The sequence below is a fragment of the Orbicella franksi genome, chromosome 14, assembly GCF_964199315.1.
Source record: "Orbicella franksi chromosome 14, jaOrbFran1.1, whole genome shotgun sequence".
In the NCBI taxonomy this organism is placed as follows: domain Eukaryota; kingdom Metazoa; phylum Cnidaria; class Anthozoa; order Scleractinia; family Merulinidae; genus Orbicella; species Orbicella franksi.
This window is the reverse complement of record NC_138158.1, coordinates 2,152,337-2,437,744: the sequence shown is the minus strand read 5'-3', so window position 1 is coordinate 2,437,744 and position 285,408 is coordinate 2,152,337. Positions and strand designations below refer to the sequence as shown.

The following is a 285,408-nucleotide window of genomic DNA, read 5'->3' as shown; positions in this document are numbered from 1 at the left end:
TTGGAGCAATCTGGCTGAAATATAGGCCCACTTTATTTTAGGACTGAAAAAGTAGCCGAAACCGTCTTGCGCGCAGCGTGATTTTGACCAACTTTGTTTCGATTTGCAGCAACTAGGGCGATATTTCCCAGCCCTAGGGACACTAAACTAATTCCGGAAGACTTTGGTTTTCAGTCAAATGGACAGAGGAAAAATAATTGAACGCTTACTTTGGAGCAATCTAGCCGAAATATAGCCCCACTTAATTTTAAGACTGAAAAAGTAGCCGAAATTGCCTTCCGCGCAGGGTGATTTTGACCAAGTTTGCGTCGATTTGCAGGAACTTGGGCGATATTTCCCAGCCCTAGGGACTGTAAACTAATTCCGGAAGACTTTGGTTTTCAGTCAACTGCACAGAGGAAAAATAATTGAACGGTTACTTTGCAGCAATTTGGCCGAAATATACCCTTACTTAATTTTAAGACTAAAAAAGTCGCCGAAACCGCCTTGCGCGCAGCGTGATTTTGACCAACTTTGGGTGGATTTGCAGGAACTTGGGCGATATTTCCCAGCCCAAGGGACTGTAAACTATTTCCAAAGGACTTTGCTTTTTAGTCAAATGGACAGAGGAAAAATAATTGAACGCTTACTTTGGAGCAACGTGGCCGAAATGTAGCCGCACTTAATTTTAAGACTTAAAAAAGTCGCCGAAACCGCCTTCCGTGCAGCGTGATTTTGACCAACTTTGGGTCGATTTCCTGCAACTTGGGCGATATTTCCCAGCCCTAGGGACTCTAAACTAATTCCAGAAGACTTTGGTTTTCAGTGAAATGGACAGAGGAAAAATAATTGAACGCTTACTTTGGAGCAATCTGGCCGAAATATAGCCCCACTTAATTTTAGACTGAAAACTAGCCGAAACCGCCTTGTGCGAAGCGTGATTGTGACCAACTTTGGGTCGATTTGCAGTAACCTTGCTGATATTTCCCAGCCCTAGGGACTCTAAAGTAACTCCAGAAGACTTTGGTTTTCAGTCAAATGGACAGGGGAAAAATAATTGAACGCTTAGTTTGGAACAATCTGGCCGAAATATAGCCCCACTTAATTTTAAGACTGAAAAAGTAGCCGAAACCGTCTTGCGCGAAGCGTGATTTTGACCAACTTTGGGTCGATTTGCAGCAACTTGGGCGATATTTCCCAGCCCTAGGTACTCTAAAGCAATTCCAGAAGACTTTGGTTTTCAGTCAAATGGAGAGAGGAAAAATACTTGAACGCTTACTTTGGAGCAATGTGGCCGAAATGTAGCCGCACGTAATTTTAAGACTTAAAAAAGTCGCCGAAACCGCCTTCCGTCCAGCGTGATTTTGACCAGCTTTTGGTCGATTTGCGGGAAGTTGGGCGATATTTCTCAGCCCTAAGAACTGTAAACTAATTCCAGAAGACTTTGGTTTTCAGTCAAATGGACAGAAGAAAAATAATTCAACACTTACTTTGGAGCAATCTGGCTGAAATATAGGCCCACTTTATTTTAGGACTGAAAAAGTCGTCGAAACCGTCTTGCGCGCAGCGTGATTTTGACCAACTTTGTTTCGATTTGCAGCAACTAGGGCGATATTTCCCAGCCCTAGGGACACTAAACTAATTCCGGAAGACTTTGGTTTTCAGTCAAATGGACAGAGGAAAAATAATTGAACGCTTACTTTGGAGCAATCTAGCCGAAATATAGCCCCACTTAATTTTAAGACTGAAAAAGTAGCCGAAATTGCCTTCCGCGCAGGGTGATTTTGACCAAGTTTGCGTCGATTTGCAGGAACTTGGGCGATATTTCCCAGCCCTAGGGACTGTAAACTAATTCCGGAAGACTTTGGTTTTCAGTCAACTGCACAGAGGAAAAATAATTGAACGCTTACTTTAGAGCAATTTGGCCGAAATATAGCCCCACTTAAATTTAAGACTGAAAAAGTCTCCGAAACCGCCTTGCGCGCAGCGTGATTTTGACCAAGTTCGGGTCGATTTGCAGCAACTTGGGCGATATTTCCAAGCCCTAGGGACACTAAACTAATTCCGGAAGACTTTGGTTTTCAGTCAAATGGACAGAGGAAAAATAATTGAACGCTTACTTTGAATCAATCTGGCCGAAATATAGCCCCATTTAATTTTAAGACTGAAAAACTCGCGAAGACTGTCTTGCGCGCAGCGTGATTTTGACCAACTTTGGGTCGATTTGCAGCAACTTAAGCGATATTTTAAGACTGATAGAGTAGCCGAGATCGCCTCACGTGTCAGTTAAGAGTCCCTGGGACTGGAAAGTATCCCCCAAGTTCCGGCAAATCGAGCCAAAGTTGGTCAAAATCACGATGTGCGGAAGACCGTCTCGGCTACTCTATCAGTCCTAAAATGACGTGAGGTTATATTTCGGCCTAGAAGCTCGAAATAGAGCGTTCAGATGTTTTTCCTCTATCCATTACATTGAAAACCAAGGCGATCAGGAGTTAGTTTGGAGTCCGTGGGACTGGAAAATATCTCCCAAGTTCCGGCAAATCGAGCCAAAGTTGGTCAAAATCACGATGAGCGTAAAGCAGTCTCGGCTACTCTTTCAGTCTTAAAACAAAGTGGGGCTATTTTTCGGCCTAAAAGCTCGAAACCGAGCGTACGATCGTTGTACCTGTGTCCATTGATCTGCAAACCAAGGCCAGCAGGAGTTAGTTTAGAGTCCCCGGGACTGGAAAATATCCCCCAAGTTCCGGGAAATCGAGTTGAAGTAGGTCAAAATCACGATGCGCGTAAAGCAGTCTCGGCTACTCTATCAGTCTTGAAGTAAAGTGGGGCTATATTTCGACCTAGATGCTCGAAAGTAAGCGTTCAAAAATTTTTGCTCTGTCCATTTCACTGCAAAACAAGGCCATCAGGAGTTAGTTCAGAGTCCCTGGGACTGGAAAATATCCCCCAGGTTCCGGGAAATCGAGTTGAAGTAGGTCAAAGTCACGATGCGCGTAAGGTAGTCTCGGCTACTCTATTAGTCTTAAAGTAAAGTGGGGCTATATTTTGGCCGAGAAGCTCATAGGTGAGCGTTCAAAAATTTTTGCTCTCTCCATTTCATTACAAAGCAAGGCCATCAGGAGTTAATTTAGAGGCCCTGGGACTGGAAAATATCCCCCAAGTTCCGGGAAATCGAGTTGAAGTAGGTCAAAATCACGATGCGCGTAAAGCAGTCTCGGCTACTCTATTAGTCTTAAAGTAAAGTGGGGCTATATTTCGGCCTAGATGCTCGAAAGTAAGCGTTCAAAAATTTTTGCTCTTTCCATTTCACTGCAAAACAAGGCCATTATGAGTTAGTTTAGAGTCCCCGGGACTGGACAATATCCCCCAATTTCCGGGAAATCGAGCCAAAGATGGTCAAAATCACTATGGCCGTAAGGCGGTCTCGGCTACTCCATCAGTCTTAAAGTGAAGTGGGGCTATATATTTCGGCCCAGAAGCTCGAAAGTGAGCGTTCAAATATTTTTGCTCTGTCCATTTCACTCCAAACCGAGGCCATCACGAGTTAGTTTAGAGTCCTCAGGACTGGAAAATATCCCCCAAGTTCCGGAAAATCGAGCCGAAGTTCGTCAAAATAACGATGCACGTAAGGCGGTCTCGTCTATTCTATTAGTCTTAAAGTAAAGTGGGGCTATATTTCGGCCGAGAAGCTCAAAAGTGAGCGTTCAAAAATTTTTACTCTGTCCATTTCATTACAACCAAGGCCATCAGGAGTTAGTTTAGAGTCCCTGGGACTGGAAAATATCTCCTTAGTTCCGGGAAATCGAGTTGAAGTAGGTCAAAATCACGATGCGCGTAAAGCAGTCTCGGCTACTCTATCAGTCTTGAAGTAAAGTGGGGCTCTATTTCGACCTAGATGCTCGAAGGTAAGCGTTCAAAAATTTTTGCTCTGTCCATTTCACTCCAAAACAAGGCCATCAGGAGTTAGTTCAGAGTCCCTGGGACTGGAAAATATCCCCCAATTTCCGGGAAATCGAGCCAAAGATGGTCAAAATCACGAGGCGCGTAAGGCGGTCTCGGCTTCTCTATCAGTCTTAAACTGAAGTGGGGCTATATTTCGGCCCAGAAGCTCGAAAGTGAGCGGTCAGGTATTTTTGCTCTGTCCATTTCACTGCAAACCAAGGCCATCGGGAGTTAGTATAGAGTCCCCGGGACTGGAAAATATTTCTCAAGTTCCAAGAAATCGAGCCCAAGTTGGTCAAAATCACGAGGCGCGTAAGGCGGCCTCGCCTACCCCTATTAGTCTTAAAGTGAAGTGGGGGTATGTTTTGGCCCAGAAGCTCGAAATTGAGCGTTCAAAAATTTTTGCTCTGTTCATTTCTCTGCAAACGAAGGCAATCACGAGTTAGTTTAGAGTCCCCGCGACTGGAAAATATTTCCCAAGTTCCAAGAAATCGAGGCGAAGTTGGTCAAAATCACGATGCGCGTAAAGCGGTCTCGGCTACTCTATCAGTCAAAGTAAAGTGAGGCTATATTTTGGCCAAGAAGCTCGAAAGTGGGCATTTAAATATTTTTGCTCTGTCCATTTCACTCCAAACCAACGCCGTCAGGAGTTAGTTTAGAGTCCGTGGGACTGGAAAATATCCCCCAAGTTTTGGGTAATCGAGCCGAAGTTTGTCAAAATCACAAGGCGCGTAAGGCGGTCTCCGCTACTCTACCAGTCTTAAAGTAAAGTAGGGCTATATTTCAGCAAAGAAGCTCGAAAGTGAGCGTTCAAAAATTTTTGCTCTATCGATTTCACTGCAAACTAAGGTTATTAGGAGTTATTTTAGAGTCCTCAGGACTTGAAAATATCCCCCCAAGTTCCGGGAAATCGAGGCGAAGATGGCCAAAATCACGAGGCGCGTAAGGCGGTCTCGGCTACTCTATCATTCTTAAAAAGAAGTGGGGCTATATTTTGGCCAAGAAGCTTGAAAATGAGCGTTCAAAAATTTTTGCTCTGTCCATTTTACTGCAAACCAAGGCCATCAGGAGTTAGTTTAGAGTTCCCCAGACTGGATAGTATCCCCGAAGTTCCGGCAAATCGAGCCGAAGTTGGTCAAAATCACGATGCGCGTAAGGCGGTCTCGGCTACTCTATCAGTCTTAAAGTGAAGTGGGCCTATAATTCGGCCAAGAAGCTCGAAAGTAAGCGTTCCAAAATATTTGCTCTATGCATTTCACCGCAAGCTAAGGCCATCAGAAGTTAGTTTAGAGTCCCCGGGACTGGAAAATATCCCCTAAGGTCCCGGAAATATAGCCGAAGTTGGTTAAAATCACGAGTCGCGGAAGGTGGTCTCGCCTACTCTATCAGTCTTAAAGTGAAGTGGGGCTATATTTCGACCCAGAAGCTCTAAAGTGAGCGTTCAAATATTTTTGCTCTGTCCATTTCACTCAGTGCATACCAAAGCCATCAGGAGTTAGCTTAGAGTCCCCGGGACTTGAAAATATGCCCCAAGTTCCCGGAAATCGAGCCGAAGTTGGTCAAAGTGACGAGGCGCGGAATGCGGTCTCGATTACTCTATCAGTCTTAAAGGGAAGTGGGGCTATACTTCGGCCCAGAAGCTCGTAAGTGAGCGTTAAAAAATTTTGCTCTGTCCATTCCACTGCAAACCAAGGCCATCAGGAATTAGTTTTTGAGACCCAGGGACTGGAAAATATGCCCCAAGTTCTGGGATATCAAGCCGAAGATGATCAAAATCACGAGGCGCGTAAGGCGGTCTCGGCTACTCTATCCTTCTTAAAAAGAAGTGGGGCTATATTTTGGCGAAGAAGCTCGAAAATGAGCGTTCAAAAATTTTTGCTCTGTCCATTTTACTGCAAACCAAGGCCATCAGGAGTTAGTGTAGAGTTCCCCAGACTGGAAAGTATCCCCGAAGTTCCGGCAAATTGAGCCGAAGTTGGTCAAAATCACGATGCGCGTAAGGCGGTCTCGGCTACTCTATCATTCTTAAAAGGAAGTGGGGCTATATTTTGGCCAAGAAGCTCGAAAATGAGCGTTCAAAAATTTTTGCTCTGTCCATTTTACTGCAAACCAAGGCCATCAGGAGTTAGTTTAGAGTTCCCTAGACTGGAAAATATCCCCCAAGTTTCGGGAAATCGAGCCGAAGTTGGTCAAAATCACGATGCGCGTGAGGCGGTCTCCGCTACTCTGTCAGTCTTAATGTGAAATGGGGCTATATTCTGGCCCAGAAGGTCGAAAGTACGCGTTCAAAAAATTTTGGTCTGTCCATTTCACTGCAAACCAAGGCCATCAGGAGTTAATTTAGAGTCCCCGGAACTGGAAAATATCCCCCAGGTTCTGGGAAATCGGGCTGAACTTGGTCAAAATCACAATGCGCGTAAGGCGGTCTTGGCTTCTCTATCGGTCTTAAAGTGAAGTGGGCCTATATTTCGGCCCAGAAGCTCGAAAGTAAGCGTTCAAAAAGTTTTGCTCTGTTTATTTCACCGCATACCAAGGCCATCAGGACTTAGTTTAGAGTCCCCGGGACTGGGAAATATCACCCAAGTTCCGGGAAATCGAGCCGAAGTTGGTTAAAATCACGAGGCGCCGAAGGTGGTCTTGACTACTCTTAAAGTCGCACACGCTTTTAACTGGTTTCGGATCTTCCGTTAACATAGAAATTTATTCCAACCAATGATCGAAACACGGTAACTGAAAATAACAAAATTACAAGCACAGGAATGAACATAAAATAACTAACAACGACCGAACATGAAGAATGCAGAAAAGCGGCAAAGCGAAATAAACGAAGAAACTTACAAGACGAATGTGATGAACCAAAGACGAACCGAAAACCAGCGACGCTCGCAGAACCCAATGACGCTACTAACTGAAATAAATTACACACGAACCGAACTTATAGAGTATGCAAATGAACATAACATATACAAAAGGGCACAAAACAAAAGAAGCTAATTACGCAAAACTTAACACCAAACACGAAACAAGAAGCACGAACAAATGTCACAAATTCTGGCGCCTACAACTCTATCAGTCTTAAAGTGAAGTGGGGCTATATTTCGCCCCAGAAGCTCGAAAGTAAGCGTTCAAATATTTTTGCTCTGTCCATTTCACTGCATACCAAAATCATCAGGAGTTAGTTTAGAGTCCCCGGGACTGGAAAATATCCCCCAAGTTCCGGGAAATCGTGCCGAAGTTGGTTAAAATCACGAGGCGCGGAATGTGGTCTTGGCTACTCTATCAGTCTTAAAGTGAAGTGGGGCTATATTTCGGCCCAGAAGCTCGAAAGTAAGCGTTCAAAAAGTTTTGCTCTGTTTATTTCACCGCATACCAAGGCCATCAGGACTTAGTTTAGAGTCCCCGGGACTGGGAAATATCACCCAAGTTCCGGGAAATCGAGCCGAAGTTGGTTAAAATCACGAGGCGCCGAAGGTGGTCTTGACTACTCTTAAAGTCGCACACGCTTTTAACTGGTTTCGGATCTTCCGTTAACATAGAAATTTATTCCAACCAATGATCGAAACACGGTAACTGAAAATAACAAAATTACAAGCACAGGAATGAACATAAAATAACTAACAACGACCGAACATGAAGAATGCAGAAAAGCGGCAAAGCGAAATAAACGAAGAAACTTACAAGACGAATGTGATGAACCAAAGACGAACCGAAAACCAGCGACGCTCGCAGAACCCAATGACGCTACTAACTGAAATAAATTACACACGAACCGAACTTATAGAGTATGCAAATGAACATAACATATACAAAAGGGCACAAAACAAAAGAAGCTAATTACGCAAAACTTAACACCAAACACGAAACAAGAAGCACGAACAAATGTCACAAATTCTGGCGCCTACAACTCTATCAGTCTTAAAGTGAAGTGGGGCTATATTTCGCCCCAGAAGCTCGAAAGTAAGCGTTCAAATATTTTTGCTCTGTCCATTTCACTGCATACCAAAATCATCAGGAGTTAGTTTAGAGTCCCCGGGACTGGAAAATATCCCCCAAGTTCCGGGAAATCGTGCCGAAGTTGGTTAAAATCACGAGGCGCGGAATGTGGTCTTGGCTACTCTATCAGTCTTAAAGTGAAGTGGGGCTATATTTCGGCCCAGAAACTCGAAAGCGAGCGTTCAAAAATTTTTGCTCTGTCCATTTAACTGCAAACCAAGGCCAGCAGGAGTTAGTTTAGAGTTCCTAAGACTGGAGAATATCCCCAGGTTCGGGCAAATCGAGCCGAAGTAGGTCAAAATCACGAAGCACGTAAGGCGGTCTCGGCTACTCTATCAGTGTTAAACTGAAGTGGGGCTATATTTCGGCCCAGAAGCTCGAAAGTGGGCGTTGAAGAATTTTTGCTCTGTCCATTTCACTGCATACCAAGGCCATCAAGAGTTAGTTTATTGTGCCCGAAACTGGAAAATATCCCCCAAGTTCCGGGAAATCGAGCCGAAGTTGGTCAAAATCACGAGGCGCGTAGGGTGGTCTCGGCTACTCCATCAGTCTTAGAGTGAAGTGGGGCTATATTTCGGCCCAGAAGCTTGAAATTGAGCGTTCAAAAATTTTTGCTCTGTCCATTTCACTGCCAACCAATATCATCAGGAGTTAGTTTAGAATCTCTGGGACTGGAAAATATCCCCCAAGTTCCGGGAAATCAAGCCGATGTTGGTCAAAATCACGATGCGCGTAAGGCGGTCTCGGCTATTCTTTTAGTTTAAAAATGAAGTTGGGCTATGTTTCGGGCTAAAAGGTCGAAACCGAGCTTGCGATCGTTTTACCTGTTTCCAATAATCTGAAAACCAAGGCCATGAGGAGTTAGTTTAGATTCACTGGGACTGGAAAATATCTCTCAAGTTCCGGGAAATTGAGCCCAAGTTGGTCAAAATCACGAGGCGCGTAAGGCGGTCTCGCCTACTCTATCAGTCTTAAAGTGAAGTGGGGCTATATTTCGGCCCACAAGCTCGAAAGTAAGCGTTCAAAACTTTTTGCTCTATCCATTTCACTGCAAACCAAGGCCATCAGGAGTTAGTTTAGAGTCCCCAGAACTGGAAAATATTCCCCACGTTCCGCGAAATCGAGCCCAAGTTGGTCAAGATCACGATGCGCGTAAGGCGGTCTAGGCTATTCTTTCGGTTTAGAAATAAAGTGGGGCTATATTTCGGGCTGAAACCTCGAAACCAAGCGTGCGATCGTTTTATCTGTGTCCATTAATCTGCAAACCAAGGCCATCAGGAGTTAGTTTAGAGTCCCCGGGACTGGAAAATATTCCCCAAGTTCCGGCAAATCGACCCAAAGTTGGTCAAGATCACTATGCGCGCAAGGTGGTCTCGGCTACTCTTTCACTCTTAAATTGAAGTGCGGCTATATTTTGGCCTAAAAGTTCGAAACCGAGCGTGCGATCGTTTTACCTGTGTCCATTTCACTGCAAACCAAGGCCATCAGGAGTTAGTTTAGAGTCCCCGGAACTTAAAAATATCCCCCAAGTTCCAGGAAATTGACCCGAAATTGGTCAAAATAACGATGGGCGTAATGCGGTCTCGGCTACTCTATTAGTCTTAAAGTGAAGTAAGGCTATATTTCGGCCCAGAAGCTCGAAAGTGAGCGTTCAAATATTTTTGCTCTGTCCATTTAACTGCAAACCAAGGCCATCAGGAGTTAGTTTAGAGTCCCCGGGACTGGAAAATATCTCTCAAGTTCCGGGAAATCGAGCCGAAGTTGGTCAAAATCACGATGCGCGTAAGGAGGTCTTGGCTACTCTATCAGTCTTAAGGTGAAGTGGGGCTATATTTCGGCCCAGAAGCTCGAAAGTGAGCGTTCGAAAATTTTTGCTCTGTCCATTTCACTGCAAACCAAAAACATTAGGAGTTAGTTCAGAGTCCCCGGGACTGGAAAATATCTCCCAAGTTTCGAGAAATCGAGCCGAAGTTGGTCAAAATCACGATGCCCGAAATGCGGTCTCGCTAATCTTTAAGTCTTAAAGTGAAGTGGGGCTATATTTCGTGCTAGAAGCTCAAAGGTGTGCGTTCTAAAATTTTGCTGTGTCCATTTCACTGCAAACCAAGGCCATCAGGAGTTAGTTTAGAGTCCTTGCGACTGGAAAATATCCCCCAAGTTCCGGGAAATCGAGCCGAAGTTGGTCAAAATCACGAGGCGCGTAAGGCGGTCTAGGCTACTCTATCAGTCTTAAAGTAAAGTGGGACTATATTTCGGCCCAGAAGCTCGAAAGTGAGCGTTCAAATATTTTTGCTCTGTCCATGTCACTGCAAACCAAGGCCATCAGGAGTTAGTTTAGAGTCCCCAAGACTGGAAAATATCCCCCAAGTTCGGGCAAATCGAGCCGAAATTGGTCAAAATCACGAGGCGAATAAATCGGTCTTGGCTGCTCTATCAGTCTTAAAGTGAAGTGGGGCTATATTTCGGCCCAGAAGCTCGAGACCGCCTTACGCGCCCCGTTATTTTGACCAACTTCGGGTCGATATCCCGGAACTTGGGAGATGTTTTCCAGTCCCGGGGACTGTAAACTAATTCCTGATGGCTTTGGTTTGGAGTGAAATCGACAGAGCAAAAATATTTGAACGCTCCCTTTCGAGCTTCTAGGCCGAAATATACCACCACTTCACTTTAAGACTGATAGAATAGCCGCGACCGCCTTACGCGCCTCGTGATTTTGACCAACTTCGGGTCGATTTCCCAGAGCTTGGGAGACATTTTACAGCCCCAGGGACTCTAAAGTAACTCCCGATGGCCTTGGTTTGCAGAAAAATGGACAGAGCAAAAATATTTGAACTCTCACTTTCGAGCTTGTTGGCCGAAATATAGCCCCACTTCACCTTAAGACTGATAGAGTAGTCGAAACCGCCTTACGCGCATCGTGATTTTGACCAACTTCGGCTTGATTTCCCGGAACGTGGGTAATATTTTCCAGTCCCGGGGACTCTAAACTTTCTCCTAATGACCTTGGTTTGCATTGAAATGGACTGAGCAAAAATTTTTGAACGCTCACTTTCGGCTCACGGCTACCCTATCAAAGTAAAGTGGGGCTATATCTTGGCCCAGAAACTGGAAAGTGAGCGTTCAGATATTTTTGCTGTCCTTTTCACTGCAAAACAAGGCCATCAGGAGTTAATTTAGAGTCCCGGAACTGGAAAATATTCCCCAAGTTTCGGCAAATCTAGCCGATTTTGGTCAAAATCACCAGGCGCGTAAGGCGGTCTCGGCAACTCTATAAGTCTTAAAAAGAAGTGGGGCTATATTTCGGCCCAGAAGCTCGAACGTGAGCGTTCAAAAATTTTTGCTCTGTCTATTTAACTGCAAACTAAGCCCATCAGGAGTTAGTTTAGAGTCCCCGGACCTGGAAAATATCCCGCAAGTTCCGGGAAATCGAGCCGAAGTTGGTCAAAATCACGAAGCGCGTAAGGCGGTTTTGGCTACTCTATCAGTCTTAAAGTGAAGTGGGGCTATATTTCGGCTAAGAAGGTCGAAGGTAAGCGTTCAAAAATTTTTGGTGTCTCCATTTCACTGCAAACCAAGGAATACAGGAGTTAGTTTAGAGTCTACGGGACTGGAAAATATCCCCCAAGCTCCGAGAAATCGTGCCGAAGTTGGTCAAAATCACGAGGCATGTTAGTTGGTCCCGGCTACTCTATCAGTCTTAAAGTTAAGTGGGGCTATATTTTGGCCCAGAAGCTCGAAAGTGAGCGTTCAAATATTTTTGCTCTGTCCATTTCACTGCAAACCAAGGCCATCAGAAGTTAGTTTAGAGTTCCCGGGACTGGAAAATATCCCCCAAGTTCCGGCAAATCTAGCCGAAGTATGTCAAAATCACGATGCGCCTAAGGCGGTGTCGGCTACTCTATCAGTCTCAAAGTGAAGTGGGGCTATATTTCGGCATAAGAGCTCGAGACCCAGCGTGCAATCATTTTACCTGTGTCTATTTTTCTGCAAACTAAGGCCATCAGGAGTTAGTTTACAGTCCCGGAAACTGGAAAATATCCCCCAGGTTCCGGAAAATCGAGCCAAAGTTGGTCAAAATCACGATGCGCGTGAGATGATCTCGGCTGCTCTTTAGTCTCAAAATAGAGTGGGGCTACATTTCGGCCTGAAAGCTCGAAACCGAGCGTGCGATCGTTTTACCTGTGTCCATTTCTCTGCAAACCAAGGCCATCAGCAGTTACAGCCAAAGTTGGCAAAAATCACGATGGGCGTAAGGCGGTCTAGGCTATTCTTTCAGTCTTAAAATGAAGTGGGGGCATATTTCGGCCTAAAAGCTCGAAACCGAGCGTGCAATTGTTTTACCTGTGTCCATTTTTCTGCAAAGCAAGGCTATCAGAAGTTAGTTTAGAGTCCGCAGGACTGGGAAATATCCGCCAAGCTCCGGGAAATCGAGCCAAAGTAGGTAAAACTCACGCTGCCCGTAAGCCGGTCTCGGCTACTCTATAAGTCTTAAAATAAAGTGGGGCTATATTTCGGCCTAGAAGCTTAAAACCGAGCGTTCAAATATTTTTCCTCTGTCCATTTCACTGAAAACCAACACCGTCACAAGTTAGTTTAGAGTCCCCGGGACTGGAAAATGTCTCCCAAGTTGTGGGAAATCGAGCCAAAGATGGTCAAAATTACGCTGCGCGTAAGCCGGTCTCGGCTGCCTTTTTTCAGTGTTAAAATGAAGTGGGGCTATATTTTGAGGCTAGAAATTAGCTCCAAAGCGAGCGTGCGATCGTCCTACCTGTGACCATTTCTCTGCAAACCAAGGCCATCAGAAGTTAGTTTAGAAACCCCGGGACTAAAAAACTATTCCTGAAGTTCCGGAAATCGAGCCAAAGTTGGTCAAAATCACGTTGCGGGTAAGGCGGTCTCGGCTACTCTTTCAGTCTTAAAATGAAGTGGGGCTATATTTCGGCCTAGAAGCTCGAAACCGAGCGTTCAAGTATTTTTCCTGTGTCCATTTCACTGAAAACCAAGGCAATCACGACTTAGTTTAGAGTCTGCGGGACTGGGAAATATCCCCCACGTTCCGGGAAATCGAGCCAAAGTTGGTCAAAATCACGATGCGCGTAAGGCGGTCTCGGCTACTCTATCAGTCTTAAAATAAAGTGGGGCTATATTTCGGCCTAGAAGCTCGAAACCAAACGTTCAAATATTTTTCGTCTGTCTATTTCACTAAAAACCAAGGCCATCACAAGTTAATTTAGAGTCCGCGGGACTGGGAAATATTCCCCAAGTTCCGGGAAATCGAGTCAAAGTTGGTCAAAGTCACGATGCGCGTAAGGCGGTCTCGGCTACTCTATCAGTCTTAAAATGAAGTGGGGCTATATTTCGGCCTAGAAGCTTGAAACCGAACTTTCAAATATTTTTCCTCTGTCTATTTCACTGAAAACTTAGGCCATCAGGACTTAGTTTATAGTCCGCGGGACTGGAAAATATCCCGCAAGTTCCGCGAAATCGAGCCAAAGTTGGGCAAAATCACGAGGCGGTCTCGGCTACTCTATTAGTCTTAAAATGAAGTGGGGCTATATTTCGGCCTAGAAGCTCGAAACCGAGCGTTCAAATATTTTTCCTCTGTCCATTTCACTGAAAACCAAGGCCATCAGGAGTTAGTTTAGAGTTGCCGGGACTGGAAAATATCCCGAAGTTCCGGGAAATCGAGCCAAAGTTGGTCAAAATCACGATGCGCGTAAGGCGGTCTCGGCTACTCTATCAGTCTTAAAATGAAGTGGGTCTATATTTCGGCCTAGAAGCTCGAAACCGAGCGTTCAAATATTTTTCCTCTGTCCATTTCACTTAAAATCAAGGCCATCAGAAGTTAATTTAGAGTCCCCGGGACTGGAAAATATGCCACAAGTTCCGGGAAATCGAGCCAAACTTGGTCAAAGTGACGATGCGCGTAAGGCGGTCTTGGCTACTCTATCAGTCTTAAAATGAAGTGGGGTTATATTTCGGCCTACAATGCAAGCTTAAAACCGAGCGTTGAAATATTTTTCCTCTGTCCATTTCACTGAAAACCAAGGCAATCACGAGTTAGTTTAAAGTCCCTGGGACTGGAAATTATCGCCCAAGTTCCTGGAAATCGAGCCAAAAAGGTCAAAACAACGGTACGCGTAAGGCGGTCTCAGCTACTCTATCAGTCTTAAAATGAAGTGGGGCTATATTTCGGCCTAGAATCTCGAAACCGAGCGTTCAAATATTTTTCCTCTGTCCATTTTACTAAAAACCTAAGCCATCACGAAATAGTTTAGAGTGCCCGGGACTGGAAAATATCTCCCAAGTTCCGGGAAATCGAGCCACAGTTGGTCAAAATCACGATGCGAGGAAGGCGCTCTCGGCTACTCTATCATTTTTAAAATGAAGTGGGGCTATATTTCGGCTAAGAAGCTCGAAACCGAACGTTCAGATATTTTTCCTCTCTCCATTTCACTGAAAACCAAGGCCATCACAAGTTGGTTTAGATTCCCTGGGACTGAAAAATATCCCCCAAGTTCCGGCAAATCGAGCTAAAGTTGGTCAAAATCACGATGCGCGTAAGGCGGTCTCGGCTACTCTATCAGTCTTAAAATGAGGTGGGGCTATATTTCGGCCTAGAAGCTCGAAACCGAGCATTCAAATATTTTTCCTCTGTGCATTTCACTAAAAACGAAGGCCATCACGAGTTAGTTTATAGTCCCTGGGACTGGAAAATATACCAGAAGTTCCGGAAAATCGAGCCAAAGTTGGTCAAATGTACGATGCGCGTAAGGCGGTCTCGGCTACTCTATGAGTCTTAAAATGAAGTGGGGCTATATTTCGGCGTAGAAGCCCGAAACCGAGGGTTTAAAAATTTTTCCTGTGTCCATTTCACTGAAAATCAAGGCCATCACGACTTAGTTTAGAGTCCCCGGGACTAGAAAATATCCCCGAAATTCCGGGAAATAGAGCCAAAGTTGGTCAATATCACGATGCGCGTAAGGCGGTCCCGGCTACTCTATCAGTCTTAAAATAAAGTGAGGCTCTATTTCGGCCTAGAAGCTCGAAACCGAGTGTTGAAATATCTTTCCTCTGTCCATTTCACTGAAAACCAAGGCCATCACGAGTTAGTTTAGACTCCCCGGGACTGGAACATATCCACCAAGTTCCGGGAAATCGAGCCAAAGTTGGTCATAATGACGATGCGCGTAAGGCGGTTTTGGCTACTCTATCAGTCTTAAAATGAAGATTTTGCCTTCACTACACAAGCGAAGACACTGAAAGGTTGAGGCATGGGCGCGTTGGTCAGCCAGGCCCAAGATATGTTTTATTTGCGACAATAAGCTTAGAACAAAGTGGATAAGAGATACATTAAGTAAAGTCCTACATGCGCCAAAGCCGGACACGTAAACCCCAAAAACCTTTTGTTAGGAAAAATAGGGACCGTGTACCCCCGACCAAATGCAGTGGCGCCACCTTTGGGGTTTTAACGTTGACCTATAAGCAACAGAATGAAAAAAACAAATCATATGACGCTAATTTCACAATAAAAATAAACCTGATGGGAAAGTGCTAGTGGCCTTGTACTGGCCTTGTACCTAGCCTTATACCTAGCCTTGTACCTAGCCTTGTACTGCTCCTCATTGCTCTTTTTGTTGATGTGAGGAACGGAATCTCGCTTCAGCCTCTTAATCTCTGACATCTGTTGGGAAGCGATGGACTCGTTAGACCGTTTGAGGTCAGAAATCGAAGTATTTATGAGATCTTCGATCTGAACGATAAGATCTTGGTTGTTTTCAGCGATGACTTTCCTGACGCCTGCCTCATCCATAACTAGCCAAGGAAAAGTGATGAAGAGAAGAAATAAACCTTATGGGAAAGTGCTAGTGGCAAGGCTGACCGTAGAATGTCACAAGTTTCTCAACCGTCTCTTTTTACAAACGTACTACCCATGAGCCTTCGCGTACTACTCTCCCACCCAGTTCTCTGTTCCGTGATGGCAAAATATTAATTTATGTCAATACCGATTATCACAAATTACATTAGGCTATATTTCGGCCTAGAAGCTCGAAACCGAGCGTTCAAATATTTTTCATCTGACCATTTCACTGAAAACCAAGGCCATCACGAGTTAGTTTAGAGTCCCCAGGACTGGAAAATATCCCCCAAGTTCCGCGAAATCGAGCCAAAGTTGGTCAAAATCGCGATCCAGCCCTAGCGACTCTCAACTAATTCCAGAAGACTTTGGTTTTCTGTCAAACGCCAAACTTGGTCAAAATTTACGATGCGCGTAAGGCGGTCATGGTCTCGGCTACTCTGTCAGTCTTAAAATGAAGTGGGGGTATATTTCGGCCTAGAACCTCGAAACCGAGCGTTCAAATATTTTTCCTCTGTCCATTTCACTGATGACCAAGGCCATCCCGAGTTAGTTTAAAGTCCCCAGGACTGGAAAATATCCCCCAAGTTCCGCGAAATCGAGCCAAAGTTGGTCAAAATCGCGATCCAGCCCTCGCGATTCTCAACTAATTCCAGAAGACTTTGGTTTTCTGTCAAATGGACAGAGGAAAAATATTTGAACGCTTACTTTGGAGCAATCTGACCGAAATATAGCCCCACTTAATTTTAAGACTGAAGAAGTAGCCGAAACCGTCTTGCGCGCAGCGTGATTTTGACCAACTTTGGGTCGATTTGCAGGAACTTGGGCGATATTTCCCAGCCCTAGGGACTCTAAAGCAATTCCAGAAGACTTTGGTTTTCAGTCAAATGGAGAGAGGAAAAATACTTGAACGCTTACTTTGGAGCAATGTGGCCGAAATGTAACCCCACTTAATTTTAAGACTTAAAAAAGTCAGCGAAACCGCCTTGCGCGTAGTGTGATTTTGACCAACTTTGGGTGGATTTGCAGCAACTTGGGCGATATTTCCCCGCCCTAGGTACTCTAAACTAATTTCAGAAGACTTTGGTTTTCAGTCAAATGGACGGAGGAAAAGTAATTGAACGCTTACTTTGGAGCAATGTGGCCGAAATGTAGCCGCACTTAATTTTAAGACTTAAAAAAGTCGTCGAAACCGCCTTGCGCAGTTTGATTTTGACCAACTTTGGGTCGATTTACAGGAACTTGGGCGATATTACCCAGCCCTAGGGACTCTAAACTAAATCCGGAAGACTTTGGTTTTCAGTCAAATGGACAGAGGAAGAATAATTGAACGCTTACCTTGGAGCAATCTGGCCGAAATATAGCCCCACTTAATTTTAAGACTGAAAAAGTCGCCAAAACCGCCTTGCGCGCAGCGTGATTTTGACCAACTTTGGGTGGATTTGCAGCAACTTGGGCGATATTACCCAGCCCTAGGGACTCTAAACTAAATCCGGAAGACTTTGGTTTTCAGTCAAATGGACAGAGGAAAAATAATTGAACGCCCACTTTGGAGCAATATGAGTTAATATGGCCGAAATATAGCCCCACAAAACTGACTTAGTGAGTATGACTAGAAAGTCGCCGAGATCGGGCTACGCGCAGGGTGATTTTGACCAACTTTGGGCCGATTTCCAGGAAGTTGGGCGATATTTCCCAATCCTAGGAACTCTAAACTAATTCGAGAAGACTTTGGTTCTCAGTGAAATGGCAAGAAGAAAAATAATTGAACGCTTTCTAATGAGCAGTCTAGCCGAAATATTAATTGTCTCAGTGAGTATGACTAGACCGTCGCCGTGACCGCGCTACGCGCAGGGTGATTTTGACCAACTTTGGGCCAATTTCCAGAGACTTCAGCGATATTTCCCAGTCTTGGGAAGTCTAAACTAATTCGACAAGACTTTGGTTTGCAGTGAAATGGCCAGAACAAAAATAATTGAACGCTTAGTTATGAGCAGTGTAGCCGAAATATTAACTCACTTAGTGGCTATGACTAGAAAGTCACCGAGACCGGGCTACGCGCAGCGTGATTTTGACCAACTTTGGGTCGATTTCTAGGAACTTGGGGGATATTTCCCAATCCTAGGAACTCTAAACTAATTCGAGAAGACTTTGGTTTTCAGTGAAATGGCCAGAAGAAGAAAAATTGAACGTTTACTTATGAGCAGTCTAGCCAAAATATTAACTGACTTAGTGACTATGCCTAGAAAGTCGCCGAGACCCCGCTACGCGTAGGGTGATTATGGCCAACTTTGGGTTGATTTCCAGGAACTTGAGCGATATTTCCGAGTCCTAAAAACTCTAAACTAATTCGCGAAGACTTTGGTTTGCAGTGAAATTGCCAAGAGAAAAATAATTGAAGGCTTACTTATGAGTAGTCTGGCCCAAATATATTAACTCACTTAGTGATTGTGAGTAGAAAGTCGCCGAGACCGGGCGCGCAGCGTGATTTTGACCAACTTTGGGCCGATTTCCAGGAATTGGGCCATATTTCCGAGTCCCAGGGACTCTAAACTAATTCGAGAAGACTTTGCTTTTCAGTGAAATGGCCAGAAGAAATATTATTGAACGCTTACTTATGAGCAGTCTGGGCGAAATACTAATAACTCACTTAGTGACTATGGCTAGAAAGTGGCCGAGACCGGGCTACGCGCAGGGTGATTTTGACCATTTTTGGGTCGATTTCCAGGATCTTCTGACATATTTCCGAGTCTCAGGGACTGTAAAGTAATTCGGAAAGACTTTGGTTTTCAGTGAATTTCCCAGAAGAAAAATTATTGAACGCTTACTTATGAGGAGTCTGGCCGAAATATTAACTGACTTAGTGACTCCAAAAAACCAAAGTTTGTGTTGTTAACTTGCTTGCTGCCATTTTTGACGACCGAGGGATCAAGGGTTTTAGAGAAAAAGGTGAATGAAACTCAGGCATCAAAAACTGTGTTCAGCCACCTTAAGGACTCTCAAAGTGCTCAATTTAAAGAGTGTTAAACTACGCACTTAAAGATGTGTTGAAGCGCGCAATGAATTTAACCGGGGCTATATATTTCGGCCAGCATGCACATAACCAAGCTTAAGATTATTCTTACTCTGCCTATTTCACTGCAAGCCGAGGCCTTCTCGAGTTAGTTATAAGTCCCTGGGACTCGAATTTATCGTCGAAGCTCTCTGAAATTGACCCTAACTAGGTCAAAATCAAGGTGTGCGTAGCCCGGTCTCTGCAACTTTCCAGTCTCTAAGTGAGTTTAACAGAGGCTATATATTTCGGCCAGACTGCACATAAACAAGCTTGCGATTATTTTTCCTCTGCCGATTACACTGAAAGCCAAGGCCTTCTCGAGTTACTTCAAAGTCCCTGGAACTCGGATTTATTGTCGAGGCTCTTGGAAATCGACCCTAAGTAGGTCAAAATCAAGGTGGGCGTAGCCCGGTCTCTACGAATTTCCAGTCTCTAAGCGAGTTGAAGAGGGTTATATTTCGGCCAGTCTGCACATAACCAAGCTTGCAATTATTTTTCCTCTGCCGATTTCACTGAACGCCATGGTCTTCTCGAGTTCGTTTTGAGTCCCTAGGACTCGGAAATATCGTCCAAGCTCTTGGAAATCGGATTTACGGAGTTACGTCTTTCTAGCGTGGATTGTTTTCGCAAATCTTCGTTTCTCCGTTGGGTAAGACTTTTTCCACGGGGTGACACCCTTAAAAATGAAGAATACAAAAGCATAAACTGATACGACGTAGAATAATAATAATCATCATCATCATCATCATCATCAACTTTATTTATTGAGGGTAGCACACAACAGTAATAAGTGAAAAACCAGTGGCCCTCATATAAATACTTTTGCAAAATAAAAGAAAAACACAAGTTGAAAATTAAAAATATAGAAACTGATTCTCAAATATGAAACGATTATATAAAAATAACTGAAATATGAGATACACTAAAATATTGAAAAGCAAAGCATCTTAAAAGACTGAAAGAAAAGCCGAGACCGCCTTAGGCGCATCGTGATTTTGAACAACTTTGGGTCGATTTGCTGGAACTTGGGGGATGTTTTCCAGTTTCGGTGACTCTAAATTAGCTCCTGATGGCCTTAGTTTTCAGTGAAATGGACACAGGAAAAACGAGCGAACGCTGGGTGTCGAGTTTCTAGGCCGAAATATAGCCCCACGTCATTTCAAGACTAAAAAAGCAGCCGAGACCGCCTTACGCGCATCGTGATTTTCAGCAACTTTGGCTCGATTTGCCGCAACTTGGGGAATATTTTCCAGTCCCGGGGAATCTAAACTAACTCCTGATGACCTTAGTTTTCAGTAAAATGGACAGAGGTAAAAGGAGCGCACGCTGGGTGTCGAGCCTCTAGGCCGAAATATAGCCCCAATTCAGTTTAAGACTGAAAGAGTAGCCGAGACCGCCTTACGCGCATCGTGATTTTCAGCAACTTTGGCTCGATTTGCCGGGACTTGGGGGATATTTTCCACTCCCGGGACTCCAAACTAACTCCTGATGGCCTTAGTTTTAAGTGAAATGGACACAGGTAAAAGGACTCCACGCTAGGTGTCGAGCTTCTAGGCCGAAATATAGCCCCACTTCATTTTAAGACTGAAAGAGTAGCCGAGACCGCCTTACGGGCATCGTAATTTTCACAAACTTTGGCTCGATTTGCCGGAAATTGGGCGATATTTTCCAGTCCCGGGGACTCTAAACTAACCCCTGATGGCCTTAGTTTTCAGTGAAATGGGCACAGGTAAAACGAGCGCACGCTGTGTGTGAGCTTCTAGGCCAAAATATAGCCACACTTCAGTTTAAGACTGAAAGAGTAGCCGAGACCGCCTTACGTGCATCGTGATTTTAAGCAACTTTGGCTCGATTTGCCGGAACTTGGGGGATATTTTCCAGTCCGCAGGACTCTAAAGTAACTCCTGATGGTCTTAGTTCTCAGTGAAATGGACAAAGGTAAAAGGAGCGCACGCTGGCTGGGTGTCGAGCTTCTAGGCCGAAGTATAGCCTCACTTCATTTTAAAACGAAAAGAGTAGTCAAGACCGCCTTACGCGCATCGTGATTTTAAGCAACCTTGGCTCGATTTGCCGGAACTTAGGGGATATTTTCCAGTCCCGGGGACTCTAAACTAACTCCTGATGGCCTTAATTTTCAGTGAAATGGACACAGGTAAAAGGAGCGCACGCTCGGTGTCGAGCTTCTAGGCCGAAATAAAGCCTTACTGCATTTTAAGACTGAAAGAGTAGCCGAGACCGCCTTACGCGCATCGTGATTTTCAGCAACTTTCACTCGATTTGCCGGAAGTTGGGGAAAAGTGTCAAGTCCAGGGAACTCTAAATTAACTCCTGATTGCCTTAGTTTTCGGTGAAATGGACACAGGTAAAAGGAGCGCTCACTCGGTGTCGAGCTTCTAGTCCGAAATATAGCCCCACTTCATTTTAAGACTACAAGAGTAGCCGAGACCGCCTTACAAGCAACGTGATTTTCAGCAACTTTGGCTTGATTTGCCGGAACTTGGGGGATATTTTCCAGTCCCGGGGACTCTAAACTAACCCTTATTGCCTTAGTTTTCAGTGACATGGACACAGGTAAAAGGAGCGCTCGCTCAGTGTCGAGCTTCCAGGCCGAAATATAGCCCCACTTCATTTTAAGACTAAAACAGCAGCCGAGACCGCCTTACGCACATCGTGATTTTGAGCAACTTTGGCTCGAATTGCCGGAACTTGGGGGATATTTTCCAGTCCCAGGGACTCTAACCTAACTCCTGATGGCCTTAGTTTTCAGTGAAATGGACACAGGAAAAAGGAGTGCACTCTCAGGGTCGAGGTTGTAGGCCAAAATATAGCCCCACTTCATTTTAAGACTGAAAGAGTACATGAGACCGCCTGACGCGCATCGTAATTTTGAGCAACTTTGGCTCGATTTGCCGGAACTTGGGGGATATTTTCCAGTCCCGGGCACTCTAAACTTACTTCTGATGGCTTTAGGTTTCAGTGAAATGGACACAGGTAAAAGGAGCGCACGCTCGGTGTCAAGCTTCTAGGCCGAAATGTAGCCCCACTTCATTTTAGGACTGAAAGAGTAGCGGAGACCGCCTTAGGCGCATCGTGATTTTGAGCAACTTTGGCTCGATTCGCCGGAACTTGGGGGATATTTTCCAGTCCCGAGGACTCTAAACTTACTCCTGATGGCTTTAGGTTTCAGTGAAATGGACACAGGTAAAAGGAGCGCACGCTCGGTGTCAAGCTTCTAGGCCGAAATGTAGCCCCACTTCATTTTAGGACTGAAAGAGTAGCGGAGACCGCCTTAGGCGCATCGTAATTTTGACTAACTTCGGCTCGATTTGCCGGAACTTCGGGGATATTTTCCAGTCCTCGGGACGCTAAACTAACTGCTGATGGCGAGACTGCCTTCTGCGCATCGTGATTTCGACCAACTTCGGCTCGAGTTGCCGGAACTGGGGGGATATTTTAAATTCCTGGGGACCCTAAACTAACTCCTGATAGCCTTGGTTTGCAGTGAAATGGATAGAAAAAAAATTTTTAACACTCCCTTTCGAGCCTATGGGCCGAGATATAGCCCCACTTCACTTTAAGAGTCATAGAACAGCCGAGACCGCCTTTCGCGCATCGTGATTTTAAGCAACGTTGGCTCGATTTCTCTGAACTTGAGGGATATTTTCCACTTCCGGGGACTCTAAACTAACTCCTGATGCCATTGGTTTGCAGTTAAATGGACACAGCAAAACTTTTTGAAGCCTCACTTTTGAGCTTCTGGGCCGAAATATAGCCCCACTTCACTTTAAGACTCATAGAGTAGCCGAGACCGCCTTACGGGCATCCTGATTTTAAGCAACTTTGGCTTGATTTGCGCGAGCTTGGGTGATATTTTCCAGTCCCGTGGACTCTAAAATAACTCTTGATTGCCTTAGATTTCAGTGAAATGGACACACGTAAAAGGAGCCACGCTCTGTGTCGAGCTTCTATGCCAAAATATAACCCTACTTTATTTTAACACAGAATGAGTAGCCGAGACAGCCTTACGCGCATCGTGATTTTGAGCAACTTTCGCTCGATTTGCCGGAACTTGGGGGATATTTTCCAGTCCCGTGGACTCTAAAATAACTCTTGATTGCCTTAGATTTCAGTGAAATGGACACACGTAAAAGGAGCCACGCTCTGTGTCGAGCTTCTATGCCAAAATATAGCCCTACTTTATTTTAACACAGAATGAGTAGCCGAGACCGCCTTCCGCGCATCGTGATTTTGAGCAACTTTTGCTCGATTTGCCGGAACTTGGGGGATATGTTGCAGTCCCGCGGACTCTAAACTAACTCCTAATGGCCTTAGTGTTCAGTGAAAGGGAGACAGGTAAAAAGCGCACGCTGGGTGTCGAGCTTCTAGGCCGAATTATAGCCCCACTTCATTTTAAGACTGAAAGAGTAGCCGTGACCGTCTTACGCGCTCGAGATTTTGAGCAACGTGGGCGCCATTTGCCGGAAGATGGGGGATATTTTCCAGTCCCGGGAGCTTTAAACCAACTCCTGATGGCCTTCGTTTTCAGTGAAATGGACACAGGTAAAAGGAGAGTACGCTGGGTGTCGAGCTTCTAGGCCAAACTATGGCGCCACTTCATTTTAAGACTGGAAGAGTAGCCGAGAACGCCTTACGCATATTGTGATTTTGAGCAACTTTGGCTCGATTTGCCAGAACTTGGGGGACATTTTCCAGTCCCGGGGACTCTAAACTAACTCCTGATGGCCTTAGTTCTCAGTGAAACGGACACAGGTAGAAGGAGCGCGCGCTGGGTGTGGAGTTTCACGGCCGAAATATAGCCCCACTTCATTTTAAGATTAAAAGAGTAGCCAAGACAGCCTTACGCGCATCGTGATTTTGAGCAACTTTGGTTTGATTTGCCGTGACTTGGGGGATATTTTCCAGTCGCGGGGACTCTAAACTAACTCTTGATGGGCTTGGTTTGCAGTGAAATGGACACAGCAAAACTTTTTGAACGTTCACTTTCGAGCTTCTGGGCCGAAATCTAGCCCCACTTAACCTTAAGACTGAAAGACTAGCCGAAACCGCTTTGCGCGCATCGTGATTTTTACAAACTTTGGCTCGATTTTGCGGAACTTGGGGGATATTTTTCATTCCCGAAGACTCTAAACTAACTTCTGATGGCCTTGGGTTCCAGTCCAATGGACACACAAAACTTTTTGAACGCTGACAATGGAGCTTCTGGGCCGAAATATCGCCCCACTTCACTTTAAGACTGCAAGACTAGCCGAGACCGCCTTGCGCGCATAGTGATTTTGACCAAACTTCGGCTCGATTTCCCGGAACTTGGGGGATATTTTTCATTCCCGGGGTCTCTAACCTAACTCCTGATGGCCTTGGTTTGCAGTGAAATGGACACAACAAAACTTTTTGAACGCTCTCTTTCGTGCTTCTGGGCCGAAATATAGCCTCACTTCACTTTAAGACTCCTAGAGTAGCCGAGACCGCCTTGGGCGCATCGTAATTTTGACCAACTTCGGTTCGATTTCCCTGAACTTGGGGGATATTTTCCCCTTTCGGAAACTCTAAACTCGTGATGGCCTTGGTTTGCAGTGAAATGGACACAGCAAAACTTTTTGAACGCTCACTTTCGAGCTTCTGGGCCGAAATAGGGCCCCGCTTTACTTTAAGACTCCTAGCGTAGCCGAGACCGCCCTTCGCGCATCGTAATTTTGACTAACTTCGGCGCGATTTCCGGAAACTTGGGGGATATTTTCCAGTTCCGGCGACTCTACACTAACTCCTGATGCTCCAAATTTTTAGTGAAATGGAGACAGGTGAAACGAGCGCACGCTCTGTGTCGAGCTTCTTGGCCGAAATATAGCCCCACTTCATTTTAAGACTGAAAAAGTAGCCGAGACCGCCTTACGCGCATCGTGATTTTCAGACACTTTGGCTCGATTTGCCGGAACTTCGGGCATATTTTCCAGTCCCGGGGACTCTAAACTAACTCTTGATTGCCTTGGTTTGCAGTGAAATTGACACAGCAAAACTTTTTTAACGCTCACTTTCGAGCCTCCGAACCAAAATATAGCCCCACTTTACTTTAAGACTCATAGAGTAGCCGAGACCGCCTTGAGCGCATCGTGATTTTCACCAACTTCAGCTCGATCTCCAGGACCTTGGGGGATATTTTCCAGTTCTGGAGACTCTAAACTAACTCCTGATGGCCTTGGTTTGCAGTGAATTAGACACAGAACACCTTTTAGAACGCTCACTGTCGAGCGTCTGGGCCGAAATATATTCCCACTTCACTTTAAGACTGAAAGACTAGCCAAAACCGCCTTCCGCGCATCGTAATTTTGCCCAACTTCGGGTCCATTTCCCGGAACTTGGGGGATATTTTCCAGTCCCGGGGACTCAAAACTAACTACTGATGGCCTTGGTTTGCAGTGAAATGGACAGAGAAAAAGGTTTTGAACGCTCCCTTTCGAGCTTCTGGTCCGAAATATAGCCCCACTTCACTCATCGATTAGCCGAGACCGCCTTGCCCGCATCGTGATTTTGACCAACTTCGGCTCCATTTCGCGGAACTTAGGGGAATATTTTCCAGTCCCAAAGACTCTAAACTAATTCCTGGTTGCCTTGGTTTTCAGTGAAATGGACACAGCAAAACTTTTTGAACGCTCACTTTCCAGCTTCTGGGCCGAAATATAGCCCGACTTCACTTTAACACTAATAGAGTAGCCGAGACTGCCTTGCGCGCATCGTAATTTTATCCAAGTTCGGCTCCATTTCCCTGAACTTGAGGGATATTTTCTACTCCCGGGCACTCTAAACTAAGTCCTGATGGCATTGGTTTGCAGTGAAATGGACGCAGCAAAACTTTTTGAACGCTCACTTTTGAGCTTCTGCTCGGAAATATAGCCCCCCTTAACTTTAGGACTGAGGGACTGTTCGAGACCGCCTTGGGTGCATCGCGATTTTGGCCAACTTTGGCTTTATTTCCCGGAATTTGAGTGATATTTTCCAGTCCCGGGGACTCTAAACTAACTCCTGACGACCTTGGTTTGCAGTGAAATTGACACAACAAAACTTTTTCAACGCTCCCTTTCGAGCTTCTGGGCCGAAATAGAGCCCCACTTCAATTTAAGACTGAAAGAGTAGCCGAGACCGTCTTATGCGCATCGTGATATTGACCAACTTCGGCTGGATTTGCCTTAACTTGGGGAATATTTTCCACTCCCAGTGACTCTAAACTAACTCCTCATGGCCTTGGTTTGCAGTGAAATAAACACAGCAAAAACTTTTTGAACGCTCACTTTCTAGCTTCCTGGCCGAAATATAGCCCAACTTCACTTTAAGACTGAAAGAGTAGCCGAGAGGGCCTTACGCACATCGTGATTTTGACCAACTTGGGCTCGATTTTCCGAAAGGTAGAGGATATTTTCCAGTCCCGGGGGCTCTAAAATAACTCGTGATCGCCTTGGTTTGCAGTGAAATGGACACAGGTAAAACGATAGCACGTTCGGTTTTGAGCTTCTGGGCCGAAATATAGTCCCACTTCACTTTAAGAATGAAAGAATAACCGAGACCGCATTGCGCGCGTCGTAATTGTGAACAACTTAGGCTCGATTTCTCGAAATTTCGGGGATATTTTCCAGTCCTGGGGACTCTAAACTAACTCCTGATGCCCCTGGTTTGCAGTGAAGTGGACACAGCAAAACGCTCACTTTTGAGCTTTTGCTCGGAAATATAGCCCCCCTTAACTTTAGGACTGAGGGACTGTTCGAGACCGCCTTGGGTGCATCGCGATTTTGGCCAACTTTGGCTTTATTTCCCGGAATTTGAGTGATATTTTCCAGTCCCAGGGACTCTAAACTAACTCCTGATGGCCTATTTCGCAGTGAAATAAACACAGTAAACTTTTTGAACGCTTACTTTCGAGCTTCTGGGCCGAACTATAGCCCCACTTCACTTTAAGACTGAAAGAGTAGCCGAGACCGCCTTACGCGCATCGTGATTTTGACCAACTTCGGCTGGATTTCTCGGAGCTTGGGGGATATTTCACTCCTGATGGCCTTGGTTTGCAGTGAAATGGACACAGCAAAACCTTTTGAACGATTACTTTCGAGCTTCTGGACCGAACTATACCTCAACTTCACTTTAAAACTGAAAGAGTAGTTGACACCGCCTTACGCGCATCGTGATTTTGACCAACTTTGGCTCGATTTCCCGGAACTTGGGGGATATTTTCCAGTCCCGCGGACTCTAAACTAACTCCTACTGGCCTTAGTTTTCACTGAAATGGACACAGGCAAAAGGATCGCATGCTCGGTGTCGTTGTTCTAGTCCGAAATATAGGCCCACTTCATTTTAAGACTCAAAGAGTAGCCGAGACCGCCTCATGCCCATCGTGATTTTGAGCAATTTTGGCTCGATTTGCCGAAACTTGGGAGATATTTTCCAGTCCCAGGGACTGTAACCTAACTCCTGATGGCCTTAGTTTTCAGTGAAATGGACACAGGTAAAAGAAGGATACGCTCGGTGTTGAGCTTCTAGGCCGAAATATAGCCCTACTTCATTTTAAGACTAAAAGAGTAGCCGAGACTGCCTGACGCGCATCGTGATTTTGGGTAACTTGGGCTCGATTTGCCGGACATTGAGAGATATTTTCCAGTCCCAGGGACTCTAAACTAACTCCTGAGGGGCTTAGTTTTCAGTGAAATGGACACAGGTAAAAGAAGCGCTTCCTCGGTTTCGAGCTTCTAGGCCGAAATATAGCCCCACTTCATTTTAAGACTGAAAGAGTAGCCGAGACCGCCTTACGCGCATCGTGATTTTTGCAGCTTTGGCTTGATTTTCCGGAAATTGGGGGATATTTCCCAGTCGCGGAGACTTTAAACTAACTCCTGATGGCCCTAGTTCTCAGTGAAATGGACACAGGCAAAAGGAGCGCACGCTCGGTGTCGAGGTTCTTGGCCGAAATATAACCCCACTTAATTTTAAGAATGAAAGAGTAGCCGAGACCGCGTTACGTGCATCGTGATTTTCAGCAACTTTGGCTCGATTTGCCGGAACTTGGGTGATATATTCCGGTCCCGGGGACTCTAAACGGACTCCATATGGCCTTAGTTTTCAGTGAAATGGACACAGGTAAAAGGAGCGCACGCTCAGTGTCGAGCTTCTACGCCGAAATGTAGCCACACTTTATTTTAAGACTGAATGAGTAGCTGAGACCGCTTTACTCGCATCGTGACTTTGAGCAACTTTGGCTCGATTTGCCGGAAATTGCGGGATAGTTTTCAGTCCCCTGGACTCTAACCTACCTCCTGATGGCCTTAGTTTTCAGTGAAATGGACACAGGCAAAGGGAGCGCACAATCTTTGTCCAGCTCCTAGGCCGAAATATAGCCCCACTTCATTTTAAGACTGAAAGAGTAGCCGAGACGGCCTTACGCGCATCGTGATTTTCAGCAACTTTGACTCGTTTTGCGGGAACTTGGGGGATATATTCCGGTCCCGGAGACTCTAAACGGACGCCATATGGCCTTAGTTTTAAGTGAAATGGACACAGGAAAAAGGAGCGCACGCTCGGTGTCGAGCTTCTAGGCCGAAATATAGCCGCACTTCTTTTTTAGACTGAAAGAGTAGCCGAGACCGCCTTACGCCCATCGTGACTTTCAGGAACTTTGGCTCGATTTGCCGGAACTTGGGGGATATTTTCCAGTCCCGGAAACTCTAAACTAAATCCTGATGGACTTAGTTCTCAATGAAATGGACACAGGTAAAAGGAGCGCACGCTCGGTGTCGAGCTTTTAGGCCGAAATATAGCCACACTTCATTTTAAGACTGAAAGAGTAGCCGAAACCGCCTTGCGCGTATCTGATTTTGACCAACTTCAGCTCAATTTCTTGGAACTTGGGGGATATTTTCCAGTGCCGGATACTCTAAACTAACTCCTGATGGGCTTGGTTTGCAGTGAAATGGACACAGCAAAACTTTTTGAACGCTCACTTTTGAGCTTCTGGGCAGAAATGTAGCTCCACTTTACCTTAAGACTGAAAGACTAGCCAAGACCCCCTTGCGCGCATCGTCATTTTGACAAACTTTGGCTCGATTTTCCGGAACTTGGGGGATATTTTTCATTCCCAGGGACTCTAAACTAACTCCTGATGGCCTTGGTTTCCAGTCAAATGGACACAGCAAAACTTTCTTTGACATTCACTTTCGAGCTTTTCGGCTGAAATATAGCCCCACTACACTTTAAGACTTAAAGACTAGCCGAGACCGCCTTGCGCGCATCAGGATTTTGACCAACTTCGGCTCGATTTCCCGGAACTTTGGGGATATCTTTTAGTCCCGGGGACTCTAAACTAACTCCTGGTTGCCTTGGTTGGATGAGAAATTGACACAGCAAAACTTTTTAAACGCTCACTTTAGAGCTTCTGTGCCGAAATATAGCCCCACTTCACTTTAAGACTGAAAGACTGGCCGAGACCGCCTTGCGCGCATTGTGATTTTGACCAACTTCGGCGCGATTTCCCGCAACCTGGGGGATATTTTCCAGTCCCGGGGACTCTAAACTAACTTCTGATAGCCTTGGTTTCCAGTTAAATGGACACAGAAAAACTTTTTGAACGCTCACTTTCGAGCTTTTGGGCCGAAGTATAGCCCCACTTCCCTTTAAGACTCATAGAGTGGCCGAGACCGCCTTACCCGCATATTGATTTTGACCAACTTCGGCTCCATTTCCCGGAACTTGGGGAATATTTTCCAGTCCCGCGTACTCGAAACTAAGTCCTGGTTGCCTTGGTTTTCAGTGAAATTGACACAGCAAAACTTTTTGAACGCTCACTTTCGAGCTTCTGGGCCGAAATATAGGCCCACTTCACTCTATGACTTCTAAGGTAGCCGAGACCGCCTTGCGCGCATCGTGATTTTCACCAACTTCGGCTCTATTTCTCTTAATTTAGGGGATATTTTCCAGTTTCGGGAACTATAAACTAACTCGTGATGGCCTTGGTTTGCAGTGAAATGGACACAGCAAAACTTTTGAACGGTCACTTTGGAGCTTTTGGGCCGAAATATAGCCCCACTTGACTTTAAGATTTATAGACTAGCCGAGACCGCCTTGCGCTCATCGTAATTTTTACTAACTTCGGCTCGATTTCTCGAAACTTGGGCGATATTTTCCAGTTCCGGGGACTCTAAACTAACTCGTGATGGCGCTGGTTTGCAGTGAAATTGACACAGCAAAACTGTTTGAACGCTCACGTTCGAGCTTCTGGGCCGAAATAGAGCCCTACTTCACTTTAAGACTCATAGAGTAGCCGAGACCGCCTTGCGCGCATCGTGATTTTACCCAAGTTCGGCTCCATTTCCCTGAACTTGAGGGATATTTTCTACTCCCGGGGACTCTAAACTAACTCCTGATGGCATTGGTTTGCAGTGAAATGGAAAAAGCAAAACTTTTTGAACGCTCACTTTTGAGCTTCTCGGCCGAAATATAGACACCGTTAACTTTAAGACTAAGAGACTATTCGAGACCGCCTTGCGTGCATCTCGATTTTGGCAAACTTTGGCTTGATTTCTCGGAATTTGGGTGATATTTTCCAGTCCAAGGGACTCTAAACTAACTCCTGATGGCCTTGGTTCGCACTAAAGTAAACACAGTAATCTTTTTGAACGTTCACTTTTGAGCTTCTTGGTCGAAATATAGCCCCACTTCACTTTAAGACTCATAGAGTAGCCGAGATCGCCTTGCGTGCATCGTGATTTTGACCAACTTCGGCTCGATTTCCCGGAACTTGGGGGATATTTTCCAGTCCAGGGGACTCTAAACTAACTCCTGATGGCCTTGGTTTCCAGTGAAATTGACACAGCAAAACTTTTTCAACGCTCCCTTTCGAGCTTCTGGGCCGAAATAGAGCCCCACTTTACTTTAAGACTGAAAGAGTAGCCGAGACCGCCTTACGCGCATCGTGATACTGCCCAACTTCGGCTCGATTTGCCGGAACTTGGGGAATATTTTCCGGTCCCGGTGACTCTAAACTAACTCCTCATGGCCTTGGTTTGCACTGAAATGGACACAGCAAAATTTTTTGAACGCTCACTTTTGAGCTTCCTGGTCGAAATATAGCCCAACTTCATTTGAAGACTGAAAGAGTAGCCGAGACCGCCTTACGCACATTGTAATTTTGACCAACTTCGGCTCGATTTTCCTAATCTTGGGGAATATTTTCCAGTCCCGGGGACTCTAAACTGACTTGTGATTGCCTTGGTTTCCAGTGAAATGGACACAGGTAAAACGGTCGCACGCTCGGTTTCGAACTTCTGGGCCGAAATATAGCCCCACTTCAGTTTAAGAATGAAAGAGTAGCCGATACCCCATTGCGCGCGTCGTAATTGTGACCAACTTAGGCTCGATTTCTCGGAACTTGGGGGATATTTTCCAGTCCTGGGGACTCTAAACTAACTCCTGATGGCTTGGTCTGCAGTGAACTGGACACAGCAAAACTTTTTAAACGCTCACTTTCGAGCTTCTGGGCCCGAAATATAGCCCCACTTAACTTTAAGACTGAAAGAGTAGCCGAGACCGCCTTACGCGCATCGTGATTTTGAGTTTTAGTTAAGTTTGGCTCGATCTCCGGGAACTTGGCAGATATTTTCCAGTCCCGGGGACTCTAAACTTACTCCTGATGGCCTTGGTTTCCAGTGAAATGGACACAGGTAAAACGATTGCACGCTAACTTTCGAGCTTCTACTTCTAAATATAGCCCCACTGCACTTTAAGACTGAAAGAGTAGCCGAGACCGCCTTACGCGCATCGTGATTTTGACCAACTTCGGCTCAATTTCCCGCAACTTGGGGGATATTTTCCAGTCCCGAGGACTCTAAACTAACTCTTGATGGCCTTGGTTTGAAGTGAAGTGGACGCAGCAAAACTTTTTTAACGTTCCCTTTCGACCTTCTGGGCCGAAAGAAAGCCCCACTTTACTTTAAGACTCATAGAGTAGTCGAGACCGCCTTGCGCGCATCGTGATTTTGACCAACTTACGCTCGATTTCCCGGAACTTAGCGGATATTTTCCAGTCCCGGGGACTCTAAACTAACCCCTCATGGCCTTGGTTTGCAGTGAAATGGACAGCAAAACTTTTTGCACGCTCGCTTTCGAGCTTCTGGGCCGAAATATAGCCCAACTTCTTTTTAAGACCTAGAGAGTAGCCGAGACCGCCTTGCGCGCATCGTAATTTTGACTAGGTTCGGTTCGATTTCCCGGAACTTGGGGGATATTTTCTAGTCCTCTGGACGCTAAACTAACTCCTGATGGCCTTGCTTTGCAGTGAAAGGGACACAGCAAAACTTTTTGAACGCTCCCTTTCGACCTTCGGGGCTGAAATATAGCCCCACTTGACTTTAAGACTCATACAGTAACCGAGACTGCCTTCCGCGCGTCGTGATTTAGACCAACTTCGGCTCGATTTCCCGGAACTTGGGGGATATTTGCTATTCTCGGGGAAACTAAATTAACTTCTTTTGGCCTTGGTTTGCAGTGAAATGAAAACAGAAAAATTTTTTAACGCTCCCTTTCGAGCTTCTGGGCCGAAATATAGTCCCACTTTACTTTAAGACTCATAGAGTAGCCAAGACCGCCTTCCGCGCATCGTGATTTTGATCAACTTCGGTTCGATTTCCCGAAACTTGGGGGATATTTTCAACTCCCGGGGACTCTAAATTAACTCGTGATGGCGTTGCTTTGCAGTGAAATGAACACAGTTAAACTTTTTCAACGCTCCCTTTTGAGCTTCTGGGCCGAAATATAGCCCCACTTCACTTTAAGACTCATAGAGTAGCCGAGACCACCTTGCGCGCATCGTGATTTTGACCAACTTTGAATCCATTTCCCAGAACTTGGGGGATATATTCCAGTCCCGGGGACTGAAAACTAACTCCTGATGGCCTTGGTTTGCAGTGAAATAGACACAGAAAAACTTTTTCAACGCTCCCTTTCCAACTTCTAGGCCGAACTATAGCCCCACTTCACTTTAAGACCTATAGAGTAGCCGAGACCGCCTTGCGCGCATGGTGATTTTGACCAACTTCGGCCCGATTTCACGGAAATTGCGGGATATTTTCTAGTTTCGGAGACTCTAAACAAACTCGTGATGGCCTTGGTTTCCAGTGAAATGGACACACCAGAACTTTTTGAACGCTCACTTTCGAGGTTCTGGGCCGAAATATAGCCCCACTTCACTTTAAGACTGAAAGAGTAGCCGAGACCGCCTTGCGCGCATCGTGATTTTGACCAACTTAGGCTCTATTGTAGAAACTTGGGGGATATTGTTTAGTCCCGGGGACTCTAAACTAACTCCTGATGGCCTTGGTTTGGGGTGAAATAAAGACAGGTAAAACCCTCGGACGCTCGGTTTCGAGCTTCTAGGCCAAAATATAGCCCCACTTTACTTTAAGAATGAAAGAGTAGCCGACACCGCCTCACGCGCATCGTGATTTTGACCAACTTCGGCTCGATTTCCCGGAACTTGGGGGATATTTTCCAGTACCGAGGACCCTAAGCTAACTCCTGACGGCCTTGGTTTGTAGTGAAATGGACACAGCAAAACTTTTTGAACGCTCACTCGAGTTTCTGGGCCGAAACGTAGCCCCACTTCACTTTATGACTTAAAGAGTAGCCGAGACCGCCTTCCCCGCATCGTGATTTTCACCATCTTCGGCTCGATTTGCAGGAACTTCGGGGATATTTTCCAGTCCCGAGGATTCTAAACTAACTCCGTATGGCCTTGGTTTGCATTGAATCGGACACAGCAAAACTTTTTGAACGCTCACTTTCGACCTTCTGGGCCAAAATATAGCCCCACTTCACTTTAAGACTCATAGAGTAGCTGAGACCGCCTTGCGCGCATCGTGATTTTGACCAACTTCGGCTCGATTTCCAGGAACTTAGGGGATATTTTCTAGTCCCCGGGACCCTAAACTAACTCCTGATTGCGTTGGTTTCCAGTGAAATGGACACAGCAAAATTTTTCGAACATTTGGTTTCGAGCTTCTGGACCGAAATATAGCCCCACTTCAATTAAAGACTCATCGAGTTGATGAGACCTCCTTACGGGCATCGTGATTTTGAGCAACTTTGCCTCGAATTGTTGGAACTTGGTGGATATTTTCCATTCCCGAAGACTCTAAACTTACTCCTGATGGCCTTAGGTTTCAGTGAAATGGACACAGGGAAAAGGAGCGCACGCTCGGTGTCAAGCTTCTAAGTCGAAATATAGCCCCACTTCATTTTAAGACTGAAACAGTAGCCTAGACCGTCTTACGCGCATCGTGATTTTGACCAACTTTGGCTCGATTTGCCGGAACTTGGGGGATATTTTCCAGTTCCTAGGACTCTAAATTAACTCCTGATTCCCTTAGTTTTCAGTGAAATGGACACAGCCAAAAGCAGCGTTCGCTCGGTATCGAGCTTCTAGGCCGAAATATAGCCCCACTTCATTTTAAGACCGAAAGAATAGCGGAGACCGCCTTACGCGCATCGTGATTTTCAGCAACTTTGGCTCGATTTGCCGGAACTTGGGGAATATTTTCCATTCCCGAGGACTCTAAACTTTCTCCTGATGGCCTTAGTTTTCAGTGAAATGGACACAGGGAAAAGGAGCCCACGCTCGGTGTCAAGCTTCTAAGCCGAAATATAGCCCCACTTCATTTTAAGACTGAAACAGTAGCCTAGACCGCCTTACGCGCATCGTGATTTTGACCAACTTTGGCTTGATTTGCCGGAACTTGGGGGAAATTTTCCAGTCCCTGGGACTCTAAATTAACTCCTGATTTCCTTAGTTTTCAGTGAAATGGACACAGGCAAAAGGAGCGCACGCTCGGTGTCGCGCTTCTAGGCCGAAATATAGGCCCACTTCATTTTAAGACTTAAAGAGTAGCCGAGACCGCCTTAAGACGCATCGTGATTTTGACCAATTTTGGCTCGATTTTCTGGAACTTGAGGGACTTTTTCCATTCCCGGGGACTCTAAACTAACTCCTTATGGCCTTAGTTTTCAGTGAAATGGGCACAGGTAAAAGGAGCGCACGCTGGGTGTCGAGCTTCTAGGCCAAAATACAGCCCCACTTTACTTTAAGAGTCATAGAGTAGCCGAGCCGCCTTACGCGTATCGTGATTTTGACCAACTTTGACTCGATTTTCTGAACTTGAGGGACTTTTTCCATTCCCGGGGACTCTAAACTAACTCCTGATTGCCTTGGTTTGCAGTGAAATGGACACAGGTAAAAGGACTTCGCGCTAGGTCTCGAGCTTCTAGGCCGAAATATAGCCCCACTTCATTTTAAGACTGAAAGAGTAGCCGAGACCGCCTTCCGCGCATCGTGATTTTGAGCATCTTTGGCTCGATTTGCCGGAACTTAGGGGATATTTTCAACTCCCGGGGACTAAAAGGAAACCCTGATTGCCTTAGTTTTTACTTAAATGGACACAAGTAAAAGGAGCGCACGCTGGGTGTCGCGCATCTAGGCCGAAATAAAGCCCCACTTCATTTTAAGACTGAAAGAGTTGCCGATACCGCGTTACGCGCATAGTGCTTTTGAGCAACTTTAACCTGATTTGCCGGAACTTGGGGGAAATTTTCCAGTCCCGGGGACTCTAAAGTAACTCTTTGTGGCCTTAGTTTTCAGTGAAATGGACACAGGTAAAAGGAGCTCACGCTGGGTGTCGAGCTTCTAGGCCCAAATATAGCCCCACTTCACTTTAAGACTCATAGAGTACCCCAGACCGTCTTGCGCGCATCGTGATTTTCACCAACTTCGGCTCAATTTGCCAGAACTTGGGGGATATTTTGCAGTCCCGGGGACTCTAAACTAACTCCTGATTGCCCTGGTTTGTAGTAAAATGGACACAGCAAAACTTTTTAAACGCTCACTTTGAAGCTTCTGGGCCGAAATATAGCCCCATTTCACTTTAAGACTCATAGAGTAGCCGAGACCGCCTTGCGCGCATCGTGATTTTGACCAACTTTGGCTCGATTTGCCGGAACTTGAGGGATATTTTCCAGTTCCGGGGACTCTAACCTTACTCCTGATGGCCTTGGTTTGCAGTGAAATAGACACAGAAAAACTTTTTGAACGCTCACTTTCGAGGTTCTGGGCCAAAATATAGCCCCACTTCACTTTAAGACTCATAGAGTACCCCAGACCGTCTTGCGCGCATCGTGATTTTCACCAACTTCGGCTCAATTTGCCAGAACTTGGGGGATATTTTGCAGTCCCGGGGACTCTAAACTAACTCCTGATTGCCCTGGTTTGTAGTAAAATGGACACAGCAAAACTTTTTAAACGCTCACTTTGAAGCTTCTGGGCCGAAATATAGCCCCATTTCACTTTAAGACTCATAGAGTAGCCGAGACCGCCTTGCGCGCATCGTGATTTTGACCAACTTTGGCTCGATTTGCCGGAACTTGAGGGATATTTTCCAGTTCCGGGGACTCTAACCTTACTCCTGATGGCCTTGGTTTGCAGTGAAATAGACACAGAAAAACTTTTTGAACGCTCACTTTCGAGGTTCTGGGCCAAAATATAGCCCCACTTCACTTTAAGACTCATAGAGTAGCCGAGACCGCCTTGCCGGCATCGTGATTTTGACCAACTTTGGCTCGATTTCCTGGAACTTGGGGGATATTTTCCAGTTTCGGGGTCCCTAAACTATCTCCTGATGGCCTTGGTTTGAAGTGAAATGGACACAGCAAAACTTTTTGAACGCTTACTTTCGAGCTTCGGGGCCAAAGTATAGCCCCACTTCACTCTAAAACTCATAGATTAGCCGAGACCGCCTTGCCCGCATCGTAATTTTGAGTAACTTCGGCTCGATTTCCCGGAACTTGGGGGATATTTTCCAGTCCCGAGGACTCTAAACTACCTCCTGAAAGCCTTGGTTTGTAGTGAGGTGGACACAGCGAAACTTTATCAATGCTCCCTTTCGAGCTTTCTGGCTGAAATATAGCCCCACTTCACTTCAAGACTCATAGAGTAGCCGGGGCCGCCTTGCGCGCATCGTGATTTTGCCCAACTTCGGCTTGATTTCCCGGAACTTGGGGGATATTTTCCAGTCGCGGAGACTCTGAACTAACTCCTGATGGTCTCGGTTTGCAGTTAAATGGACACAATAAAACGTTTTGAACGCTCACTTTCGAGCTTCTGGGCCGAAGTATAGCCCCACTTCACTTTAAGACTCATAGAGTAGCCGAGAGCACGTTGCCCGCATCGTGATTTTGACCTACTTCGGCTCGATTTCCTGGAACTTGGGGAATATTTTCCAGTCCCTGGGACTCTAAACTAACTCTTGATGGCCTTGGTTTGCAGTGAAATAAACTCAGCAAAACTTTTTGATCGCTCACTTTCGAGCTTCTGGGCCGAAATATAGCCCCCTTTTACTTTAAGACTGAAAGACTAGCCAAGACCTCCTTGCGCGCATCGTGAATTCTACCAACTTCGGCTGGATTTCTCGGAACTTCGGGGATATTTTCCAGTCCCGGGGATTCTAAACTAATTCGAGATGGCCTTGGTTTGCAGTGAAATGGACACAGCAAAACTTTTTGAACGCTCACTTTCGAGTTTCTGGGCCGAAATATAGCCTCACTTTACTTTAAGACTTAAAAACTAGCCGAAACTGCCTTGCGCGCATCGTGATTTTTCCCAACTTCGGCTCGATTTCCCAGAACTTGGGAGATATTTTCCAGTCCCTGGGACTCTAAAGTAACTTCTGACGGCCTTGGTTTGCAGTGAAATGGACACAGGTAAAACGATCGCGCGCTCGGTTTGAAGCTTATAGGCCGAAATATAGCCCCGCTTTAATTTGACTGAAAAAGTAGTCCCGAACGCCCTGTGCGCATGGTGATTTGGAGCAACTTTGGCTTGATTTGCCGGAACTTGGGGGATATTTTCCAGTCCCGGGGACTCTAAACTAACTCTTGATTGCCTAAGCTTTTAGTGAAATGGAAACAGGCAAAAGAAGCGCACGCTCGTCGTCGAGCTTCTAAGCCGAAATATAGCCCCAAATCATTTTAGAACTGAAAGAAAAGCCGAGACCGCCTTATGCGCATCGTGATTTTGAGCAACTTTCGCTCGATTTGCCGGAACTTGGGGGATATTTTCCAGTCCCGAGGACTCTAAACTAACTCCTGATGGCCTTAGTTTTCAGTGAAATTGACACAGGTAAAAGGAGCGCACGCTCGCAGTCGAGCTTCTAGGCTGAAATATAGCCCCACTTCATTTTAAGACTTAAAGAGTAGCCGAGACGGCCTTACCCGCATCGTGATTTTCAGAACTTTTGGCTCGATTTGCCGGAACTCGGGGAATATTTTCCAGTCCCCGGGACTCTAAACTAACTTCTGATGGCCTAAGTTTTAATTGAAATGGACACTGGTGAATGGAGCGCAGGCTCGGTGTCCAGGTTCTAGGCAAAAATATAGCCCCATTTTATTTTAAGAGCTTCTGCCTGAGAGACCGGGGCAGACTTGGAAATGAAAGTCGGTCGATTTCGCTTAAAATTGGTACACAAAGTCGTTATGTGGACTTATGTAATATGCCAAAGTTTCAGGCTCAACGACCATTTTTTAGCCGAGTTCTGGATATCAGTCCCTCAGGGGTCCTCAGAGGCTGATTTTTAGTGTAATTTTGGCCAGTTTTTATTCTCTCTTTTAGCAACGTACAATTAGTTTCAGACAAAACCAAAACCATATTTGTAACGCCCTATCCTTCTATGGGTAAAAACATTAGCTAACGGGAAGTTTTCGTCAGCCTGTGGCTGTGATCACAACTTAGTCCTATTTGAAGCATATGGGGAGTAACCGGACATGGCCTGTTTTTTAGACCGCATATTTTCCATGCCCATGTTTTATATCGTAAAGTCTTAGTATCCCTGCAAAGTTCAGCCCTTAGTTTAGTAATACCAAGAAAAAAATACTAAGGTTGAGGCTTTTTTACTAAGAAAAAACTTACGAGAAGATGACTAACCAGGCCACTTCCGGTTTAAGCTTCAACAAAGCGTGTCTGTAAAAATCAGCCATTTGATTTCGATAAATACCTTTTTTTCTTCTAAGTCGGGAATTAGAGACTGTGAAGTTAATTCTAACCGAAAAGGCTTGCCGTTAATCAGAAATTTTCAAGTAACTTTTTTACGACCGATCAGATTTTGGTCCGGCATCGGTTACAAATTTTGTGGAAGAAGTCTTGAAAATTACGGATAAGGGAGTTGCTGGACTTCTTTTCTGAAGAAAAACAACTTATCAGTCACTCTAAATGCAACCACAACGTTTCTCATGACACCACTTGAAAATCGCTTTGAACCTCGAATAAACTTCGAATATATTTATAGCTAATTGTAAAATTAAATGCAGTCTCACTATTTCAGTCTATACGGTTTAGAGGCACGCCCCTTTCTTATAATCCATTAAAAGTGAAGCAACATTAAAAACCTTAGCCCCAGCGATAAATTGATCGTGAGTGCATCACTGCGAGTAATGAAAATTCAGGTTGGTTCATACCGTACGTGACTAGGTCACGACACGCCAACTTATCTGAAGTTTGCTGGCTATGATTGTCTTGGAATTCAGTTTTTTTCTCGTCTAGATTTGTCTCCTTGATACTGCAGAGAATCATCAGGTATAGAACTTGCATGAGAACCTAAAGAACGAATGGATATGCTACCGAATACTTATTCATACCCAGTCCCCCGGTACAAACGGCCTAGGTATTACAAATTGGGGAAGTCCAAGACGGTCCGTTTTCCCCGCCAAGTCGCTGAATGTCCGACTAAATTACCAGAAAATTACTCATTGGCACACTTTCCCTTTCTCTATCGGGATTTTCCTTTTGCTGCTTTCTCAGTCCGTACAGATCCAGACTAAATCGGTGTACTGCGTATATCCAAAGATAGGACAGGGGAGGAGTGGATTTTCCTTCAAAGACTACTGCTTATAGCACCCTAGCTGTAGAATTGCTGGCCCTTAACTCCGATTTCCATAAAAAAGAAGTGATAATCCCCAGGACGACCAGTGTGCTTGGTGTAGGTGATATGGTAAGTCGTCACAAAGTCCAGTGCCTCATGCCTGCTGGAGCTTAAATTGGTTATTGCTCTTCTTTCCTGAACAAGATGATAATCACCGGCTCCCATTTATACATCTGGGTGAAGAGAGACATTGTGAAAGAAAATTGCCTTTCCCAAGACGACATGACAACGCCCTAGTAACCAGGAGCGCTCGATCCGGAGTCCAGCCGCAACCATTAGGCCGCGACCGTGTTATGCGCTAGGCAGTTGTCAGTTTTGTATAGAATCCGAACGCGTTACTACGTTACATGTTTACTTCAGTCTGTCGTAAATTGATAAAATGCAACCGTGAAATGAATATATGGCCAGCACATGGACATCTTGCCTGCTGGATTGTTTATTTACAAGAAAAGAAACTACCTGCGATCAATTAATTAAACTTATTAAATCTATTCATTCTTTAGGTGAATTTGTTTCATTTGAGTGTGCTTGAAAGGCAGAGGAGCGAAAAAGTCTGGCTATTACAATTTAGTCTCCTCGAAAACTGAAAACATGATTATACAGTGTCCCGTTTGGAAAGAAGATGACATATGCGGGGCACGAGATAACAAGCCGCCAGAGGCTGCTGTGACTCTCCCGTTAGCGACGTTAGATCGAGATGTTACCCACCTGCTGGCCAAATTAAAGTGGGCACTGGTGGTAATAAACTGGCCACTTACCATAGAGTTGAAAATTTCCCCGAATGGAAGTTAAAATATGAATTAAAGAAGATTGCCCACGTCACCGCCGAAAATTCACTCGTTTACGTGACCAAAGTGGGCCATGTCAGCACCCTTTTTGAAGAAATCAAAGAAGGTTACCGCTGACGTTTCAGATAGCATATTTCAGGCGTTCGGCATTGTAATACCTATTGCATCCATAAGCATCCAAGGTTAGAGTGACTGCATGCATGTTCATCAGACATAAATTTATTTTGCACGTTCACAGATTTTTTTACACGTTTTAATGTCTTTAATTCGTTCCACTGGTTCAAGGATCGTTGTTCCATCATCATCTGCATACACATTTAAACAAAATATCTCTAACTTAAATTGTCTACCCAGTACTCGCCCACAATTCAATGTCTAACATTTTCGACGCCATATTGGATGTTGTTTCACTTGAAAAGTCGAAAGGGCTTGGAGATGAATTAAGTAGTTTCACATGCCCAATATCAAATCAGAGTAGAGACGCTTCGCGTGTCATGTTCAAACAATGTAATCTCCTGGCGAAAATAGGAAGTAATTTGGCCCGCTATTGTATCACGAGGCTTACTAATACTTGCAATCTCTATCGTAACGATGGTATTCTTATTTAGAGTCAATACCAAAGAGGAGCCTGGACGGAAGCTTGAAGGAAAGCACCTCTGAGTGCGTCACAATTAAGTCGGAAATTTCGGTACCACTAGTCACACAAGGTATTTGTGATCTTCTGGCAGGGGGAAGGAGAAAAAAACTCACGACTTAAAATTCTAATCATGGTGAATAGTCAGCTATGAAGGCACGTGACGTTAGAATGTCATAAATTTCAAAACATCCGTCATATCGAACCCACCAGTCTGGATTTCATGACTATTTCATGAAATCAAAATATCGTTTCAGTTTGCCAGGTATAACAAAATTAAAAGAGAAGAGAAAGGGTACTAAAGGAATTAAAAGGTGCAAAAAAACTATGTTTGTCCCAAGAAACCTTGAAAACGTCAATAAAAAACAGAGAATTAGATGAGAAAAGTCAAACTTAGGGTAATTATGCCTGACAAAGCAAGGTTGCCATGGAAACAAGGCAGAGTCCCATAAATAAGGCTTTTTTTTCTCAGCTTTTCCCACCTAGCTTATACACTCAGTAAACAACTTGTTTCATTGTATTTTGATTACTTTTCTTGTTATCAACGTATAAAGTTTCCCCTCACCTTCCAGTCCCCTGGGTACATGGTACAAATGCTAAATAAAATTCAAATCCGTCAGTAGGCAAGTTTCTAGTTTATGGTTTGAAAATATATATTTCCCTTAAATAATTTACTTTGGGATCATTGATTGTTTGTTAATTGTGCAGCTGGTGTCTAAAAATCTCTCCTAAAAAGTAATTAAGAGTTTGACAGGAAGTGCGTAGTAGGTAACTTCTCTAAAAATGTTTCGTAGTAAAAAAGCCTCAACCTCAGTATTTTTTTCTTGGTATTACTAAACTAAGGGCTGAACTTTGTAGGGATACTAAGACTTCATGATATAACAAATGGGCATGGAAAATATGCGGTCTAAAAAACAGGCCATTTCCGGTTGCTCCCTATATGCTTCAAATAGGACGAAGTTGTGATCACAGCCATAGGCTAACGAAAACTTCCCGTGAGCTAATGCTTTTACCCATAGAGGCCTAAGGATAGGGCGTTACAAATATGGTTTTGGTTTTGTCTGAAATTAATTTTACATTGCTAAAAGAGAGAATGAAAAGTGGCCAAAATTACACTAAAAATCAGCCTCTGAGGACCCTGAGGGGCTGATATCCAGAACTCGGCTAAAAAATGGTCGTTGAACCTGAAACTTTGGCATATTACGTAAGTCCACATAACGACTTTGTGTACCAATTTTAAGCGAAATCGGCCGACCTTCATTTCCAAGTCTGCCCCGGTCTCTCAGGCAGAAGCTCGTAAGACTGAGAGAGTAGCCGAGACAGCCTAACGCGCATCGCTATTTTGAGCAACTTTGGCTCGATTTGCCGGAACTTGTGATATATTTTCCAGTCCCGGAAACTCTAAACTAACTCCTCATGGCGTTAGTTTTAAGTGAAATGGACACAGGTAAAAGGAGCGCACGCTCGGTGTCGAGCTTTTAGGCCGAAATATACCCCCACTTCATTTTAAGACTAAAAAAGTAGCCGACACCGCAACTTTGCCTCGATTTCCGGAACTTAGGGTATATTTTCTAGTCCCGGGGACTCTAAACTAACTCCTAATGGCCTTAGTTTTCATAGAAATGGACACAGGTAAAAGGAGCGCAAGCTCGGTGTCGAGCTTCTAGGCCGAAATATAACCCCACTTCATTTTTAGCCTGAAAGAGTAGCCGAGACCGCCTTACGCGCATCGTGATTTTGGGCAACTTTGGCTTGATTTGCCGGAACTTAGGGTATATTTTCAAGTCCCGGGGACTCTAAACTAACTCCTGATGGCCTTAGTTTTCAGTGAAATGGACACGGATAAAAGGAGCGCACGCTCGGTGTCGAGCTTCAAGGCCGAAATATAGCCCCACTTCATTTTAAGACTGAACGAGTAGCCGAGAACGCCTTAAACGCATCTTTCTTTTCAGCAACTCTGGCTCGCTTTGCTGGAACTTAGGGGATATCTTCCAGTCCCGGGGACTCTAAATTAACTCCTGATTGCCTTAGTTTTAATTAAAATGGACACAGGTAAAAGAAGTGCAAGTTCGGTATCGAGCTTCTAGGCCGAAATATAGCCCCACTTCATTTTAAGACTAAAAGAGTAGCCGAGACCACCTTACGCGAATCGTGATTTTCAGCAACTTTGGCTCGATTTGCCGGAGCTTGGGGGATATTTTCCACTCCCGCGAACTCTAAAGTAACTCTTGATAACCTTAGTTTTCAGTAAAATGGACACAGGTAAAAGGAGCGATACTCGGTGTCGAGCTTCTAGGCCGAAATATAGCCCCGCTTAATTTTAAGACTGAAAGAGTAGGCGAGACCGCCTTACGCTCATCGTAATTTTCAGCATCTTTGGCTCGATTTGCCGGAACTTGGGGGATATTTTCCAGTCCCGGGGACTCTAAACTAACTCCTGATTGCCTTAGTTAAAATGGACACAGGTAAAAGGAGCGCTCGCTCGGTGTCGAGCTTTTGAGCCAAAATATAGCCCCACTTCATTTTTTAAACTGAAAGAGTAGGCTAGACCGCCTTAAGCGCATTGTCATTTTGAGCAACTTTGGCTGGATTTGCCGGAACTTGGGTAATATTTCCCAGCCCCAAGGTATCTAAATTAACTCCTGATGGCCTTAGTTTTCAGGCAAGTGGACACAGGTAAAAGCAGCGCACGCTCGGTGTCGAGCTGTTAGGCCGAAATATAGCCCCACTTTATTTTAAAACTGAAAGAGTAGCCGACACCGCCTTCAGCGCTTTGTCATTTAGAGCAACTTTGGCTCGATTTGCTGGAACCTGGGGAATATTTTTCAGTCCCGGAGACTCTAAAGTAACTCCTGATGGCCTGCGTTTTCAGTGAAATGGACACAGGTAAAAGGAGCGCACGCTGGGTGTCCAGCTTCTAGGCCGAAATATAGCCCCACTTCTTTTCAAGACTGAAAGAGAAGCCGAGACGGCCTTACGCGCATCATGATTTTCAGCACATTTGGCTCGATTTGTCGAAACTTGGGGAATATTTTCCAGTCCCGGGGACTCTAAACTAACTCCTGTTGGCCTTAGTTTTTAGTGAAATGGGCACAGGTAAAAAGGGTGCACGCTCGGTGTCGAGCTTCTAGGCCGAAATATCGCCCCACTTTATTTTAAGACTGAAAGAGTAGCCAAGACCGCCTTACGTGCATCGTGATTTTCAGCAACTTTGACTCGATTTGCCGGAGCTTAGGGGATATTTTCCAGTCTCGGGGACTCTAAACTAACTCCTGATTGCCTTAGTTTTCAGTAAACTAGACACAGGTAAAAGTAGCGCACGCTCGGTGTTGAGCTTCTAGGCCGAAATATAGCTCCACTTTATTTTAAGATTGAAAGAGTAGCCGAGAACTTCTTACACCCATCGTAATTTTCAGCATCTTTGCCTCGATTTGCCGGAACTTGGGGGATATTTTCCAGTCCCAGGGACTCTAAACTAACTTCTGATGGCCTTAGTTTTCAATGAAATGGACACAGGTAAAACGAGCGCACGCTGGGTTTCTAGCTTCGAGGCCGAAATATAGCCGAGACCGCCTTACGCCCATCGTGCCTTTGAGCAACTTTGGCTCGCTTTGCCGGAACTTGGGGGATATTTTCCAGTTCCGGGGACTCTAAACTAGCTCCTGATAAACTTAGTTATCAGTGAAATGGACACAGGTAAAAGAAGCGTACGCTGGGTGTCCAGCTTCCTTGCCGAAATATAGCCCTTGTTCATTTTAAGACTGAAAGAGTAGCCGAGACCGCTTTACGTGCATCGTGATTTTGAGCAACTTTTGCTCCATTTGCGGGAACTTGGGGAATATTTTCCAGTGCCGGGGACTCTAAACTAACTCCTGATGGTCTTAGTTTTCAGTGAAATGGACACTGGTAAAAGAAGCGCACGCTGGGTTTCGAGGTTCTGGGTCAAAATATAGCCCTACTTCATTTTAAGACTGAAAGAGTAGCCGAGACAGCGTTACGCGCATCGTGATTTTGAGCAACTTTGGCTTGATTTGCCGGAACTTGGGGGATATTTTCCAGTTTCGAGGACTCTAAACTAACTCCTGATGGCCTTGGTTTCCAGTGAAATGGACACAGCAAAACTTTTTGAATGCTACCTTTCGAGATTCTGGGCCGAAATATAGCCCCACTTAACTTTAAGACTCATAGAGCAGCCGAGACCGCCTTTCGCTCATCGTGATTTTCAGCAACTTTGGCTCGATTTGCCGGAACTTGGGGGATATTTTCCAGTCCCGGGGACTCTAAACTAACTCCTGATTGCCTTAGTTTTCAGTGAAATGGACACAGGTGAAAGGAGCGCACGCTGGGTGTCGAGCCTCTAGGCCGAAATATAGCCCCACTTCATTTTAAGACTGAAAGAGTAGCCGAGACCGCCTGACGCGCATCGTGATTTTCAGCCACTTTGGCTCGATTTGCCGGAACTTGGGGAATATTTTCCAGTCCCGGGGACTCTAAACTAAATCCTGATGGCTTTAATTTTCAGTGAAATGGACACAGGTAAAAGGAGCGCACGCTCGGTTTCGAGCTTCTAGGCTTAAATATAGCCCCACTTCATTTTAAGACTGGAAGAGTAGCCGAGACCGCCTTACGCGCATCGTGATTTTCAGCAACTTTGGCTTGATTTGCCGGAACTTGGGGGATATTTTCTAGTCCCGGGGACTCTAAACTAACTCCTGATGGCCTTAGTTTTCAGTGAAATGGACACAGGACACAGGTAAAGGAAGCACACGCTCGGTGTCGAGCTTCTTGGCCGAAATATAGCCCTACTTGATTTTAAGACTAAAAGAGTAGCCGAGACTGCCTGACGCGCATCGTGATTTTGAGCAACTTTGGCTTGATTTGCCGGAACTTTGGGGATATTTTCTATTCCCGGGGACCCTAAATTAACTCCTGATGGCTTTAGTTTTCAGTGAAAAGGACACCGGTAAAAAGAGCGCACGCTGGGCGTCGAGCTTCTAGGCCAAAATATAGCCCCACCTCATTTTAAGACTGGAAGAGTAGCCGAGACCGCCTTACGCGCATCGTGATTTTCAGGAACTTTGGCTCGATTTGCCGGAACTTGAAGGATATTTTCCAGTCCCAGGGACTCTAAACTAAGTCCTGATGGCCTTAGTATTCAGTGAAATGGACACAGGTAAAAGAAGCACACGCTCAGTGTCGAGCTTCTAGGCCGAAAGAGTAGCCGAGACTGCCTGACGCGCATCGTGATTATGAGCAACTTTGGCTCGATTTGCCGGAACTTGGGGGATATTTTCCATTCCCGGGGACTCTAAACTAACTCTTGATGGCCTTAGTTTTCAGTAACATGGACACAGGTAAAAGAAGGGCTTTCTCGGTGTCGAGCTTCTAGGCCGAAATATACCCCCACCTCATTTTTAAAAAAAAGCAAAGCATTGGATCAATTCTAACCGTTAGAACAAGAAAATTGAAAAATTAGAAATTTACATGATAAAATGGTTCAATTCCTTATAACTGTCCATAAAATGTTCAAAAAGGGATTTTTTTGAAGCTTGTAAGGTTTGGTTGGGTTTTGATGTAAATTTTTTACGGTGATTTTTAAGGCGATTTTCGAATGATTCTTTAAGGTGTATTATATTTCGGCTGACAGGTCCAATGAGAATTTTACATTACAAAAAGTGTTTATGTAGTATATTTGCGTAGTACCGGAAATACGTAAAACCAAACTGATTGATAGTGCCAATTACAAATGGCAAGCAGTGGGGATTGGGGTCTTTTAGAGAGTTAAATTTGTTCGTGGGGTTGCTAAATCTAAAATAAAAGCCGTTAGGGTCATCGCTGTATCTTTTCGTGCCCAGCTGATATTTATATGCATGTGAAATATAGTCGGAGTTATTCATAACTCTTGTCCAGAAATATGCCAATGTTAATTTGTTGTTTTGGGATTGCCAGTATCTCTGAGATTTGAGCCACGCCCACGGTCACGGTACTGGTACCTTTCTTTTCACAATTTCCGACGAGCACCGTTGTATCGGAAGACCTTTGATGTAAGACAACACGAAATAATACCTAGCGTGATTTCCAAAAAGGTTGTGGTGACTCGTAAATGGCCCTCAACTATGTTTTGTTGGCTTAGTTCCTTGCCCCCGAGTGGGGGATAGGGCCGGAGATCAATGCTCGCCATCTGTCCCTATTCTTGGCCACAGCTGCTGCTGCGGCCCACGATGTAAGTCCCAGCTCAGCGCGTTTGTTTTGTTGGACGGGAGTTTAAATCAATCAACGCATCGCGTGATGAAAACGAGTGCTGCGAAATGTGTTACCGTAAAAAATTGTAAGAGTTTATGTTACAACGATGCCGCTTAGATTGGCGGACTAATAAATTTATGTGCGTTACAAATAGTTGTCTTTACTGGTGAAATGGCTTGTTTGTTGTTGGATTCAGTCATTTGGTTGTGTTTAACAATTAGATTATGAGCTCGAGATTTCTATTGCGCGATAGTTGACGAGGACGCCAGCCCGAGTCAACTATCACGCGAAAGAAATCGAGAGCAAACAGTCTGGGTTTTTAGTTTAAATCTACGAGTCGTTCAAAACTTGATGTAAATCCGATAAATCCTCTTCATAGTCACTTTCAAAACGCAAAGAAGCGGCCGCCATTTTGTTAGCAACTGCACACTGCTAATCAAGCCTAATCAGAGAACGGCATTCGTGATCATACAACGTTAGCAGATTTATACTAATATAGAGTAAATGACAGTATTGTTGTCATAACGAGAAATTATCTATGTTAATAAACAAACCGTTTTCTCAAAATTAAAAGACGTACTTGCTAATGAATGCCAGACTACGATTTAAAACATGATAAGACATTTACTAGCATCAGAGCTATGGGTCAAAACCGCACGAGCAAACTCTCCATTCCCATCAGTGTTTTTATCCTAACTTTGGAGAAAAGGAATATGGGGATTGCCTCTTTACGCCGCAGACACTTAATTATATAAGTAATTCTGCTTCAAGCAAAGCCAGACGATTATAAAACTTGAGGCAAAACACGCTATTTACGTAAGGTACTGTCATCGAGCGGAAATTAAGCGAGAAACGACATCCGGTGAAATCACGCTACATTAACTATTCCTGTTTGTCTAGACAGTTACAGAGGGGAAAGCTTTCATCGCGCTAAAACTTTACAAGCCTTGTCAAGACCGTTGTTGAGATCAGCGAATCCGATTTAACTGTTCAATATCAACGATCTCTTTTCAAACCACCGAGCCACTCAGTGCTCGCAATTTGTAACGGGTTTTGCATTTTGTGAGAAGCTTTGTTTGTAATACAAATCACGGGCCCGGGCCAATGGAAGCAGAAGAGCATAAAAGCTGACAACATAGTAGGAGTTGCTCAGTTGCATTCTTTCAAAGCCATCCTCAGTGTGGAAGAAAAGACAGCCACCTTACTAAGACATTACTAAAGCGTTGAGATCCGTTTAACAGAATTATGAACGCAAAATGGATCTTAGTTCTCTTCGTGGGGATGCTTATGGTTTTAAACATTTCCAATGCAGACGTCGACGACGAATGGCTTAGTCAAGAAGCAGAGTTTGAAAACAGGCAACCACAAAAGAGAAGTGAGTCTTTGAATCTGATCTTCTTCTGACTTTCTTAAATGTTTTATTCATTTTGTGCAGGTATATGGATAGATTTTTGTGAAAGAACCAGAGTAAAATGATATATTGCACCATTATCGAAAAAAAAAAAATCGTAAAACTAAAGTAGAACAAGGTTTGATTTCACGAGCTGTACTCTGCTTGCATGGCATAACGTTGCTATTATGAGAAGAAAATATTTAACAACACTTTAAAGGTCAAGCTGTTTTCAACAGCATCTTAGTTTTAACTGAAACCCAAAACGATAAGAATGCTCCTTATTCTTTCCGAGGAATTTGTGACAAAAATAATATAGAAAGCAGAACAAAATTCAGGGGCTTTAGATAAATTGCGTCCCTATCGCGAAAGCAACAACGGTTTTCTCTCAAATGCTTTAAAACGCTGTTTTAGGCTATCCATTGGCCCGAGGTACTTACAATTACACTTTTTATCTATTCGGTCATTCTCGATCTACTGAGGAGAACGTGAGTCTTCTCAACTTTATTTGGGCTCTTTATTTGGAATTTATTTCCCAAAAACAAATTTGGTCTTATTGCCTTTCTGAAAATCCCAGCTGACCCGCTTTATTCAGTACCAAAACGATATTTTTATCAGTCCGAAAACAACAGGCTTTAAATTTCTCATATCACAAAATTTGGAGGTGACAATTGTCCTAAGAAAATCGGAGAGAGTTAAAAGCCTTCCAAACAGATAAGATACTGAAACGATCCATTGAATTGAGCTTGGTCAGCTGCAGGATCGAAATTGAAGTTCATTGAAATATATATATGGGCCTCGCATGGTTCACAACTGGCAAAATAATCAAACTTATTAAAACTATAAATCGAACGGTTGTGGGCAGGGGTTCACTATCGTCTCTCAACGAGAAGAAAAAGGGCGGGAAAAAAAATTCAAATCGCAGACAGTCCAAAATGGAAACATACCTGAAATGCGCCATAAGATTTGAAATCAACACACGGTCTTTGTAAGTAAAGGAAAAGCAGACACGAGTGTAACGGCAAACTATATATAGACATTTGAAAAATGGTGAGGATTTAATTAAACTAATAATACACAAGTTAATTGACCAAAGGTACTTACCGTTACAAAGCTGGCAGCAGTTCAAATTTTGGCCATTTTCCCGCCGGGTCACGGTAAACACGGATACAGTACTGTTGTCTGGTTCAGTTAACTGTTGGTCTGCTACTCTTGTGGTTTGAATTTGTCTGCATTCACAATAACCTCTTTAAAAAATAACCCTGTTACGTTAGTTTTTCAGTACCACTTGTGAAAACTCTAGAGAGGTAGTCCCGTTTTCCCTTTGGGTTGTGTCTCTTTACTGTTTTGCATCGATAGTTTCAAGCCTTTGGGTTTTTACTACCTTACGTCTCGACAAAAAAGACAGTTTCTTCTGCGAAAGTTCAAATGGGACACGTTCAATGGATTTATTTCTTATGATTGTACAGGATTTTGCCAAGATGTAAACCCCATCAGTTGTTTTATAAGAAAATATTACTGCGACTACAATCCAGCATGGTATAACAACTACAGGGCCTTCATCAGCTTTGTGAGAGAAGAGTGTCCTTTCACTTGCAGAGTTTGTTAAGGTGAGCTTTATATTCGCTATCGAATCTCCGGGGGTACTCCCAGAAAAATTGGGTGTGGGTGTCCGGCCCGCTTTCCAAAACCCTTACCCTATTAAGACCAAAATCTGCGATTTTCTTTTTACCCTATGAGTGACCTGACAAAAACTTCGATACCCTATTTAAGACCTGACCCTTAAATCAATGCTCTGTTTCAGACCTGTCATACAATTATTTACCTAGTTCAGACCGACGTTTAAGGCATTGTGAAGGGCTTTTGTTGATAGTCATATCGATAATGGTGAAAAAGTAGCTTCTTCTCAAAAAGCATACCCAATTCAAGACTACAGTACAAAAACCATACCACACTAGTTATGACCAAAATGGCCAAAATAGATATCCCATTTCTAAGCAACACGGCTGAGAAACCATACTTTGGGGGTCGCACACTGACCTATAGAAGCCATATAAGGGACCGTTCATTTTTTATGAGGGAGGGGGGGCTGGTGGGATTTGGGAAGCACCATTTAAAAATCGCATGACCCCCCCTCAGTTTACCAATTTTTTCACATGGCCCCCCCTTATAGCGGTCATTTTTTGGGATGACCCCCCCCCCCAAAAAAAAAATTGAACAAACAATATTTAGATTTCAACTTTTTTAATATTTCTCTATTATCCCCCTACTTCACGTTATTGTGCTCACTATGAAGACAATATTTACAATCCCTATACTACAGAGAGCTGTTGTTTAAAAAACAAATCAAAAGAAAGAGAAGTCAATTTCGGATCTCCTAGTTATGGCTCGCCCTGAGCGTGTGGCATTTGGCCTCTCATTGGTATCTTCCTCATCTGAATTGATGAATGCAAGAATGACATCACTTGAGTCATCTTCTCCCCTAGAGTCAATGGCATCACTGTCATACTCATCATTGTCACTTTCATCCGTTTCACTGCTGTCAGCACTTACCCTGTTGTCATTTTGTGTCAATGTCCTGGCATTTCTCAGTGTTGGTTGGCCAGCTCTGAGAGGACTCTTCTGCCGCAAGCATGAATGTCTTACAATTGCCTTTACTTTCTCACTCTTGCTGCTTTTCAAATGCTGCTTCAGCCCGTGGTGGTTCAAGTACTTGTTTTGTTCTGGAACACGTTGCTTTTTAAGCTTGGTTAGATCTTCGCACAACTCAGTCCAAGGATAATCCTCATATGATTTATCTTTTGCGTCCCTACTTAACTTTGCCTTTTCTTCTGCTCTCCTTTTCCTTTTAAATTCCAGCACTTCAAGATGCTGAAGGTAATCCACCACAAACTTTGATTTGACAATAAACTTATCTGCAAATAGAGCAACGCTCTCTGGGTCAGATAAAACCAGCCTGCCAACTCCATGCTCTTTCTTCGCTTGGACCCTTGGCTGCCAGTCATCTGGATCACGCCCTTCTTTTGGGGTCTTCTGGTAGGAGAGGTAGTGGTATTCCGGTAGGCAGGAATGGTCAGGAACTGGTTTAGGATATCTTTCTATGGGTGATCCAGTCCATTCATAACAAAAAGAACAAATTTCTCCTACCTTTTCTTGACAGGACAACTTTAGAAACTCTCTGTAGTTCTCCCCCTCCTCATAGTGCTCATTCATAAACTTCTCAATCTTACGGAAGTAACAGTGGCCTGGAACAGAGTCTTTCCTTGCTCCTGCATTGTGATACTGAACCAAGTACGAAGTGTTGTGAAAAAACTGGAAATCTGTTGATGTGTTGTGTGAAACACAATGTTACATTTAATTTACAGATGTCTTTATTTGGAAGGTTTTTACCTCTACTCTAGTGATAGGCATGTATAAATGTTGCCCTGTCCAGGTAAACAAAAAGCTACGAGTGTTCTCAAATCTTGCAAATAGTGGATTACTTTTTATAAATTTTAGCATACTTGTTGTGGTTTAAATTTATCTATGGTTTAAAATTTCTTAATTTTCAAGGTAAAATGGGGTTGACTAGCCTACACGACTTTTACGGTTCGTGACATTTGTACATTTACCGTTCTCTGTTCGGTCACTCGACCTTTCTTGTCGCTTCACTCGTGTTCATGAAGGGCACTTCATGTTGTGTAATAAGGAGGAATTTTAGTGGAGTTGAGCCGTTAGATCGTGCTATGGCAAATTTTTACAGGTCATAGGTCTGCATGGTTTCCGCTGTTATCTGCGTGTCGACTCGTTGAGTTTGACACCTCTGTAATTTGCCATGTGTTTATGCATTGTTTAGGCTCATTTCTATTGCAAGATATGCTTTTAAATCTCCATGAATTTGCTTTTGAGGGACAAAATATGAAATTTACCGTGAACATGTTGCTTACTTGCATTCTATATTGTGACGCCGGGCCCGGCTGTGATTAGAACTGTTTGCAAGCACAGTAGGTAGATCGTTATCACGGATATCATATTTGTTCTCCTACGATTTCCTTCGGAGACGCCGTAGCTTTACTTTGAGAAAGCTATACGTTTGTCTAGAGACATTCCTATGTTTCTTGCAGCTATCTGATCGAGCTTGTGTTTCTCTTGCTCGATGTATAGGTTTATTCCTCCTTTTCATTTCCTCCTCTTTTGCAAACCCCGTCTTTAAAATGGGGTTGATGCTATACGTTGAGCGCGTATTTTTGCTTTAAGCTCCTTGACGTTAGTTGAGTGCTGCTATGTCTTGCACGATGTAGAACGGGGCACGTCCATAATAATCATGAAAGAGGCTGATTCCAAAATGCGCAATAATGGCGAAAGCGACGAGTCGTTTAAGAAAAGGTTTACAGCTGAACGATCCAGGCAGTTTGACATCTTACAAGCAAAAGAAGCAATCTTTCTAAGTGCGGATGGCTGTTCAGAAAGGGCGAGTGAGTTTTCCATGCCAGGGTACCAGTTGAAGCCCAGTGATGGAAGAAAACTGAACTTCTCCATCAAAGAACACAGAGTAATGGTGGAAAAGTTGAATGCCACGATTCCACACTCTTTCAGTCCAATGGGCTTGCTTTAAAGCAGGGCGAAGAATTTGCCCTCAGTTTTAATGTAAAACAGATCAAATTTATAGAAGCTAAGTTGACGAAGGTCACGCAGGACATGGAAGCACTAGAAAATAAGAAGAGCAATTATAACAGCATATTCAAGGGCATACTCAAACAGCACATCAACAAAAGGAGAAGGAAAAAAGAAAACCGCAGAAAGTCAAATGAAAGAAAGAGGAAGCGGACTGAAAACAACGTCCAACGAGTTTATGGAATCTGTGTTGGAAACCCGCTAGGAAATGATCTTCCACAATGCCTTGTGTACCCTCCTAGAACGGCCGTCCCGGAAGAGTGTATTGAAGTTGAGCATGTTGCCACGTCGTTATTTAGAAGAGATGGGCCATACATCGCACAGCTCTTGGAAGGGAATTATTTCACCAATGCTGCAAGAAGCAGAATCACCACCAACCTTGAGCAGGAAGTCAGAGATTATGTTTACACCTTCATGTACCCTGAAGAGTACACTCTGACGGAAAGCATTGCTGTTTCTTGCAGCATTGGTGAAAGAGACTCCCATAGCAGCACAAGCGGCGACGAAGAACTCGACGACAGCGAAGATGAAGATGACTGCCAGTGAAAGTTGCATTCGAAAATAACAGCGTTAAATACTTCTTTTCAGTAGCTACAAATGCTTTTTGTCGCCAAACGTTTTTTTAAAGCAAATGGAAAGTTTATAATAAATTTGTATCCTGCCTTCTATGTTTATTCTATAGCAATTTTTTGATATTCAAACATCATGCCATTTTAAAGTTTTACTAAAATATTTCACATGACCGCCCCTTTTTCCCTTATTTTTTTGGGATGGGCCCCCCTCGAAAGCCATTTTTTTTCGCATGGCCCCCCCCCCCAAATCCCACCAGCCCCCCCTACCTTATAAAAAATGAACGGTCCCTAAGGGAGTACCCCTCTCCCGGGATTGAACCCTTTCACGATCACTTCAATAGTCAAACTCTTTATAGATAACATTTAACAATCGCTGATATTTAATATTTGATAAAAAGGATCAATTACGTGAATTTGCGGAAAGATTTTCAAGACAATTGGGCGCACTGCGATGTTGAAGCCGTTTACCATTGCAGGCGAGATATGACATTGATAATCTAACCCTACCCTACTGTAGGTGAATTGTAGCATCACGCGACTCTCGCTCGCCTTTGTAACCTTCGAAAAGCATATAAAGCATGTCAAGTCAAGGTTTGCCGTATTACTTCGCCTTTCCTCATCAAAAATTACATTTCCCTTTTAACCACAATTTACTTCGTAAGGGGTTGGGTAAAGTCTGAATACGAGCCAAGTGGCCCATCGGGCCAGACCTTATCCCGGTTTCCGTAGCATGAAGCGACTAGGATTATTTCTACTCCACACCCCCCCCCCCCTCCCTGGATGGGAAACTAGTCCATCGCAGGGTTACCCGCAGCATTAAATTCGCCGGTACCCATTTATATACCTGGGTGGAGAGAAGCACTGTGAGAGTAAAGTGTCATGCCCAAGAACACAACCCAATGTCCTCAGCTAGGGCTCGAATCCGGACCGCTCGATCGGCGGAGTCGAGCGCACTAACCATGAGGCCACCACCCCTCCACATTTTGCTCCATTAAGCTTACATTTGTCGTTCCCATACAATTATCTTCTTTTTTAGGTTATGCTGAAGAAAACGCCAGGAAAATGCCACAGCTGTCTGGTTTCGATTCACAAAGTACTCTCAAGATAGCGGCTATTTAGTTATACCATCTATATGTATATGTACGACAAAATATTATGACGCAATTTATAAATAGTACGAAACAGTAATCTTTCTCTTATATTATATTCTCTCTTATATTTCCGAGATTTCGGTTTCGTGTTAACCAGTTTGTGAATTATAACCACATGACAGGTGTTATAACTTGACGAATAAAAAATTAAATTTAACTCTTCACTATGATGAGAAGAAGCGAGCACTTTGGTTTTTGTACTGAACTTTATCTTTTAAAATGAGAAGTCGAGCGTGACGTTAAGTAGAACTCTGTCTGGAAATATCGATCGATCGATAGTGCTATATGTTAACGTTACTTCCGCCGTCCCCCAAGCAACCAGAGCTGACGATCGCGCTAGAAATTAAATTGACATTATTTTGACTCAAATGAATTTCAAGCACACTGCATATAGCCATAAAATTTTAGCCAATAGTAAATTTTCAAACTAGTCACGGTTCATTTTAAACGAATTGAAATGCATATTACTCCAATCGTTAACCCTCCGTGGGAACCTGACCCGGCGCCGTGCTAACTCTATCACACGTTTGCAGCCCGGGGAGACTTCAATATAAAAAGGACGGCGGTGCTCGTCGTAAATTTGAAGGGTTAAAAATGGTGGTCTTGGTACCTCTTAGGGTCAGCAGCCTTAAAAGGTCCACAGCGAGTGCTTCTGCAGCACCTTTTAGGCTATTGAGCCCAAAAACATTTGACAGGAGATGATGATGTAGGTTTAGAATTGGTACCTCTGACTTAGGGGTGAAAATTTGTTTTATGCCACGCTCACAAAGCAGGATCTCAGTACCTTTCAGGGGTTCTTTTCAAAATTTCCGACGAACACCCCTCAATACAGGGTGTCCGCTCTAAGCAGGTCCTTATATCTTGTGCAATAATAGTTAATTATTAACCCTTTTGTAACTCATTGTAACACAGTGTAAGATCAAAGATTGCTCATAGCACAATGTCCAGTCAGTCAATGCATCAATCTGGAATAGTCTACTTAGCTTTAAAACGACATCGCTGAACAATGTTAACGGATTCTGAGCTGAGCGTTTGGAAGTAAAAAGCCCTTGAGTTGTCCGCTGAATGCAGGTTTATTTTACAGTAAATGTGGGAAGAAAAGTTTGGGACTCAAGCTGGTGTCCGCTTAATATGGGGTCTCGCTTAATAAAGGTTTCACGTCACTGTATCACATAAAGATTCCATTTGCGTAAAGCGAAACACACATACATACATACATACATACATACTTTATTTGCGACTCCCCAAAGGGGCTTTCCAGTTACAAAAGGAATAAAAAAGATAAAAATACGTCAATTAAAATGAATAAACAAACTGGGAAAGGAGCCTAAAATTAATTACAGTATTAAAGATTTACAAATTTACACACGTATGTATGATCCACGTAATTTATAGGAGTCTTCGGTATTCAGTGTGTCTACCTGTTTCAATTTGTAATTTATGATGCCATAATCGAAATTTATTTATAGCAATTCTGTGACGGGGATTGTCTATCGATCGAGGGAACCAAGGGCTGTTAAAGCTTTTCTAATGTTTTCTTTAATGCGGATAGGAAAGCGTTTTTCGTTATTTTCATTTACTGTGATAGAACTCGAATTATACTTGATGAAAAGTTAAACAATTTTTTGGGTCAGACTTGTCTGGTTGTTATCAACCATCTCTTTAGAGAGTTTTAGACATTGTTTGGTGATATTATTTTCTGGCAAACTTTGAAGATGAATCCAGAATCTTATTATGGAGGTGTTAACGGCCAGTTTTATAGGTAGTCTACCAAGTTCATTTCTGGTTGCAACATTTGGGCATTGTTTATTTACCCCAACAGCTGCCCCAAGAAATCGTTGATAAAAATGTGTGTTTTCTCAATATCGTCTTTCTCCAAGTGTTAATTAAAATCATCTTTATCGTATATACCCCAGACTTCTGAACTGTAAAGAAGAATAGGAAGAAAAAGAGGAATCAAAGTTTATTAGTGACATCGAGGGATAATTTGGAGAAATCTAAGCAACGACGAGTAGCAAACACTGAGCAAAGATAGATCTTCTTGCTTTACAATCACGAAAATTGCCGTTTGCCAAAAAATGAATTCCAAGGCAAGTATAGTCGGTTAACAATATCAATTTTATCGTCGTTTATCTGAAGATAAAGAAGGGATGTATGATTTCCTACATTTCTTTTGAATGATCACAACTTTTGTTTTCCTGGGATTGACAGAGAGCATCCAATCGTTGCAATCAGTTTTGCGAGAATGGAAAGTGCGTTTTGTGGAAAGTTGTTAAGTTGTTGTACAGGGGGTTCCCTGGTGCGGTTCACGAGCGGAAAAAGTAGCGAATCACGGATCACGGAAATCAATTTTTCATTTTCCCGAATCACGAAAATAAGCAAGTAACGTACCTTTTTAATAACCTGCTCTTACGCTAGAAAGTTGAAGAAAGCAAAATTGTGAAAGGCTGATAAAGGCTCCTTATTTCAAATCGCATTCCTAAATCACTTTCGATAGACGACTCTAACCATTCGGAGGACTCGCGTCTCAAAATCACGAAGAATAGAGCGGTGAAATCTCGAATAACGGTTAGTAATGCAAGTTCTTCACGAGTCACGCAGAGCCTTGAGGTCACGAATCACGAAGAATAATTTCTTAAATTTACGTTTCACGAAAAATGAAATCAGCTAATCACGCATTACAAGAATAACCCTGTACGACCCTCTGTTAACTTCACCTTTGAACTTAATTTATTGACAACCTCTTATAGTGTCCGTATTAGCACAAAGTCGACAAATGTTTATCAAGAATATAATTTGAATGGAAGTGTGCATTGTGCAGCACCAAAAAATACTGTCTGTTAAAATAAATTGTCTGCTGTGGTAAATCATATTTTGCATTGTGTGGTACCAGGATATATGTACACCCAGTCCAAGAAAGGCAGCCTGTTCCAGACATTGGGTTAGTAGCGGGGAGCCGACGCGTAGAACCAGATCCCTTTTTCTTGCGCTTGTCTCATTCTTCTTTTGCTCGCCCCAGGGGGTAATGGGCCTGAGGTCACGAGAGGAGACACTGGAAAATCTGAGGGTGAGGTCAGTGCATGTAGTTTCAAAAGTCAAGTTATTAAATGAAAGCATTTTAGTGAAGCTAAACAGGAAATTCTGGCGGATAGGTTGGGGGTAAGACCAAAAATCTTCCTGTGTGAGGGATATGTTACCCTCTGCTGATAAAATTAAAACCACAACTAAGGTTTCTGCATATTTCCTTGTGGTACTGTAACTGATCAAAGACGTGGAAACTTGTTAACTTCTCCTTCCGATGAACTAAGTTTATTGGTGACCTCTTATAGTGTCTGTACATGTATTAGCACAAAGTCCATAAATTGTTATCAAGAGTATAATTTGAATAGCCTTGAATGGAAGTGTACATTGTGCAGCCTAAAAAATTCTATCTATATGAGGGTATATTTGCTGGAACAACACACTGGTTACATACAGTTGTAGGTTTAACATGTATCCTGCTTGCAAAGTAAAGATTGAATTGCATAGAATGTTTACACTGAAGAAAGAGTCTCCATTATAATTTGTGTATATGTAAGTAATAGACGTTGTATGCACAGAGGTATATCATGCATTCAGCTGCACTGGGTTATGAGACTAAAGAGTGTTTAGGATGATTTTCCTTCTGCCTTCAGTCTTGCCTCCTCAATTGATTGATAATCAGGCATTCCAGTTGGAAGTTCAAGGAATGCTCGTTCTTCTTTCATGATGTGCTCAGCTTCCTCTGTAATATAATGACAAAAAAAAAAAACATCACAAAAGAGAGCAATGGCCGCTAGAAACTGAACAATTTAATGAATCAAAAAACTGCTTGAAGGAAAAGTGTTGGCTTTCTGGTTAGTGTGCTGGACTCGAAATTGACCAGTCTGAGTTCACGTGCTGGTTACAGTTGTGTTCTTGGGCAGGGTGCTGTACCCTTAGGGTGCCCTCCCCTACCCTAGTGTATAAATGGGCACTAGGGTTAACCCCACAATGGTCCAGCTTCCCATCAAAGGCGGGGGGGGGGGGGGTTGTTAATAATGTATATTTACTCAAATACGTGCTTCCCCCATTAAGCATGGTGTCACCCCTAAGTAAGTAGTTCAAGTGGGAGCAAAGATATCAATAAGCACATGGCTATTAAATACAAAGAACAGCACAGTGCTGCAAACTTGAGCTCAAAACCAGGTGGTGCATAATCCTGGTGCAACCAGGGTTATGCACCAATCTATAAACTCCTACTAATCACGGGCTTTTTTAACTGCTTTAATTTGCCATTCGTCAGCATTTTTACCATTAACGTTTCAAGAATTGCATTCTTGCAATTCTTGGGCAAGAGTGTGACTTGATTTTAACGGTTTAAACGACCTACAATGAATCTAATGCTAGGGTAACCCCGCAACGGACTAGCATCCCATCCAGGGGAGGGTAGAAATACTACTGGTCACTCTGTACTGAAGAAACCATTGCTAAGTGTAAGCTTGATGAGCTAATAAACTTGAATATAGACTTGCCTCCCTCAATGTTATGGAAATTTCTCAATGGTATAGTTCACTGCATTCATGTAGCTTGTGTCAACATGCACAGTAAAGGTAAAGTCTGTATACGAACCAAGTGGCCCATCAGGCCAGAGCTTATCCTGGTTTCTGTAGCATGAAGCAACTAGGAGTATTTCTACTCTTCCTCCTCCTATTGTAGGGTCACCCCCCTCCCCCCCTCCCAGCATTTAGTTTTTCGGTACTCATTTATACAACTGGATGGAGGGAGGCACTGTGAGAGTAAAGTTTCCTGTCCAACAACACAATACAATGTCCCTGGCCAGGGCTCGAACCCAGAACATTTGATCAGGAGGTGAGTGCACTAACCATTAGGCAATCATGCCTCCCAATGCGTCAACAGTTACATGATAAACAGAAATGTTCCTTTACAGCTGCTACAATTTCCAGTAATGTTACTCACCCCTTATCCTGCTCATTTTGGTTCCATAAACATAATCAGCCTGATATGCCACAATAAAGGTAAGAGGAAGGAAAGGAATTAAAACTGCTGGCTTCTTGGATTTTGAGAACCTGAGAGATGAGCACAAATGCAAATCAAACACCATTGCATACTAAATCTTGCAATGCAGGACTCAACCCGGGGGCGGGGACTCTCATATACATTGGACAAGGGTGCTCGTACTACCTTTCAGGGATTAAAAAGGCAGTTTTGTACCTCTTAGGGTGTTCAGCTTCACAAGGTCCATAGCGGGAGCTATAGTGAAACCTTTTAGGGTATTGAGCTGCAGCGGAAAAAAATATGACAGGAGATATTCATTTTGTCTCATTTACAATCATGTTTTAATATCGCTATTGAAAATTTCGCATAATTTGTTGTTTTAGAATAATTAGTACCTCCTAGGGGTGAAAAAAGTTTCAAGCCACGCCTGCAAAACAGGATCTTGGTACCTCTTAGGGGCTCTTTTCAAAATTTCTGATGATCACCCCTGTCCTTTTTATATGGGAGTTCCTTCCCCCCTCCCACCCCCTCCCACCCGGGGACTCCACACTGTAGAAACCTTCTGCCTAACAAGATTACAGAATTCATGTCTGGTTTATGGGTCAATGAGTCTAGTGTGGACAGCAACCCTATATACAATAATAATGACATATGATAACTTACCCAGCAAACATACCAACGCTTGCAATCCCATAGAATGAAGCCAACCAATAAAACATTTCTCTAGCTGCAGCCAGTTGCATGGACATTTGTCTTTCTCTCATGGCATTCTGCATCTGAAGTTGCCTTCCTAGCTGAGAAAAAAATCATGGGTTTTGAAAATTAGCAGCCTACAGAGAGGTTTCTTTTATGACATGGCTTGCTGAGGTGAATGCTTTTATAAAAGTTGCAAGTGGTCTAACTCACTCCCTCACTATTTGAATTTAATGCCAGAAATTACTGGCAGAAATTATTGCAAGAAATTAAGGCTGCACAATTTCTCACAACCATCACTCACTAAAACGAATGAAGAATTCCAGTTGCTCTGCATCCTTGTTAAGACCCTGGGTGCAACCATAGTTAGTGGAATACTAACTATGGTGCAATATCGCTTATATATAGTGCTTTGACAAACTAGCAAAACTAACCAATTTCCAAGTTATGTCTAACTTTGTCTAACCTGAATTTTTTGAGTTTCCAACATAAACTCTTGATTCTTCTTCATGTTGTCATCCATTGTTTCTTTCATTGCTCCACTCAGAGCAGAACCCATTTTTGTTTTGCCTGTTTTCTCCTCAGCAATGAACTTTCCTGCAACAGATAGGTTGGTAAATGCTTTGAAAGGGACAACAGACCTAAAACATACATATAGATTTACAAAATTATTTCAAAGTGATCAGACTAACATGAGCAACACAGGAACAAATGAATAACATTGTCATACACAGCACAGTGAGTGAGATACTCCAAGGGGATTTGTCAATTATAACTGTTGTTTGTCAGGTGGGCAATCATCAGCTGTTTTCAAACAATATATGAGCCTATTAAGGACTGCTTGTCTGGTCAGCCAAATGACATAATTTTGTGTAGTTCCAGAAAATACCCACCTCAAGGAGGATTACTGAAAATTGTACAGGTCCTGAAAATATCCTACCCACACCAACAATTGTCATAGGAAATTCTGAGGGGGTTAAGGGGATCCTCAATAGGCAAATCTTTCAAGGGAAAGTATGAAGCAAAACTGGACATTCCAGGGAATGGGGAGGGGGTACAAATCAAATAACCATCCTTGGTAGAGGTATGGATATTTTCTGGAACCACTCATTCCAAGGACGAGGAAGGTCTCAAAAGCCACAATCCTTTAAAGGAAACTATGAAACAAGACTGGAATTTCCAGAGGGATAGGGGGTGGGAGGTCAAACTAAAACCTTACATACTTACTCCTACTTTGTGCATGTACAGGGGTCAAAAATACTAGAAAACCTTAAGTATGGGCTTTTCAATAAAAATCCTAAAAATCCTGATAACTCAGAAAAGCCGAAGGATTAGTCTTCTGGTTAAGCTTAATACGATCATGGTATTTTTTCTAACCTTACTAGACTAGCCCATATGATCATTACACATAATTATATTGTGATCAATAAAAAAACAACCATAAACGTCAATGGGCCTGGTTATCCAGTCTATTAATATTGTTTTATCATGCATGCATGACTGTGTGGGCGTGAAATATTTATGCTTACTGATAGTCGAGCTTATATTGCAATGTCATTTAATGCAAGTATCGCCATTACAAAATAGCTGGTCGAAATTGTCACGCACAATTGCTTCAGATTGCTTAGATGTTTAAATCACAGTTGTAAAGAGTAAATCTCCAAAATTAACAATTACACGTAAGTGGATCCTGAGTTGTAGAACTAAGCTATATTTTTGGGAAGAGATATTATTATTTACCTCCAGAATATTTCCCGCTTTCCGGCCTCCGAATCCCTCCGAAGGTCACGAACGTATTTGAGTCCGCACCCCGTTAGTCCAGCAGTTGTCATGAAAGCGCGGTTACACAGGCAGACGAAAACTCAAAATGGCGAAGAAAAGGTCAATAGAAGAAGTGGAACCTTCTAACCAGTCTAGTGCACTACAGTCGGAGAAAAAGAAAACGAAAAAGGTTTGAACAGGTTGAGGTGTTTCTTTTCTAAGGTTATACCATGTAAATGAAAGTATGCAACGTTTTGTTTTCAGGGAAAATGGACCAACAAACAACGCGTGCTTGTGTTTTGCTCACGTGGTATTTCACACAGGTAAGACTCAAGGCTTTATTCTTTAAGCTTAGGAAGAAAGAAATGCTTAACACGCACTAGTTTCAGCAATATGCGAATAGATCCGGTCTCGTGATCTGTGTGTCCATGATATAAACAACTGAGTGACTTGTTTATTCTGACAATGGCGTTTCTGGAGTATTCTGTACTCTTTTATATACTTTATACTTTGTTATTTTATACTTATTTATTACAATTCAATACAATTAATGGCACAGGGCGTGTTGTAAGCTTAGCTTTTCAAAACACTTGATTACTTTTTCTGCAATTCTGCACCTCACAAAGTTTGTGATAGAATGAGATGAATGTATATGTTATCCTCTGTCACTTGTTGTTTATTTTCACAGAGCAAGACACCTTATGCTGGATATACAGACGTTGTTACCACACTCTAAATCTGGTAAAGGCTTAAAAGGAACTGCAGTAAATTATTATACAGTAACCATATCATATTACCAAAGGTTTATTTGTTGGGAATAAGATGCCTGTAACGAGACAAATCGTTCATAGTAAGAGTTGTTTCCTTGTGATGATCAAACCAGGCAGCCAAATTACACGATTCTAACAGCTGTTCTTTCAGACTAGGACTAATCTCTGGCTACCATGGAAACCTGTTAATCTGGTCACCAATGGGCCACAAAATTCTGGCCATATTAACATGGTGACTGTGTTAAAGGGGTTCTGTAAATAAGAAAATGACTGACTGAGCTTTGGTTCTGGCCAGAATAAAGTGGCCATAATAATGAGGTGGCCATATTAATGGGATGGCCATAAGGGAGGGTTCCATAGTACTTTAACCACCAATTAGTCTGGTGAATGTGGATTAGGAGGTTTACAAATTTGGAAAATCGCTACTTGTAAACAATGGCTATTGATGCGGGAGCAACACGTTAACACCCACATATAAGAAGTGTGAAAGTCTCAAAAGTCTTATAGTTGTTAGGATATATTGTACTAAGGAAATTTGTCACTGTTTCATATGATTTATTTACATTTCTAGAAACCAAGCTTGACAGGAAAGACAAACTGTTTGTTGTAAATGAGGTTTGCAAACAACCCTAGTGCATTTTAATTCCAGTATTCCTTAATTTTTCTGTACATGCACATGCATGTAGTGTGCATGTAGTTTCATTATTAATTTATTGTAGTTCACAAGATAACCAAATTCATGGCTACAAAAAGTGTAATCTTTTGTACTTTTGCTTAACTTGTAGGTCTGTGAAATGAAAAATTGTAACAAGTGTATCTTTTTTGAAATGAGGAAAGGACAAGATCTGTTTATGTGGTAAGTTGTATTTTTGCATGTGATGTTCTGCAAAACGTCTAGGGGTGTGATTCAGTATGTTGAATCCACTGTTAGTAGAAAAAAAATCTAGTTTAGGTAAGGTCTTCAATTTTGTACAATAAGATACTTACACAGAATACTCTACTTATGTTACATGTACATTATGTTACATTACTTGCACTACGGTACCTATACACTACTTTTACAATATAATATTTACAACTTGCATTGTACTTACAACCCTGGATCAGATTTCTGAATTTCATCTTTCAGGTTTTCTTGTACACCACATGGTCCATCTGCAAAATTTTTAGTGGAAAATGGTGAGTATGAATCTCCTCATGAAGCAAAACAAGGCAAACTGCACTATGGGATAATTATGTTAAACATGTATGTTTAACATAATTATCCCATAATTATTATGCACTTCCCTTCTGAGAGGAGTGCCAAAAGTACCAGTTGCTGACAAACAAACAGACTTTGCCAAGGGCTGTACAAAGAAATTGATGGGTTTATTTAGGTATTTGAAAAATATAAACAGAGTTTTCAGAATTCTATGACTTCCCATCTGCACATGTACTTGTATAATATTATATTAATGCAACATGGCTCAACATTTTTTGTGATATACCATTTTCACCTACTTTCCTAAGAATTACATCTGTAAAAACCCACAATTTATTCCCATCTGACCTTACAGTTCAGTTAGTAGTTACAATAATCTAATCTGGGGCTCTTGGGTTTAAATCGCAACAAGGTGAAAATATTTTTTTAGCCTTGTGTGATCCTCTCTATCCTTACCAAGGCTAATTCTCGGAAGTTAATTTGTAGAATTATTACAGAGGTTAACTCTGATACTCCATCTGTAAAAAAAAATTAGTGCAATGTGGCTCATTTCAAGTCCAAAAAAGGGTTGGACATGTATCATTTAATAAATGGAATGTGGTTTAGCATGGTCTGTACTCTTATCGACAATGATACACATCATCACAGTGGTCAAAATGTTGAGTCCAAGTGAGTCCACAATATCAACATCAAAGAAAATGTTTTTTTCAGAGTGTGAGCTGAAAAAGGCATTGCATCACACATTGATGCGAGCAGCGTTGTCTAGACTCTTATCAACAGTGGCAAATTAGCCAATCAGATTGTGAGATTAGTAGCAATTGTGGTAAAAACGTTTAATTTTCATTTCTAGTGCACACTATGGATGAACTTAAATTAACTGGAAATTCTTTAAAAGGATCAAGGCCTATCTTATCGTTTGATAAGGTAAGTCAAACAAACATCTAACATGCTATGCCTCTTATGTCAAGCATTAAGACTACATACATGTACTTCAATCTATGGTTATAACATATGTGAGCATTCAAGTAGCCCTCAGGTTAACAGGCATGCTTTGTGCATGGCATGTTCCACTTTGCCCCAGTGATGCACCTTTTCTCCAGACTAGGATTTTGTGGTTGTTCTGTTAACCAAACTTTTATTGTTCGATACAAACGTTTTACAATCATATGATGTACATACCAGAAGCAAATGAAGACACCAACATGAGTAAGGGTAAAAGACTAAGAATGAAAAGGAGTGATATTAAAATTGAACTTTGTTTCAATGACTCCATGTCATCATTATCAAGTTCTTTGAACTTTATTGACGCTATTAAGGCAGTACAGATACCTGACGACTACAAACTTGATGTGAAATCACTGTTCACCAGTATTCCACTTCAATTGGCATTACAGTGTACCGAGACCGCTATACAACAATCTACTGTTAAACTACCGTTACCGACAGAAGACATCATGGACTTACTGAACCTTTGCCTTACATCGATTTACTTTCAGTACAACGGTAAACACTACAAACAGTTGCATGGAACAGCTATGGGGTCGCCTGTTTCTGTTGTTGTCGCAGAAATTGTGATGCAACGCGTGGAGGAACGCGCCCTTGCAACTTGCCGACAAAGATACCGCTTTGGTTACGCTACATTGACTACACCTTTACCGCTGTTCACAAAGACGAAATTGACGATTTTCACGACCACCTAAACGAACAGAACGTCGAAATCCAGTTTACTAAAGAGATCGAAGAAAATGGAAAACTTCCTTTTCTAGACTGTTTGGTAAGCCGCGACAACAACGAACTACGAACGACAGTGTACAGAAAACCGACGCATACCGACAGATTACTTGACGAATCATCCTACAACCCGACTTCACACAAAGCCACGACTATAAAGACTTTGACGAGACGAGCGCAACTAGTTTGTGACACACCGGACAGCTTACGTGACGAAAACAGATACCTTGAACGTGTTTTTCACAAAAACAGCTACAACGCTGACTTTATTAGACGAAACATTTACCGACCTACTGAAGCTGACGCTACGAACAGGAACCCTACACCTGTTACTACAGTGACTATACCTTACATTAAATGCAGTTCTGAGACCATCTCACGGATCCTACAGCCCTACAACATTCGTGTAGCCCACAAACCTACAACTACGTTACGACACTTACTGACCAACGTGAAAGACAGAGACGAACCTAACAACAGACAGGGAGCAGTTTACAAGATCAAATGCTCCGACTGCCAGGCTTCCTACATTGGTGAGACTGGCAGAAACCTTAACACGGGACTGAGTGAACACAAACGAGCCACGAGAAATGGTGATGCCAACAATCACATTGCTGTACATCATGAACTGACAAACCACAACATTGACTGGGACTCTGCTCAGTGCTTAACCTACAGTACAAACTATTTTCAACGACTGACTCTGGAGAGCTGGTACACTAACCTAGAACAAACGCCTCTTAACAGATGTCAACAACTACCGGCGCGTTACAAACGACTTATCCATGACGGAAACGAAACCGACAAACGGACTTCTAACAGACCGACTTAATAATACACGGACCAAAAACCGACCTATTTGACTAACAATAGACGGATCGAAACCCACCAATGACTGATGACAAACTTTACACGAGTCTTTCAGCCAATACCATCATGGCTATACTGACCAATCACGTTCAACGGACCAGACTTAAAACATCATCGACTGACAAACACTATTTACTTGACTCTGAAGATGACTTCCGCTCAGGTTGTCGAAACGTCAGTCACCAACAACAGTTCTTTTCAGAACTACACTCACCCGGACGATCACACTATACGAACTACTGAGAAGTAATGTAATTTAATGTACTTTCAATTGAAAGTTCTTGATAATGATGACATTGTGTCATCGACACATTGTTTGATTTTAATATCGCTCCTTTTTGTTCTAAAATGTTTTGCAAAACCTTGTTATTAGTTAAATACCTTTACTCTCAAAATCCTTCTGACCGCATACACTGTATCAGTGTGCAAAGAAAAAACAATTTTCAGGTTTGCCCTTGGAGCAAGTTCTAACTATGATGCACTGGCCCAAAAATCATGCTGACCACCCCCCCCCCCCCCCCAAAAAAAAATGTCATTTCTAACAGTACTTCTGTAATTTGAATTTCCTCAAAACATTTCCCAAGAAACCTCACTTGCCCACTGTGTATGTAATGAAAAAAAAAGCACTTTGTTTAAAAAAGCCCAGATTTTGGGGAAAAAAAACTAGTGGCACAAAATGAGCAGTGTTTAGGCTTTAAACAGTTAAAACTGGCCCATATACATGTACAAGGTTCCCAGTAGTCTTACAGAACTTACTGTTGAGTAACCTAATGGTACCTGAATTTATTTACATTGCAGCTATTTGATGAAACACCTCACAACTCACTCCTCAAGGAAATGTTTATTCAGGTACATTGTACATTTGCATGACTATTATAGTTAAATGTACTTAAGCATTGAGTAGAATTAACTAAATAACAACCTTCCAGTGTATTTCATGGACTTGTCTTGTGGAATGAAACTAAGGTACTAACAAGTAGTATATAAAATATTTATTGTAATTTAGGTACTGCAATCATAATTTTTGTGTTTATCACTGAGTCCACTCTTATTATGGTATGCACATTATGAGAACCTGCGTTTGATTCAAAAATCACTTTTTGTCTCAATTGTCAACAACCTTCTTTCTGACAGTGTTACTTTCATGTAAGACTTAAAATGGTAATTTTATTCACTTAAAAGTGTAAACCTCATGTTAAATCAACCAAAAAAGATATGTTTCTGAGCACAAAAAGTAGTTGACTGAAAATTTTTCTCTTGCTCACTTTCGGCTGCTCAAAAAAAATCCTATTTCCATTTTTTTTGAAAAGACGATGGCTAACAGTCTAACTGTCTAATCTGATGAAATTATTTTTCACTTGCAGATTTTTAGTACTCCTTGTTCTCATCCCAAGAGTAAACCATTTGTAGATCACATTTTATCCTTTTCAATAGAAGACAATAGAATTTGGTTCCGGAATTTCCAGGTAAATACTAGTAATTTGTTTCACACGGCTTACCAGGTACATGAAGAGAGTGCAACGATGGTAATAGGAGGTAGCTCTGTGATGGCTTAATTTGGTTTTACTGTCTTTTTTACGTCCTTCATCATTAAAATTGGCTTTTGGAGAAGACTTGTAAAAAGACTTTCCTTCTGAAGACAGAAAGCGATACGCGATTTAATTTATTTGAATTTTGTATTTCAGATTGTCGAGGAAGATGGGTCTTTACTGGAGATTGGTATGTTTTGTTCTTATTTTCATTGTTTAGTTCCGATCAGTGATTGACATCTTATTTCTCCTTACAATATCAGAAGATTGTCAAGCAACAAGTGATGAGAATTAAGACAATCATCAGCTAGCTAAAGCATGTTGTTAATATGTTCATGTTATTCTTTGTTTCTGGTAAACTTTCAGGGCCACGGTTTGTGTTGAACCTCATCAGAGTGTTTGAGGGAAGTTTTGGAGGATCGACATTATATGAAAATCCACAATATCAATCACCTAACGAGGTAAATGAAACATAAGATAATTACACTGTACTATATTTGGTGTGTAATATTTCAAACATGATAGACCGGGTGTTTGACCACATATTTTCCAAACAGCGGCTTTTAATTTCACAGCTGCTTAAGTTGTGTATATAACTGCGATAACCATTGATATCTTGAGATCTTTTTTCGCAGTTCAAATATATGATCTTTCCTATATTCATTTTGCACCAAGAAGAGAGTTGAAAACACGACACACAGCGGAGTATTTTTGACAAACTTTAGGTGTTTGAAAGTGTGCTAAAACACTGTCTCATAATGTCCTATAAAGCAAATGAAATGTATCTTCACATGTTTTTAACGTACATCTCACTTCTTTCTCTTAGTATCGTCGGATGGTACGCAAACAAGCAGCACAGCGGTATCGTGATCGCGTGGAATCGAGGCTAGCCCTCGAAGGTCGTCGAGAAACCAACAAAGATCTTCCCCGTGACATTTATGACGTGGATGACGTGTTTCATACGATTACCCAATCAGATATCGACATTGCCAAGGCTAGACAAGCTGGCAAGTCAAAGTGAATTGTAGAGACAAGGAGAAGACGAGGGAAGAAGGCAAACAAGAAAAATAAGAGGATCTTTACGGGGTAAAAAGCTTGAAAAGTCTGAGAAAGGGTGAAAGTTTGGCCAGTTGGAGCAGAACTGTGTTTGTACGAGTCACCGAACAGAATTCATTCGTACGCGATATAATACTCATTACAATGCGACTGTTTATGTATTTATGAACTCGACAAATGTCCTTCAATAAATCTTGCCTCAAATTTTTTTCATAATTTTGCGGGAACCGTTTTCCCTTCATTTTACACTGTCCATTGTCTTTTCCAGTTTTCATATATGTACTGTATGCATCTTGCATTTTTAACTGATATGGCAAGACAACGGTTATTCAGGACAGCTGCCATCGTGCATTTGAAGGTTTATAACTGTGAAGGTGTATAACTGTGAAGGTATATAACTGTGTCGGAGGGTAATCATACTACTGACACAGCTATGGAGCACACCTTTCTGGGATGGAAAACGTATCTCTGAGGTGAACTGTAAGGTGACAACCTCGAAAGTAAACACCTCTAAGGATATCGCTGTAGAGTGGACTCCTCTAGAAAGGACATCTGTATGGGATGGGGGACATCTCCACGGTGGAAGCCTCAAGATTGACACCTCTATAAGGTACAATTCTAAGGAAGACATTGCTGTGGAGTTGACACTTCTAAGAGAGGGTACTTGTTATTGTGGATGCCCAGATGGGGATGGCACTGATCTGCTTAAGGGCTGATACCAAGGCAGTCAAATATTTTATCTTGCTTGTCCCAAGTCGGTGCACGCTTTGATTTAAGGGAGGTTACTGTAAATATTTTTTTTGAACTCTCATTTAACACAAACTGGTCGATTTAAGGGACTCCTGCGCTTGCCGTCCAGTTTCTTGTAACTTCTTGAGTGCGGTTACTAATTCAATTTATCTCAGGCTTTGAAACAAACCAAATGCGTTCCTTAAAACTGTGGCCATGCTAGAAGCACTATTTTCACGTTCAGCGAGTCCGCTTTCGTGAATCGAGTGGCAGTTACGCGTTCCGCGAATCGTACAACGTGGGAACACGTGTCGTGCGAACGATGGATATCGTGAAACTCGGAACACTTTTGCCAAGACAATATTTAAAGTTCAAGGGTGCAAAGTTAAATGTGGTATTTGTGTCAGACTTTTAATTGTAGTTCTGAGTAATTACTTGAATATTTGGCCCGAGTTGGTCACGAGCTTCTTATGCGACGCCAGAGTTCTCTTCGAAAAACGTCATAATGACATTTTTGAACATTAAATCAATACGACAAAAACTGTTTACCGTAGCAAGAACGACATCCAAACCGTTTTAAAGCAGTTTTATAGAAAATTTAAGCGGAATAATTTGATTTGCCCCTAATTGAAACTAGCCACACAAAGTTTTTGTCGGTTCCGCGGCCAGTAGAGGTATTATGGCCCTTCTGAGAATTGGAAAACAGTTGGAAACGGTTCAGTTTGAATATATATGCTAAGAGACTTGGCTTTTACCCTCACATATGAAATATTAAACGCCACTATTTGCTTGCTGCTCACTATAATAACACTTGTCAGATTTGATCGTTTTCCAGAAATATTGAGTTTACGGACTGAATATTTTAAAAAGGGAAAAAAGCTTGCTGGAGAAAAAAAAAATCGACAGTGGATTTTAAACATCAACATTTTACGGTTGACTAAATCTGTTATACAAACACCGTTCGCACCGTGATCCATCATCTTTTTCAATAAAAAATAACAGATGTGTCCTCAGGGTATATGAAGTAAAGCTAGCTGTGAATGTTTATAATCTGTGTATGCGCACTTCCAGAATTTTGAAAAAAAAAAATAGAAGAGTGTTTAGTAAGACAATTGTTTTGTACAATTTCGTTAGTTTTTGGAATACTCTAACTGTTTCCTGTAAATTAAATTTTACCGTGTTTGAAAATGTACAAATATTGCGAAAATATTGGTTTTGGCATGAGCAGTGCCTGCGAGCGTCACAAATTTCTTGCCAAAACAAAAAGGTTTTGTAAACTGAATATTTGCATACATAAACGTTTATGTTGCTGTTTGAAGAATCGATAAAAAACCGAACAACACAAGTTTACTTTCAATTGAAAAACTGAAATTTGGTATTTCGGTCGCAGAGCCAAACGCCGGTTTGTTTTGTAACACGCCAAAGATTGAAAAAACTGTGCGACCACTGAACTGAACAAAACAAATCTTGTGTTAGTTTTGTTACGACAACTGACGAAGTTATTTTAGGAGCTCACTACAGTAGTCCTTATTTTAGTTTTAAGGCCTTTTCCGGAAGCGTTTGACGGACATTGTTTCAAAAATAGGGAGAAGGAGATATTTTACTCACTCATGACGGAAACTTAGTTATTTCAAGAAGACGCCGGAATATTTTCTTTACTTGGGAGTTGAAGTGAATTTTGTTATGATCCTACATGACAATGGTCGCCATGGGGCAGTGTTGTCTTGGCTGTGAATTTTTCTACTGAGCCAAACAACCTGCACATTGTATTTAATGATTTATATTTCTGGAGAGCGTACGCTGTTGAACTGGTTTAAGAGCATCACCGATATTCATACAGTGGAGTTTACGTCATTTGCAAACATCACCTGCATCAATATTGCATGACATTTGAGAGCTGTGATCGTCAGAAATAACTCTGATGGCAATAAAAAAATTAAAAAATCATGACTTTTTCATGAGTTCATTCCGCGTGGTTTCCTGTGCCATTCGCTGGCGTTCATTCATCGGGCATTTTTGCAATTCTGATTGAATTCTTACGAATTCAACTCACGGCTCGAACGCGGCGTACAAAATGGCGGAGTTGCAGTTGAAATATTGATTCCTTCTTTAGAACTGCAAACAGTTAAGAAGACCATTGTCTTTTCCCCTGCCATAATTGCGTAATTAACGCCATCTCCTATATCACAAATACAGTTGCTTGGCTTCCCTTCGCGCCGGCTCCACTCGAGACTTCAAAGCTATCCTTACAATGCTTTGTGCCAAATGTCGGATATTCGAAAATAGTGTGCTCCAAAATGTCTTGCCAGGATTAATGTCAATTTAAAACGTTCCTATTGGTAAACCGGGTCAAATTACAGCTATTCGTAGGAAAAAAAGTCCTGAAAGAGGAATTTGTTTGAAGAAAAACTTTAATTTCTTGCCTGGCGATGGATGCCAAATTTAGCATGTGGAGTGGTAACGCGCGTGGGGAAAACGCGCGGGATCATTGCCGTTCAGCAACAGCTGGTTACAGCTGCAGGCCGGGTAGCGGTCACTTTTCAAAAGGGAGGGATAAATAAACAGTTCTAAGAGACTATTTTACGGGACGCGTAGTTGACAGAAGAGTTCAGCTCAGAAAGATATAAACCGGTTGGCTATCTCATAGATTTTTAGGTAGTTCTTATGAAATTCAAAGCCTACAGTCAGCAAAACGGATGCTGTGTGCTTTTATTAAAAACTGGATGATCGGATAATACAATTCACGAGTTTTTATTACGTTTGGGCTTACCATGTTTGTAGAGCATGGTATTATTGCTTGTATACCATGACGGCGGAGCCAATGAAAACTCTTGAACCGCATTATCTAATGATCCAGTTTTTAATAACATCGCATATCTAATGCGCGCTCGTGGAATAATTGCTAAGCAGCCGATAGAATGAACTTCAAGGCCAATTACTCTTCCGCTCATGTACAGTGTTTTCAGCTTTGATAGATTGATAGACAGATAAATATGCCTTTAGCACGATGACTTTTAAAAAACTGAGAGCTTAATGGAGTCGTGTGTCTACAAAATCAAAAACAATTTTCAGAGCTGGCATCTGGTTGGAAAATCCTTTTCCATCGATTTGTGAGAAATGTGAAAGTTAAAGAAACGATATTCAATGATTCAAGAATTTGTTGAGAATTTCCACAGCATACATGTACAGTATAATTAGTATTTTATGTGAAGACCGTAGAGAAATTTCATGTCCTAGAGGGGGGACGTATACGAAGCGGTTCGTCGACGTACTTCCCGGGCGGTACCACGTGGTGCTGAGTCGTACGATTTCCCAATGATGGTTCAAAGTGTTGTATAGTCCCGGGGGGAGGGTACTCCCTGATACGGGCTGCACAGGTAGTGCGGCTCCAAATAGTATGGTTTTTGAGCGGTTTTGGTCTGAAAAAGGAAATTTTTTCCACTGATCTAACTTTGCACTGGTTGTTTTGTTTACAAGGAATTACATATTTTTTTTCCTCATGAACATCGTCAGATTTGTAGCCCTTCTCAGATGTTCACGCACTGATATGGAAGCCATTTCTGGAAAGTCAGTTGCGGTGATATATTAAAGCCGTGTACTGATTCTATAGGTCTGAAATGGAGTATCGATTTTTCGCTCAGGTCTGAAATAGGGTGTGGAAAATCACAGATTTTGGTCTGAAATATGGTGACAGGTTCAGATCAATGTTCGGGCCGCCCACCCTCACCAAACACTTTGGGGAGTACCCTCTGGAGGTTCTAGTGGACCTTCTGGTGGTAATCAAAGTCGAGCATGGGAGTCCATCGTTGGACACCTGATCAGGCACGCTGTAACTCTAGAGTTAGTAGCGTCTTCATATTGAAGCCAAATTAAAGATTCATTTTTGGTCAAAACAAACCCGTACTTCTCATTTCGACAGTTCAGTCCGTTCAAAGTCAAGCACTCGAGAGACAATTCTACATTGATGTCTTTTTTCTAGTAGAACTAACATCTAATTATCATGGCAAACCCATTACGGTGTTCAGAACGGCAAACTAATATTTGGGGAACCATTTGAACATAAAACAATACAAAGAAAGTTAATACAACTTGGCGACAAGACACAGCGCATACTCAGCGCACACTTTGTTCTTTGCCGAGTGAACATCTGAAAGATCTTGACTGCTTGAACTGCTGAGAAAGATGCAAAGACATGATTGATAACTGCACTCCGAAGTTATTTACACAACTTGAAGCTGTGAAAAAAAAAAACAGCTTGAAAAAACAAAATTCAGGCTTGAACAGAATTCAAACTCATGCCGGTGCAGTTCTCTACCAACTGAGCTACTTTGCTCTCTGTAGCGCATAAAGCAAAGAGAAAAAAAATGGCGAGGACAGGATACAGGAAGAACATGCAGTGAATATCGGTGGAGTGCGCAGAACAAAGAGCACAGAACACTCACAGACAATGACTGACCAACAGAGGACGTTAAACAGAGTACACTAGAGCTACTGAGAGATCAGAGAGCAAACAACATCGTACACAAAGAGTACCGAGAACACAGACAAATTTATATAGAACATTGGAACAAAACTACTGGACAACCATGGTCAAATAGTAGCGATGTAATTAAGCTGCAAACAGACCTATTCGAATGCGATTTTGCCTGTCACTTTTAAGTGGTAAATATTTTTTCAGCAGCGACGATTTTTTATTATTATAAAGCAGTTAGGGTTGTGCAAACCTTTTCACTGAGAAAACTATAAATATAATTTGCGCGTTTTCCACTTGAAAGTCCACAAAATACACAGGTTTTGCCTAGACAAACCGGCCCGCAACATATTAAAACTAGGCATGAAAAGTTACTTTTTAATTACCATTTCTTTAAAAAAAAAAATACAGTGTGAGGCAGATATCACAATTCACAACTGAAGGTTCGTTTGACGAAACGAAAACAGGAAGACCTCACCCCCACTGGCAAAAACTCATGCACTATGAGCTTATCACATGTGTTACATGTTTGATCGTGGAGATAACACATTGTTTGCGGACTACGGAGGCATTTTTCAAAGTCTTTAAAATATCAGAAATTCCTGAAATATTGCCGGGGCATAATCTGTAGCGACATTTTCACCTCTGGAACTTCATCCCTGTAACCAGGAAGAATATCTTCCGCGAGATGAAACATGTGTCTGTAGGGCGATTAACTCCAAAGGTAGTGTCCAATGAACATGTGTATCTGACCATATTTGCCGCTCACAGAAGTTGTCAGAGCACATTTCTCAAACAGGAAGTTTCATTTGACATCATGTCAAGACTTTCTCACCGCCAGATCGGATCATGCCATTTTAATTAAATTCATTTCGTTATCGCGACAGCTGAAATACAAATTTTCTCTCTCTTTCCGCGTGTAAGCCGAGTTTCCCTGTTCCGGTTTTCTGGAGGTTACGGCCGAGGGAGCCTGTGTATATGAATATCACGCGCGCGATATTCACTTGTTTGACTGACCCTGTGCGTCAAAAAAATAAAGCAAAATAAAATAGCAAATGTAACCTTACAAAAACACATGTTATCACGTGAAGGAATCAATGTTGAGTCCTGGTAAAACATGGTTCAATCACTGACTTACAAAGTGCGCTGTGTAGTGGAAGCGCACGTGGCTTCGTGTAGTCGTACGCGTTTCACTCGCGGTTCGCGCATCCTACGGAAATGGTTCGAACTGGCTGATATTAATCCATTGTAGCACTGTAAATGGCTGTTCTCTAGCAGAAGAGATTCATTAAGCAAGAAATATTGCACTAGATTGATTATCCTTTTCAGCGTAGACGAAGTCACTCGATGACAAAGATTCTCTTCCTCGCAAGCTCCTTCACCTGTCCGTGTGGCGCGCTATGACGTCAAGTGGCGTGATACTTGCCCGAGCTCGCAGCAAATGACCGTCAAGATATGCAAATTTTACTCATCACTACCCACGCTTGTACACGAAGCAGCAGAAACAATCAAACATGGTTCTAGGAGCCGGTTTGCTCCGCTTTTTTGGACTCCTCTGGATAATTTTCTTAAAGCAGAGGACGGTTTCAAGTAAGTATATTTTATAATTACTGTCTCGAGACTTTTTTGGAGGAATTTTATCTGAGACTCGTTCAAAACTTCGAGTGAAGAAAGCTTACCGTTCATCGAAGCGGTCGCCGGTGGCATACACCTGAACTAAGCTTTCGCTTTCCCCACTTAAAACTTTGGTCTGACTGTTTGTAAAGCCCAGAGGCGAGAAACTATCGCTAGTTAGCAGCAATATTTTTCTTAGTTTGAGAGGAACATTTCTTCTAAGCTTGAAATCTTGACCGGCGTGTGTACGAGATAGACTGTACTATGAATATTTTACAATGTAAAGGTTTGGCGACACCGCTCCCCCGAACACACCCTCCAGTTTGAACACTTTCTCGTCAGCCCTTCAAATCTAGCGTGAGTTCCTTGTAATTTGACTCTGGTTGTGTTATTTTTCAAACTGACTCGGACTTGCCTTTCATCAGGTCGGTAAGAAGTTAAATTTTACATCGCATTCTTTCTTGATAACTACTAAATTTGTACCTGCCGTACGTTGCTAGGTTTTAACTGCAGTTCAACGCAGTACAGATGCGATAACCAACGATGTATCCCGTCAAAATGGCAGTGCGATGGTTCAGATGACTGTGGAGACAATTCAGACGAAAGAGGATGTCGTAAGTCTGTTTTCATACTTTTTCCAGTGAGGCTGAAATTATCCTTGAACAAAGTAAACTTGCGACGTGTTAGGTGTTCATTGTCACGATTTTGGCGGATATAAATGGAATGAGAATCTATAGTCAGTTTTGCGTCTTTTAACATCCAACAGTCATTAACCTTAGGTCTTCAACGTTTAAGAATAAATGTTGGGCTAAAACAGAGTCGCTCGAGACGTTTATTGCCTCTTTATTTTATTCCGTGATTCGACCATCAATTTGAAATTCAAAATCATCTATCAACAAAACGAAATGCGAACTTCTTAATCCACACACTTTTTTCCCTCTGGTTATTGAAGTATAGTTCGTATACTAGAGACGGGAACTGAAATATAAAACACATCGAAGTTAAGTTAAGCGACGATAAGAATGTAAACAAATTTTCATGCGGAAATCTAACGAACTAAATCCTGCTGGCTCAAATTAAAATTCTCTCGGGAAATTAGGTACTAAGCTGAGACCATTTTATTGTTTTCCTCGTAGAAAAATTGGTGAAATAATTAACAGCAAAACCCTTCTATCATATTAAATCGATGGTTATTTAGTCTAAATGCGCGATTTGGGGAAGAAAAGTAGATAACTTGGTGAAAAAATATTGAATCGATCTAGTCAGTTCGTCGCCTTTGTTTGGGGGCCGTCCGTGGGTGTGCCAATATGGCTGCCGGCGATTGGTCAATATTTTTCACGACAGAAATTTGCATATAACTAAAGTACGCAACAGTTTATTGTATTTTACCGATTGCCAAAGCGATAAGGAAACTTGAAAACTCTTTGGATTCTAGCCAGGAAAGCTAGAAACCGTGATGCAGTCTGAACTAATAAGGCAAATTTAACAATTCTTTTGCTTACGTATCGATAACCTTTCACTCTAATGGAATTCTTAGACATTGTTTTGCGGCTTGACCGTCTGTGGTCTTAACTGTTTGTTTACAATTTTCGTCTTGCGTACAAATGTTGATAGAATGTTATGATCCGTTCCTCTAGCAACACATCTCTTTTTTTGTTCAAATGTACAAAGTGGAGGTGTTAAAAGAATAAAAGGAATCCCCTGTACAGTTCGAAAGGAATTGATTGAATGCAGAAACTAATCCCCTTGTGTTTATTAACGCATACCACGACTGTTTACATTCTTCAATATTACCAGTGAAGCATGCATGTTCCGTCAGCTTAGAAAATAAAATAAACCATAACTTACCTCCTTGAACTCTTCAAGTTCTAAGCGGACAAAACCTACGGGACTTTTTGCAACGGGTGCTGAATTATAATATTGTTGCTAAATGCAAAAAGCTGTAAGTTTAATATAATAAATATTTCTTGTTTAGGTTTGGCAATCTAAACAAAAACTATCTGAGTGATTCTTTTGTAGTTTCGATGGAAGGTCTCTTATTAAAGACAAGGTAGATATCTATAGGGGGCATTTTACAGACCAGTTTGCTCAGCTATGTATGTGCAAATATATTTAATTTGAGTCACATGTCTGCATCACAAGTATCACGTTTTTAGGCATTCAAAGAGATACAAAGGCATTCATGTTGTGTGTGTGTGTGTGTGAACATAGAATAATACACTATTTAGAAACTTGAAAGATCAGAATTCACGAACTATAAGTGTTCCTGGCAGAGCTCATCAAGTTTATGCCAGCTGAATACCTAAACTGATATTCCCATCCTTCACTGCATAAATACAATACCATTTCTGTCAATATTAAGTTTCAACTGCAAAAGTTTGAAACCAAAAAACCTCAAAACACCTTAGAGGGAAGCATCTTGAGCAAAAGATGTTTTGTAGTTCATACATTTCTCCACTCGTGAACTCGCCTTGGCCTTGAAATACGTCTTTTGGCAGAAATAAGTAGTTTGCACTACAAAAGAAGTGTATTTTATGCTACACTGTTGTATTATCTATTAGCTGGCTCCAAAGTTATTCAGGATCCATTTTATGTCAGTTCAGATGAGATGCTGATTGCTCTTTAAACAAGTTAGCAAGCCAATCTTTTGTCACTGTAATTAGTCATAGAGTCCCCAAGATGTCTTATATTGCATGGAGAATTATTATGTATATAGATCGACACAAGTGTTTTACTGGAAAACACACAACTTGTAGAATTTGTATGAAACTATATCCTAGCCCAGAGTGGAATTTTTTCTTTATTATCACTAGTGAGGACTCCATGGCATCATTTCTCACTTCTTCACAGTAAATGTTTGTACAAACAGTCAGTTTGTCTATATGAAATTACAAATAAAAAGAAAATTTTTCACACAGTGGCTTAAAGATGCGAATTTTATTTCTCTGAGTGATCATGTTAAAAACAAGATTTTGCCACTCAAAAATAAAATTCATATCTTTGTGCCACTGTGTAATATCCTGTATAACAGTTATGCCTTCTTATTTATTATATCGACTCGTAAATCAGGAAGAAGCCTTTGAATATTACCATCAGATTCTTGAAGAATGCTAAATTAAGGCAAGCCATTTTTACTGTAAATATTTAAGTATATTTCTCCATTTGGTATACAAATCATGCATAATTGTTCGAGACTTGCATGTGTCTTTGATGTTAAATTAAGAAATTTAAGTGAAGTTGACAGGGTATTAAGTTCAGACTGCTCAACTACTACAGCTTAAGGTCTATTTTTTAGGTGTATTGTGGATAAATTAAAGAAAACATGAACCATTTATAAGAATTCTAGCAAACACTTGTGCCTAGGACCTCAAGCAGTAATCCTATATCTCTTTCACATATGAATGATCAACATTGTTTTTGGTCACTTATGGCTCATGCATTCAGCTGGTTGAAAAAAATGGGTGTAATATCTTTTCCTCTTGTGATAGCTAGCTTGAAGCTAAATTACTGGGCCTAAAAAATGGTGCAGAAGAGGTTTGCGAATGTAACACATAATTGAAGTCTTCTATCCCTTGTATATACCATACAAATTTCAGAAATATGCAGTCTGCTTGTGCAAAAAAGAACAACCCAGTGTTAGTAGAAATGTTAATTTATAGCACTTTTTCATGCAACTGAAGTCAGGTGTATGTGATAAAATTACACAACAAGTTGTGAGGAATTTGCCAAGTATAACTGTGGCACCTTCATAAACGGTGCCTAAAGTACGCACAAAGGGGGAGGATACTGTATGAGAAACAAATAACTGAAGGTTATTAATTTGTATAGACTCTGAAACTTAGCTGCTGTATTTTATCCTTTGTAGTCGAGAGATATTTTAGAAACATTTTAAAAACACTAATTGCTAAAAGTACTACAGTTTTAAAAATGGCTGGTGTTATTTTGATGTCTAGTTTGTTCACACTGTGTTGTTTTTTTGTTAGCTTGTTCACACTAACTATTTACTCAGTGGGTTAATTTGTAGGTTTGTTCTGCAGGGATTTACAGTTACAATCTATTGAAAAGATAACGATTAGCACAGCTAAAAACAAATATTTTGAACTAGCAGAAGTAATCATTGATAAGAAAACATTGTCTGTTATTGTTTCTAAAGAATCCTAGAACACTCTTTTCAACAATTTGAACCTTCTAGTTTATAATGTGTGCTATGTTGCTTTATTGTGATAGCAGTAGCAGTAATTAGCTCTCATTAATTTCGCTGTCTCCATGGTTCTTGGTGAAAACTAAATTAGGTTTGTCCTGAAAAGGAAGGTTTGAAAAGTTTTCAAGGAACGCATTGGTTATGGGTACATACTTGACCCTTTTATCCTGTTTATTCTTAGCAGGAATAACACTTGCAAATATTATATATAGCATTTGTCAACATTAAAGGACTTAAAGGGGAATTGAAGGCCAAAATCAATATACTATTTGACACCTCAAAATTTCAGGTCACAAATATTGTATGCAGGTATGAGCTTAAATAAGCTTATTAGTTCAATTCAGTTTTTTGGAAGGCACAGTTGTGCATTGCTCAAATTTTAAAGCAGTTCTTTTGGATAAGCACCAGTTAACATTAAGAAAGCCTCTACAGAGGGTTCTCAGGCCCCGTCCGTTTCTCTCCACTTCTAGGCCTACCGTCGACACTAATCCGTCACGAAAACGTAGCTTTTCGAAAAGACTCTTCAATCCGGGAGGAATTTGAAAACGTCGGCTTTCTGTGTCAGAGTGGACGGACTTTTCGTAAACGATGACGTCACGATAATCACGTGATTTCCCTGCCCGAGTTTTCTTCAAACACAAATCCAAAATGACCGGTGATTGTTGCCTTTTCAAATTTCGTGCGTTTTCGGAGTGAAAAAGACGTTTTTAAATTTCTGCGGCGTAGTATGGAAGGGGCCTCCAGCATGTTGTAATATTAATGAATTTTGTCCACTTAAATCTGCATTCCGAAGGCTGGACTTAAGAGTTGTTTGTCAGAGGTTTTTTAGGACGGCCTTAGAGCCAAAACCGTATATTTCAAGTGATCCAATTTGCAGCTTTTCAACTGAGCTTTTAGCTGCCATCGGCCTCCAATATTTTTCAGGTGTTTTTGTTACTTTATACCGCCCCCACTCTACTATAGCGCATTGTTGACCAGATGGTCACGAAATTTTTTTCATTTGACTACAATTTACGAGGAAGAAGTATTTTTGCCCATGCCTCCTGGAAAAAGTTCGTTATAGTCTCGCTGGCTGCTGGTTTGACCACAACGTTGACATTTTGCCAGCAAAAGTTGACCTTGTTTGATCTCTTTATGATAACTATTCCTAACCGTCGCATTTATTTGGTCAAGTGTATTAATTATTACGACCCGTTGAACATCTTACCAAGACAATGCAATGACATCAACTTGAAAGTAAATTCTTGTCAACTATATTGCCGTCGATTAAAAAACAGGCGCAGAATTCGTTTTTCTTTTGTAAGAAATGAATTGGCTTGTAACTTCCCCGCAGCTTGAGCCTTACACCCCGGTGACAAGTCGACTACTAAACCAAACGCATTATGTATGGAATGTGCATAATGCGTTCTTGTGACGCTATTTTTAAGTGGACGCTTGTTTACTGAATCTTGAGTAAAATGCAAAGTTGATTTTCTTGAACTTATTACATTAATCTCATTGCAACAGGTTAAATAACCTTAAGTATTTTTCTCACTGTTCGTTGGCCAAGTTTTGGTAGCGTCTTTAATTTAAGAAAGTTTTCAAAGAGTTGAATTCCGAAATAAATTAAATGCAATCAATCACTCTTTGTTGTCTTCTATCCCCCGGGCATTCACGTCGCGCGTGACGTGACGTGGGTGATGCGAGATGGCTGCTGTGCGTAAGTGCACGATCATTCACCAAACTTCCTGGCTCCAGGAGCCTTCAGATCTTTACGTGCTTTCTATGTATCGAATTTATTAGAGCGAGAAGTTATCTCAAGGATGGATTGTAATGCAAATTTCGACCGGAATCCAAATTACGTAACACACTGACTTCACTAACTTAATTGCTTGAAAGTTGTTCTGCACTGATACATATGCACGATTTATCTTTTTTTTTCAGGTTTTCGCTTGTGCCACCCAACTAATGAGTTTACTTGTGCTAACGGCTCGTGTATCCCCAGGAACTGGGTGTGTGACGGAGCTAATGATTGTCGAGATGGAAGTGATGAAGCCACTGATAGTGGACCTCAATGTCGTAAGTATTTTGATATGATATTCTCCTTACGGCTCTCTAAATTTCTTTAGGTACTCGGTGTTGAGAATCTTTTTATGAATCAATAAAATTTCTCTTTCTGAACTATTCCTTAATTCTCGTGACCCTTATCAGTTTAAGTCTGGCGTGCGAATTGGAGAAATCGTGCTGACTAACTGTGACGTACAATATTGCTGTATATTTGGTCTAGTTTCACGCATTATTTGGACGATATTTGCTGCAGTTTTTTTTAAATAAGACAAAGAATTAAGCACGTGAATGAAGTGATTCATAAAAACCGACCTTGCGCGGTCAATTAAGAAGTTTACACAATTGCTTACTCTAGCCTTGCAAACGATTGTTACAATCACCATCAAGCGAAACGCGTTTGTGCTGTACTTTTGAATTTTGATGGACTTCTCGTCCTTTGTCGTCCCAAGCGAGAAACAGTTCAAATGTGTTTTTTAACTAGACGTTCTTGACACAAAACTCGCGTCCACCGAATAGCGATACATGTAAGCTCCTGTAAGCTCCTGTTGTATGGTTGGGACCGCGCCCAACAGTTTGCTGTTTTATGAAAAAAGAATGTATTTATTATGTTTTCCTTTTTAGCCACTGTCTCGACGACTTGTGGATCGTCTGATTTCACATGTGATAATGGGAATTGTATTGATGCAGTTCTTAAATGCGACCAGGAAAATGACTGTGGTGATAACAGCGATGAGAAAGACTGCCCCAAGCGTAAGTGTGTCTGACTTCTTCCAGGCGGTCAGTTAGCTGGGGTGCGGCGCGAAAAACGGCGAGCGAGAGAGGCTTGGTGCGAGGAGCGAACGAATTTAACAAAAGGTTGTTCCCTCGCCTTCCCAGCACGCCGCTGCGCTTCTCTCTAATTTTTTCTTCTCCCTATTTTTTCGTTCGCCGTTTTTCGTGCTGCGCCCCAACTAACTGAATGCCTGAAAGAGGCTAAACTGTTTCTGGCATTTAAACGCCGGTTTTACATTTAGTAGCGTAATATTTTAGGCAAAAGTGCGATCAGTTTCAATTTTTTAACACCGTCCAAGGAACGAACATGTCTTTTTTTTTTTTTTTTTAAATTTCCATTGCCGTTTTTAGTTTCCTTTCGCTAATGCAAGCATTAATTACATGTGTGCTGTTTTGGCCCATAAATGCGAGTTTTCAGAATTCGCTCCAAATGCACTGAAAACAGAAAAAGTACCATGCTGAATTGATTTTAAGAACGGCACGACTGTATTAGGTAACCGTGAGATCTATAGCTTTTGCTCAACAACAGACCCGAAAAGGTAAAGGTTCCTTTGTAATAGCTGTTGAATTGCTTGTTTTGTAGCAACGTGTTCACCCACGGAGTTTCGCTGCAAAAACGACCGATGTGTTTCTACAGAGTTTGTCTGCGATCTGGAGGACGATTGCGGAGATCTAAGCGATGAACAAGGCTGTCGTAAGTTCTTACAGTTTACGCGCGTTATTTTCGTGAACATTTTGTAAAATTGTATTATTTATTATTTTGATCGTAACGTTTGTCTTCGTCTTGAAACAACAGACGATGCTACGTGTGATCCCTCACAGTTCCGTTGTGTGGGAAGCGGAAGGTGTGTTCGCGGCCTGTACAGATGTGACGGAAGACGAGATTGTTTGGATGGCTCGGACGAATTAGCCTGCAATACTTCAGGTAAGTTGCATAAGCTCCTGTGTTCTAGCTCAACGATAAGCCGTGACCTCGTTGTCTAAAGTAGTTTCTCCACGTCTTCTATCATCAGTGATAGTCAGACCCACCCCACCCCCGCCAAAATGCCGGAGGAATGAATGGCTTTGTAACGATAGAAGCAGGTGTATTCACCGGAAGTGGATTTGCGATGGAGCTGAAGAGTGCAGTGACGGAAGTGACGAAAACAGCTGCGGTAAGCAAAATGATGAACCTTAATTTTTCAAGTTCGTCGTTTGTAATCCGTGTTAATCATATCTATCCTTAACCATCCTTGTTATCTTTTTGATGTTTTTATATCTTGCTAAACTACTATTTTCAGGTTTCCTTTTAATTAAAGAGTAATTTTGTGCACGGGCAAAATAACTCAAAATACTGTAACTGAGCTCCTTTAAGGTTCTAACATTATTGTTGTCAAATTCCAGGCAATATCGGGTGTTCCCCGTCTCAAGAATTTACTTGCGGAAATCTTCAGTGTATTCCGGCCATACAACGTTGCGATGGCAACGACGACTGCGGTGATGACAGCGACGAAAGGAATTGTCGTAAGTGAAGTGTTTTGTGAATCGCGCGTGTCACTCGTAGTGCACAGAAGCGTCACTCGCTTGCTATAATCCCCACAGACTTGCCATGCAATCCTGCTTCATAGGCTTCGCTCTCATCACCTCGATAAATTAAGGCTCAGAGCAAGATTAAGCTGCCTTTATTTGTAAAAAGCAATGCTTATATTCAGCAATTTCTCTGCTGCGAAGCTATTGTAAGATCTGTTCAAATCATCCTTTCCTCCAGTATATCGATCTGAAGCCGAGCAATAAATGCAAATCAAGTAAAGTTTAAAGTCACCCATCTAAAACATTTAAACACAGTAAATTTCTTAATAGTTTCTCTCCGTGCCGCGGCGTATAAAATTAACTTTTTGATAACCGTACCGCATTAAAAATAAACGGTAACGTAAAGTAAAACGAGACAGTAGCCCATTATTCTAATTGATACTAAGTAAACACTTTTAACCAGGGCTCCTTATTCTTAACTCATCCATGCACTGGTAAATAGTGTTTTTGTTTCATTGTATTTTGTTTTGGTGTACATGCAAATGCTTTATCCTTGCCACCTGCTTACCCCAGCACAGTTTTAGTTTTTGTATGGTAAGCTTATCACAGTTAAATCTGCTTGATTCAGTTTGTGATGTGCATGTTTGTGTTCTATGTTATCTTCTTGTTCTATCCTTCCCTAACTAGTTACTGTTTATTTGGTGTTCTGGTGATTTGCTAACAATGAGCATGCACTTAGTACTGGGTCTGTGACACTGTTTAGAATACAAAACTTGAAAAAAAGAAGTTAAAATATTTTAATAATAGGGCAAGGAAAAAAAATTGTGTGGAATTACGGACTGTCGAAATTGCGATTGACTGAAAATTTGAATTTCGAGACTCCCACTTTTACAGCTACGTTGAGATGTTAAGTTACGTGCAAGGACATCAGTTGAATGGTAACTAAGGTTAGAAAAAAATGGAATTAGTCAACTCTACACCGAAAATGACTTTTTTTCGTTTTTTATTCTTAACTTTTCTAACTAAAACTTTTTGAGGGCGTGCTTTACTAGACAAAGAAAGTTTCGAGCAAGTCTCCTTTCCAAAAATGTGTTGGAGACCAAGCTAGAAAGGGCTGGGTTTTATGTTAAACTATTTGTCATAGGCTCGTCTGTAAAGATTCGTTTTCATGAGGTTCTTTAATATACTAATTTATTCTGGGCTACTGTCTTGATACGCCAGCTTCTCCCACCCCGCGTGTTACTACTACAATTCCAACAACACTTAGAACGTCGCGGCCGGATCCCACAGTACCAGTCGGTGTTAATTGTAAGTACTGCCCTAAGTAAAGGTCTGCATGCGGGACAATCATTCAATTAATTACTTGTAAATTAATCGAACAATAAACGATAAAACTTAAAAATACTGACAGTTTACTGCCCAGTAAGTCAAATCACTAGCCCCGCCGTCATATGCAAACTACTGGTCGCCAACACCAAAACAGCACTGTGGATTAAAAGGAGTTAAAGTCTAATTTAAGTTATCCATTGAAAGGGAAAATAAAGATTTAAACCGACACCCCCACCCCCCGCAAAGGAGGAAACTGTTGTTAAACCTTTTTGTCACAAAACGTGAATATTTTGCGTTCTCTCTCCCGATCGTTAAGACTGGCTCGATAGTATCAATACCTGCAGGTGCTTATTTTTGAGATTTTCGTTAATTTAAATCATACTGTCCCAGAACAAAACTGTTCATATTTTAGGAAGTGCAACACAAAGCTTAACCGTTTATTTTGATTATTATGCAGCGACTAGTCCATCTTCTGTGTGTAAAGCAAATCAGTTCAGATGTGGCAGCAGCCTAATCTGTATTGCAGACAATAAAGTCTGCGACAGACACCCAGACTGCCCTCATGGAGAGGATGAAAATAACTGCGGTGAGTGGAAACATGTTTGATAACACTTTTACGATAGTCTGGATAGAATCTTCAAACCAACTGTTTGAACTGCACCGCACTACACTGCACTGCACTACACTGCACTGCACTGCACTATACTACAGTACGCTGCACTGCTTTACACTACACTCGGTACACTACATTACACCACACTGCATGTGCACTGTACTTCACTGCACTGCATTACACTATCCTACACTGCACTGCACCGCACCGCACCGCACCGCACCGCACTGCACTGCACTGCACTGCACTACACTACACTGCACTACACTGCCCTACCCTACCCTACACCACACCACACCAGATCACATCACACTACTCTATCCTACGCCTACGCTACACTTACAATAACCTCGACAGAGGTTGTTACTTTGAACTTGAAAAGTTGAACGCCGATACTAAACAGGTTATTTTGTTCGTTTGTATCTAGACATCGATGAATGCAAGGATCACAATGGCCATTGTCTGCACTATTGCCACGACACGAAGACTGGATTCTACTGCTCGTGTAAAACTGGGTATGAGCTGACGGACGATAAAAAGAGCTGCCAAGGTAAGAGCCTGGGAACTAGCTAGAGTTCGTGTTGTAGTTGTAGTAAACAAAGAATGGATTGGTCTCCTTATCTTGTTATTTTTACAAGTATGACATGACGTTTTATTTCTTTCAGATATAAATGAGTGTGAGATACCAGGAATGTGCAGTCAAATTTGTCATAACACGAAAGGAAGCTTCAAATGTTCCTGCCTTGACAATTATGTGCTGGATCCCGATGGGAGGAAATGTCGGGCCACTGGTATGTACAGGAAACAGCTTGTTAAATGTTAAATCGTGAATGTTTATAATAGTCGCTGCTCTTACCTACAACCAGCTAGTTCTCAGGCATGAAACTTAAACTGAAAGAAAGAAAAAGAAATATTTCAAATAAACATAATTTTGTAGCTTGGGTACCAAACGTTTTTAATTTTCGTAATCCGTTTTAATCTTCCGCAATCTTTGTCATCCTTGTTGGTGTTTGGTTTGCTATTATCTCTTTGATGTTTTTCTACCTTAGTAAACTTTTATTTGTTTTTTTGTTGGTTTGTTTTTTTCACATTGCAAAGCGTTCTTTTAACAATAGCTTTCTATCTCTTCCAGGCCCTCGTCCTTCATTGATTTTCAGCAACCGCAGAAATATTCGACAAATTAGAACAGATGGCTCTGAATATAAGGAAGCGGTCGCTAAACTCACAAACGCCGTGTCCTTAGACTTCGACATAAAAACAAGCATGATCTATTGGACGGAACAGGCCTTGAGGAAAATACAGCGGGCTCGTATCCAGGCTAATGCCGCGCCACAAATCTTCGACGTCATGGACAAAGGACTGGAGGACCACTCGTACATTGCGGTGGACTGGGTCGGGAGGAAAATTTACTGGGCCAAACAAGGTAAACGCGACATTTCATTAAGCAAACATGAAGTCAAACCTTGATTGGTAGATTTCTTGGCTGGAGGAGTGTAATGGCGTTGGAAAATGTTTTGCTTAAAATATTTTTGTGGTGAAAGAATCAATGGGCATGTAATATTTGTCTTCAAAATCTGGACCTTGGATTTCCACTTTCAACACCATGTCTGATGAGTGTGATTAGATGCGTTCAAAGTAACTCTCGCGTTTCAATTTCCTCGCAGGTTCTATCGAAGTGTCAGAGCTGGACGGCTCTTTCCGTCGCACGTTAATAACGGAGGGTATTGAGAAGCCCAGTGCTATAGCAGTGGACCCGGCTGAGGGGTAAGAACAATATCACTTGACCAATTCACAGTCAAAGACAGTTCTACATCACTCACTTACTTTCTGATTGAATCCTGTAAATCCTAGGACTTGTAAACCTAAACCTCCTGCGCACTAAATTTGAATACAACACGTAACTCTATCAGTAGAGAGAAACATTAGTTACAACACAAATATCTGCTGACTATGGTCTGGAACTGAAATATTGAAGGACTTTTATATTCTCTGTATTATCCCGTGCCCTCTTATTCTTGTCTTAAATGCTTATTGTTTTCTTTTCTATGTTTCCTAAGGCTTTTATACTGGACAGACTGGGGCGACCCGGCCAAAATTGAACGAGCGAGCATGGACGGCAGTGAGCGCCGAGTCTTGATAAGTGGAAGCCATATAGAGTGGCCGGTTGATTTGGCAATTGATTACACCACAAGGAAGCTCTACTGGATTGACGCTAAGCTCAAAGTCATCAAGCATTGTGACATGGACGGGTCAAACGTGCGAGAAATAGTGAACCAGGGAATCATTGAACCCACAGGCATCACTGTGTTTGAAGACCACATGTACTGGATCGATCAGAAGGCAATCAAAAAAGCCAACAAGTTTACGGGAAAGAATGTCACGGTTCTTGTAAATGAGGCTTTCTCGCCGCTCGATTTGCATATATACCACCCACAAAGACAACCTACAGGTACGCAAAAAAGACGCACTTTAAAAACGCGTTCAAGATTATTGCATCTGAAACATGTTGTAAACTTGAAGTATCAGACAACATCCAGTAATGATTTTTTTTTTCCACTAGTACGTGTTCGTATTTGCCTTGTTACGCTGTTGTACTGAAATGAGGGGAATAAAACGTCTTACTGATTTTTTTTGTTTTCTTTTGCAGCTGTTACGCCTTGTTCAAAGGACAACGGAAATTGTTCTCATCTTTGCCTTATTTCATCGGAAAAGAAATTTAGCTGTAGCTGTCCAAATGGGCTTTATCTTCAACTTGATGGCAAAACGTGTAATGCAAGTAAGTTGAAAACTGACACTCGATGTTTGTGGGTTCTACTGACTCTCACGACAGACTGAAAATAGGTTTTACTTCTGCGGATTTTAAGACGATGACTTGCACACATGCAATGATCTCAGTGAAAAGCTAACGCTAAGAGAAGCAATCCAATTCGCTTCGGATTTGCAATAGACTGCAGCAAATTTGTCCTAACAGTTATTTTTTCCTCTCTGTAGCCGTTCCGCCAACTCGCAAGCCCACGGCAAGTTCATCATCAAAAGTTTCCCCTGTTAGTGTAAACTACAGCTCTCAACCTACGGCTGTTATTAACCAACAAGCTCACCAAGATGGCGGCAAATCGAACACTGGCCTTGTCTTTGGAATTGCGTTCGGTGTTCTGGTGTTTGTTTGTGTGGTCTCGGGTATTGTTGTGTTTATCGTTGCGCGGAAGAAACGGTCGCCAAAACTTCAGTAAGTTGACTTTGGTTGTTTAGTAATCACAAGAAAGAAATTGTAGCAGAAGAATTATAATCACAATCGACCTCAAAGCTTAAACATGCAAGAAACCGCGCGTCCCTCACCACTGGTTTTTGTTTTACTTGTGATAAGTCGAGAAAAAGAGCATATTACACATTCTTACCTAAGTAACTGAAAACTATAAAGTACTATGAGCAATCGACAGTGAGCTAAAAATTGTACCAAGGGTTTGGTCACGGTTTTCAAGCCGAAAATGTGTGTTCAAACATTATGGTTGGGGCTCCTGTAGTCTGGGTTATAGTCCCACAGTTTCCATGGGGAACATTGCCCTGAGATAACATTCCCAGGGGTTACAATGTCCTAGTAAAACAATGCCCAGGGGTATCAATGCCTTGCAGTTAATCGTACCATCTTTAATCCAAGACCTCGTCCTCTTTGCTTGCAGAATTGTCTATACTGCTGACAATGAAACAACAGATGACAAAGCTACCATTTTAAAGAGTGTTTACAGTAGGCCAGCAGCAAGCAAAGGCAATGTCAATAGGCACTTTGACAATATCAACTATGAAGGGCACAAGCACGTGGAATACGATCATGACGATCATGACGAGAGAAGTCCAGTTATTGCCGTTGTAGATGGAGATATAGTATGATATTGCCCGACAATGTGGCGTGTATAAATACCATATTCCACAACAGGTCAGGCCTATCAGATGACGCGCAATGGAGAACAACTTTCCTCTCCCCCCGTCTCTGCCCTGTATTCCCTTAGATTTTAGGGGGGACGTAGGACAAGAGAGGGTTACTTGGTAAAGGAGGAGTTAGGTAGCTTGGTAAGGACTGATTAAGTCTTCGCTTTCATTCGTGAACCTTTTACTCCGCGATTGAAAGAAGATTGCTTGATCGTGTGTGTTAGAAACAATGTTTAAATTAATTCATAGATATCAATGTCGAGCGAGGCTAAAGTAATAGTATTGGAGTGGAATATTCTTGTGAAAAAGAGTTTATTTTGCTAATTCCATTTAGTTGGACAGATGTAATATCTGTGTTTGCAGTGAGTGTGAAAAAGTACAAGATCTAATTTATTATAGTACCTAAATTATTCGCATCTTTTTAGAGGTGTGTACCTGCTGTCACCTAAATTGAGAATGTTATTTCTTTCCCGCCTTTGGCGATAATTTGAAAATATATATCGGGACAGATGTTATAGGTTAACGTAACACTATTTCAAGTATTTGCTCGTTCAAATATCCTGATAGACCGGTTTGGACAAGAACTGTAGATAGCCTGTCAAACTGATTTGGGCATCAGCTGGCTGTATGTTCGAAAACAGATTAATTCTCCCGCAGTTTATAACATCACTAATGGCCTTAATTTGTATAGAGGATAATGGTTTAATTTTGTAAACAAAATTTGTGTGTATAGCAACAGATACGTACATGAGGATATTTTTGGTTGCGATGTAAAGTAATTAAGCTTGTTATGGCTAAGAGTATAATATTATTATTTATTTAGATTGCACTGCAAGTTAATTATTATGTATCAGATATTTAACTTGGTTTTGTTACTTTATGTGTTGTTAGTGTTAACCCCTTTTAGTGGTTCCTTTTTTACTTTAAATTTGAAAAAAAAAAACATTTTCGTTCGAAACTGATTATACCAGAGGAGAAATAAAAAACGTTTGAGGATTATGACCTAATACAACCTTATTAGAAGTTTCTGTCAGTTTTCATTTCATGTCCATTTGGTCGATCGTGGATTATTAATTAAGACAGTTTACTCTTTAGGACTTGCACACCACATTCTTGTATCATCGCGTGCGTGCATTTTCATCGGGCATATTAACATGGTTAGGCTAACCTACTCAATTTTCCCATAGTGTTAGAAATTAGTCTGCCGTTTTATATTTAAATTAGTTAAGTCTTGTAGCGATTCAAATAGACGTTGGCTAGAAAGGGCGGCATTGTCGTAGCTTGAAGGAGCTCAGTCACGGTTTGCGCATATTGAAAAGTTTAGCCTCAATTTTTCAAATTCGTCGTTCGTAATCCGTGTTAATCTTCTCCATCCTCAGCCATCCTCGTTCCGTTATGGTTTATCATTGTCTTTGGTGTTTTTCTATCTTATTAAACTGTTATTTTCAGGTTTCCTACCATTGAAAGGTAATTTTGTATGTGGCCAAAAATAACTCAAAATACCGTGACTGAGCTCCTTTAAACGTTCATGGTTGATTCATCTTTCTATGTTTGGCCCGGGTTACAGGTAGTTGTTAATTTTTCGTTCTGATTTTTGTTATGACGCTTTTATATAATGCTTAGTAGTTTGATAGGAAGTTAAGTGGCACTCTGCTTAAGTGTTCAATCCCAAATCTAAAACTAGAATAGGCATTGGGAAATTTACTTGTCGCGTGAAAGAACTGCCTTACCATACATTCCTGTAAATAGTGTTTCTCAGTAACTTTGTTTCCAGTGCTTTTCCCTTCCAAATTCAAGGGAAAAGATCCGATAACGAGCTTGTCATTTTCTCTAAGAGACAAGCTACTTTGCTTGTGGCTTGAATTTTGAATTTTGAATCATCGAGTAGTATCATAAGAGTAACAACGCGTAAAAAAAATTTATCTCACAATTTTCAGATATATCATTTATACGTGCTTCAATTTGATTTTTTGTGTAATCTTTGGTTTGCAGCCTTTTTGTAGATCGTCACGCATTGACTCGTCACACAACATTTTCTCTTGAGAAGAACTGCGTGACGACCTACTTGACGGATGCTAAGGAAGAATATTTGTTTTGCCAACTAAGAAAATAGTTATATGTTGCAAGACAATTTGTTGGCCATAACACAATAATAAAATGTGTAAATATATAAATAAATACATCAATATAGGTTAAATATAATTATTATTTGCATATATTTATACAGGTGTACAACTTAAGCTGTTACTTAGAGGTTAGCTGTAAAAGAAAGTTGATGTTTTGAAGAGTTCAGTTCTTGAAATAATGTCTAAGAAACGAAATTCCATTTCAGATTGGTTCCAGTTTGAGCGATGGGGAAACCCCGGCTGAGAAGCAAACTTTGTTGAAAGCATTTTCTTTTTTCCTGATGAACTCGCAGTGTACTGCACCTTGTATTAATAAGCTAACTTGTTCTTCTAGAATGACGCCATGTTGGTGTTTATTATTTAATTAGAAACAGCACGATTACGAGAAAGATTATAAACTACTAACAGACCAGACAAAATTCAAAGTTTGCTTTCAGCCAGGATTCTCTTAAAAGGTGACCAACAATTCCACGTGGCAGTTCAAGATCTGCCATAAAGTGGCTACAAATTTTCCATGTAAAAAGTTTCCTTTTTCATTTGGAGTATTGTCGTGTTAAGTTAGCGACAGTTTCTCGGGAGTTTCTATGTCAACGCCAGAACATCCCACTTTCAAAGGTAGCAAATAGTTCTAAAATACACGTGTTGTCCAGTTGAATTGAAGCGATCAGCTTCCCTTGTATAGTGATTAATATAGTGTTGCTTTATGAATAAAATTGATCTGACAAAATAATTGCAGTCCTCCTTTCTCAGAAAATGAATGAAAAAATACCTGTTGCAGGCGCTAGTGCGCGTTATGTTTGCGATTTTTGTCACAATCAAGATGAAAAAGATACAGTAGTTGGTGACCTCGTCATGGAAATGAGGGCACTCGGGGGAGAGTGGGAAACGGCTTTTTAGCTTTCCCTGAGCTGGAGAGAAGTCTTTGACTACAGTAAACACCCCCTCCAATGTGAAATTCTCATTGTACCCGAAGAAGGTTGGTTTGGCCAGCCGAAATGTAGTACAATAAAATCGTGCTACGTTGTTACGGGCTCTGCTTACTTAGGGCGGTGTCAAAAAATGATTCTGAGGAGGAGGAGCAAATCTTTACTTATTACATGGAGTATTAAAGTCTGATTCAAATGCTGAAGTGAATGTCCTGTCTTTCTAAATTTACAAAAAGTTGTTGTCCTAGTATGATGTACTACTATGTCATTATCATCAGTTCCTTGCGTGGTGACAAAGCCAGGGTCAGCAAAAATAGGAAGTTTCTGTTTTTGTAGAAATGGATCTGAGACCTTTTTTCAAGAAACTGATTTAAAACTAAGAACGAAAAATCAAACGTAGCCCAATCTTAGCACAATCACCCCTTAGGTGGGGTACCAGGCTGAAAACCTTCATCTTAGACGAGGTCTGACAAGTTACATACTTAGTTTAGTAAATGTATCAAAATCGGCCGGATTTTGTACTACAACAAGGTATGACAGTTTTATTTTAGAAACTAACAACATAAATTATTATATGTTTTCTAAAGAGGAATTGCTATGCTGCGCTGTGTACATTTTATCTGTCGAAATTCTAAGATCATACAAACATGTTCTAAAGCAGCTGTAATGCTATGTAAACACAAATCATAGTCACTGTAAAGGCTCCATTACTAACCCCAACGGACCTGGGGCCTGTTTCTCGAAAGCTCCGGAAACTTTTCGGGCCCGTAAAGCCATTTTTAGTCCATCTGTATCTAAAAACGGAGAAGTGTTTACGCCTGAAACCTCTTGTATGAAGGGAACCTCTTTTCATATTAAGAATACGTAAATAAAACAGCTCTGTAATCGTAAGGTTCGAGATTTTGCTCCGGCTTTCCGGTCCCGAAAAGTTTCCGCGGCTTTCGAGAAACGGGCCCCTGAATTCTTTTCGCGACTTTGAGAGAAGCCTATTAAATGCTAATAAGCTATCTTGCACAAACGCATGAAATGTTAACTAGTATGGGTGCACGTGTCTCGCGCGAGAGCGAAAACTCAGTCGCGCGCGGCGTATTACTTGTTAGTTTGAAAAATGTCTAACTTATCGCTAAATAATCATTTTTCTGCTCAGAAGTTGCGCTGACTTAACAATCATCCTTGAAAAGGTGGAGGACGCGAAAACCACCTTTGCTTTTGAATTTCAATCAAAGGCTTTGTCAAAGTTAAACTGCTTCTGCGAGATTTTGTTGAACGGAAAAGTTGAAGCACATTCTAAAATAATCGACCAAAGACAAAAAATGCCTTAATGTAAATGTTAGATGCTATCAAGGGTTTGTAAACCAATGACACCAATTAGTAATCAACATCCAAGACTTAACTAAGTGTAGGTGTAGATGAGACTTGAGATGAGACCAGTGCGAACGAGGGGGAAGCTTAATTTTACGGTATCGTATTTTTAATGAACTGCACCAAAGGAAATTTTAAGAGGCTGTTACAAGCAAAAACCGCCTGTAAGAGCACAAGAAAGTAAAACAAACAGATAATTACCAGAATAGATAGCGATTACATTTTATCTTCATAATGATAAAGAATAGTTTAAGAAATATTAAGTGATTGTCACAACATATGGCAAGATATGGCGCCAACTCTCTCTTGATAGCTTAATTTCACTTTTTCCTTCTTCCTCAGAAGTTACATTGATAGGTTGTGGAAATCCTCTTCAACTGAAGCTTCTACAACTGAATATGCTTCATCTAAGTTCATTATGGTGTATGATTACTGGTTTGATGGTCTATCATAAATAATCTATCTACAACTTTTGTTACAACCTCTGCAAGATGTATATTTATAGTATTTATGCTCAAACTAGTGTCTTTTAGTGTTTTATAGTCCTAGCATTTATGCAATTTGTATACATGTTAGGGCCTACGTCAGCTTCTGTTTTTTACTGATATGTTTATTTTTCCATTGAAGAGATTAAATCGCTATTTTTTGCGGTATCAATGACATTATGGCTCTCTCGGGTATTTCGCCCATTCATCAAATTTTCATACGTATAATCACTCTGTCTGCGCCCGTCCGTGTGTTTTCAGTCCGTCCGTTCATCAGGCAGTCATTCAGTCATTTCGTGTGTCTGTCTATTTGTCCGTTCGTCCAGTCGTCAGTCAGTCCATCTTTCCGTTTGTCCGACAGCCAGTCAGTCAGTCCACCCGTCCGTCCGTCAGTCAGTCAGTCCGTCAGTCAGTCTGTCAGTCTGTCAGTCAGTCAGTCAGTCAGTCTGTCAGTCGGTCAGTCTGTTAATCTGTCAGTCTGTCAGTCAGTCTGTCAGTCAGTCTGTCGTCAGTCTGTCAGTCAGTCTGTCAGTCAGTCTGTCAGTCAGTCTGTCAGTCAGTCTGTCAGTCAGTCTGTCAGTCAGTCAGTCAGTCAGTCAGTCAGTCTGTCAGTCTGTCAGTCGGTCAGTCAGTTAATCTGTCAGTCTGTCAGTCAGTCTTGACCGGAACTGTCGTGACTGCGTAGCGTTACAACCGGATGTCATATTTAGTTCTTAGATGATTAAAGATGATTGACAAGTGAAATTGTAATAAGAGACAAGTATTGTGAAATAGGTTGAAAGGGGAGAGACACGAACACAACGCAAACAACACGAGGATTGAGAGAGAAACTATTTTGTATTATTTTCGTTTCGTTTTGTCATTAAACCCGGGAATTGTTCACAACATCGAGAGTCCTTTGTGTACCGTACAACTTCGGGACAGTCTGTCAGTCAGTTAGTTACTTGGTCAGTTTGACGACCTCACTCAGTTAGGGAACTAGTTTGTGATCGTTAGTAAGCCAATTAGGTAGATAGTTGTTTTTTTGTTTGTCGATCAGTAAGCATCTTTTTATGTATATTGTACCTGTGTTTTTTTGATCTCCGGACAGCAGTATCGCATATCACAGCTTTCTGTCACTTCTTGCCATGCTTACAGCTATCACCAAACTTAGAATTGTCAATTCTATGATCGCGCTCAATTTCTCTCAAGTAAATGTGCCAGTCAAGTAAATGTGCTAAAAAAGACGTTTGAACGAGTGTCAAAGTTAAAAATCAGTTAGTTATCAGCTCATCTGTAGTTCCTAAGTCTGCTGGTTTTTCTATTTTCGCATGTCTCAGCCAGAAAGAATTCGTTGATATGAGTGATATGTCCGCTATTTAGTTGTATCTTAGCGATGAATATGTACGTTGTTTGTGGCATAATTTACCTGTTTCGTTGTTCCTGTTTATTAGCTTTTGTGCAGATTTTTTCTTTGGCAGCTTAGCGTTTGTCGGGCTGTTGTTTGTCTTGTCTCTCTACCTATCTGTCTGTCTCTCTGTCTCTCTGTCTGTCTGTATGTCAGTCAATTGCGTCAGTCGGACTGTCTTAGATCCATGTGTAGGTCCAATGTGTCTCAGACTGCTATTAGGTCTGCCGTCTTCCAGTCAAGTTGTTTTAGGTCTATCATTAGGTCGGACTGTACGTTGCGAGTAAGTGTAGTGTATCCCAGACCTGCTATCAGGTCTATCTGGTGGTCTTAAGTGACTATTAGACGGTTGTGCCCACTCCTCCAGACAGGCAGTAAGCACTGTACGATTGTCAGTCAGTTATAGCTGCTGAAGTGTCATTTTGTTCCTATGACCTTTTTTTGGCACTTTGGCAAGGTATCTGTTGTTTCTGTGCTTATCGTCGTCAGTGACTGGTTGGTTTTTTTATTGATTAGGCGTATTCTTAACAGGTCGTTATTTTCTTCACGAGTAAGTTGACGTATCTCTGTTCTTTGCTCCGATTAGTTCTCGTAATCAGTAGCAGTTAGTACCGTTTGTTACCAGTCATCTGCTGCTCTTACTTTTCTGTTTCGTTCTTTTTCTACGGTATTTTGCTATTTTGTTTCCTTGTCGTTCTTACTTTCGTACCGTATTTTGCTCAACTCGATATTTTGTCACTGTTCGTTTGTTTAAATATTGGCTCGTTTGTTTAATTTCTTCAGTTGAATTACACTTGCGGTCAACGTGCCTGCCCTTTCATTTCAATCAGGCATCAGTTCACCCCGTCGGAAGTCATTAAGACAAGCTGTCTGTTTTCAGGTCAGTCCAAGTCAGTTTATCTGTCAGTGATCAGTCAATCATTTAAACCGCAAGAGGCTCAGTCAATCATTAAATCAATCATTCAATCAGTCACGGTAATTACTTACTAATTAGTTGGTCCGTTGGCAGTCGGTCAGTCCCTCATTCAGCCAGTCAGTCAGTCTGTCTGTCTGTCAGTCAGTCAGTCAGTCGGTCGGTCAGTCAGTCAGTCAGTCAGTCGGTTCTAGTAGTTTGTCAGACAGTTAGTCAGTCAGTCAGTCAGTCAGTCGGTCAGTTTGTCAGTCAGTCAGTTTGTCAGTCAGTCAGTTTGTCAGTCAGTCAGTTTGTCAGTCAGTCAGTTTGTCAGTCGGTCAGTTTGTCAGTCAGTCAGTCAATTAGTCAGTCAGTCAATCCGTCAGTCACTCCGTCACTCGGTTATTCAGTCGATCAGTCAGTCGTCAGTCAGTTAATTACTTGCTAGTTAGTAGTTAGTGGGTCCGTTTGTCTGTCAGTTATTCAGTCACTCCGTCACTCGCGAATTTTTCGGGCTTTAATTTCACAGCTACTTAAGTTGTGTGTATAACTGCGATGATCAATGTCTAGTCAGTCAGTCAGTCAGTCAGACATTTTGTCAATCAGTCACTCTGTCAACCAGTCACTCAGTCAGTCAGATGTCAAACAGTCGATAAAAGTTATCGAGTCACTTATGCTTTGATATCTTTGCGACCACTCCTTCGATACTCAAATACTAGAAGTTACGAAATGACCGCAAACTTATACCAGTACAACTTGAAATCAAGGATAGAGATTTCAAAATTAGGTGTCAATGTTCAAATTGATGAAAGGTTGTTACTTTTCCGAGGTTTACGAACCCTTCCAATCATGCGAGAATTAATTCTGCGCGTGCTCTGTATGTCTTTTTCTGTAGTTTCTGAAACATTCGGAAGTTTCTGTTTGTTTAGTTAGTTTATGAATTAGTCAACACAGTTTGTTCAGACATCCAAATGATCTATCCAGACAAAACACTCAGTCCTGTAGATCAGGTAGACTACGAATATTAATAAGTAAAAATTAAACAGGATTAACTTCATGACCATTCAGACTATCACTTTCAAATCAAGAATTTTTCTTTGATCAGTTTGTCTAGTAAGCAAATAGGCCGTTTAATTGTTTAGTCAGGCATTCAGTGGTCAGTTTGTAAGGTCTGTCAGACGTTTTTGCGTCAGTCAGTTGCATGGTCTGTCGGGCATCAAGTTAATCAGTTGGTTGTCCGTTTCTCTATATTTTTGCCTGTCTCTCTGCCTGTCATTTTGCCTGCTAGCTGTTCTGCGCGCAGATTGTCACCCTTTCGGTAAGCTTAGTCATTCAGTCAGTCATTCATTGAGTTAGTCACTCAATCGGTCGGTCTGTCAATTAGCCATTCAGTCAGTCAATCAATCAGTCATTCGGTCAATCGGTTAGTCAGTTAATCTGTCAGTAAGTCAGTCAGCCAGTCGGTCAGTCAGTCAACAGTCAGTAAGTTAGTCAGTTAGTCAGTTAGCCAGTCTGTCAGTCATTCAGTCAGTCAGTTAATTACTCAGTTAATCAGCAGTCAGTCAGTAGTCAGTAGTCAGTAGTCCGTAGTCAGTTGTCAGTCGGTCAGTCAGTCAGCCGTCAGTCAGACAGTCAGCCAGTCAGTCAGTCAGCCAGCCAGTCAATCAGTCAGTCAGAAGTCAGTCAGTCCGTCAGTCACTCTGTCACTAAATTATTCAGTCAAACAGTCGTCAGTCAGATGTGTGTCAGTAGTCAGTTGGTCAATAAGTCAGCCAGTCATCTTTCAAACGGTCGGTTGCCAATTCACTCAGGCGATTTCGAGTTGATTTATTAGTGACATGGGGTGAAAGAACTGAGTGTGGAAATGTCAAATGCAATTGACGAATTTCACGTGAACGTACGAAATCACTGAGACCAAATTCAATAAGTCAGTCGGGTTGCTGCTCAGTAAGGCCGTCAATCAAGTATTAGCATATCTTCTAGAAATTTTAATTTAAAAATGGGTTAAAAGGTCTGCAGTCGGACTATCTGACTGTGTCGCATCATGATTTGATGATGATAATGATAATGATGATGATGATGATGATACATCAGTCTGAATCACTTGATGGGTTTGTCAGATTTTCAGTTAAACGGATGAAAAACGGCCCTCGTAAATGGCCTTTTATTTAATCAGTTGATCAGTCGACTATTTACAGAATACTTAGCTTACTTAGTCCATCAACTCACTTAGGCATTACAATTTAGTTTAAGTCTGTTTGGTCGCAAATAGTCGTCAGCCATTCTGTCAGTTCTCCTTTAGTAATATGTCTGATATGTAAGTCATAGTCAAATGATCGACCACTCAGTTGTTAGTATTAACGTATACGTCAGTCATTCGCGAATCAGTAACATATATCACTTTCACACTCGTGCAACGTTTCTCAGTTTTAGACCGGTAGATCCTGAGCAAAATATACGAGAAGCGCAAGAAGAGCCTGTAAAAATAATCAGAGGATTTGTACATGTTTGCGCTACGTACATTTGTCTCCTAGTGACTGTTGAAAAAACGAAAATCACAGGAATAACCTCTTCCCAATCAGAAAAAGCGAAGATAACGCATGCGCCAATCAGAGCTTAACACAGACACGGGCGCCAAGCACGAGGAAATGCTCAGAACCAGTCACCTGATTGGCTAGAAAGAGACACGGATCACCCTGATTGGTTGGTTGAGGTTGAGGTAAGTTGAACGAGATCATATCCAAAATCAAAGCAAATGTGTAACTACAAATTTAATGACAATTAAGGTAATTCCTCTGAAATAAAAGTGGCAATAGATTTTTCTTCAAACTTTGTCCACTAAATATTTATCATATGATAACTTCAATTTTGAAATTAAAAAACGGGGGTGCCCATGCTCATTAAGGAGCAGTGAGGCATTGAAAATGCCCCATTTTGGCATTATTAAATGCTTATTAGAAGAACGCATTCCCAGTAATTGTAACATCTTTGTGAGCCCGGACTCATAAGAACACGCATTAAACAACAGTCAATACATTGTGTCGGACACAAATAAACGTTTTAAGTTTGATTCAGACAGAAAGCTAAATCCTTGGTTAAAAATTTGAACCAAATTTCTTGACGTGGTTTCCGACTGCCAAATAGAAAAGACCACCGTGTATCTGCTATTTTTCTTATTTATTCAATTTTCAGCAATAGAAATTAGATCAGTCTTTTCTCACGCAAAGCTTATGATTAGTTGATTACGATGAGTGGAAAACAAATTGGGGTGCCCGTGCTCGTTGGTGAGTTAGAGCCATTTTTCAACTGACAGAGCTCAATATCAAGGCAAATCCGTCATGTTTTCAATATGCGCGTGCACGGGCGCGCGCTAATGACGCCATAAATTATGCGCAGTAAGGATGCGCAATGCAAATGTGAGGAATGACCTAAAATGAATACCGTATAGTTAGTTTAGTCTTAGTTTAGCAGTAATTTTGTCTGTGGCGGCTATGTCAATCAGTCAAACAGTTGTTAAGTCCATTGGACAGTCAATAACTGATTCGTGAAGTACGTTTTGCGAATATAGGATAAATAAATGAACTATGTCTAATCCCTCTATAGAGTGGTCAGTTATTGTTAGTGGGTACATGTGGTAATTCTGTTTTGTGCTGAAGTTTTCATTCTAACAGGCCCTTATCACGAAAGTCAGTAATCAGTCAGTTTATCAAACAGGCCTTTTGCACTGTCGATACCGTCGGTCACTGGCCGGTAATGTTGGTCGATCAATCAGTTCTAGGTAAAAAATATATATATGTTCAGTTTGTCAGTTTTATGTAAATGGAACGTCCAAAGTTGGTGCAAACAATGGTTGAAATCGAGACACAAGCCTGTAACTCGGTGTCTGTCTGTCAGTCTGTCTGTCGGTCAGTCAATCTGTCTGTCTGTCTGTCTGTGTACATTACACAGTCAGTCCAGTGATTTAAAGTTGTCACATGGTTATTTTCCGTCCAGTTGTCTGTCTGCCTAGCTGTCTGTATGTCCCTATTTGTTTGTCACAGTCTATGTCAGTCTGATTTCAGTACGTTTGTGTCTAGTGAAACTGAGTAATTCCGTCCGTCAGGGAGTCAACGTTTGTCGTCAAGTGTAAAAGTATTTTAGTGAATCTTACATACACGTCGATAATTTTAAGTATTTATGGAGTGCGTAATTTGTCGGTCGATTTCAGCCTTATTGTTGGACCTCATGTCCGCAAGTTAATCAGTTCAATAGACGGTCAGTCATATAGTTGTTTGTTTAGTGCGTCTTTAAAGTTAATAGTCTGTCTGCCTATCTACTGTCCGTCCTTCCGTCAGTCAGTTATTCTTCACGTCTTTGTACTGCAATTGAACGTTTTATGAAATGCCAGCTTTATGATGAAAGACTTCAGTCAATTTAACATAATTGTCGACAATGCGGTATGTATACGAGTTCATGATCTTATGACTTGACCGGTTTCATTGTGAGACCCTTTGCATGAAGCTGTGTGAACGTTATCAATTCTGCGTCTGACGTTTCTGTTGCGAACAGTTCAATTCAGCTGGGCAGTAACTAAGTACATCATGTAAGAATCAGTTAGTTGAAATTTACGTAAAATAAAACGTTGTATAGTCACTGAGTGACTCAAGCGTTTCGTTGCCGTTAACTTGTCCTCTGTATCAGTTAGACAGTAGAGTAAGTCCTTCAGTTTGCCACTTATCCACATCATGCGATTACATTGGTATGGTGCGTGTATCTCTGTGTGTTCGTGTATCTGTGCGTGTCTGTTTGTCTGTCTGTTTGTCTGTCTGTCTGTCTGTCTGTCTACCAGTAAGTCTGTATGTGTCTAGGTCGGTCTTTCTGTCTGACAGTCTGTCTATCGGTCAGTGTTTCTTTCCGTCCGTCATTTTGTGTCTGTCTGTCTGTCTGTCTGACAATCCGTCTATCTGTCAGTGTATCTTCCCATTCACCCTTTTTTCTTTCTGTTGGTGTGTTTCTCTGCGTCCGCCATTTTGTGTGTCTGGCGGTCCGTCCTTCTCTCAGTGTTTCTTTCTATTCGTCATTTTGTCTGTCTGTCTGTTTCTGTGCGTCCGTCGTTTTGTGTACCTGACAGTCAGTCTATCTGTCAGTATTTCTTTCTATTCGTCATTTTGTCTGTCTGTCTGTCTGTCTGTCTGTTTCTGTTCGTCCGTCATTTTGTGTACCTTACAGTCGGTCCATTTGTCAGTGTCCCTTTCTATTCGTCAGTTTGTCTGTCTGTCTCTCTGTTTCCGTGCGTCCGTAATTTTGTCTGTCTGACATTCCGTCTATCTGTCAGTGTTTCTGTCCATTCAACAATTTTTTTCTCTCTGTTTTTCTGGTTGGCTGGATGTGTCTGTATGACCCAATTTTAAAATATGTCTTTTGATTGATGGCAGTCACATATATTGGTACTCAGGTTTCATATAAAATATTTAGAATTCAGTCAGTAAATCTTTCTGTAGTCTTTTCAGTTGCTTGTTTTAATTTCTCAGAGTGGTCCTAAGTCCAACATCAAGCTTTAGATACATTTTTATCGTAGTTGTTTTACACCTCTCGCCTCGTTCGTCTGTCTGTCTGTCTGTCTGTCTTTGCCTTTCTCTGTCATTTTGTCAGTCTATAATTTAGTCGTTCAGGTGGCTTTTATTTTGTTTCCAAACACTTATTGTGTCAGTCAGTCTGCAGTTTGTAGGCTGTTCATCGGTCGTAAGTTCAATGAGATTTTTATGAGTTATCTTCGGGCTATGAATTAACTATCTACACAGCTCTTGGGATCAGTTTAATAAAAAAAAATAGTACATCAAAACTTTGGTAATGCAGTCAGTCTAGAAAGTGAGTCTGCGAGTCAGTCACAATAAGTCAGTCAATCAGTCAGTCAGGCAGTGAGTGAGTCCGGGAGACAGTCAGTCAGTCACTCAGTCACTCAGTCAGTCACAGTAAGTCAGTCGATCAGTCAGTCAGGCAGTGAGTGAGCCAGGCTGGAGTGAGTCAGTCAGTAGGGAGTTTAAGTAGTAACCACGACGGCGACACCGGGAACAACGTCGAGTGAAAAATGAATATATACTTTGCCTACGAATCTCGTTATACTCTAATGTCATTTACTTTGTTTCTTTTTGTCAAAAATATGGAACATAAGGTTAAATTCCAAATAGAAATTTAACAAATTAGCCGACGTGGTTCACGTTCTCCAGACAACGCCGAATTTGGTTATTTCACGTTGTTGTATTACAGAGAATCGCTAAGACATGTATGAAGAATTATGATGCACGGTACGGCCATTGCTCTGCTCATTAAATCTCTTGTTTAGTGTCCTTCCCATTGCCGTTATGCTTTTCTTAAACTCCCTATTCAGTCTGTCAGTCAGTTGGTCAGAAAGCAAGTCCGTCAGTCCGTCAGTCAGTCATTCAGTCTAGAAAGTCAATCAGCTACTCAGACAGCGAAGCCGTAAGTCAGTCAGTCAGTCTGTAAGTTGGCCAGTCATTTAGTCAGTCATTCAGTCTGTCTGTCAGTCAGCTAGTTAGTGACTCATAGTAGGCAGTGAGTCACAGTCAGTACATCTGTCATGCAGTCAGTCACAGTAGGTGAGTCCGTCAGCCAGATAGTGAGTCCGCCACTCAGTTAGGCATTCCGTCCACCATACAGTCAGGCGGTCAGATATTCAGTCATGAAGGGATTAAAATAAGGGAAAGTTAATAAACGCGACGTTTTGTCATTAAACAGCTCAAGCGCTCGAGCGTCAGCCTTATGTCTTACCTGGTCGTCAATTCAGTCAGTTAGCTATTCCTGTGTCCATTAATCTGTGTGTTAGTCAGTTAGTGAATCCATTCAGTAAGTCAGTCAGTTACTCAGTTTCAAAGTCAGTCAGTTAGTTAGTCATTTCACACAGCTGGCAATTTAACCAGTCAGTCAGTCAGTCAGTTAGTCAGTCAGTCAATCAGTTAGTCAGACAGTCAGTCAGTTAGTCAGTCAGTCAGTCAGTGAAACAGTTAGTCAGTTAGTCAGTTAGTCAGTCACAGTCAGTCAGTCAGTTAGTCAGTCAGTCAGTCAGTTAGTCAGTCAGTCAGTAAGTCAGTCAGTCAGTCAGTAAGTCAGTCAGTCAGTCCGTCAGACAGTCAGAATGTTGGTTTGTAAGTTTTTAAGATCGTCAGTTAGTACTTGTTAAGTATGAATGTTTGAGCGACTGTCTGACTTCTAGCCCGTCGGTCGATAAATCAGGCAGACCGTCAATCACCCAGTCAGTCAGTCAGTCAGTCAGTCAGACAATCGATCAGTCATTCAGTCCGTCAGTCAGTGAGTCAATAGGTCACTCAGTTAGTCATTCAGTCAGTCAGACAGGTGATGTCATTCTAACAAACAGTCAGTCAGTCAGTCAGTAATTTAGTCAAATCAGTCAGTCCGTCATTTAATCAGTCAGTTAGTCAGTCAGTAGGTCAGTCAGTCAGTCAGTCCGGCAGTCAGTGAGTACGTCAGTTAGTCGGTCGGTCAGAGAGTCAATCGGTCAATGGTGTCAACCAAACAAACATCAGTCAGTCAGTCAGTTAGTCAGTCAATAAGTAATATCCTCATTCGATTACTTTAGTACTCATTATAAAGTCAACTGGATTTTCATCGGAGGGTCATATCGTCAGTCACTGAATTACCCATTTAGTTGTTAAGTCAAACAACCATTAAGTCCGTTAGTAAAGTTCGTTCAGTCACTCTTGTAGTCCATCAGTAAGAAGTTCAGGAAGGGAGTAGTTAGAATAGTATTTTGGTTTCACTTTTGACTGTTGTCTAGTTTGTCTTGTGCAAGTTGACTTTGTGATTCAGTCGGTCGTTCAGTAATTGCATGGTTAAGTCTATTACAGGTTGCTCTCTTTAATGAAGTCACTCTGAATTCTCTGTGTTAGAAAAAGGTTAGAGCATCAGTGAATACAACAATCGGTGTGTCGGTTTGTTATTTTGTCAGTTTGTTACGCTTTTATAGTAAGAGAAAACCTTCACTCAGTCAGTATGGTTAGTTACAGTAAGACAGCACACACCTGAAGTAAGTGGGTGTGTGTCTGTGATAATAATGATAATAATCAGTAATCTATCAGTGTGACTGTCTTTCCCGGCCTCTTGAATCTGTCTGTCTGTCTGTCTGTCCGTCAGTTAGTGAGTCTGTCTCACAGTCGTTCGATCTGAATGCCGTATCAGCCAAATGCCTTTATTCATCGATTTAAGAAACGTTTAAGCTAGTTAACAGGTTAACCCATCGTTTTCTCAACTTCAGTGATGTAAAGCTCAGTCGGGTAGTCATTAATAGCGTTATCAGCGTACACAGGAGATACCCAGTAGTCAGTATTAAGTTAAGTCACGGTGAGACAGTCACGCAAGTGTTAGCTTCTGTAGTTATCAAAAGATTGTCACAGCAGTCAGTGTATGTAGTACAGTTCAGTAAGCGTAAAGTAGGTAGATGTTCAGCATTGTATGTATGTTAATCATTCGTTTTGTCAGATTCAGTTCGTTCGGTCAACAGCTTTTTTAAGTGCTTATCCCCAGAGCCCGGTTGTTAAACAAAGCGAGATCAGCTGAAGCCAGTAATCCAGGATTTATGCCAATTTGAAAATTAGAAATAAAGACTTCTGTTTGAGTTGTCATTTGACTACTACCAAACTATAATTTAAAACTAGTCATAAAAATCTCTTTTAAACAAGAGGAAAGAAACCTGGGCTAACCTTTAATCCAAGATTAGCTTTCAATCTCCTTTCAAACAGCCGGGCATGTAGGGCAGACGGTCAGTCATTAAGTTCATTATTCACTGCGCTAATTCGTCTATTCGTCGATAAGCCAGTTAGGCAGATAGGCAGCTGGCCAGTCAATCAACCAGTTTACATGGAGTAGATCAGTCGATCGTTAGTTAGTTTGTCTATATGATTAGTTCAGTTTACTCATTGTGGAGTGAGTCGGTTGGTCGGTTGGTTTTAAACAGTGGGCTAGTTAGTCCTTGAATACATTCAGTAAGCCAGCCTATTATTGAGCGGCCGAGACCGTCGGTCAGCCATGCCAGCAGACAGACAGTCTGTCAGACGGTCAGTTAGTCAGAAGGTCAGTCTGTCAGACAGTCAGTCTGTAGTTGGTGGGTCAAGCCAGTCGTTCCGTCAGTTAATCAATATGTCTGGCTGTCGGTCGGTCGGTTGACTACATAGTCCAGAAGCAAGTCAACTTGGTTGGTCTGTCAGTTAGCCTGGTCAGTCAGGCATCTAGTTATTCAGTCAGATAGTCATCAACTTGTTGATTTGATCAGCGGTCTTTTAGTCTCTAGCATAATACTCAATCATTCAGTCAATCAGTACACCAGCCTGTGTCAGCGTGTCTGTCTGTCTGCTTGTCACACAGTTATGATCAGTCCTTAAATATCCTTGTCAAGTGGGCAATGTATATATCGCGTCAGTTATTAGCAACCAGTCGTGTGGTCATATTGTTGTCTGTGTCTGTCTTGAAGTCGGCCGGCTAATCTCAATAATTTACTCTTTAACGTTTGTGAAAAGATATTTTGTATGAAGTGACATCTGCGAACCCTCTTCAGCTGTTTGTAAAGTCAAAACGTCTGTCCTAAGTCAGTCAGTCATTCCAGTTGTAAGTCAGTCTCTATAGAGTTTCTTTTTAGATAATGAAGTGTTCATTGCTGTTATGACGCAGCTATGGCTAGTGCAACTGTTGTTTCCGGAACATTTTTGTTACAAAACGATTCTAAAGCTTTATCATTCCTAGAGAAAATAGCGTCTCCGAAATTTTTCGCTCAAAAGAAAAACTGATTAATTTTACCGAGTATATCCATAGATATTTACAGATTAATCGCTTTATCGTCAAAACAATATGGAAAATATCTTACCCTACGTAGTCACTTGCCTTATCGCACGGTAAATACGTTACGTCGGCTGAAAATAAGTCTTAAAATATGAATTATAAACTCAGTGCACATGAGTAAGGTATAAATAAAAGGTAAAAATACCATGCTACAAGTATAAATGATCCTCACTAAAATTTACCGAAAAGATTTAGAACTACAAAATCGCCAATTTGACAGCGTATCTATCTTGCCTTAAATTATCCAAGGGGAAATCATCGCCCTCCTGAGCGAATAAAATCAGTTATTGTTGAAAATGGTTTCTGAAACCTAGAATAAATACTTGAAAATATATACATGAATTAGCTTTAAGCGTTTTTTGGTTGATAATATAACATAACAAAATTTGAACGAGATTAGCAATCTTGGTTAGTAATCTTTAAAAAAAAACACTGGCATAAAGAAATGAGCTTTGAATTGTCTAGTAAATAAAGACCTGGAATATAAAACGATTTTCATTCTTTTCGTTTCCACGCAAAGCTGTAATATTCAAGGCTAGGAGAGACCTCTTGCCAAACTTAGCTAGACGGTTTTGCCGAATATGACTTGTGAAACAAATTTCCCATGCAAAATTACTTCTTATATATAGCGTAAACGTGATTGTGTGAAACAACCTCGTTCCCAGGGTCTCTCGTCTTCCCTAGGCGGGAAGACAAGAGACCCTGGGAACGAGAGACGGCTGTGTTAGCTTCCAAGACCTCGAGGTTTTATGCTTGGAAAACGAGAAAGATTCTGTTGAACAAAAAGACCACGAGAATGAATTTTTTCATGAGTGACCCAGACGTCCATGATAGTGGAAATTTTCTCAGTCTATCAAACTGCTTATTGAATAAAAAGTCTATAGTCGCTACTTTGTTCATTTTTTTCTTGAAACTAGAAATGATTTTGAGTTGTATACGTGCCGAGTAAGTTGACGATTTGCAGTAGATAGATCATGAAAGATATGAAAGATTTCCACTAACATGAGCCGGGATTACAGATGAAGGAACGAGTACCGTTTTTGAACCAATCTTCGTTGAAACACTCGGAAATTTTTCGGATTATTATTATCCAATCAAAATCTAGAGCGAACGTTGACGTGTTCTCCGAGAACAATCACGTCAGTATTACGAAATGAGATTACGTCATGTTGCCTAGCAACAGCTGACAGGGACTGCTCTCTCAGTCAAAATCTTGCCCTCAAAAGGTGCCTGTTCCTTAACTACATTAAGACTAATGATTTTTCTAGCTTAAATTATTTACTCTAAAGCAAGACCAAACCTCAAACAGGCAAGCTGCAGAATGAAAGCGGAAGAAAATGCATAAAGGATAAGCTAAGGTAGTTATTGCTCTCCACGAAGTCTCACCGTAAAACACCGTCTGAATTGGTGTGGTCGCAAAGTTGCGCATTTCGAAGAACGAATCCTGCGCCCATAGTGCCACGTTCGTGGTCAGCAGAAACAGCGTTCCTTGTCGGACGATATTCGCTCCCAGTTCCTTGAGCGGTCTGAAGCGAAGTGCTTTTATGAGAGCCGTGGCTTGCAGCATGGCTTGAAAAAGAATCAGAGTTGATTTAGCGAGGGAGAAGTCTGAAGCGTAACGGTGATTCCTGATTTCGGCGATGGCGGCGGTGAGGCATAAACCCGCGTAAAGAAACATTCCAGTGAAAGATACGATTAACAGCGTGTCATCCGCTCCGAAAGGATACCAGGTGAATTTTTGATTCATCAAACAACGCAACACCACCCAGCAGGCAACACACATAAACACCAGCAATATTATTTGATAAAGATAATAAAACTTCAGCGCGTTTATGGAGTCGCGGTCAACCCACAGCAATCCAACTGCGAGAAGCAAAACGATCGAGAACAAAAGGCCTATTAAAAGGCCTGGGTCCGAGCTAGGGATGGCGTGTAGGCGAAGTGTATCCTGGTTCTCGACACATGATTGACATATCGATGAATTTGACATGGCTCTGTTTAGCGAGAAACGGCTGGAAAATCTTCCACTGGACACGGAATCCCTTGACGGAGTAGTAGCCTCGCAGGTTCCATACCCGTGATCGTGTTCAAATTTCTCTAATCGTTCGCTAAGATTATCCGTAGTCGTATTAAAATCCGAGAGCTCGTCATAGATATAAATATCTTGCGGGTCGGGATCGAGATCCCGCATCCCGCTCCACATGGTGTACAAGATGCCACCCGCAATTAGCGAATATTCCATCGTAAACGGATATAAATAAGGTTCGGACGCCTCCCAAATCTTTTTCATAGAGTAGTGATTTGCAAAGCAAGCGTTCTCTTCGCGTGTGCTTAAATCTTCGAGTGTTCTACGCGTACTAAAGATGCTTTTTGAATGGCTAAAAAGCGCGCGAAACCACAGGCACACGTTGGTGCCAAGTATGTGGAAAAGTACAAGTCGAATGCTTGGTGATTTGTGGAGGGTGGCCGTGGCAAATTTGCGTAAAAATAGAATTTGCGCAAAGATGAAAACAGCCTTAAAAATTGAGAAAAATAGGCTGGATAAGTTCGAAGAGCATTCAATATAAAAAGTAATATGAAGAAGATCCATAACACAGCTTCCCGCGCCAAAAACATAGGCTCCAGCCATGAGAGGTCTGTGTGAGTGAGGCGAGGGTGTGATAAAATCCACGGTCTTACGATCGCTTTGTTTACAGAAGATGTAGCAGATCCACAGAAGCGCTGGGCAAATGCAAGTGATAAGAAATCCATCAATGTGATCGGCTGTAACGCCTGAGTCGGCTTTGGAGTCATCTTGGAGCCATTTAGAAAGATTGAACACCACCCCTGCTGTTGTCAGACAAATCAGATACAATAAACTTGCGATTTTTCCATCTCCTTTGACTCCGTCGTCTGGCAGTATCGGTTCAAGAACGTACATGAGAGAAGTGACGATGACTCGAAGAAACTTTCTTTTTTCTTCATTTTTTGGTTCTTCTTTTGGCTGGATGTTTCCCACGACTTTTTTCTCGTAGAGTGGGTAAGTTTCTTTCTCGCACCGCATGGTGTTTAGTTGTTTTAAAGGTTGTTGAACATCGAAGCCAGGAGCCAAGCGGCCGTTTGTTTCTTCCTTCATGACGTCATGACGCTAAAGCAAAACACCCGGTGGATTTCTGTGAATCTTTTCATCAACAAGGCTTTCTTATTGGACAGTTCATGAGCTCATTGATCAGGAATCATCATTACTTCATGGACCACTGGCTCATTAAAGTTGGATTGGTTTCTGTTGTCACTCGGCAGCCAATCAGCAGCCGCGGTTGAGGTCATGGATCAGTAGAGCGATAAACTCATGAGCTTTAAGTGTAAAGCACTTCAGTCTTCACGATTCGCCATTTTTTCCTTTTGAAAAGTCAAACTCTTTTCATGGTTTTAATTACTTAAATATCTGAGCATTACTCCAAGAAATCGCTGAATTTATGTATTTCAAATAAATCATCTAAACATTGCTATATCAAGTCATATCTCGTAACATTTTGGTCTCTAATCTTCCTCTCTTTTTTGTGATGAAGAAATTCCCTGTTTGGAACTTTCGTTGTTGGTAAAGCTAAGCTTAACTGCTTTGATCGTAAAATAATCAAACAACTTACACGCTCCAATGGTTTTAAAAGTACCAACAAAACTTGAAGGATTTCACCTAAAACTGAAATAATTCAATGAATGCTAAAAAAGAAATTTGGAAATAGTATAGACTTTTAAATTGGAGGATATTTTCAAATCTAGTTTGACTTTTCTAAATCGCGCATTTTGCGTGATGACCGTGATGTTTAAAGCCGTTTTCATCCCCGGTTTTCACCTTAGAGTACTGTAATATGATAGCGTTTTGCTTTTAGTTCACCAAAGCGGAAAGACAATTACGTTATGGGAAGCTAAGCACAAAACAACAGAGAACTGAACAAAGGAATGCATCACCGTGTGTAAGTTAGGAAGAGATGTTCAGTGAATATTGGATCAACAGATGAACTAACTGGCAAAGTTTCAACAACACATCGTCACTTTCATAGACACGGAAACTAATTTTTACTTTATTTGGCTCAAGAACCGTTTGAAATGTTAATACACATCGTCGCTTTTCTGTGAGGAATTCACTGGTTCACTAAAATGTCCTCTTTTATTTTTCAACATCAATCAATTTTAACCGAAACCTCGCAATTCTGGAAATTATAGTTAAGTCCCATCAGTTTCAACATCATTTTCCCGTAACCTGTTTTTTTTTTCATCTTTCCTTGCCAAATCCAGTTTTGATTTTTGGTAGTACTATTCAATTTCTGTATTTAAATTCGGATAATACTTGTTCTGGATAATTAAGGAAATTTTGGCACCGATTTACAGCAGGTCAAAATTTGAAAGAAAACATTAACCACCAGAGAATTGTGACCCGCCCATGACACGGTTTGTTTTAAAAATCTAATTCTGTAGATGTCGATCGTTTCGACTATCATTATTATTTTTTCCCCTGATCGGCCCAGTTAACAACATTTTATTACTTTAAACTGAGAAACGAGGAAATTGAATTTAATTTTCTTGCCTTTGTCGCCTTTTTCTGTAATAGAAAACTCAGACGTGTTTAGAAAGTATCGGATAACTACGCGGATAGTTTGGGACCGAGTACTAGTGCTTGTGCCCAAGCCCCTTGAAGTACAACAAGCCTTCTTTTTTAAACATTTTGATTTCGGCCTATCCTCGGGTAAAATATCGCAGCATTGCAAGCATTGTAACGGAATATAAATGATACGTTCCAAACCGGGATCAGAATGGACGAATTTAGCATTTTTGAGCTGATTAAAATTTTAACTTTTCGCCAAATTCCGTGCTCTGAACAGTGGTAGGAAATAATTGTCTTGGAAACGAGCCACGTGCATTAATATACACATGATACGTGTAAGCCGGAACATTTATCTCATCGTAATTACTTTTAGTGGTGATCCGCTTTGAAAATGGTGCTAAATGAATTCAAGTTCATCTCACCTCGCACGTGTGGCGTTTTAGTGTTAATTGGAAGCCTACAGGTTCCAGTTTGTCCCCGTTCAAATAAAATGCAAATTTCTCCGGCGGGCCAATATTCTCTCCTTTGACGAGAACAAAACATCCAGTTCATTTAAGCCAAAATAAATTCATTTGTGTAATGAGTTTCGCATAACAAGTATGTGTTAAAAACCGCCTCTACCACATTGTCGCTGGGAGTATTTTCTTGGAAAAAAATTAGAATTTTCGCCAGAAAAAAATTGTATTCAATATGCCAGCCGATTCTACTGTGATCTAAATAGAACTTGTCAGGTTTAAGTTTACGACCGCTGTACATATATTATCAACTGTCAAGCCACAGTGACACAACAATTAAGCACCAAGCAGGCTGGTAACATATTTACACAACATGATCGGGTCAGCTCGATGGAAAATCTATGAAAGAAAATAATATATTTGGTTCGGATCTTCGGAAATGAGCGTTCAAAAAGGTTATTACCATGTTACTACGACAAAACTTGGAAGAGATGTCTCAGCTAAGCCAACAAATTACCATGCGCCTGTCACTGCTGTGTTTACAAGGAACGCGCTAACTTCGAGTGTTCCTCGCGCGGTGGGCACAAAGACTGTTCAACCGAAAATAATGTCCCCGACAACTAACCATTCGGCTCAAAGAAGAAAATACGTGACTTCTTTGTCTATTATTCCCAAAGAGAAGATTCCCAAGATTGTGGTTTTGCCGAGTATTGATAAAGATATTGTTGGATCAGCAGCGAAGCAGGTATCACCTAAAATTCCTGTTGCTACAAATACTACCGTGAATAAGACTTCAAGAGAAGCACCGAAGAAAGAAAAGGTTAGCCAGTCAAAACCAAGGTACGTCTCTTGTCTTCATACTTCCTTGAGCACTGAGTGGAAGAAGGCGAACAGTTTAGATAAAGAATATATTTCCCACAATGAAAAAGGTCGGAGAACTTCTTCGCTTCAAATTGACTGTGACTCCAACAGGAATACAGCTCGATCAGCTGCGTCAAACAGAAGTTCTTCGCTTGGACTTCGCGTCGAAGACAACAACATTTCTAAGCTAGAAAATCGTCGATGTGGAGAAAATTCAAGCACTTCCTCTTTAAATCGCAGAAACGTTAAAGAAACTACGGGCATGAACAAGCACAGCGTTCGAATTCAATATATACCTTTGAGGAAAAGTTTCACGATCAAAGACTCTGTCATAGACACCAAGGTACTTGGAACATCTGCGAATTTAAAAACTCGCTTTCAAGATCAAACGCCTCAACGACTTCGACCGAGAATGCTACCAAAGAGTCGCTTTAGGGTCAAAATTCAAAAATGTCACCATAAAAACGTCAATATTTCAGATTCCATGAACGCAAGCCGGGATAAAAGAGTTAAACCATTAGAAAAAGCGAGTCGAAGCGTGGTTATTCAAGATAAGGGTCCCCGACGATCATTTTCTGTTCAAAAACCTACGGTTTTGAGCGCGCGATGAAATAAAGAAGGAAAAAGTCTTAAGATATTAAAAGCAAAATATTGAAGCAGAAGTTTGAATTAGTTGATACCAAGATATTGTCGCGAATAAATTGTTAGCAATTCAAAATTGCAAATTTCTTGGAAGATTATTGTTATTGAGGATTTATCATGATGGAACCAAATTTACATCAAAAGTTGACGCGATGTTAAATGGCGTGTGTTTGCAGAAATACAGCTTGGCTAAAAAACAAGGTTGACGGAGTCGTCAAGAATAAGTTTTAAATTGTAATCTTAAATACTGCCTTCGGATACAACAAAAGATGAGATACGCTAGTAAAATTACTAAAAACTGTCACTGAATCATTTAACTTCTCGATATTCGCCTCAACATTCTGTTACCTGTTACCTCAGGGTCACAGCTTTCTACTTATAGTAGTATATCAAGAACTCATTTATAAGCGTTTGACTGAAACTTAAACTTAGCTTCATTTGAGCGAAAGGAATCGTTCGGACCTTACAACAGTTGTTCTTGGTGACGCCTCAGTAGACAAAATTAAAATTAAACTGAAACTTTTAAACTGTCAATTTTTTAATGCAGAATTTCTTGTCCGCGCTATACTGAATTCAGTGTATGTATATCGATGGTTAATTTCAACAAAGGTTATTGCTTCGCCTCTAAAATAAATATTTCTTTCCTTTTCCAAATAAAGCACAACGTTTGAGCGTATCAAATGTTCCTTTTTCAGTACGCTTGGACAATGTTTTCAAAAATATTGTTTTGATGTTTTCAAAATAAAGAAAATGGCAAGCTCGAATTAAAAACCCGCCGCCGCCAAAGGCTGGTAAAATATTAATGGTACAGTCTACAGGGTCCTTAAAAGCCGCGCGAAAATCCATTATCTCACGCTGTTGCCTTTGCGTTCTTTGCTTTTAAGCGAGATTAAAATGTGCCCGAACTAATTGACCAAACAAAAGTGAGTCTTTTTGGCTAAGCTCATCGGACAGCTTTCTACTAGGTGTGTGGTCAAAAATGAGCTTTTTTCAAAAAAGGCATACTTAATTTTATTTTATATGCATATTCGCGAGCTATCGAGTTCAGCAGGTTGACACTCCACTTTTACGCCGCCTGTTAATTTACAAAAAAGCCAATTTCCTGTTTCGCTTAATAAGTCTGAAGGTTAAATTATTTAATTTCGTTGTTTTGCCTTCCCGCTAGCAGATTTATATTGAAATAACGACAGTTAGGCTTGCCTTCCGGAGAGAGTTGTTCAAACAAAGACAATTACTATAAAGAAACTAGAGAACCAGATAAAGAATATTACACTTCACGAGAGGCGCTGCGTGACGATCCAATTAAAACAGCTGCGCGGGCGATCAGCCTCCTACGCACACGCTCTTAGGTCTCTTAGGGCTCGTCACGCAATCATCCTCTGGAAGATTGCGTGACGGACCGCGCGGGAGACTACGAGGGCGTGAGTGAGTGAGTGAGAACTTTATTAAAGTGTCAAAAACCTTATAGCCTGGAAATGATACACCATACTAATTAGGGAACACTGCTAAAAAAACTATACTAATACTAATATTAATACAATAAAAAAAAAATAAATGACTTGAAGGGCATTATGTGCAGCATAGGATGCAGCCCTTACAGCCGGTGTCAATTAAGCGAGTTATATGCCTTTTACGAATATAGTTTGTAAAAGCCTGCAGTGTCTTGGCTGATCTGTCAGCCATAGACAGTTTGCCCCATAATTTGGGTCCTACATAACGCAGAGAGTGCTTCCCATAAGTAACAGTGTTGTATCAAGGAGTAGAAAAAAATCTGATTTGAAACATTGAATATTAAACATTTTAAGGAAAACGACCAATTTTTTAAGTTTGCAAGACATGTTTCGACAGAGCTTCTGTCATCTTCAGTTGAATGAATGATTACAAAGCAAGTTGAATAATAAGTAGGCAAAAATGCTAATTAAGACAAATAGTAACAACAAGAACGTGAAAAGGCGTAAGTTAAAAGGATAATTTTAGATTTACATGGTGTAATTGCTGATTGAGGGAAGGTAGTTCTTTTTGAATATGAATAGCCTCCTTTATCTTGAGTTGAAAGCTGGTAGTGGCGTGATCTAAAATATGAAAGCAGTCTATTGAACACAATGAGCGACAACGTTCAGAATTCTGAAGATGTTTGAAGATGTGAGAGGCCCTATCAACGGCTAAGTGCTCACGTACGCGTGTGGAAAAATGTCGGGAGGTTTCGCCGACATAACAGGCATTACAGCCCGCACATGTAAACTTATAAACCACACGTGAACGAAGCCCGCCGGGGATAGGGTCTTTCACACCAAAAAGGTTACCTATCTTGAAGGAAGAAAAAACTAATTTGATGTCTAAATCATTACAATAGCGCTTGATTAAGTGTCGAATCTTCTTCTGAGTGATGACAGAAAAATGGCCTATGTATGGCAGCTTAAAGTAAAACGTGGGCGAGGTGGTAAGGGGGTAGCCCCGGGGACAATGATTGCTATGGGTCCCAGTGATGTAACGGTTAACCACTTTTTCAATTAAATGGGCAGGGAAAAGGTTCTTTTTGAGAATTTCAGTAAGCTTGGTTATATCCTCGTGTAACCCCAACCAAGTGTTGTTGATCTTGTAGGCCCTGTCAACAAGAGTCCTAATGAGACCTACTTTGTATGAGTACGAGGTGAAGCTAAAATAATTAGTTAATAACCCAGTAAAGGTTTTCTTACGGTAAACCCTAGTTAGGAAGGAATTAGTGTCACTATTATCAATAAGAACATCTAGAAAGGGTAATTTGCGATTAAGTTCTTTTTCCATAGTAAACCTTATGTTGGGGTGCCTAGAGTTAATGTAGTCAAAAAATATAACAGCATCGGGCTCCGAGTGAAATAAACAAAAAGTGTCGTCAACATACCTACGATAAAATAAAATTTTAGAGCATTGAAAATTTTCCAACCATAGTTTTTCATGATGCCCCATAAAAAGATTGGCTAATACGGGAGCAAGGGGAGACCCCATGGCCACACCATCAATTTGGTCATAGAAAGAACCGTTAAATAAGAAATGGGTCTGGGCGGTGGCTACAGTGAAAAGGCTTCTAAGTTCAGGTTTACTTAACTTAAGGTCAGGATTGCCCTCGGAAATGTAATTGACCGCCAGGTCAATACATTCCTCAAGAGGTATGTTAGTAAAGAGACTTTCCACATCGAAGGAAACCATAAATTTACCAAACATAGATGAAGATTGAATGTCCTGTACAAAAGTAAAAGTGTCTGTAGCACAGTGTTCAGTTGGGATGTGCGGCGCCAAAAGATTGCATAGACATTTGGCCAGGTTATAATTGTAAGTTCCAATAGAAGACACGATGGGGCGAAATGGCGGAGTTGAGTTAGGCCCAAAATCCTTGTGCATTTTGGGGAGGCCATAAATTCTTGCTGGTTGAGAGCCTTTGGGATAGATGTTTTCGTACACTTCGTTGGCAAGGTGACCATCTTTCTTCAACTTTCGGAGAAGTCGCTGCAGTCTACCTTCTCTCAGTAAAGTTGGATCTTCCTTGATGGGCCGGAATTTGGAAGTGTCATTGATGATTTTAAGAATACCTTGGTCGTAATCTGTTCGGTCCAAGACGACCACACCATTCCCTTTGTCTGGTTTTAAAAAAAACATGTCTTGCAAACTTAAAAAATTGGTCGTTTTCCTTAAAATATTTACATGTCTGCTGCTATCTAGACCTTTTGAATATTAAACATTTTCACTTTCTCTGGAAAGTAGGGCTGGAGAACAGAGAAGTCAAAAATTAAGATACTTTTCTCGATTTTATTTTTTCTGCGTTGGTCCACTTATTTAAAGATATTAACACGTTGAAGAGAATAAAGAAATTCACCAGCTAGGGGAATCTTGTCGCCGCGTACCACTAAATCTTAAGAACTGACTTTTATTTTGGGGTCAACTTTGATAAAGTACTTCGATCAATATGACCGCCATCTTTGGATTTGAACGACCGAGATGGAGAAACCAGAAACTGCAAGGATCCGCGTACGAAAAACGCTGCCAACGTAGGATCTACATGAGATCTGATCAGCCAAAAAAACTATGATGACAAACAAGAGACTGCAAGGCTGATAGTCCCAATAAGGACGTAACAACTGACCCAATAAAGATGAAACAGCTGCCTCTCTTTATCGGTTCTATTCATGTTGGAGTCTCCAAACGTCTTTCACGTACTGGTCAGCCTTTCAGTGTACAACAAAGTTACACCGCCTCGTTCTCAGGGTCTTGGAAACGACGTTGTCATTCTATCCTATGGGCGAAAAACATTTTCGCTTTTGTAGAAATAGCCTTCTTTACTCAAAAAAAAAAAAAAAAAAAAAAAACATAAATCTGCTCACAGTGACAGTCGTTTCGCAACATCGTGCCCAGTCAATCACTGAAGCAGTTCTCAGTGTAGTAGTGTTGTCACGTTTTCGTGCAGTTTGCGTGACTTGAAGCACATGGCTCAGCGAAACAGATAGGGACCTTACGCATGTACGACGGCGAGGACGACGCCAGTTAAAGAGTGTGTTTTTCTTTTACTTTGGAATTTTGCATTTATTTAGATCTATTCGGTGTGTTTGTCGGTATTAAAACTTGCCCCTGCTGAATATGCTACGAATGCGCAGGCTATGCCGAATGATGACATTTCGTTTCTTTAGTGTTCTTTTGCAACTGCCATTGTTATCAAATATTCATAACTGTCTTCATTCGCGTTCATTCCCAATATTAAGGGCGTAGCGACCATATGCGCATGTATGCACTTACGAAATCAAGAAAAAAAATGGTTAGTTATATATATTTATTGGCGAAAAGCCTCTTTAATATATAAATCGGCTGGTTTGACAGCCACTATCAATTCTCCACAACATATCTTGACATATTTGATTAAAAAACATATTTGATTAAAAGGTCTAGATAGCAGCAGACATGTAAAGATTTTAAGGAAAACGACCACTTTTTTAAGTTTAAAAAAAGATGTTTCGACAGAACTTCTGTCATCTTCAGTTGAATGAATGATTACAAAGCAAGTTGAATAATAAGTAGGCAAAAATGCTAATTAAGACAAATAGTAACAACAGAACGTGAAAAGGTGTAAATTAAAAGGATAATTTTAGATTTATATGGTGTAATTGGTGTAATTGGTTCACCTCGTACTCATACAAAGTAGGTCTCATTAGGACTCTTGTTGACAGGGCCTACAAGATCAACAACACTTGGTTGGGGTTACACGAGGATATAACCAAGCTTACTGAAATTCTCAAAAAGAACCTTTTCCCTGCCCATTTAATTGAAAAAGTGGTTAACCGTTACATCACTGGGACCCATAGCAATCATTGTCCCCGGGGCTACCCCCTTACCACCTCGCCCACGTTTTACTTTAAGCTGCCGTACATAGGTCATTTTTCTGTCATCACTCAGAAGAAGATTCGGCACTTAATCAAACGCTATTGTAATGATTTAGACATCAAATTAGTTTTTTCTTCCTTTAAGATAGGTAACTTTTTGGTGTGAAAGACCCTATCCCCGACGGGCTTCGTTCACGTGTAGTTTATAAGAATTCTGAACGTTGTCGCTCATTGTGTTCAATAGACTGCTTTCATATTTTAGATCACGCCACTACCAGCTTTCAACTCAAGATAAAGGAGGCTATCCATATTCAAAAAGAACTACCTTCCCTCAATCAGCAATTACACCATGTAAATCTAAAATTATCCTTTTAATTTACACCTTTTCACGTTCTTGTTGTTACTATTTGTCTTAATTAGCATTTTTGCCTACTTATTATTCAACTTGCTTTGTAATCGTTCATTCAACTGAAGATGACAGAAGTTCTGTCGAAACATGTTTTTTAAACTTAAAAAAGTGGTCGTTGTCCTTAAAATATTTGATTAAAAAACTAAACTTTTTTCCATGTTGTGATTTATGAAACTGTTCTCTGGAAACCGTGGAAATGCCATTTCCAAGCCACTAAAAATTTCAGTTTCTCTGTGTGTGGAGGGAGGGGAAACGGGGTGGCTTTGCTCCCATAACCGCTTCGCGCCTCGCGCCTCGTTTCACTTTCTTTTCGGTACGCAATTACAAGACTCCTATTTTTTCCGGTTAGCTGACTATCCAGACAAAGGAAATTGACATCCACCTGAATAAGAATATTCCATTCAAGGATTGTTTATAATGTAAAAATACGCACGTTTGTCCGTTTGTGGTCACATTTTCAACAGCTTTGTTGCTCTTCGATGCGCTCGGCGGTGACAACAAGATTTTCACGTCACTTCAAATGTCACAAGATTGGGTGACACTGTCAACCATGCACACCACAGGGAATTAAAAATGTACATAATTAGAAATTGTCTATGTCTGTAACCTGAGACACAATGCATCGATCAAACAACGGAAGACGTAGGACATAATCAAGGATTTTGGAATGAACAGAGCTGCTACTTTCTTGTTAGTCTGTTTAATCTTAGCGGCGATATGTTTGCTGTTGACTGTCGTCTTCCAAATGGATTCTATATCACTTCAGAGACCAGCGGGGATGCGTTTGTCCATCGATAATGCCTATTATGCTAATCGTACCGGAAAACACTGCAACGATATTTCATTCAGTTGGGGCGAAATGTGCCCCAAGCTATACACAGAACTTGGGGGAAGATGCGACTTTATCAACGGTACGCTTCAATGTTCTGATATTCGTCACTACTCAAAGTTCCGTATCCGCCAAGCACAGCTCGCAATGACTCGAATGCTTCGCATCTTTGACCTGCTCGCCCAGAAGCATGAAATCTACTACTGGATAGCACGGGGAACTTTACTCGGCGCTGCAAGACATCATGGATTTGTTCCCTGGGATTTAGATGCCGATATTGAAATTCCTTTAGACGACTACGTCAAATTTTTTCAAGTTGCAGCGAAGGAGTTACCGGCTGATATTTTCTTTCAAAATACTATTAGCGATCCTGCGTTACACCCGGACGATCCATCGGGTTTTCACAAGCATGAAATTGTTGGGATCTACCAAACGACCTGGAACCCAAGACTGAGGGACAGAAACAGTTGTTATAAATACTGTATGGCTTATGGATGTAAGTGGCATGATGGATTAATGGTTGATATTTTTGTTTTACGTTATGTAGACAGCTCGGTTTATCCTTTGAAGCGATTACCTTTCGAGGGATTCACACTCCCTGTTCAGAACGACTGGAAAAAGGAATTAAAGTCAACTTATGGGAAACATTGGTTTGAATTTCCAAAGGATAGAAGGCCAGATGAAAACCCAGACGTCTTTAATGGTTGTGAGAAACTGAAATCCTAATGTCCGATGTTGATTTACGTATGCTGCAAGTTCCCACGAGTAACATTAAACAACAAGAATTGACGAGTTAGAGAGTTTCGAGGGTGTTCGAAGGTGTGAAGTAAATTATAGAAAGAAGTATAAGTTTACATTTACTAGTTTGCATTCAGATCAAAAAGCCGCAGTTTATCGACAAAGAATTACAAACTTGCTTGAAAGTATTAAAATTATAGAATAAATAAATATATGTGTGTCTAGATCATCGATTGGTATTGCTGAATTCGTTGAATTTCATTTTCTTCGTGTACTACCGTGAGAGATGTGTTACAATTCACGTCGCATCCTCGTTCCCAGGGTGTCTCTCCTCCAGGAGGCGTTAATAAGAAAGAGACCCTGGGAGCGACGTCGCAATTTCTTCGGATTCGCTGCTCGGAACAGGTAATGTCCCCGGACAGGAGCCATAATCGGGGACGGAGACCGTAAGCGCGCGCCATTTCTAGTATTGGGGCTCTCCCTATGATATGGGACAATTTTTCTATTTTTAGAACAAATTGCGCCATCATCTGCGGGACACGCGCGTACATTCTGCGAGGATTTTTGCGGATCGATGTAGCGCGAGAAAATGGCGTCCGAAATTCCCGAAATGTTTGATGCTTTTAGCTCACAAATCAATACGTTCATGTCTGTTGCAAGTTTACTTCAGTATTTTCGTCGTAAGCTGCTCCAGTTTGCGTGAAGTTAGACAGTATCGAATTTAGTTATGTCCCGCTTTATATCACTGACCAAGTTGTGTTCCGCTGCTTCTTTTTCAAGAGCTCCACATTACTCCGCTCTAAGTTTCACATATGTTGAAGATTAACAGCTTTTCCATAACACAGCAAAAAACTAGTTGGATATATGGATATAGCAGCGTTTCAGGACTTCAAAGTTTCCCTCCTCTTGCCACACACTTGCGAGGATTTCGAGTCTATCTCGACCGAAAAGTAAAAATAAATTAGTTGAGTTTCGCCTGAATTGTAAACAACGCTTGATGTTTTATCAAGGCCCAATAAGTGACGGTAAAGTTTATGTCTATAGATGCTGCTCAGTTTTGTTTGTGTAAATATCCAATAAATTGTCTGTTGTCGATGAATAAGAGCGCCCGCCGATGCGTGATTTGTACAAGTAAAACGTGACAAATTGGACTTCCGAACTTTCGTGAACGTACATCGAACTCGTATAATATCTCTAATTTTTAAATATGTTTAAGGTTGATAAATGTTTGAGAACATATTAAAAGCTTAGCTGAAAATATGTGAATACAGCAGAAATAATCAGCAAAGTTACCATGACGCTTTCTTAAATCAACTCGAATAACGATTTCGATTTTGTTGGTTGAGATATCAAAACTCCTTGTCTATTTTATTTTCGTAGTGGAAAATTTCACTATGTTAAAGAACCACACATGATGTTAGTAGCCTTTTGGTGTTGGTGAAAATTGTTGCAGCTTCTCAGTACAAAAGACAGTGAAAGAAATCTTTGTCAAGATTTGTTGACAATTGAAAACACCGACTCCCACTTGAACGTGCACGCGCTGCACTATGCAAATGAGCTACTTGTACGCGTCAAGCCCGGGCCAAACGATCGCAACATTTCAACGCAACATATCGCAAAATTGTTGGGCGTAACATGTTGCGTGCGTTTGGCCACCCTGCTGCGACGTGTTGCGACATGTTGGGTGTTGTTGGCTCAAGTTTGAAACTCGTCAAATTTTTCATGCAACATTTGTGGATGTTGCATGATGTTGTACTCGTTTGGCCAGGTTCGTGCAACAATGTTGCACTCGGGCATGCGCTGTAGTTCGATTTTCAATATCCAACATGTCGCAACACTTCCCAACAGGGTGGCCAAACGCGTGCAACATGTTGCGTCCAACAATGTTGCGATATGTTGGGCTGAAATGTTGCGATCGTTTGGCCTGAGCTTGTAAATGTTGGACCAACAATGTTGCGATATGTTGTGTTGATATGTTGCGATCGTTTGGCTGGGGCTTCAGACTTTCCTTTCAAAAACTTTTGCAAACTCCCCAAACAAACAGAAACGAAAAGAAACTATCAAAAACAGGGTTTGGTTATGATTAAGATTGTTTGGGAAACTCACAAATTAACTCGATACCAGAGTAAAGAGTTTTCTTACGTAACTTTTCTTCACAGAACAAACGCAAAATCTTTACTCGTACAACTAGCGCGAGCAAATATTATTCATTCACAGTGCGAAATTGAGGTCTTGTTCTCGACCCTGAAAAACTCACCTTTTCCATTAGCTAAGAGCATAAACCAACATATTAGAGCCCTGGTTCTTATTCCCTGCCATCGCTGTGAAAAGTCTGCAAGAGAATCTCGCCACTCTCACCATTTGATCAGGCAACGTGAAAACATCCACGCGAGAGCCCCCGACATGTGCGTGGATCCGCACGGATATATGAAGTCAGGATGGCGCAATTTATTCTAAAAATAGAAAAATTGTCCCATATCATAGGTGCGCGCGGATTCCAAGACTTACGGTCTCCGTCCCCGATTATGGCTCCAAATATCCGAGCAAAGTTTCGTGCCAAATGGAGGCTATTTTTTATCTATTCCTCCATACATTGTTTTAATGATCCATCAATTGTTTTCGCTCGCGTGCAATTAGTTTAAACGTGTCACGTGACCGAATATTCTCCAGCTAAAACTGGGAATGTCTGAGGATATTCCCCAAATTTCAAAGCCGCGCGTGTTGCGAAAAATATTTGAAGGATAATAAACACAATAGCCCCCATTTGGCGTGAAAATATGCTCGGAGATTTGTCCTTGGACATTATCTGTACCTCGAAGCTCACAAGTTCGCTTCTCGGAACAGATAAAGTCCGCGGACAAATCTCCGAGCATATTTTCGCGCCAAATGGAGGCTATTGTTTATATATTCAGCGACTGTGTATAACATGTGACATCTCAGCTAACTTTTAAGGCATCAGTATACCCAAAATGACCATCATTCGTTGGTGCCCCTTTACGTCCTTTACGGTCGGACATTTGACGCAAACCCCAGTAATGTATATATAAGGTTTTCCGAATATACGCCATATTTCCCAAAGTACAGAGGTACTAGAGGTTTACTAATCAAGTTCGTTTCTGGTTGGATTTGAGCGGGAGGACGCGATCAACATCGCTATGCCTTCTTGACACAGACCAGCTCGTCGACTATACCAAACACAAACGTTTGGTAATCATTCATACGCGGCAATCTGTCACGCAACTTTTAATGCAAGTTTGCTTCTGTGACAACCCGTTGACAGCTATCAATAAGACATAATTTATGCCAAAAAACGTTGTTTGTTCATAACTTTGCATAGAATCAATCTTTCTTCATGGATTTTTTTTAAATGAAAGATCGTAATAAGATCTATCTGAAAAACGAAAAACTAAAAACAATTTTTTTAAAAAATGGTCAATTTTGGATGGTCAAATTTTGGGGTATACTGATACCTTAAACATCTGAAAACAGTCAGCTCAAGCAAGAAAGCTTTGTGAAATGCCAATAAAACTGCCCTGAGGTTTTCACGAGAATCGACGTGCATATCATGTATAAATCCATTATTGGCGTGCCAAATTTCCGTTCATGTATGAAATATTTCGTTGTCAAATCAAATTTTCCTAAAGCCTTTGAGTTTTGTTTCGGAGCTTCTAAATGTATAACTTCTGAAAGTTTCGTTTTGTTTTTGTCGCCATATTGGATATCGCTACCCAGTCTTCAAGCAACACATCGGGAGAATATATCAGGAGTCTAGAACGAATGTCGTCAGGATGGTTGCAAAATGTCACTAGTCGTTACTCATTTTCGACTGATAAAATGCACAAAATCCAAAGGTATAAAATAATAGTCATTTAATTCATATGGATAATGTCATCAAGTAAAATATAGAAACTATAATATTAAGTCAATGTTAATAATATACTCGACCTGCTGGGCCGGGAGCAAAAAAAAACAAACTTGTACAAAAGTACTGCATTGTTGTAAACTTTTGTGACTTTGCTGAGTCAATATCTTAAATGTAAAAATTGTTCGTACTTTCACTTGAACATACATGTTTCAACTCTCAAGGAAAAAAAAAGAGTTGTTGTAAGTATCTCAGTTTATAAATTTCAACAGTCCTCGTTTGAACTCAGGGACACTGCCCTCAACCATTACACGAGTACGGGTGTAAATTGCATAGAATGATCTTGTTCAATCATTCGTATATTGTATTTTCGAATCACTTGCTTCATCCGCGCTGCAAATTCATAATGACAGTATTTGCATGGCGTTTAAAGTTTCACACTAAACCACGGTTAATAATACAAATGTTGATAATATGTACCAGGTAGTTCTACTGGTTGAACGTGTTTGTTTTTGTCGTTCAAAACTAACAATGAAGGTTAACTGGACTCGGCTCAGTTTTGTTAGCTTGACCAGATGGTGTTAAGTCTGTGAATATGCTCAGATGTCTCTAGCAACGCCTTTCTATACACAAATGATATGGCTTTGGGCATAAGCTGGCACCAAAGATGCCCTCCAAATCCGGCTCCTTGGCGTCGTGTGGGACGCTAAAGCGAAACTTGTGTAGCAAGCGAGAGATAAAAAGGAAAAGCTGAATTTTCCCGAGTGATTCTGCAAGGCAAACGCGCCTTCCGGCCCCGAAAGGCAAATAACTGAGTGATCCGGGGCAGATAAGTTTGCCGTCCGCGTCAAGAAAGTGTGAAGGATCAAATACGTCCGGATTCTGCCACTCGTTTTCATCGTGATGCATGGCCCACACATTAAACAGCACAATAGTGTCTCGGGGAATTTCAAACCCGTTCAAATTTGTGTCTGTTGTGGTCGAGTGCGGGAAAAGCAAAGGAACCAACGAGCTATACCGCAACACTTCATGTATGGTCGCTTCCAAATATGGTAAGTTTGGCTTGTCTGCCAACTCGGGACGGCGCTCTCTCCCGATGACGTCATCCAGTTCCTGATGGAGTCGCTCTTGCACCTTTTGATTGATAGCTAAGTACGCAAGTGCCCACAGCACGCAGGTGGAAGTGGTTTCCAGTCCCGCGCTGAAGATGTCATTCATTGTTAACACCACGTGGTCTTCGGTAATCAGTAATGCTTTCTCGGGATTCTCGGTCTGTGACTCTCGCATGGCTCTTATCAGGGCGTCGGTCAGGTCACGCGTCACGCAATCTTGGTACGTGTTTTTGTGCTCGTCGAACTTCTTTTGCAGAATAGTATCACGGTCTTTGACAGCCTGCTTGATCAGCTGTAATCCCTTACTGGGGAAGTGGCGCAGGAACGGGAAATAATCCACGAGATTTCCAGCTCTGAATCCTTGTACGAACTGATGGTTGTAGCGGAGTATGGTGTAGAACTCGGGATCGTCTAGGTCATAACGGGACCCAAATACAAATGCGCAGATAATGTTAATCACAGCCAAGACGATGTCATCCTGAGGATCATGTGCGCGTCCTTCAACTTTTTCAAAACGTATCATAAGCTCGTCAATCTCCTGGCAAACTTTCTCTTCTATAGGCTTGATGCCTTGTCCGAACATCTTGAGCGCGGAATGCGCGATTTTTCTTTGCAGTTTCCATGTCGGACTGAAGTCGCTAAAAGCGATATCCTTCCCTCCTCTGGAGATAAGATCGGCCGTGTAAAGGCGAGGTCGGCCTGCGAAGTCGTTAGACTTCTTAACGAGTGCTTCCCTAGCAACATCGATGGTATTGACAACCACGATCCGATGGATTCCGACGGTCAGCCGAAATACTTTGCCGAACTTCTTGGCGAGCTTCGTAAGACCAAGATGTGGTTTTGTTCCCATTTGCAACATGTTTCCAATAATCGGGAAAGGAACTGGACCAGGTGGCAGCTTCGGGTTCTCCCTCTGGTGTGAAACAGCATTGTATAGAAGTACAGCGGCAATGACCACAACTGCAAGTGCCAATAACTCCAGAGCCATGGTTTTTTACTGGTTTATCTGCGATAAATAACAACAAGAATCCAGTTTAGTGCGGATTGTAGTATTGCCATGTACAGATAACAAAATGACGCGCAACTGTAAAACATATCAATAAAAATACCTATTTATCAATAGTTAATTTGACATGTCTCTGTTTGTTAGCTGTCCGCTATTGTCCGGTTCCCTGCCAGATTTTTTGGTTACTTTGTTGTACCTGAATACCACCCAAAGGTTCCAAGTTTTTGGACGGAAACGTATGTAAACATGAGGCTTTTAATTATCCTAATAAATGGTTTTGCAGTTAAATAAATACAAAGAACACGTCGCAATTCTCCCGCTTTAAAATCGATAACGGATATATCGTCTAGTTGGGTATCAAGCTAGTTCAACATGTCCTAAGTATGGTGTAAATCTATATAAACACAGAAGAAGATATTTTACATAGTTTTCGTTACTATTCACATCACTGATTAGACTAAACAATTAGACACTTCAAGTCGTCTCGATGACGAAACTCTTCGCTCGTTCGAGACAATGAAAAAGCTAATCAAAGAGCGTAAGGACAAAAAAGAAACTAAAAGCAAGTCAATTCGCTTCAATAAAAGTAATTTTTAATGAAGAAAACTTACGTATTTCCAATGATTTCGCGGAGTTATGTGCTCGATTTGTTCAGTTGCGAAGGTTTGGCCGAAAACTTACAAGAAAATTACGTCGCAGAAGTCTGTCGGAGATTGGGCCGGGACAAGACAGACGTAATTTGCAGACCTTCCTAAGGACCTTGGACTTTTTGCGAAGAGCTTTAGATGACAATGAACAGACTCGTAAGGTAAATTCAAACTTGCCGACTGTGATGGCATTCGTAAATCATAGCTGTGTAAGAGCGCGAAGCTCCGTAACATTAATTTTGCCTTATTTGCATGGATTAACAGCACAATTAAAAGTACGCACTCAATAGCGCACAGCTTCAAAAAGTACAATAGCGTCAAAATACATTATAAAACCGCTTTCTACGACTGTGCGAGACTTTCATCCAGCTTAGCAAAGCTAATTAAGAAAGTGAACGAGAAAAGTGCTCTAAACTGCACTCTAAACTTTCAACAAGGTATCGTAATTAATCCATGGCACGCTGCTCAATAAATCTCACTGGGTTATCATAATCATTTCCTGGATCGCTTCCTGAAAGGCAGTCTTCTGCTCGGCGTGACGTTTGTCATTCGATGACAATATAAGGTTTGTGTTAAGTAATGATTATGACCAATGACGGACTGTCTTATGATGAAAGCATGATCAAGCAAGCTCACAAGTTGACTAAAAGACGCGTAATATGGAAGAATGCGCAATCTTGTAAAATTAAAACGCTTTTCCTTTACAAAGATCCGGTCATTATTCAGTACACCTTTGAATAAATCACACCCTCAGTGAGCATTAAATAGACAAACCCCATAGCTAGTAATTCCAAGTCGTTAAAATGAAAAGCCTCGTATGGGTTTCCACGCGTAGTAACTATGACGTCCCCGCCCTCCCATCCCTCGTGGTCGCCTTACATTGTATCTCGCAGTTATTTTCCTGTGCTAAGAAGCATAAGTCTCTCTTGTTCTCCAAACACCGGAAAATCCATGGCGAGAAGTCGATAAGCCCCAAGGGTTCTTCACCGCAGTCTTGTGTTTATTCTGTGCTGTTTCAACAACGTTTGCCATGTGTTTTGAACTCAATTAACAGCTAAACGTGCCAAAAATCATGATTTGTTCAGAACGGTTATTAAGGCAAATTCGTCAGCTCCTTCTGGCAAAAGAGGTAAAACCAGTTTCACAACCCAAATATTTCTTTAAATTCAAAGATGAGACTGTCACCGTACTAAATAAAAGTTGGACATTTTGGAACAAGAAACAAAATTTACAACGCTAGCTTTGAAATTTGAATCCCTCAAAGTGATTCTTCTTCCGCAACAGAGCTACACCCTTTCAGAACGAACTTTACTCAAATGAGGTACAATCCTTTTTGAACTGCTTATTAATTTATTCGGGTTAACCGCTCATCTGTTTCGTCGCGACATTCAGAACAATGTCACTGAAACCGCCTCTTAAGCTTGGATGCTTTCTGAGCAAAGTAGCGGAAGTCTACTGGAAAATGATCGAAGTAAGGTATACACAAAATATATGCGGCATATACGATTGTGACGCTTCAAGATATATTTCAGTAACACGTTACTTTTATAGTTATTTGCCCAGACTGATTGTCATAATAACTGAGATTTTATCAGGGACATTGAAAATAGAGTAAATATTAATAAACTTAGCATGGATGGCGGATTGGTGAAAATGTCTTCGTTTGCTTCCCTTGAAGCGTCGGACGCCAGTTAACTGTTATAAAATCTAGAAAGGTGTGTATTACACTGACAAGCAATCGCAACTGAATCTTAATGAAATCCGGTTTAGTTTCACTCCTGCAAAGATATTCACCTTGTGGTTACTGCAATTATAACAATTAATCATGCGTCCCTTAAACACATACTGAATTCCACTTGCTACGTGATTGCAACCCATCGAATTTTACTTATTTGTTGCAAGTTTTTCGAGCAATGCTAGGCATCTATCGACTTGACAGCAGACAAGAACATTGTGGGCTGCTACAGAGCTCTAGAATATACTGTAACTGAATTGCAAAGACGGTCTCACGTCGTTTGAATTGAATCAAATCCTGAAGCACTTAACTCGATCGGTAGGAGGGAGGCTGAGTTTAATTACTCCATAAATCAGCTCACTTACGAGCAACTAAAGCATCCATAGAAGCAATTTAAATGCCGCAAAATAAGTCTTATAGATCATATCGGACTTTTTGATTGTACGTGTAATCTTGTGTAAAATGCGGTGGTAATATAGCTCTACATCCTACTGGACAACACGGCTTTTTTCCCGCTAAACCTAGCTACACTTAACGTTTGCCTGTTCACGTTACGTTTCGTCGAAGGTTGAGTCCACGAGGGTGCATGAAGACAATTAAATCAATGGTGGAATCAAGTTTGGTTGTCTTTGACAAGACAACTGAAACCGTTACGGTTAGGCTCAAAATGAAGAATAAATGTTGCATGCAAACTTACATTTAGGGTTAGAAATCCGGAATACCTGTTATACTGTAGCTGGGAAGATCTAGGACCAGTTACTTGAGCTGAAACGTCTTGGCCTTAAACACGCGCGCTTATCATACCAGTGCAATTGAAGCGATCAAATAAAGATCTTGCTGTGGCAATGATGTATGCGCTTGACTAAATCTTGGTTAAGGCATTCGAAGTCAATTAATGTTAAGTGTGATGACCATTAAAAACGGCCTTTGAATAATTTCTCAAATTATTGGAATGTATTTTTTGTGTGATGCCCAGAGTAAAGAGATCCCTTACAGGGCGAAGGTAGCAATGTAACTGTATATCATTTACTTTTTTTTTTTTGCAGAGAATTGTAATTGTGCCAAGATTTGGCGTTTTTGAGAACAATTTTCTTAAGGGCAAATTCTAACAAGAGCTTTGGAAGACATCAAATTAAGCTACTTGATGAAAGGTAAAGCAATCATTCGCATGCCATGAATATTTGTTTGATCAGATTATAACTAAAAGTTTAAGTTACGAAGATTTTTACGTATTTAGTTACAAAAGTAATATATATGGCCACTGTCCGTTGACAGAAAGACAAATCAACAAAACCGAATTATCCGAAGCAAGTGTTACAAACCTTAAAATCCAGTGGAATACCAATGAGTGAAGACTCTTGAAAGTTCTCTGTCTTTAGGTATTTCAAAAATTGCTTAAACTCTTCCCTTTTCCTTCAGCAGAAAACAGATATACTCACTGGCATTGCCGACCTTTGCCGTCTGCAGTACTGAGATGATCGAGTACAGACACCTCGCTTAATCGCCTCGGAAAACACTTATATATTGTTGAAAATTAATGCAAACATGGATATCCGTATTTGGGTCTCACAAGCGTTTGTTAAGCGTTTCCTGTCTTGTAATCTGCCACAAAGGAAATTGATGTTCAGTTCGTGGGTGGGTTTTTGCGAACGAAATAATCACGTCCATAAATTTTGATTTGCGTGGGTATCACTAAATAACATTTTCATTGAAAAGGGGCGGAATAGACCGGAAAATTAGTCTGAGTACAGGAAAAGAAACCGTCAAGAAAAGAATCAAAATACTGTAAAATGTTTTAGTTTTTGCTTGAGAATGCCAAATCTGTCAGTAACATTTACTGTTATGATCCTCACTTGAAATGTCCTCATGTCTGTATCAAATGATTTTTTTAAGGGCTGATATACATCATTCCACGCGAGCATGAGTAAATATTTTTCATTCGTACTGCATATTTGTTTCCCTGTCTTCCACGTGGAACTTAAAGAGAGCTGAAATCTCTGATGATAAACTGAATTTAGAATTAGCATTTTATCATCCCTTTTAGAGGCATAGTGGTCATCGAATTGTCCGCTCTTGTAAGAAGTTTGAAGCTACATAACTGTGCGTGGTTCTTTACAACAAATCAGCAAAAGTCGTGAAAAGTCAGGCAATCTTTTGAAACTAAAATAATAAACAGATTAAAACAGGAAATGTTCTTTTATATCTTTTGTTTCAAAACTTGTAAGTTCTTTTGTCAAAATATTTGACATAAAGACAAAAGCTTACAATAACTAAAAAGAGGTCTAAAAATAGTTCGTGAATAAAACACGAAAAGTGTTTTAAAACAACGAATCACGAAATACGGGTTGCTCTAGTTTAGTTCGTTGCGTGATGTAGTTTTGCATTCTAGTCTTATTCATTGTGTAGCTAGAAAAACTTTCATTCAATTATAAGAAGGCCAGATTTTCTCACTACATTATTACTTTGTTTCGGTTCGTGGAACTAGGCTTATATAAAGTCAATTTATTCAGTTGGAAGCTGGTTTGTTTAACATGTATTTGACAATGAAACTTGGTATTTTTGTGTGCGGAACTAGCCATGTTTACAATAGATTTTATTATGCGTTATATTTTTCAGTAACTGCTCCACAGTAATTCTTTCTCACAGAGATGAAAATGGCATATCATTATTTATTCGTGAGTACTCATTTTTTGACCAACAAGAATCAGCTGAGCTCATACACGCAAGTCAATTTTATGGTCCGTGAGGTTTTTTTTTTTTTTTCTTGCGTGATTCTTCCTGGATGTCGTGACTACCGCTGATGTGGGCGAGCGATTATTTCTAAAAATAGCACAGCCATGCATGTCACGCACGGATATTACTCTGATCCTTTCCAGTCTCTCCAGATATTAATCATCTTTGACCCATTGTGCTTACCATTAATTTTCAGTGTTTTTCTACTTCAGCAAACTATCATTTCAAGTTTTCATCGACTTCTTTGTAATTTTGTTATCACTAGAAAAGTTCTTCAGCATATCCTGGGGGTGTTCAGTTTCGTTTTTATACTGGGCCCTCTGCCTCAAGGCGTAAACCCTTTACACCCTCAGATATCAATTTTGACGGAGAGGGTAATCCTTTTATAGATAAAACCCCTTTCAGATATATTTATGAAGCAGGCACATTAATCCAATCCCTAAAATCGACAAAAAAATTCAATACTTTTTCAGTCACTCCAATGAAAGTGCGCAATTAAATGACTGAATACCTTGGACATGCAATGTATTTTCGTATTTTCCCGTGAGGACTATTTCGTTTTTAATGATCTTCGATTGGAGCATGACTGTTCCCTCTTTGCTACGACGCACTGACACGGCCAACATCAAATATAATCAACAAGCTTAATTTCACCCCGACTCGGCAAATGTCAACGTGTATGATCAGTTATATTAACCGTTGGATATTCAGAACAATCCCTTACAGTTGTGTTATGTTGACATACATACTGCACTGCTTATAAAACGCCCGTAATGCTTGTTCCACTTACTTGGGTAAAAAAATAATTCATGACCAATTTAGACCAAAGCTTTGTGATTTTCATGTACTGGCCCGTGTGATCATCTCCAGTGAGAAACAAAGCAATCAACTGACTTTAATTACTATTAAGTTAATTTCAGTCCTGGTAATTGCCTTTTCGGCGAATCCACAGGGCCAACAAAGTTTAAAATTAGAACAATATTTCATTAATTTTGAAATGCATGGCTTCTTTCATGTTCAATATGGGTTAAATGCCTATATTTGGCACGTAAATGGTTTTGGTGACGTCAACATGACGAAAGCAACACTACTGCTCCAGGAAAATCATATTGGTTTCGGAAGTTTCGTTTTAAGAAAGCGAATTTGCTCAACATACCGGTAGCAATAAATAATTAAAGTGAGAAGAAAATGAAATATATCTTCTCAAAAATAAGGACGCTGTGTTTCCGATTTCCTTGAGGCCTGTTTTAGATGAAAGTAGGCTTTCACCACAGGGTCACTTGACTCTCAAGCCGAGATTTAAGCTTAAATCAACCCTGAAACCATTTGTGATATTTTCTTTAGAATTTGAATTAAATCGCGTTAAGTGACTTTTCAAGTGCTTGCAAATATGTCGCGAAAAGCACTCGATAAAATGGCTCGGCATACGCCAACTTTCGTCCCTACGAACCACTTAACATACCATTTGTCGAATTTCAAACGTGTGTTTTGGAAAACACTCCGTAAGAGAGTTCACCACATTGTCTTTGATAAAAATATCCGCCTCTTGTTTAGATAAAAGATAAAAACAAGTTGTACAGAACCACGTGGAAACTCAATAAAGAATCGAGTTTGCATCGAATCTTCTTTCACCGAATAATAACAATTAATGTTCTGTTATTGAACAGTCGAGTGAAAACAGAAGTTTTAGGTTTAAAGAGCCAATAACTGCCAGGTTTAATTTGTCTTTGATAAGTTTACTGGCCAGAGTTAACACCCGAAATTAATGTTCAAAACTTAGAATAAACAAACTTAGCAGGAGTATGGCCAACATACCTTATTGGAACATGTGAGTGACTTTAAGTATTGAGCAATTTAGCGGGAAAATGGAGTATTAAATTGGAACAATTTGGTACGGAAACAAGCGAAGCCTGTTCCCCCAACGGTAACAGAGCTCTTCCTCGAACGCGAGTTGAAACGCATACCTCGTACCTCTTAATGGCTTTTCCGGCAAATCAAATGATAGAACCCAGAGATGGCTCAAATGTATTGGTCATAGAAAACATGTGATTACAAACTGACATGGTCGCGTGATGTTTTTTCACAATCGCGTCCAAAGGTTTTTGGGCGTTGGGGAAAGCACTTCTCAAAGCCCGTAGTCGCTCGAGCTTATGTTGAAAACAAATGGAGACGCCAGAAAAGCAATTTTAATACCGGCCTCTCTACTGACAAAATGGCCGAGCTGGTGACAGATAGATAGTCTTCGAGGTCTGCTGTACCTTTAAAGCCAAGAGACTAGATTTTAGGCAGGAGCGATTTCTGATGCAAGTATTACCATAAACTTTCCTTGTTCTCCTAAATAGATCAGTGCTTGCACACAGTATTAGTCCCGGGTATTAAGTGTACAATTTCTGGTTCAACTCGAAAAGTTATATCAGTCACTCAGAATTAAGACTGTGAATATTTCTATCCGTTAGCACAGAGATCGACTTAGTGAATCTAGTTTATAACGATATAAGGGTAAAAGTAGTAAACGAGGTAACAGTCAATTGACGATGTTACAAACTTGTAATCTTGTTGCAAACATGGCTAAAATGACAGGCTTGTACCAAGTTAAGGTTAGCTTACCTGAGTATTTAAGATTCTCTTCACCGTCGTATCAGACTGAACAACCTTCGCCGAGTCGTGCCGAATGTAAATGACTTGCACTTTGGTTGTCTCAGATCTTGTACGTACCCACCTGTCAAAGATACGCTAAAAATAATGAACCATTAATCTCGTTCCTGTTGAAGACACTTATCTCGTTTCAATTAACGCGACTTTCTCTTCCAGCACGGGTTTAATAATCCAGTGATGAAGTCAAGAAGATCATTTCAAAATATCTTGAGGCGTGATATCTATAAATACTCTCCAACTGCCGGCGGGGCTTTGTCGCAGTGAAATACAAGAGTTATCTGATCCAATATAACCCCTCAAAAATCACATAGCCGCGAGCCATGAAGGCGTAAATCACTCTTAAAGAGATCGGAATTCCTGCATAAACTTACAAAGTGGAGCTGATGCGATCTCTAAACTCGCTAGCAATACCATTCCCGTTTGGAGGAAATTGTTACTATGTTACCCAAACACACACTCAATTTCAATTCCTTGCGACCATTTATAACAAAAAAGGTTTCAGCACAATGTAAAGCTTATATTGACCTGGGCTGAAATTAGAACTGATTTTGTTGTATTCTTGCAGACTTTTGGCAATCGATCGTGATATACCTGTGTATCCCAATATTATCGAACACAGATGAAAACTTAAGATATCATTTTTTTTTTTTTTTTACTGATGAGAGCCAAACTTTGTGGGAGAAGCCATATTTCTGAACACAGTGAGAGAAAATTTTGCATCCTTACAAGGGACGCCACAAAAAAAACAAAAACGATCAAAATTCATGACACCAAGCATATTTTATTATATCGTAATAGCACTGCAGCAAAGAACTGGAGCCGAACATCATGAGTTCTTCAGGAGTCTTTCCCGACTGTTCAAAGTCTGAAGCATGTTTCCATCACCATATATTGCCAAATCGGTATCCGATTGAGAGGAAAAAACAAAAGGCACTAAAAAGAACCGCGATAAAACAAATGGCCCTCTTGAGATGCAGAGATAAGAATTACGGAAGAAGAGCCTCAACACAGGCATGCGACATTCCAGAAACGCCTCCAGTGAGTCCAGTGAAAAGGCCCAGCCGCGTTCTCCGCCATGAACGGGCGGTAAAACGCTTGCGAACACTTGTACCCGCGTGTGAGCTATATACAGTTTAATGCGGCAACAAGATTTATGGTTATAATCTATGCAAACATTGTGATTCATCAGTATGTAATTTTCTGGAGTATTTTACCTCATTGAGACCAATACAACCCCATAATAATGGCATCGCTTGGCACCCTTTTACATTTAAGGCCAACAGTGACACTGTCAGTGGCAAGAGTTTATATTCTCTTGTCAGTGGCCATCATTGAAAACAGAATACCTCCTCGTTTGGTATCAAAATAACATGATGAAAATCTGACTTCTGCGGATTAACCACAACAATGATTCATCTCGTAGGTATTATGGATACGCGCGCAGAAAATGAAACAAAGCGCTAATTTGCTAATTTTGCGCTAATTTTGACTCGCGCGCGGACTTACGGGATCGCTTTTTGACTTTAACTGTGAGGCTCGCGAGATTTTGCGCGAAATCGTTTTTTTTTTTTTATCCGGTGGAGCTCTAAAGAGGTAACTCCCAGCTAACCGCGCATCATTTAAAAATTACACTACGGAAGACAAAGAACCAGCGGTACTCTCGTGTTTCTCTTCTACAACCGGAATAAATGGCGGATTTTTTTTTTTCTCGGAGAAAAAAAAGATCAAAAATTGCAACCTGCAAAGCGCGCGAGAATGTCATGCTATCTGGCATGTCTTTGAAAAAGCTCCTTATCCCAGCGTTCAGTGTTCGGATTTCTTCTGCCAAATTAACTTATAAGAACTTTGGATTATTCCCAGGCTAATATCGGCTTTGAGAGATAAGGGCACGTGCATGGCAGATTTGATTTGCATATACCCACTTTGTTAAGAGCTCAAAGTATTTCAAATTTCTCATTGCTGTTTGCAGAATTCGGAGACTTAAGTCGTGTTCACAAAGACAGTAATCTCTTACTTGATGATTTTCTTTATTCTCAACACCTTTCTGCTTGAAATGCATTGATATTGTAATGAGAGATTAGTTTTTGATCACTCTTGAGGATATCATAGCGTGCAAGCGTGATGTTTGAGAACTTTGGACAGTCGATGACTCTTGACTTATCTTGCTACTCATCAATTAGGCTTTGGCGGGACTTGATAACTTCTTCTGCACGATTTCGTGTGATTACTCACGATTCAAGTTTGAATGTAAACAAACTCACACGCTTCTATTTGTGGGCCCGTTTTCTTGGCAGCGATTTAACAGGACACCAATTGGGTTGTACATTGATTTTTTTTTTGTCAAAACTTTTAAACACAACTCATTTTAAAAAACAAAATGGTAGCGTGATTAGATAAATTAGTTTTGCACAGTGAAATCGCTGCGCCAGTTTGCGCCAGCCCTTCCTGAGTGTCGTGACCTTTTATTCACAAACTTAAGCCCAACGTCAATGCGCTAAAATTTGCGCGGTTGCCACAGACTTGTTTGAATCCGCCAACTTATATTGGATTAGAGTCGATGGAGCAACAGATCGCAATTCTGCAAGTCACATGGGTTGAATTTTATTTCCCAATCTACTACCCGACAGGATATCCGGACCGGTCAATATCGATAAATCGTAGCATTTAAATTAGCTACGGCGGGTTCCCGACGCTACCAACTCCTTTATAACGAATATTAATAATCCATCAAATATTTCCCCTCGTAAAACGCATCACGTGACTGATACCTCAAACTGGGGAATATCCAAGTGATATTCCCCAATTTTCCATTTGCGAAAAATATTTGAGGATAATAAACACAATCGCCCCCATTTGACTATACAAACATATGCTTAGATATTTCTTCGTGGACATTATCTGTTTCGCGAAGCGTACAGTTTTTCTCGAGCGTCACTCTCGGCAAAATGTTCGCTCCTCCGAACAGAAAATGTCCGCCGACAAATTCCATCAAATATTATCGCTCGCGAGCGATTGGTCTAAACACATCACGTGACTGAATATTCCCCGGCTAAAACTGGGGAATATCCGAGCTGTGATTTTTAAAACCGCCCGTACTACGAAAAATATTTGAAGGACACAAACACAATAGCCTCCATTTGGCGCGGAAATATGCTCGGATATCTGTCCTTGGGCATTATCTGTTCCTCAAAACTCACAGTTTTCCTCGAGCTACGCTCTCGGAGAACTGTTCGCTTCACGGAACAACAATGCCCGCCGACAAATATTTTCGCGCCAAATGGAGGCTATTCTTTTCATGGTTTCTTACATGCGGTGCATCACGTTCTGCTTTCGATGCTCGAGTGGCCTAGCGACTGGTCGGACAATGCGGAAGGTGAGAAATAGGGGAATTTGTAGAGCTTTTCACAATACCGGGCCGCGCTTCTACGAACGAAGCATATAGAAACAAAAGGAACCATTTAAATTTAGTGAGATGCAAATGAGTGGCCCTGTATTCTACAATCTAACTGAGTGATTTTACATATGATTCTATTCATGTCTACTGTTTGTGTGTGCATTTTAGGTAAGAAAGAATGTACACATTTATTTGCATGAACTCACATTGTTTTCATGTGGGTATGTTTTCATCTTTGAGCTTCACAGTGGTGCTTTGGGAATTTTAGTTGTAAACTTTACATTTACGAACAGAGCTTTGGGGTGAAATGAGCCAGTATGATGTAAATTAATAAATAAGACGGGCCGGTTATTGAACTACATGTACTGAAGGCCTGGGTTATATTTATTATATTTATAAATTTGATTTCCCCGAGACCTTGAGTGAAGGTAAAGGTAAAGGTAAAGGTAAACTTTATTTAGCCAGGGTGGCCCATTCAGCGACGAGGCTGATATCCAGAGGGGCCCTGGACTAAAAATATAATAATTAAAAATACAAGACATCGTGATAACTTAAAACTACAAGATAAAATTTTAAAAAATACAGGAGTGCTTCTGGGTTGAAGCAAAACTTAATTAAACGCCATAACTGAAAGCATCTCCGGGAATTTTGTTTCTCTGAGGCCAGGAATGTGTTGGAATAACAAGAAGAATAAGATGAAGACACTGTCTTCTATTCTCATTCACATTCAACACACTTAATCTTTCAAAAATAAAAAGTAAATATATACAAACTGTACAAAAGTTGTAAAATGTGGTAGTTTGAACTATGACAATGTCTTTGACAATGTCTTTGACAATGTCTTCATCTTATTCTTCTTTAAAGCATCTGGTTTTTGATTGTTAATGTCAACAAGAATGCCACTAACCAAATGTTTAATGAAGAATGCAATACTGAATAGCTGCTCTACATTGTTGTAATAAATCAGTCTATACTTCTTTATGAAGCTGATTTCCATAATTTATGATTGTAATGACCGCTATGATCGCTGTGATTGTTGTAATTGCTCCAGAGAAAGTGGAGTGATCCTTACTATGTCATTTTCCACATGACTGCATGCTGCAATCGCTGTGGAATGAAAAATCATGCAAGAGGACCTCAATCAGACAGCTATGCATTGCATTCTGGTATATTTTTCACTGCAAAAATCGTTACAATCTCTGGTGAGTCATTAATTACCATATGATCATAACTATCGCTATGATCATTGATGGTTGTGACAAGGATTGCTGCAATCACAAAATAATTGTTTCCATATGTCTTATGATCATAACTATCACATAATAATAATAATAATAATAATAATAATAATAATAATGATAACAATAACAATAACAATAATAATAAAAATATTTATCCAGGGAGCCCACTCGCCTTGGCGGTTTTTCGTGGGGCCCTGCAAAACATTGAAATCTGCCTGTTGCTTTCTCTGTGAACAACTGAAAATTTTCACTTTCCACTTGTGTGGATAATTTGACGAAGATAATAATTATAGCACTGATGCAAATAATCATTAACAGAATTATGTACAAATTTTCATAATAAGTGAAATATTGATAATTTCATGTTTTAATTGACTGCCATCATTGTCAGTTGTAATTACTGAAATAAAAAGGCACATAACTTGATTACCTTCTGTAAGCAGTGATGGGGCAGTGATGCCATTTCATGTGATATGTTTTCATTCAATAGAAAAAGGGTGTCTTAGTCACAGGGTATAGCAGTGTCCATAAATCATGCCCTTCCCCCGCCCCACCAATACTCCTATGTCATTGTAAATTGATATTTGATTTTTTGTAAAGTAGGTCTTTGTGGGATCTTCATCTGTTTTAATTTTTTTCTTTCTTTCTTTTTCCAGATTCTGCATGTATAATTATATGCAGTGTATAGGATCTAGCAAAGGTCAGTTACACTAGTGCTGCTTACATCACTGCTATCATCAGAGATGCCCTGGGCTGACCCCTTATTGTGTGCAGTACATTTTAAAAGCCATGTTGAGGCCATGGGTCTCCTATGACAGGGTTATCCTCCAGATGATAAAACAAACAACATCATTTCACCTTTACATTTAGGAGTGGAAAACAATGATATCCAAATGTGCAAACTATTGGTAGACCACAATGCAGATGTTAATTGGTGCGACAGTGATGGTCAGTCACCAATTTTCAATTGCACTGGTGGCGACATAAGTTATGAAATATTTGACCTTCTCTTAACATCAGGTGGGAAGATAGACATATGTGATGTGTTTACGAGAACACCACTTCATTACTCAGTCAATTCTGGGGCAGTGGACAGAGTGAAGCGGCTTCTTCAAACACCAGGTGTGCAAATAAATGCGAGAGATTATCAAGGTTCCTCAGCTCTGCATCATGTCATGACAATCTGTGATATTGAGACTGGACTGGATGATCTTCAGAGTATAATAAAATTGCTTTTGTATGCTGGTGCGGACCCAAATCTGCAGGACAACCGTGGCTTGACTGCCCTTCATTTGGCAACTATGCATGATTTTTACTCTGTTGAACTGACAGCACTGTTACTTTCTTCCTGCAAGAACATTGATTTTGAAGTCAAAAGTCAGACTGGAGATAATTTTCTACATTTTCTTTTCAACAAGTCACTGTGTGAAGAAAATGCTGTGCAATTGCTAGTAGATCTTCTCTGGGGGAAATTTGTTCCAGAGTCCATTTTTCCTTTGCTATTAAATATGAGAAATATGGAAGGTCTTACCCCGCTCTGCATGTACATGGCCAATCCATTTGAAGAAGACAAAATTTTCAAGCGGCTTTTGTCTTTAGGGGCAGACGTGACACTTGGGGACAATAGTGGGGTAACTCCTCTTATGATGGCATGTTTGCTAAACAACCCTGACTATGCACTGGCATTGATTCATCATGGAGCATGTATAAACTCGCATGATATTTATGGTCGAAGCACAGTATACAGAGCCCGAAGCATTGAAACTGTTTCTTTACTACTAGAGCATGGCGTAGACCTACAAACTGTGGACAAGTTTGGACGATCAGTTCTTTGCCAGAATCTTCTTGTCTCAGACCTTGACTGCGTGGAATATCTCATTCACAAGGGTGGGAATGTTAACCAGCAGGACAGATTTGGTTCCAGTCCTCTACATCATGCAGCATATGGTAATAATGGTGATTTAATCAAACTCTTGTTAGATCAGAATGCAGATCCTTGTCTACAGGATGAGGAGGGGCACACTGCACAAGATGTTGCAACGATTCACAAATGCAAGTATGCTTTGCAAGTTTTACAAGGTGTAGAGAATGCAGAAACTCCAGCTGCCATTGTAACTAATGCACATGACCTCTTGTGGTGTGATGTACATGAACTGAGACATCCAGAGGAAACATGTAGTACAACTGCAAAGAAAAAGTTGAAGCTAAACAGAGATATTATTAGCGTTTGTGAGGAGATTCTTAAAGAGCAGAGCATTCTGTTGTCAGTGCATCATGAAGACAATGACAGAATCTGTAAAGACATGACAAGTCTAATGGAAACTGTTGCACGGAGAATGGGAGAGATTGAAGAGGTTTTGACTGCTTCATTGCTCCCTTCTGGCAGTGTGGCTGAAGGCACCAAGACTGGAAATCCTAATGAGTTTGATTTTGTATTCTGTTTGACCAAGTTTGCCAATGCATGCGATATAGTGGAAGAGGAGACCTCCAAGACCAGTGGCCTGGTAAGGGCAAGGTGCAAAACCAAACCACCACCCAGAGAATTTTCCCATTTCATTGATGATACAGGCTTCATCATAACACAAAATTTGCGTGTTGTTTTCAATCAGCTCTTGAGCACAATCATGCGAGAAGAAGCAACTTGGAAAAACAGCAATTTTGTTTTGAATGGGATCAGTGATGGCTCCGAGGACATTGAGAGACCAGCATTTTCAGTGCAGGTTACCTGGATGTCCTGTTGTCACAAACAGCTGTATATCAGTGTTGATATGGTACCAGCGATATACCCTCAGAGTTGGTGGCCAAGGTATATCGACGCAACAACATTGCATCTGATGACAAAAACAGTCAAAGATGAAGGATGCTTGTTGTTGGCCCTTTCACAAGAAGAAAGAGGACCTGAAGAAGATTCTGAGTTTAATTTCAGAATATCTTGTCTTCCTGCTGAGAAGAATCTGATGATGAACTTACCGCAGGTGGTGAAGGATGCCTATGTGCTTGCAAAAGTCCTGATCAGCGATGAAGTGAGCCCAGTTGTCACATTCAGCGGTGATGGTCTCACAACTGAAGATCATGTTGTCCATTCATCTTCAGTGATCAAGAGTTACATGTTGAAAAACTGTCTGTTACATATCTTGAGTGAAGAATCAAGTCTCATGACAGAATGCCAAGAAAAGTTGTTATCTGGAAGAGATTTAACAAAATTCACTGTGAATCTGACAATCAAAATTTTCCGCAAACTTCAGCAGTTAGCTGGTGAGGAAGAAATGCTGCCTGTGTACTTTCTCCCCAGTCAAAACATTTTGAACTATGAGGATTTGATGATTTATCACAATGATCCTGAGGAGATCCAGAGAGACACCCATGACCTAACAGCAAAAATTATCGTCTTTTGTTCAATGCTTCTAGACTGCCTAACAACATAATAAATTAAGGCATTGTGACAAATACACATAAAAAAGTTGCAATGTTAGAGAACTTGCACTGAACCCAGAATGTATTGTTCCAGAAATATCTATACCCCTCTCAAGGAGGTTTTTTTTGGTTTTATCCCTCCCCCCTCAAATCCTTCTTGAAATTCCAGTTTGGTTCATACTCTCCTCAAAACGTTACTGCTTCTGAGGACACCCCTGGAAATATTTCAAATTAACCCTCCCTTAGATGGTATGGATATGTTTTGAAACTACACAATGCCAGAATGTCTTCAATGAAGGTTTAAAACTTGCAGTTTTATGGATTTCACGAATTTGTCACGATACAGTATTAGTATTTTTTTTTCCTGAACCTATGGGGATTTGTAGAGATTGTCTGTAATTATTACCCAGCTCTGCTTACTCAAGTATGTCCTGCTATTTGCAAACCTACAGATTTCTAGTTGTAGTCTTTTGATTTGGTTTGACCATGCAAGAGAACAGAGTAGTGGTTCAATGTCAAGACTTTTAAGGAAAAATGTCGGATAGTAACTTATCTCGTATTAGACATATTTTTAAAACGATTGGAAACTGTGATAAAATCATGAAGACATCATTTCGATGTTGGAAACATGTGGCATACTGATCGTTATTGCATGACTGTTAGTTAAATCAGGTGCCAATCAACTCAGATTGTTTCACTGCCAGTCCTGTATTTTCTAAGTATTGGACCGGGCACTATTCTGCATGATCTTGCGCTACTACTGACGCCACTCATGAAGATTTTCTTATAGTTTTAAGTGTTCAGGGCCGTTAAGGCAGAGACCAAACCATGGTCTAAGCGCGCTAGAGGAATGTTTGTTCTTTGGATGTGTGGTGTACCTAGAAGTGCCGCCTCGAAAGAAAGTCGTTCAGCCCTCAAGTCGATTAGCCCCTAGCCGTTTAGCTCCCAAGCAGAATTTTATTAGCCCCCAACCAACCAGGAGTCGATTAGCCACCATTCACACTAACGAACGAGACATAGACAATGTTGGGGCTGAACGGTTAAAGGCTAATCGACTTGAGGGCTAAACGAGTGGTTACTGCTGTCTTTTGCATATCCTGTAGGTTGCTGCTACCTGTGATTCTTGATTTACTTCTGGGCAGGTTCTTTTGAAGACTGATTTTCCTCCATAAATTGTCTTTGGAGAATAAATGAGGACTTGCTCAAATGTGTACGCAAATGGAGGTCATTTCTCGCTCCCAGGCTCTCCTTTCTTCCCGCCTCTGGGGGCGAGATGTGGAAGTAACGAGTCTTCAACCAGTTATCAGGTGACGTTTAACACGCTCTGGCGCAACCCACATAAGGAGAATGTAGAAGCACGGAAAAAATGGCTTGATTACAAGTTGTGTTTCTTACTAGATTACGAGTAGTCCGTCGCGCGTGACGCGAAAGGAAACCACGAGAAATCCTGGGGTCAAGAAGCAGCGCGCGAAAGTAGGGCCATTTTTTCCTCGCGGTTTATTTACGGTCTCGCTCGACGGACTAAGCGAAGGAGGGACTACTCGTAGTCTAGTTTCTTACTGGAAGAAACACCCCAATACGTGACTCCAACGGGACTAGGGGTGGAGAGAGGGAACCCGCAGCCGCGACCTTCTCGTCTGTTCAGCAGACTACAAGATCAAATCAGGGAGTTTAGAAAACGTTTAAGAATTTTATAAATTATGGAATCAAAAATGAAAAAGTCGCGGCTCACCCCTGAGGAGTACTGCTCGGACTTTTGGGTGGGGATGTGCTTCATAATTCGAGTGCAAATCAGTGTAGAGATGTCTTTTCAGTCAAACACGTTGTACACTGATTTGGCTCACTAAACTTTCACGCCCTCGGTACCTATATCATGGGTCTTTGATTATCTCAGTCCTGTTCGGTAGATTGCTGTGGAGTAGTGCTACATTTACTGAGCCTGTAGAAGCCAAAAGGCTTCTGGTTGAAATTACTCAAGAAATCTGTTCAGCTAAATTGCCAGTAAGGTGCAAAACCAAAACCAGTTGGAAACTTGGTGACGCCACTGTTCACGCGCTTGGCAGCAGCCGCATGTCTAGGTCACGTTTTTTACTCAGCGTTTTAATACTACCAGCGCCGATTGGCTCAGAACACTCTAATTTGAACCTATTTTGATTGGCTAAATTTTTGCATGTGATTACTTTGACGCTGGTTTTACGACGGGTCCACAACTTCTATCGATAACATCGGACAATTAACAGAAAAAGATCATAAAACGCTGCCTTTAATTTATTGGGTAATTCTTTTGTGTGTTTAGTTTTGTTCGCTTGGATTTTTTTTACAACAAAAAAGGCTACAAATGGAGCCAATCAATGTTACATTGTTCGTCATAAAAATACCCGATAACCCTCTGGATCAATGCCACTTGATTTCTCCAGGTCCCATAATGCATTGTTGAGCTCGGCCTGGCCTGGGAGCACATTCTCCTCTTTCCTTATTTGGGAGAGTAGATCTGGAATATCAAAGCAAAACAGTGAGTATCGTCCATCCTGGGTTGGGTGGAGAAGGAGTATTTTCTCGACCAATCAGATCAGGCTTCTAAACTTTTCTCACGAATGCGTTTTCTATGGTTTGCAAGCTTATGTTTATAAAGCTCTGCAATCTTTGCGCTGCAGAGGGGCTTGCAATTTCTCACCGATGCAACACAACGGTTGAATCTTCCGAAATTAATCTTAAAAAAAACTCGAAATTTTGCTCAACTAGTGTTCCATAACCTTTTTTTTTCGCTTTAATCCCTCTTTAAACTTCCTAAAATGTCACTTAAATTCAGGTAAAACCCGCCTTAAACAACTTGTGATAGTTTTTTCTGGCGTTACAAGTATTTCTGAAAACGCTAACGAACTCACCCTTGTTGGAACTATCCGAGTCCATAAGTTCTGTAAGAGTTCCCCAATCGTCGATAAACCTCTTGATAGTGAAGTATTGATTTAACGGTGTCCCTAGGTAACTTTCAATACTTTCACTAGACAGTGTCTTAACAGTTTCCGTTTGACTGATCATCCTTTCGAGTTCTTTCAAATTCTCCTCTTTGTTGGTAATGAATTCATCTAGCGCGGGCAGTAACCGCTCCTCAAGTTTTTGAAGTGCGTTCACATTTTCCCGGGTGAGAGTAAAATCTTGCCCACGTGATTGTGGCAACGAAAAGATCACCAAAGCTGAAAAACTTATAAAATAAATCATCTCTCTCACAGTCTGCTCGAGCCTAATCTTGAAGTACACGATTTCAAAGCCGCTTTCGGTGAGAATGAATTTTCGAAGAAAATAAAAATTATAGTTAAAAATTCATAACATGTTGCTTGTGCCTTCATTTCTTCCTCAGAGCAACCCGCACAGTTTTGAATAAACTCTTTACTTATTGGTCAATGAGTTGACGTATGAAAATAAACTTCTGTGACAGTGCTGTGATCCCTCCCCCCCCCCCCCCCCTTTCTTTTAGCCAAAAGTTGTCACTTAAAATTGATAAAGTCATAACTAACTTCAAGTTTGAATTGCATTTGATTCATGAAACACGGGTTGAATAAGAAATCTCAGAGGCGGTGTGTGGTAAGATGAAGGAAACCGCGCAGTAAAATCGACGAAACTTTTCAGGAAAGTTTACGCCACTTTTGAAAAACTTTTGCTGCTGGCCGGGGTGGCTTCGTCTCCCCCCGACCACCTTGAGTGTGTGTCAAAGAAAGAGCTATCTGTTGCAAACGTCTGAAAATTCGTTTATTTCCGTGGAAGAATCATTCCATGCTACGGAGTTAAAAATCTCCATGCGTAGAAGCGAGGGAATATATAAACGCTCGAAATGATTTTCTAAGTAAAGACCATCACAGAAACTTGTCAACAGTCGTTTGATCCCATAACCCTGCCAGGAGAACATTATTCTCGCCCTCAAGACGAGGCCACGTATTGTTGCACATGCGCTTTGCGGACAATGCATCATGGCGGATATGTGATGGTCATTGGGAAGTATTTCTGACATATTTTGTCGCTCTGTTTATCAGGTAACGACCATTTCACTCTTGGAAACAGTTTCTCTTTAGGTTTTTACGCATTTTTTACTTTTGTTCGATTATCTTTAAGGCTTTACAGTAGGTAATATTTCGATCTTTTGTTTGCTGTGGAGCGGCCGCTTTCGCTCCTGTCTGCAGTTTCTTCTTCTGGTTCTGTCCTCGTGTTCCGGTTTACAAGAACCGATAAAAAAGACCCAACAATATTCAGCAGCTAAACAAAGGCTCGTAAAGAAAGTCGGTACAATGTTTATTCCCTCAGTGTACCGGTACACCAGGACACAACCGGCAACCCTTGTTTATCGTAGCTTCCCTTTCAGCTGTTCCTCACGTTAGCAATCACGCGTAAACAGTTGTCGGGTCTGTTAATCGATCTGTCAAGACAAGACAGTAACTCAACTGAGCTTTGCAGAGGGTACAGATTAGAAATGAACAATAACATAGACAAAGTAATACATTAGAAACAAAGAAATACAAAGTTACTACCATTTTTGTTCATCCATGAAGGGTGACAAATTATTTTGTGATTAGTTTTACTTTTCAGACATTGAAAGTTTTTCCCGTTCTGTAACTTTTGATCAATGAAACATTGATGGTTATGTCAACATGTTTGAATGGTGCCACAAATGTTATAAATTTCATGACACAAATGTGAACATTTCATTGGTCAAAGGTGACATGTAACAGACAAAACCTTCAACGTTTGAAAAGTAAAACTACATGCTAAATTTGTCACGCTTCATGGATAGATGCAAAAGGTAGTATTACCATTTAAATGGGGAGTGAATCGGGATCATTCAAATAGCATAGGCTAATCAGAAATCTTTCGGACAAACCAATAAAATTCAATTACACACAGCATTAGTAAGAAGTTCTGTGTGATAAAAAAGGTATTTCTTCATGTGTTAGACTTGAAACGTGACGGCAGTTCTTACGTGAACATAAAATCTTGCAAAATATTATTTTGAACTTAAACCACTACAGCCATTATTTTCAACCTTTGGATAGTGTATCTCAGTTGGGTATTATTTTCGAGTTATTTCTCTGATTTAATACTGGGAGATTTAGTCAGTGTCAAATTATCTAAACTGTTGTAACAGTACATGTAATACCCATCCTTTCTGGTATTAAAACGTGTCTTTCTTCCTTGAAAAAGAATCTTTCAAATGCATTCCACAATGTAGAGGAAGTCTGTTTATAAACACTGTTTTTTATTCAAATTTGTGAGCTGATTTTTAAAAAAGACTCATTCTTTTCACCAACCAAGGTTTTTCTGATTGGCTCATCAATAACAGGGGCTGATTTCACCAATATCTTTACCACATGGTGCAGTAAAATTACTACAGTTGTCTTTAATTCAATCACATGTATGCATTTTTCAATGTTTTTGTTTTTGTTTTACCTTCAGTAGAAATTAAAGATTGTTAGAAAGCCTTTTCCAGGAAGATGGCCTCCATGTCAGGTTTCCAGTATACACCAGAGAACTTGCAAAGGCTGGAAAAGGTGAGTAAAATCCAGATAACAATAAGCACTTGCAGTACCGGTCAAAGGGACTGCAGCATTACACACATGTAAAGAGTGTGTACTACACGCACATTACACGCAGTATCCACGCAGTGCCCACGCAGTGCCCATGCAGTGTCCATGCAGTGTCCACGCACCTGACACACAAATCCATGAAAATGCGCGTAATTTCACGCAGCAGACATGATATTGCATGTAAATTTACATGCAGTCGTTCAACTGGAACTCATTAAGTGTGTGTAAGGAGAACAAAATATTAAAAGTGCGGGTAATGAAAACAAAACATTTACCGTGTAACATTTACTGTACTGGACTGCACTGCGATACGGTTTAGTCTTTCACCATCTTACTTCTGGTCATCAAACGTTTCCGATAGAATAGACCAGTTTCCTTTAACCAGCTTACCGCTTTACGGTAAAAGTATTTTTTGCGTTGTACATGTAGTTTCAACAAGCGGCGCAAGCGACTGACAGGTGTGCTAGGATTCACTGAGATAACAGAACATAAACACATAATTTCGCTTTCAATTTTAAATTACAGCAATAAATGTACTTTAAAACAATTCGAAGGTTCATTAAAAATATTTTGTACTCCAAAGCATTCGGAGTTTACCGGTGTTCAAAAGCTTTTCCCGTCATGTTTTTTCTTTCCTTGAGAAACAACAAGGGCACCAGCAACTGACGAACTGAGGTTTGACAGACACGAAATTACGAAAACGAAACATTTACTGTGTAACATTTACAGTATTGGACTGCACTGCGATACAGTTTAGTCTTTCGCCTTCTTACTTCTGGTCATCAAACGTTTCCGATAGAATAGACCAGTTTCCTTAAACCGGCTTACCGCTTTACAGTAAAAGTATTTTTTTTTGTACCTGTAGTTTCAACAGGCGTCGTCAGCGACTGACAGGCGTGCTAGGATTCACTGAGATAACAGAACATAAACACATAATTTCGCTTTCAATTTTAAATTACAGCAATCAGTGTACTTTAAAACAATTCGAAGATTCATTAAAAATATTTCATACTCCGAAGCGTTTGGAATTTACTGGTGTTTAAAAGCTTTTCCCATCGTGTTTTTTCTTTCTGTGAGAAACAACAAGGGCGCCAGCGACTGACAAACTGAGGCTTGACGGACATGAAATAACAGCAAAACACATTATTTCACTTGAGATTTTCAATTAATTTTTAAACATCAGTTATCTTCTTTTAGTTTAAAAAGCCTTTGAAGATTCGTCATTAATATTATGTACTCAGAAGCGAATGTTGTCTATGTGAAGGCATATTGTTTTAATCTGATTGAAATGAAATTTGATCTGTTTCTTGAACATCGTTGCCTAGCACGTGACCAAAATCTTCCCAAATCTACGATCTGTCAACGTGACTCAACCCAGGGATGAAAATCTGATGAATCGAAAATTAACAAACGCTTAGATTTTGTTTAAAAGGTTTCAATTCTTCGCCGTTTAAGCAGAAGTGTTGCCAATAAGCAGATTAAGAGAGTCAGCGAGTTTCTGTTTGAATCCCTATTTCATTGTTATTGAAGGAACAGGGGTTGAAGTGACATTACATTGTGACGCAGGTCATAAACGAAAACTCATAGATCTTTAAGAATGAAGTTTTGATGTTAAGCAGAAGTGTGGACTGCTACAGACTAAAAAATAGTATTTGTTTGATAGGTGCTTGAGCTAGTCCCCTAATTTAGCAATGCTTGTCGGCTTTTAAATTTACTTTTAGTTGTGAACATTGAGAGTCGTGGGTTTCGAATACAAAAATAGAACTCAAAGATAGAAAAAACTGTGAAGAAATCGTTTGCTTCAGGCCGGCTGACTCACAAATTTGCCGCAGTTTCAAGGAACATGACCTGATCACGTGTGAGTCCAAAGTTCAAGTTGTTGTGTCCCTAGGGAGTTAGTGAGTTTTGCTCGCCCTGGGGAGTTAGTGAGTTTTGACCCACGACACGTGACACATTCTCCTCCAATCAGAAAACGTATTTGAGTTGGGAGGTATAATAAGACATTTTACATACCTGAGGAACTGGTTTTTTTGAAGCGTGGATAATACAAATGCCTTGGTAAAGGAGCAGTTTTGAATTATTTTTGCCTGCTTCAGTGCATACATGTAGTATTGGTGAAGTATGGGTTTTGACCTCCTACCTTATTGTCTTCCTGGAAGGAAGAGTACTCCATATAATGGATTATACTCGGAGATTCTCCCAAAAGGTGAACCTGCAATATGGAAATTACCATTTAGGTTTTTAAAAGGTGAATTTGGTTGTTTTATTGTACACTCCATCCTACTTTATGGATAACCAGTCATTTGATATTGATATGGACATTTCCTTTGGTCCTGGTAATATTTCATTAACAGGTTTTGATTGGACCATAAGATTAACTTCTAGGATTGTATAAACATGATACCCTTACAAGTCCACTATCACCTTCTTGACCTTAATGATGTACTGAAAACAATTCTCTTTTTTCAGGCTTTGCAGACTATGCAGGAAAGAGGCATGGAGTCAGACCCCCGATATGCACAGTTGTTGTCATTAATGAGAGCAAAACCTCCAAGTGCCAACATGTCAGATGTCAGTCATGGTCTTCCACTTCCTCCTCCTTCCATGTCAATGGGCATGGGAAGTATGCCGCCAGGTACAGGAATGGGAGACATGCAGACAAGAAGTTCTCCTGCTCCAAGTATGATGTCGCCTGGCCCACCAAAGGTGCATGGATTTTCTTCCCCGCAGTTGCTTCAACTCAGGGCACAGATCATGGCTTACAAGCTCTTGGCACGTAATCAGCCTCTCCCAGAGCATGTACGCATAGCCATTCAAGGAAAGGCCCCATCTGTCAAACCTAGTGGAGCACCTTCACAGTCAAACCAGTTGCCTTCTAGAAGCCAGAATCAGCCTGGAAACCAGACAGCTCCTCAGAGTCAGGCTCCCATCAGTGCTGGTAGTTCAGCAGCTAGTCCTGCTGTACCTGTCCCTAATCAGACTGCTTATAATGTCCCTGGAATGACTCCTGGTAAGTTGCTGGACAGTTGTTCCTGTTCGCCCTTTGAAGCCTGGTATTTTTGAGGCCATTATATATAGTCCTGTTAAGAGGTCACTCACTATTAAGTGGCCCCTGTAAAGTGGCCAGTTATCCTGAAGTTGTTTTCAGTCAAATACTGTAAATAAAATCCCTATTGACTGGCTGAGGCCTCCTTTTGGTTGTCCCAGTTAGGGTATTTATTATTCTTACTCAGCTTAATAGACCAACCAAATTTTATACACGTGTTTTAGAAAAGGCATTGACAGATCAGAGTATAAAATAGAAATCAACCACCAATAAAAACATTCAAACACATGTTTATTATTGTCTTCATGTGATTCAATGTTGCCTTAAAGAATGTTTGTATTTGAATAATCACTGGCATTTTTGTAAGCCTTGGGTTAATTTATGACAAAGCCCTATTAAGCAGCCACTGCCTACTTCCCCAAGGGTGGCAGCTTAATAGCAGTTCAGTTGTAGCTAGTAAGAACTACTTGTACTTAACAGTGGACATCTGGACTTGTTTAAATAAACATTTGATTAGGATATTTACGACATTTTTTTCCTTTTTTTTTAATCAGCCCAGCAGTTGCAGAACAAACAGACAGCTGGATCCAGCCAGTCATCAACTGCTGCATCCTGGGAGGCAGCTAAAGGTGCAGCTGCCAGTGCTATTGCAGCAGCCTCTCAGCAGCAAAAGCTAAAGGAGCAGCAGAGGCAAGCACTGGCCCAGCAACAGCAGCAGCAGCAGCAGCAACAGCAGCAACAGCAACGCAAGGTACAGCCACCAGGTACCACTCAAGGAGGAATACAGATGCCTAGTAAACCACGGCTGGCACCTGTTGCCAAACCTGTTGGACTGGATCCTGTTACTATTCTGAAAGAAAGAGAAAACAGGTTAGGAACAGACAATGTCTGTAAGTGAAAAATTCAATTGAGGAAAAGTTTGATTGAGGAAAGTAAACCTTTGTATTCAATGCTTGGCACTAATTTTAACTCACAAATGTTAGCATTCAGTCAATCTTTCCTACATGCAATTGTTAAAAATAAGGTCTTTGCATCAAATCATCAAAAAAATTTTGGCATAGGATCAACTAAAAGTTAGTCAGTTGTAGCATTTTAAGATGAACCCTTTTCAGTTTCTGTTCAAACTGGATTCCTTTCATGAAGGACATGACATGTACATGTATGAGAGACTACATATGAAGCGAGTACCATGATCAAGTCATGACTTTGTATGCATACACATATGTGCTCTCTAGATCAGACAGTAAATCCTTTTACATAGTTCTGTAAACTGCAAAGATCCTTTCATTAGCTAGTATTTTTTCCTTTCAGTTCTTATATTGATTTAGTAATTTTGGTATATGCACAATCTGTATATTGTTTGAATAAGGCGTGCAAAAAAAAATTGAATTCCACCTTGCCCTTGGGACAAGCAGATCTCAGACTTTGTTTGCCCTGGGCAAGTCATAGCTTACTTTTGTTTTGATGTAGCTGACCAGTGACTGGTGTGGGCCCTTCCCCATTGAGGAAATAAGAATGGAAAGTTACTTGCCCGGCAAGAAAATCTACTTATTCTGGATGACCGGATAGCGCTCTTTTTGAGCCCTGTGAATGCCATTTGTAAGGGTTACATGTACCTGCAAGGACCGTAATATTGCTCTAACCATTCTCTCTTCAATTTTCTTACAGAATCCAGGCACGTATTATACAGCGCATCAGAGAACTGGAGGGACTGCCAGGGAGTATTCCTGATGACTTGAGAATGAAGGCGATGATTGAATTAAGAGCTCTCAGACTACTAAACTTCCAGAAACAGGTTCGATTACAAACAGATAGTTCTGTTTTTGACAGTGTAGTGCTTGCTTCAGTGGTAATAAAAAAGGTCTGGAAAGGAAATATTTGGCTCAAGTTCAAAGTTGAAAGGTGTAATCCAGTGCTAAAATCATACTGTTTAGTACACGGTCGTGGTACCTCTAGTTTGCCTTAGAAGTGACTAATTAGCTTGTTGGTTGAAGACAAAGCTAGTCACCTAAGGTAAGCAGGTGCTACTACGCAAGGTCAAGTAGAATGATTGGTTTTTGTGTGCTACTCCTAAGATTACTTTTTCTTCTCCAAGCACCATACATGTATATGAAACAAGGCCGCTGAACCATTATTTTAAGATAGTACTGACAAAGATCACAGTGTTACACCCTTAGTAAGGATAGATAAAGTCTACATATGAGCCAAGTAGCCCTTAAGGCCAGCACTTATTTCTGGTTTCTGTAGCATGAAGTGACCAGGAGTATTTCTACTCCCCCCTGGATGGGATGCTAGTCCATCATAGGGTTACCCCCAGCATTAAAATCTAGCACCCATTTACACACCTGGGTGGAGAGGTGCACTGTGAGAGTTAAGCGTCTTGCCCAAGAACAAGGCACCAAGTTCCCATCCAGGACTCAAAACTGCACCACTTAATCCGGTGGCCTAACCACGAGGCTATCGCACCTCCACTTACAACCTAAGTATTGCACCTATTTCCTCCTCCATAATGATGAATTTAAGTGATTAACTTTTATTAATATTGTTTCTGTTTAGCTTCGGGCTGAGGTGGTAGCTTGTACAAGGAGAGACACTACTCTAGAAACAGCTCTTAATTCCAAAGCATATAAACGAAGCAAGAAACAGTCTCTGAGAGAAGCAAGGTACATTTACAACTTATTTCTTGGTGCATTTATTGAGGGCATGTTTATACCAGAAACCTGATAATAAGCATATATCTTCAAGACCACAAATATATTGGTTTGTTCAAACTTAAAATTCTCCTTCTCTAATCCTCAGGATCACAGAGAAACTTGAGAAACAACAGAAGATGGAACAGGAGCGCAAACGACGGCAGAAGCACCAGGAGTATCTCAACACAATCTTACAGCATGCTCGTGACTTTAGAGAGTACCATCGCTCCATCCAGTCAAAGGTGGTGAAGCTTAACAGGGCAGTGATGAGCTATCACTCGATCACAGACAGAGAGAAGAAGAAAGAAGAGGAGAGGATTGAGAAGGAGAGAATGAGAAGACTTATGGTATGGTTATGTCTGAATTTTCTTGCATTGCAACAAATTTCCAAATTGTGTGACCCACATACATATAATTATGATATAGCAATGCCAACTGACCAAATATCGATTATGGAGCCGGTAAGAACTTTGTTAATGCGTAAGCTAGATATGTGATTTTGCCATTGCAAGAAATATCACCGTGGTTATTGTCTGATTAGTAATACAAATTTGGCTTACTATCTCAGAGTACAAATTTTTTCAATTTCTTTTAAGCTCATGAACAAAACTACACATAAGTTCATTAACTTAATGCCACAAACAACTACAGTGCAGATGATATTATACATGTACATGTATCTTAACAGTTTACTGCAGTTGTTCGTTTTTTTGCTTGTGTCTATAGGCAGAGGATGAAGAGGGCTACAGAAAACTGATTGATCAGAAGAAAGACAAACGTCTGGCTTACTTACTGGGCCAAACTGACGAGTATGTGGCCAGTCTGACAAAAATGGTACAACAACACAAGAGAGAGCAGAGAAAGAAACAAATTAAGGACAACAGGAAACGGCGGAAGTCTGACTTTGATGATGATGAAACGCCGGAAGGTGATCGACATGTGCCTGTAGTAGACACGGAGACTGGACATGTACTTAAAGGAGAGGATGCTCCAACTGCTGACGATCTGGACACTTGGCTAGAAAGTCATCCAGGGTATTGACAACACCATAATTTTAAGGCCAAAACTTCGTAACCAAACTTCCCTCATGCCTTACTCAACTGATAATCGTAGTAATACGATTCACCAGATAAATCTATATCCAGCGGACTAGTGTTGGTAAAACAAACTACACTATTCACTAGATAGTGATTTACACTGGATCTGGTGGATAGCATCATACACCGTTTGATCAACTGGGGCCAGGTGTATGAATATGTACAATTTATTGAATTCAGGAGTTAGAGTTAACCCTGTAGTGTTCTAGCATCCTGCCCAAGGAGGAGTAGAAATTCTACTCCTGCTCCTTAATGCTATGGAAACAGGAGCAAGCTCCAGCATTTGTGCTACCCAATGCAGACTTTTCCTTGCATTTCTGTAAGGGCTGCATGTGTCATCTGTCTCCACTTTGTCTTTACATTATCTTATCATCCCTTAACTAGTTACCAAGTGGCTCCACGCCAAGAGCAAGAATCTGATGACGAAGATGATGAGGAAGGTTCTCTCGAGGAAGCAGAGGGTGAAGAAGACAACGAGAAAGATGCTGACGAAAAGAAGACAGAAAAGGAGAAGAAAAGAGAAGAATATGGCAAAGATGAAGAAGATATAGCAGAAGAAGAGTAAGTAGTGGTTATACCTAGACGTACCTTTTTAGTATGCTTCAGGCTTTGTGCCAGCAGGAGGGCCAATGGTTTTCACAGGTGGGCCAAACATTTTGAAGTGAACTTCTTATGAGAAAAACTTTGCTCTTGATGGTCCAACCAGGTGGGCAAAATCATCCTCACAGCTGGTCAATTTGCCTGGTGCTCAGCTGTTAATGAAACCCCTGGTAATTTATTGGCTTCCAGTTTTGATTGGTATGCAAGATTGCCTGTGTCCTTGGTGTTAGGCTGGAGTAACTACTTTGGTGTTGGTTTTATTGATTCATGATGTTGTTTGCTAATAAACTGTAATAAAAAAATGACAGACAGCAGTTTTGAAGGAAGCTACGCTAAAACTGGTTTAAACTTACCGTATTTTCCTCGAAGATATTAGCTTTTTTGCTACCTGTAAATTTGAGTCAAAATAAAGTTATGATACATTAATAAAGATGGTGAATTTTAAGCTCGGTAATGAAATGTGAAGGTGAATTAATCAACATGACACGAGCGAGGAACAAAGAAAAATTCTGAGTCCCCGACAGGAATCGAACCCATGACCTCCCGAACACCAGGCGGGCGCTCTATCCACTGAGCTACAAGAACTCATGGACAGCAAGGTCATTTCACTGAGTTCACATATGATAGGTGTCCTGCATACTGCTAGGATCAACGCTATCGAATTCTTCGTGAGTAGTGATAAGTTAATAAAGATGGTGAATTTTAAGCTCGGTGGATAGAGCGCCCGCCCGGTGTTCGGGAGGTCATGGGTTTGATTCCTGCCGGGGACTCAGAATTTTTCTTTGTCCCATGCTCGTGTCATGTTGATTAATTCACCTTCACATTTCATTACCGAGCTTAAAATTCACCATGTTTATTAACTTATCACTACTCACAAAGAATTCAATAGCGTTGATCCTAGCAGTATGCAGGACACCTATCATATGTGAACTCAGTGGAATGACCTTGCTGTCCATGAGTTCTCGTAGCTCAGTGGATAGAGCGCCCGCCCGGTGTTCGGGAGGTCATGGGTTCGATTCCTGTCGGGGACTCAGAATTTTTCTTTGTCCCTTGCTCGTGTCATGTTGATTAATTCACCTTCACATTTCATTACCGAGCTTAAAATTCACCATCTTTATTAACTTATCACTACTCACAATGAATTCGATAGCGTTGATCCTAGCAGTATGCAGGACACCTATCATATGTGAACTCAGTGAAATGACCTTGCTGTCCATGAGTTCTCGTAGCTCAGTGGATAGAGCGCCCGCCCGGTGTTCGGGAGGTCATGGGTTCGATTCCTGTCGGGGACTCAGAATTTTTCTTTGTCCCACGCTCGTGTCATGTTGATTAATTCACCTTCACAATAAAGTTATGTATGTAAGTTCATATCATTGAACTGTGGGCTTCTTTTTCTTCAAGGCTTGATGATCCAAACGTGTTGGAAAGTCGACAGTATTATCAAATAGCACACAGCTTCCAGGAAGACATAACTGAACAGCCAACTATTCTTATTGGTGGTAAACTGAAAGAATATCAGGTATCAACTTTCAAAAGATAAATTCCATTTTGTTGCGCACAGCTGTTCCTGAAGAGATGACATTCTACAATGTAGAAAAAATTGTTCTGAAGCTGACACCAGAGCTGACTTGTGTTTGATTTGTTGGTTTTTAGTTGCGAGGTCTTGAGTGGCTGGTTTCATTGCATAATAATGCTTTGAATGGCATTCTCGCAGATGAGATGGGTCTGGGAAAAACCATTCAGACCATTGCCTTGTTTGCTTACTTGATTGAGGTCAAGAAACTCAATGGGCCATTCTTGGTTATTGTGCCTCTCTCGTAAGTACTGCTACCATTAATGCTGATTTGATTTTGTGTTCTTCTTGTATGCAACCCCACACAGTATAATGTCATGTTTTATGGGGTGTGATGATTAATCCCACGCCCAACCCTCAACCTGGAGATGAAGGGTTTTTCTGTCAGGGCTTAGAGATGTCTGTAGGAAATAAAAACTAACCACTCATGGTTTCCCTATCCCAAAAAGGCACCCTGACATTAGTAGGGTTTGAAAAAAGCTTGAATTCCAGTTACCCTTGGGACAAGTAGTCCTTGAATTTTGCTTGTCCCGTGCAGGTCTTAGTTTGCTCTTTTAATGACTTAGTTGCAGGGATGGCGAAGCCATGGGGCTGGATGGGCTTTAGCGCCCCAATTTCAAGCAAAAAATACATAAAAATTTTAATATCTCCAGACCCCCTACAAGTCAGCGCCACTGGCGCTCACTTGTAAGCCTGCCTAATTCAAAATACGCTCCACCATCCCTGAGTTGGCAGACAACTTGCCCAATCCCTTGCCCATTGGGCAAGTAGGAGTGAAAGTTACTTTCCCAGCAGGAAAATCTACCTCTCCTCAATGACTTTTTTTGAGCCCTGCCTAGTAGCATGTTCCCTTGATTTAGTGCAACTGTTACATTGTAAACCACACAAATTACACATTTATCTATGATTTTAAGGACCTAGAACCACAGCATGTTTTTACATTCCTAAATTCTTATTTTCCCATTTGGTAGAACACTCTCTAACTGGCTACTGGAATTTGAAAAGTGGACACCTTCAATTATCGTTGTTAGCTACAAGGTAAGATTAAGGCACTGTACAATTTCCATATCTTAAAAATTGCAGTGAAGTAATTGTTTTTCTTACCCAAAGTGACGTCATGTTTTGGATAATTTATTTGAACTGTATTTATCTGTAATTTCTGTTCAAAAGAATACTTGTACATGTATCTTTCTGCAAATTTCAATCCCCTGAAATAAAGGCAAAAAGAGCTGGTCAGCAAGTGATGATCTCTGCAGCTATGGAGGAAAAGCCTAGAGTTGTGTAGCAAAGTGCCTTGTTTTCAAATTGTTGTTTGTTGTTGGTGTCCGTCTGTCTCAGGCGACAATGCAACTCTGTGCCATGATTCAGTTAGTGGTTGAGTTGCAGTGCCTGCTGTGGTTGTATCTATAGGCCAATTTTAGATTGGATGGTTATGTTGCAGTTTTGCCGGTGAAAGTTGTGCCAAATTACATGTAATGAATGCATTACTTATGAAGGTTGCTGGCTGTATTGTCCAAGAGGAATCTACTACTTACAGCTAGCCCTATATTGCCAACATGACTGTCACAACCCTACAACCCAGCCATGATTTTCCACTGCACACCCATCACACAGACTTATCACTCAGAAATGTGCTATGGCTAAATCAGAAAGAGTCCAGAGTTTAACTTAGTGTATATTTTCCACTGCACACTTTTTAAGGCCTGTCGGAAAATTAGCCATGCATGTCAGGTGTCGGAGGTGTGCAATATTCAACCAGGGATTCGCTAACACCACTAAAGATTTAATCTTGATGAGTGGGGTTTGATAGTAGAACCTGGCACATAAAATTAAGTAGTAAATGAATCTTATGTATTACAACAAATAGTTAACTCATTTAACGCCAGCCTTCGATAACATAATTTATATCCTAGATGGTTTTTATCACCTTACTGTGTTCAACGAATTTTATGTTATAGTGTACATCAAAGAAATTTCACCTATTAGTTGATTTTCTAATTTTATTCCTAGTTAATTTCCATCACCTTCTACTTGACTATATGTCAAATTATTGTCAGGAGAAAGTATTCATACATGTAGATGTGGCAAACCTTAGGAATTTAAGGTTTAACGGTTTCATGTTCTTTTTTAGGGTTCACCCAACATGCGTCGTTCAGCTGCTTCTCAGATCAGAGTAGGAAAGTTCAATGTTGTGCTCACTACTTATGAGTATGTGATGAAGGACAAGTCAGTCTTGTCAAAGGTATGTTCAAGTTACATGTATGCATTATTTCCTACGTTCATACTGCTGTTCAAAATTCCTGGAAAAGTTTGATTATTTGCAAATTTTCTTGCAGGGCCTTGAAAATTAATTTCTTTTAGTCTGCTTGCTTCTTAAAAACTCCTGGGAATATACAAAATGTAGTTAAACTAAATGGCAATGAAGCTGCTTGAAATCATAACCTTTTCTACAAATATTAACACAAATACTTTCAAGTCAGCTACTCGGAAAAGCGTTATCTTTGAACATCTACACCATGAAATTTCCAAGTTCTGAATCCTAGAATTTTCGTAATGTATTTCTACCCTAGAAAACTCCTAGAATTTCATTATCTTTAAGTGGCTAAAACCATGTTACAGGCAACACAGTGATTCATTTTAGGGAGTTCCTTTACTTTTTATCCCTTTCAAGATTATTAACATTGTTCCATAATCTAACAGTCTATGGATTAGACAGTAGCTTTGACAGTAACAATTCCTTTCAAGTGTCTCCACAAGTACTCAGTGTACAGTAAGGGCATTTGTTTCTCTATCCTTGTATATAGCTGATGTGTTAAAGGTGAATGTACTCAGAGCATCTTTGTTTGATCAGGTGCGCTGGCGTTACATGGTTGTGGACGAAGGACACAGAATGAAGAACCATCACTGTAAATTAACACAGATTCTGAACACACATTATGCTGCTCCTCACAGGGTGTTACTGACTGGTACTCCTCTACAGGTTGGACACTGCTTGGTCCATTAGTAACATAACTGAAATAAATCTTATCCATCTTCAGGATTCATCTTTCCATGCCACAATTTTGCCCAGATTTCCCAATCACTTTAAATCTGAATGATCTGATTGGCCCAAATGCAAAAAGCAGAAATTTTGAATCAAGAATTTGATTTAAGATCACTTGTAAATAACTGAATAACTTTATTTCGGCTACGCATTAGATACATTAAAAATTGTAGCATATCTAAAATCTTGACAATTTCTATGGGCCAAAACCAAGAAAGTTGTAAAATGCCAGGTCACAAATAAATGCCAGGGCTCCTAGGTAGAATTGTAAATTAGACCCTCAAGGAATTTGAATTAAAGCTACATGTTTGATAAACTTTTCATGTAATTATTATAAAATATTTAACTCTCCAGAATGATGAATTTAAACTCATATAAATTCTAGGCTTGAATAAATTGCACAAGTCAAATGAACTCAAGCCAAGTTTGAAATAAATGCTAAGAGCTTTTAATCAAGAAAATACAGTATATCACTGCTTAGACTTCATCTTATGTTAGGAGTACATTTCTAGGTAAATCTTAAAGTATTACTGTATGTGTGCCTGTCATTCAACTGTTATTTCCAGCTTTGCATATCAATGTTGGATAACTTTGATCTCTAACAATGTTATCCCTAAGTGCTATAAATGTCATGGTTATTGCTTTGATTCATGTGCACACTTTTTAAGGCCTGTCAGAAAATTCACCATGTATGTCAGGTGTCGGAGGTGTGCAACATTGAACCAGGGATTCGCTAACACCACTAAAGACTTAATCTTAATGAGTGGGGTTTGATAGTAGAACCTGGCACATTATGTACATAAACAGAGCTTGATTTCAATTAGCTTGTCCCTCAGCCCAATGTTGAAAGAACAACCAAGTCTGGCGCTGTTGCTCAACCACAAAGCACATTTGATTAACTAATATTGTCAGATGTTCAAGAAACTTGTTTGACTAGATTTGAATTTTCCTCCATGCTTTTCTACTCTGTTGCACTCATTGCATGATTTTGACCTAACACTTAGGTTTATTTTTTTCTGTTGATGTTAGAACCGTTTGCCAGAGCTGTGGGCCCTGTTAAACTTCCTGCTTCCAACAATCTTCAAGTCATGCAGTACTTTTGAGCAGTGGTTCAACGCACCCTTTGCAATGACAGGTGAAAAGGTATGTGCTCCTGACAGAAAAAAAAGAATTAAAGACTCACTAGAAGTGCACTGCTTAGGACCCGTTCACACTCCACCAGAGGAAATAATTTGAAAACGGCTTTTTCACTCTGAAAACGCATCAAAATAATGTTTTCCATCCACACTATGCCAGAAAAATTTGAACACACAACAATCAGCGGCCATTTTGGGTTTATGTCTGAGGAAAACATGGGCGGGGAAATCACACGATTATTGAGACATCATCATTTTCAAAAAGCTCCATTTCCACACAAAAATGCAAAGCCAGCATTTCCAAATTCTATTTTCTCTGTTTTCATGATGGATTAGTGGTCACGGCAAGTGTAACCATAGAAACAAAGCTGCATTTTCAAATTTCTCTGACGTAGTGTGGACAGGGCCGTAGACTGTTGACTTTTTGGTGACTCGCAGTTTATTGTCACTTGGTTTTGGGCAGGTTGAGCTAAATGAAGAAGAAACAATCTTGATCATTCGACGTTTGCACAAGGTAAGACAATGAGTGTCACTAATACGTTTTATTGTGTTGGGCTTGATTCTATTCTGTGCAACATTGCATCTTGAAAAGTTTTCCAAAAACACATGAAAGGTCACCAGGGAAAAGCTAGGTTTAGGTTGCTTGTCCATCACAGTAGTTCATGTAAGTGATCAACACGCTGCTGACACACACCAGTGATGCATCTTGTACATTGCGGGAAAGCACAGTGGTCAATGCGTCGTCAAAATGCAGTTGGCCAACAGTCAGCCAACATGTTGGCTATAGACTGTTTTCTTTTTGAACTTGTGTTCCAACCATATTTCAAAGCAAGTTGTATGAAAAAGAGCCTAGGGTGTAATAATACACTGTACCTTAGTCTACTCCAAATTAAAACTGATTGCTCTTGATTTGACTATGATAGGTACTGCGACCATTTTTGTTGCGTCGTCTGAAGAAAGAGGTGGAATCACAGCTACCAGAAAAGGTAGGAAGACAAGGATCGTTTCTAAGGGGTTGTTACAATGCTAAAAACTTTAAAACATGTAAATGATGAAATCCAGTCTGTAGACCAGATGAGAAATTACTTGTGTGGGAAAAACCTGAAAACTTGCTTTTTGTTTGGCCTTGCATCTCATTGTAGGGAAGAACAGTACACCTGCTACGAAATCTGTCAGACTCCTCCAATTGCTAAGAATAAACAGTCTAGGAACAACAGGCTAGGAATAAAGTGACAAGCTTTGGTCTTGTTATGGTGGTCTCAAAGTTAATTTTGATGTTCTATTTCTTCTTTACTTAAGGTGGAATATGTTGTCAAATGTGACATGTCATCACTCCAACGCATTCTGTATAACCACATGCACAAGGCGGGAGTATTGCTGACAGATGGCTCAGAGAAGGATAAAAAGGTCTGTGTATTCATACTTAAATTTATTTTAGTTCAAGACGTTGACGTGTTTGACATCAACTGTGCTCAGGGTGAAGTGGGACAGAGGTGAATGTTGGGTTTTAGGGGTGTTCATTTTCAAGACACCCAACAGACAAGAATGGTTATAACTGAGGAATAATTATATAGATAAAGTACAGACAACAAACTCTTCCTCATGCAGCTCCTCTGAGCTTGTGACCTGCTGTCAATACTTAAACTTGTGTCACAGAAGGTAACTGCACACTGTTTCAACCCTGGCAGAACTAACTCCTGTATCGCAGGTGTACTAGGTGTGCTATATTGACTCAGAGTTTCGCTAACACCACTAGAGAAAAAAGATCTCTGTGAGTGGGGTTTGATAGTAAAACCTGGAATATTTTATTACAGTATCACATGGTTCAGGTATTTGAAAATTTCAGTTAATGCTGACCCTGCTCTTGTTATTAATGCCTTCATCACAGGGCCGGGGAGGAACCAAGACTCTGATGAACACCATTATGCAGCTCAGGAAGATTTGCAATCACCCATTTCTGTTCCAGCATATAGAGGTAATCACTCTCACTTGTTGTTCACAGTCACTGTTACCACTTTACTTTTGATTCAAATTTCTGTACAATCAAGTAATTTGGTGCCTCATTGACTACAGTTATGTCAACAGTATTGTAGTCTTCCAGTGATTTCCAAAAATATTTTTAAGTTGAAATTTTAAAGTAAAGCCAGCAGAGTATTTAATTTCACATGTCCAAGACAGAATTAGGAGGTCAGTGTACATGTATTTGATTCTGAACATTTTTCTTCATGTGTGAATTTCCACAGGAATCCATAGCAGAGCATCTTGGCTTTCATAGTGGAATTGTTCAAGGGTAATGTATGACTTGCGTGGAGTACAGTAGTTCTGCCTTCCCCGGAATTTTGATCCCTGATACAGGGTTGAATAAGTCCAATAACTTACATGTTGTGTAGTTGCAATCATAGAGTTAAGATGAAAATTAATGTCATCATGTATTCTTTTATTCCAACAGGCCTGATGTTGTACGAGTGTCTGGGAAATTTGATCTCCTGGACAGGATTTTGCCAAAGCTCAAGAGAAAAGGCCACAGGTACATGCATTTCTTACTTTCTTTTATCCATGCGGGTCTGCATTATCAACTACTGCGCTATCCCATCCTGTCCCATCCAATGAACTACAGCAAAGATATTTTTAAGGTTGGCACAAATGAGGTGACAGGTCCCTTCAACTAGTGCCTGCAGTAAGTCATGGGGCCAAGGTCCTTCATGTGAACTAGCCATCTTATTCAAAAGATCTAGTCACAGGGACCAAAATTTGTTCACTGCAACTTGTCCCACAAATTCAAACTTTCTTGTTTGAATTGAAGGAACAAGTCCCCAGGATGTATCCCTCAAAACCCTTTTGTGTGAACTCTTCGTGGGATTAGTCCTTGCACCCAGTCCTTTTGTGTAAACTATTCAAGGTTGTCCCTTTATGTGTGCCAACCTTTCCACAGTTTACGGTCTCCCATTACTCAATGTGAATTGTTTAGTTTAAGTTTCTCTTCTTCAAGTAAGACTCTTATTCTCTGCAATCTTTATGAACCCTCTACAAACACTACTTCAGTCTATTTTTCATGGCTAGGGACATAATTAATTTTGTCAATCATTTATCTGATGATTTTAGAGCCACGGCATTGATTCCATGTGAAGATTCATGGTGTCATTCTGTTTCCTTGTTAGGGTGCTGTTATTTTCACAGATGACATCTCTGATGACTATTTTGGAGGATTATTTCAACTGGAAAGGTAATTTACGAGCGTGTGGCACTTCAGTGTAGGCAATTTCTTTTGAACCGGGAGAAGAAAAAAAAAATTGAAAATAAATTTTACTGGACAACTCCCTTGCACTGGCATTTTAGCTGGTGGAGTCATTATTGGTTAACGATGGGAAGCTGCAAGCAAAAATCACTAATCAGTTGCTTTTTGTTGGACTCTAAAATCACTAATTTCGGACATTTAATTTTCGGACACTTTTTATCTCACTTTGGACAAATTTTGGACAAAAATTTTGGACACAGCTGTAACATAGCTAACGTAAATTTATGCCTATAAGACACGTTTTAGACTGCACCCTCAAGGTTTTACAGATACACTGATGGGAGTATAATAAAAATTCTATCAAGCTGTTATGTATCTCGACCAGTGTCTCAACTAGAGTTTTCTCCATAAAGTAAACTTACAGCTTTGGAGCTATTTCAAAATTTTGTACTGCACTATTTCAGACGCTTAAAATTTTCAGACAGTTTTATATTGGGACACTTTTTTGTCCGAAATAAAATTGTCTGAAATTTTTTGTAAGTAATGTACGTTGAGCAAACTCCTGTTGTTTGCCTAGGATTCCCTTATCTGCGCCTGGATGGTACCACTAAGAGTGAAGACAGAGGTCAGCTACTCTCCTTGTTCAATGCCAAGGACTCTCCTTACTTCATCTTCTTGCTGAGCACACGAGCTGGAGGCCTGGGGTTGAACTTACAAGCTGCTGACACAGTTGTGATCTTTGACAGTGACTGGAACCCACATCAGGTCTGTTTTCTTTCCATGGAGCTTTTCTCCACTGATTTTCGTATAAATTTGAGAAATAGGACTTTCTTTAATACATTTACCGTTGCTTTTAGTGCGCAATTAGCCTCGCAAGTGATTAAAGTAAATTAACTGCCATAACCAATTTGGAAATCTACACGTACTTGCCTACCCTGGGTACCAGAGAACTGTTCTTGTTCTTGCAGCAGGATGCCCCTCCATCCCTCTCACATCCCTGAAACAGAAAAACTGTGCATGAAAAGCCTCTGCCACCCTGGATAGGGCTTAACTGGTTAGTTTCTGTAACCCACATATAAGACCCTGCTTGATCTTGCTTGGCTAAACAGGTTCTTATATTTTTGGGTTTTAACATGGCAAATTTCTGCCAACAGGTTCTTTAGCCACTAGGTTCTTTACTCTTTTTACTTTATTAGGATCTCCAAGCCCAGGATCGTGCTCATCGTATCGGCCAAAAGAATGAAGTTCGTGTCTTGAGGCTCATGACAGTAAACAGTGTGGAAGAGAAGATCCTTGCTGCAGCCAGATACAAGCTCAATGTTGACGAGAAGGTCAGTAGTCAACTCACTAGAATATATCCTAAACTGAAGAAGAGATTACTAAGTTTGTGCCTTTCCTGTCTAGGTAATCCAAGCTGGTATGTTTAACCAGAACTCCACATCAAGTGAACGAAGAGCTTTCCTGATGGCGCTTCTTGATACAGAGAATGATGACGAGGAGGTACTGACTTTGTTTGTGTATAAGGCGTCCGGTCAAACGGCTCATACAGCCGAATCTGATCCCGGTTTCTATAGCATTAAGTGACTAGAAGTATTTCTTCTCTCCCCTGGATGGGATGCTAGTCCGTTGAGGGGCTACCTCCAGCATACTCAGAAAATTTTGGTGGGGTGTTAGGCCCGCTTCCAAAACCCCTTACCCTATTTATGACCAAATCTGCGATTTTCCCCAGCCATATTTATGACCAGTACCCCCGAGGGGTACACCTGATGGCGGTGATAGTGATTTACCGAACGAAGTATGTGACATTATAAATTGCATAGCCGTATGTTTCAAAAAGGGTGTGCGAGCGGGAGTGCCTCCATTCGCAAAGAAAAGTTCTGAGCCTAGATTTCAAGGAAAGCGAAAACGCTGAAAGATTTGAAAGAAACTGCCAGGTGTGTTTACGGGCCATATCTTGAATGAGGGAATGCACAACCTTTTTTTTTTTCACTAATACGTGGACAAAAGAAGGCGAAACAGACACTATTTACAGAAAGAAACGTTATAATTATATGTGCTTACTTATCTGCTACCCATTGAATCCTTTTGTGATCTTTGTGCGATATCTAGTTTTAAAAAGTTTCTGTGTTAATTATTAATTGAACAAATTAATAACTAACGCGAAACGTCTTTGAAAAGTGGGCGGGATCGTGATTTCCAGGGTAAAAAGGGCGGGATGGCGGGATTAACAGGAAAAATTGGGCGGGAAAGCGGGGACTGAGAACCCTATTGTGGACCCTGTAATAAGTTTTAGCTTACCTGAAATTTCAAAGATGGCGGACGCATCGCAGATTTCTGACTCTAGGCCCCTTTCATTGCAAGTGCAGGTTTTGTTAACAGAAAATCGAGCACAAAATAAGGGACCATTCATTTTTCATGGGTGAGGGAAGCTGGGGGGATTTGATAGATACGCCCTGCAATATATTCTGACCCCCCTCAAAATTAAACCTTTTACCCTGCCCCCCCCCCCCCTTTCCTCTTAATCTTACAATTATCTTTGAAATGAAAATCCCAAAAAATGATAAAGGGAAATTAACATTATCAAGCTCAACTTAATAATTCGGAGAAGAAAACATTCTTAAACTCTTACCAAGGCCATATTACAGGTTGATATTATATTCGTACACCATTCACATGATAAATTAACATCTCGACTGTTACTGTCTTTCCTCTTCTTTATAATGGAGTCAAGATGACTTTGAAACGTCATAGTTTACTTTCGCTTCTTCTTGTCATCAAACTTGATAACACCAGATAAAATTGCAGTTTTGCATGATAATGATTAATTAGGTGTAATTTCTAATAATCTTATTTTGAATCTAATACTTGACGATGATGTTCTAACATATTTTGCGCTCGATTTTCCATAAACAAAACCTGCACTTGCAATGTTGTTGTTGTTATTGTTGTTGAAAGGGGCAGAAATCTACAACGTGTCCCCCAACTTGGAAATTTCAGGTAGGTCTGGGCTTTAATTGATTTTCTTTCTCCCCGTTGATTTTTATAAAGGTTTGGTGGGGGTCAGTGTTTTGTCAAAATCCGTCAAATAGTGTCACTCGGGGGTGAGTCTCCTTGTATAAGAAAATTATCCCAGAAGAAGCAGTCGCCAGGAAAAGTCCCATTTGGCCTGTGAACAGGCTTGGTAGTCAAGGATGGGTCGAAGAGAAAGCAGGAAGAAAGAGGAGAGAAGAGATAGCGGGGATGGGGGGAGAGAGTAGCCATCCCCCCACCCCATTCCCCCCTCGGCCACTTCATTCTCACCCAGTTCCTTCTGGGCCCTTCCAGCCGCGGAGAGACCCTTCCAGCCAGGCTCGTCCCATCTTGTAAACTCTGTAAAGGATTCATCCCAGCAAAACATTCCTGTGTGTCTGTCGACTTTGGGTTTTATTTTGTTTGGCTAATAAAGAGTCAACAAAGTGGAATTCAAAAGATACCCACGATGGCCAACCACGTTGGTTATTGCGAACCTCTGTGTTTTAGCAGAGGTTTAAAAACTTCTGTTATTTGAAATTGCAGGAAGAAAGTGAGGTTCCAGATGATGAAACCATCAATCAAATGATTGCGCGATCGGAAGAAGAATTTGAAGTTTTCCAGGTAAGAACGTGGTGACTGGTCAAACAAATTTTGCTATTTCTCTCTCTCTCTCTCTCTGTTGCAGTTCTACCTTTTGGGCAAGTGGAATATTTAATTAACAAAAATAACTTGACTCTCGTGTTTTATTTTCTCACAGCGCATGGACATTGAAAGACGACGACAGGAAGTGAGAGTAAGTGATTACATCTAGCGCTCATTCCTGTGTAACAACTAGATTATGAGCTCGAGATTGCTATCACCATAGAAATCTAACTAAACAATTTCCCTTAAATTTGTTGTTGTTGTTTGAAAAATAAGATAATGTCTTTTGTTTTGGTATCTAGCCATCTTTTGCCAGCTAGACCCTACAGTAAAACGAGTATCATATCACTGATTTCATTAGTGGCAACTACAAAATTAAAACCCCAGATAAGTACTAAGAAACAGAAGCGCAAGCATTAGGATCAAGATTCTCTGATCCTTTTGTTTGTATTTCAGTGTGTTTCTCGGTGTTTGGATGAACTTTTGTATGAGTGCTTATACTTACGTTGCTAGTGAAAGACAGGCCTTTTTCTAAAGTGTCAGTTAACCGCATGTTTTTCTTTTTACGATGTTCACAGGAAGCAGGATCTCTCCGTCGTCGACCAAGACTTATGCAAGTGGCTGAACTGCCACGCTGGATTGTCAAAGATGATGCTGAGGTGAGAGTTTTTTCTTAGTTTTTACATTATACCCCATTTACACCAACCTGTTAAACGTGTTTAATAGTGGGTTAACTAAACAAGGTTAAAATTTAGTCGCTCATGCCATACAACGCACAACTTAACACGGCAAAAACCTGTTTGAATAAAATATGTTAGCAAGGGGGTTTGAAATTTGTCTTCTCAAAATGACTGCAAAGGGTAATCGACAAATTGGAAAAACTTAAACTTGATTTTGTTAAACTAGTTTAGGTCGTGTGAATGGGGTATTAGTTTTAGTTCCGTTTGAGAAGATTTATCAAAAACTAGAGAAAGAGTTTCACATATTCAAACACCTCGAGGTTCTTCAAATAGTCTGCTGTGCGTCCTATTTTCAACTCTCTTCACGGTGTTTGAGAATACAATGAAACACTGTCTTTTGTATTTGATATACTTCTACTCAACACGATCTATCGACTGTTACAGTAACAACTTTTCGGTTCCCCTTACCACTGTTATTGTTTTTGGTTTTCGTTATTTATTTTACCTTGCAGCACACTGCTAGAACCTGACAGTAGTTCTTCATGCATGTCAGGCGTAAAAAGTGTGCGATACTAACCCAGGCTGTTACTAACACCACTAGGAAACTGACTTCAATGAGTGGGGTTTGATAATAAAACCTGGTACACTAAAAAATAGAAAATTGTGGCTTATTAACTCTATAGGGGTGCTTATTTCCTGTGGAAGATTGAACATGCTTTGTTGGCTACTAAGCACTCACTGAAACTTGGCAACTGTAGAAGAAAAGCCCTTGGTGCCCAGGGTACGATTTCCATTAACGTGACAGGAAAAATTAGTCATGATACCATTTATTGTGCCATAAATGTAAAATTTCTGTACACAGTGTTGATAACAAGGAAAAAATCCTTAATGTGTACCGTATTTTAAGGAAAGTTTGGTCCATTGCGGGAGACCTTTGTCCATGTTTGGCGGGCTAATCTTTAGCCCACTACATCTTCATCAACACAAGATAATACTCTAGTTATATCTATCTGCAGGTTGAACGCTTGACTTGGGAAGAGGAATCTGAGAAGATTTTTGGGCGCGGGTCACGTGTCCGTAAAGATGTTGTTTATTGCGAGCATCTGACAGAGAGACAGTGGCTTAAGGTCAGTAGGGAAACATACAGTATTAAAAGGGACCTAAGGCTTATTAAACGTAAAATCTTCAGTTTAAATTGCCGAAAGTTATTACATCGAGTATGTGATCGATATTTTTTAAGCACTATTGCTTTCCTTTCAAGAGTTAAAAGAACTGTTTTCAACATTGAACTGTAGAAAACAGAACTTTTCGTTGACAATAAATTTTCGTACTACGGTGGAACCTCGATATAACGAAGGGCCAAGGGACTTGCAAAATATGTTCGCTATAACGAGGTTTCGTTGTGTCGAGGTTCTTTTCCAAATATTTTACTATTACTGGGGCGAGGAATATCAATCGAACTTCCACTGTACTACGTGTAATAGCAACTTCTACCAATGTCACAATAGCAGCAGCAGCAGCAGCAGCAGCAGCAAGTTTTACAGTTATCATGCCATAAAACCTTAACCCTGTCAGGGCAGGAAAAATAATTGAAATCCACTTGCCCAGAGGGCTATTGAATTTCAGTTTTCACTTGCCCCCGCTAAAATGCTACTTGCCGACATGGCGGCCAGTATGGCAATCAGAGTACAAACGCGAACAAAAAGTGCTTAGATTCCTACATGTAGCTTATCCATGCTTTCAACTCAATGGTTAACTAATCTTGCAGTCTTATGTTTTGAAATAGCTTCTGACTGGAAATTATCATTAATCTTATCAAGCTGACATTTTCATTCAGACTCGGAAGACTACTGAGGCTAATTTCACTTGCCCACCAGGCCACTGAACTTCTATTTTCACTTACCCAAGAGCGAAATTTACTTACCCCAGGCACTTGGACCTGGGCTTTTTCTTGCCCTACCTGTGAGTAGTTGATTTCTCCTACGCGTTCGGCGTAGGAGAAACCAACTGCTTGCAGTGTAAAAAACCCTGTGCCGTTAATATTTCTAATGTCATTTGTATACGACGTTTGGACAACGGTTAAGAGGAAATCCAAAAAACAGAGAAAGCCACTCCATTTAGAACTGAACTTTTTTTAATTCACTTGTTTCCAAACAGGTCTTTCTTTTTTTAACGCGGGAACCGACATTAGAGGTTGTCTAAGATTTGGCCAAAAAACTTTATTCATTGCAGCTAAACGATACACTGTCAGATTTCAGTGCTTCACCTGTTGCTGTTGTGATTTTAGGCCATAGAAGATGGGCGACTGGATGAAGTAGAGGAACGACAGAAGGTCAAGAAAATCTCTAAGAAGAGAAAGCTTGAAACAGGAGAAGAAGTGGACGCACCTAAGGTATTGTACAACCCTTTTAAGCTCAGAGGACAACATAGATTCTCTCTTCTTGTGTGATTGCATTTGTGTCCAGCCACATTTCTCATTAAGTGATATTGTCACTGTTTAAAGAACGGTCAAATTAAATTATAAAAGAAGCATCAAGTAATGGCTTAACAACAATTTTTGGTTAAATTTTACCCATGCTGGCGATAATTTTCTATTTGTCTAGCTGCAAACAACCAGCGAGACACACCAACAACAACGACGACAAAACTTATTCTCTCTCTGTATAACACAGCTTGTAACGGATCTTTTTAACTTATATAAATCTGGTTGTCTGTTGTGTGAAAAGTCTTTGGAAATATTATACAACAGCACTGATCTGAAGATAACCTGGTCTTTTTATAATATTCCTTTTATTAGGTGAAGAAGAAACGAGGACGGCCACCAGCTGGTATGATATTCTGTTTCACTGTTTGTTTATTCGCTTATTGTTATTATAGCAGACGTGCGGCAGTCCTTTGATTCAGTCGTAGAAGTACCTGTTAAGGGTTGTAAACAGGAAGCTAAACAGCATGAGCTCTATGGTTTCATTATAGGCTTTCTCAACACCTCGTCTGTAGTAAATAATTGTCCTATTCTATCCTATCCCATCCTATTCTATCCTTTTTTATTCTGCGAGCAAAACTGAACACTTTCCAACTTTACAGTCTGGTACATTAGTGGGGTGTCCTTTAAAATCTTACGAAAATTCCTCCCGCCAAGGAGCCATTTAGCCTCTATTCTTCCTTACTTGAATGGTTGATGTTGGTTGTTTCCCTGCTTGAACTGACTGACAAAGATTTCGCTTTTTTTTCTGCAGTTAAACTCGCACCCAATCCACCTGAATTGACAAAGCAAATGAAGAAGCTGATCAAGTACATTGTGAGATATGTGGACGAGTGAGTGGTCCTTCCCAGCTCTAATTTCTCTTTACCTTTTTATAGCAAATTCAAGCAGGAAAGTTATAAGAATCAAGACTTATCATTACAAGTAAAACGTCTTTTGACCCTCTTAACCAAGAGTGTCTCAACTGTTTTTGCACGTGGTTGTTGTATAAAATAAATCATTTCACTCGAAGGAAGTTCCATAGATTCCCTCCCTTAGGACTTAACGGCATGACGCGGAACAGTATCAGATCCTTTCAGAACAAATCCGATTCTTTGATATGTTTCCGTCATCCCTGCTTGCAACGATACTATCCTGGTGAGAGCAAGGTACACCCGGCACTAGCCACATGCACGCTGTGCGAGCCTGTTTCTTCATTTTGCGTTGTTTGTTTCTCCTCAGTTCAACCACGCGCAACTTGGCTGAAATCTTCATGGTTCTTCCCACACGGAAAGAATTACCAGACTACTATCAGATTATAAAGCATCCTGTGGACATCAGAAAGATTCGGGTGAGGCTCCTCTGCCACATACTATATGGATGACAATTTATTGTTATTCTAACACTCCTTTCCTCATTTCTGTTTGGAATCGAACCTGGTATTCCCATTAGTTACGTTTACAGCTTGTTTCAGATAGAATATGTGCGTGTACCCAAAAGCACATTAACTTTTCTGTGTGTAGCAGAGTTTCAAGATGTCTAGTTAACACGTGCACTTAGTACCGCTATTGGTGGTTTGCGCGTAAAATGACATGTAGGAGAGGTGCTAGAATGGGCTTTGCTTTGCTTTGCTGCATTTGACATTTGTTTACCCAAACGAACAGTTAAATTTAGGTCTAATTATAACGACATAACATATTCCAGCTCTTTTCTCTATTAGGGCGAAACGTCTTGAAGGAATAGTTACATAGAGGGTGTAAGTGACGCATGGTTTTTGTTCTGTTACAGGAGAGAATCAACTCGCACAAGTACCGCACCTTGGATGATCTGGAAGAAGATTTCACTCTCATGTGCAAGAATGCACAGACATACAACATTGAGGGATCTATTGTAGGTTTTTACTCTGTTCTAGTTCATAATTAAACTTTCATTAACAAGTTATAACTTTCACCAATTTTTTTGCATAAAAAGCGTACTTGGATGATAGGAAACTCAACGATAATTGTTCGAGTTTGTACAGCACGGTATTCAGCGAATAGTATTTATACCGAAATAAATGAAGCGGATGTGCTTGACTAAAAACGAATCTAAAGAAAAATCTTGATGTAATAAATTTCTTTTACTAAATTTTGAGGGAGAAATCCTACAATTGTTATTCCATAAGTTGACGGACGATTTCTTGCCAATTTTAGTTTTAAAAAGGCATGTACACTGATGCAGGAATTCTTTATATGACTACTAAGGTGAATCAGAGTGTAAATTGTCTTTCTTTTTATTGCTAGATCTATGAAGATTCCATCAAGCTTCAGGTAAGCCAAGACTTATTAATCTTCCCTGTAATTATTTGTACCGTCCCAGTTAACCCTCGTGGGTTGTGTTGAAACGGAAATATTTTGACGGACAAGAGGCGAAAGAAAATTAGGAAAATGGAAGGTCTCTCTTGTTTTCGAGTTGCATGTTCGTTTAAAAATTCCCCTCTTTCGTAATTCTGAAATTAACACCCACTTTCCAGTCCCAGAAACAATTTAAAGTGTGATGTTAAAAGATTTATTCTTCAAGTAGCGGTCTAACCTAACCCAACAAACTTTTCTTTCACAGTCCATTTTCACGCATGCGCGACAAAGGATTCAGGCTGGCGAAGAGTTACAGTCGGCTCAGTCGGCTATACCGGAACCGGAAGTGGAAAGTGAAAAAGAAGCAAGCGATGGAGAGGACGAGGACGATGACAACGTTGACACTGTAAGAAAAGCTTCCTAAAAGGAGCCATGTTACGCCATTTTGACGTTATGTTTTACGATCCCCAGAATTGCCTTTAGATCGATGAAAATCTTTAAATACAGTAAACACCCAGGTTCAAAAACCTAAAATTTAAGAACCTGTTTGGCTAAAATTTCCCACTTTAGCGCCCGTCGCATAAGGACCATTCTAGGCTAAAATCTCAATACAGGTTCTTATTTTCAAAATGTAGAGTTTTTCAAATATAGTACAGTACATCACATGCGACACAAAAAAAGTAACAAAAACTAGCAAGAATACTGGCAGTGTTATTCAATATAAAGGCCACACCTGTACCCATGAGTACAAGTTAAAGGATAGCAGCGCTTTTTTCAAACTTCAGTTGTAAAACACAGATAATTCGTTACATTACGCAAGTGTCCCAAGAACGTTTGTCCACGATTGTAGGTTCTTATGCGCGGGTTTTTACTGTAATAAGGAACTGAAGTAGAAGAGCATCAGAGGAGTAACAATAAACCAAAAAGGAACTAGGATGGCTTAGATTGAGAAAGATTGAGAAGGATTTCATTTGGTAATTTTTCTTTTAGGAAGGCGACGGTGAAGAAGGAGAGTCAGTAGGATCAGACATGGAAGGTCAGAATCTGAAAAAATCTCCTGACGTACTTTCATTGCATATCCTTTAATTTAGCCTGAAATAATTTGTTTCAAAATCAATTCAATTTTTCCTGAGATGATACACGCTCGTCGTGATAGTGCATGACTATTTTTATATCTGTCCCAAACTTGAAATCTCACTTCTCTTTACTCAGTCTTGTATATTTCTTTCATTAGTAGTTCTGAAAATTTCAGATATGTCCAGGATTGAATGCTAATGAGATTCAAATTACTTATGAGAAGCATCACAAAGTGTCCTCAGTGGTAAAAAGTCACCAAAACACACACAATTCTGTCCAATATGAAGTAATAAAATGTCAAATAACCTTGCCAAATAAGAAGTACTAATTTGGTAATGCATCACAATAGTCTCTTAGTGGATGATTTTCTTTATTCTTTCCACACCCGTGTGCTTGATAATATATCGATATTGTAAGGAGAAATTCCTCTTTAAGCTCTGTCCGAGTTACAGTGAGGGTTGAGACTAATGGAGTGTCCATATTTTGATTTCTTAGCTGGAAGCAGTCAGTCTTCTCTGAAGATGCGTATTAAACTCGGCAAGCAATCAGTGGAAAAGGCGAAAATTGAGCTTGGAGGAGCTGTAAGTTGAAATTTGAGCCTCCTCACCAGCCTCTCTGTAGGTCACTCTGGATCCGTATTGTTCACGGAAACCGTCCGTTAGACTTACAGATCTGGAAGTCGGCGTTTGAGTGCTGACCAGAGTCTTGGTGTTGTGTTCTTTGGCAAAACACGTAACTCTGAGACTCTACTTTCTCCACCTAGGTGTACAAATGGTTAGCGACAAATTTTTTGAGCAATTTGAACATTCTAAGGCGTCACCTACTATAGGTTAGCTTCCCCTCCTGGAGGCGTCCCCTGTATCATTCCAAGTTAATTCTTGCTACGGAAATCAGAGTTCGGCACTTGCACCAAATTGCCACCAGGATTAGAGCTCAATGTTATTTAATTTAAATAAGATACACATCGTAAATTTTTTATTAAAATCAGCGTAATAAACCATATTTTTCGGTTCGGCGCAAATGGCCATAATGTCCATAGTGGTACCAATGGCTACGAACTCACTTTCGCGCACTGTATTCAACAGGTTTTGTGTGTTTACCTCGCACTTCCAAACTTTTACCAGCAAAATACATTTGTACTTGTACTGAATCCAGTCTCAACTCTTCTCAGAGCAAAGATTATCATAAAACACCTTCATCAAAGCATATTTTTCCAGCTTAACAACACTCCCTAGTACAACATGCTGGTTTTAATTCCTTTTCTAACATCTCTGAACAAATTCACCTCAGTTTCCGCTCTGATGTAAAACAGAGTAGGTCGTGCTGGATTGTAGATATTTCATTCTTTCCGTGCCCCAGCTTCTGCGTCACAATTTCAACCTTGGTTCTTCTTTTTGTTTTGTGCTTTCTCCGCAATACCCCAAATGGAATTTGTCGAGAAGAAAACTAGTCTAAAATCCGCGCCTTTTCGTGTTTCACTAACTTTAGCAGAAGAAAAAGCGTCGCGGACGCCCGCCCCGAATCCGACAGGAACCGAGCGATAACGAAGCTGACTCGTACCCGCCTTCGGAGAAAGGTTACAGCAGTGAAGGGGTGAGTGCATTGTTTTGTGTTGCCTATTTAAAACAAAACATCATTCGTTACTTTATCTGTAGTCTCCTTTGCAGCCGTTGTTTGGATCGTCACGCAACGTCACGTGGAAGAGCGTTGCGTGACGGTCCAAGTGATGCCTGCGAATGAGTCTATTTTACCTTTTGCTAGCACCCATCTTGGATCGATTTCCACCGCTCTTTCTTGCCCGTCCCACCCTAACCTATGTTCCTCTTGACAGAAGGCTCACTTGTTATATTATAACGGAGATTGAGCCTGACTCTAATTTTTTGTCGAAACTTTCCCGCGGTGCTGCGCCGTCTGGTGATGAGATGCAAAGAAGCCCCGAAGGAAAGATTGAATGTAACCCTTTGCAATCAGTTGGTTTGTTTTTTACCGTAGTTTTGAATACTCTTGTAGATACTTAGCTGTGAGGTGATAACATGATCGCCTCTATAAATGAAAAAAAGTTTGACGTTTTCTCGTTACTTTAAGTCTGCAGTAAAGTTTAGACTTATAGATAAAAATAAATTAGTAACTGATTCTCTGATTTGCATCGAAGCCGTTAGTCCTTAGCCTGCGAGTAGGCTCACCTTTGAGTCACGCGCGCGAGCGACGAAGAGCAAAGCGATCAAGCAGGAAGGAGTCTGGTGAAGAGGGCAAAACTTTCTCGTCTCGCGGCTACGCCGCTCGAAAAAATCGCAACTTGGAGAGGTTTTCATGCGCGGCAGACATGCAACACAGCTTGGAAAGCTCTGAAAGAGATATTTCCTCTGTACACTAACTCTAGCATTTCTGTTTTTCTGATCTCGCTTCGTTCCTAATATTTTACAGGAGACCTCTGATCGAGAGGAGTTCGCGGGCCCATCACAGGAGGCGGCAGCCTCGCCTTCACAGAGAAAACGACAATGAGAGGACAAAGTGTCACACGGATGCCTTCCCACTAGGCTGCATTGTTTTTTTTTTTCCTAAACTTTCATTGTTCTTGTTACTGGGTAAAACAATTAAAATTTGTAGTAAGAGTGAACTTAAATGTTAATTCCTAGAGATGACTTTGTTGTGATGGATGGTCTTGTGCGAATATAAAGCCTGTAACAGCTCTCAGAAATGTTTGATGACTAAACTAGAGTCTGAAACTTCAAACGAAAAAAAGACTAAATTTACCGAAGATTTAGAAGAAAAAAAACACGTGTACAACTAAAAGAAGCTGCATTGTGAGATTCAATTTTGTTTTCTTCCTCTTTTTCTCTGTGAGATAGGGTGGAGGCTCTGTGAAACCCAAATTAATATTTGTTCCAGAACAAATTTTCAGCTTAATGTATTCGAGTTGTTGGTGCAGCATCTTAGGCAGTGTCCACACTATGCCAGAGAAATTTGAAAACGCAGCTACGGTTAGGCCTACCGTCCACACTAATCCGCCACGAAAACGGAGCTTTCCGAAAACGCTTTTCAGTTCGGAGGAATTTGAAAACGCCGACTTTTCGTTTTCGTGTGGACGGAAAACATTTTGGAAACGGAACTTTTCGAAAACGATGGCGTCATGAAAATCAGGTGATTTCCCTGACCGAGTTTTCCTCAAACGCAAATCCGAAATGACCGAGGAGTGTGTGGACTGTGTGGACTGGGCCTTGTAACGTGTAGCTTGCGCACAGAGCTTCCAGTTTCCTACTCCGCCCCGCGTGGGTGAAATGTGACGTACCATGGTTGGTTGAACTAATGTTGACTTATGTTGTAGAGTAGTGTGCGAACATTTAGGCGGCTTGGGGCTCGGCTTTTCTGTTGATGTTTTCATTACTCTGGCCTGTGTTACTTGAACTGTTCCTTTTGTTAAAGGTGAAACAAACAACTGTAGTGAAACAGAAAAAAGGAATAACTAGGTCTTTTTGTCATTCTGCTGTAAAGTAAGATTTTCTGTTGCTTGTTGTTAGTCGTATAGTTTCGACACGAGGACAAGGCTGTTATTTTCAAGTTTCGTTTGTGTGTTCTTGGGGGGTGAATCATTTGACTTTTGAGGGGGGAGGGTTGATTTGGTATAAGCATGGATTGTTTTAACTCTTATCATGCTCTAGGAATTTTTTTCTCGGGGCGTGCGTATGTATCCGTCTAACAGACTTTTTTTCGGCTCGCTGAACGTCTGTGATTTTTTTTGGCAGTAGTCGTGTGCGTGAATGTTTTTGCTCCTACAAGTATACCTGCAGGAGGTTGTTTTCAAAAGTCATCCACCCCCACCCCTTCAAAAGTCAATTTGTCCACCACTTACAACAATGGTTGTTTTTATGAGTAGACCCTTAAAGTGCATGGTCTTTTTCCGTTTGAACAGACTCGTACCGTTACGTGCTTTGCATGTTATTTAGTTTATAAATACCCTTTGTAAATGTAGTTTTGGGTGATTCTAGTGTATATATTTCGTGTGTAGTTAGCTGTCTGTTGTAGCATGTAATTAAATTCGAACGTATATATTCTAGTAAGTTGTTTTTTCTTTCCTTTTGCCATTTATGTTACTGATGTAACTTTAGTAATACGTTAGACAGCGAGAATTGTAATTACAGATTCTTTGAAATAAAGTTCTAAATGTAAAGCGTCCGTTTGTAGAGACAAGTTTAAGCAAGATGGAAATGTGATCAAAGCCAATTCTGTTTTGAAAGGCGGACTTTTGACCTCTGCTCGCCTGTGCTTGCCTTGCTGTTGAAAGGCAGGTCTGTGTTTCCTTCTCAGGTAGCAAAGCAGAATTTTGCACTGGGCCGTCACGGTGACCGGAAACGAAAAAGATCCTTAAATAATTGACTTATGGCCGGACTGTTCGTTCCGCAAACGGAACGCATGTAAACGGGGAAAAGTGTTAGTTTTTATTTTCGGGGGAAGGGAAGAAGAAAAGAAAAAAAATCTTTTACCAGTAACTCAGGACCCCTGTGTTTCGGCTGGGATTCTTGTGGTGGTGATTCCATGGGTCCACAACTCCCATAATACTTTCAAACAATCTTACATGGCTCAAAAAGATAACTGCAGATATGGGTGTAGTACTCCAGGTAAGGATTACGCACCCACCCCACCTATTTCTATTTTGAGACGCTTGCTGGGCGCGGGCTGTCACCAATCAGACAACATGCTTTGATTGACAAGGCTAACTCGGGTTACGGTTGTCAAAACTGCGCGTAGATAAATTATTTCTCGCCGTGCGAAAGCGTTTCACTTGACATAGTTCAGAGAGCAGAAATGTTCCCAACTGTTGTTAGTGCAAATGTTGGTCCCGGTGTTGTCCTTGGCGTAATTTGGGCGCTTAGTTTTGTATTGCCTTCACAAGCCCAAGGGATCTGTGAACCACTCACTATCCCGCTTTGCCAGGGTCTTGAGTACAATCACACAATATTCCCAAACATGTTGAATCATACATCACAACAAGAAGCTGCTCTTGAGGTGCACCAGTTTACTGCTTTGGTTAAAGTGGGTTGTTCGAGAGATTTGGCGTTTTTTATTTGTTCCGTGCACGCTCCATACTGCTCGGTGTCGACGAATTTGACGTTTCCAGTTCCGCCTTGCCGTTTTCTTTGTAACAGGGCTAAACAAGGCTGTGAAGTGCTGATGAAACGTTTCGGCTTCGCATGGCCAGACAGTTTAAGGTGCGATAGATTTCCAAAGCTGGGTGAAGAGATTTGCGTGGATGTTGATAGGACAGGCAAGACCGTCACGGTCCAGCTGCCGACAGTCGAAAGAGTCAAAAGAGGTAAGGCCCTGCTTGAACTTGTGAACATACAATCGTATGTTAACATTGTATTACTTGCGAACGCAAATAGTTTTTCAGGCAAAAACATGCTATATGTTTAAATTAACTTCCTCCTGTAAAGAGGATATTTTTCTTACACTCTTTCTGTAAACCACCAATTCCTTCCATTTGTTTGCGTGACACGGTGAGGAAAATGAAGGCAACGCGGAAAAACAGGATTATTTTTTCTGAAGAGCAGTGCAAAAATTCTTTTGACTCAGTGTTTCCCTCAGAAAAATCAGGTTCCTTTGAGTATTTCAGCTGGATGAAGGGAATAACGGACATTTTAAATTTCAAAGACAGAAATAGTGAATTAAACGAGCGATTTGGTGAGTTTTCCGTTATTCTCTTATAGCATGTAGTAACAGTCAACGCAAAACCCACCAAATAGCTCAAATTCGCTATTTTGAGCCGCAGAAACGACTACACAACAACTGAGGTAGGTTTACGTTTATTTCGAGCTTTAACATAGACGTTGCTTGATATTCACGATATTAAGACTCTTCAATATTCCCATACATTTCTTTATATTTCGAACATACAAACAGACACGCCGCTTGTATGGGCCCCTTGTGGTGGACTGAAAAACGATCTTGTGCCCCTAGACATCAGTCAGGCCCCGTCCGCATCCCGCCGGAGAGATTTGAAAATGCAGTTATATTCCTTCGGTTAGGTCTACCGTCCACTCTAATCTGGACTGAAAAGTCTGAAAATGGAGCTTTTCGACAACGCTCTTCAAACCGGAGGAATTTGAAAACGCCACCTTCGCGTTTTGTCGTGGACGTAAAACATTTTGAAAACGGACGTTTCTCCGAAGTATAATGACGTCATGATGATCATGTGATTACCCCTAACCCTTAAGGTACACTCAAGCTTTTCTACCGCCGGTTTTCAAATTTCTTCGGCGTAGTGTGGACGGAAAAAATTTGATGCGTTTTCGGAGTGAAAATTCCGTTTTCAAATTCCTGCGGCGTGGTATGGACGAGGCCTCAGAATCTTGCGTTGGAAAGAATCATGTTCGAGAGCTCCATGGACCTCTCGACCGGGAAATAACATTCTTATCTTTTGTAAAGCAATTACCTCTTTACTCGCGATATCACTGACCTACGAGAACTCCCTCTTTTTTCTCAATGTTAGCATCCATGATGTTAGTCAAGAAGCCGCGCGAAAATCTCGTTCGTTCGTTGCTTCGTTTGTTCGATCGTTCGTTCCCTTCGCTCGTTCGTTGCTTCGTTTGTTCGATAGTTCGTTCCTTCGCTCGTTCTTGCTTCGTTTGTTCGAGCGTTCGTTCCTTCGTTCATTCGAGCGTTTATTCCTTCATCCTCCCCTTCGTTCGTTCCTTCTTTTGTTCCGGCATTCGTTTCTCTGATTGTTTATCGTCTCTTTATTTGTGTGTTAATTTGTTTATTTGTTTACCATACGATCTGCTTTGTAGCAGAAGACACAGATGTACTCCTTCTGTTCGCTAACCGCCGCGACATACGCCGTATCCACGTGGGTTCAGACCTTCTGGCACATGGGGAGTTGGTGACAAGCCAGATAGCAGCTGTAGCAATAGACTACGACTATGATACGGGATTTATTTACTGGACTGATGTTGTCTTGGGTAATATTCAGCGCACACTGTTCGATGGCACAAGAAAAATCGAAGTGGTGGTGAGAGGCCTGAAGTCTCCTGAAGGACTGGCTGTTGATTGGATTAATAAGAAGTTATATTGGACTGACGCAGGTGCAGATGTGATTGAAGTAGCTGAGTTTAATGGTCGACATAGGATGGCTTTGATTACAACAGGGATTGGGAATCCGAGAGCCATTGTTGTTCATCCCATTACTGGGTAAGCGTAAGTCTTCTCTGTTGTCCTGTACGTGGAGTGTATTTCTGTTGGTTAATTGCCTCCCGAGACAGACGGAAGCCATCAACAACAGTGTATTCGTGTTGTGGTGTTAGTTGTTTGCCTTTTTAATCTTTTAAAGTAGTTTTCAATTGAGTGTCGCAAAACCAAAACCAATGTTATCACTCTAGCCAATCACAAAAGACAGACAATCCAATGAACCAATCAAAACTCAAAGTAAATACGCGTAGCTGACGAAAAGCGCAGGAAAACGTGCACGAGCAAGTGCTGATTGATTTTGGTTATCATTCTGATTGGATGAAGAGTGGCGCGAGTTTTTCTATTAAAACCAATCGTGTAACGTAGCAATGCAAAACCAATTACTTTTCGACACAAGTGAAAACCGTGCAATAATTATGAATTATCGCAGCACCAAGAAACTACCAGTTTTCTAGGCAATCTTTTCGAGTTTTTCAACAACAGTAAACTACATTAGAGTTTCACAATCGGTGATAAACCTAGTTGAATTTGTTTCTTCTCCTGCAGATACATGTTCTGGTCAGATTGGGGTGCCGCAGCCAAGATTGAAAAATGTGCAATGGACGGAGACAGTACCTCGCGACAAGTCCTCGTCAACCGAGACATCGTGTGGCCAAACGGACTAACAATAGACTATCAAGAAGAGCGGATCTGGTGGGTGGACGCTAGTCTGGGGACAGTCGAGTCCATGCTCTTGAACGGTCAAGATCGGAAGATTACCATACGCAACTGGGGTGTTCGCTACACCTTTGGCATCACTGTTTTCCAAGACTGGATCTACTTGACGAGACGTAGTCGAGGACGAAGGGTCGTTAAAATTAGAAAGAATGGTCGTGGAGGAATTGAGAGGATAGAGCGACACTTGTATGGACCGAGAGGGATTGTGGTTTATAACCGATTGAGGCAGCCTGGAGCGAAAGGTCAGTAATGGTATTCGGGGTGGGGGAAGTTGGGCAAGAGCTCTCCATATGTCACTTTCACATTGACGTTTTTGGTACCTTTAAAGGGGCTTAAGTCGTTTTGCGATTCCTGTTTTAGATTTGCTTTTCTATTGTGATACTAGCTTTTAGAGTGAGTTTTCAAAGTAAGCTGCGCTTGATCGCACAGTGTAAGTAAATACAGTGGAACTCCGTTAATCCGGTCATGAACGGGCGAAATTAATCTGGCCATATTGAAGTGGTTCTTTAAATAAGAAAATGACTGACTGAGCTTTTGTTCAGGCTAGAAGAAAGTGGCCTTATGACGCGGTGGCCGTAAGGCGAGATTCCACTATACTGTCCATTGTTGACCAATCTGCCTGCCTTTTCTCCGCTAGGGATGGAAAGATGTTTTGCTTGTTTCTTTCGGGTTAACCAGGGGCGTTGTCTCCGGGCGTAATCCTTTTCATTTAGGAAGTCTGTCTATGGGTTCTGATGTTTGTTTGTTTGTTTAGGAATTCCTCCATGCCTCCATTCCAGGCGTTTATTAACATTTATTAAATAACCGAAATACTACGTGCGCTCTCATTGGTCAATAGGTGTGTTTAGATGGGAATTTGTCAACACGGTTGTTACGTTTTAGATTCGCGCGTATTTCGGAGAATTATTCTATAAAAGCAGAAGAGCACTTTTTTCCGTGTTTACATAGCCTCATCTAAACACTCGTGGAGCTGGGACAATTCTCGAAAGTTATCGAATTCTCCCAACCCTTCTCGTGTTTAGATGAGACTATATAAGCGTGGTAAAAGTGCTCTATTGCTTAGATATTTGTTGCATTTTCAAGAATTATTTTTCCGTTCCTCTGCTGTTTGTGTGTAAGTGGCGGCCATTTTTTTGATTTCAGTCAACCCATGTCGCCCCTCTTCAAACGCTGTAAGTTGCAGTCACGTCTGTCTGTTAGCTCCAACAAATGTTCGTCCAGAGGGATTTTCTTGTCACTGTCCACCTGGATTAGTGCTTCTACAAGATCAAAAGACCTGCAATTCTACAGGTAACAGTTATGCGTTAATGTTTTAATGGCTATAATGAAGGTTTTGGTGATATCGTGTCGATATGGAGTAACTACTCTCCGACAGAATACACTCAGAAATCAACATGCATGCTTGTATTGCAACGCGCTGATCCTTACTTGGTTACTCGACGACTTAGTAGTAGTCCGTTTTGTGTACGTTGAAGGTCAGAACAACGGATGAAAAGCTATAAGAATGATTTCGCTTCGCTTCAGCACCATTCTCCTCTGTTAAGTGTGCTCCATTAGAGGGAGAATTTCCTCCTTTCGGGCCTTGTAATTGCCAACATAACAGGGTCGGGGTCAACCCGGGAGCCTCTCTCTTAGATACGCCTGTTCAAAACTTTCTCAACTTCCACTAAGGAGTATTGGCGATAAAAAAGATTCCATTGAAATATGTCCAGACAATTTCGTTTAGGGGGAACAGACCCTAAAGAAAGACCTAAGTGGGAATTTTTCTCTATTTATAGATGCGTTTTTGTGCAAAGAAGAAACCTGTCTCAATGGAGGCACGTGTTTCGAACAAGCTGACACCCTTCCCTCTTGCAGGTAAGCTAGGATAGGCAGACGAGTGACTTCTTCTCGTGTTCCACTTATAAAAGCGTGAATGATAGTATTTCATTTATGCCTATTCTTTATTATACTTTATTGCATTCACAGAATGCCGCAGACATAATTAACTATATTTTTTTTTTCCTTTTAGCTGTCCTCCGAAGTACAGTGGAGCCAGATGTGAAACATTCATCCCAACCCTCCCCCCAGTGGCTACTAAATTTCCCACTAACAAACAAAGAATCTGTGAACCACTCACTATTCCGCTTTGCCAGGGTCTTGAGTACAATCACACACTATTTCCAAACTTGTTGAATCATACATCACAACAAGAAGCTGCTGTTGAGGTGCACCAGTTTTTTCCTTTGGTGCAAGTGGGTTGTTCAAAAGATTTCGCGTTTTTTCTTTGTTCCGTCTACGCTCCGATGTGCTGGGTGGACACTCCAGTTCCGCCTTGCCGTTCTCTTTGTAACAGTGCAAAACACGGCTGTGAGGCGATGCTGAACAGATCTGGCTTCAGTTGGCCAGAGAGTTTAAGATGCGACAGATTTCCAGAATTGGTTGAAGAGATCTGCGTTACTAGAAACATGAACAGCACAAGCGTGGCTACTCTTCAACCACCGGCATCAAAGACTAGTAAGTACAACACTGGTATTCTTAATGGATCGTTGTGTTTTGTAAAACTACTTCGCATATCAAGGAAAGCATGATAACACAAGTTTGTAAATAACTTAAGCGCGCCTGTAAACAGACTCACTGAGCTGAAAGTAAGATGTTTAACTCCCTCGCTTTCAAAGTCAAACTAATGTGGTATTAAAAGGGGATTAAGAAGTAAAGGGCGGGGAGGAGGGGAGAGGCGGGTTAAATAGGTAAATGAAAGGTAGCACTTTTCTTTTTTGAATCAAGGCACCAGAATGCAGGTGAAAGCTTTCTAAGTTAAAAGAGGAAATTAAATGGTTATGAAGCCCGACAAAGTTTAAAAGAGCAAACTAAGATGCCGGGATATTTATGATGGTAGATCCACGACGGGGCACAATCTTTTGTATCACCATTTCATGCGTCGGTTGAGTTACGCCTTAGAAATATAATATGTCAAACTTTATTGTATTTTGTGCGCGTTTAAAGTCAGAATGACATATAAAAAGCCGTAAGAATGGTTTGCTGGGCTTCAAACTATTTTCCTCTTTTTGAAGTGTCCTCTTATAGGAGGAGAATTTCGTTCTATTGGGCGTTGTACTTGCCAACAATATAGCGGGGAGCGACCCGTGAGCCTCCCCCTTAGATCTTGCGTCAACCTCTATTAAGGAATCTTGGCGGTGACAGAAGATTCCATTCAGATATGTCCAGACAGTTTTGTTTAGGGAGGGGGGTACCTCTGGTCCGTCCTTCAGCAAAAAGAAGAAGCACTCTGTTAGGCCCCTTCCCTGGATCCGCTATAAACTTTGCACTTCAGGAAGATTCTTTTAACATAATCCCAACCAGTTTGTTTTTCGATCGACGATGTTTGTGTTAAGAGCAGCTTCGCCTAAATATCAACTAGACTTGGTAATAGCGAAAAAATCGAATTTTTTCAAACTCGCCCAGAATGAAGCCCTACGGGCACTAGTTACAAAAATATTGTTTTAAGCTCGATAAATCAAAAAAAATTTTTTTACGCAATTTTTTCGTTTCGATGCCCCAAATCGGCCATAATCGATCGAAAATGAGCGGCATATTCAGAGGCTTGTAAACTCAAAAGTAAAACTCTTCATTACAAACTGATTGCACGTCGTATTTGTACTTTCTTTCTTGTCTATTTAGAGCTAAATAGATCGCGATTTGATTAGAACTAAAATATTTGATGAATTTTCTAAATTAACGACCCAAGACAGCTTCACAAGAGGTCTACATTTAGCCTATTTTCAAATGCTAAAAAGGCGTTCTGGTACGCGGCTTTTCCCAAAACGACTAGTTTGGTCTGAAAGAGCATTGTCTTTTCTTCAAATTAGTGAAATAAAATTTTTGGGTAAATAAAATCGTGAGCGCTGAGATAGCGAACTAAATGCAGCACTTCTTTCTGAAAACGTGACCTTTGACCCAAGCGTTACGAAACCGATTACTGCAAGAAAACCCGGAAGAAAAGCAAACACTTCGTTATTTTGAAACAATTTCTAGTGATATCTCTCCGAAACCATGACTGCAAGAAACTCTTTCCAGATGTGAAATCTTACAGGGTCAAAGAAGGAGCTAAAGAGCGCATTTTGTTACAATAACTTTGTTTGCTGAGAATTGACTTGAAGTCAATTCCAGTGAAATTTGCAAACTTGAAGTATGTTAGCCGATACTTACCTGAATATTTATATTTACAGAAGAGTCGTCTTCTTGGATTAACCTTCAAAAGAAGCTAGACCCAGATCTGGAAACCTCTAAAAGAAGAAATGTTTAATGTTCCGTGACCTGCCCGCAGCTATAAATTCCATGCACATGCCGACCGCATGTCGTAAAACTAACTGACCTCCACTGACAGTTTCCTAGGGCAACCCCAAAATAAACAATCCCCAAAAATGTAAAGTGAAATTTGCTGTCTTCATGAACAGTTAGAAGCTAGAGTCAAGTTCCATTACCTTTTAAAAGTGCTTGATTTTACTTTGTTCACTCAATAATTACTGTCACGTTCGAATACTGCGTAGTATCGGTCACGCCAAAACACTGTAGACCATATGCAGACTGAGTAAGTTTCCCACACAAAGTCTTGTATGCGTTTGTCTATTGAATCTAACGTCAAATACTGCGCTTGTGCGGCCTGTGGATAAATGACAAACGTTCAGATATATTGAACACTATTTTGTAACTAGAGCCAAAAAAAATGAGTCAAAATGAAAGGTCCAAACAAGTGTCTGCAGTCTGCACGGTCTGCACTGTTTTGGCGTGACCGGTTCGCGGAATGCGAGCGTGACAGTAAGAAGAATTGAGTGAACAAAGTCGACGCAAACAAATAAAATCAAGCACTTTGAAACGGTGATGGAACTTGACTCTAGCTTCTAACTGTTCATGAAGACAGCCAATTTCACTTTACATTTTTGGGGATTGTTTATTTTGGGGTTGCCCGTGGAAACTGTCAGTGGAGGTCAGTTAGTTTTACGACAAACATGCGGTTGGCATGTGCATGGAATTTATAGCAGCGGGCAGGTCACGGAACATTAAACATTTCTTCCTTTAGAGGTTTCCAAATCTGGGTCCAGCTTCTTTTGAAGGTTAATCCAAGAAGACGACTCTTCTGTAGGTATAAATATTCAGGTAAGTATCGGCTAACATACTTCAAGTTTGCAAATTTCACTGGAATTGACTTCAAGTCAATTCTCAGCAAACAAAGTTATTGTAACAAAATGCGCCCTTTAGCTCCTTCTTTGACCCTGTAAGATTTCACATCTGGAAAGAGAATCTTGCAGTCATGGTTTCAGAGAGATATCACTAGAAATTGTTTCAAAATAACGAAGCGTTTGCTTTTCTTCCGGGTTTTCTTGCAGTAATCGGTTTCGTAACGCTTGGGTCAAAGGTCACGTTTCAGAAAGAAGTGCTGCATTTAGTTCGCTATCTCAGCGCTCACGATTTTATTTACCCAAAAATTTTATTTCACTAATTTGAAGAAAAAACAATGCTCTTTCAGACCAAACTAGTCGTTTTGGGAAAAGCCGTGTACCAGAACGCCTTTCTAGCATTTGAAAATAGGCTAAATGTAGACCTCTTGTTAAGCTGTCTTGAGCCGTTAATTTAGAAAATTCATCAAATATTTTAGTTCTAATCAAATCGCGATCTATTTAGCTCTAAATAGACAAGAAAGAAAGTACAAATACGACGTGCAATCAGTTTGTAATGAAGAGTTTTACTTTTGAGTTTACAAGCCTCTGAATATGCCGCTCATTTTCGATCGATTATGGCCGATTTGGGGCATCGAAACGAAAAAATTGCGTAAAAAAAAAATTTTTGATTTATCGAGCTTAAAACAATATTTTTGTAACTAGTGCCCGTAGGGCTTCATTCTGGGCGAGTTTGAAGAAATTCGATTTTTTTCGCTATTTCCAAGTCTAGTTGATATTTAGACGAAGCTGCTCTTAAAAACGTATCAACACTCGCCTTGATTTCTCAAAATTAAATATGTCAGCGCCTCGAAAGCTAAGTCAAACAATGATTATGAGAAGAAGAGTAAAGTAGAATTTTTTCTCTCTCTGTTCTTTTTTCATAGATTCGTTTTTGTGCAAAGAAGGATCCTGTCTCAATGGAGGCACATGTATCGAGGAAGCCGACACTCTTCCTTCCTGTAGGTAAGCTCAGATAAGGACCCGCGTGACTTAAAAACGTTTTGAGCAAGAGTTAAAAGAAGAACAAAGAACGATTTCAAAATCTTTGTTTAACCTGAGCCACGGACGAACCTTATTCAGTTCTGAAACGCGTAGTGGTTCTGTAGTTGTAGTAGTAGTAGTAGTAGTATACTTTATTTACCCTCGGATTTACCCTCTGTACACTTTATTCTTCTCGTGTTCCATTTACAAAAGCGTGAACGATAGAATTTCATTTATGCCTATTCTTTATTATACTTCATTGCATCCACAGAATGCGGCGGACATAATTAACTAAATATGTTTTTTTCCGTTTAGTTGCCCTCCGAAGTACAGTGGAGCCAGATGTGAAATATTCATCCCAACCCTCCCCCCAGTGGATACTAAATCTCCCACTAACAAACAGAGCATCTGTGAACCACTCACTATTCCGCTTTGCCAGGGTCTTGAGTACAATCACACAATATTTCCAAACTTGTTGAATCATACATCACAACAAGAAGCTGCTGTTGAGGTGCACCAGTTTTTTCCCTTGGTGCAAGTGGGTTGTTCAAAAGATTTCGCATTTTTTCTTTGTTCCGTCTACGCTCCGATGTGCTGGGTGGACACTCCAGTTCCGCCTTGCCGTTCTCTTTGTAACAGTGCAAAACACGGCTGTGAGGCGATGCTGAACAGATCTGGCTTCAGTTGGCCAGAGAGTTTAAGATGCGACAGATTTCCAGAATTGGTTGAAGAGATCTGCGTTACTAGAAACATGAACAGCACAAGCGTGGCTACTCTTCAACCACCGGCATCAAAGACTAGTAAGTACAATACTGGTATTCTTAATGAATCGTTGTGTTTTGTAAAACTACTTCGCATATCAAGGAAAGCATGATAACACAAGTTTGTAAATAACTTAAGCGCGCCTGTAAACAGACTCACTAAGCTGAAAATAAGATGTTTAACTCCCTCGCTTTCAAAGTCAAACTAATGTGGTATTAAAAGGGGATTAAGAAGTAAAGGGCGGGGAGGAGGGGAGAGGCGGGTTAAATAGGTAAATGAAAGGTAGCACTTTTCTTTTTTGAATCAAGGCACCAGAATGCAGGTGAAAGCTTTCTAAGTTAAAAGAGGAAATTAAATGGTTATGAAGCCTGACAAAGTTTAAAAGAGCAAACTAAGATGCCAGGATATTTATGATGGTAGATCCACGACGGGGCGTAATCTTTTGTATTACCATTACACGTGTCGGTTGACTTACGTCTTAGAAATAATATGTCAAACTTTCTCGTGTTTTGTGCGTGTTTAAGGTCAGAATGACATGTAAAAAGCCGTAAGAATGGTTTGCCGGGCTTCAAACTATTTTCCTCTTTTTGAAGTGTCCTCTCATAGGAGGAGAATTTCGTTCTATTGGGCCTTGTAGTTGCCAACAATATAGCGGGGAGCGACCCGTGAGCCTCCCCCTTAGATCTTGCGTCAACCCCCATTAAGGAATCTTGGCGGTGAGAGAAGATTCCATTGAGATATGTCCAGACAGTTTCGTTTAGGGAGAGGGGGTACCTCTGGTCCCTCGTTCTTCAGCAAAAAGTAGAAGCACTCTGTTAGGCCCCTTCCCTGGATCCGCTATAAACTTTGCACTTCAGGAAGATTCTTTTAACATAATCCAAACGAGTTTGTTTGTAGATCGACGATGTTTGTGTTAAAAACGTATTAACGCTCGCCTTGACTTCTCAAAATTATATATGTCAGCGCCTCGATAACTAAATGGAACAAATCAATAGGAGAAGAAGATTAAAGTGAGAATTTCATTTTCTCTCTCTGCTCTTTTTTCATAGGTTCGTTTTTGTGCAAAGAAGGAACCTGTCTCAATGGAGGCACGTGTATCGAGCAAGCCGACACTCTTCCTTCCTGTGGGTAAGCTCAGATAAGGAGTCGGGTGACTTAAAAACATTTTGAGCTAGAGTTCAAAGAAGAACAAGAAACGATTTCAAAATCTTTGTTTAACCTGAGCAACGGACGAACCTAATTCAGTTCTGAAATGCGTAGTGGTTCTGTACACTTTGTTCTTCTCGTGTTCCATTTGTAAAAGCGTGAATGATAGTATTTTATTTATGCCTATCCCTTATTATACTTCATTGCATCCACAGAATGCGGCAGACATAATTAACTAAATATGTTTTTTTTTTTTCCTTTTAGCTGTCCTCCGAAGTACAGTGGAGCCAGATGTGAAATATTCATCCCAACCCTCCCCCCAGTGGATACTAAATCTCCCACTAACAAACAGAGCATCTGTGAACCACTCACTATCCCGCTTTGCCAGGGTCTTGAGTACAATCACACAATATTTCCAAATATGTTCAATCATACATCACAACAAGAAGCTGCTGTTGAGGTGCACCAGTTTTTTCCTTTGGTGAAAGTGGGTTGTTCGAAAGATTTCGCATTTTTTCTTTGTTCCGTCTACGCTCCGATCTGCACGGTGTTAAATACTCCAGTTCCGCCTTGCCGTTCTCTTTGTAACAGTGCAAAACACGGCTGTGAGGCGATGCTGAACAGATCTGGCTTCAGTTGGCCAGAGAGTTTAAGATGCGACAGATTTCCAGAATTGGTTGAAGAGATCTGCGTTACTAGAAACATGAACAGCACAAGCGTGGCTACTCTTCAACCACCGGCATCAAAGACTAGTAAGTACAATACTGGTCTTCTTAATAAATCATTGTGTTTTGTAAAACTACTTCGCATATCAAGGAAAGCATGATAACACAAGTTTGTAAATAACTTAAGCGCGCCTGTAAACAGACTCACTGAGCTGAAAATAAGATGTTTAACTCCCTCACTTTCAAAGTCAAACTAATGTGGTATTAAGAGGGGATTAGAAATGGAGGGCGGGCGAGGGTTTTGGGAGGGGTAAATGGGTAAATGAAAGGTAGCACTTTTCTTTTTTGAATCAAGGCACCAGAATGCAGGTGAAAGCTGTCCAAGTTAAAAGAGGAAATTAAATGGTTATGAAGCCCGACAAAGTTTAAAAGAGCAAACTAAGATGCCAGGATATTTATGATGGTAAATCCACGACGGGGCACAATCTTTTGTATTACCATTACACGCGACGGTTGAGTTACGCCTTAGAACTAATATGTCAAACTTTGTTGTGTTTTGTGCGTGTTTAAGGTCAGAATGACATCTAAAAAGCCGTAAGAATGGTTTGCCGGGCTTCAAACTATTTTCCTCTTTTTTAAGTGTGCTCTAATAGGAGGAGAATTTTGTTCTTTTGGGCCTTGTAGTTGCCAACAATATAGCGGGGAGCGACCCGTGAGCCTCTCCCTTAGATCTTGGGTCAATCCCCATTAGGGTATCTTGGCGGTGAGAGAATATTCCATTGAGATATGTCCAGACAGTTTCGTTTAGGGAGGGCGGAGGGGGGGTACCTCTGGTCCCTCGTTCTTCAGCAAAAAGAAGAAGCACTCTCTTAGGCCCCTTCCCTGGATCCGCTATAAACTTTGCACTTCAGGAAGATTCTTTTAACATAATCCAAACGAGTTTGTTTTTCGATCGACGATGTTTGTGTTAAAAACGTGTTAACGCTCGCCTTGATCTCTCGAAATTAAATATGTCAGCGCCTCGATAACTCAATCGAACAATGATTACGAGAAGGAGAGTGAAGTTACAACTTTTTGGGTCTCTTTATTTTTTCATAGGTTCGTTTTTGTGCAAAGAAGGATCCTGTCTCAATGGAGGCACGTGTATCGAGCAAGCCGATACTCTTCCTTCTTGCAGGTAAGCTCAGATAAGGGTTCGGGTGACTTAAAAACGTTTTGAGCTAGAGTTCAAAGAAGAACAAGGAACGATTACAAAAACTTGTTTGACCTAAGCCACTGACGAACCTAATTCATTTTTAATATGCATAGCAGTTCTGTAGGCTTTATTTTTCTCGTGTTCCATTTATAAAAGCGTGAGTGTCAGTATTTCATTTCTGCCTATTCTACACTATACTTTATTGCATCCACAGAATGCCGCAGACAGAGTTAACTAAATATATTTTTTTCCTTTTAGCTGTCCTCCGAAGTACAGTGGAGCCAGATGTGAAATATTCATCCCAACCCTCCCCCCAGTGGATACTAAATCTCCCACTAACAAACAGAGCATCTGTGAACCACTCACTATCCCGCTTTGCCAGGGTCTTGAGTACAATCACACACTCTTTCCAAACTTGTTGAATCATACATCGCAACAAGAAGCTGCTGTTGAGGTGCACCAGTTTTTTCCTTTGGTGAAAGTGGGTTGTTCGAAAGATTTCGCATTTTTTCTTTGTTCCGTCTACGCTCCGATCTGCACGGTGTTAAATACTCCAGTTCCGCCTTGCCGTTCTCTTTGTAACAGTGCTAAACACGGCTGTGAGGCGTTGCTGATCAGGTTTGGCTTCAGTTGGCCAGAGAGTTTAAGATGCGGCAGATTTCCAGAATTGGTTGAAGAGATCTGCGTTACTAGAAACATGAACAGCACAAGCGTGGCTACTCTTCAACCACCGGCATCAAAGACTAGTAAGTACAATACTGGTCTTCTTAATGAATTATTGTGTTTTGTAAAACTACTTCGCATATCAAGGAGAGCATGATAACACAAGTTTGTAAATAACTTAAGCGCACCTGTAAACAGACTCACTGAGCTGAAAATAAGATGTTCAACTCCTTTACTTTCAAATTCAAACCAATGTGATATCATGGAGTTGAAGTAGGGGAGGTGAATTGAAGTACGCTACTTTAAATCTTGTGTCAACTTCCTCCAATGAATACAGGCGGTGATAGAAGATTCCATTGGAATATGTCCTGACAGTTTCGTTTAGCGTCGGGGGGTGGGGGTGAGGAGAAACATCTCTGGTCACTCTTTCCTCAGTAAAAGGAGGAGGCACTCTCTTAGGCCCCTTCCCTGGATCCGCTATAGACTTTGCACTTGAGGAAGATTCTTTTGACATAATCCCAACGAGTTTGTTTTTCGATCGACGATGTTTGTGTTAAAAGCTTATTACCGCTCGCCTTGATCTCTCAAAATTAAATTAGCGCCTCGATAACTCAATGGAACAATGATTATAACAAGAAGCGTAAAGTAAGGATTTTTCTTTTTTTCATAGATTCGTCTTTGTGCAAAGAAGGAACCTGTCTCAATGGAGGCACGTGTTTCGAACAAGCTTACACTCTTCCCTCTTGCAGGTAAGCTAACATAGGCTGACGAGTGACAAAAACATTTTGAGATAGAGTTCAAACAAGAATAAATGACGATAACAGAATCTTTGTTTGACCTAAGGTGTTAATTAACAGACCTATAGCACTTTTTGAGATGCATAACAGTTCAGTTTGTTTTTCTAGTGCCCTATTTATAATAGTTTGATTGACAGTCTTCATTTAGGCCCATACATATTAGTCAATCAATGCTTTCCAGTAGTATACCGTGGCATATTCCACGAGTTATATTGTATTTTCCCGGTTTACACACGAGCCCGGCTTTATAAGGGGACTGTGTATACTGAGACAATTCAAGTGGACAGACATGATATAGTAAGTGTATTGTTTATTTCTTTTAGCTGTCCTTCGAATTATAACGGCACCAGATGTGAAATATTCATCCCAACCGTCCCCCCAGTGGATAGAGATGTTTCCAGCACAATATCTCCCACTACCAAAGAGGCAAACTGTGAACCACTCACTATCCCGCTCTGCCAGGGTCTTGAGTACAATCACACAATATTCCCAAACATGTTGAATCATACATCACAAGCAGAAGCTGCTCTTGAGGTGCTCCAGTTTACTCCTCTGGTAGCAGCGGGTTGCTCGAAAGATTTCGCATTGTTTCTGTGTTCAGTGTATGCTCCGGTCTGCACGGTGTTCAAGACTCTAGTTCCGCCTTGCCGCTCTCTTTGTGACAATGCTAAAGACAGATGTGAATTGCTTATGACAAGTTACGGCTTCGCGTGGCCAGAGAGTTTGAGTTGCGATAGATTTCCAAAATTGGGTGACGCGATCTGTATTAGTAAAAATACTACAAGCAGAGCTACTCCACAGCCGCCGACGACAAAGAATGGTGAGTGCTATACTTACCTTATAAAGGTTTTAAAGAATCGTAAGAATCATTACATCTTCGCACCTATACGAAAAGAAAGTTTTTCTTCGATTTAATCTGTTCCTGGTCCATAGTTTGGAGCAATGAAGGAAAGGGTAATCGAAATAGTTCGCGACATAAAATACAATTCGGATAAACAACTTGTATGGTGGAATAAGCCATTCGTTCCGTTCGTTCGTTCCTTCGTGCGTTTGTTTAATGAGTCAGTCAGTCAGTCATCAATCAGTCAGTCCGTCAGTCCGTCAGCCAGTCAGTCAGTGAATCAGTCAGTCAGCCAGCCAGTCAGCCAGTCAGTCAGTCAGCCAGTCAGCCAGCCAGTCAACCAGTCAGCCAGTCAGCCAGTCAGCCAGTCAGCCAGTCAGCCAGTCAGCCAGTCAGCCAGTCAGCCAGTCAGCCAGTCAGCCAGTCAGCCAGTCAGCCAGTCAGCCAGTCAGCCAGTCAGCCAGTCAGCCAGTCAGCCAGTCAGCCAGTCAGTCAGCCAGCCAGTCAGCCAGTCAGCCAGTCAGCCAGCCAGCCAGTCAGCCAGTCAGCCAGTCAGCCAGTCAGCCAGTCAGCCAGTCAGCCAGTCAGCCAGCCAGCCAGTCAGCCAGTCAGCCAGTCAGCCAGTCGGCCAGCCAGTCAGCCAGTCAGCCAGTTAGCCAGTCAGCCAGTCAGTCAGCCAGCCAGTAAGCCAGTAAGCCACTGAGTCAGTCAGCGAGTCATCCAGTCAGCCAGTCAATCAGTCAGTCATCGGTAAGTCTGTCAGCCAGTTAGCCAGTCAGCCAGTCAGCCAGTCAGCCAGTTAGCCAGTCAGCCAGTCAGTCAGCCAGCCAGTAAGCCAGTAAGCCACTGAGTCAGTCAGCGAGTCATCCAGTCAGCCAGTCAATCAGTCAGTCATCGGTAAGTCTGTCAGCCAGTTAGCCAGTCAGCCAGTCAGCCAGTCAGCCAGTCAGCCAGTCAGCCAGTCAGCCAGCCAGTCAGTCAGTCAGTCAGTAAATCAGTCAGTCAATCCGTTAGTCAGTCAGTCAGTCAGTTTGTCAGTCAGTCATCGATCAACCCGTCAGCCAGTCAGCCAGTCAGTGAGTCATCCAGTGAGCCAGTCAGTCAGTCAGTCAGTCAGTCAGTAAATCAGTCAGTCAGTCAGTTTGTGAATCAGTCATCGATCAGCCAGTCAGCCAGTCAGTGAGTCATCCAATGAGCCAGTCAGCCAATCAGCCAGTCAGCCAGTCAGTCAGTCAGTAGATCAGTCAGTCAGTCAGTTTGTGAGTCAGTCAGCCAGTCAGTGAGTCAGTAGATCAGTCAGTCAGTCAGTCAGTCAGTTTGTGAGTCAGTCATCGATCAGCCAGTCAGCCAGTCAGTGAGTCATCCAGTGAGCCAGTCAGCCAAGCAGTCAGTCAGCCAGCCAGTCAGTCAGTCAGTCAGCCAGTCAGTCAGTCAGTCAGTCAGTCAGTCAGTCAGTCAGTCAATCACCAGGTCAGCCAGTCGGTCGGCCAGCCAGACAGCCAGTCAGTCAGTAATAGATAGATATACATACATACATACATCAACTTTATTAATGTCTTTACATCAAACCGATGGGGAAAAAACCCCTCTACTAATTGGGGACACTTAATATAATTAATAACCTACTAACTATTTTCTACTGAACTGTTAAAAAGCCTATCAATATAATTAACAATATAACATAGTTAAAAACCAACAAACTTTTTCCCAATAACAATCAACTAATGGGATAAATTATTAAAAAGAATTAAGAATTACAAAGGATGCGGTTGGAACAATTCTATCATTACACTTAAAACAAATTTACGGATACGATTACGAGTCAGTCAGCCAGTCGTGTGTTCGTTTTTTCTTTTGTTCGATCATGGTTTGATTTTCCGAAGCTTGCTAACATCTTAAAATTAAAGCCAGCGAAATTAGTGACAAACAACTTTTCGCCGCGTGAAAAAACCCGGTTAAGTATTATTTATGATATAAGAATTTGAAGCGCATGGTTCTAACGTGAATAGTTTTGCACAGTCAGACTGAGTATTTAGATCCGGTTTAAGTTCTCTAATATTAAGCACCTGGTTTAAAGCTGACAGGCCATGCAAAGCGTCGTCAGAATTCCGCTGTAGAGGGAGCCGAAAGTGTATTCCAAGTACCTGGGTTTGCGATGGTGACGCTGACTGTGCAGACCATTCCGATGAAGAGGGCTGTAACATTAACAGTACTTACTCCTGCAGTGTCAGAGAATTTCAGTGTCGAGGCAGTGGAGCGTGTATCTTAAAGACGTTCGTTTGCGACGGCGACAATGATTGCCCAGACAAATCAGATGAAGCAAACTGCAAAAGCACTTGTAACAACCACTTTCACTTTCAATGCCGCGGCAATGGGGAGTGCATTCCCAAAGGCTGGGTGTGTGATGGTGATCGAGACTGTTCTGACAATTCAGATGAAGCAAACTGCACTCAAGTGGTGCCTACATGTAACAGCAGATCATTCCAGTGTGAAGATGGCTCGTGTATTCATGTGAGCTGGCGTTGTGATGGCGATAGAGACTGCAGGGACAATTCAGATGAGCTGAATTGCGCAACCCCTAGCCCCAGTCCTACTCGGCGATGCAACAGTAGTGAGTTCCAGTGTCATTCAGACGGATGTGTCGAGAAAGCCAAACACTGTGACGGTAAACCTGACTGCCAAGATGAATCAGACGAGAAAACATGCGGTGAGAAGCTTGATGTGAATAGTAATAATAATAATAATAATAATAATAACAATAACAATAACAATAACAATAACAATAATAATAATAATAATAATAATAACAATAAACAATAATGACAGTCTGCCGTTTAAACGCTGACCGGGCGTGTGTCCACTAATTTTAGAAAGTGGACGATTGCATGAGCTTGTGAATTAGTATTTTAGGATCTCATGATATTTTTATTTCATCAAAATTTTAGTCTACGATAGTGGAATGTGTGAAGATTTGTAAATAGGTTTCCTGAGAAGATTTTAATAATGGAGTACAATTCAGGGAGAAATCGCGCGAGTAATTTCAAAGTCGGACGAGCGCGAAGCGCGAGGTCGATTTGAAATTACGAGCACGATTTCTCCCTGAATTGAACGACACGAGGTCCAATTACTAATTAATCGTATCTATAACAAAATTCGGAATTAAAAATGTCGTTTGGGAACTTCTTTTGAGCGAAAACGTATGTAGCACGTTTAATAAGTTTTGAAAATGTAAGAAACATTGCAAAGAAAGCCATTAAAGCGCGCGCAATTGACGTGCGAATCGCGTGGGTATCCAGTTACAGGTGTCCAATTACAAAACGTTTAAATCAAATACCTGTAATTGGACACCCACGTGATCGCGCGCTGATTTCGTGTCAAATAGGCGCGCGGAGAACCAATCACAATCGAGAATTTTGTTGTACATTTTGTAGGTTTACAGTTACAACTTAGTTATAAAAAGAAGAATAAAAGTATAATACGAGTCTGGAGACTGAATTAACCCGAACGTTTTCTAGTGAATCTCCAGTTATTGTAATGTCTTGATAGATATTTATGACAGAACTGTTAAGAGAAGAGCTGTGTACATAGTATTGTAGGTATTCAAAATGTTGTTCTGACAGTAAATATAATTGTAAAGTAAATAATTGTTTAGAGAATTCGAAGACATTGATGTCTTTAAGGTGAGTCGGGATTTCGTCACAGAGTATAGTCGCTGTGTAAGCTACTGTCTGTTTTCCAGAACTTTTCTCTTGACTACCGCTATAAAACATTAAGTTGACTTTGTTTACTTTTTAGATGACGGTCCTTGTGGAGCACAACAGTACGTCTGTAAAAATGGAAAGTGCATAGATTTGACTGCGAGGTGTGACGGGAAAAACGATTGCCTTCATGATGAGCAAGATTGTGGTACGTTGCGAAATAATATTTTTTGTTTTCACTTTATTTTAAGCTAGTTTTATCCTCTTCCAGGCGTTCAGTAAGTTGGGGCGCAGCGCGAAAAACGGCGAACGAAAAAAATAGGGGATAAGCTTTGCGAGAGAAAGTTCTTTCCCTTTCTCTAGCCGCGCTTCTCCCCTATTTTTTCGCTCGCCGTTTTTTGCGCTGCGCCCAAACTAACTAACTGAACGCCTGGAAGAGGTTAGTTAGTTCTTCATTAAGACAGGGTCGAGTGGTCCTGAATTCAAATTCTAGCTGGTGTCATTATGTATGGGTTATTGACAAAGCGTGAGGTTAAGATGGCTGAGTAACTTTTTTGTGTGTTTCTGGAGAGAGACGCGGTCGAGGTTCGCCTTTTTCGTTGGCTATCTACCATCTCATATCCAACGCGCGTTCGTGGAAATAGTTGTTAAATATTCTTGAGCAAGACATGGCAGGGCGGGGGGGTGACCTGGCATTGGACTAGCATCTCACCCAGTGGGGGTTGCAATACAGAAACGCCAGCTCTGGCTGCGTGGGCCAGTTTGTACTGAGTGTGAATTATGCGTTTTCTTTAATCCTTTGTTGATGAAAGCCCCTTTTGTAGTTAACTTGATTAGAAACCATATTATTCTACGTAACGTCACGTCCACATATGTAAGATACCCTCACCTGGCAGAACGCGGTTTGGGAGAGAAAAATAATTTGAATTGTAGATAGCAGAAAGCTCCTTTAAAATAATATGCTTTTGAGAAAAAGGAGTGATTGCTTTAAGTGACCGAGGGAATATCCTTCCTCCAGCCCTCTGGTACTAGAAAGGGGTTACGTCATTTCCGAGTTACCTTGTGCCTCTGTTTCAAAACGAGTCTTCGTGGAAAACCTTTGAAAATAAGTTTGATTTGCATGAAAATCAACCTGAAGGCGGAACTCGTTGTCGTATGAATGTTTTCGCACGAAGACTTGTTTTGACTCAAAGGCAAAAGGCAACTCAGAAATGGCCCATTGTTGCTATTGTATTTTTTGTTTGTTTGTTTATTTGTTGTTTCTAAGCCAGCCCGCTTGAAGGAAGCGTTCAATTTTTGGCAGCAAACTCATTCCTTTGTACTAACACAGTGACGGCGGTGAAATTGCCTGCGTACTAACAAAACACTATGTATCAGACAAACTGGACATAAAATGACATCTTACTCGTATGAGTCATCAAATGTTCCTTCAAAACCTGACTTTTCAGCTCATAATAAAAACATGTTTGAGTTCTGCGGGACCTTTTGGGAATATCTAGGAGAGCCAGGCTGTGTGTCATGAAAACGAAAATTAGATTGTCATTGGTCGGTCGGATTCAGTGTTAGATCATTCACGAAGAAAAACTTGTCTGATCGATAAAACACAGGGGAACTGAAATGAGCCCATTCAGTGATATTCATAATTAAGTGATATTCGTAGATTCAATTAACAGCATTTTACACGAATGTAATTAGTTTTTGAGTTCCTTAACGCTGTTTCACAATACAGGAAGACAACTGGGCGACGTCATATTTTGCGAATCTTGCAGCATTTAACCTAAATCTTACGCGATCGTTGTTCTTATTCTTGTTCTTGTTTTATTTTTGCCATTTATAAATATATTCTAAATATATTTGCAAGTTCGTTGCTTTTTATCTGTCTCAATTTTTCTTAACCGTAGATATCTCTTTTCTTGTTGATTTGTTATGACTAATTTAGTGTTTTTCAACTTAAAAATTTTGGTCAAGTATTATTTTAATAATTTGCCTGATTTAAAATCACTTTAAAACTTTGAGGACATCCAAGAAAGGACTTCCTAGAGACGGCTAAAAAGCTCCTAATTATCAATGTTACAAATTCGATCACACTTAAGGGTCAAGTCAGACTTGTATCAAAAAACTCTTCCAGAAGACTGATTTGTTAACATTACGTTGCACGTGAGTGTAATCACAATGAAATTTATTCCATGTCACGACGTCTGTTGTCCGGAACTCCGCCCTTTATGTAAAACGTTCTCGCTCTATTATATACTGAAGTGAAGATTGTTTCATCAAACAGGCTGCGCCTCAAAGCTATTATTCAGTAACCAAGCCCTATGAATACCGAGATTTCATTTCCTTTCCAAGAACTGCAGGAAGATTACACGAGACTAGTGTGCAATGCTATTTTTAGACAGGGTTTGCAGTTCTGATTGCTATATAACCGAGCATGTTATACACCTCTTGCACAAAATCAAACAGAAGAACTTCTTGTTTGACTCTGAACGATATTTCGAAAATGCAGGCCGGATTCAGTTATTTCGACAAAAATGCCCCTGCTATAGCCATTCGAAGTCTCTTCGACAAATACGACATAAATGGAAACGGTAAACTAGAACAACAAGAAATGCAAACTCTGTTAGAAGGAGATTTAGGCCTCGACCGTGAAAAATCCTGGCTTTACTTTCTACTGTTGGACAAGAATGGTGACCACGACATATCGTTTGAAGAATTCAGCGACTGGCTTCGTAGCGAGGAACATTTCGAAGTTTTAAACAACAAAGAGAAGTTTCACAGCCTGTGCAAAGCGTTCCACTATTTCAAGAGGTTTGACACAGATGACAGCGACACGCTCGACCGAGCTCAGTTTGAACGGATGATGAAGTTTTTCGGTTATGAAACCATCAACATGGATAAAGCCTTCGCGAAAATGGACAAAGACGAAAATGGAAAAGTATCTTTCTGGGAGTTCATGCTGTGGCTTCAGTGGGTACCATTATTTAATTAACTACCTGATGAAACAATGAAGAGATTTTCTAATTAGTGGCTGGAGGCGTAATGTGATAAGGAACATTGGCCCATTAAATCTGTGACACTAATTAGAAGCTTTAGAACTATGAAACTTGCTTTAGTTTTAACTCAGATTATTAATTCTTCGTCTGCAAAGTTACTGTTAAGATTGAAAAAGAGAAAATGAACTTTGACACGAACAGTGCGGACAGTACTAGTTTAAGTGAAGTTATTTTTACTGCGTAAAATATTTATCAAGTTAGTTCTTCAAAGCTATTTATTCTATTTATTTTCTCTATTTAAAATGAGATTATTTATTCATACTGAAAGATGTACATACGACCTTGGTTACTACAAGTTCAAAATTAATTATCATGCGACAACTGCATCAATTGTATGTTTTTGTACTTATTATGAACCCGGCGTTATTTATTGGTGTAAAGCAATGCCTAAGAAAGGTTGTACGTTGCTGAAGCCACTTCGATAACATTAAAAACCAAAATCTGCGTTGTTATTGTTTCTTTAGTCGTTGTTTTTGGTCACTAAACTACTGCTTTTATAGCAACTTTGCTGAAGTGAATACCATGTTTATGCTTTTATAGCACCTTTGCAGAATTGAATATCATGTTTATGCTTTCATAGCACCCTTACAGAGGTGAATACCATTTTTAGGTAATTATATGACTGGAGAAAAAAATCATTGATGTATCAATAACATGAATTTCTCGTGCCTTCTTAAAGTGATAACAGTATTTAACCCTTTGTGTTCAGAAGGCAATCAGACGGGTTGGTATTCCCGCCATTAAATACCCTCTTCGTTTTTCTCACCTTTTCCTCTTTTCGACTGTGTCGACTTGTTGATGCTGTTGTTCAGTTTTGTATGAAGAGTAGTTGAGCTGTGGAAAGGTTCCAGCTACAAATGAACCTAAGAATTAGAAGTTTTCCCTCGCATAGTTAGTCTCGAAAAGACGCCAAATGGGCAAGACACAATACAGTGTACGCTGGTAAAATACTGGGATGGGGGATAAGTACGGCGGGTTCACCTGCGGTGCATAAACATCCCACCCTGGGACCCAGGGGAATAGCAATACTCCTACATTTCTTCATACTACAGAAACTAGGATAAGCTTCGGTTCTCCGAGTGCGACTTAACAAGTGACGTAAAGGAGTTCAGTCGCGGTATTTTGAGTTATTTTGGCCTCACACAAAATTACCTTTAAATTGAAGGAAACCTGAAAATAATAGTTTACTAAGATAGAAAAACATCAAGGAGATAACAATAAACCATAAAGGAGCAGGGATGGTGAGGGATGGAGAAGATTAACACGGATTACAAACAAAGAACTTGAATAATTTAAGCTAAACTTTTTAAGATACGCAAACCGTGACGTAGCCCCTTAAAGCTTTTTTAGACTTCAACGAAGTACATTTTACGCATTGGCTAATAATTGTTTTATTTTTGTAGCTGAGGAAAGATGTCAAATCCACGGAGGCTGCAGTCAAGGTTGTTCATTTAACGAAGGTGTTTACAGTTGTAAATGTACTGAAGAATACGAGTTAACATCAGACAATAAAACATGCCGCGCTTTAGGTAAGAAATGGTTCCACTGACGAGCATCTTTATAAACAAGAGTGATGAACGTCTAATTTCTCCTTACAGTATCCATACATTGTCAATCAGAGCGCTGATGAGAATGTCCGAATTCATCAACTAGGATATATTGTTTGCTACCACCAATTCTTGTTATCCCACTATGATATTTTTGGGGTTTGTGCGGTTTTTTGTAGGAAACGTTACCAAAATTATTACCTCAAAATGATCAGAATTCTCCGCTAGGATTTTACTCTTTGTGCCGGCATTAATTTGAGCATAAATAATGAGGGAAAGGATTCATTATGCCGGAATAATAGTGACAAAACCTGGGAGACGGTTGGGGGCCTGGGGCAGGCCAAGAGAAATCTGGGCACCAGTCACTTGAAGACATAGTACTCACGGTACATGCCAACAGGTTTTGCCAATTCAGTCTTCTTTTGGTTCATCAGATTAAGTTTTCTCATGACTAGAAAACTCATTTTCATAACTAGAAACCAAGATAGAGCAATGGAGGATTACAGAGGGGCATAGGAGTGACTCTTTTCAAACATAATAGTTCGATATTTCAGCACCGAGTATTAGCATAATAGTGAAAACTTTGAACATAATGTATAAAACCCTGTACTCCGCACAAACATATTCCTGACATTGAAGGGGAAAAAATCAGAAATACTGCCTTTTTGAGTATCTTGTTCTTTGAAAAATCACACATCCCACACAAAATATCGTTTCTTTCCTATTCACAAGTGTTCTGCAAAAGTACAAAAACGTTCAAGCCCGCGCAAACTAAAACTCCATAAACTGTTAAAATAAAACGCGTTTTAACAAAGTTTCGGCTCAGAAGACACATCCAGTCTCCATCAAGTGAGCGGGAGTTTGATCCATCCGTGAAACGTGTCTTCAAATCCATAATAATACCTTTGTTTTTCTCTTTTTTCAGGCGATGAAGGATTCATTTTAATTTCAAACCAAAATGATATACGCCGTGTTCGATTTAATACAACACATCAAGATCTATTGATCTCTGATCAGAAAGTTGCGGTTGCTTTGGACTTCGACTTTGACGAAGGAAATATTTACTGGAGTGAGATAACAAGTGAGACTATTCAAAGGGCAGACGTGAAAAATGGCTCTGATGTTGAAGTGATTATCAAAGAAGATCTCAGCATGCCTGAAGGAATTGCTGTAGATTGGATCAACAAGAAGATGTACTGGACAGATTCAGGAACGCTTAGGATTGAAGTAGCTGATTTAAATGGTGAAAATCGACTGAGCCTTGTACAGTCAGACCTTTTGAAACCCAGAGCCATAGCAGTGCATCCTTCTGTCGGGTAATTATTCTGTGCCCCCGGGGAGAGGGGGGGGGGTACAAAGTTTTGTACGGGGAGGTTCCGCCCCGAGGGTCAACCCCTTACCCATTTGTATGCCCTTTTGACAGAAAAGGCAGCCCTTTCGTATACCTTTTATTGAAAAAAAGGTACCCTTTCACGTACCTATTTAAGAACACTGCATCCTTTTTCTAAACCCTTGGAATGAGGTCAACGAACAATACTACGGAAGCCGGAACATGAAGCATTACCAGAAGAGATGTTAACCAAAAAACAGTTTTCATATATTCAGGTACCGTTCGCGTTATGTCTAAATGACAGACTTCCCTCCCCTTTCATATACCTCAACTTGTGAAATCCCTGCCCTTTCATATACCTGAAGGTTGAAAAAGGTACCCTTTCGGGCGGTGCCTCCCCGTATAGGCTGTTATGGGGAGTCCCCTCCCCCGGGCCCGGGGATTTTGTGGGCGCATTTACATTCCATGTTGCGCTTTGCGGCCTGATTGTAATACAACTTTGCGTGGTTTGGGGTGTTTTGTATCTGGAAGTCAAACATACCAGATATAACACTGTTTGTATGGGAATCCATGTCATAGTTTGCTTTTAAAATTTTTTTTCGTTGTCTATCTTGTGACCATACAAGATAAAAACATGGTATGCCTGTAGGATTGCAGTAGATGAGCTTTCTTTTTTATCTTTCAGTTATATGTTCTGGACTGACTGGGGTAAATCGAAAATCGAAAAATGTGGAATGAACGGTGAACCCAAATCACGCCAAGTTATCGTGAACAAAAACATTGTTTGGCCCAATGGATTGACGATAGACTACACTTTAAACAGAATCTGGTGGACTGACGCGAAACCGGGACTCAGTGACACCATCGAATCGGCGGATCTCAATGGAAACCATCGTAGAATTGTTTTAAAAAGTGGGTCTCTGGAACATCCCTTCGGAATCTCTCTCTTCCAGGACAATGTGTATTGGACAGACTGGGAAAGTGGAAAATTGTTCAGGGCAAATAAGTTCACTGGAGGCGAAGAAGTTGAATTGGCGGTTAATCTGCGAGACGTAATGAATGTTGCCGTGTTTCATCAGCAGAGGCAGCCATCAGGTTAGTTAAACATTTGACAGTAACTGAGAGGATTGTCGCTTGCTCATTGGTCGAGAGATGTTATCTTAAAGAGTATGGACCATAAAATTAGCGTGACCTGTAACTTACAAAAAACTCGAGATGGAAACCGAAATCATCGGGGTATGAAACGTCAAATGGGACATTTGGGACAAAATCTCTGACGAACTCTTCGGCTTCCAGCAGAGAAAAAGCTATCTTTCCCGTTTTAAGGCCCACACATGATCTCGGGAATTTGGAAATTTGATGTTGCAACAAAACATTATTCCTTGGTAGATTATTTTCGTTATTCTGAACACCTGTCTGATTAACAATGTATCAATATTGTAAGGAGAAATTAGATTGTTGATCACTGTTGTTTTTTTTCTTTGCACAGGAAAGAATCCCTGCAATGTCACTGTAGAGGTTGGACGCTGCAGTCACATCTGTTTATTAGCTCCTGTTGGTCTTTACCCAGAAGGCTTTACGTGCCACTGTCCACCAGAAGTGGTACTGCTTGCTGACCAGAAGACCTGTGGCACGCCGGCTCAAGGAGCCAACTCCCAAGACCAGCAATAGAAACTAGTCAAGCAGGTTTGCATCTCGGCTGAAGTGGGTGGGAGGAGTGGAATAGCTGTTTTATTTGTTTGTACAATTCTCTCCATGTTCCGTAACGTTACATACTTGTATACCGAAGTGGTAGTGTATAATGGAGGATATTTACCTCGACCGAGGTGAATGTCCTCTGCTTTAGAGCGAGAGTACAGTAAATTGTAGGTTATCTCTGTAAATAGCCAGCTAGCCTGCCCCCTGTCAGTTGGGATTTTTAACTACGTTACGTTTATTTGCAATATTTGTTTCCTTTGTTTCAGTGGCATGCCTGTAAACTAGCTAAGCTTAGTGCCTGTATAGCTAAGTGCATGACCACTATAAATGAGATTTACCTTATTTTTTTAACATTTTACATCTCGGAGCATTCTGTCAGGTCGCTCCCACAACAGTGAATTCATCAAAGCAATGTTACTTCCCCAAGGCATACAACGTGAGAGAACTGGTCTCTCGATCTCTTATGCGGCGCCTTTCCCCAACTAGTAGGTAGACAAGAGATCTTCCTTTTTGTTGGCACCAATAGTTTTATAAAAGAAAAACTTTCGCTCCCGATTTGGCAAGCAGTGAATAGTACAAGAGATTTCAAGTTCAAATTCGCCCAAACTAAGAAAGATTACAAAGAAAAGCGAAGAATACGTGAAAGGCTACTGGTTATTTGGTAGCTCAAGCAGACTTACAAGCGTCTGCGTACTACATTCCGCTGAGGAATGTTGTTCGATGTTGTAGTTGTAGTTGTAGAGAGAAAAGCGATTTTGTTGAGTAGCGACCATCTCGCACTCTCTTTTCAGAGCGCGCGAAAACACCATTTTCAGTAGAGGTTAGTATTCGCAGTTCTCACGCTGTAAAGATACAATTTCATACTAAGTTAGACTATTAAAGATGTTTTAATTGTCAGGGTACACCTGTCAGTGATAACGTCAGCAAACGCTTATTACAAGAGTGAATCACAGAACAGTCGGATTGTACTCATAGCGTTGAAAAACAAGATGTTCTTTGTAAAAGCGAGAAAACGCAACATAAAGTTCATGTGTTAAGCCACTACCTTTGCATTCATTTTTCCAACAGGTGTATGTTTTGTTGATTAAAGATTCTATTCCTCACTGCTCTTGTGGTTACGCCAACACGCTTCAGTCACGTACTGTTTACAAACATGATTCACCTGTTAATGTAATACCAGTTGCGGTTTTTCCAGCACGTGGAAAACCTGTTAACAGCTGCTTTTGGTGTACGCTAATTAGTTCACCTGCAGGAAGCCAATTGAAGGTGGACAAAACACGCGAAAACAAGTATTGTGATGGCACGTGCCGTTAAAAGCGATAGGTTTTGTTTCCTGATTATCAACAGCGAACCTTTGATGTTTTCCAAAGTTTTTTTTTTTAAGTCTGATTGCCTAAATTAGTTAGTTCATTACACAATGAAGTTCGTTATCACTCCCTTAAGACACATACTATCTCATGCTGATATCCTATTTGGTTTTGATATAATAACAGCTAGCCAACCTGTTGATACTAATGTTACTAATCATGTTCCAAACCTGTTTGGGGAGTTTATCGAAGAGTGTTCTATAATGCGCGCGCAAACACGTTTTGCCTGTCACAATTACCTTCAGTGTTTTGAAAGTCAACTCTTTCTCGTTCAAGAAATTATTAAAACTTGAAGTTGGAACAATTTTGAGGTTGTTTTTTCTTAACTAATTAGCACTTTAAGATATTTTCTTTACTAAATTTAGTTTTTCGTGTAATATACTGTTAATCTAATGCCATTTCTAGCAGACACTATCCAACAGCAAAGGCCTCAGTTTCGAAAAACATTTACAGGGGGATGTTACCTACAATAAAGTAATAAGTTTGAAGATACGTCCTTGTAGTTGAGTGCGCTAGGGAATCATGTTTACACCAAGACCTTCATCGAGAAAGAGGGTTACGGTGATTCCTCAGAAATAAAAGTTGCCGAACAGTTTTTTTGAAAGTTTCCCTGAATGTTCCCTACCAAGCACTGTTTCGAAAAATACAATAAAAAGGATAGGTGACCATTCTCGCTGAAGAGATATGATGGGCCAATCTTACCCCATTTATGCCTGACCACTCGCGTTATTTCGTCAGTTGACATTACATTTTGCGGTAGCTGGAAGCAAAGGTTATTGTAGCAATACTTGAAAAAATCTTGATAGGTAGAGAGTATCGGGCCCACGGAACAATGTAATATATAATTTATGGCAAAATCACACAATTCTAAATGGCATTGACTCAAAACGTTCGTCGAAGAGTTGTTTTCGTGGTCATAATTTGCATCCTCGCCTAACGGTTTTGTGTACTCATTTAGCTACATCTTTTTTTCCTTCCGAACAACTTTTTTTCGTAAATTTTTAACTTAAAGAGGATAATTTGTACACCACAATTATGCAATAAAAAATATAGGTCACCGTGCTGGTTTAAGAGAAAACGAGCATCCATTTCGTTGTCGAGCTAAGCCTGAGGAAAATCTGCTACGTTGTGTACGTGCACGCGCTAATGTGCGCGCGCTAATGACGCGAAAATCGTGCGCAGTAGGGATGCGCAATGCAATTCTGAGGAATCACCTTAACTTAATTAAACGTTTTTCAGGCTTTATGTATTGTGAAGCAGTGTACTGCCAAAGTTGTCTCGTACCTTAGTTTTATGAGTGGGAGAATTGCGCCATATTTCCCTTGCCAAGTGCAGGGCAATCGCTTTTCTGTGCTTAATGGTTTTTATCTTTAATAGATCTATTTTTGTTGTTGTTTTCTCAAATTTTCTTTTGTTTTTAACTTTATCTTGTACTTGTGCAGACGTTGTCTTGTTTTTAGTTGAATGTTATTGTTTTTGCGTAAGTTTTATGTTTTGTTATCGTTTAAGTAGACACGGTGCTGTGACATCATTTTCTCTTACATTTCTCCTGTGTTTTTCCTCAGGTCGCCTTTGACGAATATCAAATGATGAAGGCTTTAAACTGACTACAGTAATCTTTCATATTCTTTAAAACGGTTATAATAAAATGTATGCTTTATTTTTATTATTTTTATATTTTATTTTAAATATTTTTAATATTATCTACAACATTTCTCAACCCATTGTGTAGGCAAGGTAATAAGTTTGTTTTCGTTGAGTGGTCTGATTAACAGGCGAGGTTTAAACCATTATTTCAATTGTAAGGTCGCCTTGATCATCACTCGAGTGTTCTGTTGGCCCTGCGCAGACCAACATTGCACGAGTAGAACCCGGGGGGTACTCTGTAAACCTCTGGGTAGGGGTGTGCCGCTTGGACACTGAAACCCTTACCCTATACAGCTTGATTTTGCAACCCTGTTCTATACCTAAGCACTGGTCTTACACTGGCCACTTTTCCGGGAAATCAAACCCCAATCTAGACCAAAACCGCCTGATTTCTACACCCTATCCCAGACTAACCTGCCTAAAAACCATACCATCGAGATCCACAGCGGCACATACCCATACAGCTTATATATGGGAGTACCCCCCCCCCCCACCCGAGAGTTGAGTCGCACTCAACACTTAACGATACTGAATACGTTTCGATGAATAAGAGAGGGATGTCAACATTTAAGAACCCATGGAAAAGATAAAACTTCAAACCGAGCTTTGAGTGGTCAGGGCTGATCTTTCATGTTATTCCATATCAGTGAAAGCGAGTGGTTTTCAAATCATTGCGTGCTGAACTATTTTGCTAATACGTAAGACAAAATAACATTAAGATCAAATAAAAGAACTTTGAAGCATTTTTTAGGTTGGATATATATATATATTTTGACTTGTTATCGGGAGAGGAATATGCAAAATTTAAAAAAAAAACTGTTGATTATTCCATACCAATCAACAGTATGTGGTCAAGAAAACGCAAACAAACTTTCCCTTTAAAGTACTTTTTTTTACCCTCTATAGATTTCACATGTTTGTTAAAGTGGTGCTAAGTGTTGATGTTGGCGGATAAAAATGCTTTTATTTTTGAGTTTTTATAGAAAAATATGCTCAGCCTGGCCGTCATGAATGTCAAAACGTGTGTTAATGCAAAACAAACAATGGAGTCATGCCAGTTTACACGGAAACTTGAGCACGTCTGTGTTGTCGATAATCAGGAAATTTAGAAAAGTGGACACTTAAGAAATTACAAAGAAAAATGAAAATCTCTCATTAATTTATTTCTTATAAAAACAAGTCTTCGTTCCTTTTTTTGGTGGGGAGGGGAGGGGGGTAAAATCGGCCATGGCCTTGCACTATGATCAGCTAAACTAACAACAGATACTTAGAATACAAGAACTGTTATTTACGGTGATGCTGAAGATTACACGATCTATAGACAGAAGCCTTTTATGTTTGATCTCAAGATTTCTCGTCACATCCTCTCGAGTGGGGTCGCTTCTGGGTCACTTTCGATCTGGAATTAACATTTTGTTCCATAGATATATGTATTTATTCTCATTATTTGTGATGCGAAACACGTTTTCCAAATTTTAAAACTCCTGAACTAACAAACAACCAATCAATACATAGACATAAATAAATAAAATTTATCAGTTGTACATAAATTATGTTCTAAGTATATTAAGTCTACTACTTACGTTGCACTTAGATTGTTTTGGCACAGCTCTGTTTCACTCGAATTCCGAACTGGTAAGTTGTTTTCTCTGGTTTTTGCTCTCGTCCACGTCCCTGACGAGACCGGGGAAAGGGGCAGCTGAGGGAAGGGGGATTTATCCCCCTCGGAGAAAAGCTGCCAATCCCCTTGATGATGGCCTTTTACATATTTTTTTGGATACATGTCCCAGTCAGTTCGGCCATTTTCAGGGGATTTTTGAATTGCTTAATCGAAGGGGTTTTCGTTTTGTTTTGTGCTTTTAATTTGTTTTGTTTCTCTCGCTCGTTCGATTTTCATGGTCGACAAAAACCTTCGTGCATATAGCTATTTTCCTTACTGAGATTTCTTACTAAACGTGTTTAAGTATATATTTGGTTTATAGACTCATCAGTAAATAATGCTTTGAAATCCGATATTTTAACTTATCGTCTTCCTCTTGTCCTCGCGCGATAAAACTGATATTGTTATTTCCAAAGTATTTCCGCCTTATCATTTACACAGAGGCAAGAGACGACTTGCACGCTGGTAAACAATGAAAGAGCTTCCTTTTTGCACTTGAAAGGAATGGTGAAAAAATGCTTAAAATTTCGAATGTTTACACATCTAGTCTTTCAAGAGCACGTACCTTGCACAGACAAACTGAAACGACGGCCCGACTTTGTAGCCCTGATGTCAAAATTCAATTTTTCCCTGTTGTTTTTTCGTAGGTTTATGTAGTATCGGTTGGAGGCATTTTCTTTTAGTCCATGATCGTTTTCCAGGTTCTCGTAACTAATTATTCTTGATTATGTATTAAAATTGTGAGGCGAATTTCAATGTTGATCACTTTAAGGTTATCCTGGTTTCAAAATCACAATTAGCTGCATTGAAAAAGATACAATATATTGATAATTATATTTTTGGTTCTTCGCCACCATTGTGGTGAGATCGGCGAGGACGAGAAGTTATTTTGTTCAATATCAGCGGGTCAAGAGGTGATGCGTGACATGCACGTGCAACAATGAGTGCGTGACTTGTAGAGGATTGAACGTGACGCGTGGATGTGCGAAAAAACAGTCGTGAAAGTGGGATCAGCCAATCCCCGCTCGTCCGCTCCGAAACATACTATCAGACACATAAAGCGACCGCGAGAACAAATGTCATGAAGAACTACCGTGAAGTTCAGAAACTAACTGATCTCTTTGCTTTAAGATTTAGTCGAGTTTTTCCAATCGCTCCTTCGCTTGTTCTCGACTGACAACTTTGAAACTGAGCTAGATGACTAACGGTGCGCTATCCCATTGCAATTAGGGGAAAATTTTAAAAAAAGCCATTAAACTTGGTCGTTTCTTTGGGAGGTCGATGTATACTCTTGCATTTGAAAACAACTGTGAAATTTTATCACTGCTTTCAGAGGCCAGCGACGTTACGAGCTTTTAAAATAAAACGGGTCGATACTTTCGACAGTTCACGGCATATCGTCACAAATACAACATGTAGAGCTATAAAATTGTTGGAATTGCACCGCCTCGGAAATTAAAGACATTTATTCAAAGAGTTTTCGGGCTTTTGCAGGACTCAGAGTTTTAAAAATAATAATAATACAAGTCTGTGGTAGAAGTTTGTTGTTTGTAATCTGAGAACTCATCTTCCTTTCACGCCCTTGACGCATGGCATCACGTAGAATATTTACGCCCAGGTCACTCAGACACGTTGGCGGAAGTCCTTTCTTAGTGTCTTCAAATTACAACAGAGTTAGTCGAGCTTCGTCGTTCGATCAGCAGAGCATTCAAGAATCAATTTGCGTAGGTTCTTGATAGAAAATCTAATCCTGTCTGTCAACTGCTGATCCTGGTAACGCTTCAACTCCCAATTCCAGTAAAAAACATGAAGTAGGATGCCTAAAAACGAAAGTTCTGCATAAATGGTCACACACTAAGGTCTTAAAATTTGACTAGCCGAGCCACAGACAGTGAAAGCTAGGACCACCTTATACAGCAATGATAAACTGTACTACATGACAGTACTGCTCAGTAGCTTTCTTTTCTTTTAAATGGGCACACATCGGGGTTTGAGCCTCAGACGGAAGTTATAATTTATATAAAGGGACTAAAAGCAAGATCACCCTGAACAACATGAATAAAGAGTACTACATGACAGTATTGCTCAAGGGTTTGAGCCTCAGACGGAAGTTATAAAGGGAATAAAAGTAAGATCACCTTGAGCAACATGAAGAAAGAGTATTACATGACAGTGTTACCAAGTAGCTTTCTTTTGAGTGGTCACGCACTAGGGTATAAGCAAATTAAGATCAACTTGTTCCACACAATTAAACAGTACTACATGAAAGTCCTGCTCAGGAACTTTTAATGGTTCATCCCAGCACATAATTACTTGTTGACAAATCATTTTTTAAACATATATTTGATTAAACAGGCTAAAAAGTAAGTGACGACGTTTTCGGGAAATCTATTACGTTTAAACGTTTCAAAAATAGAAACAAAATTAGAACAAAGCAAGCAATGTTGGGCAAGACTAGTGAGGCTTAAAAAATCCGTCTGCGTGGGTTCAAAAAAATGTCCAACTTCCTTCAACGGAAATCTCTGTTTAATCTGGTATTGAGTTCTATAATTGGTTCAGAAATGCTCCGTCGTTGTTTCCTATTGAGCTATAGCACAAAATGACTATGTTTCATCGCCGTCTTCAATGGTGTTCCGGTTGCTAAAACGACCTTGATCTGTTTCAGGATTGAAGGTCTAGTGTTCCATCAGTGTCAGAGCTGTTACTGAGATGTCCTGAGATGCTATCGCCGGTTGAATGTGTTCTGTGGTTTCAGTATTACCAAGAGAATATGATCTGAGGATCATAATCTCTTTGTTTTACTTTACAGTTGGAGCTGAAAGGAAACCCCAATATGAGAATCTGCCAAAAAATAGCGTAAACCAGTTTGCCTAATAAGTCTTCCTGTCATTAACCGTAAACCCGTGGAATACAGAATGTTTAACGAGTATATTTTTACTAGCTAGGTTGGCAAAAGTACTCTCTTCATTTCTGACTAGCTATTAATTAATTGCATCCAAATTGTCCAAAGCTCCGAACGTTTGTTGTTGTTCAAAATTCAGGTGGAGATTCCATAGTTGCCATGATAATGAGAATTTCCTTTGTAGCAAAATTCAGGCTTCAAGGTGAATTTTTTGGCATTTTAATTCTGTGTAGTCCTCCGTGCTATTATCACTTGCTCTTTTTGGTACAACTAACTGTCATAAACGGCTTCGGTAAATGCTGAAATAATTTTGATGCAAATAATTAGTTTCTAAACTAATTTATGTCACTGGAAAATGCATTTCCTTCCAAGAATTTAAAATGATATAAAATTATTAAACACAAAAGAGCTACAACAATGATTTATATTTTCAAAATTGTGCAGTTTTCGAAATGTTAAATCATGGAAAAGCAACTTTATGCCCAAATTCTGATGATAGTAATAAGTACTCCTTGATTTAATTTAAACATCACTAGGTTCTTTTTTTTAGAAGCATGTCGTTATATTACTATATTGACTTATTTCCAAGAGACCGTTGACCGTTGCGGGCAGCCTCGAGCCATGCGCGAACGACAGGAAATACATTCCAAAATTTGCCCGCCAAATTGGCGCCTACACAAGGAAAACCCTCATGTTATTGTTTCCCTCGCACGAAACCCAAACACGAATCTACTAAATCTTAGTCACATTGTACGGAATATTTTAAACACAGCTGAGTTAACAAATCCGTGTATTGGCTAAAATTCTGTCTCCTGACTTCTCGATTCAACCGAGTTGAAGATACGCCCCCGTTTTTGCCCCCGATCTGCTCTGTAAATTGGCGATAGATCTCAAATTCGAGAATCGCCTTCCGCAGTGATTTAGATGTAACAGTTTCCGCCTAAACATACAGCAGAGAAGAAACACTGTTCCACATTTAGTGACAACGTTCAAGTTTGGCGAAATAAGGCGTAAGTAATTCTTGTGTATTATATTGGTAATTTAACGGCACTAAGTGCTTTCAGACCTACACCTTCTTGTTGAGTACATAAGTTTTTACAAATAATATTTATATTTTTCTTACGTTAAAGTTCAACAATACATAACTCCGAAAAATCTATTTTAGAAAGTCCACCCATGTAGATCCCCATATTTTTAGTGTGTTCTATTTGTTTTAAAAACTATCGGATAAAGAACACGAATTGTACAGTTTTCTTTTACTGTCGTTCAGATATTTTTTATATATACAATTAATATTTTTTTATCTCGAAGAATAGTTTGATCAATTTTCGATAAAGAAAAATGACAAAGTGCTAGGGCTTTATTATTACTACCCTCTCTCTGTCCGATTGCGAAATATTGGGTAGAATCAAGCTTGAGGCTCTGATCGCTTGGCGATAAGACTTTTAAAAGAATAAACCATGGTGAGCCCTTTTGTTTTGATAAAGATACACAAAGAATTGTTGGTCGAAGAGCGTTGAAATTCTTTAGAATCCTTTCTACACTTGAGCGCTTCGGACAAATGAACTCGACTGACAATGGCTGGTCTCTGATCGTGTATGCAACGACGTGAGTTGATTTCAAATAAGACTGAATGTTCTATTGTTAAACAAATTAACGGCGTCATGCATATTTATATCAGCACATGGTCCTTGCTCGAGCGTGTGTTGTAAAGAAGCAAATACTCGAGGATTTTTCAATGAATTAGCAGAATTAAGATGCGTTAAGACTCGTAGAATAACTGATCGAACATCTGTGCTCTAACAGAAGTGAGGAAAACCTCGCCATAGCAAGTTCCGCTCGCGTTTTCCATTCGCTCCGGGTTGCGGATTGGACAAGGACTACCAACAACAACGCGTAAGTCACAAGTTTCTTTTCGTCGTTTTGAGACTGTTTATCGATTTTATCCAAGTGTTCTGACACGTTTTCGATGCTGTTCATGCATAACTCTATAACTCAAAAAACCTGATGCTGAAAACTACTCAAACATATTCTGAGCAACTCATTCGAAGTCGCATACTACCCTAGAGGATTCCGTGTTTTCCATCAAGTAAGGCGCAAGCCTTGAGTGGCGTGTACTTGGTTTTGTTATCAATATTCTGACCTCAAATGTCATTTACGGAATACCTTCTATATTCGTAAGTATCATATCATGTGAAGCTTGCGTCATAAACTTCTAATACCGGCCCCCGGGGAAGTGAACCTGAAAAGCCAAGAATGTCATATTACGTTTCATGTTTATGAACTGTGCGCGTTTTTCGTGGATCAAGCGGCGTATTTGTTGCAAATTCAGCGTCAAATCCATGATTTCAGCTGTTTTTAGCGTTAGATCTTGAATCTGGTGTAGTCTCCAAGTGACAGATTCTTTTTATAGCGCTTTCGTGAGCGCACGTGATTTCCAAATCTTGTTACATCTCGTCCAAGAACGTTGCCGAAAATCTACAGATCTCCGCTAAGGTACGTATCTTGCTCGTTAATAATAACTGTTAACGCAATTCTAGTTGTATAGACGGCTATATATAGCTGACTTATTTTAGTCTTGAGCAAAATCGTTGTGTACAATTCAGAAGTTCTTTGCAAATGTTAGAAGCCACTTGAATTCATTTGAGCCATCTCAGTGCAGCGTAACGAATTCGAACACAAGTCGCTTGCAAAGAACCGTGTTGCTGCACAGACCAATTCAGTCTACTTCAAGAGCCTTAGCGTGTCTTTTATTTAACGTCTTTTATTAATTAAACACAGAGTTTGATTATCTTTCTGACGAAGAGCTATTTCGATCTGAGGTCCGAGACAGTCTAGAGATGTGAAGATTTGATAACTGTTTGAGCCATGTTTGATATGTGGACGTAATTTTAGTGAGGCACGTACTTAAAAGAAGTAAATTGAGCACCGAGGAAGGTTTCGTCTTCTTCTTTCCTTCACTTTCGGTGGTCTTTTTCCTTTCGATTGGATAAACGTGCTTGAGGAAGAGCTCCCGAATTGTGTAAACAACATTAACATGAATTGTTCTCACGTGATGTGAAAAAGCAGGTATTTAACAGCGTCCAGGTAATTCAAACTTACCTAGTTTCACCTTTGATACGCCAGTACAAATAGAATAATTTGTTCTTTCCGACTGATTTTTCTAAATAGTTATGCAGGTTCTCTCTTTTATTTTTTATTATTATTTTTTGGAAGTGTACATATTTACACAAATCATAGTTTGTGCCATTTAATTTCTTTTTTTTTGTTGTTCACGCAATCTGCTGCTGTGACATCGATTCTTATTTTCACCCATCAAGGACAGCCAAGTCTGTGAAACTGGATCTTCTTCTTCTGTTTATTGAAATCGATAAGAATTGAATCATTTTGTTGTTTATTTACCTATTGTTTTCTTTTAAAATAACTGATAACATTTGATTAAGAACTTTCTCGAAATTAGTGACATTATCTTTATATCCTTGTTTCAAATTCTCTTAACGTGTGAAAGAAAGGTCGGGGTTTTTTTTTCCTTTTGATCACCAACATCTTCCCAAATTTTCCATACCTTGCGGCTTGTTCAAGGTCTTTAACACAAAGCGTGCGGTAAAAAAAAAAAAACATTTAAAATGTTTCAGTTGTGGATAAATTTATCGAAAAGACCACGGCAGGGAAATTTGCTATGTTACATCGATTATCATTGACGACATACCTTTGAATTCTTCCGTTGTGTTTGTCGAAGTACTGAGCCTTGCAATAAAAGCTAATAAATTGGAGGGATTTACATAAAACCGCATATACCTATTTCCGGTACTCACTCTATATTCATGTAAACAACATTGTTAAACCGGTCAAGCCGGTACAACAGGGATAAGCGCTCATGAAGGAGAACTCGAACTTTGATTCTCGTTTGTTCGAAGTTAAAATTTTCAACGTCTTTTAAAAAATATTTTTTTCGTTTTTCTTTTTTTTTTGGAAAAGTGCTACGCCATTTCACAATTCGTGGCTGAATTTTCTTTCTCCAGATGAGAATAGTCGAAAGTGACTTTAATAAGCGAACTCATTGCAGCAAGAGGATTACTTGCATTACAATGATTACAAGCGATCACAAGAAAGCTTGTTTTATGAAAACTTATGCTCAGAAGTTATACCTCGATGTCAAGTTACTGTCTATCCCTATAATTTTTTTTTTTTTTTTTCACAACGCAAATATTTTTTTCTTATCGTTTTTCATCGTCAGAGCAGAAACCTTGGCATCAAGTTTCGTAAAGTAACACTGAATGACGACTTTTATGAGAAGAATTTCTTTTCACTTTGTGTCTGACTTGGTCTGGCTGTTGCTTTTGAGTTTCACACACGTTTCAAGACAGTAAACTGATTTTGGAACACGTTGTTTGAATTTCAAAACACAAAGTAGAAATTGTGACAGAACGCACGGTCCTCTATATTAAAACTCAAATGGGTTCCTTGCATTAAGTGCACAAAACTTGAAGACCACCAACAAAAAGTTGCTAATAGCATTTTCTCGTAAAAGTCGTAAAAGTCGGAAAAAGTAAGGCAATGGAGACTTGATATGATCAGTGCTACAATTTCCTGGTTAAGTTTGAAGATGAAACTCTGCCCTCGATGCAGAAAATATCTTCGTGACGGACACCGAGTTGTATTGGCTCGAAATGTTTTAAATGCTATGACGGGAAATACTTCAGTGCAACTATTAATATACTGCTTTGGAGAAAAAAGACGAGGGTTGTTTTAATATAATGAGTAGAAGGTCCTTGTCGGCTAAATTGGTGCTTTAAAAATGTAACGACATCACTCCAGGGTAAAAAGTAACGCAAGCGACAGAAAACGTTCAAAATTAATTTTCTGGCTTCGGTTGTTTACTTTGTGGTTTAGCTAGGCGAGACAATAAATTTTAAATTTCATAACAAGAAATTAGAGAACTTAAGGTGAAAATTGTGCCCTTTTTAAAACTGCGTATTAGCTTTTTTATACAAGGGTGCCAGTTCATTGTGCAAAACGACAACCTGTTTAGTTCTTCTGATGGAAATCCCCTTCTTATATTCAAAACAAAAGTCTTAGTTAGTTCAGCTTTGGTATGTACGTTTTAAGGGGGCTGGGAATTTGAATATATATATTTTTTAAAATTGGACGACTCGGGTTTTTTCTTCATTAATAATAAAATAACATCATTGATGTAAATATCGCTGACGTTAGAGTCACAAGACACTGCTAAAAGAAAGAGATCGTCATTACATGTAATATTTCGGGAAATATGGTTATACATTTTTCTAATCGTACAATTATCAGAATTTATTTTCGCCATTTTATTATTCGTTTTAAATAAATCAGGACATGTGTGATGTTAAAAAAAAAAATTGGCCAAAGAAAGAACAACAACATTTTAATCACGGGAATGAGCTTCCTGTGGATACACATCCGTCTGTCATTTGCGAGAGAATTTAGCAGGCCGGGTGCAAGGAGAGACGATTGTATTCTTAAGCTAAAGCTTCAAAGAAGAACTTTTTTAGCACCTGGTTCACTTCCAAACATGAAAACAAAAAAAAGTAGAGTTTATAGATGAGTCCTGTTGAAGCTTGGAGATCTTTGGGTCGAAAAATCCTTGCTAAATTGTCATCCAACTTCGAGAAAAGTTGTAACAGATAGTAATATTATATCACCTGGCTTACTTTATGTCATGCGCAAATCACAATAAAATTGTTTACTTTGGTTTTCACGTTTTCACATATCTTCGGTCTCCGAGGAATTAACGAGATTATTCCGGAAATACCAGTGACAAACCGCCATTTATTTTCGATGTTGTGATTGGTCACTTATAATCACATGACTCAAACTTTACCTTATTTGGAATTCAGTCGTCGGCTTTGGCATTTTTCCCGCCAACAGGTTGGTATGTGTGACAACAACACAAACGTCAGATTCTTGGATGGAGTTCTTGTGTTATTGTGCGGAAATAGTAGTTAAATGTGGTTAATTCTGTTTCTTCGCCTTTAGAATATATCTTCCTCAAGGGAATCTTGGATATGGCAAGATTCAGAGGGGCTTTGTTTGGGATTTTGATCTGTCTGCTGGCCGCTTTGGATTTTTTTCAAACAATAGGTAAGCGCATCTCTTTCAGCTGCGTAGTGTGCTAGTTACGTTGTGTTGTGATTTTCGTTGTCGTAAAATGTAATGTTGACAACGATCTCGATCTCTATTCCCCATACCAACAATGTACTATCCCCTACTTTCCTGCGTTTAATTCACAATTTTTGTACAAAATCTTCCGGGATAGGCTGGAAAGTGATTCAGTTCGACAACATGCGTGCGACAATCTTGTCGACATCGTCTGGCTAATCGTGTTTTGGTTTCAAAACATGAGAAAATCGCCTTGTTGTATTTCCTTATTAAACATAAAGACTAAGACAATAGGTCTTGAAAAGTATTTTCGTTGTTTTGAACGACTCGACAAGCTTCAAACCGTGTTGAATCTCTGCTATAAGCGTACTAAGCTTGTAAGAACCCTCATATTACCGTGTACTAACGACCATCCTTTTATTTCAGCGTTTCGTTGCGGTGAAGATCAGTTTGTCTGCGCGAATCTCACATGCATACCAGAAAATTGGCGATGTGATGGTGATGATGACTGTGGAGATAACTCCGATGAGCAAAACTGTCGTAAGTATTTCGATCCCTGATGATGTGTAATATAGAACCCGCTTGTTGTTGTTGTGAAGGAGAGCGAGACGGAGCAGTTTTGTTGGTCGTGTTTTTCTCTGTTTTCTGTCCCATCGCGTGGTTCTTTTTATTTTTATCTGTGGTGATATGTCTCTTAGATTTTATAGATTTGATATCACGGCAAATTTGTGCTTTGAATCGAAGTTGAACAAAGAACAGCAAATGTTGGTTTACGTGTCGATGTGTTTTGCGTGAAGAGCCCGCCATTAAGCTGAATACCCGATGAATGAAAATCGTTCGAAAATACTTTTTTAGAGGACAAGATTGAGACAAATGTAATCTGGAACTTATTAATGGTGTGTACTGGCGAAAATGCCGTTTATTTGAGGAGACACAGGCAAAAACATCAAGAATGATCGTGAATAGTATGGACGCTTCATTCCGCTCGCTTATGGGTGCGTGGATTGTACAGGCATCTATTTGTGGTTGTGTCTGTGTTTTTGCTAGCCATATTACGGGCTGGAGATTTTTTTATATTTTCATCTCATCTTCTACAATTGTCCTCAAAGGTTTTGTGATCAATTTTGGCCGGACATAAGCAATCGCGATTAAACTGAGAAATTTTTAGTGATTTTCAGGTTTCCGAGTCTTCGCTTGTTTTTGTTCGTCGTGCTGATTTGCATACATGACTAGGAGCTTAGGCGAAACATAACACGATTGGTTGAGAGAATGAAAAGCATTCGTAAACAGTTGAACCAACTTGTTTAATTTTTTCTTTGCCCAATGGGATTTTTTGTTCTCACGCCAAATGTGCGAACGTAACACAAAGCCCCGCTGCCCTCGCTTATTTCACAAACCGAATTTGTGCGCTGTTTCGTCTCCGCTCATCTTTGTTCCCACGCCATATTTGCGCTCAAATTCAGTTGTTGTGGTAACATCGGAGTCGTTTTCGAGGCGTCGTTTTCCGTTTTTAATTCGTCTCCATTAACAAACTTATAAATTAAAGCTGGAAACTTTTCCGAGGCTTCAATCTTCTTGATGGACATTTATACTTTTAGTTTGATGTGTCCCGTACAGTAACTATATTACCTGTCGAATAGCCCGCGACTTGTCCAATACCGTATTTATTTTACGGGGGATAAATTTGTGATGTGCACGTGAAAGTCGCTGGTGGTAGGTACAAAGGTCCTGTTCTGTCGTAGATCTGTCCACTTTCTGTAATGTGTGCTAGACACGTTTCAACACACTTTCTAATTCATTCATTCATTTAATGATCCAGACGAAAAGAATGTCAGTGCAAACAATGGAAAAGAGTGCTTTAATTTTGTTCTGTGTCGCTTTGTCATTAGCCAAATGTAACTCTAGGAACCTGCTCTTGGTATACCATTAGTTTTCACTTGTATTTTCAAATTTCCATTTCAAATAGTCCTATTTTTATCCTGTGGAGCGGACAGGAACAAGAAGTTCATCCAATTTAATGACAACATGTCAGTCACTTGACCAGACTGTTTGTAGCAAGGCGATATGAATGCTCTATTTAAAATGTAAATTTGTCATTTTCTTGTCCGAGTGGCCCACAAAGTCATTTTCAGGTTTATCCTTTCTGTTCAACCTAGTCCACATCATCTTTCTTTTTTTTTTCTTTCTTTTTTTTTTTTTTTTGCGGAAAAGCAGGGAGAGGTCTAAATAAGGGTCAGCTTTTTTTTATTTCTATATAAAACCTGTACTGTGGCAATGATACTACATCATTGATTGTCTTTGAAGGAATGGGTATGAAGGCCTCACACTGAGTAAGGGAGTAAGACATTAGGTGAAACAGCAACATTTTTTGTCAAAAATCCACAGGAACCCTCTAAATGTCAACTGCGGCACAAATAGTACTTTCAACTCTGAGAGCACATGGCAAATATGGCAGTGCATAAAATAGACTTTTCTATATGTTGTTTCACTGGGTTCCACAGCATTAAGCATACCTGCTTCAATTGTTTTTCATTATAAGAAATTATAGGGGGTAGACTACACAAGTTTGTAATGTTATTTGAATAACCTGGCTCAGGCAAGTGGTTTGTCTCACACTACATGCACAACAGTAACTCACCATGGACAAGTTTTCTGTCTTGTCTAGTGTGAAAATAGGAGGTACAAATAGAACAGTTCAAATTAGACAAGTTCTACACCCTAAAACTTAAAATACTACCTTAAGGTGGAAGAGTAATTATTCTTCTGGCTGAGTTACCCCTCTCTGGTGTGAAGTGGCCAATGGGATGTGCTCATCATTCACTTTCTGAGAAATTAAATCCTTTAATCAACTGTCGCTCACACATACACCCTGTAGTGGGTTGATGTGGGTGAATTAAGTGCTTTAACAACTTTGAAAAGTTGACATTTCAAGGGACAAAGTGATGTCAAAAGGTTAATGGTAGAAATGTCAGCTTTTCAAGTTTACCACTGTTGTACCTTACCCCTATCAAAGTTCTCAGAGATGATGGTAACATTAGCCAAGTGCTCCATGTACCCGCCTCTGCAGCACAACAGTTTTGTCAGATCCTGGCAGTTTTATGTTAGAACCAGGTGGCTATATTCTTAGAGTGCTGCTTTCCACACAGTAATACAAGTTGTTATAGAGAAGCTGTTAGGGAGGTTGAATTGATACTTATGAGCAGTCCAAAGGGAGTGTCAAACTCCTACATGTAGCCGTTTGACAATGCTGTGGGTATGGAAATGGAAGTTAAGCAATTTAAGTGTAACTGTGTGTTTGCTTTCATTTTTAGCTGTTACAAAGTGTGATCTTTCGAGCAATTTCCAGTGCAGAACTGTTGATCGTTGCATTCCTCTTAGATGGGTTTGTGATTATGACAATGATTGTGGTGACAATTCTGATGAGCCCCCGAATTGTGGTATGTGAAAACAGTGTCTAGTAAATTTGTTTTTGATTGTGATCACAGAAGGGTCTTGTCATGTGTACTTTTAAAAATATTTGTGGAAGTCTCAGAATTTGGCTTGGTTAAGTTGATCTTAATATAAAAGCTTCACAAGTCACAATGTATCTTAAAGTTTGCACTGTGTGATTTAAAAATTGACTTGTTTCATGTTGTCTCCATTTTGTCTGTCATGTCTTCGACTTAATTCATGTGTTCAGTACATGTACAAATAACTTTTGTTCAGATGATCAAATCAGGCAGGCAAAGTAAGTCTTACAGTGGTCAATTTGCGGGGTACCTGGCCTTTAATGAAACCTGTGATAATGCTTAACATTTGTTTCCTTCTAGCCCAAAGAACTTGTTCAGACAATGAACATGCATGTGGCAATGGACAGTGTGTTCCAAAACGATGGCTGTGTGATCGTGACAGGGATTGTGAGGATGGTAGTGATGAACAAGGATGTGGTAAGGTGTTGAAATGACTTGTTCACCAGGCATACGAGAGGAGGATGACAAAAATGAACAATTTTAAATGAATGATCTAAAACTTGAGCTTAAATAGGAACACAAATCTTGATTTTTCTGGTTTGAAAATTCTTGCTAAAATATTTCCACTGATGTCATAAATTTGGTCAAAGCAGCTTTTATTTCAGATTTAATCAGTCTGAAAAAAAATTGCAAAAAATAACCTCCTCAGTGCAATAAATACATGTAACTGTAAAATAATTGGATTTAATGTATCATTTAACCAGCATTTTTCATTTCTCAATGACGTTACATGTACATGTATTTAGTGATTTATTTTCCATAAAGTAGTATTTGACATTTAAATTAACTAGTGTTGCTTATGGATTTGTAATTCTTTTCCTTGAAAGTTAACTTAATATCTTTGTTGTGTTTGTCATGTTAATATTGTTTTTTTAAAAAATAATAATTATAACTATTATGTTCAGTTATTTTGAAATTAAACCCAGTGTTTGTTAGCAGTGTCAGAATTTTAGTTAAGATATCAGCCCATTATTGTTTACCAACCTTTGCTCTTCTGAATAAACAGGATTAAAGCAGTTTCGCTTAATGACATTCAAGAATAATCAATAGCTAGGGAACTTTTGCTCAGAGGGCATCCTTGTAAACTTTAAACATTATTCCCCATAAGGTATTCTGTGCATTACAATTGAAATTGTTATAAAAAGAAAACAAGTGACTTTTTTCCCCAAACTGATTATTTAATTTTAATGACGCAGCAATATACTGTAAAATATTGACCCGTTTAAATAAAAATTAATCCCCAAACATTATGGTAATAAATACTAAAACATTAGGGAAACGTCCTCTCTGTGTCTGGTGTTGGAATTTTCATTAATTTGTTGTTTTGTTTTTGCTTTTATTTTACCCTACTATTCTCTGAAAAAAAGGAACAATTTCTTCAGGTAACAAGACGTGTAAATCCAATGAGTTTACCTGCGCAAATGGCAAGTGTATCACGCACACATGGCATTGTGATTTTGACAATGACTGCGGTGATAACTCTGATGAAACCCATTGTCGTAAGTGTTTTTTATTATTATTATTATTATTATTATTATTTATTTATTTATTTATTTATTTATTTATTTGTGCGCTTTAGTTGTCATTTACGGCCAACAACAGCTGTTTAATTTTTTATGCACAAGTGGTTTATGGGAATCAAGTCATGTACAGTTGAATTCCAATTTTGTGAACTTCCAAGAGAAATGAAAATATTGGTTTGAAAAATTGGGTAGTTCTAGAAATCGGGAGCGCATATAGTATTGGACTGAGGGTAGGAAAACAACTTTTGGTTGGAGTTATCAGGAAGTTTGAGAATCAAGGATTCAAGAAACCAGGATTGCACTGTTTATGAAGATTGCTATCAACTAGCATTATTTTCCTGTTTTGTTGTGGGATCCAATTTCTCCTCCTCACGAATAGTTATTATAATAATGTACTTTTTAGAGTTTTCTTCTTAAAGGTCATCAATAAAACTTCTTTTCATTGACTAAATCTGGGTTGTCATAAAGTTTTGAGTCACCTGTTGTCTGAATCTTTACACCCAGATCAAACTTGTTACATTGTGGGTGAATTTTATCAACTGTTGGCAAGTTCACCCATAACGTTAAGGGCCAATTTATATAGCATGCGCAATTATAACGGGTGTTACAGGTTACAGCTGTTAATCACTTTTTCAGAATGTTTAAAATTTCCTTCAGCTTGTACATCTGTCTATAAACTGGCTACATAGTTAGAAAATTTTGTTGTCCTAAGCATGTATACATGCATGCGTTGGACAAAGAAAAAGTCTTAGTTACCTGACTTGTTTGAGAAACCAGAACAGTAACATGCCAATCTTCTTTTCTTTCTCATTCCACACGCCTCGCTGTGCCATTACTGAGGAAATTCTGGAAGCTTATTTTACTCTCTCCCATTTGCAGCTAACAAAACTTGCAGCCCAACAGAGTTTACCTGTAATAATGGACGGTGTATAAGGAAGGCCTGGCATTGTGATGGTGACAATGACTGCCAAGATAATTCTGATGAGATGGGCTGCTCGAATGGCGTTACCAGATGTAAGCATGCTGAGTTTCAATGTGACGATGGCGGTTGTATCCATCATAGTTGGAAGTGCGATGGAGAAAATGATTGCAAAGATGGCTCAGATGAGAGAGGATGCAGTAAGTGTTGAGTGCTTCAGGTGTAATGAGAAGCAGTTCTAGTTTTGTTTTTACTCTTTTTGTGTGTGAAAGATTCCAAGGTTTCATGCCAGATAAAGGACTGTGCTGTGTAGTAGCCAAGTTTAGTGAAGTGCAGATGAGACATATAATTACTTTGTTCCCCTCTGACTTATTTGCATAACATGATTGAAAGCCTCAAAGTGATATTGATATTGTTTCCTATCTCACCACTTTGAGGAGTCAAGAGACTTACTCCCACAGTGCCTCTCTCCACCCAGGTGTATAAATGTGTACTGGAAAACTTAATGCTTAGGGTAACCTTGCGTCCCATCAAGAGGGGAGTAGAAATACTGCTAGCCACTTTGTGCTACAAAAACTGGAGATAAGCTCAGCTGTATGGGCTTTACTCTCTTTACTGTTGCATCAGCTTGTATGTTTTATCTTCTGATTGTGTTCCATTTGCTGCTTTACAGATCTTACCTCCTGTGGTACCAGTGACTTTAGTTGCACCAATGGAAGGTGTATCTATTTATATTTGAAGTGCAATGGAAACAATGACTGTTTGGATAACTCTGATGAACGGGATTGTCGTAAGTTGATTAATTAACCTGATGGTTTATAATTCTTGCTTTTCAATGTTATTTGCGTGATATTTACCTGTAGGTAGTCTGCATGGTTTGTTTATTTGACGAGGTTTTGTACATTGTAGCTATTTTTGATACTTGTACAACTGTAGGTTAGTTTTTAAGGAGGTTTGGTCAGAATTTTCAACTATCATTACATGTACATACTAAAACATTTTGTAGAACCTTGTGAAAAGTTAATTCCCCTTGAAATATCGACACTTTCTCAAGGTGACAGCTAGGGAAAGTAAGGAAATGATGTCTTGATGTACCACAAAATTGATTTTTTTTTTTTGAAATGTCATTGAAAGATGTTGATGACAATCTCAAACATGAAAGTGGATTCAATAATTTTGTTTTGAGTACTATAAGTAGCAGTTCATGTATGTTTTCTGTTATTGTAGCTGAACCCACAAAAATTTGTAAAGATGACGAATACCGATGTGGAGATTCACGCCAATGTGTTCCGTACAGTAAAGTTTGTGATAAGCGCTATGACTGTGCTAATAAAATGGATGAGCCCATGTCTTGCGGTTAGTTCTTTTCTTAGTGGATTTGTGTATGTAGGAAAGCGGAAAACGTAACCCATTATGTGCTGAAAGAATAGAGTGAATGTTTGCATTGTTAACTGAAAATTTGTATCGATGTTTCTTTTTTAAATGTAACTGGTTCTCTCGTTTCAGGAATTGATGAATGTATTGATCACAATGGGCATTGCCAACAGTTCTGCAATGACACAAAAACATCTTATGTCTGCTCCTGTCGTGAAGGCTTTGAAATAGACAAGGACGACCACAGAGTTTGTCAAGGTACATGTTTGCCAAACAAATGTTCATCAAACAACTTTTGATTGGTACCCGGTTTGATTGGTCACTGTGGTAAATTAACATGGTAACTGTGTCCCTCGGAGTTCCAGATAAGTTTTGAAAGCAATGGGAATTAGGAATGGAAATAGATTAAAAGATAAGGACCAAGTCAAATTGTCCTGTAAAGCCCCTCTAGGTTAATAAATAGTTACTCATCCAGGGCTCAAAAAAACTTGAATTCCAGCTTGCCCTTGGGACTAGTATCTCTCAAGCATTGCTTGCCCTGGGCAAGTCTTAGTTTGCTCTTCTAATGACTTAGTTGGCAGACGACTTGCCTGATCCCTTGCCCATTGGGCAAGTTAGAATGAAAAAGTACTTGCCCAGAAGGAGCATCTACTTCTCCGGGACAACTGGAAGGCACCTTTTTCTAGCCCTGTAATCTAGAAGTCACACAATGATCAATATTTCAGACTGTGTACCCTTGGTAATATTCTCTGATTGTTGTTCTTGTAGATGTTGATGAGTGTAAAATCCCTGGAATGTGCAGCCAGTTGTGTTTCAACACAAAAGGAAGCTTTAAATGTTTTTGCCGAGCAGGCTATTTCATGGAACCAGACAAACGCAGCTGTAAAGCAATAGGTTGGCAGATGTTCATTTGATGCATCACAATTAGTTAATAGTTAACTTAATTGTACTTTTATGGTCGACATAAAATACATATGATTTTGTTTCTTTCTTTGTGACATTGCAAAGTATCCTTTGGATAGCATGTAATAAACCAGACACATTAGAGAGCCTTAGTGTTCATGCAATGTGTCCTATGTGAAGGGTTTGAGATTCGTCAATAAGCTCTTAATGACTGGCCCCAAGGGAAACTGAGTTTTTTTTTTTTTCTGAGACCCTCAATGTTCCTGGAGGCGAAAGCCGAGGTGACAGCCAAGGGGAACATTGAGGTTGAGGGGAAACAAAACTCACTCTTTCCCACAGGACCAGTCATTAAGTGTTTTGTTAAACCTCCCAACTCAAAAATAGAAAAAAAAAACTGCATAGAAATTGTTTTCTTGATGTAGGCCGGCTCACAAATTTGCCTCGGTTTCAAGGAGCACCACCTGATCACGTGGGAGTCCAAACTTGTTGTTTCCTTAGGGAGTTAGTGAGTTTTGACTCACGACACATGGCACGCTCTCCTCTAATCGAAAACGTATTTGAGTTGGGAGGTATAACAATATATTTTGTCATGTTTGATGTTTTCATTCTAGTCAGGAAACAATCAAAAAACTTGTTTCTCTATTCAAGAAGGCATTCAATCATTTCAATCAAGTTTGTCTTTTTCTTTCACATGAACAGATTTATCTCAACCATGTGATATGCTGCTTTTCAATTTAGTTTGCATTCAGTAAGTGTGGCCAAATTGTGATGAGTAAAGGAAGAATGTTTGCTTAGTATTCAGAGGAAAAAAATTTTTTCGGGGGAATTGGCATTGGTATTTGGGGTTGGCTGAATGCTGACATTCATTTTGTTGTAAGTTAACTCATAGAGTTGGATCCTTGTTCCTGCAGGTGAACCAGGGTATTTGATATTTGCAAACCGTCAAGATATCCGGCGCATCCTGTTTGACTCTTCAGACTATACGGAACTAGTACCAGGACAGCGAGGTGCAATAGCTTTGGATTACGACTTTGAAAGTGGATACATATTCTGGACAGATGTCAGTAATGAAACTATCAATCGTGCCAAGATGGAGGAGAACCCCAAAGTAGATGTTCTGGTTAAAATAGACTTGGATACTCCAGATGGAATTGCAGTTGATTGGGTTAACAAGAAACTGTACTGGACAGACACCGGCACAGACATGATTGAGGTGGCTGATTTCAATGGCACCAATCGTCTTGAACTGATTACGACAGGGCTGGAGGAGCCAAGGGCTATTGTGGTGCATCCTGCTCTTGGGTATGTTGAAGTGATCTGTTCCTGGCAATCTTCAGTTGACAACACTGTTTTCAGTGCGTAGGGGTAGATTCCTTAATTACTTGTGTTTGTCTTCCTCAGCACTAAGTTAAGTGATGGGTATGTTGGTTGGTGCATTCCAGAGAGCTTTGAGCCCCCCCTCCCTTTCTCTCTCGCCCCAGACCTTTCTGAGATCATTGATGTGAGCAGAGGTGCATGTATGAAGTGGTCCTTGTTTTGTGACCCATGTCCTCCATTATCAAGAGGAGTGTGTATACTAACTGAATGTGTTTGCTCTTGCATGTCTTTTTCTTATTTTCTTTTCTTGTTTGACCCAAATAAATAATTAGTTTAAATCACTAAGGATGGCTGCTCTGTCTTATTAGCCCATTAAGGTTATTTTGGGCAGCCATGTACTCTTTTTATTTTGACTATTTTTTTTCATCTAATTTCTAATTTCTAGCTGAGTGCAAATAAAGTTGTTGTTGTTGTTGTTTAACTGAAGATTTCTAAGTGTACTATTTAAGCAATGGAAAACATATCCCTGTTTTATTGAGTTGAAGAAACATGTGCACTTCCTTACAGACTGTTTTTTTAATTCTGTTTTGCAGCTATATGTTTTGGACTGACTGGGGTGAAACTCCCAAGATTGAAAAGTGTGGAATGAATGGTGATACCAACACAAGGCAGGTTTTGGTCAGCACAAACATCCTCTGGCCCAATGCTCTGGCCGTAGATTACACCATAGACAGAATCTGGTGGGCAGATGCAAAACTTCACACTATTGAGTCATCAGATTTACATGGAAAAAATCGGCGAATCATTCTGAGTGAGAATATCAACCATCCATTTGCCCTGACAATATTTCAGAGCCACATTTACTGGACAGACTGGCATCACAATGCAATCAACAAGGCGAATAAGTTCACTGGCGAAGAGCGATCTGTTGTGATAGAGAATTTGTTTTCACCAATGGACATTCATGTTCATCACCGACAGAGGCAACCAACAGGTAGAATTCACTACTAACAATGTTTTTAATTTTAATTTGCTTATTCATGCATACCCAAGTTTCCAAATTTTGTTTTGCTGCAACATTATTTTGTCCCTGTTCACTAAACTATTACAGTTGTTTTGGCCTTTTTTGTAACTGTGTGTGTAATAAAATTATCAGGTCCATGGTCTTACTCCTTTTTGGGACGGAGTTTTTCCTTGTTTCATTCATGTGCCAAACTGGACTCAGTTACAGTATGACCCAACTTAGAATGTGTTTTAACCAGAAATGCTGCAAAACCTTGTATTGGGTGCTGATGTCAGTGGTGTGACATTTCACTCATTTTTGTTTAATAACAAGTTCACAGCTACAAATGTAGCTGTGAACTCAAGGGACAATCCAAATGGAGCTGTGATGCTGATTATTTACTGTTTTGCTCACACAACAACAGGAGAGAATCCATGCAGTCCCACGTCAGAGCTTGACAGCTGCAGCCATATCTGTTTGTTAGCCCCTAGGGATATTGAGATCTATCAGGATGGCTATTCTTGTCACTGTCCCCCTGGTGTTCAGCTGCTTTATGATCAGAGAACCTGCAATACAACAGGTACCAGTTGGGTTTGTTGATTGATTCTCAGCAAGCACAGTTTATATACATTCATTGTTTCCATGATGAAGATTCTGTCTCTGTGTGCATTCGTTGCCTCCTTCTCTTCTTTTAAGTGTGGTAGGTATTTGAGTAAAATGCCTGGCCTTTCTCCATTTCAGTACACATTTGTACAAAAAGGTACAACAAGCAAGTGTCTTAAAATGTGACAGAGTTACGTCTTCAACTCTGCTACTTGTGTCACTGTGGTTTCTCTTATTTTCAAACAACCTGACCTTCCCTCCATACTATCCCACTAGACAGTATTACCTGTGTTTCTTGCAAATTAGGGGTTTATTTAGGTTTTAAATGAGCAACAGAGCCAGTGCATGTTCAACAATTATTGTTTTCTCTTTCTAATAGGGGATCTAGCTAATGCCATTGTTTACATTTAGCTTCATTAGCGTATGCCTTTTAAGGTGGTTCAATAGGGGAATCATTTATGGCATTGCGTGTGGAAGTGTTATGTTTTGGATGCTGTTCTTGCATTCGTTTTCACACCTACATGTAGTCCTCTCAAACTTATTGCATGTAATAAGCAATGTTTAAATAGTGTTTTGCTATCATCTCTGTTAAAATTTTGGGATTTAGTCTTAAATTATAAATGCCCAAACAAATGTGCTTTTTACTGTTTTTACAGCTTTATTTGTGATTTTCATGAATTTCCTTCAGTGAAATCTTCCAAAATTTTTATATCAGATCGCTTCCAGCTGGATGCGAAGTTTAAACGTGAAAAAAGTAGGGTTTGTAAAGGCAGTTTTTGCGATATTTTCAAATTTATGTCTTTTACCGCTGCAAAATATCTGGTCTTATAGATTTCCCTGAAAAACGAGGTCCGACTAAAGTAAAATATTTACTAGCAATCTGCCAAATTTTACGGAATTTCACCAAAGGAAACGCGAGAAAATTCACTGTCAGTTTTACTTTTTGTGCTCATGTTGACGTAATAAAATATTGAAAAACACTGAAGTTTTCCTTTGAGCACACGCAGATTACTTCCTCAGCGCTCACGTGATCGTAAAACTATAGGGAGCCACCTTAAGTGTTGACTCCAAATATTTTGAGACTTTGTGGAACTTTTTCATGGGTAAAGTGTTTAGATCTTTTGGTCCTATACTGAATACTGAATGAGATATAGACTTTCAAACACTACAAAATTTCTGGGTTGCAAAAAGTGTAGCCTGTGTACATCTGCTCCCTCCTCTCAAAAAAGTCAGGGGGTGGGGGAGACATTTATGTAGTGGCGTTGTTTATGAGCTGTTGTAAATTTGGAGTTTGGAGTATTTAATATATCTTTGGACAGTTCATACTGCCATTCCGTCTCAATGTTCAGAGTCGAAATTCTCATTACTTGATCAGAAACTGAAGCAAAGATTGTAGACAGTGATTAGCGTATTCAATGACTTGGCAAGGTCTCCAACTTAGCATTGTTTTCTTAAAGGTATACAAAATTAAGATAAATAGATCTCATGATTCATTCATTTTTTAAAAGTCCTTAATTATTAAGGTAACCAATTGTCTGAATGTGCCGCCTCTTGCTGTCTCTTTGCTATTTTTGGGTGAAATAAAAGTTCAATTTTCCAAGTTTTGTTATGCACATTTGTGACAATTCATGAAAGAATTCAACAGCAGTGAATTCATTTCCCTCAAGACAAATGGGATTTGTTCTAGACCAAAACTTTTTTTTCCATCTTTTCTATTACAAGTTCTAATTTGCTGCTTAATTTATCAACCTTCTAAATAACCAATATCGCATGATAATATTCATACAACTCCATAATAAGTCCCAGAAAAAGTTTTCATTACCAGTTATTTTTAGCTATACACCACTAAAAGTAGTGGCTTGCTAGATTATTTTTGTTTTGATTGCTCGGAAGCTCTGACCTCATACTTACCGAAAATAATGTATGCTAAGGAAAGCCCTGAAACTGAAAGAGCGAATATTAATTTTAAAACTGTTGATGTGTGGATGAATTACTGACAGCTGAAACTGAAATATTTTTTTTTTCGACTATTGAAAAATTATCACACAAGGATGTCACTAAAAGCCTGCTACCAGCTAATTTCACAGGCTAAAAAGGGAAGTTGAATATGGCTGAAATTTCACATTCGGTAAACTTTGGAGTTGCCAATAGGCCACAAAGCCGATTGGGCTTGTTAATGAGCCGGCTTAGTGTTTTCGTAGCTGCATCCCTGATCACGTTATTTACAGTGGACCCTTACTTGTACCATGACATTTTAAATAACTTTGAATAACACAAGTAAATTATGTCTTAGTGTTTAGATTTATAATTCTGGGTCATATTTAAACAAAATATGTATAAATGAGGCAGCCATTTATTCTGCAGATAATTACAACTTCCTGTCCTAATGTACTTCCTCTCAGGAAGTTCTAACTCTTGCTTTGTTGTCCAGCTGTTAAGCGTGTATTTGCCACTTCACTGCCTATCATTTTGCAATGAAACCCAGTAAATTAAGTTTGCTTCCTTTATGCTTCCTCTTTACAGATGCTTTTAAGTGCACTGAAAATACTTGCCTTCATGGTGGAACCTGTGTACCTGGAAAAGAGAATGAAAAATTACCCACATGCATGTAAGTTCTTAACATTAAACCAATTTTGGTAAAGACAAAGCAAGTTGAAGGCCGCATGACCTAAGAATAATCCTCTAGTGTTTTTTAAACCACATGTGGACACTAGACAGTAAGGTGTACAGACACATATATGTGTGTAATTAGAAATGTTGTAGCAATCCAATTAGAGTATTTATCTGATAACAGTCTAATTTTGTGTCTTGAAATCCAACTACAATGGCAAGGATTTCGTATCTCAAGAACAAAAGGCTTTCTATGAGGTATTAGTCTTGTTATGCCTGCTTGCACAGGGTCCGAAATTGTGACCAGCTGGTCGCCAATGCGACTGAAAATTTAGCATTGGCGACCAGAATTTCAAAGCCAGTCGCCTACTGGCGACTAACTTTTAGCGTCGTGGCAATGTTTTGAACCAAGGCTCAAGGAATTAAATCGACAAATTTCACGTTTGATTTCAACAAGAAACTTACCTCTAGTCTTGTCAAAGTTTTTTCCTAGTATAAAATAATTGAGATAAAAAAAATAAAGGTACATGTATGATTGTCATTAAATGACTTTCAAAAACGTTGTAATCCGCGCACTGAAATCGAAATTTAGCGACCGCCATGTTTTCAGCAGTTTCATCTTACAGCCATACCGTGGGTGCAGTGTGTAAACACGTGCTTTCCTTTCGCAATTGAATATTCAATGAACCGTCATGTTTCCTGGCGCTAACTCTACCGGTAACTCTAAAATGAAGAGAATCAGAACGCCAAATGATCCAAATTTCATTTCTTCGTAAATTTTCGACAAAGGAAGTTAATATCAACATCAGGAGACTGGTATGAACAATTTTGTTCTGAAGTGGCCTGGAACAAGCAATATGGCCGCTTGTCCACGCGTGTTTTCTTGAGGCTTCATTCGCTTTGTACTGGTAAGTGTGTCAAAAGGAAGTGGCTTCTTGTTAAGTCTCCAAACTAAAAGAGCTCTCTATCTAACAAAAACTCCCTTTCAATGTAATCTACATGCTAATTTAATGCCTTTATACATGCACGTCTGATGAGAACATTTTAAAAACTTAACATTTACGTATTTCACTATGAAACAAAAATTTTATGAACCACTTTTTGGCGACCGAATTTTTTTCATTTGGCGATTGAAAACAATTTTTCAGTGGCCACTTGGCACCTGCATAAAAAAGTTAATTTCGGACCCTCTTGCACAGCTTTTTAGCACTACTGCCTTCTGTTTACGTGTATAATTATCTCAAGAAAGTTCTATTTATCCAACTTGAGTACAGTAACAAGACATCAGGAATTGTTTCTGATGTCTGGTAACCATCTTATCTTCTTTTGAGAGTTACACGTCTTTAATTAGTGTTCTTGCCTGCTAATTGAGACTCAATTTATTGTTACCTGGTAGTTTAAGACGAGCACAAGTAACAAGTAACTGCCATGTGAACTCACTACAGAGAATGCTTCCGATCAGATCTTCAAGAAGTCTTGTGGGGAATTGATTGAAAGGGGAAGGTGTAGTACGTCTGATTAGCAACGCTTAACTTGGTCTATTACTTCTTTGCAGATGTTCACAGTATTACACAGGAAGACGCTGTCGAGTAAATCGCAACTTGCCAGTACCTCCAACGCCAACCACTTCTGCAACTAGCGATGGTCTTGGATGGCGACAAGGCCAAGAGGAAGAGGATATTGGTGAGTGAAGTACACTGTTGGGAGGAATGAATGTAGCAATAGTTGTAGTTGTATATGAATATGTGTGGGTAAGTTAGTAAAAGAACAGAGAAATGAATTCTGGAGGTGGTGTCTTCAAGTCCCACCAAACTCCAATATCTTTTCATCATATGGTTTCACTCTCCAGCATGCAAGTGCTGTCTAATTGAATTTGAGCAGATGCAGAAGGAAGGGGGTATTTGGTAAGCCCCTATGGTAATTGAAATATAGTTTGTTCCATTATCATTCTGATGCAGCTTAAAGACAACTGCATGTAAAAAACACTTTTGCAGATGTGTTTGATGTTTTGCGGGGGGAAATATAGTTTTGTATGTTTAGTGAGCTAGTTTTATTTGTGGCTACATGTACTGCATGCACAATAGCCATTATGGAAAAAAAACAATGATCAAGTTGTTTAATACTGACTCTTTTTTCTGTCTAATTCTTCAGGTGTGACTGTAGGTATTTCAGTAACAGTTGTGATACTCATCTTAGCCATTGGAGTTCTTGTTGGATGGCTGGTATACAAGAGAATACAAAGAAAGTAAGTGATTGTAGAACATTTAGTTTTCTTTTGAGATCTTGTTTGGCAAAGTTGGTGTCATCATTTTCTGTGCATGATGAATGTCTGACATGGTAAAGTCCTAGCAAAGCCCTGCTGCTTCCAAGGTTTTGGATTGATTTTATTGTTGATTTTACAAGTGTGCCCACAAAAATGTTCCCCTTCACATAAATAATTACTCTTTCTTCAATTTGCAGCAGTCGTAGATCAATGAACTTTGATAACCCTGTGTATAAGAAAACAACGGAATCTACTAGCTCACTGGATAGAATTAGTATACACTTTGGACATTCACATGGAAAGTGTCAGTCATTATTGGTGAGAAGTTATTGTTTGTCTTTAGAAAACAGTCCTAAGAAAATGGGCGCTGATTGGTTAAAAATGGTGCATCTATAACTCAATAGAAACACAGAACTAACATGAGCTGTTGACGTAATGATGGCGCGAGCAAAGAGAATTTACATAAATTAATAAAGATGGTGAATTTTTACATTTTGATAATCAGAGTTAACAAGTTGTTTTCCTTTTTTGGTCGCGGTGTTTTCTAAAATAAATAGAAAGCATGTTCTCTGTGTTTCTATTGAGTTATTAAACACTATAAAAGTTTGGGAGAACTCAAAAAAGCTATGGAAACACTCGCCTGCGGCTACTTTTCCCACAGCATTTCTCATTCTCCCAAACTTCCACTTGTGTTTCTATTAAACAATTAGATTATGAGCTCAAGATTTCTTTTGCGTGATAGTTGACAAGGGCGCAGCCCAAGTCAACTACCACGCATAGAAATCGAGAGTGAACAATCTAATTGTTTTAGTATAAATCAACTAGTCCTTCAAAACTTTATCTAAATACTCTTCATAGACACCTCGAACACGCCAAACTAAAATTTAATATTCACAAATACATGCAGGAGCACGCATGAAGGTTGGAACAAAGCTTAGAGTTCAAAGATGACAGTTCACATTTTCTTTGGTATTTGTAAATACTTTATTTCAGTTTGAGCCAGCACTGTACAGATTCATCTTCAGTGTTTTTATTCAGGGGTCTTGTTTAACTCGGCAAGTGGGCTATTGTGAGTTTTACTGCTGACCTATTTTTTAAAAGGAGAATTGGTTTGTTTGTGGAAGAATATTGATTGTTGATGGAAGTAGACTTTAACTGGCAAAATTAGAAAAAAAGACAATTTGTTACCTTCAGTAAGTGCTCAACAGGTAGCTCCAAGTATATTGTGAGATTTGATTTTTTTTTTTTTTTCTCTTCATCTTGCCCTAAAACAGAGCTTGACAAGAAATAATAGTTGCTCATACTTTGATATCCTTTGTATCGTTTGATATTGTTTATATCTGAGTAGTTCTGAGTAGCCTCATGTTGTTTTTTCTTTTTTGTTTCATCAGGGATCCTTCAGAAATGAAGTAGAAGTGAGCAATTGCTAGCATTTCCATGGATATCCTGTCAGCAAAGGTCAATTCAGTTGCACGAAACTGTCACAAAGTTTGGTTTCTCATTTATTTATATGCTCTTCAAATATTGGATTGACTGATACCTTGTGAGCAGAAGTTTTTCCTCATCTGTCACCAATTATCCAATAACCATAGAAGAGAGAGCGTTTGGAGAAGCACATCACTCCTGTCAGTCTCTTGAAATAAAGAAAGAACCTTTGCTGACTGGGTAACAATTCTTGTCCTAGGTTATCAAATTGAGAAGTATATATAATATTATGTAACTAGTTATATAGTTTTTCATAAGCCCATCCTGGTGATGGTATGGCTTCACATTCAGATGTGTAATTATATTTAAATTATAATTCTACATTTAGGGTCTCAATATTATTTGTCTGTTTAGAACCTTTCATTTAGAGTCTTTTTGATCTTCATGTAATGTGGTATTACATGAATTTGCTTTTTTTTTTAATAATCTGGTTTGTTTCTTCTTGGATGTGGGAAGGGTGGGAATGGAGCATTCATTGAAATAACCGCTGTTGCAAAAGTGAAATATATGGTTCATACCAACAGACAAATAATGCTAAAGAACTGTTTCAGTGAGTCGAGATCCAAATCAGCTTGTGCATGTGCAGAATCTTGGTTGTTTACTGTTGTTACTCGAAGAAGCCTGCCTTGATTAAGCACCACCCTGGTAGCTCCTGGATATGCTCCTGGATCAGATAAACAGCGTACCACTGAAAAACAACGCAGTGTTTGTGTGTACAGAGTATTGGATCTTGGCTCTTTCCATTGACAACTTTCAAAAAACCTTCCTTAAAATTAAGAATAATTGATCTAAGGAAATTTAATTATCCCTCGGTTTTCCCTGTTTCTGCACTTCATTTTATCTGTCTTGAAACTGTGTAGTTCAAGCAATGCTTTGAACGCTTTGGCTCTACAAAGATAGAGTTTATATCCCTGTTACACATCTACCCACACAAAAAAAAAAGTTTTGTAAATTTATGTAATTTTGCCAGCCATGAGATAATTTCTAATGATCAAACCCCCTGAATATATATCTATACATATATAATAAATATTTTGATGTGGTTGGTACACTGTATTCTAATGTCAAATTTATTAATGTAAGTGCTGACTTTGAAAATGTTTGAGGAAGGTTGCTGTGTTATTTATTAAATGTATCGTATAAGAGGATTATATTGAGCAGTAGCCTATAGCAGGCTGTATTTTTGTTTTCTACATGAATATTTTTCAAGAAAAATTATACCGCATCAATCATGTCATAAAGCGCATTTCAGTGTACCTGTATACAAAAGAAAATCTTTTCCTCTATTTTTGTTAGTTTTGCTGAGCTGTAAACCTGCTTGAAATCTCCACAGAGCATTTTGCATTCGAAATGTGTGCTGCATTCATTTTGTGGATAAAATATCAGTTAAATTGCACCAGATGTCAATTTGTGTGCGGTTTTCCAGAGGAACAGACTTGAGCATTGGGAACAATGTGACACTGGTCTGGGTTATTCGAGATTTGTACTCTTGGTTATTATTATTTCATTCTAAATGTTCTTAGAAAAAATGTTAAGCAGGTTTTAACTTTGCAATTGTTCTGTGCACATTTTTGACTAAGAAAAGCAGACGAAAAGAATATTATGCGGTCTACACTAAACATGCTAAACTGTAAATGTGTAAATAGAAAGATGAATAACCCTGACATTTGGATGCCATTTGTATATTTTGCTAAGAAAAAAAGTGATTTTGCTTGACATTCTCCAGTCTTAATATTGTGGAGGACGTTTGACATTGTCATAATTTAATGTTGATAAGAATCATTGTCATCAAGACCATATCATGTTAATCGCTTGATTCTGGTTTCTGTTTTGAGATTATTAAGCTACTCATAAGTTCTGTACATTGAAATTCAGGATTAGTTTGTCCCAGGTAATGTTTGGTAGTTAATATCCTCAGGATAGAGTAATGTTAGACTTTGTAATTGCACAGATTCACTATTTCTTTGTTATTTGAAACTCCTTTTCATGTTTATAGGATTTTAACAATAGTCATGTTAGAGAAACCTGAAGCTCCAATATCACCATCTGAATTCTCCTTACCATCCTATACGTTGCTAACAGCATAAGTCGGGAGAATTGGTAAATAGTGCATGGTCTTTGGAGCTGAAGGGATTCGAAACTTACTCTTACAACTTTACCTTACTGGTTAAATCTTCTTAAGCTTCTGGAGAGACAGTAACTCTCTTGAAAGGTTATTCTTAAGATCAACGTGAAATCTTATTACGTTTTGGCAATTCGGGTTATTTTGGTCTGTGAAGTTAGGTCAGCACTTTATAAGGGGACTCAAAAACTGCAGGAGGTCCCTTCTTTTGTATGAGATTTAATTTTTTTAAACCTACTTCAGAACCATCTGTAGATACTGGCTAATTTTCATTCGCAGGATTAGGTTGTAGTCTATTCAATTAAAATTTTGTAACACGAACTCTACATTCAGCGTGTAAAGTAGGTTTTGTTCAACATGATCAGTTAAAATGTTACTTCATGGTCTTTTCACTGAATTGACCACTTAACATTATCTTTAGAGTTTGTTTTGGAATGTTTTAAGCACGGTAATTTGGATGTTAGCAGTAAGAAACAAATAACATATAATCTGCTCATATTTGAAATGTAGAAAATTTGTTCTCTTTTTTCCTGTTTGTACAGTAGATATGTAAATAGTCCAGAGAAGTTAAAAATTGCCAATACCTTTGTACTTTGGCAAGTATCTAATAAAATTAATGCTATTTATAGAAACGATGTGTTGTGTGAGTTTGATAGAAGCAATGAGTTTCATGTACGTTATTTTGTGGACAACTCACATCCCTGTTTTCAAGAAACAGGACGGATCAGATTTCTGTTTTTTTGTCTACTTTCTATGAATGAAACGCCTGATATTTAAAAAGCAAGAACCGATTAATCAATATCTTGGAAAAGTTCCAAGACTCCATAGAGTGAACTTAGACCCATCAGATTTAAGGTGGCTCGCACTAGCTTAGACCTGCCATCTTTTGAATCTATTTCAACTTGTGACGATGGAATGAACAACAATATTTCACGAAGAATTTATCAATAGCCAGACGTAGACGTTGAGAGTTATTGTGAATGTCAAGTACATTCGAACCTCCGGTTGCGACCACCTTTCATAAGCGACCAGTTTTCCAAAATACCAAAATTCGCCGAGTCAAATCACTATATTTGGAACCTCTTGTAGGCGACCAGCTCTAGTAAGCGACCGCGACCACCTCACAGATAAGAGTGTGGAAACTGGATAATAAGGTGTTGTAACATTGTCCCGTTCCTGGATAGTACAGATGGATAGTATGATGGGAAGAATCGGATTTTTTCTCGAAATTAACTTTTCCAGTAAATAAAGCATTTAAAACATGGGGTAAGTCTCTGCAGTTACAATATGCTAATGAGGCAAAATTTTGACCCAGTATGGTCTAAGCTCTCGTAAGCGACCACCTCCCGTAAACGATCACCTAGGCTTGACATTGGGTGGTCGCTTACGGGAGGTTCGACTGTAATTCAAAGTTTTCCCTCTGAGTACATTTTGTCTTATTGGAAAAAAAAAAATCAGTTGTACAATTTGCTCAAATACGTTTGCGATGGAGTTCAGAGCTACCGTAAGTTTTTTATGGAGTTAACTTGCCCTTTAGGCCTTAGAATGTTCAAAACGTTTCCAGAAATGCCTTTTGCGTCGAGAACAAAGTTTATTCGTTGCTGCTGTAGTATGGCAAAGAAGGGGAGGTTTAAACTGGTATCAGCTCCTTAAAAGCGAACGTTCGGATCACCCCTCCCTCATGTACCTACCTCTTTCCTCTCCCCCCTCTCCTTTAGTTTTGTATGACTGGCTGACGGACGGACTCTGCAAAACAATAGATGTTGTCAACTTTCTTTGTCTTCGATTACTTGGAGGTGTAAATCCAAACAATGCATTTTGTTTAATTTCTTCACCAAACACCTTGGGGTGTTTCGTTATTAATAATTAGCACATATCACACAAGTAAATACTGCAATTTGTGCGCGCTTTTTGGCTGCAAGAACTGTTCACCTCCATCCACTTCGGTAAAGAACTGTAATTATTCATGTGAATTTAGATTTGCAAATCAATTAATTATGCAGGCAACTTTTCATCTCACCATACGTTCACTCGAAGAACGTTGCCGTTGAAGTGATTCAAGCTATGGACGAAAAAATATCACAAAGCTACGGGTTTACAAACTTGGATACCTTTGGTTAGGAGCAGTACTTGGAAAGTCTACTAGTAGGTAAGTTCAAACGCAAACCGTTGAATTTCCATTTCTCTGTCTTACTTTAAAGCCTCAAGTTTATGTACAGTATTTGATTTGCTACATTATGTGCTTTTGAACAAAGTTTTAATTTTTAGTTTAAGAATGTCTGGGTTTGCATTATTTTGGAGATGGAATATGTCGACAACTTTCAAAGCTGTAGGAGTTGTATTCGCAACAGAATCTCCCGCAAATGTCGGTCTTTATTGAAAATACTTCAGATATACTTTACAGATTTCTTCGCTCTAAAACAATAGCGTTATTTTTCAATGAAGACGCTAACATTGAACTGTTGTTTTGTACACATGTATCTTCTCTATCGTAGGCTGTGTTGTACACATTCTTGGCGCCGTGAAATTCTTCATTACTGAAGAATCGGTGAGTGCTGCATTTGTTCTTATCCCTCGAACAGTATCATGTTAACCGTGATATTTTGTACACAGATAAGTATCTCCAGTATCTACCAGAAGACATTAACCATTAACACTAAGAGATGTTTTGGGGTTACCTATTTAAGAAGCAAAACTTCAGTATGATTTTTTTTCTGATTTTATCCACAAACGGGATTTAAAGGCTTTTAGCTGAACAGAAATTACTGATGCAGGCATTTAGAATGAAAGAAGAAAACTGGTGGAAGAAGGCTGTTAAAATATGAAGTTTAACACAATAAATTGAGTTCTTTTTGATACCATGTTATGCAAGGTCTGTACTTGGCTTTTTTTCTCCTTTATCGTGATTGTTTTAATTTGATTCTTTCTCCCTTGTAGTACTCAAGATCATCTTCGGTGATAGTGCTGGACAGCGGCCACAATACATAATCAAAATAGACACATCATTGCGGTGAGTATGCTTACAACTTCTTCTGGTAATCTTATTTCAGGAAAAACAATCTAAAGGAAAACTGCAAACTTTAAGACGGATAAATTTCAACTTTGGATCAGTGACCATGGATCGCTCCACATTGTATGACCCAGCTTTTGCAGTTCAAAGTCCAGACCTTCTTGAATTCATTCCTGTTCAGGAAATCAAAAGTGGTATGATATCTTGCTGAATACTATTTAGAATTTCAAGGCTTTGAGATTAAAGAATTGTACATTGAAAAAGCAAAGAAATTGCTTACAGTTCTTATATCCTCTGGTACATATGACCGAAAGATGAGATTGTAAAATTGAAGCCCGTAAGTTCAGAAAGGAATCCGGGTTTATTGGATTTATTTCGAGTCAGGGTTTGCAGGTTAAGTTCGAGTTCCGAGTTCTAATAAATGGAATTATAAGACTGAGTTGCGTTTTCGAGCTTGAGCCCATAACGTATTCACTTTTCATGGAGGATAAATGCATTCAGGACCCCTTGCAGATCAACTTTGTTTTCATTTGAGTTTTACTGTTTTATTTTCAGGAATACTCACCGTGGCAATGCGAAGAAAAATCAGGGGAGCATTACTATCAATAATATAAAAGGGTACAATGTAAGTATTTGAACAATTTCTATTCTCAATTTTGATTCATCGATCGTGCAGTTGAACCTGCCGTAGGTGACTAGACGTTTTGTTAAATCGAAGTTGTAGTCTATGGGAGGAAGGGTTTTACGGACTGATATATTTCACTCAATTTTATTTGGCTACAGTGGAAAACGTCTGTAGTTAATCACTTTCTTTGCCTTAATTTCAGGAATGCACATTGCAGCAATGCAAAGAAATATCAGGAAAGCATACATTGTAAGTACACCAACAATTTCTTTTTTTATTGATTCAATGTAAAGTTGAAACTCCCATAGTTGACTAAATATTTTGTTAAACCGAAGTTGTAGCTTACTAGAGGCGGTTAAAGTTTTGACATTTACTAAAATTTTCAGTCAATACTATTTGGTCATATTGGAAAAAGTTTAAAGTTTAACTCTTTGTTTGTCTTAATTTCAGGAATACACATCGTGGCAATGCAGAGAAATATCAGGAGATCACTGTTCACAATCAAACAGGAAAGGATAAATTGTAAGTACAACAATTTTACAATTTCTAGCTATTCTTATGCATTCATTTTACAGGTGAACTCAGCAGTTTTGTTAAACTGAAAACAGTAGCAAATGGGAGGCGGTTTTGGTATGGACTAAAATTATCACTCTATATTATTTGGCTACGCTGGAAGAAAAAGAGTGTGGATTAAAATTTTCAGGGGAGGGGGTTGTTTAATGGAGGAGCGACTGTATGTTTACCCAGGGTGGGTGAGTGGGGGAGGGAGGGTAGTACTCTTAATTTGTTCGACGCTGTCGTTGTTAAGATTTTCATAAAGTTGAGAAAATGCACATTTTAAGAACTAGGAGAATTGTCTGCTTGTCTTAAATTTATTACTTCACAAGAGAGGAGGAAAATATTCTTCTATCCCTGGCATCATGAAGTCTTTTCATTAGTACAGGGGACCTTTGCATTTTCGAAATTTTTTTTTAAAAGTCATTTTGAATTTAGGTACATGATTTGAAACCTTGAACTAGAATTACATTAAAAAGAAACTGTTGATGCAGCGCAGTTTCATGAATACTTCAATAATCGGCCCAGATTTCTTTTCAGTTTGATTTTATCCTGACTTAGGAACTATTGTTTCATTTTTTGTTTGTGATTATGCCAATTGTCTTGCAAAGATTCCTAAGAATATTCTATTTAAATTCCGGCCTGCAGAAAAGGTTGACAGGATGCACAGTTTGAGAAATAAGAAAATTGTCTGCTTGTCTTCAAATTATTAGTTTACAAGAAGAGAGGACGGAAAGATTATATTTAGTCTTCAGATTAGTGCAAGGGACCTTTGCATTTTCGAAAATTTCCAAACATTTCAAAATTTTCATGTTGAAACACAGGGCAATTTCATTAATACTTGAAAAATCGGCCCGGACTTCTTTGTAGTTTGATTTTATTCTGACCAAGAAACTCTTTCAAACAAAATTCATTTTAGTGGCGTTTTATTTTTTGTTCGTGATCTGACCAATCATGTTGTAACAGCACGAATTTTCTCCATTGGAACAGGCAATTTTGATTGGCTGCTGATACGTTCAATCGCACAACGTAACAAACGAGTGATTGACACTTATCATGCACTCAGCTGGGTTCAGATTTGTTTTGTGGTAAGCTTGAAAATTATTTTGTAGGGGATATTAGAGGTTGTTTTGCTGTTGTTGTTAAAAGAACTATTTGTGCCTAGGGTTAAAAAAATTCTTCACGCCGCTGGGTTGCGAGAAGTACGATACTTTTACTGTTGTTTGTTGAGAATTGCTGACTGAAAATTTTCTGTTCGTTCAAGATTCGAAATTATTGTATTGCTGGGATTTGAAATTGTTTTTACCACTGGAATGATCTTTTTAGTTCGTGTTCAAAATTATCCTTTTTTTCGCTGTTCCATGATGTTTCCTATACGTTTTCTTTTCACCGATGTTTTTTACGCGCTGGGTTCAGGTGAGATTATTTTCGGTTTGTTGGACTGCTCTTGGCCACGAAATTTCTACGTAATCAGCAGCCAATCAAAATCGCCTGATCCAACGGCAAACAGTGACACTGCTGCAGCATGGTTGGTCTGATCACAAACTAATTCAGATTTTTTTTCCAAAATCGAGTTGTGATCAGTTGAAAACTTTAAGGTGGCTGCGGTCGACGTCGTTGCACTTTAAGGGCGATTTTAACATTTAGTAAAATGTATTGTCAGGCATCAGCAGTTTGCAGACTGAAAATCTAAATAAACTATGTTTTACCAAAATTATTTTCCGATCTTCTTTGGTCAGTCTTCATGTTATTTTAAAAAGGCATACAAGTTTTAAAGTTAGAGCTCTTTGTTATATGTACAACATAAATTAATTTTGACCAAGTTGGCAGAAATTCATTAGTTTTCCTTGAAAGTTCTGTTAAGCAGAGATTTTTAAGAATGCTCTATTCACATTGCGGCCTGTTGAAAAGGTTGAGAAAATGCACATTTCGAGGACTACGAAAATTGTCTTCTTGTCTTCAAATTATTACTTTACGAGAAGAGGGGATGGAAAAAGTATTTCTTTCTTGTTATCCTGAAGTCTTTAGATCAGGACAGGGGATCTTCAAATTCTCGGAAATTTCAAAATCTTCAGTTTTATTCCTGTTAATGTGAAACCTATCAATTGAAGATATCAAAAAATCGACTCAGCGTTCCTTTTAGCTTGATTTCAATTGAAACAAAATTCTTTTTCGTGGCTCTTTATTTTTTTGTACGTGATCCGACCAGTCATGTTGAAGCTGCGTGAATGTTTTCCATTGGAACAAACAATTTTGATTGGCTGCTGATTACGTTCACATCTCGCGGAACATTAAGAAAACCATGTATGACACTTGCCATGCACCCAATCCGGTTCAAATTTGTTTCGCCGCAAGCTTGAAAGTTATTTTTGCAGGGGATATATATCAGAGATGTTGAAAGAGTTTTTTCTGCCTCTGACTAAAACTTCTTTTTGTCGCTGGGCTAAGAAAAGCATAGAGCAATAAACACTAGGAAGCAAAATTATTAAATTTTCTGTTTACGCAGGATTCGAAATTTTGTTTTGTCACTAGAATGATCTTTTCAGTCTGTGTTCAAAATTATCACTTTTTTTGCGGTACCGTGATGTTTTTTATACGTTTTCTTTGTATCGCTGTTTTGTACGCTCTGGGTTCAGCTTAACAGGCCTTTCCACAAATATCCGCCTATTTTTGGGATAGTTAGAAGTATTAACTCTTAGTTATTTGGGGGCTTAGTCCTGTGTTTTGCTCGCTATTTTCTTTAAACAATACTCGGCTCTTTGCCAGAAACGATCCAGCTCAGCGATTTCCTACTAATATATATTACTAAAAGTAGTAAACCAGCAATTTTCTAAAATGGCGGATCGATGTTCCTGAATCTTCTTCCTGAACTCCTACTACTGCAAGAAAATCTTGTACATTTTATAGAAGTGATTCAAAATCGGTTTATTTTCAAAACCAAACTAAGAGATATCTAAAGGGTTTTAGGAGAACATGATATTCCTGGAAAGGCTTATAAATGAAATTATTCCATTTTTTTCGTTGGTTTGTCGGACTCCTCTTGTCCACGAAATTTTTACGTAATCACCAGCCAATCTAAATTACCTGATCCAAAGGCAAACAGTGACACTGCTGCAACATGGTTGGTCTTATCACAAACTAATTCAGATTTCTTGTTTCAAAATCGAGTTGGGGTAAGTTGAAAACTTTAAGGTGGCTGCGGTCGACGTCGTTGCACTTTAAGGGCGATTTTAACATTTTGCAAAATGTATTGTCAGGTATCAGCAGTTCGCAGACTGAAAATCTAAATCGACTATGTTTTACCAAAATTATTTGCCGATCTTCTCTGGTCAGTCTTCATGTTATTTTAGGAAGGTATATAAGTTTTCAAGTAAGAACTCTTTGTTATATGTACAACATAAATTAATTTTGACCAAGCTGGCAGAAATTCATTAGTTTTCCTTGGAAAGTTCTGTTAGGCAGAGATTTTTAAAAACGCTCTATTGCGCTCTATTCTATTTTAAAAACGTTTTATTCAAATTGCGGCCTGTAGAAAAGGTTGAGAAAATGCATATTTCAAGGACTACAAAAATTGTCTTCTTGTCTTCAAATTATTACTTTACGAGAAGAGGGTATAGAAAAAGTATTTCCTTCTTGTTATCCTGAAGTCTTTAGATCAGGACAGGGGATCTTCAAATTCTCGGAAATTTCAAAGTCTTCATTTTTATTCCTGTTATTGTGAAACCTATCAATTGAATGACATTAAAAAATCGAGTCGGCTTTCTTTTTAGGTTGATTTCAATTGAAACAAAATTCATTTTCGTGGCTTTTTATTTTTTGTTCGACCAGTCATGTTGAAGCTGCACGAATGTTTTCCATTGGAACAAACAATTTTGATTGGCTGCTGATTACGTTCACATTTCGCGGAAAATGAAGAAAATCATTAAAAACACTTGCCATGCACTCAATACGGTTCAAATTTGTTTTGCCGCAAGCTTGAAAGTTATTTTTGCGGGGGATATATATCAGAGATGTTGAAAGAGTTTTTTCTGCCTCTGGCTAAAATTCTTTTTTGTCGCTGGGCTAAGAAAAGCGTAGAGTGATACACATTAGGGAACACAATTATTAAATTTTCTGTTTATACAGGATTCGAAATTTGTTTTGTCACTAGAATGATCTTTTCAGTCTGTGTTCAAAATTATCACTTTTCTTGCGGTACCGTGATGTTTTCTATACGTTTTCTTTGTATCGCTGTTTTGTACGCTCTGGGTTCAGCTTTACAGGCCTTTCCACAAATATCCGGATATTTTTGGGATAGTTAGAAGTATTAATTCTTAGCTATTTGGGGGCTTAGTCCTGTGTTTTGCTCGCTATTTTCTTTAAACCATAATCGGTTCTATGCCAGAAACAATCCAGCTCGGCGATTTCCTACAAAAATACATTACTAAAAGCACTAGACCAGCAATTTTCCAAAATGGAGGATCGATGTACATTTTATGGAAGTGATTCAAAATCGGTTTATTTTCAAAACCAAAATAAGAGATATCTAAAGGGTTTTTGGAGTTAACATGATATTCCTGGAAAGGCTTATAAATGAAATTATTCCATTTCCAAATGGAGGATCGATGTACATTTTATGGAAGTGATTCAAAATCGGTTTATTTTCAAAACCAAAATAAGAGATATCTAAAGGGTTTTTGGAGTTAACATGATATTCCTGGAAAGGCTTATAAATGAAATTATTCCATTTTTTTTCGTTGGTGTGTCGGACTCCTTCTTGTCAACGAAATTTGTACGTAATCACCAGCCAATCAAAATCGTCTGTTCCAACAGGAAACAATCATATTGTTCCAACATGGTTGGTACGATTACGGACTAATTCAGGTTTCTTGTTTCAAAATCGAGTTATGATCTGCTAAAAGCCTTAAGGTGGCTCCGGTCGAAGTTTTTGCATTCTAATGGTAATTGTAAATGCAATTGCCTGATACCTGGTAAAATATCTTGCCACATATCGTGAGGTTACAGACTGAAAATCTAAATAACTACATTTAATAAAAATTCTTTTTCGATCTTATCTGTCAGTTTAGATTACCCATGTTATTTTGTTAAGGTCTATAAGTTTTCAAGTTAAAGCATTTTGCTATGTGCAACATAAACTAAAATTGCTCCAAGCTGGAAAAAATACACTTGTCTTCTTTTAAATTAGTGTTGCTATATTCTATTCAAATTCCGGACTGCAGAAAAGGTTTTACAACATGTACGGAAAGAGTATTGTTAGTCTTCAGATTAATACTGAACACCTTTGCATTTTTGAAAATTTCCTAAAATTTCGAAATTTTCATTTTGAATTTCAGATAATGTGTAAACTGTCATTTAAATGATATTGAAAACAAATTGTCTGATGCAGCGCAATTTCACTGATGGTCGAAAATCGACTCAGATTTCTTTGTAGCTTTATTTCATTCTGACCTAGGAACTATTCAAACAAAATTCCATTCATTTTCGTGGCGTTTTCAGTGTTGATCTGACCAATCATGCTGCAGAAGCGTGAATGTTCTCTATGGGAACAGACAATTTTGATGGCTGTTGATTACGTTCACTTGCACAGCGGAACCAACGAGTTACTGACACTTGTCTTGCACTCAGTTGGGTTCAGTTGGCTTAGAGTAGTATAGAGCAGTGCAGACAGTGAAAAAAATTGTTGCAATACTTGCAGTACTGTGGAGACAGGATGCGAAATTGTTTTTGTGACTGGAATGATGTTTTTAGTCCGTGTTCAAAAATTATCATTTTGTTCACTGTATCGTGGTGGTTCCGGTTGAGGTTGTTGCAGTGTAAGTACGATTTTAAAGACAGTTGTTTGACATCTAGTAAATTGTCTTGTTAGATATTATCAGATTGCAGGCTGAAAATCTTAATTATTTTGCTTGTCAATTTAATTGTTTCATCGAAAATGCTATTTTTTTTGGCACACTGTAGAACTAATAAATTTATATCTATTGCCGATCGCTAAACTGGTTGTAATATTTTCAGTTCGCACATATAAGCTTAGTTTGTTGCCATGAATACATGATTAAATAGGGGAGAGAAGTCATGCTTAACTGCAGAAAGCCTTCTTTTAAGTAAAGTAATTCCAGGCTGTTCTGTTATTTTAAGAGTTGTGTCCGAGAATAGTTAATATTTGTGATAGTTTTGTTGCTGCAGATAAAGGACCTGTATGGGTTTTCTCCAACGTATACTTGAAAATTGGTCGAAATTGTAAGTTTCAGCTGAGAAATGAATTCCAATTTTTAACCGCTAGCCAAGAAGTCGTCCAAAATTTAATTGATAACTGATTCTAGTAGTTTTTTGTTCTTGCCATTTTATCCAATGTAGCTTTGTGATGCTTATAAAGAACTCTTCGACAAAAACTGTAATAAATTTATTTGTGGAAAGAAATTATACAGACAACCGAAATGGTCGGCATGGCAACGCGATTAATGGACAAATGTTTTTATTTCTTTAACTTCTCTGGCAAATGGGGAATGTAAGAATACTAAACCCAATGTTGTTTTGAATACATGTTTTTCTAATGAACACCACGTAGATTTTACCAAATTTTAAAATATTCTTTGAAGGGGTTCGAAATCAGCGTATTGTTTTTTCGTTTACGATTTGAAATACAGTCATTTTGTTTACTTTCATTCACTGGAATCGCGCAATTTATTAAACGAAATAGTGATACTGATTTGATTGTACGAAGACCTCAGAAAAAGAAGATATAGTAGAGGAACTGGAAAAGAATTACTGGTTTTCAATGTCATGCCATCAAAAATAAAAATCGTAACCAGTTAATAAATAGTGCAATACCACTTCAGACACAAGAAATAAAGCCGATTTTTCCATCGATGTTGTAAATTATTGTCAAGTTTCATAGACAGTCAATTTCGTTCTGTCTTTTCACTGTTCCAAATTAGTTGGAAATCAAAGATATTGTTAACCAGAAACAACATGTTTTAGAAGAAAATAGGCTCTTGCAATTAATTCTCGTTTAATAGAGACGTTGAATCATGCTTTTTAGTTGAAAAATGAGGTGTTAAGTTTCAATTCACAGGCAGGAAAATTTTTCTTTAGTTTTTGTACAGCACAAGCTGAATTTATTTGTTAGTAAAACCAGGTTTCCAGTATCAACACTGAATTGTTGTTCTGTAATTGTACTGTGTTTATTTACTGCTAAATTCTTGTAACAGACATCAAAGAAAATTAAGGAGAAGGAGAATTAATGTTTTATTGTTAGATTACTGTTTTGCTGAGTTTGTCGTCGGTCTGTTTTGATCGTATTTGTTTTTCAAACAGTACACAATATTTTGAACTTAACGCTATTTCTCCAAAAATGATCCGTGCGAACTTAATTTGTTTTCTTTTTGTAGTTGAATTCGTCTCCAGACTTTGTGGAAACTTCTTTTACCAATTTCTTTCAGCCCTTAAATGTTTGCGTCTAAGTTTATATATGTTAACGGAGGTCTATTTTCCTGAAAAGTTAACGAGGGAATTTACAACAGCTTTGGTAAGCAAAACGCTTTGCTTTAAATACTTCGAATTTATTTTTGTTGACGGTGGTGTTGTTTAAGTTCGGTCGAAATGCAAAGGTCTCTCTTATGTTTTGTATGTCATTTTAGAAAACAGCCCTAAGAATATACGCGTGCTGATTGTTTAAAAATCGTGTTTCTTTAACTGGATAGAAACATAGTACATGTTTTTTATTTCTTAATTATTTAAGCTTTCATTTTGTAAGGAGTTAAATTTTTTCCTGGTAATTTTTGGAAGAAATGGAAATCTGAATAATTTTAGTAGCCCTAAGATTTTTTTCTGGTTAATTTTCCAGAAAAATACACCTTAGGGCTTCTAAAATTGTACAGATTTCTGTTTCTTTAAAAATTAAAAGAAAAAAAAAAATCGGCCGACGGGGCCTCTCGGCCCACTGTGGTTGCGAACTCACAACTTAAATGAAACGACGGCAGGGGATAGCGGCCGTCGACGCCAACGGGTGTGCGTTACCACAAGACCACGTTGACGATTTAAGAAATACAGAGTGAAATTTACGTAGAAGTAGGTTCGCTGCTATTGTTCATTGAAATAATCGAATTATAAATTCTTTTGATATTGTAATTAGTATTATACTGTGGAGATTTTGCATTATATTGACGCTGTTGTTTTCTTCTTCAGAGTTTACATTTTACGGATTGATTGTGGAATACAAAGTTTATTCGGAGGGGTGTCTATGGATAATTCTGCCTTTTTCTTCTGGAAGAATGTTTCAAATGCGTATTTAATTGTAATTCAATACTGTTGTATTCAAGAGTTGAATTTTATTTCAATTGCCTGTACGATTGTAATATGTTGTTTTACGTGGAACGAATTTCTTTTTGTTTCTGTGGTATTTAAAAGTGTATCGAATAATTTTGTGCGGATCTATCTGGTTTGAGATGAAAAGATTTAATTTGAGGTGTACGGAGATATTTCTGGCAAGTGTATGTGAATGTTGCATTAGAGAAAAAATTTTCTATGTAGTATTTGAAAAAAATTTTGTAAGTGTAAAAGTGTATGAGAAAAAAATTTGTAAGTGTAAAAGTGTATGAGAAAAAATTTTGTAAGTGTATGAGAAAACATTTTGTAAGTGTAAAAGTGTATGAGAAAAAATTTCTAAGTGTTAAAGTGTATGAGAAAAAATTTTCTAAGTGTAAAAGTGTATGAAAAAAATTTCCAAGTGTAAAAGTGTATGAGAAAAAATTTTCTATCTACTATTTGAAAAAAATTTTGTAAGTGTAAAAGTGTATGAGAAAAAATTTTCTAAGTGTAAAAGTGTATGAGAAAAAAATTTGTAAGTGTAAAAGTGTATGAGAAAAAATTTTGTAAGTGTATGAGAAAACATTTTGTAAGTGTAAAAGTGTATGAGAAAAAATTTCTACGTGTTAAAGTGTATGAGAAAAAATTTTCTAAGTGTAAAAGTGTATGAAAAAAATTTCCAAGTGTAAAAGTGTATGAGAAAAAATTTTCTATCTACTATTTGAAAAAAATTTTGTAAGTGTAAAAGTGTATGAGAAAAAATTTTCTAAGTGTATGAGAAAAAATTTTGAAAGTGTAAAAGTGTATGAGAAAAAATTTTGTAAGTGTAAAAGTGTATGAAAAAAATTTCTAAGTGTTAAAGTGTATGAGAAAAAATTTTGTAAGTGTAAAAGTGTGTGAAAAAAATTTTGTAAGTGTAAAAGTGTATGAGAAAACATTTTGTAAGTGTATGAGAAAACATTTTGTAAGTGTAAAAGTGTATGAGAAAAAATTTCTAAGTGTTAAAGTGTATGAGAAAAAATTTTGTAAGTGTAAAAGTGTGTGAAAAAAATTTTGTAAGTGTAAAAGTGTATGAGAAAACATTTTGTAAGTGTATGAGAAAACATTTTGTAAGTGTAAAAGTGTATGAGAAAAAATTTTCTATCTACTATTTGAAAAAAAATTTGTAAGTGTAAAAGTGTATGAGAAAACATTTTGTAAGTGTATGAGAAAACATTTTGTAAGTGTAAAAGTGTATGAGAAAAAATTTTCTATCTACTATTTGAAAAAAATTTTGTAAGTGTAAAAGTGTATGAGAAAAAATTTTGTAAGTGTAAAAGTGTATGAGAAAAAATTTTGTAAGTGTAAAAGTGTATGAAAAAAATTTGTAAGTGTAAAAGTGTATGAGAAAAAATTTTCTAAGTGTAAAAGTGTATGAGAAAAAGTTTGTAAGTGTAAAACTAGTATTTGAAAAAAAATTAACGAGACCAAAAGTCAACAGCGATTCTACCCACACTACGCGTAAAGACAAGCTGCTACAAGTTAACTCCGTCCAGCATAACGTAAGGAAGACCAAATCAATGTACAAGACGATAATTTAGAGCGAACATCATGTTATACGGAGCAATGTGTCGTAGCAGCTTGTCTCCTCACGCGTGTGAGAGTGAGCCGCAGAACAAGCGATTTGTTTCAAAACTTTTATTTCATTCAAGGCAGTAAATAATGTTCCTCTTGTGTCTCTGTTCTTGCTGTCCTGCAATAAAGCAAAAACGTATCAGCTACAGAACGGTATTAAAACAAGTAAAAATGCACAGTGTAAAAATATATTTCGAGATCAAGAAATAAAAGTTATATGGTAATTTTGTTTGCACGCTTTCTCTGGTCCCTTGTGTATAAATAGAGATTGAATTTTGAATACTAATGAGTATTCTACACATATTTTCCTTAAACAATAGCTCCGAACCTATTTATATTAAAAATTGGCCAAAATTTATCCAACGTCACTGTGGCCTCGCGGTGTAACGCGCGCCCTCTGGCGTCGACGGCCTCTCCCTCGCCGTCGATTTCTTTAAGTTGTTTCTTAACAACTTCCACAGCAAGGGGCTCGAGGCCCCACCAGACCAGTTCTTTTTTCTTTTTTCTTTTTAAAGCAACAAAATTCTGTAAAATTTTAGAAGCCCAGAGAAGCATTTTCTTTTTCTAGCAAAAGAAAAAAAATTCTTTTACCAGAAAGAAAAAGACATCTCTGGGCTCCTAAAATTTCACATAATTTTGCTTCTTTAAAATCAAAAAGAAAAAAATTGGTTCAGCAGAACTCGAGCCTCTTGTAGGACGTTGCTAGGAAAAAACGTAAAGAAATCGATGATGAAAAAGAAGCCGTAAACGACAAAGAGTGCACGTTACACTGCAAGGCCACAGTCTTGGCAAGAAAATATAAATCAACAACTTTCATAACCGCTTTTAGACACACAAAAGTTATGCAGAAAATTCGTCCCGTATTTTTCATTATATTATTTATCGATGTTCTCATATTTAAAACGTCGCCAAAATATTATTTTGTCACCCAAAATTTTCCTTCTCTTTCGAAACAACCGCTGCAATTTAGATTTAACTAAGAGAGCAACGCCAAGAAAAAAGTGAACTTAAATGTTTTCATACAAAGAAAGGCAATAATAATTTTCAGTTTCATCAGAAACAGACAATTATTTCAAGGCATGTTTGATTTTTATTTCCGATCTTTCCTTCGATATGAATAAAGCAATCAATCGACTTTAGGTTTCTTGCAAGTTTTGGTTCTATAATCAGTGAACCTTTACATTGTTTGACCGGAAACATTGAGGCCGCAAAATAAGATTTATCTTTTGACAGGCAATATTATTGGACATAGAATAATATTTCACATTATAATGGAACAACAATTTTGATGTGCCTTGCATGCACATAAAATAATGTTAAGAAATCATGAAGCCATCAAATCGTCAAAATGTGACAATGTAATTTGATCGGGATCAACATACAAACTCTCCTCTATAGTATCCATCCATTTCTTACTCCAAGGGTTGGGAGATTTTGCCCAGTATCAAGCCAATTCTTACAAGCATGTTTGGTACACTGGTGTTTTTACAATAAGTTAAATTTTGATCACTGCTGATTACCAGTCTGACGATTGGAACAATGGTGACATCTTTTCAAGAAAACACTTTCATTTGTAACTTATAAATAGGCAGATCAAACCATATTGACTAGAGAATATTTCAACAATTTTTTATTCAGAAATACAACTTTGCTTAGAACGAAGAACGAACTACGATCACAAATATATAACTGAGAGATTTGCTTCAGTGAAGAAAACTGAACTAAACTGATCGTCATCGTGATAGCAAAACCACGCCAAATAGAGAGGAAAGAATTTCTCATGCAGGGTTTATCCCTCAAAAAATGAAAATTACCTTAAATTGACAAGGTTCTCGCCAAATGGTACCGTTTTTAGAGTCTCAAAGTGAGTTGATGCCAACCACTGAGGAATCAATGATAGTTTAAACTAAGCTTTTGACTCTGAAACATTGTTCACAACACTAATACGGACAATCTAATTGCAGGAACTCGAGTGAATAAAACTGTTTGATCTCTTCGCGTACAAAACAGATGCTTAATACATGATCAATGGGATCAAAATTTCCCCACTTTTATAATTCAACCCAGCCAAAATCTATACTATCAAGTATGTTTTGACACAACCTGCCGAAAAAAACCAGTTCAGTTTCTGTATAAGTGTACACTCAACACATAAAAAATTCGATCAAAATGATATAAAAATAAAAATCTTTGGTTTTCAGTTTTCCTCGACATAAAATGATTTCCCAACTATTTTATCGATTGTTAAACTGAACGTTTCAAAAACTGCGTGTTGTCCAGTAAAATAGAGTACAATCTACAGACGTCTAATGTATCCGAATGAATTAGGATTATAAGCAGTAATCCTCAAATGATACCACAAATGTATTGCAAAATCTGTGCGTAGGCATGCAGAGTAAACAAATTTGCACTAAAACACTGACAATGGAAAGAACATAACGGTTTCAGCCTTAGATTCATTTCGAGTTCAAAAAGTTCTATATCTAGGTTCATTTAAAGGTTTCCTAGTTAAAAAAGGTATTTTCGTTGCAAAAGTTTCATTTGGAATTAAAAAAGTTCCATGTTCAATTAAAAAGGATCTCTTTTAAGTTGAAAAAGTATTGTTTTCGGAAAAGTTTAATTTTGAGTTGAAAGTGTTTCATGTTAAGTTATAAAGGATCTCTTTCGAGTTGAAGTCCTCTTCTTTTTGGAAAAGTATCATTTAGAGTTGAAAAGTTCCACGCTGAGTTAAAAAAGATCTCTTAAAATGAAAAAGTCTTCTCTTTCAAAAAGTTTCCTTTCGAGTTCAAAAGTTTCATGTTCACTTAAAAAGGATCTCTTTTAACAAAGATCTATTTTGAGTTGAAAAAGTCGTCTTTTGGGAAAAGTTTCATTTTCAGGTGAAAAATCATCTTTTGGAAAAGTTTCATTTTAACTTTAAAAGTTCCATGTTTAGTTTAAAGGATATCTTTCGAGTTGAAAAATTCTCCTATTCATTTTCAGTAGACAAGTTCCACGTTCAGTTAAAAAGGATCGCCATAGGGTGAAAGTTTTTGATTGAAAGGGTTTATCTAAAACGTTCTCTGCTAACTTAACAAGGTCTCTTCCGAGATTAAAAAATGTTTTTGCAAGGAGAATTTTGATCTTCAATCAAAGAAAGTTCCATACTAGCTTCAAAACTCTCTTTTCTGTAAAAAAAGTATCATACTTACAGAAAGAGGATTTCTTCTGAGATGAAAAAGAGTATTTTTGCTTGCACAGTTTTATCAGTAACTGGAAAAAGGTCAATGCTTACGTAAAAGAATCTCTTATGAGATGAAAAAAAAAATTTTTGTTTTTGAAAAGTTGCATTTTCATTTACAAAAAGTTCCATCGCGTTTAGTTGAAAAGGATCTCTTCCGAGATTAAAAAAGGTATTTTTCTCTTGGAAATGTTTAATTATTTGTTGAAAATAAAGAGATCCATGTGTACTTCAAAGGATATCTTTTGAGACGAAAAAGTATTTTTGCTTGAAGAAGTTTCATTTTCAGATTAAAAGAGTTCCATACTTACTTTAAAAAGATCTCTTCTGAGATCAAAAACTATTTTTTCTTTAGAAAAGTGTCATTTTGAGTTAGAAAAGCTCCAAGTTTACGTAAAAAGGATCTCTTTCGAGATGACAAAGTATTTTTCCTTGCAAAGTGTCCAGTTGAAAAAGTTCCAAGTTTTAATTGAAAGGCATCTCTTTTGATATATTTTTGCTCGGAAAAAAACATTTTCAGAGTAAAGAGTTCCATACTTATTTAGAAAAGATCTCTTCTGAGATGAAAAAGTATTTTTTCCTTAGAAAAGTTGCATCTTCAGTTGAAAAAAGTTCCAAGTTTACTTGAAAAGCATGTCGTTTTAGATAAGCAATATATGTTGGCTTGGAAGTGTTTAATTTTCAGATTAAGGAGTTCCACGCTTTACGTTAGAAAGATCTCTTGAGAGAACAGATTTTGGCTTGGAAAAGTTTCAGTTTCAGTTGAAATAGGTCCATGTTTATACGAGAGGATGGCTTGCGTTTTGATGTCAGAAAAATATTTTTTGCTAGTAAAAATTTCGTTCTCAGTTGAAAACGATTCACTGTCACATTAAAAGGATCCCCTCTGAGATTAAAAAAAATTTTTGATTGGAAAACTCTCAGTTTTAGTCTAAAAAGTTCCTTGTTTACTGAATAGGATCTTTTTTGAGTTGAAAAAATTATTTTTCTTTGGAAAACATTCAATTTGAGTTGAAACACTCCATGTTTAGTTTAAGAGGATCTTATTTGAGTTGAAAGTTTCATTTTCAGTTGAAAAAGTTCCTTCCTTACTTAAAAAGAATCTCTTCTATGATGAAAAAAGGATTTTTTGCTTGGAAACGTTTTGGAAACAGTTGAAAAAAGTTTCGTCTTAGTCTAAAAAGTTCCATTTTTGCTGAATAGGATCTCTTTTGAGTTGAAAAAATTATTTTTCTTTGGAAAACATTCAATTTCAGTTGAAACACTCCATGTTTAGTTTAAGATGATCTCGTTCGAGTTGAAAAAGTTCCATTTTCAGTTGAATAGGTTCCTTCCTTAGCTAAAAAGAATCTCTTCTGTGATGAAAAAAAGGATTTTTTGCTTGGAAACGTTTTGGAAACAGTTGAAAAAAGTTTCGTCTTAGTCTAAAAAGTTCCATTTTTACTGAATAGGATCTCTTTTGAGTTGAAAAAACTATTTTTCTTGGGAAAACATTCAATTTGAGTTGAAACACTCCATGTGTAGTTTAAAATGATCTCCTTGGAGTTGAAAAAGTTCCATTTTCAGTTGAATAGGTTCCTTCCTTAGCTAAAAAGGATCTCTTCTGTAATGAAAAAAGGATTTTTTGTTTGAAAACGTTTTGGAAACAGTTGAAAAAAGTTCCGTTTCAGTCTAAAAAGTTCCATGTTTACTAAATAGGATCTCTTTTGAGTTGAAAAAAATTTTCTTTAGAAAACATTCAATTTGCGTTGAAACACTCCGTGTTTAGTTTAAGAGGATCTTGTTTGAGTTGAAAAAGTTCCATTTTCAGTTGAAAAAATCCTTCCTTACTTAAAGAGAATCTCTTCTGTGATGAAAAAAGGATTTTTTGCTCGGAAACGTTTTCGAAACAGTTGAAAAACGTTCCGTGCTTACTTAAAAGAATCTCTTCTGACATGAAGAAAGTATTTTTGCTTGGAAAAGAGTCATTTTTAGTTCAAAAAGTTCCATCTGTACATAAAAGGATCTAGTCTGAGATGAAAAAAACGATTTTGGCCTGGAAAGTTTCTATTTCAGTTAAAATAGTTCAATGTTTAAAATATGTTAATGTTTTTAACCTTTTCGTTCTGATACCACAATAGTATTTTTGCTCAGAAAAATTGCATTTTCAGTTGAAAAAGTTCCAAGGTTACTTAAAAGGATGTCTTCTGAGATAAAAAGTAGTTTTGTTTGGAAATGTTTCTAATTCAGATTAAAGAGTTCCGTGCTTACATAAACGGATCTCTTAAAAGATAAAAAAGTATTTTTTTCTTGGAAACGTTTCATTTCCAGTTGAAAGTTTTCATGCGTGCTTAAAAGTTTCTCTTACGAGATGAAAAAGTGCTTTGTTTAAATAGAATCGTTTCATTTTCGGATTAAAGGGTTCCACGCTTATTTGAAAAGTATCTCTTCGGAGATGAAAAAAGTTTTTTTCTCTAGGAAAAGTTGCATTTTCAGTTGAAATAGTTCCATGCTTACTTAAAATGATCTCTTCTGAGAGAAAAAAAAGGATTTTTGCTTAGAAAAGTTACATTTTCAGTTCAAAAAATTTCATGTTTACTTGAAAAGAATCTCTTCTGACATGAAGAAAGGATGTTTGCTTGGCAAAGTTCCATGTTCAGGGAAAAAGGCCCATGCGAACTAAAACGATCTCTTTTGAGTTGAAAAAATTCTTTTTCGCTGCAAAAGTTTCATTTTCAGTTGAAAAAGTTTCATGCTTACTGCAGAAGGATCTAGCCGGAGAAGAAAAAAGTATTTTTTCCTTGGTAAAGTCTCATCTGGAGTTGAACAAGTTTCATTTTAATTCAAGGCGTTCCATGCTGATTTGAAAAGTTACTGTCCATTTTGCAATATTTCATTCTTTATTGAAAAGGTTGCCTACTCGAACTAGTTAAACAGTTAGTTAAAAAAATACCCTTCAGAGTTGAAGGAGTTCAGTTTCAATTGAAATAGCAGTTCCATGTCTTTTACATCACATGAAACTACTGCATGTGATGTAAAAGTTTCAACTTTGGTTTAAAAACCATTTTAAGTTAATTGTAGTAAGTCCAGGTTTAGTCCACCACGTAAACATCCAGTTTTACAACGTCTATTTGAAAGGAAAAAGTTCCACTTTAGTTTGCACGACATCATTTCGACTTGAAGAAGTTTTATTTATATTGAAAAAGTTCATTGTCATTTTAAAAAGGTTCTGTCTTTCATATACAAAATTTCCACTTTTAATATCAATAGTTCCTTATGGGTTGAAAAAGTACTACGCGTTTAAAAAGTTGAAAACGTTTTCTTGTGATTTGAAAGGAGTTGTATTATGAATGGACCAAGTTCCATTTTTGTTTATAAACTCGTTCATTCCATTTTCGAGTTCAAAACGTCGAATTTGTAGCAGCAAATTTCCTTTCAAGTTGAAAACGTTCGAGTTGGAATTTAAATGGTTTCATTGTCAGTTTATAGAATCTCGTTCCAGGTTGAACAATTGCCATTTTAAGATTAAAAAGTTCCCTTTTGCGTCGCACGAGTTGCGTTTAAAGTTAAAAACGTTGACATTCTTTTAACTTCAATTCTCGCTCAGGAATTTCATTGACTACACTATAGGAACAAAAATTGAAAAAAACCTATTCATGATTGATCACACAATCGATTGTTGCTATATTCAAACGACCTATTTTTCCTGTTTCAATTGGTTTTTTTCAGTTCGCATTTTTTCGCCAACATTTTCAGTCCAAAATGCAAAGGTCCGTTGGAGATACAAAACTGCAGATTCCTTTAGAAATAAGAATTGTCATTTTTCTTTTCTTTTTGACATATCTAGACTATTGTGTTTGACTTCTGTAATAAATATAGCATTTGATCATGTTAATTAGTGGTTTTGCAGAAGACGGTGACAAAATGTACCAAAATATTTGATGCGTGTACAGGACCGTTGAACGCTTATTTGGAGTCGCCTCGTTGCAGCAGATTGACACCCTTAATATAACAAAATCCAAAAAATGAGTTACTTACATTTTACAGAGTTCCATTGCTTGCTCCATGTGTTTTCCATTCCAAGTTTTTGTTCCGGTCCATCCTTGCAATCCTACTAATTGAAAATACTTTGATCAATATACGTTGTTTCACCTTACGATGAAAAACGAAAGCTGACGTTTTAAAGAGTTTCATTAAACTTGTTAGACTAGAGATAATCAAAATATTTTGAAGGTAGGGGGTGAAAAACGCTCTCAGTGAGAATTTTTGCGTTTTCAGATTGTCCAAGAGTTTTTTTCGATGCTTTTTTAACTTGACTCGCGTTGCAAGATTTGTTTCTGTTTCTCTTTTTTGCAAGATTGTTTTGGTAATTGCCCCTCTTCAAAAATTGAACAATTCATGCCTAATTAAAACTGCACAACATTCTTATCTTTATTATTTCGTGGCGTACCTGGAAACTAGCTTCCACCATCTGAACGTACTGACCACGTTAATAAAGCGACTGATTGATTGATTGATGAAGTCAGCTTAACTTACATTTTTCTGGGTTCTTTTGGTTTCCTCCTGTGAATCTTGCTCCTCATTCCAGCTATCCTGTAACATAAAATACAAGTATTATTCCATTAATGAATATTAGTACCACCCAAAAAGTACTGCTGTTGTACTAGCTTTGTCGCACAGCAAGCTAAAAACTTCAATATCAAGCCTTCAACTGGACAGTTCTTTTTTCGATTATTAAAATCGGTACCGTGATTTTTTTAGAGTTTTATAATTGCAAACATTTGATATAACTGGGACAACAAAATTTCAAGTCGGCAGCACTTACATTTAGATTGTTTTTTTTTCCTGTCCACATGCTATCCCAGGTCGTCCATCCTTTCAATCCTGTAGATTAGAAAAATGATTCATCACCAAGTTTTTCAACAAGAACAATTTATCAGCATGAACAATTTGAGGAACCTTACTCCACACAGAGGGCTGTCAGCAAGCTCATGGATTTGTTCAGCTGCTTGGCTGGCGTTGTAAGATTTTTTCACTCTCTCTTTTTTTCTTGTACAGTATTTTTTTGGCAATTGTAACCTTTCAAAAATTCAATAGTTCACACCTAATTAAACTAAACAACGTGGAGTCAGCTTAACTCACATTTTGCTGGGTTTGTTTGGTTTCCTCTGTGTGTTTGCCTCTGTGAGCCTTGCTCCGCATTTCAGCTATCCTGTAATATAAAAACATCACTGATATTTCAATCGAAATATTCAGCACAAGCCAGTGCTCTTGAACCGAGTTCATCTCGTTATATGCAAATATCCTTTTCAAGCTAAAACTTCAACATCGAGCTCAAAACTGGATAGTTTTTTTTTCAGTTTTGAAAATTAACGGCAAGTTCTTAAGAGTTTTGAACTTGTGAAAGCTTGACTGATATAGCCGGCTAGGACAACAAACTTCGAAGTCAGAAGCACTCACGTTTAGATCGCTTTCTTTGCCTGTCCACATGCTGTCCCAGGCCAGCTTATCGTCCATCTCTACAATGCTGTAGATTACGAAAAAGAAAAACGATTGCATTATCACCAAGTTTTTAAACAAGAACAAATTGTGAACAAGACTAAGGAGCCTTACGTCACACAGAAGGCTTTCAGCGGTCTCGTGGACTTCTTTAACCGCGCAGTGGTCGAGCACAAGGCATCAGAAAGCTGGAAAAAAAAAAACAGAAAAAAGAAACGGTTTGATGACAAAGATGTTGCTATACATTTTGAAATGTTCCCAACTCAAAATTTATAAACTAAATTTTTGTTCTGTAACGAGGCTAAAGTGGTTGAAAGCAATCACATAATAAACCTTGCTACAAGTCAGTTGCCAACGGTGAACAATACAACAACCCAAGACATTCGTTTGAAGCGCAAGAACACGACAAAGCATATAGCAAAAATATTCGAATTTCTTTCTAACCAATTTGGTAAGTTGAATTAAATTTAAAACGTTTGAAATCTTAGGCAGCGCGTTGAGCGTGGCGTGAAAAGTATATACGGTAAACACTGTTCAATTAGGCAGAAAGAATAGTAAATTTCGTCTACAAAATTCATTTCAAAATTTGTTTCAACAACATTTTTGTACCTTCGAGAAAGAATGTGAGCTGTTGAGCAACGTTTCTTCGCCTTACCCCAAGTGAAGACATGCTCTGGTCTGCTAAATGTCTTAAATTTCGCCATGTACTGTTTTTCAACTGAAGCAGAGTGTTCTTGTGTCTTGGAATTAACTTTCTAGCCATTTCGAAGTCATTTTCAGGCAGGAACGGGCGAAAGAAACTGGATTTCTGCTTGAAGACGTGAAGCCGAGCAGATCCGTGACTACATGTCACACTGAACTGAGGTGAGATGAAAAGATGAATGAATAATTAATTTATGATAATCTTAACTTTGAATAATTTAACACTAGTACATCCGAGTCCCGTTAATTTTGCCGAATAAATTTATTTGAAAAATTGACTCACCATTTTTTCCATAGTACCCCAAAATACTTATACAATATAATTAATTTCTCAAAATACTTCTGGTTGTGGATAGAGCGAAAAAAAACTAACGCGATATGCGATCGTTGGTTCAATCTTGGACCTAGAAAGGTTCGTTTTAGTTTTGATTTAAATCTTCTTTCAACTGGACTTGTCTAAAAATAAGAAAGAAGACTTAATAGGCTTTTCAAATTCCAAGCAATCTGTTATGTCTCTATTCGTCCCTCCCCAGAAGGATATCTGGCTTGTACCCAGGCTCTATTCGTTTAACTGAGTAAACATCGCCTAGAATATTTTTGCACTCACACAGAGTTTTCTGTTCGGATAAAAAAACTTTGATTGTAAAATGGCTGTGATCGGCCGATGCGAAAGCGGATTTCTAATCGATCACAAGAGGAGTATTACTGAATCAGTTTCTCCGTTGTTGTTGTCGTGTAAAGAAACTTTATTTGCACTTTACGAGCCCTACTTTCGATCTTCGACTGAAAACAGCTGCGAGCAAAATGGTACCAGAAAGAGAAAGGTAACGGCTTAATCCTGATCGCAAGATCTAGAATAAACTTAAGTTTAATTCCGTTGATACAGATTTTAAAGATCTCTATGACTTAGAAATGTGAAATCACCACTTACCTGAGACTCAATATTTTGAAGATCTAGCGAGACAAAATATTTTACAGCATGGTTTGTAAATAGAAAACTACTCTAAGGCTTGATCAACAAAACTTCTGTAATTAAGCTATAGCAAGTACCCTGGAAATAAGCATTTTGTATTTCTGCGCAGCGAAAGAAGTCTACTCAAGTTTGTCGAACTGACGAGGAATCAGAGGCTGCTCTTCAACATCGTAAGGTAAACAATTTTCATCAGCAATGCATAACGCGCGTACTCCGTTGAAATCCTTCAAAGAAGAGTTAATAAGCCAATTATTCTCCTTCGCATTGTAATTGATCTCTAGAAATTTAGTACTGAGAATGTAATAATTCATCAACACAAGATACCCTGGCCGGCTTAGGACATTTTCATTTGATTATTCTAACTTTCCTGGAAATTCAATGTAATTTGTTGTTGGAACAAACTAAACTCTTTGGATGTAATAAGTGGTAGTATCAATAATAATTAAACATAGCACCGGGTTGTCTGAAGTCTAGTGAGACGTTTTTTCCAGTGATTAGGCATTCAACCCTTATCTCCAGCATACTTTTCACCTGGTTTGATTTTTACTCAAAATCTTTATTTCTATAACTAAAGATACGAGACACAATTGCAGCAGGAGTAGAGAGGCTTGTTCAGATTGGAGTGGATAAAAATTATTTTCTCTCTGGAAGCGAGCATGTTCGACAAAATACTGCAATTTCAGGTAAATAATCAGAATTAACTGAGTAGATCGAGCTTAATTCAGAAATGTTACAAATTCAGGGAAAATAGGACAAAGTATTCCGATACGACTGAAAGATTCAATTAGTCAGGGAAAACAACCACCTCTCATCACTTTTGGAGACAAAAAAAAGTATTTACTCACACCAAAATACAATTGCTAAAATATCAGTAGTGGTATTCAGCAGTACCAAGTAATAACAGAAAAAATGTACGAACCCCAGCTTCAAGGTTACTATATACTATATACTATATACTAACTTGATTAAAAATTGTTGTTACTATTAGACACAGTACCATTATTTTCACTTTTTCAGCTATGCCAGAGGACAGGAAGGACTTTGCTGGATTATTAGCTGATGTGTCAAGTTGTACCAGATTGGAATCCAAACATTTTTTGGAACCTCTTATTATTAAAGGTTGTAAATAAATAATAAAATTTAGAATTCCAGAATTAAAATAGGCCTTCAAACCAAAATAATCTCATGAGCACAAAGCCCTTGGAAAATAGCTCCAATCCACAGCCTTCTACTGAGGTTCATGGCATCCAAACAGCGACATGCCGACTTATAAAATGACGAATAACAACGTAACTCAGGTTGAAATTCTAATAGTGGTGTGAGGACCTTCCTAAAAGGGTTTGAACTACAGATGGCAGACATGCTACCCCCCTTCCTTTAGAAGGGTCTCTCTATTGAATGTATATAAGCCTGTGGAATTATAATTGCTTTGCATTTATATGTTGTTGGGGACTTTTATCGTACATTATTGGATTCTTATCACAGAGTACATTTGAATATTTTTTCTTTGACAACTGTATTAGTGCAGGACTGGTATAAGTTACACATTTTAGTGGTCTGAATTATGTCCAGTAGAGCTTGCTGTTTCATGATTCATAAAATTACAACAACAAGGGTTTACCAAACAGTATTCTTATGTATATTTGCTCCAAAAAAAGGGCATGAAAGATATTTTGGCCAATCAATTTTTGAATAAAAATTCCTCTTAATAAATGAATTATCCCCCCAAAAACACAAAAAAGTTTTTTGAATAAAAATTAAGTCCACTTAAAAAAGAAGAGTCTCAGCTAGCATCCTATGCATTTTGTACATGATTGAAAGGAAGATGTAAAGACTGAACTCAGTTTTGGATATTACCTATTAATTGCTTTTAAAACAAGAATTAAACATTGTTGCCATTTCTCTCAGGTGAAAATATTGCTGTTAGTGAAAGAGATTTATTGGACCGAATGATTTCTTACCCATGCGATAATCCAGCAGAGCTAAATATCTCTGGAGACAAGTACATTTTACCTGCTAATTGTAGCTTCTTGATGTCGAATGCAAGTAACTTAAAACCTCTTATTAATCATGGTATGTGAATTTTATTACTTTCTATGCTCAATAATAATCACTTGGTCTGGTTCCTGGTTCCTTTCAATTTTCCTTTCAGCATGGCAGGAAAAAAAAAATTAAAATCTACTGGGCCAGTAAATTTCAGTTTTCAGTTGCCCCCACTTAAATATTTCTTGCCGACATGGCAGCCAGTATGGCAATCAGAGGACAAACACAAACAAAGCTTGGATTCCTAACTAATCCATGCTTTCAACTCAATGGTTAACTAATCTTGCAGTCTTTTTCGAAATACCTTCTGACTGGAAATTATTATTTATCAAGCTGACATTTTTATTCAGACCCACAAGACTACTAAAGCTAATTTCACTTGCCTACGGCGCCACTGAAGTTCTATAAATTCACTTGCCCAAGAGCGAAATTTACTTGGCCCGGGCAATTGGACCTGGGTTTTTTCCTGCCATGACTTTCCATAACTATGTCATTCAGATGTACAGTTTTTTTTGTAACAAAATGTACAGTATCTGAATAAACCTTTTTACAAGTTTGTCTTTCGGTAACTTTGTGAAATACTGACAGAAGATTGTTCCTTGAATCACCCACAGCCCAGCATAATGGACTTTATAACTTGTTAGTGTTGGATCCCCCCTGGTTCAACAAGTCTGCAAAACGTGGATCAAAGTAAGAAGGCTTTTAATTGTGCAGAATTATAATGCAAAATGCCAAGTACCCCTCTTGCACAAAGTATGGTCCTCTGTCCTTTCTTTTGCACGTGCCAGTTATGGTTGAGTTTAGGTGGCACATATATAGGCATCACCTATCAAAGACACATTTGAGGAACACTGACCTAATTACTTTGTTGTCCTTGTGTACTATTATTTGGACAATACACTTTGCTCTTAAGGTGTTTTTCTCTAACTTGGTACATCAGGTTTACTGGTGAATTGCTGGGTTAACCTCTCAAAAAGGAAGACCTAACCTGGAAACTTTTGGATCAACAGAAATCATTTAAGGTTTTAAACAGTGTTGACATATTCATATTGATTATCATACCATGGTGCAGTCAAGAACTGAGACTTGTGTAGTGTGGGATGGGTTAGGTTGACATGAACTGGTCCAAAAAATTGCCATCTGACCTTCACACATAAATAATTCATTCAATGCATTCAATTCAGAATGTTCCCCAAGATATTTGCACAATTTTCAGACAAAATTAAGCTCTACATGTATTAGTGTGGTATGATTAAACGTTTTGACTGATCATGGTTTGACTCAGAAAATATATTTTGGCCTTCTGTCATTTTGCATGCTCCTTTGTGGACTTTGTCCATCTTGCATGATCCAGTGCCAAATATATTTTTTGATTTGGCCCTTCCACTCAGTCAATACCGAACTTATTTTTTTCATATGATCATGATCTCAGAAAATTTGGGTGGCATGTCCTTTGGATTATTTATCTTACTTTATGTTTAATAAATTTAATTTTCATTCTTTTACCTTTTTCGTTCTCAAGGTATTCCTTCATGTCATTGTGGCAGATTAAATCTCTCCCAGTCCCTGATCTTCTTGCTCCTGGAGCTTTGGTGGGGATCTGGGTTACCAATAAACAGAAGTACTTGAGGTTTACAAAGACAGAGCTCTTTCCTCATTGGTCAGTTGAGCTAGTGGCAGAGTGGTATTGGGTCAAGGTTACAAGGAAAGGAGAACTGGTGACTGATCTAGATTCACCACATAAAAAACCTTATGAGCCACTGTTGCTTGGACGATTCATGGCAAAGAAGGATGCTCCAGGGATGTTTTGTTTAAGTGTAACCAAGAGCGATGAATCTGCCAAGGAGAGGTCAAAATTTACTCCTCATGAAAATAAATCAAATGTTTTATTACTGCGACAGAAAAGAAAAAAGATGAATGAATGTGATGATGATGATGATGATGATGAGATTAACATGACATGTTACATCAGTGACAAAAATGTAGCTACTACAATGCCGCAGGAGCAGACATCATTATCATCCTTAAAACCAACAACTGGTTTAAACTGCGTGGCATGCAGTGATCATGAATATGAGCATCTAGATAATTTCCTCCAAACTGTGCCACTTCAGAGTCCAAGAAATGACTTTCTAAGTTGCTGTGAACGATATCATAAGAATAAAGTGGATCTTTCAGATGACATGGAAAGTTTGAGTGATGTTGTCATGCAAAAAGAACATGATGAACAAGACGTTCTGGAACTGTATGAGAGCAAATGTCTTACAGTCACTGCCACAGGTTTGAAAATTGCAGAAAATGTTCAACACACTGATTCTATTATGAACATTACTAGTAAACACTCAGAGTTATTACGAAGGGATAGGAGATCAAAAGATTGTCGATTGTTACCACATCAGCAAATCATCTGTAGCATCCCCTGCAAGATCCACTCCAGGAAGCCTCCATTGAATGGTGAGTTGAAAATTAACCCTGTAAATATCCCTAACAATGAATAGGTGCTAATTTCCCTTTACTATTACCTGATCCTTGATTGTTGCCTCACAGATGAAAAAGATGAAGTCTGCAAAGGGCTAAGTGGTCTATACCATCAGAGTGGTCTATACCATTAGAGATTATCCCAGTTTCTGAAGTGTGTCAAGCGACTACAAATTTTTCTATTTTCCCCTGTATGATATGTTTGTCCATCAGAGTGTTACCTCCAAACTTTATATTCACCTGTCCCAGTTTAGCTTCATTCATACAGTGCTATGAGAGTGAATTGTCTTGCTCATGCAATGGCCCCAGCCAGGGCTTGAACCCTGACTGCTCGATCCTAAGTCTAGCACACTAACCATTAGGACACTGCATCTTCTCCTCCTCAGTGACACAATAGACCAAAAGAAGAATATTAAAAAAAAGATTGCTGTGTTTCTCTCCAAACTGTGCCAATCTGTACACTTAACTATCAATACAATTGAACCTCCACTAATGGCCACCTCCCTACACCAGCCCCTTTTATTCATCCTGGTGGATGGTCTATACATTCACTCTTATTTACACTCTCTACATATGCCTCCTCTCCATAATGGCAACGGCCACCAAAGCGCGTCCCAGACTACCAAAATAACCTCTCTACAATGCCAGTTAATCAACGACTGACGAATGGTACATACAAAACTCCATGTTATATTTTAAAAGGCTATGAAACTTTATCTGTATCACTCAATGTTGGTCTCTGTTTCTGTTTGGTTTCTCTTTTATTGATATATTTTGATTACTTTAGTTATTTCTATGCTAAAATAAGCATTTTTAAAATATAAAAATGTTGTCCTCCAAAAAAGGTTGGTGTATTACACTCCTACCTCCCCATAAGGGCCACCTCTCAACAACAGCCACTTTCCTCTGTCCCCAAGGTGGCTGTTATGCAGAGGTTTGACTGTGATACTACATTGCAACCTCTCTACTGTCAGTGCCAGCTCTAGAGGTGCTCAAAAAGGTGGTCAGGAGACAAAGTGAGGTACCGTTGGCAGGAATTCTAGGGTACTCCTGTAGATCTTTCACTGACAATAGCCACTTGATACTGCCTCAGATTATTGTAGAGTGCTTCAGTTTACTGTATACTTTTACTTCACCCAATATCCAATATATAATAATTATTTTTATCATGTGACCCGTATGGCCCCCATGCTACTTCCTTGCAAAACCATAAGAGAAATGGTCTTAAAATAGTCATGATAAAATGCTTATTGACTGAGTCAGGTCTGGGTGTACGGGAAAAAATTTGGCTCTCAGTCATGGCACACAAACCTTGCTGCACTTGGTTGTATGTCCTGACCTTGAGCCAAATATTTTCCTGTCCAGCCCTCCCACTCAGTCAATAAGTACATAATATCCTATCATTCTTCACACCAGATTTGCACTGTGCATGATAGCTACTGCTGTTGTTGTATTTATATGTTATGAACATTACACACTCATTATAGTGTTTTTTTTTTTCAGAAGTTCTCTCCCAATATGTTCCTCACAATTCACTATGCCTTGAGATGTTTGCCCGAAATCTCACACCAAACTGGACCAGTTGGGGAAATGAGGTAAGCATTCAATGTTCTGAAATATAATCCTTCACTTATGAAATTCTCAGAAATATTCCACACAGGTGTATTGGTGCAGCTAAAAAAGTAAGTTAATTTACAATACTTAGAGGTGAAGCCACATCAACCTGGCTGGTTTTCATGCAGGTCCTCTATCCTGGTCGAATTGGAATTTGGAGATGTTGGTTTTTGTGGAGGGAGGAAAAGTGGAAAACCTGTACAAAAACCCTTGGAGCAAGGCAGGACCCAACAACAAACTCAACCCATATATGGCATTGGGTGGAATTGAACCCAGGTCACATTGGTGGGATGTGAGTGCTCTCACCACTGCGCCATCCCTGCTCCCAATAAAAAAGGCTGAAACCATGTTTTTTTTTCCCATTAGGCCTGAGATCGAGTCATAGACCTTGTTTTGTCTCAGCAAGATTTGACATAGTTAAACATGAAGCTAATGAGACCAGTAATGATGAAACATTGCAACATAAAAATATACAGAATTGTAGTTTTGAGACAATTATCAATTATTATTTGTTTGCTTGTTTGTTTGTTTCTTTATTCTTTTTTATTTGTTTTATTTTTCAGGTGTTGAGGTTCCAGGGTATGCAATATTTTGACCAGTTGCCACCCAAGCAAGAAACCAATGAAAATGCTACCTAACTACGAAATAGTTCCGAGATTTCTTTTACCATATATTTATGTATCCCTTTGTAATAATATTGAAGGAAAACAGGCAGCAAAAATTTCATTTGGATTTTAAAGCTTTTGAAATAAAGTATTTGTTAAGATAAAGATGAAATGTTCATTGTGTCACAAGTTCACAGAACTGTGAATGGTTGGGGGTGGACCCTTTGACTCTTGATGGGGTGTGTGAGTGATTTGGTGCAGGCACAATTTTTTCAAAACCCTTTCATGCACTAGGCAATTTTTTTCTTGGGACGTGTAGGCATAGTGATAATAATAAATTAATATTTTAAGAGGAGGCCTCCAATCACCTAGAGGTGGCTTTGAGGAGGGTCCTCTAAAAAATAAAGTCTAAAATATACATTAAATGTCTAAAATACAGAAGTAATAAAAGCTAAAATCTTAAGACTAGAACTAAGGTTTAGAACTAGAACTACGATTAAAAATACTACAACTAACTAAGGTTTCAGTTTGTCTTTAAAACTCTTTTTTGGCATAAGTTTCTTAAGCTCACTCCGCAATCGGTTATTGCTTTAAAGCATGATATTTTTTTTTCTGTTTAACATGCTTTTTTTGGCTCGCTGAACGTGTGCTAATTGTTTTTGGCAGTGGCTGTATGTATGAATCTTTTTTAGCACAAGTATGCTTGCAGGATATTTTTTTTTTTTCAAAATCACCCAACCCTCTCTTAAAGGTCAAATGGTTCAACCCTTAGGGAAATTAGTTACATCCAACTCCTGCACCCATGCTATATTTAGCACTAAGTCAACACTCCATTACTGATAGGCTTAATTCTCATCACCTGTTTGCTTATCAAATTATTGATTGCGATAGGAGAATTTCCATGTTGGTAATTATTGATGTTTCTTTTCTTGAACAAGAAGGCATTTGTTGAGTAATAGAACAGGCCTGTGGATTTTTTGTTTAGCAAGCGACAAGCTAGTATGACAGTTTAGAAAACACGTCAGTTTATCACAACATCATGCCAGATTGTTATAAACCTTTTGACCTCGAAAACCCCGAAATAAACGTGTCTGTTAACCTGTTAAATTCCCTATTTCTGATAAGCCACAGCTTGTACATCAAAAATCCTTAAAATTCTAGTCCTAAAGAAAACAGTCACACAATTATTATAGATTAACTGCGAAACTTTCGCGAACTGGAGATTCGCTGAAACAAATAGATTCCGACTTCGACGGCATCGATTTCAATCATTTCATATCACTGTATGGGCGCATTCGGCAATTAGACTGAAAGACCCCCCGTATGATTACGGCCTAAGTCTTTCAAAATGTTAGATAGTTAGATAATTTCAGTCTGCAGAGCAAAGGAACTTTGTCTACAGTGCAATAGAGACGTTTCGTGGCGCACGAACGCCAAATTCTCTCACGATCCAAACCGCCTGCTGTACAGATTGAAAAATACACTATTACCAAAAAAGTCTTCAGTCCTTCGCGTCTTTCAGTCTGATAATCTGGAGTAAGTTAGAGAAAACACAAGACTTCCCTTACGTTCCAGAAAATCTGTAACGAGTTTGAGGCCGAATCCGCTCCCGTATCTCTTAATTAAGGTTGTTGACAGTTGTCATTAATAAATATTTAAGTAATTAAAAACTGTTAAAGGGCGTTTTGCGACAGTGACATTTAATAAGGACTAACCACGTCAGCTTCACCAACTGCCCCCTTTAATGGCCTCAGACGCATTAAAATTGTGATTTCTGATGTTCCTGTTTATTTGGTTTGCAATAACGAGCGATAAAGAAATTTGTCTTTGAAGCATACGAAGAAATCGATCTAGTTAATAAGTAATGTTCATTTCGGAAATTCTTGAACTTAAGGTTATCAGGCAAAGAATCTTGGCATTAAGCCTGTGCATTTGCCAGAACTGTTGTCCATTTTTGTTTTTCTTTATCGCCTACAGTTTGAAAAGTTTCCTTCTTCTTTCCCTTCCAAGTAAGGCTTATCCGAATAAATTCGATTTTTTGTGTCACACTTTCAAAACTCACGCACAATTGGTACTGAACAAGGCAAGACAACTATTGTGAACTGTACAAGGTCCTTGAGGCAAGTCAAGAGAATTTAATCTATGATAAGAAATCTTTATGGTTTGATAACGAAAAAAGAAACGGGACATCTCAAATGATCTCGGTAATTGATCGGGAATATAGAGCTGTTGTGCACATGTTTTAGTAAACTGAATGATTCCGGAAGGAAGACAAACTTCATACATTTTACTGGGTTCTTGTACAATTAATAGCGAGTGTTTTTCCGTTATCAATCTCAAGTTCTTTTGCAGATGAGTTACATACTGTTTCTTGTTAATTCCGCTTTCGTGTTAGTTTGTTTTTCTTGCAGTGATATGTTTCAGACCGGTGTAAACTAGACATTTAATATCTTGAGCAGGTTCTGGTCTTTTTAGCTTGTTATCAACAAACATATAAATCGATATAACGCTCGCGTCTCAGCTTCCCTTGTTTAATCGTTCACTCCTCCGCACTTTCTTCTCACCTAATTTGCAACCTGTAACAGAACGCACCATTCCTACACAAAATCCCTGGAATTCAATCGCCTTCTTCTTCGAGTCGTATCTGGGATGTTAACGAGTCTACACTGACATGTTCCAAATCTAATCTTGCTGATAAAATGCCATCGCTACTGGAAGTAGCAGAGCTTGAACTCGGGGAACACTTTGATGGATCCATAACACAATCAGGGCAAAACTCGGCTTGGTTTGAATCCATTCCTTTTAACACACCGCTTAAGAATGAGATGTATTTCATGGACAGTTTCAGAATTTCGTGTTTGGAGAGTTTTTTATCAGGAGGGTAGGTAGGCAGGAGCTTCCTCAGCTCGCCAAACGCCATGTTGACGTGATGTTGTCTCCAACGCTCGCGACTGTTCGTAAAATTCCTTCGGTTTTGGAATGGAGCTTCGAAACCAAACCCCACTGGTCTTCTTCGTATTGTGGTACCAAAATATCCAACGGGAATTGATGAATTACTGTAATAGTACGCTGAGACTATTGGCTTGCGAGCTCGCGTGCAATTAGAACTTGCAGCGTTTCTCCAAGACATCATTTGTTCATTTGCGTGATCCGCATATAAGATGATCTTTGCAAGATAACTCCTCAAAGACTTAATATGGGGGATATTTACCCTCAAAATCGACTTACCAGTCTGGTATATCGGTGGTTGGTTGTTTAGACTCACAGGTACGGGCTATACGTGGACCTCGTGTCCGGGCGATAAAACAAAATGTCAGACTGCGGACGTGTTTACGAGTTTCCCCTGGCTAGTTTACTTGAAATAGCAAGCCCTTGAGATAAGTTTCGCTATTTGTCAAACCGATATCTCGCCTTGTTTTGATAAATATCGAAATATCGTCATTTTGAGCCAATCCGATGTCAAAACAGCAAGGCCTATCAGCAAGATCTAAACCCTGAGAAGGGAATTAATTACGCAAGTCCCTCGCTTTGTAAATGCTACAGATGACCTAGTTTTTTTTCTTTTCACCAAACATAGAAGCAGGCCAAAGCACACAAATGGCTGGTTTACTGTGAAAGTTGACATATTTAGAGGAAAAAAGAAACAGTTGCAAAGAAGAACTTTAAAAATGTTCAGATGTGTTTTAGGGAGGGCAGAAATAGGTATTTGTACAATGTTTAGTTTGCGGTCGACAATGAAATTCAAATGACTCATTATGAAGTTGCTTTTTTGTTGATTTAACCTTATAAGCCTGAAAAGAGCAATTATTTCTGTTTGACGAGCACGCCGAACCGCGGTCATTCTTTAAACAAACTACTTTAAATATTTGAAGTAGAAAATGGATTTACATACTTGAACTCCAGCCACGCAAGTATTCAGTAATCGAGTATAATGACTTTAAGGATTTACCAAATACCATCAGATAAATGACTTGTAATTAGCTTAGTGTCTTTTATAATCCCGACTAATTAAGGGAAGTTTGTTATTCGCTTATGAAAACTATGTACAGAAGCTTATTGACCGTTGTAGAAGTCCATAAATGTACTGATTTCATTGTGACGCGTGCATATTCCGGAAATTCATGTCACGAACCTGGAAGTCCAATTGTCTTTAAAATAAGTTATATATTTATTTTAAGGGCTTTTCCTGTCTTAGATTGCGACAAAACCCTATTCGACCCAGTGGTTTGTGTTCCTAAGAATCAAGTATGAATTACATAAGTAATTCCGGTCCACAATTTAGGGGATATGTGATAATGACGCAATTTAACAGCATTACTTGATGAAATATTAAGCTTTTACATTCGCTCTCTCACATGAAATGTCGGCTTCGTTGGTTTTTTCATCTTATCATTGTACACACAAAAGCGAACCTTGCAACGAACGATTCCTAGAAGGTTTTGAACGATAAATTGGCCTCTTCACTGATGGCTTGTGAACACAGGGCTACTACACTGATGGAATGCACCACAGGGTACCATATCTCAAAAAATACTCGGTGCATTGATAACGGCAGCCAAGGTATTAGTGACCTTTTAAATCTCGATCATTCGAGTAATTTCTCTTTAACATTTTAGGGTTAATTCTACTAAGCATGTAGCGAGAGTTAAGAATCAAGCTCTCATGTTAGTTGATGCTGTTCTTGTTTACATGACTGAAATCGTTCTTCCCGAACAGAAACATATCTACAAAAAGCTCGTCATATGTGTGTGGAATGGCTGTAATAGAGTTATAAGCCAACTCAAATATTCCTTTGTGGTCTGTTCGCAGTGCAGGCAACACGAAAACACGAAGCTACTAACTTTTTATCATACCATTTTTGACAGGGAGCCGTTTCTAGTTAGCCAGGACAAATTGATACATGTAAGATAGCCGATAACCTGTAGATTAGCTAAATGTATCGATTACTCGTACTCGATCGATTACCCGTACTCGATCGGTTTTCTGATCCAAAACGTTACTGTGCAATCTTAGGTCTCAATTTAGCCGGGGACATTTTCAAGCAGCTCTTTTTTCTAACATGTAAATGATGAAATATTTCTCAGTTGAGTGTTTCGTTTCCACCGTGATTCACTCTGCAGGTATCAAAGGCCTGTAGCCTAGAGCAGCCTACAACTAGCCCAGTAAGTAAGATTGTCGCCACATTTTCTGGTAATAGATGGTCCGCATAAATACAAAAAGAGAGGAAAGCCATCAACTGTAAACTTGAACTTGATGAATTCATTTGTAGTTCCAGTGACAACAATGTGCTTCTGTTAATTGTAATAGCTCTTGCTTCAGATAATGTTCCCAAACAACTGGCATTTCATTGGAAGAAATGCATACGTAGTAAACGGAAACTTATTTAAACCGGGAATTTATGTTTATTGGATTTGCTTTTCCTCGCTACTTTTCGGCAATAAGCATGTAATCCATAAGAGTTAGACAGAAATAAACTGAATGACTATCGAATTGATTATCATCGTAGTGAAATCACACAAATGATTGTTGACAATGATTGTTCAGTTCTTTCTTTTCCCATGAGTTAAACTTTGAGTTTTCCGACTGAAATCGCTGCGTTTTAAACTGACCAACATCTACTCAAGCCTTCCGTACACAACACCACAGACTATTGCGGTCAAGGTTTCCCCACAGGGTCCTACAGTTGAAGCTGGTTCTCTGTGTGACTACAAGGATTCTTCAAGTACTGATTTACAACTTAAACCAGTGAAGGAATCGATTGCCTAACTTATGGAATGAGAATTCAGTTTATGAATTCTTGAAAAAGGAAAGCAAGTTATCTCTTGAAAGAAACTTGCTTTAAGATCTTTGAAAAAATGTGCAAGTAATCGGAGTCAAACTCACATTTCAAACAGTTTGTCCAGACTGCAGTCTATTAATTCCATCCTTGCCATATTGTTGAATGTTACGTTATTTTACGATACCAAACCTATGACGCTCAGTCTGGAAGTCATGTTCAAAAAAAAAGATAAATTACAATATTTAGAGAGGAAAGCACATCAGCCACCTTAGTTTAAATGTGGGTCCTCTATCCTGATCAGATTGGAGATGTTGGTTTTTATGGAGGGAGGAAAACCAGAGAACCGGGAGAAAAACACTCGGAGCAACAACAAACTCAACCCACTTATGGCATCGGGCTGGAATCGAACACGGGCCACATTGGTGAGAGGCAAGCGCTCTCACCACTGCGCCAACTCTGATCCGCAAAAATAGATGCCGGCGACCCCTGTGCGCTCAAGTCTACAGTACAGGAACATTTCTTTTCTAGTTCCTAATTCTTGAGAGTTCGAGAAAAATAAATTAGGGCATGATCTCTATCAGATAAGCGAAAGCAAGCGTAAAATATTTTCTTGACCTCACAAATATGACATTATTCCACAAATAAAACAGTCTACTTTAGCCTGCATACCGGGCGGTCTTAATGCCGAGGGGAAAAAAAGACCGTGTTTTGAGCGCTTTGCCTCGCAGGAAAAGCCGCCTACGCATTTAACTAAGGATGACACATTTTGAACCATTTCGCCTAAATTTATCAAGTTCATTGTTGCTCAGTAAATCTAAATAAACCATCCATGTTCGATTTTGGTTTGTGATTTACTTCCTTTGTGTTTAGTGGACTATTTTACAGGTTTTTTTCCACTTTAAAGTAATTTTCGACAACGCAAGAGGAGGTTCATCTATCATCATCTATCCTGGAGTGTATCTTAATGTGTAATGTTTACTTTGGAAACAGTTTCCAAATCTGAAAAACACATACTTAAGATGTTCGTGAAGACACACACTCAGGCCTAACATTGTAATATTCTTCTTGAGCTGCACGTTGGGTCTGAAAACACAGCTATATATTGGTGCCTTGTTTTGACACTAAGCCCAGGTGGGGTACTGTACAAGTTCCAGTTAACTTAATATATCTCTTCCTAATTACAGATAACCTTTTCAAACAAGCTCATCAAATTCTTCACCTGCTAATTCCAGTGCATCACTTTACATGACTTTTCCATATTAACCTCCGTAATACAGTATTAAAGTATTAGCGTTATCTACTCCCTTATCTACTGGTCGCATCTCTGTGATGTTGTGGTATTTCCTTCGCTGTGTCGCCTGTGTGTCCGCGTCCCCAGTAAATAAGCAGAGGGTAAATAACAGGGGTCCATAAGCTAAATTATCACCTGGATATTCATTTCAACCTCTCGACGTATGTTTTGCGTTCTTCATTTTTGTTACTCGAAACTCAAAGTAACACATCTCAGCAAAGAATACGAAAACAAATCAAGGAATTTTTCTGTTGAAAAGCTGAACACATCCTATTATCTTGTAACGGCGAATTTGTGCGGAGCCGTCTAGTAGTATTGGGGAACTGATCTTCAGCAGAAGCTAAGTCACGGTTCCCGCATCTTGAAAAATTTAGCCTAATTTTTTAAGTTTGTCGTTTGTAATCCGTGTTAATCTTCTCCATCCTTAACCATCCTTGTTCCTTTATGGTTTATTATTATCTCTTTGGTCTTTTTCTATCTTAGTAAACTACTATTTTCAGGTTTCCTTCAATTTAAAGGTAACTTTGTACGTGGACAAAATAACTCAAAATACCGTGACTGAGCTTAAAGTAGGAGCTCAAAATAGTGGACTCCTGTCTCAAACTCTCTCAGCAATCAAAGGCGGAGAATCAAGCAACGAGAATTCTCTGCTTGATGCCTAGAAAACTTAAAATCAGGCCACGCAATTTCCCTATGTGCTACTTAGCTCTGTGTAAAATCTAAAACTCTGAAGCGATCTTTAGAACTTGTCTGGATCAAAAATGAACGGTGATTGGTGACATAATTTGTCCGCTTTTCTAAGCCCATCATCAGGATTAGTAGTTTTAAGCCAGCTACAAAAATACTTTGTTGATCTACGTGTTTTTTAAAGCTTCCCTTTTCCAAAGTAAACATAAAATTTAATTAAAAGGCAACTTTGATCAGAACTGTTGTCAATCGACTGTGCGTTTATCCGTTAAATTAAAGATTGTTGTTTGCTCGAGATAACTTCATGTATTTTCTACTTGATTCGAGAACGTGTTTTATTTCAGTGTCTATAACCTTGTCTATTAATGGAACGATCCTTTCACAAGTTTGACACTTTCTAAGTTTCTACCCGTGACAACAGATCTCGCGCCAGACTATACCGTGTGTGTTTGATGGTAATATTGCGTGCGGATCGGTTCAGTATCGCCTCCTCAGTCAACAAGTACTTGACACCGCCTTATATTGACCGCTAGTCAATAATGCAAGGTATCCCAGGGTGTATACAGCCTGTCAAGTTTCTACAAGTCTAAGCCTCCTGCGCGGGCAATTCTTTGGACACGTCACGCGATCTTTCATCCCCAAAGTTAGGAAAACATTGCGTGACAAGCCCGAGGGGCTAAAAGGAGGGGAGGGGAGATTTGGGAGGATTATCGTACCATGCTGGGGAAATTATTATTTGCTGAGTCAGATATCGAACAGTGACGTCACCGTAAACCTGATAACTACTTTACTACAAATGAATAGTCATTTGAATCGTTTGGGTCTCAAATCTGATCAACATCTGAATTCTTCCTGCTGTCTGTCACACAGTTGCTATTATTTGCCTTGGGAGAATTTGTTTCGGGTCATATTTTGCTCCTTGAGATAATTAAGTCCTTCATTCTCCTGACATACCAGTGACATGATAAGTTAAATCTATACGTTACAGGTTTCACACCTGTTCTTCAGCTTTCTTTTAAAACTAATGCACATTACGGTCAATAGAACGATAAAAGGAAACACGTCGCAGATCCTCACCTTACCGGGTTAAGGCGGGGGTTAACATGAAGGCCATATTTTTGCTGGGTATTATGGTTTGAATGCAAATATCTCGTTCACGTTTCAAGCAGTGAAAAATCTCTCTGCTCATTTCACATAGCCACGTTTTGGGTTGTTTTGTAAATTTTTTGGTGATTTTTGGGTATATTTGGGGATAAATAGTTTTTCTCAAAGGATTAGTAAAATTTATGGAAATAGGAAATTTTGAAGATTTGATGTTGCTTTAAAATTAGAATTTGAAGTTATAAATTGGTAGACGTACACCAAACAGTTGCCCACCAGCCCGTGGTGCCCTTTTGGGGGTAATCAACTGTCTGGTGGTGTTCCAAACCCCTTTTTATCCTTTTAATCCCTCTTTAAACTTCCTAAAATTTCACTTAAATTCATGTGTACCCCAGCCTTAAGCCTGGGTTACACTAGCGACATAACGATATAACAAGGACATTCTGTCGTTATGTTTGTAGTGTAAACATCCTGACATGATGACATAATAGCAACATAACAGTATGCACATGACGACACAAGGAAAAACCCTGATCTTTTGTCTGTGTAGATGTTCACATTACCGACACAAGCGATTATGTTGTTATGTCGCTAGTGTGAACCAGGCCGTACTGTGACAAAATCCAACAGCTGTTTAGAGTCTATGCCAGGGTCATTGCGTTATGTTCTTAGACAAGACCCTTCACACTCACAGCTTCACCAAGCGGTTGTTTAAAGGATGGAAAACGATTTCAACCAGACAAATCACTATCCAGTGGATAGTACAGTTTTCTTTGTCAGCACTTATCCACTGGCTGGAGATTTATGTGCAGCAGGAACCAATTGTCCAAAAGGTGGATAACACTACCCACTGGATTAGTGTTAATAAGCCACACTATCCGCTGGATAGTAATTTATCTGGTGGATAACGTCATCCGTCTTTTGCCCCACTGATCTGGGTCAGGTGGACAGTGTTAACCTCTCTTTGAAGAACTCGTCCCACTAGTGTGAGAACCGGGAAATTGCTTAAAGCAACCTGGCAGACTGGGGGATGGGGTGGGGCCGATAATATGTAGATCCTTTATGTTGACAATGGAGCATGGTGTAAGTACTGAACAACTCGATCTGCTCTATGGGGCACAATTCAACCATATTGTCGAATTATTTGATTTTAAAAATGACGTGCTGCATAGCTTAAGAGATTTCATTCATCACAACGCATTTCTGGTCTTTTCTAAGCCTAGATCTCATAAAAGATAGCGATACATTCTAACATACTTCTTTGTTTAAAACTTTGCCAAATTACATACGATAGCCATGTTAAATGTTAGGTTTTTGTCATATCGTAACACTTTATTTTTAAGAAGATTTTCTTAACTCGTTCTTCAAGGCTAGGTCTGTAGAAACATTTCAAATCAGAAGCTACTAAATTTCGACTGTATCTGTGTTTAAGAACAAAAACACAAATATTTATGCAAAACATTGTTTTGGAAAATCCTCTTAAGGTTTTGAAATAAATTAGTAATATTACTTCCATGGTTTTGATAAATTTAAGCTGAACTCAGCTGTTTATAGATGTACTGCAAGTACTTGTCCTTCGAGCGGAAAACTGTTCAACGAATGGCGGAAAAAGCTAACGGGAACCATCGGCCTTTTTGATGTAATATGGAAATATAATTATAGCTCTTTGAAAAGCAAATATTTTATGCTATATAGGATGATTAGGTTGAGTGTTAAATCGAAGCAGAATTTGGAGAGTCTTGTCATATCTTAACCAGAGCTTGACACACCGTCACCAACTGTGTTATTAGTTAGCAGTTTAGCACGAGCAGCATGGACTTGGGATTTCACATTGAACCAGTTATCGTCTTTAGGCGGTTATCAGAGACAAAATGTAAACAAAAGTAGCGAAAATCCTTTAATGACAAAATCTTAATGTCAAAATGTACCAGAGCTTAAAATTTATGATCCTGGATTAATGCAAAAGATAGTGTTTTAACATGGAAGTATACGTTTTCCTTCAAAACTTGTGAGATTGACTAGCTATAGCTAATATTTCTTCATTTTTATTTAAACATCTGCTAACAGACATGTGGTTAAACGCGTATTGCAGTAAAAATCTCTTGAATAACTTTGCTCCATATAACCGGCTTCGGCAGATTTTTATCGCAGAGATAGTTCGTTTTGGACTTCCTTTTTCCAAACAGAAAAAACATGCGATATCAAATCAAGGTTCCCATGATTTGGTGAAGAGTCGCCAAGAAGTTAGATCGCGTTTGGCGCAATCAAAATACAAGAAATCAGTGAGATCGCGTCTCTGATTTTCGTTGCAAGTTCCATTTTGGTTCCAGCTTTGTCAGACCGCACGCGCGGGTAATCAATTAACTGGTGTTAAAATGTTATTATTATAAGACCTGAGGACTTTAATTGGATTAAAGAAGGCGATTATATCATAGGCAATCACACAGAGAATGAATCAGACAAGTGAAGCTTGATGGCGATGAATAGCAACATTACTGCCAAGAAACTCTCCAAGACACACAAGTTTAAAGGCACGGGAGGTGTTCCACGGTATCTTGCAGCTTCTGTCCAAAGTCTTGATATCCCGACTGCGGATATCGAAAACCACATCCTGGCAACAAAAACCCTCGGCGTTGAAAGGAATATGTTTGCCATAACCAAACGGGAGCGCTGGCGACAACAAAATGTTAACATGGCGTTTTCTGAACTGAGAAAACTTCTACCTACGTACCCACCTGACAAAAAGCTCTCCAAAGTTGATATTTTAAGAAGCAGCATCAGGTATATAAGGTTTTTGGATAGTGTATTGCAAGAAATGGATGGAATAAAGGAAAGGGAAAATAGCACAGAGGCCAACAGCGCTGAGGAAATAAATTCCTCTTGTCATGAAAGTGGGGATGGAATGATTTCGTCCGAAAATGAAAGTTGTTCTTTTGGAACAAGGCCTCACTGCTGCTTTGGCAAAGAAAATTCATAAACAGTTGAACAACCCAATCATGATTCGTGTCAAAAAGCAAGACAACTCGCCAGGACTGAAGTTCAAAGACACGAGACATAAGCTCGCATTGTAACAAAGTTGGAATTTCGTTGCAACTACAAACTTAGGGTGAAAAGGTACAAACAAGTTCTTCATTATAGCTGCCCGAGTTTATGCCTTGTTGGAAAATAAACTGAATTCTCATTTCGAACAAGACTTGTCCTACAGCAGCGCAGGTAAAATCATGTATAACACTACTGAATTTGTAGTCATGTTTTACACAAATATTCTCTAACGAGTGAGAAGATAATACTAAATGTTGTAAAATGACATGAACAGGATTTCCCGCGTTCGGTGTGTTCAGCGAAGACACTAATTACATTACAAAGATACATCTCTTAGCTTTTTCTGTTGTATGTAACTAAACATCCTTGATGACATTTAAGAATTAAAAGATTACACTTGTTGAAAAATTGACTCTAAACTCCGATATCTGAACTGATTCAGTAATATTAGCGATACAATTGAACTGAAATACTGCTTTCAACGAGGAAAGTCTAGTTTATGGTTTCTATTTGAACAACATTACTATGAGAAGTCGAAAGATAGTATACCTATCGTAATCTTCGTATGGAACAACAGAAATTTTAAGTGGTCTTTTGTTTGTAAGGTATAAGCAGTTAGCTTAATGGAATAAAAACCTGTTCATTTAGTCACGAAAAGTGCGTTTATGGATCGCTGTCAAACAAAACACTTAGGAAGCACACAAGAATACGTGACGAACCGAGACAAGATATAATTCAACCGTGCCTAAGTTTGATTTTATCCTAAATATCTAGAAGTTTACCTATGTTCAATCATTTCATTATTTCGCCGTATCTTTCACTATTCAAAGATTTAAGAATGCTCGGAATGGTGATTAACGGATCGAAGAACCGTAAATGTAAAAACAGATGTGAGAGAAGTTTCTCTCCCTTCCCCCTTAAAAAACTTACCACATCGACATTTTAAATATATTCGAAAATCTGTGCCAAAAAACGAGAAGCCTGAATTTTGATTTCGCAAATTTTAACCTGTCGCTTGTGTTTTCGATGAACTTTCAAACCAACACACCCCAAAATGAACAAGGTTAATGCACTAAATCATTTTGTACCATAATTAACTACACAGCTTTCAAAATTGTTTTCTAAACGGTTTAGTGTAGACGAGAATTTACCGCAACAGATGTGTTGTTTAATCCAAATTGTAACAGATTCAAAGAAAAGCTAGCCCCCACCCCACCCCACCCCACCCCACAGTGAAAGACCGTGGCATACAAGCTTGAACTTCTTGCCCACAAAGCTTACCTTGGAACAAGAAAGCTTTGAACTAGAAAGTTAGATTAGAAGATTAGTTCAGAAAAGATGCGAGACATGCAAGGAATTCGACATATAAACTTTAACTGACTTTGATGGATTATAACCATCAGTTTTTTCGCAAATTGATAACCGATTAATTCTTCTGAAAGAAATGTCAAGGTCTCGGCCATTATTTCAAGTTTTCTATGTCGATCTTCACC

The 285,408-nt window shown here is 39.7% G+C and overlaps 15 protein-coding genes and 3 long non-coding RNA genes across 35 annotated transcripts; 13 read left to right on the top strand and 5 right to left on the bottom strand.

The window, feature by feature from the left end:
* The first annotated feature begins 48,296 nt into the window (after window positions 1-48,296).
* Window positions 48,297-56,462, top strand: LOC145468028 (uncharacterized). Its single transcript, XR_014042140.1, has 3 exons — window positions 48,297-48,872; window positions 50,357-50,497; window positions 55,149-56,462. It is a non-coding gene; the product is annotated as an uncharacterized LOC145468028 (long non-coding RNA).
* A 1,618-nt stretch (window positions 56,463-58,080) lies between these two features.
* On the bottom strand, window positions 58,081-62,792 carry LOC145468020 (plasminogen receptor (KT)-like). The gene is made up of 5 exons (XM_081451686.1): window positions 62,713-62,792; window positions 61,439-61,569; window positions 60,943-61,073; window positions 60,241-60,350; window positions 58,081-59,026 (listed from the first exon to the last, which is right to left on the bottom strand). Exons 2-5 carry the CDS (start codon window positions 61,529-61,531, stop codon window positions 58,911-58,913), a joined length of 450 nt encoding a protein of 149 aa, XP_081307812.1. The 5' UTR covers window positions 61,532-61,569; window positions 62,713-62,792; the 3' UTR covers window positions 58,081-58,910.
* On the top strand, window positions 62,757-70,109 carry LOC145467994 (ribosome biogenesis protein BRX1 homolog). The gene is made up of 12 exons (XM_081451655.1): window positions 62,757-62,923; window positions 62,998-63,056; window positions 63,422-63,474; window positions 64,075-64,118; window positions 64,289-64,359; window positions 64,633-64,682; window positions 65,555-65,628; window positions 68,104-68,154; window positions 68,670-68,771; window positions 68,991-69,024; window positions 69,201-69,295; window positions 69,661-70,109. Exons 1-12 carry the CDS (start codon window positions 62,840-62,842, stop codon window positions 69,853-69,855), a joined length of 912 nt encoding a protein of 303 aa, XP_081307781.1. The 5' UTR covers window positions 62,757-62,839; the 3' UTR covers window positions 69,856-70,109.
* A 6,475-nt stretch (window positions 70,110-76,584) lies between these two features.
* On the top strand, window positions 76,585-93,953 carry LOC145467907 (uncharacterized). 2 transcript variants are annotated; one of them, XM_081451535.1, is made up of 18 exons: window positions 76,585-76,680; window positions 77,205-77,318; window positions 82,829-82,963; window positions 83,573-83,701; window positions 84,306-84,416; window positions 84,519-84,647; window positions 84,736-84,876; window positions 85,106-85,225; window positions 86,453-86,539; window positions 87,018-87,146; window positions 87,601-87,723; window positions 87,839-87,964; window positions 88,306-88,596; window positions 88,838-88,937; window positions 89,231-89,622; window positions 89,821-89,949; window positions 90,165-90,399; window positions 90,851-93,953. In XM_081451535.1, exons 1-18 carry the CDS (start codon window positions 76,605-76,607, stop codon window positions 91,056-91,058), a joined length of 2,775 nt encoding a protein of 924 aa, XP_081307661.1. In that variant the 5' UTR covers window positions 76,585-76,604; the 3' UTR covers window positions 91,059-93,953. The 2 variants fall into 2 exon arrangements, with proteins under 2 accessions (XP_081307661.1, XP_081307662.1); XM_081451536.1 differs by lacking the exon at window positions 86,453-86,539.
* A 1,613-nt stretch (window positions 93,954-95,566) lies between these two features.
* On the bottom strand, window positions 95,567-111,426 carry LOC145467933 (proton channel OtopLc-like). Its single transcript, XM_081451570.1, has one exon. The coding sequence runs from the start codon at window positions 111,234-111,236 to the stop codon at window positions 109,386-109,388; it is 1,851 nt and encodes a 616-aa protein (XP_081307696.1). The 5' UTR covers window positions 111,237-111,426; the 3' UTR covers window positions 95,567-109,385.
* A 1,560-nt stretch (window positions 111,427-112,986) lies between these two features.
* Window positions 112,987-116,412, top strand: LOC145467982 (uncharacterized). Its single transcript, XM_081451640.1, has one exon. It carries the CDS (start codon window positions 113,598-113,600, stop codon window positions 114,627-114,629), a length of 1,032 nt encoding a protein of 343 aa, XP_081307766.1. The 5' UTR covers window positions 112,987-113,597; the 3' UTR covers window positions 114,630-116,412.
* Window positions 116,413-120,663: 4,251 nt separating this feature from the next.
* On the top strand, window positions 120,664-122,211 carry LOC145467998 (ribitol 5-phosphate transferase FKRP-like). The gene has a single exon (XM_081451659.1). The coding sequence runs from the start codon at window positions 121,083-121,085 to the stop codon at window positions 121,968-121,970; it is 888 nt and encodes a 295-aa protein (XP_081307785.1). The 5' UTR covers window positions 120,664-121,082; the 3' UTR covers window positions 121,971-122,211.
* A 3,151-nt stretch (window positions 122,212-125,362) lies between these two features.
* LOC145467962 (steroid 17-alpha-hydroxylase/17,20 lyase-like) lies at window positions 125,363-136,380 on the bottom strand. Of its 4 annotated transcripts, none has more exons than XM_081451615.1 (2): window positions 134,893-136,380; window positions 125,363-127,962 (listed from the first exon to the last, which is right to left on the bottom strand). In XM_081451615.1, the coding sequence occupies exon 2, from the start codon at window positions 127,942-127,944 to the stop codon at window positions 126,454-126,456; it is 1,491 nt and encodes a 496-aa protein (XP_081307741.1). In that variant the 5' UTR covers window positions 127,945-127,962; window positions 134,893-136,380; the 3' UTR covers window positions 125,363-126,453. The 4 variants fall into 4 exon arrangements, with proteins under 4 accessions (XP_081307741.1, XP_081307740.1, XP_081307738.1 ...); XM_081451614.1 differs by having other exon boundaries at window positions 135,685-136,380; XM_081451612.1 differs by lacking the exon at window positions 134,893-136,380 and adding an exon at window positions 131,042-131,519.
* A 1,507-nt stretch (window positions 136,381-137,887) lies between these two features.
* Window positions 137,888-145,103, top strand: LOC145467915 (uncharacterized). Its single transcript, XM_081451548.1, has 2 exons — window positions 137,888-139,105; window positions 141,024-145,103. Exon 2 carries the CDS (start codon window positions 141,261-141,263, stop codon window positions 143,790-143,792), a length of 2,532 nt encoding a protein of 843 aa, XP_081307674.1. The 5' UTR covers window positions 137,888-139,105; window positions 141,024-141,260; the 3' UTR covers window positions 143,793-145,103.
* Window positions 145,104-145,224: 121 nt separating this feature from the next.
* LOC145468019 (uncharacterized) lies at window positions 145,225-147,226 on the bottom strand. The gene is made up of 2 exons (XM_081451685.1): window positions 146,667-147,226; window positions 145,225-146,272 (listed from the first exon to the last, which is right to left on the bottom strand). The coding sequence occupies exons 1-2, from the start codon at window positions 146,998-147,000 to the stop codon at window positions 146,148-146,150; spliced, it is 459 nt and encodes a 152-aa protein (XP_081307811.1). The 5' UTR covers window positions 147,001-147,226; the 3' UTR covers window positions 145,225-146,147.
* Window positions 147,227-147,717: 491 nt separating this feature from the next.
* On the top strand, window positions 147,718-180,153 carry LOC145467889 (SWI/SNF-related matrix-associated actin-dependent regulator of chromatin subfamily A member 4-like). Of its 6 annotated transcripts, none has more exons than XM_081451508.1 (41): window positions 147,718-147,809; window positions 149,224-149,318; window positions 151,824-152,364; window positions 152,955-153,270; window positions 154,069-154,195; window positions 154,957-155,063; window positions 155,200-155,440; window positions 155,820-156,127; window positions 156,575-156,751; window positions 158,192-158,309; window positions 158,444-158,607; window positions 159,335-159,401; window positions 160,495-160,605; window positions 161,215-161,343; window positions 162,436-162,549; window positions 163,006-163,056; window positions 163,466-163,528; window positions 163,842-163,949; window positions 164,431-164,517; window positions 164,786-164,832; window positions 164,992-165,069; window positions 165,701-165,765; window positions 166,355-166,542; window positions 166,974-167,108; window positions 167,182-167,277; window positions 168,733-168,774; window positions 169,333-169,410; window positions 169,547-169,582; window positions 170,010-170,090; window positions 171,128-171,238; window positions 172,399-172,503; window positions 172,909-172,939; window positions 173,348-173,426; window positions 173,815-173,923; window positions 174,361-174,462; window positions 174,855-174,881; window positions 175,171-175,311; window positions 175,896-175,941; window positions 176,478-176,563; window positions 177,471-177,575; window positions 178,407-180,153. In XM_081451508.1, exons 2-41 carry the CDS (start codon window positions 149,262-149,264, stop codon window positions 178,482-178,484), a joined length of 4,752 nt encoding a protein of 1,583 aa, XP_081307634.1. In that variant the 5' UTR covers window positions 147,718-147,809; window positions 149,224-149,261; the 3' UTR covers window positions 178,485-180,153. The 6 variants fall into 6 exon arrangements, with proteins under 6 accessions (XP_081307634.1, XP_081307633.1, XP_081307636.1 ...); XM_081451507.1 differs by having other exon boundaries at window positions 147,722-147,848; window positions 149,227-149,318; XM_081451510.1 differs by having other exon boundaries at window positions 147,722-147,848; window positions 177,474-177,575.
* Window positions 180,154-180,249: 96 nt separating this feature from the next.
* Window positions 180,250-212,063, top strand: LOC145467881 (uncharacterized). 2 transcript variants are annotated; one of them, XM_081451492.1, is made up of 21 exons: window positions 180,250-181,293; window positions 182,771-183,167; window positions 183,711-184,123; window positions 185,025-185,171; window positions 185,660-185,738; window positions 185,893-186,377; window positions 189,964-190,042; window positions 190,376-190,860; window positions 191,872-191,950; window positions 192,233-192,720; window positions 193,732-193,810; window positions 194,087-194,574; window positions 195,162-195,240; window positions 195,612-196,108; window positions 198,207-198,836; window positions 199,925-200,035; window positions 204,281-204,406; window positions 205,350-205,740; window positions 206,440-206,849; window positions 207,244-207,440; window positions 210,385-212,063. In XM_081451492.1, the coding sequence occupies exons 1-20, from the start codon at window positions 180,786-180,788 to the stop codon at window positions 207,423-207,425; spliced, it is 6,153 nt and encodes a 2,050-aa protein (XP_081307618.1). In that variant the 5' UTR covers window positions 180,250-180,785; the 3' UTR covers window positions 207,426-207,440; window positions 210,385-212,063. The 2 variants fall into 2 exon arrangements, with proteins under 2 accessions (XP_081307618.1, XP_081307619.1); XM_081451493.1 differs by lacking the exons at window positions 190,376-190,860; window positions 191,872-191,950.
* Window positions 201,503-203,307, top strand: LOC145468011 (uncharacterized). The gene has a single exon (XM_081451676.1). It carries the CDS (start codon window positions 202,256-202,258, stop codon window positions 202,811-202,813), a length of 558 nt encoding a protein of 185 aa, XP_081307802.1. The 5' UTR covers window positions 201,503-202,255; the 3' UTR covers window positions 202,814-203,307.
* Window positions 212,064-215,574: 3,511 nt separating the features above from the next.
* Window positions 215,575-238,572, top strand: LOC145467908 (low-density lipoprotein receptor-like). Of its 3 annotated transcripts, none has more exons than XM_081451539.1 (18): window positions 215,575-216,038; window positions 221,041-221,145; window positions 221,590-221,703; window positions 224,475-224,600; window positions 224,973-225,089; window positions 226,040-226,171; window positions 227,075-227,314; window positions 227,788-227,904; window positions 228,342-228,470; window positions 228,621-228,746; window positions 229,257-229,382; window positions 230,303-230,693; window positions 231,302-231,702; window positions 232,136-232,291; window positions 234,838-234,922; window positions 236,480-236,607; window positions 237,076-237,169; window positions 237,385-238,572. In XM_081451539.1, the coding sequence occupies exons 2-18, from the start codon at window positions 221,070-221,072 to the stop codon at window positions 237,581-237,583; spliced, it is 2,757 nt and encodes a 918-aa protein (XP_081307665.1). In that variant the 5' UTR covers window positions 215,575-216,038; window positions 221,041-221,069; the 3' UTR covers window positions 237,584-238,572. The 3 variants fall into 3 exon arrangements, with proteins under 3 accessions (XP_081307665.1, XP_081307664.1, XP_081307663.1); XM_081451538.1 differs by lacking the exon at window positions 215,575-216,038 and adding an exon at window positions 216,329-216,924; XM_081451537.1 differs by lacking the exon at window positions 215,575-216,038 and adding an exon at window positions 216,935-217,524.
* A 4,262-nt stretch (window positions 238,573-242,834) lies between these two features.
* LOC145468583 (uncharacterized) lies at window positions 242,835-254,279 on the top strand. 5 transcript variants are annotated; one of them, XR_014042227.1, is made up of 9 exons: window positions 242,835-242,910; window positions 243,290-243,342; window positions 243,732-243,804; window positions 244,360-244,429; window positions 244,632-244,678; window positions 244,880-244,951; window positions 253,169-253,596; window positions 253,711-254,035; window positions 254,235-254,279. It is a non-coding gene; the product is annotated as an uncharacterized LOC145468583 (long non-coding RNA). The 5 variants fall into 5 exon arrangements; XR_014042230.1 differs by having other exon boundaries at window positions 253,169-253,651; window positions 253,775-254,035; XR_014042231.1 differs by having other exon boundaries at window positions 253,711-253,837; window positions 254,182-254,250.
* A 371-nt stretch (window positions 254,280-254,650) lies between these two features.
* LOC145468703 (uncharacterized) lies at window positions 254,651-264,363 on the bottom strand. The gene is made up of 9 exons (XR_014042239.1): window positions 264,309-264,363; window positions 264,210-264,250; window positions 263,715-263,788; window positions 263,562-263,628; window positions 263,244-263,313; window positions 262,927-262,985; window positions 262,638-262,694; window positions 262,140-262,212; window positions 254,651-255,020 (listed from the first exon to the last, which is right to left on the bottom strand). It is a non-coding gene; the product is annotated as an uncharacterized LOC145468703 (long non-coding RNA).
* A 572-nt stretch (window positions 264,364-264,935) lies between these two features.
* LOC145467939 (N(6)-adenine-specific methyltransferase METTL4-like) lies at window positions 264,936-274,631 on the top strand. 2 transcript variants are annotated; one of them, XM_081451579.1, is made up of 9 exons: window positions 264,936-265,126; window positions 265,385-265,450; window positions 265,850-265,958; window positions 266,293-266,394; window positions 267,184-267,348; window positions 267,933-268,008; window positions 268,841-269,772; window positions 271,303-271,391; window positions 271,974-274,631. In XM_081451579.1, exons 1-9 carry the CDS (start codon window positions 264,950-264,952, stop codon window positions 272,046-272,048), a joined length of 1,791 nt encoding a protein of 596 aa, XP_081307705.1. In that variant the 5' UTR covers window positions 264,936-264,949; the 3' UTR covers window positions 272,049-274,631. The 2 variants fall into 2 exon arrangements, with proteins under 2 accessions (XP_081307705.1, XP_081307704.1); XM_081451578.1 differs by having other exon boundaries at window positions 271,300-271,391.
* A 7,771-nt stretch (window positions 274,632-282,402) lies between these two features.
* On the top strand, window positions 282,403-284,091 carry LOC145468862 (uncharacterized). Its single transcript, XM_081452554.1, has one exon. The coding sequence runs from the start codon at window positions 283,347-283,349 to the stop codon at window positions 283,848-283,850; it is 504 nt and encodes a 167-aa protein (XP_081308680.1). The 5' UTR covers window positions 282,403-283,346; the 3' UTR covers window positions 283,851-284,091.
* Window positions 284,092-285,408: the final 1,317 nt, after the last annotated feature.

What these genes read in the sequence shown, in the direction of transcription:
- LOC145468862 (XM_081452554.1), top strand. Translation starts at nt 283,347, where the DNA reads ATGGCGATGAATAGCAACATTACTGCCAAGAAACTCTCCAAGACACAC.
- LOC145467908 (XM_081451539.1), top strand. Translation starts at nt 221,070, where the DNA reads ATGGCAAGATTCAGAGGGGCTTTGTTTGGGATTTTGATCTGTCTGCTG. An exon ending in CGACCACAGAGTTTGTCAAG is followed by an intron (nt 228,747 to 229,256) that starts GTACATGTTTGC and finishes TTGTTCTTGTAG; the next exon opens with ATGTTGATGAGTGTAAAATC. An exon ending in GTGGTGCATCCTGCTCTTGG is followed by an intron (nt 230,694 to 231,301) that starts GTATGTTGAAGT and finishes TCTGTTTTGCAG; the next exon opens with CTATATGTTTTGGACTGACT.
- LOC145467907 (XM_081451535.1), top strand. Translation starts at nt 76,605, where the DNA reads ATGGTTCTAGGAGCCGGTTTGCTCCGCTTTTTTGGACTCCTCTGGATA. An exon ending in AAGTGACGAAAACAGCTGCG is followed by an intron (nt 84,877 to 85,105) that starts GTAAGCAAAATG and finishes GTCAAATTCCAG; the next exon opens with GCAATATCGGGTGTTCCCCG. An exon ending in AAACGGTCGCCAAAACTTCA is followed by an intron (nt 90,400 to 90,850) that starts GTAAGTTGACTT and finishes CTTTGCTTGCAG; the next exon opens with AATTGTCTATACTGCTGACA.
- LOC145467982 (XM_081451640.1), top strand. Translation starts at nt 113,598, where the DNA reads ATGAGCGTTCAAAAAGGTTATTACCATGTTACTACGACAAAACTTGGA.
- LOC145467915 (XM_081451548.1), top strand. Translation starts at nt 141,261, where the DNA reads ATGTGCAAACTATTGGTAGACCACAATGCAGATGTTAATTGGTGCGAC.
- LOC145468020 (XM_081451686.1), bottom strand. Translation starts at nt 61,531, where the DNA reads ATGGGTTCTGCTCTGAGTGGAGCAATGAAAGAAACAATGGATGACAAC. An exon ending in AGCGTTGGTATGTTTGCTGG is followed by an intron (nt 60,351 to 60,942) that starts GTAAGTTATCAT and finishes CTCATCTCTCAG; the next exon opens with GTTCTCAAAATCCAAGAAGC. An exon ending in CAAAATGAGCAGGATAAGGG is followed by an intron (nt 59,027 to 60,240) that starts GTGAGTAACATT and finishes ATTATATTACAG; the next exon opens with AGGAAGCTGAGCACATCATG.
- LOC145467933 (XM_081451570.1), bottom strand. Translation starts at nt 111,236, where the DNA reads ATGAAGGAAGAAACAAACGGCCGCTTGGCTCCTGGCTTCGATGTTCAA.
- LOC145468011 (XM_081451676.1), top strand. Translation starts at nt 202,256, where the DNA reads ATGTTATACACCTCTTGCACAAAATCAAACAGAAGAACTTCTTGTTTG.
- LOC145467881 (XM_081451492.1), top strand. Translation starts at nt 180,786, where the DNA reads ATGTTCCCAACTGTTGTTAGTGCAAATGTTGGTCCCGGTGTTGTCCTT. An exon ending in GAGGCAGCCTGGAGCGAAAG is followed by an intron (nt 184,124 to 185,024) that starts GTCAGTAATGGT and finishes TTTTGATTTCAG; the next exon opens with TCAACCCATGTCGCCCCTCT. An exon ending in ACCACCGGCATCAAAGACTA is followed by an intron (nt 190,861 to 191,871) that starts GTAAGTACAATA and finishes CTTTTTTCATAG; the next exon opens with GTTCGTTTTTGTGCAAAGAA.
- LOC145467998 (XM_081451659.1), top strand. Translation starts at nt 121,083, where the DNA reads ATGAACAGAGCTGCTACTTTCTTGTTAGTCTGTTTAATCTTAGCGGCG.
- LOC145468019 (XM_081451685.1), bottom strand. Translation starts at nt 147,000, where the DNA reads ATGATTTATTTTATAAGTTTTTCAGCTTTGGTGATCTTTTCGTTGCCA. An exon ending in CTCGGATAGTTCCAACAAGG is followed by an intron (nt 146,273 to 146,666) that starts GTGAGTTCGTTA and finishes TTGATATTCCAG; the next exon opens with ATCTACTCTCCCAAATAAGG.
- LOC145467962 (XM_081451615.1), bottom strand. Translation starts at nt 127,944, where the DNA reads ATGGCTCTGGAGTTATTGGCACTTGCAGTTGTGGTCATTGCCGCTGTA.
- LOC145467939 (XM_081451578.1), top strand. Translation starts at nt 264,950, where the DNA reads ATGGCTGTGATCGGCCGATGCGAAAGCGGATTTCTAATCGATCACAAG. An exon ending in ACAAAATACTGCAATTTCAG is followed by an intron (nt 265,959 to 266,292) that starts GTAAATAATCAG and finishes TCACTTTTTCAG; the next exon opens with CTATGCCAGAGGACAGGAAG. An exon ending in TCTGCAAAACGTGGATCAAA is followed by an intron (nt 268,009 to 268,840) that starts GTAAGAAGGCTT and finishes TTCGTTCTCAAG; the next exon opens with GTATTCCTTCATGTCATTGT.
- LOC145467889 (XM_081451508.1), top strand. Translation starts at nt 149,262, where the DNA reads ATGGCCTCCATGTCAGGTTTCCAGTATACACCAGAGAACTTGCAAAGG. An exon ending in TGGCTAGAAAGTCATCCAGG is followed by an intron (nt 156,128 to 156,574) that starts GTATTGACAACA and finishes TCCCTTAACTAG; the next exon opens with TTACCAAGTGGCTCCACGCC. An exon ending in ACAACATTGAGGGATCTATT is followed by an intron (nt 174,463 to 174,854) that starts GTAGGTTTTTAC and finishes TTTTATTGCTAG; the next exon opens with ATCTATGAAGATTCCATCAA.
- LOC145467994 (XM_081451655.1), top strand. Translation starts at nt 62,840, where the DNA reads ATGGCGAAGAAAAGGTCAATAGAAGAAGTGGAACCTTCTAACCAGTCT. An exon ending in TCAAGGAAATGTTTATTCAG is followed by an intron (nt 68,155 to 68,669) that starts GTACATTGTACA and finishes TTTCACTTGCAG; the next exon opens with ATTTTTAGTACTCCTTGTTC. An exon ending in TTTGGTTCCGGAATTTCCAG is followed by an intron (nt 68,772 to 68,990) that starts GTAAATACTAGT and finishes TTTGTATTTCAG; the next exon opens with ATTGTCGAGGAAGATGGGTC.